This window comes from Trichogramma pretiosum, unplaced genomic scaffold, assembly GCF_000599845.2.
Source record: "Trichogramma pretiosum strain Unisexual culture from Peru unplaced genomic scaffold, Tpre_2.0 scaffold4, whole genome shotgun sequence".
Classification (NCBI taxonomy): Eukaryota; Metazoa; Arthropoda; class Insecta; order Hymenoptera; family Trichogrammatidae; genus Trichogramma; species Trichogramma pretiosum.
The window spans coordinates 2,667,390-2,921,415 of record NW_019641688.1 but is presented as its reverse complement, the minus strand read 5'-3'; the positions used below and the strand labels follow the sequence as shown (position 1 = coordinate 2,921,415).

Below are 254,026 nucleotides of genomic sequence, written 5' to 3'. Positions count from 1 at the left end.
AATAATCAAGGTTAGGGTTGACAAATTATAATGACGAAAATGAACGTTATTATTTTTTGGGTAAATACTTGAATTTAATACGCCTTCGTTACAACGCCAATTGGCACTGCAATAGCAATGCTTGCGATGAACTTTCAGACAATTACTTCAATTGTAAAGTGGATTCGTGTGTATTTTAATGTAAACAATAATGTATCGAATGTGACAAGTAAACGGTAATTGGTATTATAGTAATGTAACAGGCGGTTGAGTGCATAACTTAATATATCATTTTTATCAGAGGTATTAGTTAATTGTAATAGGTATTGGTTTGTTTTTTTACGCTCGAGAGCACTATGAACGAGAGATGATCTTTGAGGGCGAGTTTTTTCTCAGCCTATTATACGTGTTTAAAAACTGAACGGTCTTTCGCGAATAACATATATCAGATATCTGCCGTTGCATCACAGTTGAAGAAGTTTTATGGATTATATTCTCTTTCTCGTTTTCATGAAATTATAAATAGAACATATTTCTAGGTATATAGAATATTTTACGAGTAGCTACGTAGCGTTAGTGCAAATTATCGGGATCAATTACCTCCGAATGAAAACTTACACCCTAGGAAAGTCTGACAAAAATGTCATCGCTCGTGGAAGACACTACTTATATGCTGTCCATAGAAAGTTATGCATTTTCAAGATTGCTATTATTGACTTGAATTTAGTCAATCTGTCTGATGAAAAAACTCGTCCTTAAAAGGCCAAAACACGCTTTAATCATACTTGATCGTATGTGTTATTTAGTCTAAATATATTAAAATTGGCCTTGGTTCCCAATGCTAGACAGGCCCTCTTGCAAACTTCTTTTTTTTTCTTTTAGAATTGCAGGTTGGCAAATGCGCAAAAAGTTTTCTAAGAATTTCTGCTTTTCCAACACCTCTCGGTATTACAATATTATAATATATAATATATACGTATATACAGATAAACATAGAAGATATTTTGATCTATATAATATAAGTGCGTTTATAAATTTTTCGAGCTTTGTTTTATAATTAGCAACTTTCGTAATAAATCTTTCCAGCGATTTCTCTTTTTTTTCACGCATTTCTCTTTCTTTTCTGCTTGCACAATAAAGTATAAAATATGATCTATAACAAAGATTCGATCAATAACATATTATAACGCTGCACACTGATGGTTAGAACGATCAATTGGATTTTTATCATCTCCATTCTTTTCTTATAAATCGTTTTCATATGTACAGATTACATAAAAGTGGAATATCTGTTAGCAATATTCTCATTTATTTTCAACAGTTTGAAGGACAAAGAACCCCGCTCACATTAACGTTACTTTATCATGATTATCTTTTGCTAATAAATGTTTAATAAAGTATAATTTTCAATATAATGATAAAATCTCTCATCTCTAAAGACGAACGATTACACGTTGTTTAAAAAATGTTTCACTTAATTTCAATCAAAACGCAAGTTAGATTTTATAAAAATACTATTAACTTGGCCACTCAGTATGTAGTAAATCAATTTTGTGTTATAACACATGTCAATGGAAGTTACGATTAACATCGATGCTCAAAATGAGACCTATAAATATCAGTTTTATAATTTACCATACGTAACAGCAGTTTGTGTTTTCACAGATATCATTTTGATACAACAATTACACATTATATTAATGCAAATATTCTTTAACATAGTTTGAGTTAGTTTTTCGTTAAATTTCAATACTTCAACTCACCGCTATCAATCCCGTTACGCTATAATAACCTTTTCATGGTAAAAAAAACAAAGAAATTTATCATAAATTCCTTCTGTTGTGGACGATTCTGTCTATACTGGAAAACTGATTATGAAACAGTAAACACGATCGACAAAAATTTCTACACCAACTTGGTGCATGAAAAACCCATTCAGATGAGTTTTAGTAATGACCGTGATTTATTGTGCAACCTTTCGAGTGCAACCTTTTATAAAACTTTGTTTTTTTTTTGCCAAAAATTTCTTGTTCAATTTTTTTTGGCTAACACTGAAGCTGTTTCTCATTAATATGCTTTTTTTCGTAATATATTTTTTACCATATAAACTTCATTATATTGCAAGCACCATGGCTTTATAAATTGAAACTTTTATTCCTTAAATTATTGATTTTATTAATATAATATCATTATATCGCAATAACATAATTTATCATTATTATTACTTAATCTTCTTTTTTTTATTTCATTACTTCTTATTATTGTATGTTACAATATAGCTACACAGACTCGTGCTTTCTCTTTCTCGTTAGCATGCTCTTATTTATTATTCTCTTCTTGTTACTTTTATTGTTTTTTCTATGTACAGGCGTGTTCGTACTTTTATGTTTAGTTCGTCTTAAAAAGCACCAACCACTTAATATTGTTGGTATTTATTTCTATGCAAGTGAATGACTAATTTTTGTTCGATTGAAATTGTAACGTATAATAATAAATATTTGTATACTTATTTATTTATATTGTACATAAACATAGGTGGCAATTCACGACAAAACTCCTGAAATGACCGGCGAAAATGCTTAATTTGTAACTCGCCGAAAAAGTAACTCGGGAAATAACACTGCTTATATTTTTCCTTAAACTTTCCGATGATGTAGTCTAGTTTCACATTTTCCATTTTGATGCAAAAAATAGAAAAACATGTCTTTGGAAAATAGTTATTCCAATAGGACATTTTTTCCTCTAAACTAATTAGAGAAACTTAATAATGAAGTATTTCATATAATTAAGTTTTTAATTCTTAATTCGATATTTTCGCATTAGAAAATTTTATAGAATAGAACCATACCAGCGGAAGACCAAGGAAAATATACATCGAAACAATTGCTTTGTTATTTTCAAGGTGTAAACAGGTACTTTTCCTGCAAGGTAAAAATTTGGCAATTTCGCTTGATAATGTCGTGCAGAAGCTACGCCAAGAATGTCGACGTGAAATGACACATATTTAAATGTACACATGTGTACATAAATATAATATTGCGATACCATCTTATAAATGCTCTCGGAGTTTTATTAAACTATTACAAATTCATTAAATTCTCTAATTGGAATAATACCTGCAAGATAACATTTATTGCATACTAAATATCAAAATGTAACGTTAACTTTAAGATGCCCAAGCACGAGTACATTTTTAAAATACGTTTAGTATTGTATGAAATCTGTTTTTTTCAATTCAATAAATTTGACAAATTCAAAAGCACGGGTATTTCACTGAGCGCATCAAATCGATATTTATCGCAAGCAATTATGTTTCTTAAACTTGACTGTATCAATTAGGAACGCAAAAAAAATTTGGATTTATCGCTTAAAAAAGGTTTTGAACCATATTAAAGTTTAAAGTACCGTACATTAAGTACATAAATTAAAACTTGGAATGATTGTTTTAGTAATAAAGTAATTTAATCTCGAATTAAATATGATTTTACAAAATTGTTCTATATTCGTGAGAATATAAAAGATCATAATCCTAAAAGTTTCTTCCTAACGCCTAAATTTAAAATACTAAAGCGCTTGGAGTTCTCGAAAGTCAGCCATATTTTCCTTTCGTTTATTTACAAAATTAAAAATTTATTGAAGAATTAGAAAAAAACTGCGCACTATCTGATAGCTCGTAGCAGCTTAAAATATTTTACATTCAGCCGTAATTCAAAGTCTCTTTATGTAAAAAATTAGATTGTGTATACAATTCAGTAAATAATTACAAATACCGTCGATTTTTCACGTGTACAATTTGCACAATGAAAACATACATAATTTTAAAACATTAATTATGATCAATTATTTTTATCGAATCGATGCCACATTTATTTCTACATAAAAATCTCTGTTACTTGTCAACGTAACAATTCGAGCACATCATCGGTTTTCTCAATTTTTACTCCGCTCTATAGAGTTAATAAATTGATAATCCACTTTCTATGGCATTCGTTACCATTGATCAAGCCATTATCCTTTCGTCAGGCACAGATGTTACAAAATAATTTGTACACATCTTTATCATACTTTTTGAGCATCATTTACACCGTTTTAAAGTATTTTAATACTTTATTCAACATCGTCTCAGTAGGTCTACATTTTTTTTTTCAATTTTCATCGATTTTCTTTCACAGCTTTAATTAATAAATATCGTATCTTCTAACAACGAAACTCAAACTTTCACCCATCGCTCGCACAAAGTAATAAATAAAAAAATCTCTGTCACGCGCGCACCCACGCACCAAATACACAGATACACACACCTGCAGAGTAGTAACACACGTACAATACACTAAGCCCCGATCGCGTAAGTAATAGTGCCGCCGCGCGTACAGGTAACGAGCGCAGCTCGGGCCGCAGCTCAGTGCAACGGCAAGCAGAACAGCTGCTTGAGACCCTTCTTGGGGCTGTCCTCCTCGACCACGTCGTCGTAATCGTTCTCGTCGAACATGCTGCTGATGAGCGAGCCGCTCTCGTTGTTGTTGTTATTCTCGGGATTGCTCGAGTTCATCGAGTCGTAGCTGGGGTCGGTGAAGCTCAGCGACTTCTGCGACGAGGACGCGTAATCGCCGCCCGGGCTGTCGGTGAATCGGAAGGCGACCGGTGGCGGCGGCAGCGCGTAATCGTTGTAATTGTCGTAGTCGCTGCGCGACAGATAGAAGAGCGGCGGCTCGAAGTTGAGCATGGCCAGGCGCTCCTGCAGCTGGCGCAGATGCATCTGCAGGTGGTGCGCCTCGTGCTGCTGTCGGTGCAGCGCGTAAAAGCTCGGATGGTAGGGGAAGGGCTGGTAGAGGCTCGTGTGGCTGAGCTGCTTGCCGCCCGGGCCCGTGGTCGTGGTCGTCGTGACGTTCGACACGGGGCCCGGCATGCCGGCGACCGCGGCCGACGCCGCTACCGGTTTCGCTGATATCACGGTGGTCGCCGGCGACACGGGCGATGACGGGTCATCATCCGCTGCGTACGTGGTCGTCGTCGTTGTCGTTATGGTCGTCGTCGTTTCATGTCACACGCAGTCCTCCAAGGACATTAGCAGCGGATTCACGTACTCGAATCCCTCGAACTCCGACTGGTCGATCCTGTCGATGGCTCGTCTGAAAACGAAAACAAAAATAATTCAAGTATCGCAACACGAAAAAATGAAATAAGACAATTTTTCAGAAAAGCACTAAAGAAAATGAAGGAATGAAACAATTAAATTTCGCATTGGTCGTAGTCGCTGTCATGGTCGTCGTCGTCGTCGTCGTCGTCGTCGTCGTCGTCGTTGTCCGCATTCCTGCACCGACGAAATTTCTGCGACATAATTTCTCTTTGTAGCAACCCCGCCCCAGCAGCAGCGAGGGAGGCGACAGAGAGTGGCATCAAGTTGCTAGCCAAGTTGGCAGAGGCCCGACCTTAACTTTCGATTCAGTGAACTCTTTATGCAGCGAGTAGTATACTGCATAATGCATTAGTAGAATCCGCAGCGGGGAAACGAGCGAGCAGAGAGCCGTAGATTCGGCTGCTGTGCGCGTCATACGTGTAACTCATATATTTATGTTTCCATTGCGAATGTATGCGGCATATGTGTTAGTAGTACGCGTATGTGTGCATGTACGTGTATGGAGGACACGACGAGCAAAGGAAAAGGCCTGAGAGAGATAGAGATAGAGCTTGTATAAGCGAAATGCGAGGTAATAATATCTTACGGATCATCGGGCGTCAGATGCACTGGTTCGTCGGTGAATTCTGGCGGGAAGTTGGCCAAATCTCGATCGGAATCCAGTCTCGGTCTGTAAGGTGGAGTGACTTGCTTTTGTTCCAACTGCCAAAGGGAAAAGTAATTAGTGTCCGAATTTGTAGCATACCTTATATAGTAAAGGGATAAAAGCTCTCTTACCATCTCCCAATCGATGGGCTTGAAGAACGGATGCGTCATGATCTCCAAAAATGCATTGGGACTGCGGCCGCAGCCCAGCCTCTCGGCGGGCTCCTTGCTGAGGAATCCCTTGAGGACGCTGGCGGCTTTGACGGACAGCGAGCGCGGAATGCGAATGGTCTTCTGCAGTATGACCTGGAACAGATAGTCCTCGGTGTTCTGGTCGGGATTCTCCGAGGCGCCCGCGATGTCGAAGGGCGAGCGACCGGCGAGCATCTCGTAGAGCAGCACCCCCAGAGCCCACCAGTCCACCGAGAAGCCGTACTCCTCGCCGCGGAGAATCTCCGGGGCGATGTAGTTGGGCGTGCCGCAGAAGGTCGCCGTGGTGTCGCCCTCGCGCACGCCCTCCTTGCACATGCCGTAGTCGGTCAGCTTCACGTGGCCCTCGTGGTCCAGCAGCACGTTGTCCAGCTTCAGATCTCGATAGATTATTCCTGCGAGAAGCGAAATATTATATACATGTATATCAAGCTCGAGAATCTCGAAATTAATTCGTGCGTGCTCTCCTTACCTTTGGTATGAAGGAAATTCAGGGCCAAGCTGATCTCGGCCGCGTAGAAGCGGGCGTGCTCCTCGGGCAGTCGGCGCTGCCTCTGCATATGAAACATGAGATCGCCGCCCCGGACGAACTCGATGACGAAGAAGAGCCTCGAGGGCGTCTGGAAGCACGAGTGCAGCCCGACGAGGAACGGATGATTCGAGGCCGTCTCGAAGACGTGCTTCTCCGTCTGGACCCAGTCGATGTCCTCGTCGTCCGTCACCAGCGACTTCTTGATCACCTTCATGGCGTAGATGCGTTTAGTGGCCTTGAGCTCGACCATCAGCACCTTGGCGTAGGAGCCGCGGCCGATCACGCGTATCAGCTCGAAGTCCGACAGGCTGTATTGGCGATCGTTGGCGCCCTCGGCCCCGGCGATCTCGTCGAGCGCCGACTCGTCGCCACCCCCGGCGCCGGCCTCGCCGCTGGCCACTCTGTTGCGGAAGCCGAGATTGTCCTCGCCACCGCCACCCGCGGCGGCTGCGGCGCCGCTCGAAGCCTCGACTCCGTCGTCGTCCTGTCCGGGTGGGCTCGACAGGCCCTGGAGCAGCAATCTATCGCCGTTGGATTGATCGAAGCCGTATGGATGATCGCCGCTGGCTGGACCACCGCCGGCCCCGGAGGTCGACGCCTGTGACTGCGGCGGCTGGGCCTGCTGCTGGCTCGGCACGCAGGCCTTGCGCACGATCTTGTGGCATTTTTTGTGCACCAGTAACTTGCAGCGCGTGCACTTGAAGCCCTGGCGGCCCAGGCCCCAGATGCGGTCTCCGCAGAAGGCGCAAAAGGCGCGCTGTGTACGAGAAAAATTTCATTTCTTTATAATAGCGTGCTAAAAGAGTTTTAATGCGCCTCGTCGTGCATAATACACGCTATCAACAGTCGCGGCGTATTATATTTAAAGCCAGCTGCGAGCGAGATCCGTTGAAAAGTTTTGAGCGAATAATAAAGTATAGCCTAGGAGGATATGTGTGCCACGGACGCGCTCGCGACGACGAGTGTATTATACTTTTCGCGACGAGAGCCTGACTGCGGCACGTACAGACACACACATATCCCTGCAGTCGTGCAGTTTGTAAATCACTAAGAGAGAGTTTCAACTTTTTTGTAAGTCACGAGCGCGTGTGCGAGTCCCGAATTTTTTTTTTTTTCTCAACTCTCGACAGTGAGACACGCGCGCGGCGCATAACGCGGCTCTATGCGCCGCGCACACACACACACACTGCAATGCGGTGATGAATTTCCAAGGGAGGCAGAAAAAAACTCCTCAAAAGCGAGCGAGGAGCTTTTTGTGCTTGCGCGAGTCAAGAAAATAAGCAAAAAAGAAATGAGAAAGTAAGGAAAAATCGCACGTTCGGAAGTTTCGATTCGCGCACTGTGCGCGAGTTGCTCGCGTATAGCCACGGCGCACAGCTAGCAGATATTGAGTTCAATATTTTATTTGTGCAGCCCGGGCACAATGACATATGCAATCGCCGCGAATGTTGTATATATATGAGAAAAGAGTGGGTGTATAAAAGAAGATGTTCTTACCCTGTTGAATCGTCTAGCTTGGAAGACATGTCCGTTCACCCGGTAAAGCTTTCTCCATCTCCGGGCGCCGCGTCTGTAGATGCTCCCTGCAAACATGCAAAATGCAAGCGAACGTTTCGTATGAAATTTCCTTCTTCGATCAATTGATACACAAACAGTCACATGTATATTTATACTTATTTAATAAACACACGCATACACAAGTCGAAAATGATCGATACATTATTCAGAGGCGAGAAAAAAAAATCGATCGCTTACAAAAGAAGATCTCTATCACTCGAAAATATATACAGAACTTTTGCTATACGCGTTCGAATTGATACGACTTTACTTCGACGCACTGATCAGCCGGTCAACTTACACATACATACGAAATTGTAATTGCAAAGATTGTATAAACGGAATATGAAAATAAATCAAACATTTTTTAGCATGCAAGATACCGCAGGTGAGCAGTTGCAGCAGCACCGAGCCCGGCGACAGAGCTGTTTTTTCCATCTAGTGCGGAGAGTCGTTGTTGAAAAGCGAAATCTGACCACGACGTACGAGGAATTGTTGCACATTTATATTCGCTTTTGCGAACGTGTCTATGTGAGTGGATTAATATACACGGGACGATTCGATGCCAAGCGTCATCGGTCAACTGAATATTCGTCCATACGCGGTTACATGACGCCTCTGATCTGTCTCTCTCTCTCTCTCTCTCTCTCTCTCTCTCTCTCTCTCGTATCACCATGTCTCTCTCGTGCCTATCACGAGTGATATCAATGTATTTTTGCCATCGATGGCTGTTTGTAAATATGCCGCTTGATTGTACGAGGAATTCAGTTGTCACATTTAGTGTATATTCGAGCGCGACGCGAGCGACGAGCGTGTCCTCGATTCGCGGAACAAGAGAGCTCAATCAATATACACCTGTATATTACACATAAGTAATTACTCGAATTTCATCGTCACTCCCCGCGTACGCGCGCAGTTTTCGAACCGAACCGAAACGCACGAGCTCTCGTGTGACCCTTTTTTTCTTTTAATTTAATTAAAAATTCAGGCTTCGTTCGCCACGGTGACGACGCGCACACTCGTGGCTCTGTTTTTTTTTGTTTTTTTTTATCGAGCCAGGAGGGGATTCCCTCGTGTGCGTTAGCGTGCGCGCACTCGGCAAGGGAGAGAAGCAAAAGTTAAGTCCATATTCGCGTTCGCAAATTCATCGCGGAAGGAGAAAATTTTTTTTCACTCCTCCTTTGCCAGCATAGAAAATTACCTCATGCATAATAAGGTGAAATTCCTTTGAAAGTACACGACGCCGCGCGCTCGCGGACACAATGGGGTGGGTTATACTCTTATACGTAAGGTTTAAAGCGCTAACCCAGCACTACTGCTACTACTTTTTTTCTTCTCCGTATTATAATCTCCGGACTTTGAAGGCGAGAATGGCCGTAAAAATGAAACCTTTTCTTTTCTCTTCCTCGCTGCTTCTTCTCGGCGCATAAGTACGATATAATTAGCCTCGAGTCAATAGATGGGATGATCGTCGAGCGATTAAAAGTCTCGCGAGACGGCCGAGAAGGATGAGGAAGAAAAATAAAAAGAATTGCTTAATCTTCGAAAACATTGGTTCTCGTTCGTAATCTTGATTACAGGCAACGTCGTCAACACGCGCGGCTGCAGCGCTGAGGCGTTTCCGCTGCTGCTTTTCGTGTTGTCGCGCAGGCACACAAGCTGCACTGCTCTGCTGGTGCCTCGTTAGAAAATTCATCGCACGAAAAACTGCCCTCTCCGACCTTATAATACTCGACTGGGCGCCGCGATTTACGAGACCATGAGCCGTGCTCCTCGACTATATATCGCAGTACGCTCCGGCACAGAGAGAAAGAGAGAGAGAGCGGGAGCTTTTAATGAGCGGCCCAGGCACAAGAGTATCTTATACCTTCCGCAAGCTTAATGTCGTCGCCGTCGTGTAAAGCTCTCGGACGTGCGCGATAGTCGAGAATTTGGTACGAGGAAAGAGAGTAAAAAAGTATCATTAGCGCGAGGCGAGGAAGGCCGAGAAGAAAGGAGCAGACCAAAAAAAACAGCGCGCGACATCAAACGCGTGCGGCAATCCGGTGATGACTTTTTTCGGTCGAAAAAATGTCCGGTGCAGCTTTCTGTTCTTCTTGGTTGATTACGTCGAGAGAGGAAAGAGACTCTACCTCGCGCCCGAGCGAAACGTACACGTACTCGAGGGCGTTAATGGCTCCGATCGATGTGTGTGCGTCTCTGTCTGCACGAGTGGGTGTGAAGGGTGTGTAGGTGTATGCCAATGTATATAATGCATGTGCACGTGTGTGCGTACAAATTTCCCGATCGACGCTTGGCAAACACTCGCACATAATAAATGCGTCAACATTATCGATCAAAAATCACTTCTTGTTGGCGAACGTGGAGATCAGTGTACACAAACGCGCAGAGTCGAGTCACGCACACGCTCACATCATTCACACAGCGTAATAATAACAATATGACTGTTATCATTATTATTTTTATCATTGTAGTTTGAAAAAAAATATTATAAAATGTACTCACGATCTTCTCCTTGGCAGGGCATCCCCGGTGCGGGCGGTACATTTGGAAAGACTGAAACAGAGAGGAAAATTTTGTTACTCGACTACACATTATATGCTGGGCGACTGTTTGTTTTCGTAATCTCGGATAGTATAGTATAAAGTAGTACACGTGTGTGTCTGCGTGTGTCTGTGTTTATGTGTGCAGCTGCACGAGGATATCGCGTCGCTGCGGCAAAAAGAACGAAATATACGTAATGCAGCAGAACATACAGCTTTCGCAAGCTTCGGTAGCAGCGGCGTAGCGGGGCCGTCGTCGTCGTCGAGCGGCAGCGGCGGAGGCGGCTATAATACGACGTACTGCGCCGGTCGAGCAAGTGGCCAACGTGTACAGAGCGCGCGACTATATACAGGCGACTGCGGGGCGCGGCGTCGTCGCATGGATAAACCGAAAAATTCGCCTCTGTGTTTTCGTTCCACGCAGCACAGCGGTATATACCTATGTACAGGATAGTTCACGATATATCTACGCTTCACGGTGTATATAGAGAGATAGAGAGAAAAAGGGTAGGGGGAAAAAGCTTATATACCTATACGTATAGCGACAAGCGATGCGGGTGGATGATGCGCATTGTTGGCTTTTACGCGCAGACTCCGAGGCGCGCGGGCGACGAGGCAAAAGGGAAATTTCAACGTACACATGCACACAGCTCCACCACCACCACCACTATATTATAGATACACGTCGCGCTCGTGTATGCGCGCAGCCTCTATATGACTTACATATTGAATATTACAAGTACATGCCTCATATATGAGCTCTGGGAATTTCATGAATCATGAGGGAAATGACAACTAAAAGGGGGACGTGTGTCTGTGTGTGCGCGAGAGCTGCGCGCGTTGTATTATTATCGCGTACCCGAATCCATCAATTGATCCCGGCAAGAGAGCTTGCGATGTTTGTAGGTATGTTTTTCACGAGCATCAACGTTTCATTGTCTATCTAGTGATAAATATGTGGGTCACATACACGTACCCACGGTGTATTTGTGTTGGTGTAAGTAATTGCGTGCTCCACCGAGCAATGTACAGCGAAACGAGAGAATTTAATATCGCAGGCTGTGTGCGTGGGAAGGAAAAAAAATTATAATAACAACGCGAGAGGAATATCTTGGCAGGGAGGTTAAACAACAAAAAATATAACATAACAAGCTTAGCAACGTGTGAATATTGTATACGCATAAATTAACGTACATTGCTGTGCTGGATACGTGCGATTCTGCAGCCGAGCAGCGCAGCAGGGGAGGAGGGTTTATATAGGCACACACAGCGGGGTAGAGAGTCGGTCGACTTTGCTTTTTCATCAAACGCACACATATATACGTACACGCGCTTTACGTCGAAATAATGAGGAGTCAGGTCTGTGAAATTTTCATCGGATCAGCCGGGGGAATGAGGGAGAGATAGAGATAGAGAGGAAAACACATCGCGCTATATGTATACCATATACGTACTATACGTACGGGTTAATGCCGCCTAGGCGCCGAGTGGAGGAGCTCGGGAGCGAGTTCCAAACGGGACTAAAAGCTAAAAAATTTACAAAGTACCGAGAGTCGGACGGAATGGCAAAGCGACTCTCCTCCTGCTGCTATACTACTGCTGCTGCAGATGTCGAGGTCGTGCCTACTGTCGAGAAATAAAAAGAAGAAAAAAAGAAGGAATAAAATAAAACGCCTCGAATAGTTACTAACACGCGCGCGCGATCTTTTGAATAATTAAAAGGAAAAAAGAAAACTCGAGAGATGGTTACGTGTGTGATACTGCAGCAGCGACGGCAGCAGCACGTACAATTATCGCCACCGCACGATCGTCGCAGCACATATATATTTTGCGAATTAAAAATAACTTAGGGAGCCTGTCGTCGTCGTCGTCGTCGTCGTCAAGCCCTCGAGCACATTTCATTTATCGCGCGAACGTTTGTGTATATAGCCCCGAGGAGGTGTTACGCTGCCACTGCTGCTTCTCACACATACGCACACACCCCCGTGTGACGTGCTGCCCGACTATACACCTTAATGATATACGTGTTGACGCAACGACTTTTTCCCTTATATACCCTAAATATGTTTCGTAAACGTATACCGACACGAGAGATTCGTCTTTCCTTCGTTTTTTTCCGCGCCTCTTTTTTTACGCTGGCTATAAATCAAGAAGCAAGTGTTGTGTAAGAGCTGCGGAAAAAACCCTAAGCCCCGCTCCAACTATATAGATATAGTATTTCGGGACTAACAGCTCCGATGATTTTATTTATCGAGTAACAAAAATCCATTTCGCCGCCGCGTTGTTTTGCTCCTGCCGTGCGCGGTGGAAGCTTATACACGCTTACATACATATACGTACGTACGTGCGTGCAGGCGTTTAACTCGACTTTAAGTCTCGTAATTGAATCGTATAATACACGCGTATAGCTGGCATATAAGCCCGCGCGCGCGCGCAGACGAGGATCGATTGTTTACAATTTCATTGTCCCGTGCGCGCGCGCGCGCATTATGTAACAACTTTTCAACTTTTCATACGCTATCGCGCGCAATTAATGGAAAAACTTTTGCAGGGCTCTAATTTCCTCATTACCCTACCGAAATTTCACGTGCAGCAGCATGCACCCACCCGCACACACACCAGTAATCCTACTAACGAACTTTCTCACCCTGTCCGTGTTTCGCCTTCTCTCTCTCTCTCTCTTCCTCTGGTTGGTATGTACGCGCGCATCTCCCTCGCATACTAATTAGTGTATCGCCACTGCCACCGCGTCGTCCTCCTCCTCGTTGACGTCGAAGGGCGTGTGTGTGTGTGTGTGTTTGGGTGTCTGCGTTTCTCTGTGTCATATGCGTCCGTGTGTGTTCGTGAATGTGCGAGAGTGAGTTACATATCAAGCCTCGAGTCATAAACTGGCCTACTTCGAAAAGCTTACGAAGAGCGAGAGCTCGAGGGAGAGTAAGAGAGAAAGATAGACGAGCAGCGCGAGTTTTAATTGAAAAAAACGCCTTGGACCGAGGCTCGCTCGTTTCGTTCTCTCTCTCTCTCTCCTCCGCTTATATGCTACTGCTACTGCGCTCCATTGCATCCCGTGCCGCGAGGGGGTGAGCCAAGATAGCGGCAGCAGCAGCAGCAGCAGCAGCAGAGGCAGTGAAAAATTTTTTAATTGACCGACTTTTAACGGGTTCACTAAGATATATGACTATGAACATTTTGCGAATCGAATGCTGCGTAATATTACGCTTTTGAGTGTCCATTAAGACATCAACGTTATACGCTGTTTGAATTCACATTTATGCTGTAATAATAATACGTGTACGTGTATGTGAGTCATCATATTTACAGCGTTATTATTCAGCATTGTCGAATAACATAGACGGATATATTTTGGGCAAATATTCCTATATATGTACCTGCAGGGGTCAGCCCTTCCATCAGGGCACGTTGGCTTTAAAAGCTCCGCGGTTTGTCCGAGGCTTAATATCAATGATGCTGGCTGATGCATCGCCCACACACACACGCACACACACACACACACACACACACACACACACACACACACACACATACACACATGCACGCCCCTGCACACAGACGAGCGCGTTATATTCGTAAATACATAATATATAATGTTTGCTCGCGGAAATGGCAAATCGCATGCATAATCCGATTCGTACTTATGTATATGTCTCTTGTACGTATGCATGTATCCATACATGTATGCATGTATAATGTGAACTACGTATATACTTAACGCGTGCACGCGTCGTATTGATTTTCCCTAGTTTACCCAAAATCTCGACGCGTACGCGTACATCCCCCGATTGGTGTGCACATTTTGTTTGAGCAATGAGAAAAATTCTGCAGCCCACCCGCAGCGCCGGCAACAGCAGCAGTTCGTGGCTGCTTTTATTTTCTCATATCTGCAACTTTTTTTTTATTTTTATTTTTTTTTCCCATTGATTTCGAAGATTTTATTTTTCCTCTCGAACGGTGAAAGCCGAGAGGAAAATATACATAGGGCTGCAGGTATAACACAATGTATCGATGTGTATATGCGAAACGGGGAAAAAAATCGTGTGTGCCTTGTGTGTTTGTAGCTCTCGAGTAGATTGAAATAAAAAAAATAAATATATATGAATTTTTTGCCCCGACGTGCACGCGCATACACGCGCTCTATATAGTATATACGCATAATTTTCGATGCTCAGCAATGCACAATATCGCGCCCGCGTGCAACGGCGGCCGCAGCAACGTACCTCTCTCTCTTTTTTATTACGCGCGCGCACGCCCGCGCTCGAAACTTTATACGCGTATGCGCGGCGATAAAATGTAGGCATGAAGCAAAAATCTTTATATAGTTATAGGTAATAATAAAAGCGTAAAAATATATGAACGCACGTCACTGCTGCTGCTGCGTGGGAGAGAGGAAAGGGGATTATTGTAACGAAAGCAGAAGAGAAAAAAAGAGGATGAAAAAGCTCGGGTCCGAAAACTCGGCAAGCTCCAAGTTTAATTATATATCCTGGCCACGACTTGCATTACGTGTACCACCCTCTTTCTCTCTCTCCTTTTCTTCGCTCTCGACTCTCGCTATCTGCCGCGCGCGCGACTGAAACGTCTTGAGACTGACGTATATATACAATGTATATATGTGTATACGCGCGGACGCGTGTGCGCAGAGAGAAAGAGCTAAAAGGACGCGGGAATGTCACATAGAAAAAGGGATGGAATGGCGCAGAGGTCGCTGGCTATATAGTAGTATTATAAGATACCTATATACTCGCGGCGAGCTAGGCGGCTACTGCTGCTGCTGCTTCTGCTGCTGCTGCGAAGCAAGATTTACGAAGTTCGCGACCGCAGTTTGTCGTAGCAAAGTCGCGTCGCTGCCTTTTGCCTTCCTCTCTCCCTCCCACTCTCTTTCTCTCTCTCTCTTTCTCAATGTACGGCGATGTGTTCGCACGTGCATCCTCTCTATACTCTGGAACTTTTTTCCTTCCTTCCTGTCTCCCTCTCTCTCTCCCTTTTCCGTTCTTGCATACTTGGCACGCGCTTTTGACTCTTTTTAAAACCCGCCCCGCAACGACGATGTAGTACAGTCGATGTATTATAGATCCGCGGCGACACGCTCAACGGAGAAAAGTCGCTTTGGCCGTCATTTTTCATTTGAGGAAAAATATCGCCCGGCTCGTATCCTAGTACCGTGCGCGCTATTTGTTCTTTACGCTCGTGCGAGCGATAATTTATACACGTAAAACGATACTAAATGCTCGGCCCCCGCGGCGGTGGCAGTGGGATGCTATTATAATTACACCGAACAAGAAAATCATCGTGCGCGCTCGAGGAAAATATAATTCGATCGGTCGCGGAGCGATCACGAGCCGAGCCGAGCTATAGCGATCGGGCGGACGAGTATAAAATCAAACGAAACGAGATAATTGACGTTAGCAGCGGCGTAGCGGAGCCCATAAGTATACATATAGGCTAGCGAGTATAACAGGCTAAGCAAAACTTGCCCGAAGTGTAATTAGGTTGAACGCGAGCGCGCGCGCGACTAGTGCCGATCGATATTATACGACCCCCCGTGGCGCGAGAGTTACCATTCAGGCTTTCGGGCTCGCACGTGCGCGGCATACATTGAAATTGTAAAATTGACGAAAACCGAGACGAGTACGTCATTTCCGGACATATACGTTGTGTTAGATATAGATAGCTAGATACCGCAGCTGCGAAGTTGCAGAGCCCCGTTTTCGCGTTAACAGCGAGCTGCGCCACATATACACGAAAAGATATGCTACGATACATTATGGGCAACACTTACGCTTTTACTGTATAGGTGTATGTGGGTGTGTGTGTGTGTGTGTATTTGTACGTTAGCTCGTCGAGAATGAGCTCGACGATAAGATTAACAAGACAAATGAAGCTATATAGCCCAAGAGAGAGAGAGTGAGAATGAGAAAGAGTGAGCTTTAAGCTAGACTGTATACAACACGTTTAGCTGCTACCGCTACACCCTGTACGCTAGGCGAGGTGTAAGAGCAATAAAAATAAAAGCACATACTAAATGGAGATTCGTTGCCCCTCACGTGCTCACGCGATCTAATTCACGCAGGTGTTTATTTCGGCCGCTTACATACCTTCTCACCGACTATACGTACGTACGTACAACTTGACGATCGCAAGCCTCATCGCTTTCCCCCCACGCTCATTTCAACGCACGCTCGAGCTTGCAAAGAAATTAATACGCGTGTATAACACCGTACGTCGTGCGCACGATATACAATATGAGGAGAGCTTTTGGCGCCACGAGCAATTTGATCGCTGCGCCGCGTGATCCCGCGGCGCGTATTATACATATTGCATAATAAAATTGGATCATCGGACGCACAGCAGCAACAGCAGCAGCTAGGATTCGTACAATATAGCACGTGTCACGATCGCGATAAATCAGTCCAGCCGCGGTGACGCCGGCCGTAGTGATGGTGCTGGTGGTGGTGGCCGCGCGCCCATTACCAACGATCAACGTTCCGACAAATTATTCTTTTCGCGGCCCTATTAAACGATCCCCGCGTCTATACATATACATAACCCCCGCCCCCTCCCCCCGGTATATAATGGCACTCGAGCGAACGTCGACGTGCACTTTATAGGTATACCAGGCTGTTAATGCAGCGCACGCCGCGCAGCTCCGTTATAGCTCGAGAGAAAATATCGAAAATGAGGTAAGCCATGCATCAAGGAGCCCCCGGCGCTGCTCGGCTCATTTGCATTGGCACACGATCGTGTGCACACACATACTCGCACGTAGTATAGTACCTCTTGCTCGCGCGCGCGCGCCCGCTATTATGCAGCTCCTATTGATTTTCGAATTTGTGCTTATACACACGTGCACACATGGACGCGATATATAGCTATAGAAGCTGTGTGTAAGTATAAGGAGAAGAAGAAGAAGCAGCACCACCAGGAGCCCCGATACTCGAGAGAGATCGGACGGCTATAGCTGCCAACGGTAATTGCTTCCTCTCGCTTCGACGTCTACGTGATATATGTGTGTAGCGCAGAGCTGCATAGTACAAAGTCTGATCTCGTGTATAGGAGCTGCTGATCGCGTCCGGACCAGAGTACAATTTATAAATGCACCCCGGCATTAACGCGAGTTTTGGCTCCAGGCAAAAAAGCCATTCGTGCACATATTAAAGTGAGAGAGAGAGAAGGAAGAGAGACGAGGGTGGCTCGTATAAATTGATTAAAAGCTCGCTGCAAGCTCTCTGCAAGCTCGAAAGTCTGCGTGGAAATGAAGCGCAATAATGTAACGATTACAGAGCGGCTTTAGCAAAACCCACAAAGAGGGAGAGAGCGAGAGATAATAATTGTTCATCCGAGCATAAACCGCACGTATATGTAATAGTGAGTACTCTGAGAATAATTTTGCGTAATACGTCGACATACACAAACATACACTTAGGAGTTAAGATCGGAAGAGAGAGAGAGAGAGAGAGAGAGAGAGCTAGTCGATGCTCTTGCGCTGCGGCCTGTATAGTACTTGGCATAATGCGCGCGGTCATAATATATATTATTTACAAAGAAAAAACGGCGCGATAACCGCTCCAATGCTCCTATTTACTCTTGACAGTTCTGCGTGCGTACAGCGCGCGCCTAGCTAAACCGTAATCTGGAATTTGCCGTAGAGAAATTCTCGAAAATTTTCCAGACATTCGTGAGACAGAGTAAGAGAGTGAGAGAGAGAGAGAGAGAGAACAATGCAGTTCTTTGCACAAGTCGAGGGGGTGCGAAGAGAGCGACGTTTGCACTTGGAATAAATGAACAACAACAAGCTCTTCTGTATGTATGTATAATAAATGACGTGGCGCGAAGGAGTTAAAGCGAGCAAGAGGAGCGAACTCGCAAGCTCTCGAATATGATAATAGTAATAATAATAACAATAATAATAATCGTTAACCTTTCCCGCGTGCATAGAGAGAGTCGACGCTTTTCGAGCTTCTCTCATTCTCTCTTTCTTCCGCGCGTGCAGCCCCCACGATGTAGATGCACGAGCGCGCGCGCGATCATTGTCTCCTGGCAGTCAACAAGCTTCCTTTATCAAACAAGTGTTTACAATCATATTGTTCGATCGAAGCTCGCTGCTGCTGCTGCCGCTTCTACCGCCGACACCGCCCTAGAGCGAAATAAATCTTTACGTAAGAGTACACAGCTCTATCTGTACTCGTATACATTGCACACACATACACACACAGCTATATAAAGACCTACAACATTTACACACGTATATGTAATACGTGTTAGCGAGTGCCCGCGTTGTAGAAGGTTGACCCTCTTATACTCGAGCTCGTGTGCTCCTATACAAGTGTGTGTGTACGTGTACGTGCACGTGTAGTAGTTTGATACACGCGGCTCCGATGTAATACCTGCGACTACCAAGATCTTGGCCATTGTAGTCGAGTCGAGTCGCATCGTTTGTGCCGGCAATGCAATGCAACCTATCGATGATCAACTTTTCCAATGGATGCATACACCTATACACACGCGCGTGCTTGTACTACTAGCTCCACAGCTTCTCTCGCTCTAGCTCGCATACACTGGACCCTTTTATACCTATATACTAATGATATTGTGCAATATATGAATTATTGCTCTAGTTTTCGAAGCTGGGCTCTCTGCGAAGCGAACGCGCGGGAGGCATTAGCGCGAGTATGTGCACGTACGTGCCTTCGTACACAACTATAATGCACAACAATGCCTATGCGCGCTTATAATATTATGTGTACCAATACTGCTACTACTACTAGTACTGCAGACGATACAAACTTTGCGCTAACAGGTGCGCGTATAACTGCACGACGATCCAAACCGAGTGAGAGAGAGAAGCTCGTTTCGCAGGCTTTAATAATTGACCGCGCGAGGGAGGAGGCAGACGGGAATTCACACGCACGCGGTTTCGAGCTTTTACGCGTGGGTTGCAAGCTCTGATCATCTCTCTTTCATGCTGCAGTACGTACATAGTGTGACACACGAATAGAGCCTAACAAGCCAAGTCGGAATACTGCGAATTGAACTAGCTGTTGCTGAGCTGCTGGGATACAAGGACGGGTGAAAATAAAAAACCATACATCGTATATATGGGGCTCTACAGGCTTGGGTGTGTTTGTGTGTGTGCAGATGCGCGCAATATTAGCCGACTCATATTTATACTGCGAAACATAGCGCGAGCGAGCTTGCGCTCCATCGGGAAAAATCGATAAATCAAGCTCGCCTTTTTTCTCTCTCACTCACTCGCTTGCTCTCTAGTTGCAGTAGCAGCAACACACAATCGCTCTTATTCGAAATGTGTTTCACTATTTTTCAACTCTTTTTTTTTCTTTTTTTCGCCTCAGTCTCTCTCTCTCTCTCTCTCTCTCCTGACATGCATGCACACCCGCTGCTCCACTATTGGAATGCAATGTGAACGAATGGAGGGCGCAGTAAATCCAATACGGCTCGCCTAATCGAACAGATTAATGTGGGAAATATGTGGCCAAAATTTACTGTCAATGAGAAAAGGTGTGATCCAAACAATAACGAAGCCCAAAGAAATTTAAAACATGGTGTAAGAGTTTTTTACGCAAATACGGTGGGAATGTCGAAGCTGTTTCTTTTTTTAAATCCATTTACAGATACTCAAATAACCTTTAATTTGTAACCAAAAACCGCCACAAGCTGTTGACTTTCAGCTATTGACTTTATCGACTAATTCACTCCCATGCTAATCTGCTCGATTCGGTCAGCCATATTGGATGTTCTTCGCCCCCTCCGGCTGTTTGCGTTACATCCCAATATTCGCACAGCTGAAGGTGAAATACACCTACGGTTCATCGACGCTTATACTCTTTTCCGTGAACTTGGCGCTATAGTTGTGCATCGTAAAGCTCTTCACCTCACCGTCCGATGTACATTCTTCTAGTGTGCACGCACTCGAGTATACATAAATCAGCGACAACGATTCACGAGCGGCGACGCAGCACACGCGTGCCCGAGCTCAAAACGACACACACTTTCATAGCGGCGACGACGGCGGCGGCTAATGAAGGGCAAGGATGTATATGCAAGCACGTGGCCGCTCGCGACGAAGAATAAAAGTCAACTGATGAAAGGTGTGTGTATATAGAATAGAGTGCACGAGCGCGCCACTAACGATGTGTGTGTATGTGTGTTTGTGCAGGTGTGTGCACAGGTGTACAAACGCGGTGCACGTGTGTGGGTGTGCGTATCAGTGCCGTGGAAAGAGCTCAGTCTGCGGTGTTAGCTCACAGACACACGCACACGGAAATACATGCCCAGCGCACACACACACACACATTGGCACACACAAGTAGCTCGTGGTCGTCGTCGTCGGCATCGATTCTGCTCGTGTGCCTCTGTGTGTCTGTGTGTCGAGCTGTACACTATGATGTGCTTTATCGGTAACCGCGCCCCCTCCCTCCAATAGCAGGCCGCAAGTGTCGAAGTGCTCAAAGCCTAAAGGCGATCGCTCTACTACTACTAAGTCTCTCTCACTCTTTCTCTCTCCTCTCTCTCTCTCTCTCTCTCGCTTTGCTCGCTCGTATTACGTATAATATACATCGCCTTGATTTTCTTCGATAAAACATAACCGTTTCATTAGCTATCGCGAACGAGCATAATTGATATAGACCGAGCGAGCTCTCCGTTTTCCTATAAATTGATTTTTTTTTTCTTCACTCGCCAGCTATTTATAGCTCTCTGTCTTTCTCTCTCGCTCGCGCTTTTGGCTAGAGATTTTTACCTGTGTATCCCGCTCCGCGCGCCTCTCCGAGAGCCAAACCAGCGATCGGATCGATTCGATCGCATAGTCGTCGCGCGATGTGCACGCGTGCGCGTGTCCGTTCTCCCGTTCGCGGAAAGAGGAACGCGCGAGCTTTTTTGTGTGTCCGCAGCTGCACGAAAGAGTCGACAGGTAGATAATCTATATCTATAGATATTCGCGAGCTTCCTCTGTATGGCCATGCACTTGAGCATTGTACGACGTGCATGTATGTATTATATACAATGTACGCGCGTGGCCGACATGGCATCAATCGTATAGCACACAACACCAATCACCTCGTAATTTTCACGCCACGCGTTGCGCGCTGCAGCTCGTCCGCGTTATCGCGTACTTCAAATCTTTACGACCTTGACGATATACGCCGTTGCCGCTGCCTTTTTATTTTTTTTTATCGCCCGCGCCCCGAGCTAAACACCTGATTATCCTTGGACTATGCGCGCAAGCTCGAGGCTCGTATATATTATTATACGTGTCTCCTCCCCGCTCTCGTATTTTACAATTTTCATATTTCGAAATAACGAATTATGCTGCTATGCGCGGCTTCGTGCATGCATGTATATATCATTATAGCATATCTCACGTCTCGTTAAACACGTAAAGGATAATCAAATATTATTTTTATGTGCACCCACGCGCGTGTGCCGCGCAGCCAAAAGAACATATCTCGACGGGCTTATCGTATAACTGATTTACTTTCATATATCCTCCCATAATTGGTCGGATTTCGCGTGTATGTGTGTGCGCGTATCGTACGCGTATTATTTGCCTGTTCGCAAATTTTTATTAAATATATACAAAATCTCCTCCCACCATACCTTTTGTAAAACAAGAAGAAAAAAATGTAATAATAATAATTTTCACACCGGCCTAATTCTAATTTTATACACTATATATAATCGCATGTAATTCTATCTGTAAATAACTGTAACACAAATGCAATAAAGCAAGTGTGAATACCCCTAGACGGGTCCTAACACACTATAATAAAAAAAAAAAAAAAAAAATATATACAAAAGTCAATAATCGCTTTTGAGAACATACACGTTTATTTACCCGCGAGCGAACGATATTATTGTACGTGAAAATTAACAAAGAAAAATTGTACTCGTTTGTTGTAATAAATTCGTCGTAGTCGAGCTTCCCGGTATACCTATACATATAATACGAAGATTGATCGCGTGGCAAGCGGTAGAACGAAAGGCAGTCAGGCAGGCGAGCAGGCAAAAAAGAGACAAATGAAAAACATAAACAAAGTTGTTACGATGGCGCGGCGTACGAGTGGAATAAGTCGTGTAATTGCCCTCGACGTTTCCCCGCCCGTTGCTCGCGATACAACGCGATATACTATATATACGCAGGGTTGAACGAAACACAAAAGGTAGGAGAGAAGAAAACAACCGGAGCAATAGAGCATCGCGCTGGAATAGCGCCAATCTCCTCGGCACGCTTTCTGCCCCGAAAAATGTCTATCTCTCTCTCGCTAGCGCGCGCATTTCAACCCCTCAGGTGAAAGTAACTCGTACACAATCATTTTTCTCGCTTCTTTTTCATTCTATCTCTCGCTCCCGCCCGTTTTTTTTTCTAGCTCGCTCCTGCGACAGAGAAAGGTAGAGAGAACAAGCTCGGTCGGGGGAGGATGTCTCGTCGCAAGCTCCGCGACGCGCACAAAGCTTTTTCAGTCGTGCAATTGCAAGCTCGCAACGTTGTCTTTGTTGCGAAGCACTTTTTTTCTCGCTGCTGCTCGTTTTATTCTCCCCTTCTCTTTTATACGCAATCTCTTCTCTCTCTCTCTCCGATCACTTTTCAAATCAAGGATAAGCGACGGCCCGAGCTCATTCACTCGTTCGCTCGGTACAGCGCCAAGCCAAGATACGGCCGGAAGTGTACTACGTGTGTACACGTCGCGTGCGCAACGGTAATACCTAAGATTTGTCGTGTACATCGGCGTGTGCGAGCTGCAGCCAGGGAGATTGGTGTTATAAGGCCAAGCCTTGCAGCAGTGGTGTAGCACAACGGCAGAGCTAGCAAGTTATTTGGCAACTTGTAAATCCATCGGGCTAATCGCTTTATTACCAGGCGCTCGCGCGAGGCTCGGGCACCGAATGTACAGCAGTCGAGTCGAATCGAGGAGGTCCAAGCGGCACCTGTAAGCCGAATATATGTACGCCGGTGATTGTTTCTCGGCGCGCACATATACAGGTCCCGCATACCCGTTATGTGCATGTACAGCGCTGCACACGTGTGCATGTGCTCGTGTGTCCGCGTATATATGCAGCCCCCAAAGTCTGATCTAAATTATGCATTAAGCAAGCGATTAAATGAAGTACAAGTGCGCATGAACTCGGGAGTGCACCACGCACATTCATACACACACACACACACACATACACATAAACATAAATGTTATATACATGCATGACTCTGCACGTGTATATTCCTTTGACTGCTCACGAGGCAAAACATACCCGTGTATATAATAACACACGGAATTATAACTCGTATACGACTTTAAACCCCTTATATTTCACCTGCAGACTCTGGTCTTTCCTTCATTTAATCATTTATTTATAGCTTTTAACCCGCCTACTACCATGCAAGCGGGTTAAATTGATATATAATATTTTTCTCGTGCTTTCGCTTTTATATAATAATTTGATCAAAGCTGCGACGACGACGACGAATCGGCTCGAATTTTCGCACGCGCCGGGTACGTATTATATACAACGCGAGGCATAATTATGCTGCTGTGTTGCACACACTATAGAGCAGCAGCAGCAGTGGCCCGATGGCCGCGCCTGGAACGTTATAATTATTACGCGTCATAATAACAATGGCAATTATAACGGCCGCCCGCGCGCGTTCATATAGATATATAGCGTATATGGAGCAAATAATGCGCGGCGGCATACATACATACATACGTACACATATGCGAGCGACAAGCATCAACTAGCAGGTCATAATACCGAGAGAGAGAAACAAGTCGAGCTGCGCTAAATCAATTGCACCCGCGAAGCTGAGCACACGAATATGCGCGCGCGAATGTATATAATGAATTCTCCCCTTTCCATATAGGCCTATACAGCCATGCACCGCTACTAAACACACGCGATGTTTCGCGAGTGCAATATTCATTCGTCTGCTTATAATGATCCATGAAGAGTGGGAGAGAAGCTTAGTTCGCGATGACTCAAAGTGCTAAATGTTTCTCTTTAATCGTTAAATTTTGTCACATACAATTATTAATAAGCCAACGTGCGAATGTATGTGCATTATACTTTAGCTATTTTGCGGGGAGCTGTGACGAGCCGCGAGAGCGTGAGAAAACGTAAATTATAAATCCGGCCCATTATGCATGAATAATAATAATAATAATAATACGTAGCTCTGCGGAGCTTTCGCCGAACTGTCGTCGTCGAGATACGTCGCGAGCTGCTTCCGCCTTATTCGCGCACATGCATTATACTTAAGTTTTGCGTCGCGCAAGCTCGCGACTGTACCTATATACACAAGCATCGCAAGCACACACAAACCACCCGCACCACGCGAACAGAAGTAACACGCACACACACATACACAAAAAGGAAAACGAGGAAAAAAAACATTGTCGCTTTGAAAAACAAAATTGTTCCGTCGTCAAGGAGAAAATGTAAATTTTCACGACGGTGTACGTAGGTACTATACGGCGGTGCTGCTGCTGCTACTGCGCTGGTGGATGCCCGTCAGCCTCGCAAGAAGCATTATTATAATTAAAAGTTTTCTGCGGGCTGCGATATATATAGGAAGTAGCGCGGGGTAGTAGTAGTAGTAGCAGCAGCAGCAGCAGCAACAGCAGCAGCAGCAGCAGTGGCGTGCGCGGTTGCTGAGCCGCTGCTTCCGCCGCTGGGGCACACAATATCACATTAATAAATGATTTGCTTGAGTGTATACGGCGCGCGAGTCTAAAACTCCGACGCGCGCGCGAACTCGTCGAGAGATGAGCGTGGCGGCTGCTGCTTCTGGCGCGCCTCTTTTCAGAGCGAGAGGAGAAAATGTAACTTTCATCGCGCGAGACCGAAAACTACTTAAATCATCCCCGGAATCCGGCGAAATGGAATCAGAGAAAGAAAAATAGAGGCAGAGAGGTAAAAAGAAATTGGGACGAGCGTTGTACACACATGGGCAGGAACAACGGACTCCGGGGTTTACACACGTTATACGTACGTGTGTGCACACACAAATGTGCTACACGGGAATAGGCAGTGCGAGACAACAATGCGCACACAACGACGACAACGGTTCAGTAGGTGAATATAGTAGTAGCAGCAGCAGCAACAGCAGTAGTTGTGCCAAACGCAAGAGGAGAAAGCTCGTCCGCTCGCGCGTTTTGCTCTCTACCTTGCTGCTGTAGCTGCTGTTATTGTTGCTGCTGCTACTGCAACAAGAGGCAAGAGTACGAAGGGGGACGGCGGAGGCAGCAGCAGCAGCAGCAGTAGCACTGCTACACTGACCTGCATTCGTGCCTTCACATGTACGAGCACACGTATGCAAGCTCGACATTATAGATATATATACGGTGTACTGCCAGACACACTTACGAACGCGACACACGAATAGAGCAGGTGTGTAGCCGCTGCTATATATATGCATTGCTACAATTTTGCGACGTTACTGCTGCTGCTGTTGCCGCTTCCAGTGTCGTGTCGCATCTTCGCGTATACGTACCCACACCCACACAAACAGACTCTAGTGTATATTATACACGTAGCGCATAAAGATCTGCATAATACATTATATATTTTTATATTGCATTACGCGTTATATATCAGCCGCCGCGCTTTTATGATGAATAGCCGCTGCGGGAAAAAGTGGCGCACAAAAGAAAAATAAAAACTACTCTTGCGGCTGCGACTTTTCTTTTTATTTATTTTTTCTCTCTCTCTCCCTCTCTCGTGCTTTTTTCGAATCGACAAATTGTACCGCGGCACGCCAGCAGCAGCAGCAGAAGCAGTGTGCAGTCAGCAGATTGGTCCCTGTGTAAGTAATTTTCATTTTAATTTTTGCGCTTTTCCCGCGTGCCCTCGCAGCTCGCAGTTATATACAACATCGTGCGAGTGCGGTGTACACTGTACACACACATATATAAAATGGCCTGGAGCCGGTGGCAGTGGCTCTCGTCGCACGAGCATTATAAAGACGCGTTGATTACACAAATGAAAATTCATTGCGCGCTAATTATTTGCTTTTAATTTACAATCAAGCGAGGTAGAGAGAGAGAGAGAGAGAGAGAGGGAGCGAGAGAGACGTATTCATTATATTTTTCCGAGCTCGTGCATAATTTCGCGCCACCAGCGTATTATAAACATGCGAGCGCACTGTAATACGCACTCGATGAATTGAATTCTGCGACGAATGTGTATTATATTAAGCCTGGGGTATGCACCGTTACTTCTCGTCGTAAACATTAGTTTATTGGAAAGCATCGAAACTATCTGTATATAGTAAAACTGCTACGTATAATTGCCTGCCAACAATTCGGATATCAATTTCGCAAGTGCAGGAGCAAGTAAGCTGCTGCTGCTGCTGCTGCTGCCGTGAGTTAAAACGAGGAGCTCAGGGATGAAAAATCTCGATCTTCTGCTTGATCGGAGTATATATCTATTTATTGTATACCCTATAGATAGATATACTGTACGTGCGGAGGCTGCTGCTGCCGCTGCTTCGCAACACGAAGAGCAAAACTGAAATATCAGAGTCCTTACGTATATATCCCGATGTATAGATATACAGGAGCTGTGCGAGCTTCTGTTAGGCGTATATAGACTGACTAAGTGAGCGAGAGAAAGACGGGGAGCCAGAACTTCATCCGACGAAATAACACGTACAACAGCAGCAGTAGCAGCTCGGCAGAGTAGAGCTGTATGTAACTACAAGGTGAATAAATATTCTCTGGCAACATCCTTCACCAGAGTAGTAGTAGCAGCAGTAGCAGCAGCAGTAGTAGCGAACAAACATTCGATATTCTCATCGCAGCGTTTGCACGTGCTATTGCCTGGCCTGCCACATCCTCTCTAGCTTTCGGTTCTCTCTCTCTCTCTCGCTCTGTGTGTGCCACCAACACCCATTCGCGTGTTTTATATACATGTATGCTAGCATGCTATATGTACCCGCGCTTGCATAGACACAGACGTTAGTCGGCGGCAGCGCTGTTTGTGTACGATGGCATTGCAAAAGCGTTTTATTGAATTTTACACCCAAGTGCCAGGCTACTGGCACACAGAGTACATATATACACACACGGAGAGCGCGTTCGCGCGCGCGGGTGGATGGCTGCTGCTGCTGTGCGAGTCTATAGATATATACCTGTATATACGTATACATATATACAGCACTGAATCTATCTCTCTCAAGAGAGAGACTATCTCGTGTTATACTTGCGGAGAAAAGAGAGAAATTTCCGACTTCCACGCGCGCGAACGCTATACTACCCCACCCTCGCGGCCGTGCACGTCTATGTGTCTGCGTGTGTCTATATACGCTTCTCGCGGCCGTGTATATAGATATATCTATGTATGTATTACCCTCCCGGAGAGCTAAATGAACCTATAACTGGCGAGCTATGAAGACAGAAGGAGAGAGAGAGAGAGAGAGAAAGAGAGGAAGGCTCCGAAGCCGAGCAAGAGAAATGCGAGCGAGCTTTGAGATAGGATTTTGCGAACTTGGAGGTAATTTTATTTATCTTCTTACTCGCGCACATTTACTATCGTCTGCAGTGTGCGTGTACGTACTTGTGTGTGTACAGCTTTTCTTTTACTTTTTTTATCTTTTTCTTTTTTTCTTCGACTTCATCTTTTTTGTTCGGTTTTTATTCGCTCGTCAAGAAGAAGCTGCACACAGAGAGAAAAGCTATGTAGTCGACGGCTGCTGCTACCGCTGCACCGCAACACATTGCAGTTAACGTTCTACGACCTTATACAGTCTCTATCATGTTGAACGACGACTGAATCAAGCTGATTTAGCCCGAGAGAGGCAAAAAAGAGGTAAGCTCCTCCTCGGGTTGAGAGCAGCAGCAGCAGCGCCGCGCCGCGTGCAGATCACAAAGAGGGAGAGAGAGCGAGAAAAAAAAAATTACAGCAAATTGCACAAACGCGTAATCGAACGTTAAGCGTGATGCGGAGCTCGATTTTCCGATAAAAAGCCTTGAATCGCGCTGGGAAAAAAAACCATGAGAATAATCAAACGCGCGCGCGCGCGCAGCTTTCGCGCGCTTTTTTTATACTCACTTCGTGTATACGCGTATAAAAACACATCCATGTTAAATGCTCATTTTTATATAAGCCAGACATAAGTCAATAACCTCGCGCATTTCACAATGTTATATCGATTCAACTTGATGTGTGTATGTGTGTGTATATGTTATACATATGTGCGTGTGTATGCGTGTATAAGTGCTTTACAACGTGTGCGCCGCGGCAGTGCAAATGCTAATAGTCGCGCGGCAGAGACCCCGGCGCGCGCTATCGTGCGTTATATACATTACTGCATAATTATACGAGCAAAAGAAAAAAAAAAGAAAAAAAAAAAATCCCGACCTCTCGGCACGGCGCGGGAGTGTGTGTGTGTGTGTGTGGATATATTTCATAACAGCTGCACGTACTTCATACGCGCGCGGCTTTAGAAAAATTGTCACAAAAGCTCCACTTTCGTGTGCGCGCGTATATTATATATACACTTTTCCTTATACCTACTCGTGTGCTGCATGTGTGCAGGGGAGTAGGAGGTAGAGGAGGATGTGTTTATATATGTGTGTGTGTGTCTCTCTCTCTCTGTCGTGGCGGTATACATTACGAAACACTTGAAAAAGAATCACGATAAATAACGAGTTTCATTAAATTTACTTACAAACTTGACGCAATTTGCTCCCCCGTTCGCTCGCTCGCGCGCCACACGCTTTAACCTTCCCTCCTCCCCCATACTGTGCAGTATCATAATTAACATCGACGACACACGCGTTTATACTGTATACACACGTACGCGCATAGGAGGAACTTGTGTATATGCCTAAGTTTTGCCTATATACACACAACAACATCGACTTTGACTAAATGTATGTGTGTACACGCGCGCGAGCGCAAAGTGTGTGCATACAGTTAGAGCAGAACTGCGCGTACTGCAGCAGCGGCAGTCTCGGGCCCGTCGTCGCCGCTGCGGGGGGCGTGTGTAGGTGGTGTGTTGCAGTGTAAGTAGTCGACGAGACGAAAATGAAGCTCCGCTGGGCGTCTCGTGCTCGCGAGACGCACGCTTTACTCCTTTCCCGCTAGATTAATCTAAATTTATACCGCACATCCATTGCGTATAATGGCACGACTCAGCCCAACTTTCGCGAAAGATGACACGATACGACGCGCCGCCGCTTGTGCCTACACAACACACACACACACACACACACACACACGCACAGCGAGCTGTAATGTGCCTCGTGTGCGCCTTTGAGTCGCACCACCCCCAATGTCGTCGTCATCGTCTCTGTGCATCGCGACTTTTACACGATAGCAGCCCAGCTGCTGCTTTTAGGGCGTGCGGTAATAATGTCGAAATTTTTTTGCTCGAGTCGAGTCTCTACATTCGAAGCGAATCGATTGTTAAATGTAGGTTGAAAGATGTCGTGATCTTTCTACTTTATCACAATTTCAAACACACTTACGTATACGCGATATCGTAAAATATGCATCTGTGCATGAGAACGAGCTGTTTCACTTGTGCTACGAGTACATATACATACATACTCCGACGACGTGTAATACTTCAAAGAGAGGCGAGACAATCGTCGGCACATACACATATACGTAGCATGTGCATGCACACACATCGACCTGACCTTCGATCCAACAGAGTCGTCGTGTATCTTCGATTCGCCGAATTGCAATTGCCACCGGGCCAACTTTTTAGCACAAACGGAATCTTTTTTTTGTATTTTTATATAATGTCGGAGAGATAGTTATCAAAGATGGAAATGGATCGACGAGGAAGTAGTCTTTCGAGAGCCTCGTATATATATCGAGGACGAATATTGCCGCGAGGCTGTGTGCTAGGCGATATGCGTCAATTGCGTGTATATTTTTCGCTTCGCTTGAGAAGCTTGCAGCAGCAGCTTGCGATATCGAGATTAAACCAGACTTTTCAAGAAAAACAATTCTCATGTATGGCCACCGCCGTCGCGATAAATAATATAATGGTCAAACGCTAGGCGCCGTTTGCTCGCATCAGCGGCGCTGCTCAATAATGCGTATAAGTTCGCTATTCAATATGTGCAGCATCGTGTGTGGCTACGTCTGCTGTATGTATGTATGTGTGTGTGTGTGTGTGTGTGTGTGTGGCCTTTTAATCAAGCAGTTTGTAACAAAGTCAGCGAAAAGTCGCCTGTTTTCTTCTTCCCTCCCCGCAAATCGCTACTGCTCTCTGCTCTCTCTCTCTCTCTCTCTCTCTCTCTCTCTTTCGGTTGGCTCGTACTACTGGCTGACCTACATGAACTTCTCTATGCGCGCACACCGCACGTACACATGCTCGTACGCATGCACTTGCAGTACGACGACGACACGCCTATATGAGTATACGTATATATATATATATATATTACACACACGCGTGAGAGTTACATAAGTGCAATGTTCCGTAAGTTACGGTTAATGACACCGCACACCGTATCGCTATATCGCGTACATACGCGCTGCGCACGCGGAAACCAATACTACATTATTAATACGTAGTTGCACTTTTAGCTGGAGCGAGCGAGTGAAAGATGGTAAGTGAGAGACACAAGCGTGTACACAAGTACTCACGCGTAAAGGAGATTTACGCTTGATTAATTTTTATATATAAACGTTCGAGCGAACATAACAATTACGCAATCTCTCTCTCTGCGGGGATGAGTCTTGCGGGGAGTGCGCGCAACACACATAGAACAAGATACTTAAACGCAAATCTGATTTTGAACGCGTCGATGCCAGAGAGAGGTGAGGCGGAGAGAGAGAAAGCGGGAAATAGAGATCGAGTCAAAGATATTTCTGCACACATACTCTAGTCGCACATACGAGGCAGGATTCAAGTTTCATGTTGGCTCGGGAGCGAGCTCGAAGGAGAAGAGACGAGCTTATTTTGATAAAGAAATCAATATGGTTCCGAGCTCTGAGCTTTCATGTAATGCCGCGAAATTTTCTCGATTCCTCTCGCCTTACATTACATACATTCATACGAGTTACACACGCGCGCGCGCGCGAATTTCCTTTTTATTTTTCTCTCCACTTTTTTATTTCTATCCCTTTTCGTAATTCGCAAAATTCGAAAGCTTTGAAGGAAAATCAATGTACGTAGCACTTGACTCAGGCGGCGGCGTCGGGGCAGTGTATTAAAGCTCGTATACGTATATACGCACGGGCTAGAGCTAGCTAGCTCTCTCTTTGAAAGTAGACGAAACTTAAAATTTATCTTACACACACTTTCTAGATCGATTTCGCGGGCGGGCTAAATTATCCACAAGCTCAGCAGTTCACCACTGCACACAGCGAGTGAGCGAGCGAGCGAACGAACGAGAGCTATATTATACGAATCGAGCTCGGTTCGCGTACAGCCGATATATATTAGAGCTGCCTTTACATATTATACGCTCGCGGCAAGTATAGGGAAAATAATTCGCCCGAGAAATTAATCATGCGAAAGTAAAATCGTTCACCTCTGCAAAGAAACGCTGCCGCTACTGCCGGCAAAGATATATACAATTGATTAGGTAATCGGAGCGGGATAAGAGCGTAAAGTATGCGTGTGTTCGAACTTTGCGCACGAACATTTTTGCTTCGGAGGGAAGGCATGCGTATAAAATTTGAGCCGAGAGAGGGAGAATGCCGGTGCTCGCCGAGTCTACGGTATATTATTACGTTTCGCTCGCTAATTTCGCGTCAATTGGTCGTTCAATTGAACCCAAGTGCGCAGCAGCGCTCGCGCGCGAATTTATTCGCTCGCCCGTGTCAAAGCGAAAAATAATGTTTCATACATTTCTCTCTCCTTTCTTTTTTTCTTCCCCTTTTTACATTTATAACGAGCTCTCGCAGTAATGAACACGCTTTGCCTGGCAGCAGCACTGCCTACGTGCTCGCTTTGTGTCATTTATAAACTTATTTTCGTCGACGAATCGCGACTACGACGACGACAACGTCGAGGTCCTGATTCGTATGCATCGGTACCCTTTTACTCCGATTGATATTGGATTCTTAAAATACGATCGTGAACAGGAAACGCAAAACTCTGACTCGAGCTTCTCGAAGAAAAGTATACACATACCAATGTGTGTGTGTGTGTGTGCTTCGTGTGTGTATACGTGCATTTACGTGAACGCTCGCAGCATTTCTTTACTCAATAGAGTTGAATTTCATCGGATATATAATAGAGAGAAAGGGAGAGAGGATGAGAGAGAGGCAGAGAAGCGCGAGAGAGCGAATACGATATACCTATATAAACACACAAACTCGGTACAAAACTATATACGGGCGAGCTTCCATTTCGATCTCTTTCTCTCTCTGGACTCTCTGACCACTCGATGGCGGCGGAACACAACGATGGGCGAACGATTAGCGTGGATTAGCCACTTCGTTATAAAGCTAAAAAATTTAGTATACTATCGTACACACGCGATACGCGATATCGTATACTCTGTTATTCGAAAATAGGATAACACGAATAACGACATATAAGCAGGCGGAGAGGCTGCCATATCGGTTATAATATCTACACCGTTATACCTCGTTTTTCGCGATATAACAACGAAAATATTTTGCTATGCCGCCCCTATATACCTCGGCGCTGATGGCTAAGCGAAACGAGCGAGCTTTGTGTGTAGAAAATTCAGCGCGCGCTATAAACAAAAATACGCTATTTTAAAGCTCGGCGACAGCGCGTCGATTCATAAAAGCCACCTGTGCTTTTCAGATATATACCTATAAATCGAGGATAGGTACATAAGGGCGGAGATAGGCTGTAGCAGTAGCTCAGTAGCAGAGGTGCAGCTCACAGGTATATCTCGGTGGCCCATCTATCGGAAAATCTAATAATAAGCCGGGAGGAGAGTGAGAGCTCGAGATCAATCTCAATAAGCTGTCGATTTAATAGCCCCAACACCAGAGAGAAGCAAACCCTAACATTAGCCAATATATAACTCGGAAACTCGCTCCGGCTCTGCTCTTATCGTGCATCATAATTCAAGCTTCTCCGCGTTACAGCAGCGTATATGGATCTCTCCGTGGATGCGCCCTTCTAGCTCTCGGCAATACGTCGATTACTGGTGTAATAATTAAGTTATATGTAATACGCGCGTGTGTATACGTGTGTACCTATCGGTGGCTCATAAAAGGCTTACAGAATCGAGGCTCACCCCAATTGATGTCGTCGAACCAAAACTGCGAGTCCGACGAGGCCGAAGGCGGCGGATGGTGCTCCCTTTCTCGTTCTCGCTCTCGTTCCCGCTCCCGCTCCCTCTCGTGATGATGTCGCTCCCGATGACCGCTGCCGTGATGATGATCGTGTCTGTCTCGGGCCGGGCCCATCGACGGCATCGACCTCGAGGTAGGCGCGGCGGGCTCGTGCTGGGGCTGCTGCGACGGCAGCCTGTTGTAGGGCGCGTAGCCGTGAAACTTGCATCCGCCGCCGGCGCTGGGCATTCGGGGATAGGTGTCGTGGTGCAGCCGCGACGTGTACGGATCCACAGGTGTGATGTCCTCGAGCTCGAAGTCCGACAGGCCGTCGATGATGTCGTCGTCGTCGCGTATCAGCCGCATCCGCGACGACGTGTGTATCAGGCTGCTCGGCTCGTCGTGGTGCATGTAGTTCATGTTGTAGGGGAACGAGGCGGAGAAGTGGTGACGAGGCTGCTCGTAGTCCACCGAGTCGCTCTCGTCACCGGGCGGCGAGGGCGGCGGATAATTCGAAGCGGCCGAGGCTCGTGGCAGATGCGCCGACGGTACGCCGATCTGGTCGATCAGACGACTGCGGGAGCCGCTGGTGCTGCCCGCCAGGTACGAGTAGAACGAGCCGCCCTGGGACATGCGATTGCAGGTCTCGTCGAAGCACTCGGCCGCCGCGGCCAACTCGGCCTTGATCTGCGGTATCGTGGGACCGCCGCCCGAGGGCGGGTCCGGATTGAAGCTTATGCCCGCCGTGGAGGCCCTCGAGGGCTCGGCCTGCATCTGTTGTTGGCTCGACTGTTGCTGTTGGCTCGGCTGAGCGGCTGCCGTGGCGGCGGCGATGGCCGCGGCTTGCTGCTGCAGCTGCTGCAGACTCTGGGGCTGCTCCTCGACGTCCGCCTTGACCTGCAGCAGGTGCTGCTGGAGCTCCTGCTGTTGCTGCTGCTCGCGGCTCTGGTGCTGAACCGGTGCCGCGGGCTGCTGGTGCTGCTGGTACTGTATGCCGGCCGCGTGACGCTCCTTGTCGCGCCTGGGCGAGCGGCCCCGGTCGACCGAAGTCGCGCTCCAGTATCCCCAGGCCATTTTTGCTTATTTATTTTGTTGCTTGTAGACCAAGGTGACGACGTGATTCTCCTCCGCTCGTATCGAAGCACACGTGCGATGCGTAGAGGTGTGCCTGAATGCGTGTGCGTGTGTAGCAGCAGCTACTACGGTAATGGCACAGCTCTGGATAGCACCGTTTGTTTTTTGTTTATGTTTTTTTTTCTGTTGTCGTCACACAAACACCGCCACACGCACCCACCCACACATCGACGGGATAATCCACGCGGGGCTACAACAACATCGACTTGTCCCCGATGAGCTGTTTTGTACTCCTTCTTACTTCTTGCGTACTGTACCGCAGCTGCTGCTGCTTGTCAGCGAGCCCGCCGCCAGCGAACAGCGATTGTCACACAGGGACGCACCATAGGTCGCGATACTGCACTGTATCCTTCGTCGTAGTTGTACGGTATATAACAGAGACACCACTAGTTTAGCAGAGAAAGACGCACACGAATCCCGAAGGCGAGGCGTGCGTCGAGTTGCAGAGTGTAAAAAAAAATGTTCCTCGAGTAGTTTTCCTCTTCCCGCTAAAAAGAGCAGAAGAGGAAAGGAAGAAGAAGCGCTGAAATTGCTCTCTTCTTTTACTCTCTCTCTCTCCTCTCTCTTACTCCTCTTGCGCGCTGCCAACACGAGCGCGCGAAGCGAGAGCGAGCGAACGCCTGATAATAATGTATATATCTATAGGTGGCAGAGGTTCAGTCGCTTAGCGGCGGCGGTGCCTCTCCTGCTGCCGCTGCCTCTGCTGCTGCTGCTGCTGCTGCTGCTGCTGCTGATCCTGGGCGTAGCTGGCGCGCAGGACACTCTGTCGTTCACCCCCCTATATAACACAGGGAGAGAGTCGCGCTCCGCTCGGTATACATACACAGGCGCCAGTACACAGCTGCAAATGTGTATATATTATATAGATCCTATTGGCCTAGTATCAGCGGTATACACCCCCGTAGAAAGAATCGCTCGCTCGCGATGTATAAAATGACGAGAGAGGATCTTTGAAACGACGTGTGTGGCGGCCTCCCCACCCACCGCACCCCCGCAGCTGATGAAAAGCTCTGCTACGCTGCCGATGCTGCTCGGAATTTTTTTTTTGCTTTCAGAATCGACTGCCTCGATGCGTGTCGAGTGCGTCGTCGCCGAACTTTATTAAATTAGGCACACGGCAGCAGCAGTAGTAGCAGCAACGAAGTCAGTAATAGTAGTAGTAGTAGTAGTAATAGCAGTAGCGGCGTGGTGGTGGTAGTGGTAGTAGTGGTGCGGTGGCGGTGCAAGCGAGTAAAAGAACAACTCTGCAAGGGGGGAAAGGCTCTGTGTGCACCCTCACACACCGACGCGACGTCGACTGCTGCCTCGCTGCCTGCCTGCCTGCACGCACACGCTCACACACACTCACTCACTCCCCACACACACTCGTATATGCGCGGGAGGGCCACGACACATGCACCGCTGCTCTCGCTCGTCGTCGCTGCTGGTGGTGGTGGTGGCGGCAGCAGCACAGCTCTGTCTCTCTACTAGTATCGACTTGCGCGAGCACCCGTTAACGACTAGTGCCACATCCAGCGCCGCCCGGCTCTAAAGCCTCCTCTCTGCTGCTGCTGCTGCTGCTGCAGCTGCACCACCAGAGCCAGGCTCCGAGAGCGCAAACTCGAATCACGCGCAGAATATACGTTTCCACTTTCCCTCCCTCGTATATAGCTCGCTCTCTCTCTCTCTCTCTCTCTCTCTCTCTTCCTCTTTGCGAGTGCTGCGCGTACTCTGCGCGCCAACGCTGCTATGCTGCTGCCTCTGCTGCTGCTAGGGCGTCTCATGACTTACCTCCCTTGCACCCCCACACACACCCACCCACCTACACAGATCTCTGCTGCTACTGCTGCTCTCTCTCTCTCTCTCTCTCTCTCTCTCTTTCTGCATAGCGGTATATACGTGTATGCATCTATTCGTTGCTCCACATGCAGCCTATGTGGAAGTTTGGTAAGCCACGTCCTGTGCCACTGCTGCTGCTGCTGCTATATATACCTACATATGTATGCTATATACGACGCTCGTACGCCTTGTAGGCCATGGGCTCAATTGACATCTCTGTGCTACACATGTACACTCGCACTACCACTGAGGCTGCTCCTCTAAAGCAGCCAACCATCTCTCCCACGTGCACAGCTCCTTTCCTCTCTCCAGTATATAATGACCGCGACAAGGATATCAAGGACGGAAATGATGTTGTTTTGGGCTTATCGATTGCAGCTAGTGGTGTAGCAGTAGTGGCAGCGTCACACAGAAGCAGTAGCAGCAGCAGCAGCACAGACAGTCAAGCACCACTGGAGGAGATAATGCCTCGTTGGGAATTTGATGAAGCCGTAAAGAAGATAGAGAGACTACTGCGAGAAGGAGCGCCGCCTCCCCGTGCCTCTCACTCTGCCTTCGTGTGGTAACTCTCACACACACGCGTACGCACATGCACACGAGCGATTAGAATAATTTGCAGAACAGCAGCGTGGCCCAGAGGCGGGCGAGTAATTAATGATTTTCTCCCGGAGAAGTCGTAAATTTATCCGCGAGACGCTCTCTTCTTTAGCTAACTATTATCTCGTGCGTTGCAGCAGCAGCAACTCCTCCGGAATGATCGATATCAATTGTCTTACGTTACTCGATCATTAAAAATAATAACGCGCACGTCATAAACTTTTTTGGCTCGAGGCGCTAATTTTTTTCCTTTCGTCTTTTTTTCTCTCCTTCTCTTTTGTTTATGATCTTTGTTACTCGAAGTGTGCAAAACTTTTCCCTCGGCTCGTGGCTCGTGCAGCAGCAGCAGCAGCAGCATGCAGTAACAGCTGCGGCATAAGAATGGATCATACGGCAGAGACTTGTCGTTGACAAAATGCATTTTTATAAATCATGCCTTATTTGTCAACGGGCAAAGAAGAAACAAAACAAAACGAAAAGAAAGAAAAAAAAGAGCTGAAACGAGCCGAGAGGCTTGGCCCCGGTCACAGGCCACGACCATGGTCTCGCACACACGGAGCATTAATGCCATCTCTAGGGGTCGATCCATACATAAAACGAGTACGCAGTGGCAGGTATAGGAGCAAAAAAAAGGAACGCGCTTACGTGTGTGCGTGTGTGTGTGTGTGTACCGCGAACACGGGCGGATACATGACGTGCGCCGCACACACGTAGACCCACATACAGCCTGCAGAGACTACTGCGTGTGCACACGGTGCACAGAGTTAGCCGGTGCTCGTTAAAAGCGATTACAATATTCAGCTGTATAGTTATATGTACATATGTACGAACGGGGTATTCGTACGAGCGTATAAGCACGCGCGGGCACACACGGAGTCGAGCTGAACTCGACTATATTTTGCACACAAATATGAAAGCGAGCGAGAGAAAGAGAGGAAAAACGCCGTAGTAGCTCTGCACACCCCGAATGATTGTGAATCTTTCTTCTCTTTTCTTATGTGCCGGCAAATGTGTGTGTGTGTGTGTGTGATGCCCATATGCCTGAGAGAATAAACGTGCTATAAGGCATGTAAGTGGAGTAAAAAAAGGAAAAAGAGAGTAAAAAAAGGGAGTGCGCAAAAGGGTAAAGAAAGCCTCTCTCTGGCTGGCTGGCGCACTGCACGCGCGCAAGCTCTCGGTAGCAGCAGCAGTAAAAAACTCATACGGCTCTTTGCGTCTCTCTTTCTCGCGCGCGCGTACAGCTATGTGCTGCAGCTTTGATGTGTATATTATGTGCATATAGGATGCAGCGCGTAACACCGCAGACTCTCTCTGACGTATATACACGCATAGTATAACAGTGTATGTACCGCCTCGAACGACCTTATACTTCAGGCTAGGTGCTATAGAATATACAGAGCCTCTCTCTCTCTCTCTCGGCGGCGGCGGTGGCGGCGGCGCGCGCGTGTGTAATGTGTTTCGCAGCGAAGCACTCTCGGAGATGCAGCTCTTTAACAGATGAGCAAAGTTGAGTAGTGTTGTATATACTACGGGCGCGAGCGAGAGGCTATATACACCAGACGGCGTTGGCATGGGAGAATATAAGCGCGCGCCAGACTAGCGCAAGCTCGCTCTGCAAGCTCGGTATAAGCAAGCAAAGATGACCGTGTCTTCGCATCGGGCAAAAGTACAGCTCGAGTCCTCTTCTGTCTGGGTTCTCTTGCTCGCGCGAGCTGTGCGAATGTCTATGTATCAAGATTTCATACATTTAATATATAAACGAGATTGCCGTGCACGCGCGCGAAGGCTCGCAAGCTCTCGTTTCTTTATTCATTTAGGCGTTACTTTTTAATTGAGTTGCTCTCTGCTGCTGCTGTTACTACTGTCTATGTGGCTATATCAGGGTCAGTTGCATCCTTGACTTATCAACGCTCGCTCGCTCGAGAGAATTTATCAAGTACGGCAGCAGTAGAGCTGGGAAAGAGGGAGAGAGAGAGAGAGAGAGAGAGCCGCGGCGAGAGTTGGTGTAAGGCAGGGTCGACTGGCATTGGATTACCATTGATTCTTCATTAGAGCTCGTTAGAGAAATCGTTGCGCGATTCGAATAAATAACTAAGAGAGAAGCTCTCCTTCTATCGTTTTACTATATACATATATCGTGTAGCACGTATATGATACACTTTATCTGCAAAAGTACGCCCGAGCACGATCTGCAGCAAATGCAGTTTAAGCATTTATATCGGTGCCTATATAGTACGATAGTCTGATACGCCACTGGGCGCGCAAATAATCTCTCTCTTCCTTTTTATTTTCTTCTTCTTCTTCTTCTCTCTCTCTCTCTTTCTCTTTTTATTCCATTGGCAATGAAATTAAATGTTATATTTGGGACAAAATCGTGTGTATAGCTTCCTCGTTTGGTACGTGCGCGGCGGACGCTTGGGCTCTGCTGCTGCTGCTGGTTCAGCGTTTCGTGCGTTGGAGCTACTGCCGCACGTTGCAAATATAAAAAAAAACATAGACCCTTTTTTTTCTTACTCTCTTTTTTTTATTCAACCAGCTCACACACCCCCGTACACCTCGACAACTTGTTTTTACGCGCGTTACATGCTTCGATGTCAGAGAGATGCGTTTTTATTTTTACAACCAGTCTTTTTTTTCCTCCACCTCGAGTCGAATATTATACTACACGACAGGCGGGCTGTGTGTGTGTGTGTGGGTGCAATATATGCGTACCACGACATCTCGCAGGTTGATGTATTTTCAGTCTTTCTTTCCCTCGTGAAAAGCGCGCATTTTCCCCGCAACGATATATAACCGACTTTTCCAGGTCAAGTCGGCCATATGTGTATACAAGCCAACATGATACAGGTTTTCATTGTCTGGTATAGCTTTCGGGCTTTGCGCGGTGTATACTACCACTACTGCTATACGCGCGCCAAGCCCCGCATTCTGGACATGACCATTACATAGCAATATCATACCCGAGCGCCTGTGCGTTGGAAAACATACATATAAAGAGAGAGAGAGAGAGCTAGACTCTGAAAAGCGGCGAAATTGATCTCGCACGTAATATTCGCGAGGGATGAAGCGTATACACATATGCACTCTGCGGAGGCGTGTTCTCCGAGAGAGAAGAAATTCTGGAAATAGAAGCGCGGTGCGGCACGACGAGGAAGGGAATCGAAGGTCGCTCGGGAGATTTAATTTTTCACGAACCAGGGCAGCAGCCTAGAGGGCGGCGGCGCGGCACAGCAGCTGCAGCAGCAGCGAGAGCTAGAGAACAAAAGTTGGAAGTGTTACAAAAGTAATAACAAAAAAAAAAAAAAAAGGAACGACCTCGCGATGACGACGACAACTATTATGCACTTAGAGCAGCACACGTGCATTATTATATTTGTAGTGCATGAGAGAATTCTCTGACATTGACGCGCGCGCACGAGAGTAAAATATTTTTTGCAGCTGGTGGATTTGCGCGCGCGGAAAACTCGCGCGGGTTTATACGCGGAGTTGTGCGCGCATACGTATGAGCAAAACGTATTACATTAATTCAGGCTAACGACGCATTATATATATTTTGTGTTCATTTCGGTAATGGACGATTCGGGTCACGAGCCGTACATCACACGTACACAATACGTATAAGCGCGCGCTCAGACGTTGTGAAAATGATCGCTTGCATATCGCGCATACTTTTTCTTCGCCCACCCCCGAAGTGATTAATTTTCCAGGATATATTTACGAGTTTGACGTCGTTGGTGGTGCACGGACCACACACAGCGCAGCGGCTGCGGTCATTCGCGTAAAATCAATCGTCGCGCGCGCGTCGAGCCAGACGCGACAATAATGACGACGATATAATATAACACAGCAGCAACAAGGATCGGGTCGCGACTGGTGCAACTTTCAAAAGGGGGGTAAGCTCTCTTCATAATTCGCCAGATTGTATATCCATTTACAAAGGTTTTTTTAATTTTATTGCATTTTAATGCAACACGGATGATAAAATCTCTTATTTCGTGTCACGCGGCAGCAGCAGGCAAGAAACAATTTCGTAAAAGCTAGATGTTAATTAACTTTGGCATTACTGCGATGTAAAATACGCGAGCTTTTTTTGGAGGGAGAATTCAGCCGTGTATGCGTACACAGGCAAGCATATTACGCATACTAGAGCCGCATCAAAGTAAACGAAGCTTTAGCCTCTCGTGTTTACCGATCGGAAATTTCGTCGATCATCGTGCTTGCTCGCGCGCGAGCTTTCGTGTAATTATTTATAATTTATCGGCACGTCAATTTTTGATTGGTATTTCATCGATGTACAACGTAAATTCTCGATGTAATTTAATCTTTCTCGCCGCTCCTCCTCCTGCTCCCTCCTTTTGCTCTTCCAACTCTCTCTCGGCTCTAAATATACGTTGCTTGCGGAAATGTATTCAAGCAAAATCCTTCTCTCCTCTCTCTCTCTCACTTGGCGAAATTATATAATCACCACGCGCGCGCGTACTCTATGTAAAACAGCACGTAGCAAATTTGCAATTAACCGCGAACGCGAAATCCACAAAGTGGCGAGTGTCGGCGGTGGTGCAGGCAGCAGCAGCGGCAGCGGCTGGCGGTAGCTCACCATCGCCGCTATACAACTCGAAAACCTTCACACCCCCGAGGCCACGGAATGCGCTCTCTGTCTCTCTCACTCGACGAGCTACTACTGCTGCTGCTGCAACAAGAAGCAGCAACGCGCAGGGTCATTTAATGTGTCCCGGCACTACTACTTCGCTCTCTCTCTCTCTCTCTCTTTACATAGCTGCCGCTCGTACACGCGAGAGCTGGCTTATAATTCGGCATGAATTAATGCGCCCGAGGCGGTCCTTTTTTTCAACCCCGGTTTGAGAAGAGCAACTTCGCCGCCACCGCCGTCGCCCTGTATTTCTCTGCTCCGGAATATCATTTGCATGCCTCTTGAGAGGCAAGAAAGATAAAAAGTGCACAGAGAGGCAGAGAGAGAGAGAGAAGCTTGAGTGTGATAGCTTTATTTTAATTGAAAAAAATACAGCAACGATAAATCAAGCTCGCAGCTAGCAAGGATCGCTGTTGTGTCGCAAACAGATTGTAGGACAAACGAGCAGAAGGAAAAATTCGTCGAGGCGAAAAGTTTTGATTGTCGATCCTTGAACTTCGCGTCGCACAAAGGAACTTAATGGACGACTGAAAAATTCGAATAAAATATTCTTTGAATCCTTTTGTTTTTGGTCTTAAATTAAAGCTTGACTGCTCCTCTTTCGCAATCAATGCACGAATATTCCGAAAAACTACATCAACCTTTCAGAGAAAACTGAAAAAACGAAAAATTTAAATTACAGGCCTTGGCTGGGAATTCAATCTTGCTCCCAGTTTACATGCAAGTAAACCGCATTGCCTTACGACACCTGATTCAAAAACTCGTTTTCGAGCTTATCACAGAGCTTTTTCTGAGGGAAAGCAAAAATATATCTCTGTAAAATTGGAAGCTCGAGAAAAATAAGAATATCGAGTCGTTGATCGAAAAGAGTAGAAGTCTTTTAATCGAAAATTGCTCTGAGAAGATTTCGTTTTAACTTAAATTTCGCTCGAGCACGCGCGAATCACATCACGAAATGGCATAAGCAGCTTATATGATATCGGAGCTAATACCAGCGGGCATTGTTTAAATTAACGCGAGACTGTCAAGCGCTTGTTCCGGTCGGAGTATTATAATTGTCTGAGAGCGGAAGGAAAAATGTCGCCCAATAGAGCGACATGCATATGTGTATAAATAGCGGCGAGCTCCGGAACACTTAAGAACTGCAGAAAATAAAACACGCGAGAGAATGTAGTAATAGATCTATACAGTCCTGCGCAAGAAAATAGTCACCCCCTCAACAGAGAAAAAGAGGGAAAGAGAGGCTCGAGCGCAGCACATTCAATTAAAGCTAAAAGCTGAGCTTGCTTAAGCCGATAAGCACTAAAAGGCGAAATGAAAGACTGAAAAGTCAATCGTACAAGTATAAAAAAAGATAAGGTAGGAAGGGGGCACGTTATATATTCGTTGTCCGATAAACCCGAAATAACGATCGGCTCAACGCCGCACACAGTAGCGGCAGAAGCAGAATCAGCAGCAGCAGCAGCAGCAACAGTAGCAAAGTCGATTCGAATATATATTGATAAATAAGCTTTGACATTGCTCCAGGACTTTCGAAAAAAAAAAGGAAAGAAATTCCGTTTGTTATACGCTGAAAAAAGTTTAATAGACAACTGCTCGCGCTGTTCTGCGTAGATATACGTATAATACGAGTTGGCGTTTGTGCAGAAAGCTCGCGAGCGCGAGCGCAAAACGAGCTATACTACCACTGTCTCCCGAGGCATTGTGCAAATGAAATGAACTTTTCTTCGCATACAGCCAGTCTCATATTCCTTCCTTAATCTGTTAGATGGAGATAGCGAGCGAGCGCGCAAGCTCGCAAGCTTTTTGATCTGCCAAGCGGTAAAAACCAGTCGAGTTTCTTTGAATTCGTGCGCGCGCGCCTCGTTGATAGCCGATGAAAAGTCAGTTGCAATTTCTAGCTGTACTTCCGTTCTTCCGCGAGCACGTCACAGTCATGTTATATCCCCTGTAGCCCGTGTTTCTCTGATTTTCATTCGTTTAATACGCGCTTTGTATATAAATTGTATGAAACGATATTCGCCGCGTGCACAACATTATATACATAGTTTTGACAAGCACTAAAATCCAAGCCTGCTCGTAATGTTCGGCCTCGACGAGGAAAATGGCTTCTTTCGGCCATACGCAATGTGTGTTAGCCGATAAACTGCCGAAGAGGCCTATATATCGGAGGTCGGCCGAGGTAAAACGTGGGATGTCTGAAAGTACCCGAATCTCAAAGTTAATGGGTCGGTGCGAAAGCTCGCGCAGCCCGAGCCTAGTCACGCGATACGCCACTTTTCTCTTCTCCTCGCCGAGAATATAAACACGTATAGAGATACACTTTAGAGGGACCTGCACTGGTGTAGCAAGTTGCGCGCGCGCACGATCGAGTTTTTCGAGCTTTTTAGCCGATGATTTCGGCATGTATATGTATAGAAGGCTTCCTAGAGAATGGACGAGCTTTTTCGAACTTTAACAATCGCAGAGAAGCTCGCACGCCGGAAGCTTGATACACAACTCCACCAAAGTACACACACACACACACACACATAAACACACCGTCGGCAACAACAGCTCGCGGAAGTTGCGAGAGAAAGAGAGATTACACGCGAATTACATCAACTTTTTCCGAAAGAGCTTCGAAATTTGCGATTCAAGAGAGCGCGCGCACGATATCGAGTGATGCTTTGTATGTGTGTGTGTGTTTGAATATAACCGTGTATGAACTTTCGACATGTCACGCTATCGAGAAGTGTTACATGAATTGGATCGATTTTAAAGTTTAAATTAGACCGGTCCATTTTTGGGGCATCATGCAAACTGATTTTTCAAAGTTAAATTCTTGGTTCAAAAGCTGTTACAAGCTCCTTCTTTATCCACGCAGGTGTTAGCAAGAATTGCACTGTCAAAAATATTAACATTAAAATGATTATAAAAGCGATATTATAAATACTTTTTATTGAGTGCTTCTACTTATGCAAATATTTTCACGTTATCGCTTGCAGATTTTCAAATAAAAATACTCGCTATCTAGCGGCGAGGGCTGGCTTTAACGATGATTGAATTATTATGAATTCTTGGTACTATTGGCGCAAAAAATAAAGCAACATTGGAACATTTATTTTCCAGACTGTCCGTTTGCAGTTTACTATTGTCTCGCATACGCGAACTTGTATATGGCCGATTCTCTGTGAAATCGAATGGCAAAAAAATTTTTTTTTCTGCAAATATGAAAAACTTGCTGTTTCCGATGTCAGAAATGTCCCCAAATTTTATTAGAATTTTTGGGACCATCTATCACTCTTTTTCAGGGGCCCGAAGTTGGCCATTTTAGGGTTTTTTTGAAATTCATGAAAAATCACAAATATTCAAATAATTCCTGGATCAGGGTAGAATGATTCAAAAGTAAAAGTGCCCAGCAACTTTTTTGTTGGAAATTGTCCAAATTTTCAGAAAAAAAATATGCCAAAGTGATTGGAGCCACCCAAAGAGAGCATAGTGGGAAAACATAAAAAAAAAACACAAAACAAGAAATCTACTCGAGTTCGAACCGGACTTTCATTTCCTAAACTATGTGAAAAGCTTCCTAAAGATGTCAACTAATGCCTGATAAAGTTTTGTAATGGGTCTTAAAGTTTAACGCAATGTAGACAACAATGTGTGGCGAAAAACATGCAAAAAAGGCCTGAAAATGGCTGTTTTTGGTGATTTTAGGCATTTTGGGCCTATTTTTGACCTTTTTTGCATGTTTTTCGCCACACATTGTTGTCTACATTGCGTTAAACTTTAAGACCCATTACAAAACTTTATCAGGCATTAGTTGACATCTTTGGGAAGCTTTTTACATAGTTTAGGAAATGAAAGTCCGGTTCGAACTCGAGTAGATTTCTTGTTTTGCGTTTTTTTTTTATGTTTTCCCACTATGCTCTCTTTGGGTGGCTCCAATCACTTTGGCATATTTTTTTTCTGAAAATTTGGACAATTTCCAACAAAAAAGTTGCTGGGCACTTTTCTTTTGAATCATTCTACCCTGATCCAGGAATTGTTTGAATATTTGTGATTTTTCATGAATTTCAAAAAAACCCAAAAATGGCCAACTTCGGGCCCCTGAAAAAGAGTGATAGATGGTCCCAAAAATTCTAATAAAATTTGGGGACATTTCTGACATCGGGAACAGCAAGTTTTTCATATTTGCAGAAAAAAAATTTTTTTGGCCATTCGATTTCACAGAGAATCGGCCATATACATACATACTTACGAAGACCATCACTTTTTCAAATTTAGATAAAGAAATCTTGTGGCGAAAAAAATCACGCTTTTCATTCATAACGTAAATTTTTCGGAAAAAGTGTAATGACTAGATAAAAAAAAGGGTTTTTACATCAGTAAACTATTAAGCTGCAGTTTCAGATGGAAGATTTTCTTCCTAAACACCGTCGATACAGATAAACATTACCCCTGAACTCTGAATGGACAGTCTAGATAGATTTGTCCTTATATTGTTCATATATTTTTATTTCATTATATGTGTACGCATGTTGGTAGAAAATAGTTTTTTCTCGAAGTAGAGCGAAGAAATTGCTCTTTTTACTTGCAAGGCAATTCAATAAAATTGTGAACAATTTTGCACTTTTGAAAGAACAGAAAAATAACTAATTTTTCTTTTTGAATTCGCTAGATCAGAAAATTAAATATTTTCAACATTGGAAAACTTTATTACGCCGCAGTTTTAAACTAGAGATTCAACTGCATCGCATATCAAGAAAAATATATTTCTTTTCAAGTCAAGAAATCCGATTTTTTTTCGCAATTTCAAAAAGAGATTCAAAACTTCACCCGCAAATTGTGGACTGTCAAATTTTTGCCACATCGAAATGCATAGGTTTTCGTTGGGCTTTGCCTGGATGCGGTGATCAATACAAGCGGCTCAGCGCGCGGTAGATAGCTTCGCGCTCACGAACATTCGAGCGGGCGATGACTCATAATTCTTGTATATAATATACACACTCGAAGCAACGCATGCAACGTATTATTAAAATTCAATTGAAAACAGATAATAGAAAGAAAGAGAGAGAGAGAGAGAGAGAGAGAGAATGAGAGATCTCGATCGTCGTTGCCGCCTGCATAATAGCTGGTATATCTCTTCGACACGCTTCATTCCGTATCGGATCGCTTAATGATAAATGGAACTCTTTATTGCTCATTTTTGGTAATATTTTTTTTATGTTACCAGGCAACACGAGATATCTCGGTTACTTCGAAACAATCTACGTAATAACGAAGTGGTACACCCATATGATTCTTGAGAAAAGTCGCAGGATGATTATATTCGTTTGCGCACCCGTGCTCGCGTGGATCGTGTTTACTTTTCATCAATTGCAATTATACCAATGTGTCGGCACATTATACCGGCTGGTATTTTTGCTGGGGGTATTACGCAGCAGCAGCAGTGGAAGAAGCTCGACTCGAGGCCGCCGCTGCCGCATCGACGACGCACAGCCGAGGGAGTTATTTTATAAATTCACAGCTCGGCAATTTTTAAGTGTACGGCATGTATAATTGAGAGTCGGAAGAGCGCGCGTAAGCTGACATAATTTAAGAAATTTATCATCGCATTGGAGGAGGAGTAGTCGTAGTCTTCGTCGTCGTCGTCGTCGTCGTCATCGTCGTTGAGCGAGAAATTTTTCACTCTATATACTGCGTGGAGTGCACCTCGCGCGAGAGCATTTTGATTTTTTTTTTTTATAATTACGATTCAGTGTATTATACATAAAAAAAAGTACGAGCAGAGCAGAAAAGCTCACGCAGGCCTGCATTTCTGCTGCTGCTGTTGCTGCTGCTGCTGCTGCTGTGTATTGATTTTTCAACGCGTTTATCTGCACAACGCAAAAGCTTGGGCGGCAATCGTCGAGTGCCACTTCCATACACGCGCGTGGCGATAATCATTGTCGTACAAATTCAATTTCCTCTTTCTATTCTACATACATATGTGTGTATGTGTGTGTGCGTGCGAGCGCGCGTTATATAGTACGAGTATCAATGCTTCGAGTGCAGAAAACTCGCTCGTGCAAAACAATGCCAACTCTCGGTCTCTGCCTATAATACATATAGCTATCCGGCCCCTGATATCGGTGAGAAAACGAGTAGTCGACACGATTTCAGTTCTGTCTGACCAACAACGACGACGACGACGACGACGACATTGGCACACGACAAGTAAGAGAGAAAAATCTCATTGCCCGCGCGCGCGCGTCTGCGTACCTAAAATAAAGCTTTCGGCCAAGGTCGCGACGCTATCTCCTCCGCTATATACCTTTTTTCTCATCTGCAGTCGGTGCACACATACAGACAGAGTGACTGTCGCGTGATGTAACACGGCACACGTGTATAACAAGAGTGGGCATTATCGCTAGCTAGCTCTTGGCAACACCGGAGGATGAGAAAAAAGGGCGCATAGAAAATGGCGAAGGAAAAAAAAGAGAAGACGAAGAAGGGCAAGCGGGCAGGCAAGGATCCCAGGTGCATCCTTCTCGAGCTCGAGCTCGCTTTTGTCCGTGCGCGCTGTAAGCGAGCTCGAGCGTGTACGCGACACTTTCATCCCCCCGAACGAAGCTTTGGATATCTGCCCACCGAGAATACCCTCTTTTCTCAAAAAAAAAGAAAAAAAAGAAAAAATACCCCGGGTATATAGGCAAATCGATATAGTTTTATCTTTCAATGGGACTTTTCGGGCTTTTTGCCGACTCTATTCCGAGAGCGAGAGAGAGAGGGGACTTCCTTTCATTTTTCAGACTCGCCTTCACACATATTATCCGTATTATGCACGGATAAGAAAAGTTTTTTTTCAATGCGAGTTAGGAAACGAGAGAATAAATTATATAATGCGCGAGAGGGAAAACTTTATTTTTTTTTTTTTTTGCCCGACACATTTAATACCCATCTTTTATTGCGTGTTAGCAAAAGCGCTCAGACTCTGAGAAAAGGAATTTTTACTGCACAATATTAGGGGAAACTCACGAGAACGATATCGGCGCTCGAGAGTAGATATAGTTCGCTCGATCGCAACGATGTTGTGCTACTACGCGTATATCAAAAGGAATCCGAAGCACTCGAGAATATAAAGCCCATATAGATCGATCGGCACACAAAGACGACGTTCGCGACTGCATCTCGCTTCGTACACACAGCCCTATAAGTGCATAATAATATGGAATATAAAGAGTCTTCCTTTTTGCATGCCTCACTTGCTCGCGCGAGCTTCAGCCTGCAGTGCACGCAATGATGCACTCGCGCAGCGCAGGGAATTGCGCCTACGCACATGGACACCCAGCAACAACAACAACAACAACAGGGCGTGGGCGCGATGATGCGCCGCTGATAACATCAACGTGTACATGCCGTAAAAAGCACAAAATTAAATTAATTTCGCAGTGTTTATGAATACAAGAATTACATTATCTTGACGTGAAAGTACTAATATCAGTAGGAAAAATACTAATGTATTTTTTACCATTGTACTTTGCCTTTATGGTCGCGAAGATATCGCGTTTTGCCCACCTATAAAGTTAATCGGAATCGAGTGAGGTCGACTGATATCATCGCCATTCCCAAGGTAACCCGCGCAACTAATCCAACTTTGTAAAGACATTCGAGTTGTGAGTACACTCACGGCTACAACACGTCACTCTTTATGTATACACACGTCGAAATGTCGGTGTTGCGTGCCGTACGATATGCTCGTGCACATTTATTATTACATAATTTGCCGGCAAGACGTTAATGCACCTTTTGATACGCATCTGCCGGTCTCTGCTTTCTTTTGCGCGCGATCGCATAAGTGATATTATATGATAATTTTATAGTGTATTGCACAAGCGTCAAGGGAGGGCTTTAGAAATAGGAAAATGTTTCCTACGACTGAAAAAGAACAAAATAAAAAAAAAAGAAAGAAAAAGCGGCGGACGGAGGTGAGAGAGCGAGGAAAAAAACAGTCGTCGGACGTATACGCGACGCGCACTGGCAAGAAAACGATCGTTTTCTTCTTGCGTTTCAATTTGACATTTTCTTTTTTTTTTGCTATATGCAGTGCGTTATATGTAGAGCAAAAAATATCGTCGTAAAAGCCCGAAGCCGCACCGAGCGGTGGCGTTATCGACGCTCTCTCGCGCGCGCGGATATGTGCTGGCGAATATTTTTTTCTCCTATTTTTTTTGTTTTTTTTTTTTACAACTCGAACTAGCTCCGAGCTTCAACACGCTTCTTACGGTATAGAGCAAGAAATATATGTATAAGAGTGAAGGAAACGAGTCGTAGAAAAAAGCTCACCATGAATGGTAATCTCGGTGTCCTTTTCGAGCTCGTAAAGCCTGAGAGCCTCGTCGAGCTCGCGCTGCGAGGCGATGCGGCACGGGTCGCCCTCGTCGTCGACCCACTTCATCGTGAATTGCTGATCGGCCGATTGGCCGCTCGCAGTCTGGCCGAAGCCGCAGATCGTTCGCATCTCGTCGCGCAGCTTTTCCACGCTGATGCCCGCGGTGATGTACGTGATCTGTACCTCGCTGAAATCACAAGGGGGACAAAAAAAAAACACGTACGTGCGTTTAGCGGCAATTGTGTCTGGTTGTGTTTTACTTTAATTTTTAATAGCAAGAGTGCTGTAACACTCGACTAGAGTAAATCGATGTAGGCCATTTTGCTTACCCATTGTAGACGATTTTGACGCGGATTTCGTCGCTCTCGGTCTGCGTGGGCATCCTCGACCGAGCTCCCTTGCCTGCGAACAAAAAGAAAAAAGGAACACAGTATAAGCATCCGTATTACAAAAAAAATGTTTTAATATTTCATGTTAGCTAATTTTCGAAGTGATTTCAGTCAAAGTGACATTTTTTGTCTTAAATAAATGTTCTTCATTCTGAATGAAAATAATCACAGATTATCTAAATGATGTTTACAAATCAATATTTTTCACAAATCTATACCGTTTAAAATAAAAATATTATTTAAACGGTTTTCGGAAATTCGTCTAAAAATTTTGACGGATTATCTAATGGAATAACCTGTGTTTTACTTTACATACAATTAGTTTTACTTTACTGCTTGCAGATTTTAAGGTAAAGGTACTCGCCATCTAGTGGTAGAGGCTTACAATGATATTTTGAAAGTGGTTGATTTCAGGTTAGTTAAATGCGCTTAATATTTTTAACATAATTTTAATAGAAAAATGACCATAAATTGTGATTTTTTAGTTATGAAGTCATTATTAATATTGAACATTTTTATCAGGGATGCTGTAATGTTTGGTGCCTCTGTACATGAGAATTTAATGAATAAGAGCGCAGCCGTATTTCAGAGTCAACATCAAAACCATGAATACATAAATCACTTTACTCGTTTTCTCTCGCATCATGCAAAAATACATTAATATTTGTATTGCGATTGCCATAAAAAAACTGTTAAAGAAATTATTTTTTTTAATTATAAATTGAATAGGCCTTGGGCCTGTGCACGCTAAAAAGTTCAAATGAAGTTTCGAAATAACATTTAATTAGGAAACATTCAAGTATATGTAAAATATGCACCCATTCGGTTTTTACGGGTTATAACTCTTTATACCCAAAGCACCTAAAAAAATTTTACTTCAAAAACAAAAGAAAAGAATAAAGTGAATGCTTTTCTACCTATCACATTATATACACAAGATACACAACGCATATATACACGCGAATGTATAAAGCACGTTCTAAGTGACATAATATCATACATAGCCGGTTCGATTTCCTGTCATTATGCACCGAAAGAAAGAGTCAGAGAGAAAGAAAAATAGAGGGGGAGTCAAATTTACGAAACGAATGTATTTCTTGTATATAATTTTTTCGTAGCGTTCGTGCGCGTTGGAAGCAAAAAGTGTTAACGCTTATATATTCGTTATTGTCTATTGTCATTTGTCATATAGACGCGATACATTACAGAGAACGAGAATGTACGGCCGCGAAGAAGATGTGCCTTCGGCTGCTAGTGTTAATTGTGTTGTCGTTGCCATGCAGTGCACGCAGGCTTTAACGACACAGCAGCAGCTATATATAAAAGTACTCCCTCTTCGGCGCCCGATATATCTAATGGGTGTTAATTCGTATTAGCTGCTGCGGACCCGAATCGATGAGGCAAGAGCTTTACTTGTCTCGTCTATGTATTACCTGGCACTATTGTCCGTATATATACACCCGGTATAAAGCGAATCATTGTCAACCCTATATACGACTCTATCGACCCGTATGTGTGTGTATGTGTGCTAAGTACGCGCAGCTTACGAGTCATTTGAAATCGTTTTGTCGTCGTCGTCGTCGTTGTCGCCGTATTCGTCGCGTCGTCGAATGTGTCTCGCAATATAAATACATATACAGAGACGTATATTTCATTTTATAATAAGTTTTCCGCTTGAAAAGCCGAAAGATTAAAACGACGTGTGTGTGTGTGTATAAAATAATTTCTCTCTTCATCCGGCGAGTCGAGTCGCGCGAAACTTTATAAGAGATATTATACGCGGAGAGCCGGGGCGTAGACTTAAGTGACGACTCATCGTTGGCTCATTGTCTACCTACTCTACTATACGTAGTATATGTATGCTTAATATGTGTGCACACACGAGAGACATATATATATCTGCAAGCCCGGGCGCGTGTGTGTATGTCACGTTATAACATGTGTGTGCGCGCGCGAGCATATATAGTACACGGGATATACGCGCAGAGAGAGCAGACACGCTACGCTATACTCGAATGTGGCAAAAAGGAAAAGACTTATCATCACCAATATCCTTATCTTGAAGAATTAGGAGATTTGGCCTTAATCGCCGCGGATTAAAAGTGGGACATTGAACGACGCTCCTTCATACGTTTTTTTTCTTCCTCTGCGTAATATCGGGTATAAATAAAAATTTAAAGCAAAAAACAAAGTCAACGCGTCACACGCAGTTCGTTCGTATCTGCTATCGATTGCTAATGTGTTTAATGAGCCAAGCTTTTTTAACAGTAAATGCGCTACGATTATTTGTGCGCACTTGTCAATGAGTCACAAATTTGCACGCTATATATCTCTGCTCCGACTTGTATCGTCACGTCGAGCTTCGTATGGGTCGTAAATTCACACTCGCGCACGAGATTGTCGCCGTCTGCATGCAGCTCTCGAGAAGGAGGAGGTGGAGTGTCTTGTAATTTAATCTCACCCTTGAAAACCCTACGCAACGTCATTTCCATGAGGAAAGCCGAGTTGAGAAAGAACAATTCGCTCCTACGCGTCGATTTGCTCAGCAGCAAGAGATACTGGTCGGTGGTGCTGGTGGTGGTGGCGGCACTTTCAGCACCGGTATTCGTTGTCTTGGTCGTCGTCAGTTTCGTCGCCACGCTCATACTTGCACGAATGAACCGAGCTTACAGCTCATATGTATTATAATAATATGCACACGTCACACACAACAGCACTGCTACTGCACGCGCGCACGAGCACCAGAGCACGCGCGTCAAAAGTCTCGCCCGCACTTCGGGTTCATCGGTCTCGATCGTGCCACTACTATCTGCAGTATAGAGTTGTCAGTGGGTCAGTTGCGACTGACGATACACAAAAAGACCTGCCTCTCGACTCGCGATCGCGAACCACTCCTCGCGATCTCGTTGAACTTATTAGATCGTGAAACGAAACAAAAAAAAAAGAACGACTCTAAAGGTCAACAGGTATCATTTGCAATACGCCAGCAGCTGTGCGCCGTGATTTGATAAGCAATTTTGCACGCCGACGATACATGTATTTGAAAAGTTTCGAGGCCCTGTCGTACATCCGCGGGCTCACGTATATAGAGCTCCAATGTGCGCAGAATCAAGCGCACCCCGTGATTGCGCGCGCGCCTGCGGGGGCTGAAAAACTGGCGGGAGCACGTGTCACAACAAAACAGCTGTAGCAGCAGCACGCACCCTTTCGAATCGCGCGCAAACACGTGGTTTTGGATGGCGCACCGTTAACTGCACACACAGAACACACAATAATAACTATAAAAACAGCAGTGGTCCGTGCACACGAGTTTTTTTTATTATGACATCTCGTCGGCGTTTATATAGCCAACAAAGTGAAGCTATAATAACGAGAGTGTGATTCGACAGGCCGATAGTTCGATCGCGACTGCCTGCTAACTTATTCGCACAGAGCCCCACACAATATTGTATTGTACACACTGCTGCACACACAGTCACACACTCAGACGTCGGCCCCGTGGCGCGCTTAATTGACAAGTCGCCGCCTCCCCCACCTTTTTTTTACGGCAACGACGACGACGTCGACGACGCCAGTACAGCAGCAGTAACAGCGGCAGCGAATAGTGACGATATTATTTAATAAAACCGATGGCTGTTGGCGTGTGTATAAGCGCCTGCCTGTTGCTGTTACTGCTGCAGTCGATTGCTTGATTATTGCGGAGAAGATCGAGTTAAAGCGACGTTTTTTTTCTGTTGAACCATGCCGATAATCGGCAATTCTGTAACGAGTAGAAACTAGCTCGGATCGGATCAATGGCTGATGGGCCAAGGTTTTATTATATTGCATGAAAATTTATAGTGGCGGTTACGAGGATTATAGCCGATTTGGTTGAAACTTGATTCGTGTGTAGATTTTAAGAGGAGTCAATTTGACGAGACGATACACTAATGCTTTTAGCTTTATCTTATAGCTTGCGCTATGCGTATTTTGATTTGACGTTTGTTTACATTCTACACATGTCATGACAAACAGCGAAATGAATTTCCTTTCTCGATGCCAACGTAAACACCGAGATTTTTTTTCTTGTTAATTCGACGAACGGAGATTAAAACGAAATGATCGAACAGTCGGATGTCTGTATAGGAATTATACCTGCAACACATATCAATTCGTGCGAAACGAGAGAGTATAAAATAATGCAAATTCGAGGCTCGTGCGTCTATCTCACACGCGGAGTGCAATCATAACAGTCGCAAGCGCCTTTAAAGGTTATGTTTGTAAAAAAGTAGGCTACATGCATGCATGGCACCGCGAAAAGTGTGCGTGCCACGATATATATATTACCAACGCTTATACGTGACATCGGCTCGTAAAAGAAATCAATCGATGCATGACATAAGCAAAACATGACGAACTGCTGCATATCTCTCTCTCGAATCGCGTTTGTTTTTTGGACAATTGGCGACAGCGACAGCAACACTGAGCACGAGAGCTTTATTCGCTCACTGAATCGGTGCACTATCAGCGTGAAGAAAGACAGAAAGAAAAAAAGAGACATCATCGGTCGGAGAAATCTTGTTATAATACGTACGTGATGCAGTCGAGGGACGCAACGAGTACACGCGCGCACACGAGTGCAATATAGACAAGGGCGAGAGAGCCATTGCATAAACGGCGTTAATCCATTTAGGTCGCGCATGTGGCTCTCTCGCGTATTATATATATACGGAGCAGACTCGGCGGACGGACGGACGGCTCGACGCGGAAGAAGAAGTTGAACGAGTGCAACGACCATCAAAACATATCGTAAATAGACGGACGAGCCTGTCAATGCGGACGCGTCCGGTCACAATATCGTTATTATTATGTTTATATTATATTATACATATAGACGCGCGTCGAGTGGCACATACGGCTCTTCTCTCGTATGATATACGCAAACGTATTTATGCAGGCTACTTCCATCAAGCGCATCTAATAACGATTCGACTGTTATATTATACTGTTTCGAGTTTCATGTATACGAGTCGGTACAAACGCTGCGTTCGTGTGCGAGCATGCTTGTGTGTATGTAGTGTGTGACGAATACGACGACGACGACGATGATTAAAGGTGAAGGCGCCCCGAGAGCGGAATGCGCGTGCAAGAGAGCGAAAAAGAGAGAGATTCATGTCGCTTGACTCACCATACGGCTCCAAAAACAATGACATAAAAGCGCCTTGTAGTTCGGGCTGACCGCTGCAAAGCCAATCCTCGGAGTCCGCGATATACCACAGGTGATTATAGGCCGCCTGCACCGACGCTACGAGCTTGGCACGACGACGCTTGCGATTATATTATGCACATACACACGCAGCCAATAGGAACAATGAGAAAAAATACTCGAACTCCTTTAGGCAAATGTAAATTAATGTAGAAGACGTTGCACTTTTAGCCTGTCGTTACAAAGATTCAAAGGGCTATGCACGTGGACGCGTGCACCGATAGAAAAAAAGGAACAACTGCAAAGGCACTGCACTGGCACATATAATAGAAAATACAACGCGTATCACAGGTTGCACAGCTAGTTTCAATAAAACTGCAGATGCATGTATAGGCTTTATACAGCACAGGCAATTGTTTAATAGGAGCAGTAGCAGCAACGGAATCACAAACCGGCGGTGGCAGCACACAGCTTTCCCGATAATTTCCTTCCTTCTCTCTCACTCTGTATACGGGCTATTAAAGTACCATGAGAGTTTGACGCACTCCGGCGAGTTGCAGCACAAGCTCGTGTATTCACCGTCCCGATAGATACGACATAATCCGCGCACACACTTTTCTCGCTGCTACTTCTTCTTCTTCTTCCACTGTTTTTACTGCTATCTACTCTCGCGACGAGCCGTGTGCGTTTGTTGTGCACACACACGAGAATATATATGTCGAATGTATCACAGGTAGTCGTCGGTCGGAGAAGCGTTTCACGCACTCTGCCTCGAGACGGTGGCGGCGGATTTACGACGAGCTGCTACAACATGACTAAGGCTGCTGCGGCGAATGTGTTTTATACAAAAAGTAGTATATTGTATACGGCTTATACAGCAGCAGCAGCGCTGTAGGGAGGTTATGGATGTACAACAAAGTTTTGCTTGCCTGCAAAGAAGCGACGTTACGGTTAGCAGTACTTACAGTCGATCCCCCGCACCCCCGCCCCGCCGCTTATTTCGTATTCTACGTATGTACATTTTTGACCGCGATGCACCACTGGACGGAGGCGCGCTCTGCAGAACGTTTCCCCAAGATATATTTCAAATTTCGATATCTCGCTCGAGGTCGGGTAGGTAGCGCTGCCGAGCAGCGAGTCGTGTACCGACGACCGCCAAAATCGCACCGCTCCGCGTCAGTTATGAGTGTGAAGAGTTCGAGGCCGTTGTACCATAGATGGCGTCGGGCTGCAGTGTGAGAACGTTTTTGCGCCGGTGACGACTGACGAGCCCGCGCTCCGTATAACCGCTGCCTCGCTTGCTCCGTTTTTTATTTGTTTTCAACGCGACATTCTGTTCTTTTTAATATTAAACATTATGTTCGTTCTTCGTTGCAACAATAGTACGGGTTTTTTGCTGTTTGTAAAATCTGTTTCGGAGCAGCTACAACGAACGGTCAGTTATAATAATTCGAGTGATGTCAGTGATCGTTTTTATTGTTTTGTGGCAAATCAACGACCAGTGTACTAAATTGTTCAAAGTATCTGCGATATCAGTGTTTCGCTGCAAAATCCTGCTTGGACCAAAAAAAGAAAGGTAGAAAATTCAAAAACTACCCGCAGGTAAGCGAAATTTATATTTGCCGGTTACTACGAATCGAACGTATTTGTTTTGGATTCGGCATCATTTATATCTTTCGAGTAGAATCGAACAAAGTACGATCTGCTGTTGCCATATTACTATTCTCTCTCTATATTTCTCTGCAAACGATTCGAACGTAAGTGTGATAACGCATATTAATGTACGATCGCGCGATAGAGGATAAAATATAAAATGTGTGCAGCGGGCAGTAGACACAACAGTCGCGGCAAAACGGCCACCGGTTTTACATTCCCCCGTCACAACAGCGCGGGATATCCTGTATCGATAAAAATCGAGAGCAAAAATAGATTTATAGCCAATAATACAAAATGTACGCATTGTCCTCGCAGTACGAGTCCGAGTTAGGGCATAATATCAAGTTATGAGCATATTATATAGAGATGCGATGCATAAATGCGTCCATGGGTGTTATGGTGAACAAGACTCAATTCTAACAATTCTACACGATACTCGGCGATAATAATATTTATTATAAATAAAACGTGTAAAAGTCCTCGTGCGTTAACGAGCTCTTGAAACATTTCGAGACTGCCTCCCTATTCCCTCCTCTTTCGTGGGCCGCATGTTGGAGTCATCAATCTTAGCCGGCATCTTACTCGTTGCGTGCATTATATACGCGAGATTGCACCGACCTGATGCTGCTTCTGTATGCGCGTCGCGAGAGAAAACTACTTTTAGATATATGATTTAACTATATACACACCCCGCACATACAGTCGCATAAATAGGTAAAACCTGGACGCAGGGCTTCACTACGACCATGATGATTATGATGATACGTACATAAGCAATTTTAATACACGACAAGTTGAATAAAACATTTTTCATCCTTTTGTCCGACTTATGTACTAGAGCTGAAGCTGAAACGTTCGACGTCGCGCGGAGAGTACGTATAATACGCCGGGATTTCCCCAGCTCTTCCCTATAAGTGCACATAGAAGGAGGCGGAGGATGATTCTCCACTTTATCCTTTTTGTCGTCGTCGTTGTTGTTGTTGTTGTTGTTGTTGTTTGTTGCAAAAAGAAAACCTTCTTTTACTTGCTAAAAGGGAAAGAGATAGAGAGAAGCGTGCATAGCAGCATACGCCTTCTGGCGCCGTCACAGCTGATCAATCCTTATCTTACGTATAGCCGGCCGCGATATCGCCGCTTCTCGACGGGTAGTACATATAGTAAAAGAAAAGCCCCAGCGCAAGAGCTGCACATCATGGCCAAGAGTTTTTCTTCGCTGTTGTATAGCCGCGCACAAGAAGCGATTCAGAAACAATTATTATCCTCGCGCGCCCGATGTGCCTCATTTTATTATTTATATTGTACATCCAGAGAACACGACAGCTCGGCAAAACGGCCAAATCAATCGAGAGCTCTGTTGTGGGAGAGACAGGGTAGTTTTGTTGTTCGCTATCGCGGCTTGTTCGCGCGCGGGGGACAAACAAATTCTTCCGAGAAACTGCATGTATGTATAGAGAAATACGGATAGTTATGGATACGCACGAGCGTGACCGTATATTAATGAAGCGAACCACACCCCCAGTGCGGCGCGTATCATCAATCAAGTGCGGAACTACGCGTACACGTAACGCGCGTCAAAAACTAGTCTCGCGTATACAACGCAAACATGTGCGTGTGTGTGTGGGGCAGCGGCTGTAGCTGCACTGCGATTCTTTTTTGCTTTTCTTTAATTTCTGCACGCCAACGCAGTGCAAAACTACATATATACGTACACATACACGTCAAACGCGTACACCCATATCGCGCTATAAATGGGCCAGCAGCTGTGTATCGGCTGCGCGCGAAAAACCTGCTACAGCATGAGCGCAGCGAAAACCTGATCATCTCGAGCGCGGCACGTGTGTTTACGTCTATATAGTGTATGTGTATGCATAACGTATCTCTGCTCACTGTCACTCCGCGTGCATATTATACATCTCGCTGGATTCGATCGCCAGCATATTGTGCATGCACACACGCACACACACCAACACGCACACTCACGCTCGTATAAACACATCGAAAGAGATTCAGCTGTTACGATTCATACGGTCAGTGGTAGATTAGAAAAAGTGCCGCCCTTATGCAAACATTTTTCTTCAGCTCAGTTGAGGCGGTCGGTTTTTGAAAATTTAGAAATTAAAGTAGAAATTTTAAAATAAAATTTTTAAACAATAAAAACACTTGGAAGTAGGATAAAATAATTATGGAAGCTTCTAATAATTTTGAAGAACGTAGAAAACATTTTTTGGTTTGAAGCATTAAAGTTTCTCAGTTAGTTTTCCAGTAAGATATTTCGTCTGATTTCAAAATTAACACCGATCAACACAATGAACCGAGGTGTAGTGATAGTTCATATCATGAGGTTTGGGTAAAACACAGTCATATTGACACAATTTTTATTAAAATTTTAGAATAACATCTGTATAAGTATCAATACATATTTACACTTGTTAAGAAAAAAAAATTAGCGCTTTTCATTATGTCACTTATGAAAAGCAAGCTATTATTCTCTGAGGAATTATTCAGAGACAAAAAATTCGAGCTGCTCGTATAAATAATAAAATATTATAAAAACTTGATTATCATCTTACGAACAAATGGATACATTTGCGCATATTTGTGATTATGGGAAAAACGATTCATTCATTACGAATCACGGGCTTGTTCATATGTACTTTTAAAGGTTAATATGTTCAGCGTTTTGATGGATAAGTAATAAGTGTTAATTACAAAACAAACAATTGAAAAAAAGTATTATCGCGATAAATATGGTTATACCATACCAGTGAAGACGTTTAATTATGTAAAAAAAAAATTAGCTCTAATAAAACTTTATTGGAGAGAAACTACTATTTAACTTGATCCGATATATACCGAGAGGCAATATATTCTATAATTTAGCATTCACCATGGCCCCGCATTTTTCGGTAAGTTCAAGACTTAATGAAGTGGCAGTGGTAATTTTGTTAATTTTGTTAATTTTATGTATTTTTTCGGTGTCAACTCAAATTCGATGAATTCTCGTGTATAATTTCCGCACTTATTGCGTATCTGTACTAACTTCGTGTACTGTTTTTTGGTATTTTATCAAATGGCTTCGTTGCTCAAATTTTTTGTCGCACACATCACATCCTTCTGACAAATCTTTCTGACAAATCTTTCTCACAAATTTTACAAACATATTTTTTATCTTTCGATACAATATTTCTGTGTTCACTTAAATTATTTTCCGAGGCAACTTTCTCGTATTTTATTTCACTTTGATCCATTTTAGTGCCTCAATGAAACGATGAATCCTTTAATTAAATGTCACGGAAATTGATTGAGTAAAATTTATCTTTTCGCCTTCAGGCTTGTTCCATCGGAACAGACAACATTCAAACTAATTTGTTTTAACTGTAAACATGATGAGTGTGTCGAGGAAGTATGTCAAAATCAATAATGAGCATATTGTTTACAATTAAGACATAGATTTATCTGATTATACATTATTCTTACAATTTTTGAAACAATTTAAAATTCTAACTTCGTAGCAGTTTGTATAGCTATGTTATATATCCTTCATTACTAAAATTATTATAATTTCTTGTCTACGACGAAATTATCGTCGCACTGGATAGGGCACAACGTGGTTATGTACTTCATGTACGTAGTCGATTGTAGTCTAACAACAAATGCAAACTAATTTTTGAGATTTCAATGAATAATTATTGTTTCAAGGTTAGGATTATCTACTCGCATTTTATGGGGAACAGGTTGGGAAAAAATTTAAGTGATAACTGGACTATTGAAAAATCGGTTTAACAGCAATACCTTGATGAACAAATTTAGGACAAAATGTTGTTTACATTTTAGTTTATGAATGAAAGGCGAGTAACAGGTTTTTTTTACAGTAGAGACAAAATAAATAACAGTATATATACTCGAAAGATTTTCTAAAATTACATTAAAAAATTTTAATGGTCGCATTTATGTGCTTTTTCAGATCCTTTTGTAATTCAAATAATTTACGACTAACCTAGAATTTGAAGAATTTGCTATGATATGTATTCTAATTATGTGAGATTTGAGGTGGTCCTTGCGGCCAAATGATTTGTGACAAATATCACATTCGAAGGGTTTACTACGATCATGTACTCCATTAATGTGCCTTTCAAGATTACTCTTGTTTCCAAATGATTTGTGACAAATCCCACACTCGAAGGGTTTACTACGATCATGTACTCCATTTATGTGTTTTTTGAGGTCACTTTTGTATCCAAATGATTTTTGGCAAATATCACATTCGAAGGCTTTTTTCCGATTATGTGCTGCGTTTACATGGTATTCAAGGTTTGGTTTTTGATCAAATGATTTATGACATATTGTACATTCGTAGGGTTTGCTCCGATCGTGTACTGAATTAACGTGAACTTTGAGAGAACTTTTTTGTCCAAATGATTTGTGACAAATTTCACATTCAAAGGGTTTACTGCGATTATGTACTGTATTGATGTGCTTTTTCAGGTTACTTTTATGTCCAAATGATTTATAACAAATATCACATTCGAAGGGTTTGCTAAAATAATGTACTGCAGTTAAGTGAGATTTAAGGTGATCTTTGTGGCCAAATGATTTATGACAAATATCACATTCGAAGGGTTTACTACGATCATGTACTCTATTTATGTGTTTTTTCAGGTCGCTTTTGTATCCAAATGATTTGTGGCAAATGCCACACTTGAAGGGTTTGATTCGATGATGTACTGCGTTCACATGATGTTCAAGGTTTGATTTTCGACCAAATGATTTATGACATATTGTACATTCGTAGGGGTTGCTCCGATCGTGTACTGCTTTTGTGTGCTTACTGAGGTCACATTTGAACGTAAATGATTTATGACAAATTTTACATTCATCTGGTATAATTCCCTTTTGCATCAAATTGATTTTCACCTCTTCATGGGCGTCAAGCTTTAATCGAGACTTTTCTTGAAATGGACAAAAATTATCGTAATCGAATCCTTTTTTCACTAAAATTATTAGCCTTTTTTCATTCAAGTAATTTGTCAGAATTTGATTTTCTATCTTCGCAATAGGTAAGCAATTCTGAGATTCAGTTTTGCAGAAAATTTTCTTTAACGACCTCAGTTCAGGATTAAGATATTTGCACTCGAAATCTACGGCTATATTCTCCTCTAACTTTTCCCTTAACGGCATAACCTCATTTATGTAATTTGTCTGAAATTAAAATTGTATAATAATTTTTTAAAATGGAAAAATCGAACATATTTGAACTAATTAAACTCACTGATGATTGATTAAACGTTGTAAAGGTTTTGGCGTCATAAGAATTCACCGAATCAAAATTACTATTGTCACCTTCATCTGGCCACGTATATTTCGGCTCTTCTTTCATTCTATAGAATAATCAAATTAAATGACACAATCGCTTAAAAAAATATCATGGCATGCGAAATAATGTTATACCTGATTTTATCCTCTCTTTTTTTCATCGCTCGCTCAATTATGAGTATCACTGTGAATTCAAACGAAATACTTCCAAGAAAATATTTGAGGTTAATACGCCTCGAGCAGTCAACACTGTACCTCGATTTTACCAATTTGTAAACACTTAATCACTCAGGAATTTCGCTCTTCGCCGGCGATTTAACTCACTACTCGTATATTAGGCACTCGCATGTCATCAGAATTTTATCAAAGGTGCAAAAAAAATATTATTCGTCCAGGTTCAAAATTAGCTCACACAAATGCTCGATGCATAGAAACATTTACATAATACATAATAGAAAAATATATGGCAAATGTATATAGTACATCATGGTATTATATACGTGATGTTAGAAATGTAGTTCGATTAGTTAATGGAGCTAATCGCTGTAAGCGATGGTAAAATAATCACGACAGTCGCGTCGATAATTTAACAATATTGACCTTTGTTTTTCGCTCTTAAAAAAAGTAATGACTCCATTGAGCACAGCTATGGTTGTTTTGCCCTGAAAAGTGCTATAGTATTTATTAAATGTCGCATGCGTATTTCGTATCATATCGAAAAAAATCAACTGGCTGAAGCAAAAGCGAATAAATGTAACAGCAAAAGATTTTTGAAAGTATCGTCGGCGATTTGCGCTTGTCGCATTTATTATACGGCGACGATCGTCGAGCTTTGCGGCTTCTGTTTTACAGCATCTGCTATTGCCGCTACCGATGTGCATAAATGCCGATTTTATTAAGCCATTCGGAGCTCCGCCGTGAAATGGTTTTTAACTGCCGCGCGCACAAGCTTCCGACGATGTTTGCGGTCGACACTCGAGCATAATGTACATAAGAGAGAATCTCACGCAACCGCAAATGCATAATACGACGTCGACGACGACGCTGCTCGAGATACATGTAATGATATATCTCGATGATCTAATAGAGCTTGTGCTATATTACGCTACTTTTGCATAAACGTTATTCTACATAGTCAATTAGAATTAGAGCTTCGATCAATCGTGGCGCGAGCGAACAACGATGAAAAATATTTGTTATTTAAAAAGGAGCGGTGCGCGGCCCGCAATCGTACCGTGTTATAATACATATTAATGTATTTGCGAAAACTCGGAGCGAAAACGGGATAAACAGAGAAATAAACGAAGTAAGCTCGAAATAAATATATGCGCACGAGCGAGAGAGGAGTAAAAGATAGAGATATGTACGTAGGCAAAAACGTGTATACGCCACGGGCCGGCCGGCCCTTATAGCCTCGGTTTTCCAACTCGCGCCCAGCAGGCATTATAATAGCTGCGCTCCGCGCGCATCATTGTCACCGCTCGCGACGACCCTTTTGCTGCGAATACGCGCGGCTGCATCGTAGCGCATCGCACGGTGTGTGCAGCAGCAGCAGCAGCAGTGCAGGGCAGCACTCGAGCGCGAAAACACCAGTAATAGCCTGCAACGTATATGTATGCTTGTGTATAATAATAAGCGTGTATTATACACTGTATGTATGTGTGTGTGTGTAGGGCCTGTATAGCGTAGAGACCGAGTGCAGTGCGCGCAGCGCACAGCTTGTCATCGTCGTCGTCGTCGTAGTAGTACGATACGGACGCGTACGCAAGAAAACTGCAATATACATGCATAGGCACTGCGTGTGTACACGCGGAGGTACTACGTGCACTGCACGCCCGCACGCATCATCCTATCTTTTGCAGCTCTCTCTCTCTCTCTTTTTCTCTTGCAAGAGAGCTGCGTGAGCGTGTACGCGGCTGCCTATGTATACGTGTATGGAAGCTTTTCTTTCTCTCTTTCCCTCTCTATCTCTCTCTCTCTCTCTTTGCCTTTCTGGCTTTGGCGTGCCAACGAACTCTGCCGCATCATTTAGCTGCGACTATATGTGTGTTTGTGTGTGTGCATCGCTGCTCTGGCCGTACACACGCTGCACAGTTTACTACATAGGATAGGTATATAGCAGCCGCGTGTAGTACGCCGAGCTCGAGGTACACTGCACTCCCTCTTCCTCCTCCTTTTGCCTATGCTCACGCTGACTTTGTTTTCATTTTCTTCTTTTGCTACTGCTACTACCTACTATTCTGCCTCTACTTCATTCTTCGTCGTCATCGTCGTCGTCGTCGTCTTCCTTCTTTTTGCCATATAGTTAGTTGCAGCGTGGCGAGGAGCTTATCTTTCTTGCGACTATATGGTTGCAAAATTTACAGCAAAATATCTCTCCCTATAGCGTTTATGCTTGCGTCTGTGTATACGCGATATACTGACGCAAACGTGTTTTCTCGTAGACACAGAAATTCTCGAGCCCCGAAGAGAGAGAGATGTTGAAGTTTTGGGATGCATTATTTGAAGCGAAGATTGAAGACAACAGCTGCACCCGCTTGGCTGCGTACTTTTCTTCTCTTTCTCGAGCTCTCTCACTCTGGGTCGTTTTTGCGCCTGGATAAACTTCTCGACCGAAGTGGAGCTCAACGTCTATATAATACGCGCGCGATATATAGGATAAAATACATATTTTTAGAGAGGCGATTATACTCGGTTGCCTCGTGTGCTTTTGCCGCACAGCCGCTACTGTGCGGACTGTGCGCATATACACTCGAATGTCGATCTCGTGTCTTCTCTTTCGCGCACGAAAATACAGACCTATCTCGCGTATATAGCTTATATAAATGCCCTTATATACATAGCTTCTGCGGACGAGCCGTGCGCGCGAATATTTGTCAAACTCTCACCGGTGATACACCCCGTATACGCCTCTCTTATTCGTGGAATACGATATTGTACGTTACGCGCCATAATCATTCATTTTATATCGTGAAGATTGTCAACCTCGTGGCTCTCTCGTATATTATGCGTATATATGCCACTCGTGACTGCGAACGAGCGTTAACGATCTTATCTTCGTGCCCATGTGTGCAGTTACTATTACTATATTGCACCAACTATACGCACCTCACGTGAGTTTGTGCGTAAAACTTTTCTCTCGCTCCTTAATATCGCACGCAACGTGTGTGTGTATTATTATTTATGCGCAGTTAATTATTACGTGGATGTGACATGGACTCTGCATTCCTCGGCAACGATACACGCTACAACCGAGTGAGGGAATTTCATAAGCGCGCGCGAGCGAGTTTGAATCTCTAAGGGATTTTCGAGCTAACGACGAAGCTCGCCTCGCGAGCGGCCAGACGGGATCTCAACCCAAGGTCGGTTAATAAATTGTAAATAATATACGAGCCGAACCCGTACGATGAAAGACGCGATCTGCGCGAGGTCAGTGTCAGCATTTTGTATCCTCGTCGCGTCTCTTTCATTTATCGTTCCGTCCTGGAAAATTGACAAAAAAAGTACTACGATAAGTAGTAGTAGCAGCAGCAGTATACAAGCATAATGTATAGTGGTATATAGCTGGAACGTTTACGCGTGCGGCACGCGATAAGAATTACGTGTACAACGATCGACTCTCGGGGGCTTGTTGTTATAAGTACATGAGGTATATATATAGCGCAAGGGTGTTTAACGTAGCGGCGAGACGTGCCGCGTATATGTATACCACCTTATGCCGCTGTGTAAAGCTGCAGTTAATACAGCAGACCGACACGTGCAGTAGTGCAACTATTTTCTCTGCGGCGATTCGTCGCGATATCGTCGCGTATACATAGCCTGGTCTAATCGCTGCTGTTTGGAAAATATAATCAGCTCTCGGAGAGGCTTGCGATCGCTTGGTCGATCCTTTTACTCGCTACCGTAAGTATGAAATAATAATCATAATAATAATAATAATAATAATAATAATAATAATAATAATAGCTTTTTCTGGGGGTGCCGCAGACTTTTTAATTTCTTATTTTTTCCGTTATGATATATATTTGATAGAAAAATCTTTACTATTCATTAGATGTGATATATATTACGTCATTTCTTCAATCGTATAATTATAAAGACTTATTTTCAATTCTACTCGTTCTCAACGTAGCGCTTACTGCAAACGCGACAAAATACCGCGTGCCAATCAACACACGGACAGGTCATTCCTGCCACACACGACGTAAACATTAGAACGAGCTCAGTTCTATGTTCTTCATCAGTTTTACCGTAAAGTTAGTTGGATCATTACAGAAAGATTAATTTTTAACACAATTCCATGCCAAAATTATGGAATCCAGTGACTTTCTCAATTGTGCTTTCAGGTAATTTTTTGAGAATTTAATTAAATTGAGAATTTCGGTAAAGTTTTTGAGAATGAAATTGTAAAGATATTATTACGAAAAACTTGATCTTATTGAGGTTATTTCAGAGTGAAAGAAGAACCTTTTGATGTATCGCTGATCGAAAATAATTATGGAATGATAGACGAAAAACCCAATCTTGAAACCTTCCAACCCTTACCGTATCTGCGAGAAAATTCAGTAAATGTTAGTATACTTAACTCGCATTTTAGTAATTTTTTATGATAATTCTAACATAGTTTTGATTTTTCGACAGTTCGATACCCTTCGAAAATGTGACTTGAATCATAAAAGTGAATTTGATGAGAACGTGGAAATCGTTGCTGAATGTGAAGACGTCAAGCCCAACATTAGTTCATTAAAAGTTCAAAAAATTAATAATGATTTTCAAAATCACTTGCAAAATTTACGATGGAGCGATGATTGTAAAACTGAAAACATAATTAATATAGAACCCATAGATGAAGTTAAACAGGAATATTTTAATGACGATGCTGATAAATTGAATTTGAATCTCGACTATGATTCTATCAAACAAAATAAAAAAAGAAGAATCGCAAAAAAGTTTAAAAACGAATATAGACCCAAATCACACATTGTTGCAGGGCATAGCGATACAACCTACGCATGTGAAGTTTGCGGAAAGAAATTTTCAAGTAAGGGTAATCTGAAAAAGCATGTAGAATCATCGCATCTTCGTATTACCCACTCATGTGATGTATGTGGCAAGACATTTTCACTAAAAGAAAATCTCAAAAGACACATCGATTCGATGCACGATAATATTACCCATACGTGTGATATATGTGGCAAGACATTTACACAAAAAGGTCATCTCAAAGTCCACATCGATACGTCGCACTATAGTATCACTCATGTATGTGATATTTGTGGAAAGACATTCAAACATAAGAGCAGTTTCAAGACCCACATAGATGCGATTCATAATGATATCAAATATACATGTGGTATTTGCGCAAAGGTATTTCCACGAAAGAGTAATCTGAAAGCACACATCGATTGGGTGCATAATAGTAAACATTCATGTGATACTTGCGGAAAAAAATTTACAGAGAAAAGTAGTCTCAAAGTTCACATTGTTGCGAAGCATAGTGGCGTTACACAAAAATGTGATATTTGCGGTAATAAATACACTCGCAAATCTAGTCTTCAGAGGCACCTTAGTAGGGTGCACAATGGTATCATAGGTACATATGATGTATGTAGAAAGTCATTTACACACGAGAAATATCTCAAAAATCAAATCAATGCGATGCCTAACGTATTCGTGGCATATGAGTAATTCCTCTATACATTTAAAATAAGTATTCTAAAAAAATTAACACAAAAATGTAGGCATTTCCTGCTAAGTATGGATTTTTCTTGTTGTTTAGGAAAATATTTTAACTGAAAAAAGGCCGTTACTCCTTTTTTTAAAATTGCCATTTTTAAAATTTTTAACGTGTAAAAAAAAATACATTTTTTATTAGAATTTGCTTAGTGATTTACCGCACCGCTTACAAATTTTAAATCACGTACAGGGTAGTCAATTTCAAAGACACATACTGGTTCGCGTATAAAAAAATATTACCTAGACAACTACGTACAAAAAATGAATCGTCTTTTACAAGATATACGTAAAATATGCGAGAAACTCTTTTTTGAAAACATTTACTTCGTTCAGAAAACGTCTTAAAAAGGTTTCAAAAAATAACTATACCTTTTTCTAAAATAAATTTTTCGAAAGTAAATTAAAAAATGAAGAACTTTTGAAAATTTCAAGTCAATACAATGATCGTTTTCTTTTGTACAGCTAATAACAAATTTTTTTTTGTTAAAAGTACAATTTTGGTCATAAGAGTAAAATATATTTCCAACTGCACCAGACTCGGAAGACTTTTATAGAATATTTTTATAAAATAGTTATATGCCTAAAAATGTCCAATAAAGACTTGAATAAATTTTCAAGGGTGTTTGACATAAATAATCTGAGTTATACGCGAGTTGGTCCGATTTTAAAAGTAAGGAGGAATTACTTATATGTGGAAAAACATTTATGCGAAAGGATTATGTAAAAACCCGCATCAATAAGATACATCACTTACGTATCACAAATTAACAAAATGTACTAGAAAACTAGTGTACATACGAGATTAACTTAACAATTTACATGATGATTCCCTCCAATTTCATCTCATTATGTAAAAACAATGTTTAAGCTGTAAAAGAAAGTAATAAATTTTTTTAGGAAAACAAAGCACATTATTAATTGTCACGTTATTAAAACATCATATCCTATAAGTTGATGAAAATTCGTTATTTCATTTCGGAGCGACACAAAAGCCGTTTTCAGCGGCTTATAAGTTAATAAATAACAAATAAAATATAAATATAAAATAGAGAAAAATATGCAATCAAAAACTGCGCGCGCTTGTCTGAAAAATCGGTCCCATATCCAAGACTGGGGGAAAAAGCAGCAGCAGCAGCAAATTCATCCGCCCCTTGCGCGCTATCGGTCATCTTTGACGATGCAACGTATATACTCTGCTCTTGGCCCGGTATATAAATACATGTACAGCGTATACACACTATAAAGCCTTGACTTACACGCGTATCTGCAGCGTTAAATCCCGCGCATATAACGTCGATTATATAGCACGAGGCGTGTGCACGAGTTTATATTATATGCACTTTATGACGGCTACGACGACGACGACGACGACGACGATGACGACCACAACGTCGTTACATATAGATATATAGTAGCTCCGAGAAAGGATAGCTTGGCTCGTCGTTGTCTACGGTACTCTCTCTCTCTCTCTCTCTCCCTTTTTCTCTATGTTGTGTATGCACGTCTATAGCATCCATAATGCATACATGTAAGAGAGCGCGGCATCGGCGACACTGCAGTAGCGGCAGATTATATACATTGCGCCGTGAGTGTATGTGCGCGTGTATGTGCAGGAACGGAAGAGGGCCGGAGGGCCAGAACTACTCTCTGTGGCGCGCGACTGCTGCACCACGAGGCACAAAACGTGTGCGTAGGGTACCTGCACCTTATCGAACGCAGCATCGCCGCGCGGAGCTTATGTAGCGTAGTTGCCGTCCTACGTAGCTACCTTCTCTCTCTCGGTCTCACTGTGTGTTGTATACGTGCAAAAGCTGCTGCGGCTGCTCCACCCTATATATACCTCAGCTACAGACCTTTAAGCGGCTCGCATTGTGCAATATATAAGGTACCTGCGCACGTGCACGAGCAGCAGCCACTAGCCTACGGTGTGTAATATCTTATATGTATGCGCCACATTACGTACCGTCGTACGCGTTGCTGCTCCGATGACGATGCCCCGCGTACGAAGCCGCTACTACGACTTGCGCCTTTACGAGTAGTCTTCGATCTCTTTAAAACTACCGGGATCTTTGACGAGTCAAAATACTTTTTGAGAGATGTTAATTCAGCAGTATAAATACACATGCCATGCACAAGAGCATTGGACCATGTCAATGTGAAAGTTTCCATTAAAAATTCGGATATCAGAACAAACTCAAAAGACACATAAATACAGTACATGATCGGATTGAATATTTCCCATGCGATATTTGTCACAAGTCGCTTGGATTAAAAGTTTACCTTAAATCTCACATAATGATGGTACATAATCAGAGGCAGTACGTGATCGAAGCAAAGCAAGAGCGTACGATTTTTCTGGAAACATTTAAACTCAGTTTAGATTTATGCACTCACACATTTTTTGAAAAATCTTCAATTCGTTCTTCAAAGTATTGTTATTGTACTGATGTTTTAACATTCCAATTGTTAATCGAACTTTTTCCCCAGTACGGTACAGCCAGTACCTACTACCTACTCCCTTTTTATATGCGAGTAGATTATCCTGGCCTAGAGACAATAATTTCATGAGTAATCTCTGGAGTCTGGACGCATGTAAAGTTAAAAACAACTGCAATCGTCAATAGAAAAAATCGTTGAAAGTAATGACAATTCAGCTGACCCGATGCAAGGTATACCATGTATTTAATAATAGAAAAAAATTATTTTTCAATTATTGTTCGACTCTCATCGACAAAGCTCCGCAAGACGTATCAAATCTATATTCATGAATGTCAATGCGCGTGTGAGCAGTCCGGGGAAGTGCCGCACTTCATCAATTCTTATGCGAGCTACATCCAACGCGCGACTATTACTTTTATTTCTCATAATTCCAAAAATCATAAAAAATTTACTAATGAAATGAATTTATAATGTAATCACACTTCAATGCGCTTAAAATGACAATGCATTTATATTCCGATGACACTATATCAGGCTATAAATTTAATAAAAAATAACAAGTCAACTTTTACGTTGAATATTTATTTTTTCGAAAGATATATCATATATTTTTTACTTATATTCGTGCATTTAGATATGTAACGAAAGGAAAATATAAAAAGTATACAGCTGCGTTCATAAAAATTAATAGTTTTTAATAGATTATACAGAAAATATTAAGAAATATTATTTATCTTATATAGAATTATAATGTTTTTATGCATACATTAATGAGACTTTTTTATAGAAATAATAGATGATAATTATTTAATTTTATTAGTGGCAACAATTAACCATACTTTACTGTTATGTTTACTTTGCTGTTTATTACGAGTTACTGTAAATTTTGTGCATATTTCAGTAATAATTTTGAGGGGAAAAAATTAATCAATTAAAGGTAAGTACTTATAATATTTTTTTTTTTTTTCAAATTTTTTAACTTCAGCGCCATTTCTCGACTGTGTCGATATTAGTTGCGCGCGCCGCCATCATCGTGGCTCTATGTAAACGACCTTAACCCCGCTTCACTCTTTTTAGTATCTCGAGGTGTTCAAATAGGTAGCGTAATTTTTCAATTGTTTTTTACATACAGTACTGTTATTGTTATTAATTTCATGGTAAAAAGTGTTCACATCATAATATTTACTACTTAGTTGACACTTTTATTAAAATACTGTCAGACTCTCTGTTAATTAAGTATTCAAAGTGTTCAGTTCTCTTTTGTTAGGTTAACCAGATAATAATTAAACTTTGAACGTAATTATTAATTGATTTATTATAATTTTAATTTCAGCGGTAAAAATGGCCCGCACTAAGTCCGGTGAGAAGAAAGGACCCCGCATCGATGATGTGGTAACGAGGGAATACACCGTCAATCTCCACAAAAGGTTGCACGGTGTCGGGTTCAAGAAACGTGCCCCACGTGCTATCAAAGAATTGCGCCTGTTCGCCAAAAAGCAAATGGGAACAGATGATGTCAGAATTGACACCAGGCTCAACAAAGCCCTCTGGAGCAAAGGCATCAGGTAAGATCTTTATTTCTAATCGTAGAGAACAACTTGAAAGCCAGAGTAATGAGGCGAGTGAGTCCTATTGCAACTGATATTTAGACCAGTCTCCTTTTGTGAACATTTTGTTTAGTCAATTCAACCAAATACTACATTAATTGAGTTTATTTATGCTAAGTTCATTTCCATATTGTTAATTTATAAATGTTAATCTTTCAGAAATGTACCTTTCCGCATCAGAGTACGTTTGAGCAGAAGGCGCAATGACGATGAGGAAGCACAAAACAAGCTCTACACCCTCGTCTCGTACATCCCAGTTGCAAACTTCAAAGGATTGCAAACTGAAAATGTTGATGCTACTCAAGATTAATTTAATACATAAATTATTTTTATTGAACACAAAAACTGGAGTACTCATTTAACTTATACCTTTTTCTATACATTTTTATATTCATGTCTCTTTTAATGAGTTCTTGTCAAACTTAATTTTCATTTCACAGGTGTGCTATTTTTTTCTGCTGCTATAGTTTCAAATTGTTATCAATATCAAAGTTTCAAGCACAAAATATCCTTTCATTAAATGCATTTGATGTTTTGATTATAAAATAATTTCATCAAAGAAAACAAATGTAAAATTATTCAAAAAACAGTGTCGTAAAAGTGTTGAAGATTTGATTTTAAAAACAGTGACTTTGATTTTTAGAGTTCATGTGTGCATTCATGAACTTAATGCATGAAATATCTTGGGAACATAAGTTTATTAGAAAATTGTAGAACTTCTCATACAACGCTTTAAAGAAAAAATATTAAAATCAAAACAAAGTTAAATTTTAAGTTTCTTTGTAAATTAGAAAATTATTAGATGATAGTTTAAACTTTAAAGTGTCTAAGTTGATGATTGTTGACATTAAATTCATTTTAGTTACTATTGAATGCCTATGACATTTATGTAAGGTTTAACGTTTGTGAGTTTACTAGATGAAAATGTTCAATGTTTCATTGATCATCATATTGCAAAATTCAAAAAGTAAGTGAAGCATCAATAACCCTTTATTGATCCTTTACAAAAAAATACAAAGAAGCTGATTTTTTTTAAGAAAAGAACTGAATCATAAACCTCTTATTACCTTCGTGAGTCATAAACTTAATGACGATTGATTCATTTCGATTTTTTGATGTTTTTACAAAATGTCGGTCACATAAGAAAATCAGTCCTTGTAGTAAAAAGATTTGCCTACTGCTAGCGCCCTCCATTATACTAGTGTGTGCAGAAAATTCGATAGGTCCATATGTCATGTCTCGACGAATTTTTCTTCGATTTCTTAAGTACAGTTGACATTGCTATTTTTTGAAATACCCATTTTTGTTAGTAAAACCTCATCAGTATAGGAGTGAGCCCGTACAAACGAGCTAGTGCAGAGATTGCTGAACTTTTTGCGTGCCGTGAGTTTACCAATGCTCTTGCAGCAAAATATAAGAATAGGTAAAAAAAATGTTTTTTAAGAAAAATTGTTTCAATGCATTCAAACTGGGTCTGGGCTATTCAGGAATTCGTCCGGAAGTGGTTATCGTAGAAAAAAATAATTATAATTTTTAAAATTGTATCGCGTGATCTTGAAAATTATAACTTGCTCTTTTGATTTCTGAGTTGGCAATTAAAAAATATTTATTACATAAAAAGTTAGTTTTAACCCATTAACGCGCAAAAGTGCAATTTTGTGCATGAATTTTCCGTTGTAAAAAAATTATAAATAAAACTAAAATATTTTCTTGAAAATCCATACCCAGGGGTTTTTGGGTAGGCTCTTTCAGTATCCGGTGTTATTTTTGCGATAAATAAACACTATCATCGTTTATTTTGCCATTAAAAACAAAAAACGTGATTTTTTGACTCAAAATTTTTTTTCAAAGTCGATTTTCTACCTTGCCTTGCCTTCGGAGGGTTCCCATAACACCAGAAATCGTGCACTTTTTCTCTGAACCTTCAAAAAATGCGCTGCCGCGATTTTTATCTTGCCCGTATATTTCTAAAATGGCGAATTTATACCAAGCAACGGGATAAAAAATTCACTCATTTTTTACTCAGAACCTATTTTACATGCGCTAAATATGAACTCCAAAGTACAATTTGGAGTGTAAAAACTTATTTGAAATCATTTAGAGAATAAGCGTGAATTTTTTCAGAATATTTCGGACCACTTTGAAAATTTTGCAAAATACGACCATTTCCCGGCCTGTCGAAAAAATCCAAAATGTTCCAAAAAAAATCTGAAAAATTCTAAAAAAATTATTAAAAAATTCTAAAAAAAATTCACATGTATTCTTTGAACAAATTTGAACACTTTTCATTGTATGACTTTCTTTTATAAAGTCAATAATTTAAAAATAAAAAATAAGGCAATTTTCATATCGCTGCTCGGTATAAATTCGCCATTTTAGAAATATAGGGGCAAGATAAAAATCACGGCAGCTCATTTTTCGAAGGTTCAGAGAAAAAGTGCACGATTTCTGGTGTTATGGGGACCCTCGGAAGGCAAGGCAAGGTAGAAAATCGACTTTGAAAAAAAATTTTGAGTCAAAAAATCACGTTTTTTGTTTTTAATGGCAAAATAAACGATGATAGTGTTTTTTTATCGCAAAAATAACACCGGATACTGAAAGAGCATACTCAAAAACCCCTGGGTATAGATTTTCAAGAAAATACTTTAACTTTATCTATAATTTTTTTACAACGGAAAATTCATGCACAAAATTGCACTTTTGCGCGTTAATGGGTTAATTCGTTAAATTTGCATAGGAGGAAAACATGACAAGAGTTCATTTTTGTTGTGAGCTGTTCAAAAAATTATCGAAAAATATTTTTTATTTCTTACAAAATTATTTTTTTAATAACCCAACTAACCGAGGCTCGGATGGATTTCCACCCTCGATACTCATAATTAGCGGGCCAATTGAAAGTGAGGTGGTGGATCCGTGGACGTTAATATGCTCATCGCGTACATCTCTGTCATTCTCTTTCTTTCTCACGCGCAGGTTGCTTGTCGTCAACGAGTAACGTCACGTAAATATAAATTCGGAGTCGTTTAATTCGAAAACGATAAGAAAGTGTAATTTCAGCGAAGTAAGGACGAGACCAATGTCTGTATGTGTGCTATTGTTATTACTATTGCATATGTGTGTGTACATCAGGTGGTCCCTGTCACGTTGGATTTACGATTTACACTATACTGCTTAGCCCGAGCTACTAATTGTATCTCTTGAAGCTGCGTCTACATGTTCACTTACTGTATAGATCGCAGTGCACATGAATAGTCAATACGCGTTACCGCGCTGTAGCGTGAACTGGTAGATAAATCACATCGGCTGCAGCAATTGATTAAATGTAACAAATATTTATATCATAGGCGATTGCATGTCGTGTGTGGGAGTTCGAGAAGATTTTCTCGGAGCTGGTCATTGGATTCTTTCTTCGAGCGCTATTAACTGCAGATTCTCTGCTGTGAAAAAAATCCTTAGCTAGTTGCTGAAGAACAAAGATTTATATTGTATTTGCTTGGTAGCACCAGACAAAGTTCGTGAAAACGATAAGCATATTTTGCCCGTTTTTTTTGATTATTATTAAATTTATAAAATTTCCATATCATTTAAATAAATTAAAAAAAGTATAGTAAATCGCAATTAAGACAGTTCAAATATTCGAAATAAGCACGAGTATTCGAAAAAAGCGTACAAGTACTCAAAACATTTGAATATCCGAATTAACCCGACTTATGGCGTTCGAGGCGAGTAAAAATCGAGAAATGCTCGCACACCTCTATAGTCATTACGCATGTTTCCCTTTATCTCTATCTCGTTTACCAGCAGGATCTAACAAGCTTTTCCCCTTTTTTCTCAAACCTTTTTCAGCCGGCTTCAATACCCATATAATATATGTGTACGATAAATGATTTTGAAAATATATCGATTTTTTAAAACTCGATGACAAGCTTTATAAAATGCTCAAATTTTTTACTATCAACGTATGAATGGGTCCGCGTATAATACGGTAGCTCATGTAGGATTACTATACAAAAAAAGCTCGATCTAAGAATCTAATAGAGTATGCATGCGCATATAATTAAGTTTACTGCCTCCGCATAGTCGTGAGAGTAACGTTACGAGCTCGACTTTTAATAAACGGTAAAAAACAAATGTGAGAGAGAGAAAAAAGCGCAAACTTTTAAATGAGTATTCACGCGCGCGCGTAACTCTCGCGGAGAGCAATAACGATAAGTTAAGACGGCGGCGGCAGCGGCGACCGGCAAAAGAGGTGGCACACGGCAGCAAGGGGTGATGGCCAGACACGACGATCGCACCATCCTCTCGAGTATATGTGGCTATACATATACATAATGCGTGTCTGGACGAGATAAAAAAACTTCCGCGCTCGGTAGAGAGAGAGAGAGAGAGACGGAGACTCGCAACGATCGCGGCTCATTATCACGAAATCGCATCTCAAGCGCGTATATTATGTTTTTGCTGTATATATAATAGCCTAAGCTAATCGCGCGACTCGATAAAGCTACATACACACCCATACTCACACGTACAAACGAGTACATATAATGTGCGCCGAGAAAAATAAGTGAAATAGACGCGTTGGCAGTCTCGTATACATTTTTTTTTATATTCACTTGGAAAATAAATGCCGCGCGTCTCTTATTCAGTTTCGAGCTTGCGAATCTGATAAATTGCCGTGCATTGCAAGTCTGCGCGCCGCGAGACGTCGTCGCGGCATCGTACACCGTCTCTGTATGCGCATATGTATGCTTGCGTGTGTCGCGCCGTTGCCGCTGTCGCTGTCGCCGCCACTTCACGTGTGGCCAAATATTTTCGGATCATTCGATTGAGATTTGCCCGACCCGGCCAACGTCGGATTAATCGTTATCGCGTGTATACATGTTATTTGTCTCAAGTACATTCGATAATAATAGTCAGTATTAATAATCGGCAGTTCGTACTTGAAAAAATGTCGAACGGCGCGCGCGCGCGCGCGCGATATGCTCGTATATTATTATTCGAGATGTGTTTGAGCGAGGACACATGTACTCGACGATCTTTGTACAGACGATCTGTAAAGCTAGTCAATGAATGTAACAACAGAATAGTACTTGACAATACGTGTCCGCACTTCTCGTGACATGTAGTATTACTTCTGAGTGTACATTTTTGCTTTTGCGCGCTCTCGAAGTTAATTGCGCTCGTACAGAATATGCGAAATGAGCAAATACGTATCCGATCGGTCCTGCATGCTCCAGGTTTTTGAGTTCACGTTACATATTATTAAAAATATAGCCAGGCTCAATTTCGTGACCGATAAAAGAAAGAAAAAAACTTGCCTCTCGATTCGTTGATATTTTCGTTGCTGCAAGCTGCCGCTGTTGAGTTGCTATTACACTATCGCTGCTTATGACCGTATCGATGAAACGCAGCGCGATAAGCCGCTACTGCTTACCTAATTTGCGATCGGAGAGTTTGAATGTTATTAGCGCGCTCGCGAGTAACCGACCTTCTTGTTCTTTTTCTTCTTTTTTTTATCGATCGATCGTTCTCGACGATTACATTCATATATATACGAATATTCGCGGCTGAAACTCGATCGCTGAACATGCACAGCAACTACGCATATATAATAGTCACAGTCAAGCTCGAATCGATACATCCTGTGCTCGATATATTATGAGCACAGCGGCTAATTGTTGACGATTCTTTCGCGATCGCGCTTCCTTCCTCGCTTACAATGTGTATAAAACGAGAGAAGGCATACGACACTCGAGAACTGTTGAAATCGTGCATCGGTGTATCAAAGATCCTTCAGTGACGCAGAGTGCAGCGTAAGATTTGTACGCATACATCGAGGCGTCTGGACGAGTCGGAATCGATGAAAAATATTTTGAAATTCAACGCGTCGTTGTAGATTTGGTAACTCCTTGAAAAAAAAAGAAGAAAAAAAGAGCAAATCCACGCCTATCGAAAGCAGCTCAGTTCGACGGCGGCGACACGGCATCAACGACGACGAACTGTGTGCGCGACCAAAGGTTATTGACATTCGGTAAGCGGTCGCGAACATTTTGTGTATACAACAATATATATTGCAAGCTAACGCAAAGCCGCTCGACGATACACGGCTAACGTATACCCACATCGCAGGGTATAATGTGTATAAGCTTACGTCGGTGATCCGGGCCGCACGCGCGCGATCGTGTCTGTATTTGATGTTCTGAGCTTGCAGAATTCGAGACGTTTGCGGTGGTAGTGGCCTCGAATCGACTATATGTACTCGTGTCATGCAGGATGGGCGCCTCCAAGTTAAACAGCTCCCCTTCGCGCGTCTCTCTCTCTCGGGTTGTTTTGTCGAGCTATACTATGTATAATGGGCAACTCGTCTCGAGGACGTGACATCGTCGTCGTCGCGATCGAGCGCAGCTGCCGTCGCCGCCCTGACACATTTTAACCCACATTTATTTACCTACAATTCGTATTACTTGATTATGATACCGTTTATGAAATTCCTTTGCGTTCATGACTTTTTTCACCTTTTTTTATTAGTATTGAGAAGTATCGCATCCATCGGAATCGGCGCGTCATCTCGAGTTAATTACTCGTCTGTAGCGCCTCGTCTCGTACATAGGCATCTCTCCTCTTTTTTTCAGTAATTATAATTCTTCCGTTCATATACACAAATTCAGCTTAACGATCGCTTAATTCGACTTTTTAGATTCCTCTGTGGCTCTTTATCGACATGTATCATCATCGAATCCAGTATAATGCAATACACGAATTTACAATATCGTAAAAATCAATCGCTCGGCTATAAAAATATACAAATGCGGCCGAGTATTTTAAACCTCGAAGCCGAGGAAATTTATTTCGTCGCGCCAGACGAGATTCCAGGGAAAAAACGTGCGAACACGCGAACCAAGGAAAAAACAACATAAAAAAAAAAAAGAAAAAGAAAAAAAACTAACACAGACGCTTAACGATTAACGCCCGACTCGTGTGACTTTTTTTCACCTCCTACACACACGTGCGTATATCGCGACGACGGCGGCGGCGGTGACGCGCGCGCGACCGGCGAGACAGCGCGCGCGGAGCTGAAAAAAGCGAGCAAGTAGAGAGAGAAAAAAGCTCAACGGTGTACTATGCACACACATACATATACACATAGACGCTACAAATGATATCTCCTTATCGGAGTGTTATAATACGTCGTTCTCTCTTTCTCTCCATGCGGCACAGGCGTACTCGACTCCGGGGAGCTTATCAAGTGCAAAATAACGTCTACGTCTCGAGTGCGTGCCTGTGTCTGTGTGTATACTTGGGCACGACGACATACATACATAAAAGCCCCGACCGAGCGGCAGTCGCGTCTAAAAAGCTCATAGTCGGATTTTTTGTTGATACAGTGACGTAAAGTGAGCGATTAAATCGGCTCGAGACTTTTTTCTCTCTCGCTCGGTTTCTTTTCGTCTGGCACGTGTGCGCGCCATCACATACATACCCATGCGAGCCTTTTTTTCATGTATATACATATTATTATGATGTAGGTGTGAGAGCTTGTTTATATTGTATAGGTGTGTGTTTATGTGTTCTAGGGAGTCTGAGTCAAAGTCTGGAGGCTCAACACCATACGATGACTGCCCCGCGCATTGTGTCAATACCATTTTTCATCTGTCGCTGCTGCTGCTGTTTTACGTGCACGTACACACGTAGGTGTAATCTCATTCAGCTATGTAGATGTTATTCGTATAAGGCAAGTATATAAGTGTGTCTGTGTACGTCTATAGTCTAGACGGTCGAGAATTTTTATTGTTGCCCGAGCGGATTCATTAAGATATATTTACACGGATAATGTTTGCCGTGTGGTGTGTCTCTGTGTCTGCTGCGTACGTGCCCCCCGTTCTCGTTCCTGCCTGTGTGCCTCCTTTTTTTCGAACGAGACGACGATCGCGCGCGCGTGTGATGGTAAACGAGCGTCTGCCCGAGAAATTTATTATTCCTACATTACGTCGAGTCTGAGCCCCGCGCAGACGTTAAACGTTTCGATCGGAGGAAATATTATTTCTCCAAATGAAAATATGTCTTTTTTCGCCTACGTCTGTGTGCGTGTGTAAGAAGAACGATAAATAGTCCGCGGCGTTTCCTTCGCGATGGAGCGTGAAAAATAATTGCGACCAGCGACTCCAAAATAAAAAATAAAAAAAAAACAACAGACGAGCATAATAAAAAAGCCGTAAGACGGCGACGGCGGCATATTATCGCTCGGATATTTGTTTCCGGTTTAAGTCTCTCGTATGTGTAGCGATCGTTTATTAATACATATATCATTAAAAAGCAGTTGCATCGACGTACTTGCACACATCTTTTTTTCACTTCTTTTATCGTGCACACCCAGCTTTTATATATTGGCAGATAATAATAATTTTTCCGCGAAATTGTTCATCATTAATGTAATTAGATTTTACTTCACATTTTTCATCTATTTATTTTTTTTTGTGCCTTTGCTGACCGACCGATGCTGCAGCGCACTTATCACCGTATATACGTACTTTAATTTTTTTTTTTTTTGTAGTTATTTTACATAACAAAGATATAAAATCTGTTTTCCCTTGCCGCGAAGCCGTGGGTTTACGTAATCTTTTCGCTTTATACATGTATATTTATACATAAATACATTTGCCGCGATGGTGCATGCGTCTGTGCGCGCGGTTGCAAATGTACGTGTAAGAGAAAGATAGAAAGAGAGAGAGAGATTTTCGTGACGCGATCGGATCCCGCGCGATATATGCATGCATGTGCATGTGCGTACGTGGGGCCGACAAGGAGCGAAGCAAAAATAATGTATCGCTCAATTATGTATCTTTCAGCCGATGTGTCCATTATCGTTACATTTAAATATACATACATGCGTGTATATTATAATATTTATAGAAAGAGAACGCCCGTAAGCCTTTCGAATCTCATTTACGATAATTACGCATTACCTGGCGGCGAGTGTAAAAGTTTTTCTAATTTTTTTTTACCCTTTTTTTTTTAAATGTACAGCTCGAGGATATCAGCATAAATTAATTAGACTAATCGATCGTGAGAGCGAGAAAGCGAGAGAGAGAGAGAGAGAGAGAGAGAGAGAGAGCAAAAGATGTAATAAGTTGCGTAAAATTCAAAGACGATCAACACGTTGTCATCGCCGTCGTCGCCGTGGTCTTTGTCACCGTGCGCGCGATCAGGCCAGACGATCGCTGATGCGCGGGGCAGGTGTAAGTCAAACGGAATTTCGCTGATTTACGAGTTATTTTTCTCAAGCTTAAGTATTTATAATTGGAAAACAATAATTCAACTCCGTATATTTGTAGATAATATTAAAATCACGCCATATTATGTATCGGTTCAATACACTCGAGATAAACAAATGCTGTTCGCCGCGCGGCCGTCACGATATACGCATATTATTAGCGGCTTTGTGCAAACAGTTATGTGTATGTGTGCGTGTGTGTGTGCGAAGCGCGACAAGATCGAGCGGCTCGAGTACCGAAGCACACAGAAATATTCTAATTAAACGCCGGCAGCGAGGGAGATCTTATATTATTTAGCTGCGCGATATCGCGTGTGAGAAAATTATCACGCTCTTCTCTCTCTGTGTTCTGTGCTCTAAAACGCGTTTGCGTGTGTTTATGTGCGTGCGCGCAGATTTAATCAGAGTCCCGCGCTCCGCCGAACGTGAAATCTCGATCGCGACGCGTTTATGCCTGTATGCATGTAGCTCTCGGATCGGCATGATTTTTTCTTCGACTCGCGCAAATTTAATGTGTCATGACAAGTATCGGAAAAAGCTCGTCGTACATAATATAGAGCGATGACGGGAAAAAAGAGAAGCGCAAGAGCGCGATGTATATATAGGTACGAAGGAACAATGTATATGGGCGAGTAATGTGCAGCGTACATAAAGCCGCGAACAATGTCGATGCGCTCTCGCTCTCTCTCTCGGGCGCGATTCGAGTCGCGTATAAACGAAGCTCCGAGCTTTGATTCGAAACTCGCGAGCGGAAAAATTTTGCCCAGAGAGAGAGAGAATGAGTAAGACGACGCCTTCCATAACAATCTGAGCTAGTGCGCGGCTCTCGGGTAGTAGTATATAGTATAGCAGTATATCGTCGTGTCCCCGGCGCGCGCGCGCGCGAGAAAGAGAAACAATGATCTCGTCTTTCGTCTTTTTTTTTCTTGCGCGTCCGGTTGGATATATAGCGCGATGTGCAGTATCATACCAGCTGTGTGCCACGTATACATTGCACTGCTATATTACTATGTGTGCAATGCGCGCTATAAAGCTCACAAATCGAGCCCGCGCGATGGGATATTGCAGCCCCGTACAATCGTACGTCTCGTAACTTAACGACGATGAATGCAATGCTGCACACACACATATTGCTGTCGTCGTCAAGACTATCGGATGTGCATTGCAAAAGTCGGATTTTTAATTTTTTTTCTCTCGTCAGCTGCATTCGATGAGTCGCATGTGAACGATGAATCGCATACATCGGAAACGAGGGGCGAGCTTTTTCACTCGCTTGTATCTTACAGTGTGCAGCATGAGAGAAGACCGTGAAAATAGGATTTTTGGCTACTGACACCGTGTCGAAAGTATACGTAATACGCGTATAATACCGGTGTATGCGTAAGTGTCGCCGAATTAATAATCCTAGGAATTGGCACATTTGGCCGAAAAATCAGCAAATTCGTGAACGTACTTCTGAGAACGATAATCTCGAAACAAAGACGCGCCTCGTATAGAGCGCACGTAACGCAGTATTCCAAAACGCTGCACTGCTGCATTGTAATAGCTTTTATAATAAAGGCAATGGACTGCGAACGCCAGCAGCTTCTTGATTGTATTAAGTGCGCCTCGCAGGTCATCTCTCGTGTACATAATACACGTATAATTAACCCCTTAAAGAAACTCGAGTGTACGCGTGTATTATAACACTCTCGGGCGCACGGTACAGCGTTCGAGCTCTATAATGCAAGCACACGATCATCTCGCTCGCACAGCTCGCAAGCTTCACAAACATGTGGACCTCCATAAGGGTCATTGATCAGAGAAAGAGAAAGAGAGAAAGAGAGAGGAGAGGTCCATGTATACGCGCTTACTCGCTTGGCCAGATCTTCTTCTTCTTCTGCTGCTGCACTGGTGCGTGCATTTATATAGCCGTAGCTAGTATACGTGTGCGTGTTTGTATGTGTGTACAAGAGAGCGAGCCTATTTATGAGCCGCTCGTGGAAACTCGTGCCAAGAGCGAGAAAAAAGATAGAGAGAGAGAGAGAGTGAGTGAGAATCTTTCGAGCTTTGTACTGCGTGAACGCTCGCGAGCAAGAGCGAAACCGCCGCTGCAAGCGCAGAAAAGCGCGCGCTTAACGCGAGATGTGTGTAACTACTTTGCGAAGAGAGAGAGAGAGAGAGTTGCCCGCTGCATCAAGAAGAGAAAGAGCAGCTACTATTTGGAATTTTGAGACCCTGATGCGCTCGTTCTTGCTCTTGCTCTCCTACTATACAGTGCTTCTGTTGCCGCCGTATAGAACCGTTGAGGCCGAGATTGATATACGATTGTTTTACTTTTGTCTGTCGAAAGCTCGAGTCAGTCGTAGTACAGCCGAGCGTCTTTTTTGCTTCTTCTCTTTTTTTCCTTGTTTCTTTTGTTTCTTTTTTTTTCAAGAAACTTCGTCGCAATCGCGTTACACATTACGTGCGACTCTTTTTTTTGCGTTGTTTTTTGGCTACATAGTTTCATATAATATTCGCTCGAGCGTATAAACCTACGACACACGTCTTATGTAATCTGTTCGAGTAGTTGTTCTCTCGCGTTTAAATTACAAAAAATCTCGACGGTTACCGAAAAAGCAAAATAAAGAGAAAAAAACTAGAGCACGGAACTAGAATTTCAATTTTGTTCGGTAGTTTTGTGTATCGGTCACTGCACGTGCTATCTCTTCGTGGCTCCATGCAATAAAGCGCGTAGTTGCTGCTGTCTTTGCGCAACATCTGTACTAGTACAGTAGTACTCGCGCACCCGCGTGCGCTCGCGCGGCGTATTATTTCATATTCTCTCTCGAAACATGGAAATAGCCAGTCGAACGATCTTGCGACTTTCGCAATAGCAGCGGGCAGCTACGTACATCGTGTGCGTGCACATATCTATGCCCGATACTCCCGAATGCGTATGCCATTTGTATACGTGTGCGCGCGTGATGTGATGTAAAGCCCATCGAGATATTGTACCTCGCTGAGAGAGTCGATGCCGCGCGGAACTCGACATTTTTGTTTGTTTTTGGTTGTCGCCGCTTTTTTTTTTCTTTTCTTTTTATTGCTCGCTCGCGTATGCACGATGGTGTGTGACGACGCAACAAAAAGTAGGGTAAAAAAAAGGAGTAAAAAAAGGCGCTCGGTTGCGAAATGTGCAACAACAACAAAAATGACCAGCAGCAGCAACGCCAGAAGCAGTTTATCGTTATCGCGCGAAATATCTCTCGCTCTTTCTTGCGCACAATATACATGCTATTTTCCATCTCTCAATGACACCATTCGATACGCGTGTGCCACGCACGATCGCGCGCAAGTAAGTATACACGCCAAACAGTCGACGACGTATTCGTATATAAGGGCTAGAAAGAAAAAAGCTCGCGTGCGCCATACGTTTACGCATACGATCACGTTGTTTTCTCGGATCTTATGCGCGCGATATATGTTTTGCGATCGTCTCTCGACTCGTAATAACACTCGAACGTTATCGGCTAGATTTTGTTTCGTTTATTTTTGCACCTGCGCCGAATCGCTAAATTTTGCGTGTCTATTTAGAGATCATATTAAAGCCAAGTAAAAAAAAAAATCGCGCATCGGATCTCGCACAATTGTGAGAAAAAATGAACAAAAGGCAAGCGGAGCAGCGAAATAATCTCGCCGCGCGCACCGGCAGACAAAATTAATAAAGCTTGGCTGGCTTGGCGGGCCTCGTAAAGGTTAATTCAATCGTAAAATAATAAACACGCCGTTTTTACGCATTAACGCCTCTGCCTTACACACATTCGCAGTTCGAGCCGAGGCTCGCTGCAGACTAGACATTCTATTTATTTGATTATAAAAGTCAGCAGTAACTCGAGAGAGAGAGCGAGAGAAGAGATGCGATAATCGTGCAGGCTAAATAATTAAAAATCGTACGATGTTTGATTAAATATAAGAGTGCAAAACACACGCGTACGTATCATTAATATACGTACACAGTTGCACAGAGAGCACATGCATGTGTACACCACTAATACGTACGATCAGCCTCGACTCTCTCTCGCTTGGCTTGGTTGCAAGATAATTTTTTTGCACTCCTCGCCGTCGTATATATCTGTGGTGGAAAGGCATAACGACTTGAGTCCATTTTTCGTATTTTTGAGAAAAATGCGTTTTAAGTTGATTGTGCCAGCCTAACTAAACGCGGACGAGTTGAGGTCTAAACCTATGATTTTTTAAGCTACTATGAGGTAGCTTTTCAACTATGTACTTATGAAATTGAAAGGCTCATCATAGCGATGATACGGAGCAAAAAATATGGACTTAAGTTGTTTTGCCTTTCCACGGTTTGCACTTAAGTCCACTTTTGTCGGTCACACTTTTTTCAATATCGATTATTTTGCGCAGTTTGTGATCATAACCTCATTTAATGATTTTACATTGATAAAATAGCTCATTGAACGTTATACTGGTGTCAGATCTCAAATCTTGCAACGAAAAAAGGTCAAACTGAAAATCGTGAAAATGGCCCCTCGTGCATTAAATGTACCAATTGTAAAGTGAAATTCACAACATTCGAAGAGTGTGAGAGCTACTTGTATGTTTGAATATCATTTTCTATCATTTTCAAATCAAAATAGACTCTATATAGAAATTTCGGAGCTCACAAAGATGGACTTAAGTTGTTTTGCCTTTCCACCACAGATATAAATATAACTGCGAAATTCAGAGTAAAACTCGAAATCTTACTGGCGTATCAAAAGCCAAAGCTTTATATCATATCAAACCTCTCCGACGAGGGAGAGAAAGAGAGAGCGAGAGGAGAGCTTCGTGCGTAAGCAAACAAACGATCACACGACTGGCCAACATTATTAATGCCATTGGCGGCAATATATATCGTGTACGCAAATGTAATCATCATCGCGAACGCGCGGGTCATGAAAAAGAGCCGCAGCCGCAGTCTTCGCCGCCAATGCAGCGTACGTACTTTATAATATAAACTGCACTCGATGCACACATTTTTTCCATTGCAAGGTGATACGCTGCGCTCATAGCCATAACATCGTAAACTATGAATAATCGCTCTCCGCGCGCTCGCGGTCGAATGCCGCTGCTGATTCGCGCTTATTCGTATTCGTATATATACGCTTCGCGAGAAAATTTGAAAAATCGCTCGAGAGTACGAGAAAAATAACGCGGCTGCTGTTATGCCCAGAAGCTGAGAGAGAAAGAGGAACTCTGTTATAGTTATGCGGGTGTGTGTGTGAGCGGTCGCGGTGTCCCTTATATACATAAAGGGAGCACTGGAAAGCCGAGCACGTACTGCACCCCCGAGATATAGGATTTATAAATTGTGATCGAGCGAACGAGCTTATATACTGTAGTTCGTATATGAACCCGGTAGTCTAGCGGTCGGCATATATTTTTCGCGTATAACTTGTATGTATCGCGTAAAGGTGCATAGAGAGGCTATTTTGCACAACGAATAATACATATTTAGAGATGCGCACAGTAGCTTTATTAGCTTCATCAGTATGATGATGCCTAATCTCATAAACGAGTTTAGCTTAATAAGAGGGAAGATCGCAATACGATCTCACAGTAGCTATGAAATCAAAATATACGTAGCTTATGGAATTTGAACCAATTGTTCGACGTTCTAACATTCAGACGCTCAGCATTTTGCAACTATGGTTGCCACTAGTTATACAAATATTTTGACTTTTCCACTTGCATATTTCCAGATCATGGTACTCGACATCTAGCGGTGGGGGCTTGAAATTATATTATATCGTATTTGAAATGCACTTTATGTTTTTAGCACAATCGTTGCAGAAAAAATTAACAAAAATTTCTACCAGCGATGCGTTGTTGATAATTCGAGGCGTTATCGCGCTCGATCGACGATTTTCTCACACGATCGCGATTACAAATCCAAGAGTTTCGAGAGGCAATACGATAAACCAAAATTCCGAACGGCTAATTCCAGAAGTAAGTGCAGCAGTCGAGTGAAAACAAAACAAAAACACACACGCACACGTGCAAAATAATGTGCGTGTGTGTGCTCGCGAGCGCCGCGTGCAAGCTGAAAAAATCGAGCCCGCGTGCAAAGGTGGCAAGACGCCGTCGTCGCCGCGTATATTTATACACCTCTGTTTACAATGCAAATATTGTTTAAGCGGAATTTCGTCTGCGCGAGATCGTAAAGGACAGACCCCCAAAGAAAATATTGTGTGCATAATGTAAGAATATTATCGGGCGTATATACTCGAGTCGAGCTCTCTCTCTCGATAAGGACGAACCGCCGACTGCTGCTGTCGCTGTATGATAATAATAAATTAAGCCGAGCGCAGCCCCGCTCGATGATTAACAATTATGATTGCGTGACTTTTTGCGAGCTTGAGAGCGATAAGACGCGCAGCGGATCGACACGACTACAACACACATTGAGGAAGGCTTGCGATTCGATGTGCACCGAGAGGGAGAGAGAGAGCGAGCAGAGCTCCTTCCACTTTTTGCTGTCTCGATTAATACTTGCGCACATTGTAAGTTAACCCGCGACGATCGCGCGATATTCCGTAACGTTTTTTTTTTATATATATTCAAGTTTTTCCTCCTGTCGTTATTTACATGGAGGCTAAGAGCTTTGTCATTATGATATCGCTTCTTCTTTTTTTTCTCCTTCTTTTTCTGCTCAAACATTCGTTCATAGATCTATCACAAAGAGTAAATATTGCACACGTAGTGTACTTAATAAACGCTTATACTTATTTTTGTTGCGTCTGCCGCTGATAATGAAAGTTTTTCAACGCCGCATTCACGCACGCAACTCTCGCGATTATGAGTGCACACAAGGAGGCTCGATTATAAGTCTTGATGAATTTATGTAAATTTTTTTAAAAATTTCACTTTTTCTTCCATTTATAACAGCTGTTCTTGTGCCGCCCGAATCTTCCTCATTCTAAAATCGAGTTATATTTTCTTTTGGAAAATGTAAGGATAAATATTCCAGAACTCGTTTTTTATTGACTCAAGATTTATCTTAATCGAAGGTGTCACTTGGTGATTATGAGCTTCTTGATTCCATCGACAAATGCGCGTCTACTAAATGCGCAAGTGTCAAAAAAATTTTCGTTTGGTATGTATATCGTTAGCCTATCAATAGTATATCGTTAATATTTATATCTTAATCTAGTCTTATTACTATTTTTGGAACATTTTCACCTTCCCGATTGAAGTTTTATTTTTCTTTCTTCATTGGTCCTCGCGTTTACGCCTTACGTAATCCGTTTGTGTTCCTTGGCTACGGCGATCGTAGCTTACACATGCGATATCGTAATATATCGAAGGTCGATATTGTAACTGCGTTACGATTTGCTCATATATATCCGCGTAATAATAAGTATATAATCGCGGGCGGAACTATATACGAACGCAAGTTTTCCGATCTCTGATACACACACACATACACACACACACACATGCGCGAGTGCTTTCCTTGGCAAAACACAAGTATAATATCGAATTGGCGCGAGGCTATTTTCGGATATTATTGGAGCTATATCGAGTTATCAAAATAATAATATCGCGACTCTTCTCTCTGCGCGCGATCGCGTGCGGAGAAGCCGCTAATATTGCGATTTTCATTCCGTTGACATTTTATATTGTTTATTCTTCACCCGAGCTCTCGCACTCGAGCACACACACAGAGCATATTATATATCTCGAGTGCAAGCTCGAGAAATCCCCGGATTAATTTTCCATCTTATTATTTATAATAATGAGATATATATATTCGAAAGATAATGTACGTTTATATATACGATCAGTGGCAGTGACAGCGGCGCCTCCGAGATGCGCTGAATTTGTCATCGCCTTGCGGTGGCGAGAGATCGCACGTACATAAACTATAATAATATATACGTTACGATCGTTCGATTTTTTTTTCCTTTTCTCTCTTTCTTTCGTCATTATCACCATCGTCATCATCTCATCATCATCATCGTGCGCATCAGTTGCCCAGGCGGTTTCAAAAACGAGGTTGTCTGCATAAACTTGGCCGTTTGTCTCGGGTCTTTTACAATATATAAGCGTAGATACTTGGTGTCGGCAGCGCGTCTCTCTCGCAGTTCACCTTGCTATATATCGCGCGTCTAGGAGCGAGCTCCACAAAAGCCGGAGCAGCACGCAGATATATATACGCATAAAATTTATTGCGAATAATCGTGATGTGTACAAAGGAGAACGGACGAGAGTCGAGACACACATACACGCATACAGAGTACGCAATTCGCCTTTTACCCGGAATCCCGACAATTAAACGTTCGGGGAAGTTTTATTGCGCTCCCATGGCCAATATTTTATATATTATACCCACGCGCCAAGTGCAAAAAGGCAATCGAGGAGGCATATCGGGCCGATTATTATCCGCAAGCCCATCGGCACACATGTGCGTGTGTATCGGCTCCGAGTAACCCAGAGGAGTCTCGAGAGATAGAGACGGATAAAACGATGGCAAACTGCCTCGCGCGCACTGTATACACGGCTTTGCGTGTCGAACGCGTAAGATGTAGGATATAGTCTAAAGGGTCGATGATCTAGCTCTTCTACTTGATCTCGACTCACTCCCTCTCTTCTCTCTCGCTCTCTAGTTTCAGGATAAATAGTCCAGCCTGCGTCTTGTACATATCTACGTATAACACGTGCCGAGATATGGAAGCGATTGATCATCTGGGGCTGGATAAAAGTTCGATAAAACCAGGAAAAACACCAACCCGCCGCCACTGCCACTACTGCTGATGCTACTGCTACTTTAGCGTGTACTTTTTTTCTGGAAATTGAGACTTGGGATTCGCCAGAGCGCGTGCACGAGTAGCGCCACCAGATCTTCGTCTACGTGCTTTATGCGATAATGACCTGAACTAACCGCACACACACACATACACATATACATGCGCGCGATCGCACACTTACGACTTTCCATTATCAATACGCGCGCTCGACTTTCCGACACGACCCTTGCGCAAAATATTTCTTTTTTCTCCCCTTCATTAAGGAGGATGTACAATTTTTTTGTGATTATCATCAGTTGAAAATAATTTTTTGCAGCTTTTTACATTCGAAAATGGAAAAAGCTAGTTTTCCATGTACGCGAAAATTTTTCAGAAAAAGTTTCATTGCTATGCACGAACCAAAAAAAAAAACAGAGCTCGGACTACTTTTTAACAGTCATCGTTGATATTCGTTAAAAAAAAAGTGCGAGAGAGACGGAGAAAATAATTGATCAAGCAGTGAGATACCAATAGCGCGAATTAAAAAAAAAAAATACGCTGCAGTGCAACAACTTTTTCATATTCCTCTCCTCGAGCGTATAATATTGCTCGAGTCGCTGTGTATAATATAGGCCTAGCAGCAGCAGCAGCAGCGGCAGCAGAGTTCGGAGCTCAGAGCGAGAGCGAAAAAAAAGAAAGAAAAAAAGTCCTAGGCATTTTTCAAAAGCCCTACATTTTCTTCACCCCGAGAGTTTGTAGCATAACATCCCTCTCTTTTTTCGCTCGCTCTCTCTCTCTCTCTCTCTCTCTCTCTCTTTTCTGGGCTATATATGAAACTCTCAACGCTCGCGCGCGCAGTTTCGCGCATATAAAAAACCTCCGCAGGGAGCGAGCGAGCGAGAGAGAGAGAAAGAGCAGAGCAGCCAAGCGAAGCCCGCATTTCGCACACAAGCAAGTAAAAGAGAGCGAGAGAGAGAGAGAGGCTCCCCAGCAACCCCCGCAGCAGCAGTAGCAGCAGTAGCAGCAGCAGCAGCAGCAGCAGCCGCGCCCCACATTTTCTCATCCGGGAAAAACGGGGCGCGCTACCGCTACACACCACTGCTACTGACGACGACGACGACGACGACTGCACGTGCATGTGTATGCGCGGCTACCTACATGCCTCGAGTAATAGGCGGCGCGGGCATTACGCACACACTTGGATCGGTGCACACGAATCGGCCTGTATACGTACGCTAGGTATATACATACGTGTTTATGCGCATATATACCACGCTGTTATACCAGCAAAAGGCTCTCTGGTGTTCCGAAAAAAGGGGAGCGTACATGTATATGCGAAGCGAAAGAGCGAGAGAGAGAGAGGAAGGCAGCGAACGAGGTGGTTGCCGTTATTCTGCCGCAGCAACACACGCTCGTCGTCGCAGATGAACGATCGATACTTCTCTACGCGCGTCTGTAAGTTTGTGGATTTGTGTATATGCGTGTGCGGCAGTTTCGTATGTTTGAGTATTTTCTAACTGCCGGTAAAAACCCACCTGATGCGAGCTCCGCGCGCGCGCGCGACTATATACCTATATAGTTATTATATAGTATATAGGTAGCTCCGTGCACGCCGTGCGGAGGCCTATGAGCAAAAAAACACGTTACGTCGATCTCGCTCTCTCCAAACTCTTCCCATCTGAATTTCCCTTTGTCAAATTATTTTATACTGTATATATATACGTTTGAGCTTGTTTATATGCAGCCAGCTCTCCGGTATAATCCGTTGTTTATTTTTCATTTTCCAATGTAAACGCTCCTCTCGTCGTCGATCCGCGTGCTGCACAGAGAGGTATAACTTGCAGTTGCGCTGCCAGATACACCTACACAGCATGTACCGAACTCGGAGTTATATAGGAGAGCTCGATCGAGCGAGTGCAAAAGTTGAGTCGCGTATAGGAGAGTCCCAGCTGTAACCTACATGTGTGTAATACAAATAATGAACGCTTGCGAGTTCACGGAAGGAGTCGACATATTATACGTACACGTATGTGACCGATTTTATGTGAAATCGAAGGGTCAAAAAATGGCCTTTCGACTATAGACTCGAAGGCTCATTACAAAAATTTAGGAGGTATCAGGTGACATTGCGAGAGAGCTTTGCGAATTTTTTTGACGACAAGAGTCTGAATCGAACTCGATTAGATTTGGACTTTTATGTTTCTCTTTACGTTGGAAAGCCCAGTTTACTCGGACCCTTTTGAAGTACTTTTTTTCTAAAAGTTTCTATTATTTCCTGCAAAAAGTTCTCGAACTCTTTTTTTCGAAAGTCACTCAGAACTGAGCTTGGAATTTTTCAAATAATCGCAATAAGCATGAGTTTAGGAAAAATTTCAACTTCGAGCCTCTGGAAAGAGGTGCTCAAAGGTCCTAAAATTTCTAATAAAATTTGCAGGAATGAACGACATCGAAAACAACGAGCTTTGCCTATTTGATTTCACAGAGTATCGACCGCGTGTATATCGTAAGCTTCTCCACTTCGCAAGCTCAAGATCGTACACTCGCTATATCCTTCTCGCAGCATGTGCTCTCCGCGCTGACATAACGCGCGTAATCGTCTGTTCATTCTTTTTCTTTTTTTTTATGTTTCATTATTATTATTTTCTTTCTTTTCATTTTTGGATCCATCATCTTGACAAGAGCTCAGAATTTTTGGCAAGCTTTCAAAGCTCCGAGCTTTTCCCTCTCTCTCACGCGCAGCTCTCGTGAATTCTCTCTCGTCGCCGCTACCGCTGCCGCTGCCGCCGTCGCCGTCGCGACCATATAATCGTAAAAGCTCACTGCTGCTGCTGCTGCTACTACTACTACTCGCGTTGTACATTTGCTAAAAGAATTTCGAAATGGACATACTTTATTTTTAGCTCTGTCTCTGTCTCTGTCTCTGTCTCTCTCTTCTCTCTCGGAGCGAATTTTTCCGTGTACGTAACGTAGATATGTCGCGGCGCTATTCCCTCGCCGTGCATGCATCGACAAAATTCATAAAAAAAAACCTCGAGTGTATGCGAATCGACTTGCACATTGTATCATCGCAGTCTTTGATGTACAAACGCATACGCGCACACACGTACTCAAAAACCTATACACATAGCTGCAAGCTTGCTACGCGAATCAATACGAGAAATTCCATTGTGTGAGTGTTTCGATGACACGGTTACACTCGTGGAATGCTCCGGCCGGAAAACCTATCATAGCTCGGCACAGTGCGTGTATAGCCACGCGGGCGCTCGCGTTGTATACAATATTGAATTTCACACATGAATATATATCTACGTGCGAATATCTCTGTATAACCAACGACGCGATCCGAGTTGGTCGAGAGATGTGGAGGAGGAGGAGGAGGTAGCGGCAGCAGCAATGCTCGAGCTTTTATAATCGTCGGATTTATATTTTCAACGATCGTGAGGACAAATTTATTTGCCATGCGCATTTATTCGCAGTGATGCATCAAAATTACGAGCTTGCTTATGCGCGTGCACGAAGTGGTATAATATAAACTAGATGCTGGCGATGCTGCGGGGTGACACGTTATTATACATATTGTGCACGCGCGAGTGTAAAGCTCGCGCGGCGCCGACGATGTTGGCCCCGAAATTTTTCACGCAGTGGCGACGCCGTTTCAAATGCGTTTCAAATATATTAAATGCATTAATAAGTGCAGCAACGCGTGCTCGCGCACCAAATCAAACTGGCGCCCATCCCGGCTATACGTAACTCCAATGCCGGTCTACGAGCAGTATTTGCAGCTTCGGTGCAGTAGCGTTATACCGTGTCACGTATTTTTATGTGCATTATACTTGCCTTGATCGATGCGAAAATCGCTATACTTACAAAAAGAGAGAGGGAGAGAGTGAAGAAGAAGAAAAAAACGCTGGCAGCCGCGGAGGAGCCGCACAGGGTTGAAAATTTGAGGCGCGCGGATGATAAATCACTCCGTAAAGCGTGAAAATTAAACATCGTATTCATCAAAAAAGAGGAACGAGAATCTATGACTCGTTTGTGTAATAATAAGCGATCGAAGATCGATGCCATCGTTTATATGTCATAGACTATTAATAGTTATATATACCGGTGTGCGCGCGGCAAAGAAAGACGCGCGAAAGAATGAAAAAAAAAATATTTTCCGCTGCGGTGGTTTTTGCGCGTACGAAACGATCTACGCGCAGAATGTATAATAAAACGATATAATATCGAACGTATCGTACGATGTGTAATAGGCGCGCGAATTAGTTCGTTAGCATTTGGGAAAACTGGTCGCGCGCGCGTCTTTGTAAAGTTTATAGCGCGAGCTGCTGCTGCGCGACAGCGGCTCTCTTGTGTAAACTCGCTTTATATATACCACTATACGTACAAAATCTCGATCTTTTCCAAAAATACCCGGGCCAATTCGCGCTCGCTCGCGCTCATATATACTATATTATATAGCTGCACACGTATGCACGATGCCGTGTGCAATTATTATTTCTTCTCTCTCGCGGTGTGCGCGCATGTGTGCATTATATGCTGCACATCATATATTTATATTCGTATATTATTACGTATATCTGTATATTGGCTGCTGCACACGTACGAGTCATCAAGTCTCGTCAAACTTTCTCATTGTACAATTGTGAGCTGCAGTCGCGTACTCGTTGTTGTTATTTGCTGTGTTGTCGTACAAACCCGAAAGTCTATATCATGCTCCTTAACATACATTGTCGTTCTCGTTTTCTCTCTCTCTGATGCCACTCGAACTGTTGTTTCACTCGATCGCTCGCACAGTACGTTGGCGCTCGAGCCTCTGCCCAAACGTGTAGTACTGCACTTTCGGAGTGCACCACTACTGTGCCGAGAGTCCGACAAAAATAACAATGCGTAGCAGTACTAGCTGTACTAGCGCACGCAGAGAACGAAAGAGAGAGAGAAAAGTGCTATATATAGTGGTATTAGTTGCATTCCTCGTTCACGCGCTGCTCTTTATTCCGGGAATCGTTTTTCACGCGCAAATCTGCCTCTCGGCTGCATGTGTGCGCTCGCGCGCGCGCGTGTGAGTGTGCACGATGAGGACTGTGCAGTGCAATGTATGCTAGCAGCAGCGGCAGCTTCGGCTGCGATATTGTCACGGGGCTCACTTGCAGGCTCGGCATATATGCGGTGCAGCGTGGTACGTGGTGCGCGAGAGATGTCGTCGACATTGCGGCCCGCGCCCACTAGTCTTTTAGCTCTATGTATTTTCTCACTCACGCTTTTTCTCTGCGCCATGTGCTGCTGCTGCCGCTGTCGTTGCTGCCTCCGTGCCAAAAATTGTCATTCGCATTGCACCGAGGCCTCGCAGTGTGTGCGTGTGTGTGTGTGTATAAACGAATGCAGCAGCTCGGCCGTGTACTCTAGCAGCTCCAAAAGGCCGAGAGCTCGAGTATTATTCTATGCGTTTACTTATTCTCTCGCGCTTGAGCTTGCACATGTGCGTATTATATAGAAATGATTTACGCTTTATGCGTCGAGTTATAAAATGTAAGGCCACGGGCCACCGCTTCTTCCTTATCAACACGTCTTTTAGAGCACGCACAGATCGCACTCGTACTCGATCAAGTTATCGCGAATTAAAAAATTGTGCTCGATGATTGACACGCCATCTACCCAAATTGAACGACGAATCACAACACGTTTTATCTCGAAGACTCGCAATTATTGAAGAGTAGAGATATATTTTGTAAAATTATCGACTTGACTGTCGTAGTTATTTTACTAGCACCTGCAACTTCAACGACTAATTGAACCGTATTTCTGATATAGCATATGAATGAAAAAACATTGATCTACTGTATCGGTACGGGTACAGCAAATTGTGTGCCTGTATGAATCAAATTTTCACTGCAATTTTGGTTTAGTTTTAATGACATATACAACTACCGAAGTTTTATCGCAGTACAATACTGTTTACGGCTAGTTGACGATAGAGGGAAAAAGTATCGTCAATGAACTATCACAATCGCGGCGACTTTTCTCGATAGTGTTTGTGCCTTCAGAGTTCAGAAATGTTTCATAGTCGCTGTTTAGTGTTGACTGCTCGAGTAGTATAACCTAAAATATTTTCTTATATAATTTTCGAAAAAATTCACTGTGAACATATATAATGAAGCGATTTGTCGAAAACAAAGAGGAAAAAATCAGGTATAATAATTTTTGTACATATGCCATGATGCTTTAAGTGATTACCTCAATGAATTTGATTATTCTGCAGAATAAAAGAAGAACTGACAGATGCATGGGATGATAAAAGTTTTGATTCAGTGGATTCTTGTGAAACCAAAAACACGTTTAATCTTTATCAATCATCTGTGAGTTTAATGATTTTAATCATAATCTGTTTTTCACCAAAAAAATTATAATACAATTTTAATTGCAGACAAATTACATGAATGAGGTTATGTCATTAAAGGAAAAGTTAGATCAAAATATAGCCGTAGATTTCGAGTGCAAATATCTTAAACCTGAACTAAGGTCATTAACGAAAATTATCTGCAAAACTGAATCTCAAAATTTCTTACCTATTGCGAAGATAGAAAATCAAATACTGAAAAATTATTTAAATGAAAAGAGGCTAATAATTTTAGTAAAAAAAGGTTTCGATTACGACAATTTTTGTCCATTTCAAGAAAAGTCTCGATTAAAGCTTGAGGCTCATGAAGAGGTGAAAATATTTCATAAGAGAACTCAATCCGAATTATCTCATAAGTATAATTTGTGTCAAAAAACTCACGAAAGATTAGCCAGTTTAAATAAACGTATCAATTCCACGCAAAAGCAAATTATACCACAAGAATGTAACATTTGTCATAAATCGTTTTCATACAAAAGTGTCCTCAGTAGGCACATAAGTGCAGTACACGATCGGAGCAAACACTATGAATGTACAATATGTCATAAATCATTTGGTCGAAAATCAAACCTTGAACATCATGTGAACGCAGTACATAATCGGAAAAAACCCTTCAAATGTGATATTTGCCACAAATCATTTGGATACCAAAGTGACCTCAAAAAACACATAAATGGAGTACATGATCGTAGTAAACCCTTCGAGTGTGAGATTTGTCACAAATCATTTGGACTAAAAGGTAACCTCAATAAGCACATAATGACAGTACATGATCTTCGTAAATCCTTTGAATGTGATATATGTCACAAAACATTTGGCCGCAAGGATCACCTCAAATCTCATGTAAATGCAGTACATAATCGTAGCAAACCCTTTGAATGTGAGATTTGTTACAGATCATTTTCAGACAAGAGTAATCTCAATAAGCACATAAATACAGTACATAATTGGAGCAAACCCTTCGAGTGTGAGGTTTGTCACAAATCATTTAAATACCAGAAGAATCTCAAATCTCACGTAATTAAGATACATAATTTGAGCAAACCCTATAAGGAGCGTGAGATGAACTTAATGTAGACATCAACATTGACAGGACTACGCTTTGTACTTTCACAAAATTGTTTACTTGAATATTTTCTAATTTTGCGAAGAACAATAAAATATTTCAAATTATTATTAATTGTTAATCAGTTTATTCATCTTTCATAAAAAAAATTTCGGCTTCAATCTACTCTTCAAAGTATTGCTGTTAAAATGATTTTCAATATTTCAATTAACAGATGAACCTTTTCTCAATAACCTATTTCCCATTGGTACAAAATACTCACCAAAAGCACTTGTACGGGGATGAAATATAAAATATATAATATTGTTTTAAAAATCGGTATGGCGCTGAGCGCATCGCGTACGGCTCTCCTGCGTTGCATGATCCACACCCGCGCAGCGCAAAACACGCAGTCATCGACAACAAGTTCTGTATCTTTTCAAAGGCTGTGTTTTGTTTTTCGACGCGCAGCACGAGTCGACTGTTGCCTTCTCGAGCCGTGCGCGGTTTATAAGTGTAGTATACGCACACGCTTATGCGTTGTCGCGAACGCGTGCGAGAGCCAGGCCATTGGCCGCGCGTATATAGCACTGCGCACGAGCGTGCACTCGGCGAAGCTACTGCATCGAGGAAAATTGACTCAACTTTTTACCCACTCACACACGCATACGCATGGTACAGACGTATGGACGTATATAGAGTGAAAAGAAGAAAAAGAAGGAACGAGAGGATCCACGCATGCATTGGGCGTATGTATGGCGCCTCTGCGATACTTTTCTTTTTCTCTCTCGCGAACGCTGCTGCTGATCGCGACGTCTTTCACGACTTGCTCTTGGGTATTTTTCTCTCTCTCGCTCCTTTTTTCCGAGTGGATATTTCTTTCAAAACAAGCATCTTGATCGTCGTCTCCTACATGGCGAGACGATTGTTTAACGAACGAGTTCTTCGCTCTTTTACTCTCGCAAGCGGCGGCGGCGGCGACGGCGGTGGACCAACGAACGAACGGACGAATGCAGCGTGCGATGATGCTCTTCTCTCTGTCTATACTTACCTCTTTCTCTTCTCGAGTCGAGATCGTCGAAAGCCGGTTTTCTTGCACCGGTCTCCGCATGAAGGATTTATATACACACGTGCTATATATATACTTTGCCACTTTTAGTGCGTGCACGCGGCTTTGGCGACGGTCTCTACTAATTGTGCAGCGCTCTTATACACATTCGCACAGTTAAGTAAACAAAAAACATATATATAATTGAGTAGTGTACATTGAGAACGTAAACTATAAGGCGCTTAATTCTGTCATTGCACAAAACGTAAATTAAGCGTGATAAGGTTCGCATCTCGTTTATTTGCAACCGTCAATAATAACAATAGTACATTTGCGAACATTGGTATGGCCCCTATTTCGCTGAGCTTACAACTTTTTGGGCTGTTGCAGAATTAAAGTGCCTCTATAGTGATGTGTGTATATTGTCACGTAAGTCTGAAAATAAATGCGCGGATGACACACGCTCGGAGCATCTCTTCTCTTCTCGCGGGCCGAAAAATAATAATTTATTTTCGTAACCTTCGCAATTGTAACTATAGATCATCTCGAGTTTATTATACACGCGAGAAGAGCGTACACGAATGTGTGCTCGCGGGTGCGTGTGTTTATTATAATAAACGAGGAAACAAACTCATCTTTATAAACGCGCCCGCAAAATGCAAAAATTATTCTTTTCTCCGCGAATCGAAATATTTTTTTGATAATAAATATTGCTTGTGCGGTACGAATTACGCAAGCTCGTAAAGCAATCGAGTGAATTTTCGTATACTTGATACGTACTATTCCGCGACATTGGTTGACACAAGCGCGCGCAAAAAAAAAAATAATAAGAGTTAAGAGAGATTATAGCTACAGGCAGAGGCATCAACGCGTCTTTAGAGTGTGAATTCCCTTGACGAGCTTTTGATTCAATGACGTGTATTATATAGCGAGAGAGAGAGAGAGATATTATTATAGAAGCTATGCTCGCCTCGGTATACGAGTGCGTATTATATGTTATACGACGTAATCGCCAAATTACCGCGCGCCGCTTCTATATATCGCGGGGCTGCTCTGGCTACTGTACCGAATTATTCATTGCCCGCGCACGTAGCTCTGCACGCAGTATATAACGCGTCGAGAGAGCGGCGTTCCACATCTCTCGACGAGCTACACACCGCTCTCTGCGGGATGATGATGCTACTGCACAGTGCACACGGGCCGTGCACACACATGCGCGTGCGTACATTTAACGCGTTATAAACGGGAGAGTAGCAGCAGTAGCAGCTCTAAGCGCAGCTTTTCTTGGAATTCCTTTTGCCTATTGAGAGTTTGCGCGCGTGAAAATCGCGCGCGTATAAAGGGTCGTCGACGGTTGCTGCTCCCCCCCGCTTCGGTGCCGCACGCTCTGCGCACAATTCCCTCCGCGCCCTCCCTCTTCTTATTACACACTAAGCGTGATTTAAACCTCGTGTTAAATTCCTCAATCAACCTCTGCTGCTGCTGCGGCTCGATGTAGGCTAAATTACGTTACAAGCGCGCGCGGAGCAGAGGCACTGCTGCACTGAACTACTACTGCTTTAAAGCGAGGGCTCGAGTTGCCGCACGTTGTTCTTCTCTCTCTTGCTCTCTCATCTCTCTATATATGTGCGTTAAGCATGCGTGCGTGTATGTGCGAGCGACTTTGTGAACTACACACACACACGCACACACACAGCTACACGATGTGCTTTTTCGACACACATCAAGCGGAGCTTTGTGCGCTTAAAGCACGCCGCGCCACGTTTGGCCCTTTACAACCACCACCACCGCTACTACCACCCCTGCTGCTGCTGCTGCTGCTGCAGTGCCCGGATGTCATGCAGCAGCAATGCAGAAATCGTTTGATCCAAGCTCTCATTCTTTCCTTTTTTTTAACTTCTTTTTAGGGAAAAGAGCTTGCCTTCATGGGATAAGTACGCTGAACACACACACACACGCACATGCATTAGTTAAAACTTCAGAGATTTTTCTGTATACAGCTTGGTACGTGCACGCGCGCGTGCAACGTACGAAAAGAAACTGCGGAGCTTTTTTTCTGCTCCGCACGTCAAATGCTGAGTAATTATGAAATAATTATATAGCTACGCCATAAGTTGCAGCTTTGGATGCGATAGAGTCAAACGCTTCCTGTTTTTTTGATTAAATTTTCTTTTATTACACCTCATGAAACGGAGAGAGATCCGTTGGTTGAATCATGAAAAATGTTTTTTATTTGTTAGAGAAAAAAACTTTTTCTTTCGTTTTTCAGAATTAACCATTAGATTGTTTTGTGAAATTCTATTCTCTGGTTAATATTGACGATTAAATACATAACATATTTATCAATCTTACATTTCGCGAACGAACCAAAAGTTTCATATTCTCGTCTCTGGAAAATTTCGTTAGATTATAAAAAAAAACACACGGAGACACTAAAATTTATTCAAGGACACCACTTGACGAGCATACGCGAGAGCAGCCAGTCGTTGCCTTACAACTAAGCTCAGAATGTGAATATTTTAAAGCTTGATCATTAGCGAAATGTCTTAGTTTGTCACGCGCACACACACAAGCTCGAGCCTACGATTCAAACTATCTCTGCGGAGTACTTATGTATCAAGGCAACGTCGGCCGTGCAGTGCCACGAGAAGCAGCGAGGGAGGAAAGGTTATAAATTTTTTAGAGTATCGCGTATTGTGTATGCAGCGAGCGGGTGGAAAAAAGATTTTCGTCGGCTCTCGACGTTGAAAATACAGCGCATATACACATACACACACACTTACATGTACACGTGCGCATCGAGTGATTTTTAGGTCGTCTTGAAGCCAAGCATAAAGGCCAAAATGTCGTCGCTTTTATACACACACACACACATTCTCGTGCACGCGAAACTTATTCTCCGGGCGTTTCAAATTTCAGTCGGTCAGACGACGATGAACTGCTTTGACCTCGTCGTCTTCTCTCTGCATAAACTCACCACTCTCGCACACGTTCGCGCTCTTTATTATACTCGTATAGCGCGCACATACACACACAGACGTACGTAAACACCAAGAGATCTAGACATAATACCGCAGAAAAAATATAATATCCGATTTTCTGTTAAATTTGCGTTTTTCGTTTGCTCCGAATGAGAGTAAGAGAGAGATGACACGAGAGAGAAAGACGCCGACGAAGGCGAATTTAGTTTTCTGCCTTCTGGTTGAGTCGCGTCACATTTTTTTCTTCTCTCTCTCTCTCTCTCTCTCGCTCTATACAACCCGTGGATTATAAAGCGCGTCTGCACGAGTGAATGAACTTGGTCGGTTTTTTTTCTCTCTCTTTCTTTTTTTTTCGTCTTCGTAATGTTGCAAAGCCTGTATATTGAAAAAAAAATAGAGAGAAAAAAGAAAGTTTAATTCATGGTGGTTTCATAGTTTTGTAACTCGTCGTGTCACCGCGCGGACACGATGCTCGAAAACGCTACGCATTTAAATGCCAAATTCGCGTCAAATATTTGTATTTAAAAATCATATTTGCAACTTCAAAACCCATAAAAATGATATTTTCAAGGATTAATCATGTAAATGTCCAAAAATAAATGTGTTCGTCTTCTTCGATTGGTCCAATATTGTAATATGTTTATCGATTGATGCATGGCTCCTTAATCCTAAATTTTAGTTATCGGCAGACAAACAGAATTCATTATTGAGCTTAATACGAGAGAAAAATCATGTTCCTCGACTCATTTTTATAATAATATAATTATACTGCGTCCTCGCTCTTCTACATTACCAATTGTAGACGTCCCCGTACGGCTTGCTGACCACGAATTCAGAGTACCTGAAAGTAAGATTTTTTGGCCGCGCGCGGCGCCACACCGCTCGCGCCGCGTACGGCCGCCCTTCCGCCTCAGTTGCTTTTTCGTGCGTGCACGCTGCACACGTATAGTGAGTTTAACCTAGAAAAGTAAAGTAAGATGCCCAAAAAATCGAAGAGAGAAAGAGAGCCTGAGGAGAGGTTGGAAAGGCTCCTCAAGAAAGTTAGAAAGTTGAATGCTGAGGTGGAAAACGTTAAGACTGGCCTAAATAAGGACGAGGACGGCGGAAATAAATCTCCATTGGGTGATGAAAATGCTTCGCCAAACACCAACAATGGCGTACTGCAGTCACCGCCTCCCAGAGATCCGTTGTCTCCTGAGGGCACCGAAAGCGAGGGAAAAACTATCGAAGAGGAGGATGACGAAACTATCGACGATGATAATTGGAATAAAATAGTGAGTAAAATTATTTTAATAAAATCATGCATTAGTGGCTCGACGGGTGAGCATAATGGCGGATCACTGTCCGACCTCCGTATAGCGCTGTGAAACAGTGGCGCATGGACGACGCGTTTCTAGGAATTACACAGTTATTGGACGCTCGCGCGTATGCGGCGCTCGAGGCAGTTTCGTGCTCGTATTTATATGCATACGTTCATGTACGTTTACTGTTCTTTCTGCACGGTGTGTTTGCACGAGTGGCAAGACAAGCCGTTGTATATCGCGCTAGTGCTTGTATGCGTGACAAGACGTGCTGCTGCCTATTATGAAATCTGCCGGTGTTTGTACGCGTGACAAAACGAGGCTAGAAACATAGTGCTTATGCAATTAAAAATTGAAAAATTTTTTCAATGCGCTCTGACGCTAATTTATTGTTCCCCTTTTCTGCTCGCAGATTGGTGAGGACCCTTCTTCTGCAAAAGGTGAAAAACTCTCCGTAAAGAAAGATTTATTAAAGATATGGCAATTTCTCTGTCGCGATGGCATGTCAAAAGAAAAGGAAGAGGCCTTGATTGAAAAATATCAGACCTTAGAGGAACTGGCTCCACCCGACTTGAACCCACAGCTAGACAGCATTTTGAAAGAGACAGCTAAAAAGCGAGACAAATACATGTTAGCCGTTCAAAAAACAGCTGCACAAGGACTCTCCATAATTGGTTCGATTATGACCAATATTTATAACAACGCAGCAGAAGGAATGGATATTGAGGACGTTCTGTCGCCTCTGAAGGAAGCCGGAGATTTGCTGTGCCTTATTATTAATAAGCAATCCAAAAACCGGAAAGCGTTTATAGAACCTGGATTAGCTAAAGACAGCGCACAGATTTTGAAAAATACAAAAATTGATGAATTTTTGTACGGGAAAGATCTGTCTTCCAAAATTAAAGAAACCAAAGCTCTGTCAAAAGAAGGGCAAGAATTTGCCAAGCCAGTGGTACCTTCTAAGAATTTAAACACGAAATCCCCGAACGTTGGACGTCGAGTTGCGGGGAATACATTTATCGGAGGACGTCCGAAACAACAGCTGTTCTTCAGAAACAGCCAACAATTTGTGAACAACAGGGGTCGATCATCTCGAGGGCGCGGAGGCAGACAAGCACCGTACAGTCCGAACCAACGAACGAGCCAATAAATGTAGGCGGTAGACTAAAATATTTTTATAAAAAATGGATGGAAATCACGGATGATAGCTACATTCTTAATTTAATTCTAGGCTATAAGATACCGTTTCACACTGTTGTTCCGGAAACAATGCATACTTATAAGTCGCGCGTTGAGTCAGAAAACAAAGTCGCATTAAACGCGGCGATTGAAAAGTTAATAGTAAAAGGCGCGATTAGAGAGTGCGAATACTCTGTGGGTCAGGTATTATCCCCATATTTCTTAGTTAAAAAACCGGATGGTTCCGACCGTTTTATTTNTTAATTTTTTGATATTACCGTAAACACAGTGTTAGTTTTTCTTACTGACCGATTTGAAGCAGGAGCTTCATATGGAACTTTAAATACGTACAGAAGCGCAATGTCGTTAATCTCTAAGGACAAGATAGGAGAGAACACTGATATTTCAAGGTTTATGAAAGGCGTCTATAGACTCAAACCTGTAAAACCTAAATATGATTATACTTGGGATGTCTCGATTGTATTAGATTTTCTTGAGTTGCTCGATGTACAAACAATTGAAAATCTTACTATCAAGACAATATTATTACTAGCCCTAAGCACTGCGCAGCGAGCGCAGACTCTGTCATTAATCAAAATAAGCAATATTGTGATATCTAATCGCGGCTTGGAAATTAAAATACCTGATCGAATAAAGACTTCAAAGGTTGGCAATAACCAACCACTTTTACAATTACCTAAGCTAATTGAAAAACCCGACTTATGCGTATATTCTACGATACTTCTGTATATTGACAAAACCAAAAATCTCAGAGGAGATATTGATAATTTATTCATAAGTTTAAACAAACCTTATCGAGCAATCACAGCTGAGACTGTCAGCCGCTGGATTAAAAGAGGTTTATTTATGAGTGGTATCGACACCACAATTTTTACGGGCCATTCTACGCGCCACGCAGCAAGCTCCAAAGCTTTACAAAAAGGAATCGATATAGATACGATAAGACGCACAGCGGGCTGGTCGGAAAAATCAAGAACGTTTGCCAATTTTTATAATAGGCCGATCGTTACCGACAGTTTCGAGTTAGCGAATTTAGTTTTAAGATGTAATCAAAATGATTAATGTTTAATATTCATCTTTATAATTTATTGTCATAAATAAAGTTCAAATTAAATAAATTTCACCTTCTTGTCTCTGAACATCTACAATTGGTAATGTAGAAGAGCGAGGACGCAGTATAATTAAACGATCAAACGAACTTACCGAGTGAAGTTCGATCGTAATTATACGAAGTCCTCGCTCGAATACATTACCACCCACCACAGACTCAGACCCTCCCTTGGAAGAAGCGGTGAAATTTTTTTCGTATAACTTGCTCTAAAAACTGAGGCGGAAGGGCGGCCGTACGCGGCGCGAGCGGTGTGGCGCCGCGCGCGGCCAAAAAATCTTACTTTCAGGTACTCTGAATTCGTGGTCAGCAAGCCGTACGGGGACGTCTACAATTGGTAATGTATTCGAGCGAGGACTTCGTATAATTACGATCGAACTTCACTCGGTAAGTTCGTTTGATCGTTTAATAATATGAATATTTTGGTTATCGTCAGACAAACTGAATTCATTATTGAGCTTAATACGAGAGAAAAATCATGTTTCTTGACTCATCCTTAATAATAATATGAATATTTTGGTTATCGTCAGACAAACAGAATAACCTAAATATTCATATTATTATTAAGGATGAGTCAAGAAACATGATTTTTCTCTCGTATTAAGCTCAATAATGAATTCTGTTTGTCTGACGATAACCAAAATATTTATAATATTATATTATTATAAAAATGAGTAAATATGATTTTTAAGTACAAATTTGAATTCTACACCAAATTTTACATTAAAAACCATTTTTCAATGTTATCTTCAAAAGTACATAATTTAAGAAAAAAAATTGTTCCCCCCTCACAATTATTATGGCTTAGCCCAGGCGTATGATTTGCGCACATATTTTAACGTTATATTTTAGATTCAATGATATCTTAGATTACGTTAAAGTGTACGCATATTCATTAACAGTACAATTAATGAATTACAGTGAATAGTGATATCTCGATGATAGAAAGATACGCGATGTGCGTAAATTATTCGATATACATTTTTGTAATGTTTGTTTAATATATTAGATAGGTATGTACACCTAAGAGATCATCTAAGAGAGAGAGACACACACACAAAGCAGATGATCGGTCATCGGCTCGTCAATTACATAATAAGTGAAAAAGATGACGTCTATCAAATGGACGATCTAGGCAGAACAATGAATATTTTCCGCGATAGCCTGTAGATATGTATCAGTACGATCTTAAAATTTCATATTAAAAAAGTGATAATTAAGTTTAAAGTGATATTCTCAGCAAGTCTTTCGATCCGATTATCATGTATCCACGCGTTCTCGTAATATTATCTAGTATCGTTTGATGCGCTCCATGTGGAACTTAATTTTCTTTGTTATCGTTTTGTGCGCTTATTGTCAGTGCCGCTTTACAACTATTAATTATAAAATTTGTCAAGAAGATATACATGTGCTATACGCTGTATGGACTGGTGTGTAAATATACACCACGTAGACTATCTCGAGATCGATTGTATACTTGCTCTGTGTCAGTGTGTAACCCCGATAAAATGAAGGTTAATGTCAAATGATCTATTAGCACATATATTACGCATATATTATGGGACAAGTGTGAGCGTGAGTGTGTTTAGCCGTGTACACACACCCACGCCCCCTCTTGAATTCGTGGTATTTATACAAATGGGCCAGGCCCCACGATTCATATTAGTCTCTCTGTGTTATGTGCTTTAATATATACACGATACCGGCGCACGAGATCTTGAATACGAGTCGCGAGAGATCCATCATGCGGAAAGTTCCATGCTTATAAGCAGCGTACAGGCATACAAACTTAAAACAAAAAAAAGAGTTACGAGTTTTTAGAATGCAGCTTTCGGCATTCAAAGTTTTATATTCCTACTGTGCAGGTGCATTAACTGGCTCTTTACTCTTGAGAACTCGAGAGACGACCTCTAAAGTTGAATCACCGCAGAAGCAGCAGCATCGTATAGAGCGCGATGTATGATTCAGATTGGCCGCGATTCGCCAAATATTTATAGCGTTAGAAAAAAAATGACAACAATAATAAAATAAAAAAATATTAAATCGACGCGTGGGCCAGCAGACGGCGACGATGACGACGACCCAAGTGTTTCTACGAAATTCCACCGAAGAAGTGGAGAGCCTTTTGTATTTTCTCATTTTTTTACTCGCTATCGATATTGCTGCGATCGTTTCTGCGCCGAGACATACAATATTTACATACATACACCGATAGATTTGCAGACGCGTGTCTCACCAATGTATTTTTATCGTTTGGGGTTTTTCGATCGCCAGATCGACGATACATACATGCGGGGTGGCTGCGTATATTAACGACAAGAAAAAAAAGAAAAAAAAGGCGAGGAAAAAGAGAGAAGATTTAGTTACGAGACCGAGACTCGTATTGTCCCAAGCGCGGCTAACAGTGTCATGATATCATCGCGTAATATTAATTTTGCGACGAGCTTTCCTCGTGCCGGCACAGACAATCGCGTAATATAAATTTTGCGGCGAGCTTTCCACAATCCGTCATAAACAAAATTGAATAACTCGAAAAATTTAAAAGCTCGCGTTATTAACAAAACAGAATAGGGTGCCTGACTTTTTCCCCTGACAATCGAAATAGGATTTTCAAATTTTCGGTACAATTACACGACAACGTTCTTGGATTAAAAGCTGCCCACGATGAACCCTCCACCGAGGGTTGCGTTTAACAGCTTTACCGATCTCGCGAGCGTATCCATCGCAGAGATAAGGGGGACGATGTTTGCGCGCTGCGAGACTCGTAAAAAGTTACCCGCATGTATACTGCTGCGAGCGACTAGAAGAGCGAAAAACTCCTATAAGTGTACGTAAGACAGTAGACGAGACTTTGAAGCTGGGTATAGCTTGCGAGGATCGTCGTTGTTGGACGCGTCTGCGACGCGGGAGCATCACAACAACACATTTCGATTAGATTAACGATGGCGCATCGTGCGAATAGCACACGCAGAGGCGATCGTATACATATAATAATAATACGCACGCAGTAGAGAAGCACAGCGACGAAGCAAACACCATCCGTATATACCTCGGACGCGCTCGCGCGCCGGTCGATGAACTTCTACTACTATAGCTCTTTTACGCGCGCTCGCTAGCTAGCTCTGTCGTGTGTCTATATACGCGTCTACGGCGGAAAAACAAATGTCCATAGATATAATACGCTTGTGTCTGCGTGCGTAAGCTCGAGCTACGCACGGAGATCGGCAAAGATCGGAGATTCGTGTGCGCGCGGTATATATATAGAGAAAGAGAGCGAGAGAGAAACAAAGAGACGAAGTGGATTTTGTGTGTGTGTCGAGTGTTTTCACTCGATTTCTTGGTGTCGTGTGCACTCAGCAGCATCGCCTGCATCGCGACTCGGCGCGTTTCGAGGCATTTGAAAAGCCCGCAGATACGAGTTCTCTCTCTCTCGCTCACTCGCTCGCTCACTGACGTTGAGATCCGAAACAAACCAGTCTTCGATCGTCTCTTTCTCTCTTTCACAGACACACGCACACACGCAGTCGTGACTTGAAAATTCTCAAATAACAACACACTCCTCGGCCTACGCAGACTCGATTCGATCGTAACTATATCGTGTGCACGAGGAGTGATACATATTATTCGTAAGCATTTTGTGCTTATAATCGTCGTATATACTATATCGCAAAGGGTCACTCGGTATTGCGAGTTTCGAATACACCGTCTCATAAGCATACAAAATTTAAGCGGCTCGTATGCGATTCTTAAAAAAATTGTTAAGAAAACAACAACTGGCGTTGACGATTTATACTCGACTCTGCGCATCGAAAGCTCGCACACATACACACTACACTCAAGCTGCTATCGTGTAATAAATACATAGGGCACTCTAAGAAGACAACAATATGGCTACGTTGCGCGTAGTAAAGCTCGTCGTCGTGTGTATAGGTATAAGGATTGCCCGAAGCCATGCGTGCGTATGCTGGCGCATATTTACAAGCACAGGTTATAGGAATTTTGCATTACAGCAGCAGCTGCAGCAACAGTAGCTAAAGTCTAGCTCGAGACTCGAGATGTGTAGCGTATTATATATATTATATACAGGCACGTGTACGTATATGGAATTGCTGTATAAGTTGGAGTCGCTCTCGTACTCAGAGCACTATGTGTATGCTCCGAGTGCATACCTATATATACGATCTTCTACTGCCGCTCGTTTAGAGTGTGAGTGTGCGTGTATATGCGTACGCTGCTGCTGCATCTCACGCACGCACAGAAAAGAGAGAGAGAGAGAAAGAGTTGAGCTCGCTTGCTAAATATACAACGACGCAGAGTAGTTTATATATACGTGCGCGATATGCCTGTGCGTGTGCACGGGCTGCACTTCTGCAGCATGTGTGCGTATGTGTGTTGTATGTGTGTCCATGCATCGGGCCGGGCTTGCTGCTGCTGCACTGGCCGAGCTCTTTTCGTACGCGCGTCCACTTCCTCTTATTCTCGTGCGCTCTATAAAGTGTGCGTGCGTGCGTGTGTGTGTTGTGCATACGCCAACATGCCCATTCCCTCCTCCTCCTCCTCCTGCTCCTCCTTCTTCTTCTGAGCTCCACTCGTGCTGCTTGTGTCACTCCACTTTTCTCTCTCTCTCTCTTTCTCTCGCGGACTTGGCGAGTGCAGCAGCGTATGCACTTATGTGCAGACTCGGACACGCTCAAGCAAGCTCGTGTACGTGTGTGCAGAAAACGGACTATATATTTTAACGGGAAGGTCACATGACTGCTATGAGACGTTCGCCGCCGCTTATATATATATACGCGCGTTTCACAGCTCTCGCGCGCGTCGAGCCGCGCCGCCGTGCGCCTCGTGCAGCGACAGCAGTATATAATGCACACATGAGCCGCGAGAGAAACACGAGCTAGCGTGAGCGACTTTGCTGCGGCGCACTCGTATTCCTGTATATATAGAACGTGTTTGTTTGTATGGAAAATAGTCGTCGCGAAGAAGCCGGCGTTTCTTATATGTGTGAGCTGCCGCTATATCACGTTATGCGATATACCTATAGGTGTCACACACCGTAAACACCATATATAACACACACACACAATCGTCGCTCCTGCGTGACGATTTTTAAATCCTTTATTTATCGAGGAAAGACATATGTATGTATGCGTGTGCACACTGCACTCACACGGTAGCGCGATGAAAAACAAAGCCTATGTGCCGCGCGCGCTACCTGCTCCCTTTATTTTCAACGAGCCGTGCCTGAACATCAGTAGCAACAGCAGCAGTGCATCTCTATTAGGGTACACTGCATCCCTTAATAGTACACAACGCTCTCTTATTTCCTCCCTTTTTTTTCTTTTACTCCCTCTGTTTCTTCTTTTTCTTTTGTTCGAAATCGTTGTTGCATTTTCTAGTGCTGGAACGACAACAGCTCGAACTGCAGAATATACGCTATATGTGTGCGTTTGCATATAAACGCCTTATATTATGTAGCGAGCTACGAGCATCTTCGAAATGAAGAATAAAACAAATAATTGCTGCACGTATATAGCCCTCTTGTGTATGCGTAGTGCAAAGAGAGAGAGAGAGAGAGGAGAGAGAGAACGAGAGAAAGAGGCAGATAAGCAGCAGCAGCAATAGCATAAATACGAGACGTTGCATCGAACGAGCCTCGACTTTAGCTGCTACTGTATTGCAGTTTCTTCTTCTTTTTTTTCTCTCTCTCTTCTTTTTCAACGCCAGCTTCTTTTATAGCGTCTGTGTGCGTGCGTGAATGTGTCGTCCATCTTCAAACGTATATGAGAAAAAGAAAGAGAGAGAGAGAATATATGCACACTAATGCACCGAGTATATAGCGATGAACGTGTGTACGTCGTTGCATATATACATAAATGTGTGTGCGGCGAAGGTGACGGCTGATGCGGCTGGTGAGTGGCGAGACGCCTTGACGGCGGCGGCGGCGGCGGCGGGAGACTCGAGACTCTCGCGCATATAAAGAAAGAGAGGCTCGAGAACGTCTGGCCCGATCGCCGCGTGCGCCGTCGTCGCCGCTCTAGCTCTCCATATATACAAAACACATATCGCCGTCATTATATAGGACACAAACACACACTCGCACACATACACATCGCATTATATGCCACTGCGGTATATGCGAGTGTATTATATCGGAGTCGCGGCGCTTAATACGCTCGGACACGGTCGCGCGATCTAGACTATGCCTCCTCCTCGATTATCCGAAGCCGCGGCTGCCCCGCCTTATTTTTGCATACATCGCGCACGATTGTGTGTGTGTGTGTGTATGTGTGTGTACGTGCGACGATAATATATATGGCTCGCGAGTATATCGTGAAATCTTTGCCGATCGGCCGCGTGTGCCGCCGCGGAAATCGTTCGTATATGTGTACGTATGGCGTGCAAGACGGAATATATATTGCAGCTCGCATCGACTTACTTTTCTCCAACTCTGTCAATTTCTCAAACGTTCGTCCCGCTCGCGGAAAATTGATTCTGTATTATAATACGTACGATAGGTATGTTTAAACGAAATCTAGTACGCTGCCATGCGGCATGTCTCCAATCAGCAGTCGTGCCCCTCGAGGATATAATGATATTTTTATCTTTTATTGTAATATATGTACCGCAGGAGAGCTGCGAATCGGCACGCACAGCGGTATGCGTGAAGTTGGACAGGCCGTGCGGCGGCGCTCGACGTTTCGCTTCCATTGAAAAATCGGCAGCAATTAAATGATTAAAATTAATAGTCGTGATTAGCGTGTTGACACGCGGCGGTGGGCAATTTACGCGCGGCGCAAATACGCCGAGCCGCGACAGCCTAAGAAGTCTCTAATTATATAGCGATCGTGAATATATACATGAATTTTTGTAATTCATAGATATATAAAACGGCGCGGCGTGTGTATTTTTATTCCGTTCCGTGCATTATAAATACATCGCGACCGCATAAATTAAAAGTTGCGCGCGCCGCTCTCTCGATTTATAGACTTTCGAACGAATAGCTCTCGGTCAGAAACACGTGTTTTGTAGCGGTCGTAGTTGGTATGTTGCATCGCGTACGGCGAAACTCTAAATCGAGATTATACAGGGATGTGCGATCGGTAATTGGGACGAAGATCGACTTTATTCTTCGAGTTCGAATTGAATACTCGAAGCAGTTTTCGAGTTCGGAAACTTTATTTTATAAGACCCAACAATGTTTGCTGCTTATCGTTGAGGAGATTATGAAGAAAAGCAAATCTCGATTTCGATCATTTGGTACAGTTGATGAGCACATTGACCTTGCGCCTGATCCAAATTATGTAAAAACAGCGTCTCCGTTAATGTCGTGTATGTAGGTCCTATCTCTGTCATTTGGAGAGAAAAAAATTGAAAATTGTTCCACTTATTATAGTAATTATTTGAGGTAACGCGAGTAATATTTTCAAAAGGGAGAGACAAATATTTAAATTCTACGCGATCGATCATCAATAAATGTTGATACTTCGATCATTTGAAATCGTAGTAAGAAACTCTTAACAAGCACAAAAAAACGCGTCCACTTGTCGAAAAAAAAAAATAAAACAAAAAGTTTCGCGGATTTCCTCGTATACTCGAACCGCGAAAAGTATGTTACCACATGCTATACTAAGGTGCAGTTACTAAATTATGCACGGTGCGATGACACGCGCGTAGACGCCTATTATGACGCGAGCGGGCAGCGATGATGCGCCGTATACTACATAACACACGTATATTATATTTGTTACAAGTTCACGATACATATGTGCCGTGTACAGCGGGTTCGAGCGCGGGCAGCAATTTCAATTCATAATTTGCTCTATACGAACTCGAGGCGCGCGCGGGGTCACCAGGCGTGGGCGTAAAAATTTGGTCGCCAGTTTTTTTTTCATTTCGTTAATTATCGTCGCGGTTAATTATATACATACACACGTGTGCTCGTAACGAGCGATCTCTCTCTTTTTCTCTCTCGTTTTCTCTCTTACTCTCTGCCGTGCGTTATATGCCTAATAACAGCTCTCGAGGTCACGCGGGTGCAAACGTAATGTCGAGGCAGTTATGCTTCCTCGACTCTGTATATTACGTATGGTCGAGTCTCTCTCGGAGTTAGCTGCTACCTATACCACTACTGCTGCTGCCGTGTGTATGCGAGTTATAAACTTGGAGCAATACGGATCTCCGTCGCTCGCATGCGTGTGTGTGTCTCTGTTTGCGTGAAAAGTTTCCCCTTCGTTTGCACGTATACGCACACATAGGTATATTAGACAATGGGTATCCCATCTGCAGCGTGCGCAGAGAGGCATAGACACACACGACACAATGGATCGCGCGCGAGTTTGTATATTATAATGCACATGTATACGTGTGCATGTATGCGTATATATAAAAGCTGGAGCTTCCAGCAACTATATATATGTACCTATATACTCGGTGTCAGTGATCTATAATGCGCTCGGCAGCATATAGAGTACGTACGGAACACAAGCACGTTGAGAAGAAGAAGCAGCAGAAAAAACGACACGTGCGCCCGCGCTATAGCTCTTGGATATATATTTACGCACATCATGCTATGTGCGGCCAACAGCAGCAGCTCATATTCGCAAAAAAAAACCTTCGAAAATCGATCTATATTTTTCCTCTTTCACTTTCTCTCTCTTTTTTTTTCGCTTCTTGTATATAACTACTAAAATAATATAAATATATTTTTGCTGCTGCTGTTGCTGCCAGTCGATCGTCCCACAATATATATACGGAGCAGTGCTATATAAATATATAGATATAGGTAGCGTACATGTCATAAAGCTGTGCGAGGCACGACTTATGTATGTGTGTGTGTTTCTCTTATGCGTACGTCTAGCCTTGCGTCTAGACCATCAACTTTCGATATATATTAGCAACTGCCGCAGTAGTGGACGCTCTGCTGTGTTGCCGTTGTCGCGCGCGCGTTGCCGCAGCCGTCGTCGTCGTCGCTCGTGCTCTCGATATTTTATATATATATTGTTCTCCGCGCGTGTGCGTTGGTCGACTTTTATATTTTTTTTCGCCTTGAAAGATTCGAGACTCGAGAAATACTACTATATATAAAATATATATGGCAAATATAGGCGAATGTTTAGCCGACAATTGCCGATTCGTTAAAATATATTTAAACGCTCGGTAAAGCGCTACAATCTCGCTTGCGCGCATAGAGCTCACAAGCTGCAACACGAGAACCACGCATGTAGCTAAATACACCATATAGAATATAATATATATATCGAAGGACGCTGAAAGCTACGTAGCACAGGCAGGGCCCTTTTAAAATTATGATGATCGAGCCGTTCAAGTGGCAACTGGTTCAGCAGGTGAACCTATATTCTCCCATATAGTATAGCATATATTATGTATGCCATGGCACGCACTTTGTGCGCTGCTGCTCCTGCGCTAAACCGAGGAGCGGAAAAGTACTCGAAAGGAATACACAAGAGCCGAGTGCGGTGCTTTATACATATAGTATCCGGCTGTGTGTGAGACACCAGACTCGGAATTGCTCATCGCCTCGTCGCGTCAAAATACACAAACACGCGCACTGGTACAAAGCGGACAGGACGGATCGAACGGACAGTTGACTACAAACGCCGAGATATCGGATAATAGGAGTCTCGGACGATCGTCTTGAGTGAGAATTATATACACACATACAGACGGCCAGACGTATACATACGAAGCTTTGTTGTCTGTGATATCGCGCGTGCGGGTACTTATATATATTATACAACTTCCTGACTGTAGCAGCGATTGGACGTGCTTACTTGACGGTGTTTGCGTGTATTATAGCACGTGCGATATAATATAAACGAAAAATATGGAGCATCGAGTCTAGACTTCAATAATAATACTTTGGAGTAGTGTATAAGAGCCTCTCGGTGCTGCTCGCGCGTGTCACTGCCACTGCCGCCGTCGTCTCGTACACACATAGATTATATTATACATAGATCCGATCGTTTGCTCCGATAGCTCCATTACGATTATTAAAGCCCGCAAATGAATCATCAACTTGCCCGAGTTAAAGCGTATAGCTGCTGTTGGGCTCTTTAATGTATACAAAAACTTGTCAGATAATACATACATCCACCGTGCTCGTGCCCACCAGTTACACTTCCTGATAATATACAATCCATGTCAAAGATATGGCTTACGAAAAAAACAACACAGACTACCTGCGTGCGCGTGTTTATTATTCCATTAACCCCTCGAATAATTAGTAAAATATATGGGAGAAAAAGCTTCATAAGGAATTTCGTCATTTCGGAGTTTCTAACGTTATAATTAAGTAATACACTTGCCGCAGTAGCAGAATTATCATGAGCGCTTATACAAATATAAAGAAAATTTTATCATCGAATTAGATGAAAAATGGAATAGAAGGTTAAAGCGAGCGGCGATGGCGTCAATCTTAGCCATTGCTCCTTATACATTGCCCAACTTTCGAGATCTCGCGACTTATAGAGCTCCGCTATATGTATGCGACTCTCGTCTACTCGTCATTCTCCGGGATTCTAGACGTCCTTGGGAAGCGCAAGAGCACACACACAGCACGAGCTAGCGAGAGAGAAAAAGCACGCCGTTTAACGAGAAAAATAAACCGACGATCGTTTACCCGACGACGTCGTCTCCTTATAACACAAAAGCCTGAGTAATACCAAATTCGTCCGAATAACATTCAAACATTCTTGATAGTTGTATCTGTCTCTCGCTCAAGTTCTCGAGGAGCGCTACTATGCACAGGCTATAAAGGCATGTTGCGGGTCGTGTCTGTTTTTTTCCTCGAGGCAAAAACCTTCTCTCTCTCTCGCGCTCGGAACGATATTACGCATTTGACTCGCAGTTTATGCGTGTGCTTGTGTGCGAATGTGCGTGTGTGTGTAATATAGGTAAAGGAAAAAGTATATAAAAATGAAAGAGACAAAAAGGCACAAGAACAACGAGCACACGGAGAAGAGCCGAGAAAAAAATAAGAAGAAGAAGGGGGAAAATAAGAAAGAGAATAGTGGCGCATATAAAACGTAATCGACTCAACGCGCTATGTGTATGCTCTCGTTTAACGTGTATGTGTCCGCCAGGACAGTGTAGTATAGCGCGTAGGATACACACATATATTTTTCGCCGGCCCGTACGGTGGAAGCTTAATAAATAAGAGGAAGAAACTAAATACAAGCACGCACGCACGTGGAGGGGAGAGAAACGTATTATTACCCGGGCGCGCGCAAAGGGGCTGGGAAAATTCGGCCACTGCCGAAACTCCAATTCGCTCGACTCTCTTTTACCTATATATAGGTATACGGTGTCCTATAATATGACCTTACCTATAAAGGCACCACAACAGCAGCAGCAGCAGCAGCAGCAGCAGCAGCAGCAGCAGCAGCAGCGGCAGCGGCAGTAGAAGCATCAGCAACAGCACACGTGTATAGAGGGGAATGCGTATATTATGCGTGTGTGACCTCGGATCAAGATTCCCTCATGTGCGCTGCTGCTGCTGTGCGTCGTCGAAGCTTTTATAATATACGTTCGACGTATTCGAGGGGGTGTGTGTATGTGAGTGAGAGAGAGAGAACCCCGAGGTCTATGACCTCACGCAGGAACAGACACGTGTAACTCCGTACAGTACTGCGTCGTCCCTTATAAGACTTACCAACTTTTTTTTTTTTTTTATTTCGATGCCTAGTAAATTCAGCGAGTCCTGCACGCGCGTGCAAAAAAAAACAATGCCTCGTCGTTGCGGCCGTCGTCGTCGCGAATGCAACTGAATATATGCATACAACGTACATGCGCTCGAGTAATTCGATGCTTGACATTTTCCAACGAAAGACCAGAAAATCCAATGAAGGTGCTCTCCGCGCTGCATCGCATAATTTTGAGCCTGGACGGTATTATTATTATTATTATTATTAATTATTATTATACGCCGCTGAGCGAGACTTTGACGAGACTCTGGGAATAATCGCTGGCGATATATGCCGCAGAGAGCGAGAGACGGAGTGGAGAGCTGCTGCGGGATTTCGGGCGGATCGAGCTGCTGCTGCTACTAGGTCGAAAGTAGGGCGAAGGGGGTCGTTTGCGCAGCTGGTTTTTCCGATGTGTCTGCCTGTACAGGCTATATACCTATATACCTTTATACATGCAGGAGGTAGTAGCACACGCGGTCGTCGGGAAAATACTCGCTCTCGCGCAAATTCGACGTGTATGTACGTGTGCGTTGAGAATGTATGTGTGTGTGTGGGGCGAGGGGGTAGCTCGGCTCCGCTCGCAGACTATGGCATATATATACATGCACAAGAGGCGAAAGCAGGTCGTCTCTCGCCATCGGCATTACATATACACGTACAGTGCACATTTGCGAGCTACTGCTGCTACTGCTGTTGCTCTATATGTAGTACATTCCTATTCCGTCACAATGTGTCGTGCGGATCGGGCCAAACCCAACACACAACCCCCCTCTTGGCACTGCTCTCGCTCGCCCTTTTTTTCTTTACCCAATTCTCTCGCTCTCGTGCGAGTGTGTATGTGTGTGTATAAATTTCCGCTATATTACGAATACAGTACCTAGCTGTTGATTCGCGCTTTTGTGCAGTTCAATTTACTGGAGTTATCCCGCTATATACAACAGCGAGCAATGAGCTGGACACGTCCGTTTTTCCCCGTGTCGCTGTCGCGTCATCGAAAAATATCATCCCTCGGAAGGGCACGAATGTTGGGTTTTTAATAAATTCCAATGCGTGACTGCGTTAAAGCTCCAAAATGTCGTGGTCACTGCGAATTTGAGCACAAAAAAAGCGCAACCGTACCAAACTCGCACTTCGATGCGTCATCTTACGATATGCCGCATTGTTTACGTCGCATGTCTCATTATGTATCCAATATAAATACGCGTCCTCATACGCGTTTTATACATATACAGAGAGGGAGAGAGGAAAAAGACAGCGACGACAGCGGCGTCGAAATGCTGCTGTTATATCTATATCTCTGTATGTATAATACTGCGTCGAATGGTGGTAGTGTATACAGTACGTATACCGCGTGCTGCTGCTCTCGGCTGGACTTGGCTAACTTTTGCGAGAGTCTCAAGTCTCGTCGTCGTCGCAGTCGCAGAGATAAATAAAATTCACGGCGCGCCAGTCCGCCGTCGCCACTCCGACGAGAGAGTAAAAGAGAGAGAGAGAGAGAGAGAGAGAGAGAGATAAGCGCGTGACACGTTGTCTTCCTCTTTCTCTCTTTCACTCTGTACGCGTGTTGCATGTATATGTACGCATGCACATGCACACACGAAGCTTATGCGGAGCTATATATACACCGCGTGAACGTGCACGCTGGAAATTGCAGCTATATCTATCGAAGTGCATACAGAGAGAGAGAGAGAGAGAGAGAGAGATACACGCACACATACGATTGCAGTCGGCTTCTCCTCTCATGTACCACGAGCGAAGCGCTTGTGCAGTAGCTAACAGCAGTACTACTACTTCACGCACACGCACACGAGGCAAAAAGTCGACGTGCACACGCACACGTTTATATTATACGACGAGCCTGCGTATGCAGCAGCTTTATACGGAGCTGCAATGATGCAGGGAGAAGCAGTGCAGTTTTGCAGGCGTGTGTGGTGATCCGCCAAGAGTAACAGCAGCGGCAGCGAGCGACTCGCCTTATGTACGTGTATGCGTGCGATACAACATCGAATGCACGCAGCATAGGTTTACACGCACACACAAAGACGCGCGTCAATGCTTCTGCTGGCTTCGGCTGCTGCGGCGGCAGCCAAGCTCGACCATATACCTATACGTGCATCTGTATAGATGCATTTACACTTATAAAAGCTGCATGTACGTGTGTATGTGTGTACGAGAGAGAGAGAGAGAGAGAGAGAGCGAGTATGCGCATTACCGCCGCTGCTGCCGCTGTCTGTCTGACACAAGCAGCCGCGCGTCGGGAGCGCGCGCTCGCTCGCCTTCCGACACAACAACAAGTCTTTCGCGTACGTGTACATAACACAAACACAGACACTGACAGCCGCCAGGCCAGCGACTGACAGTCTGTGTATATGTATGTATATATGCGCGAAAAGAAAGAGAGAGAGAGAGAGAGAGAGAGAGAGAGAGAGAGAGAGATCGTGAGCGCGCGACACATACATAAATATACACACAAGAGTTGGCCGCCGCCGCTGACTACTACTTTACTTTGCGGACTTGGGACTGCGGCTATATAATATACCAGCAACGCGCAGTGTGCTACATTACTGAGGCGCGAGCGAGAGAGCTCGAGCTCCGCGAGACACACAAGACCAGGGCCAGGGCACATTTATTATCATTATTATTATCATTATTACGTGTATATATGCACGCGCTGCAGCATATAAAGAGTATAACGGCGAGCTGCTGCTAGTTGCTCCGACTTTGCTCCGCTGCTGCAGCAGCAGCAGCAGCAGCAGCAGACATTCTGGGATCGATCCGCTCGCGTAATATGTATGCTACCTTTACTTAGCTCTCGCGTAATGTACGCCTAGAAAATATGGTCTGCCTAGAGTATAATCATCTTTTTTTTTGTCGAGCTGCCGAGCGAGCTCAAGGTGCGTACTCAAGGTGCTCCGAATCATCGCGCATCATGAGATAACATTTTTATTCCATATATAGCGTTACGCGCCCGAAACGCGTGAATACTATTTCACACGATTAAGCTTATACACAATTATTATGTGTAGTATTTGTGTGCGCTCATAACCGGAGTAAGAGACGGAGAGAGACACAGCAGCAGCAGCAGCAGCAGCAGCTCTCTCGCAGTAGCGGAGCACAGCGCGGCAACATCGATTCGCACTCGATCGGTTGCATGCACACATACACTTACACACACATACATGTGCAGCACGGTGCATAGCGTAGCAGAGCAGCATACTTATATAGCGCATAAAACAGTGTGCCTAGTATGTGTGTGTGCGCGCAGCGGTGTAAAGGACCCCCTACTCGTACAAACGCATATACACATACACACGCACACGAGTGCAATGCAGTGCAGTGCCTGCTTCTGCTGCTGCATATCGTGCAGACGCTAGCCAGACTTTATTGCACTTACTGGCTGCTGCGCGCGACGCGACGACACCACCACCACCGCCGCCACCAGTACCCACCGCCAGCCAGCCAGCCAGCCAAGCCAGAGAGTATATAGTAGTGTATATATACGACCAGGCAGCACCAGCGCCCCGCGCCGCCACCTCCACACCACCGCACCACTACCACCGCAGCGCAGCACAGCAACTCTGCACGACTCTCTCGTCGTCGTATAATATTGCGCGCGTTGCGAATATATATGTGTATGTAGGATATATACCTATATACACCGCCAACGCCGTCGCCGTCGTAGCCGCCGCCGCCGCCAGCCGACGTCGTCGTCGTCTCTCTCTCTCTCTCTCTCTCTCGTCCGTCTGGTGAACTTCTTTATGCGCCTGGCTGTAGTCTGCTAGTCGACGTGCGTCCACCACTGCAGCAGCAGTGCCCCTGCGCTCTCCGTTATTATAGTAAACACGTACATATAGATATACAGTAGATTCGCACACGCGTACACGTATAGAACGTGTGCATATATACGGTAGTGCAGTGAGCTGCATCACTGCAGCAGCCGCCGGCCCCCCGACACAACGCACGCTGCTCTTTATAGATAGAGATATATATATGAGTGCGGAGCATCGCAGAGATCTATTCGCACGCGCGAGTTAAATTATGACCCGTGTGCAGCAGCAGCCGAAGCCGAAGCAGCAGCTCAGCGCAGCGATACAGAGAATATATTTGCACGCACTGCTGCAGCCTCTGCTGCTCTAAAAAGCGCCAAATAAACCCCGCGTTCGTTGAAAAAATGTAGCGCGTATTATTTCATATATATTCTTCGCCCGCGCTTCATCTCGTTGGATGCAGTTCGCGTTTGCAGCAGAATTGACGTTGGTGCTCTGCAACAGCAGCGGTACAACACACGCTGTACTCGATCGATTTTCGACGATACATTTTGCACATCGGGGCGCTCTGCAGAAGAACAAGAAGAACAAGAAGACGAAGAAGAAACGATAGGAAAGAAAAAAAAAAAGGAGAGAATAATAAACGGCTATAAGTGGTGCTCTCCGTATAGTGGTGTTGTTTGCATCTCGCAACGCTCGACTGCGTCTGCTTCTCTCGCTCCCTGTCAGAGTATATACGTGCAGAGGAGCACAGTGCCATAAATAGTGTAGGTGTGTGTGTGTGTGCATATATTTTGAAAATTCAAATTTCAATGCAGTATTATATTTATCCCCCCGAGATGTAGGCCTGCTACTGCTGCAATTTCTGTGCCTGTGAGTGCGTCGTCGTCGTCGTCTGTGCATACTACTGCATGCACTGCAGTCTATATCGCGAAGTGCATTTATATACGCACACAGACGTACATACATACATCTTTCTCTCTCGCTACTACTACTCGTCGAGGAGAGTAGTAAAGTGCTGCTACTCGCAAGAGAGCACGACTCACCGTTGTTCCGTGTGCTTCGTTCGTTGTCGTCTTTATATATACTGCTGCTCCGTTGCCGCCTCGGCTCATGCTACTGCCAATGTGCATATCTCTATAATATATACCTATGTAGCAGCAGCCAGTAGAATTTATCTATATATACGCGCGCGCGAATATATAAACATACTCTCTGTACACAGTACACACATACACACAAACTCGTATCAAGTACATCCAGACGGAGACGAGCGCGCGGAGCACAGAGATTCTCGAGCTTCGTCGTCGTCTTCGTCGTGTGTGCTGGTGTGTCGAGCGAAAAAGAGAGAGAGAGAGAGAGAGAGAGAGAGAACGACAGCAGCAGCAGCAACGTCGGCCCCTCACGACCTTCGAGGACGCGCGTCCGCCGTCCCCTCCTTTTATAATACAAGTTCTCACTCTCTGCGCTCTGCTGCTGCTGCTGCTGTTGCCGCTGTGCTGTATAGCTGCGGCTCTCTTCGCTCTCTCTCTCTCTCTCTCTCTCTCTCTCTACTATTTGCGCGCCCGCTCGCTCATCAGACTCGCTCGGAATCGCGCGCAGAACGGAGCGCGGCGGCGTACATAACACGGAGCGCAAACTACTACTACTACCTTGCTATATATACATATACACGCGCACACACATACACGTAAAGATACAATGGCCAAGAGTCGACTCTGCGGGGCCGTCGCCGCCGCCGCCACCGCCACCGCGCCGCGTTATAGCAGTCTGCAATAGCGGCACGGTATACAGTACATATGTGTGCGTCGCTGTGAGAGAACGACGACGACGTCGTCTACTCACAACAACAACCAAGACGACGACGACGAGTGTGTCTGGTGTGTTCTCTTTTAAGCTGCTACTGCTCCGTCGACTATAAGTAGTATGCTGCTGCCTCGCCGCGCGCGCTGAGCTGCTGCTGCTCCGACTTTTGTATTATATACTTTTTTGCACGGTCGCGGCGGTCTGCGTCGCTCTGGCTTGTTTTCGCAAACTGCGCTGCGCCGCGCGCGTGTTTTCGTCGCTGCCGCTGCAGTGCACTACTACTGTGCTGAGCTGCAGTCGTCGTCGTCGTCGTCTCTTTTCTCTATATAAAACGTTGCCTGCTTATATTCTGTGCGACTCTTAACTCGCTCTAAATGCTCGAGACGAAGAGCGACGCAGCAGCAGCAGCAGCCGCAGCAGCAGTAACGGAGAGCGACCTGCATGATTTTTATCGTCGTATTTTCGATGCGGAATTAGCTGCTGCAGCAGCAGCCAGTCACAGTTATACTCGTTGCAGCAGTAGCAGAATTAGTAGCAATAGCAGTAGTCGTCTGCAAATGCAGCTATCGCGACGCTCGTGTCAACGACTGCACTTTTCCCCGTCAGTTTACGATATAATACTGCAGTGAAATTTTTTTAATAACTCTCCTCGTCGTGTTCATTTTATTCTGTTTCATTTTTGATAAAAAAAAATTAATTGTGTGCTTTTCGTGTCGAATTGCAGAGCTCTGTCTACAAGTGCAGCGCAGCAACAACAGAAGCAACGGAGTTGTGTGCACAGTAATGACAAAAAGTTGTTTTTTTCTGCCAAATACTAAGCAGTGAGAAATGTGCACGCGCGATCATATTGTTATTCCGTGCGTGCCTCCAAGCTGGAGATGAGAAAAATGTGTCGTTAAAGCGCCTCATCGTGCGAGCGCCGTGAATCTCTCGCACTTTGCATAAGCGCGTGTTTGTGTATTATACAAGTGTGTTTGTGTGTACAAAAGTGTGTGTGTATGTGTGTTGTGTGTGTGTGTGCAACAGTCAAATTAAAAAGTACGAATTTATATGTAATTCGTGCGATATACATGGCACACGCGCACGTTTTCACGCACTAGCAAATATACATATATTACAAATTACACGTGCCCGTGACAAGAGAAACAGTGCGCGCGTTACACCAAGTGCTCGTGCTCTGCAGTGCTTGTGTCTGTGTGTTTGAGTGTGTGATATGCACGTCACGGTGCAGCAGTCAAGTCTTCCGTCGTTGCAGTCGTGTGTTGCAACGAACGACGTGAAAAAAAAGTGACATTGACTCCAAAGCAGTAGCAGCCGCCACAATGAAGACTGATCATCACCATCACCAACATCACCATCATCATCATCACAATCCGCACGTCCAACGACCGAACGGCGCCGACGAGCCACAGCCGGTCGACTCGTCGACGTCGCCCTCCGCCTACAACACGCCGCAGATCAACAGCGTCCTCAAGAAGTTCAAGATGTCGGCCTTGAAGAGCCTGCAGGGCCCGAGCTCGGCCATCTACGCCATGGACTGCAAGACGGCGGCGCTCATGTATCACGAGTCGGCGGCAGCCGCCAAAGCCGCGGCCGCGGCGGTGGCCGCCGCAACGGCCTACGCCAATTACGGGGTCGTCGCCGCGGCGGCCGCCGCCACCACCACCACCACCAACAGCAGTGGCGTCATCGGCATGCCGCCCGCGGCCATGACGGGCGCGGCCTGCTCGCCCGGGCCCGGTATACTGCTGCCCGAGCCCATCAAGCCCGTGGTCGGCTTGGCGCCGGTGCCGCCGACCTGTCTGACGACGAGCGCCGCCGCGACGGTGGTGCCCACGACCACGGTGCTGCCGAGCAAAAAGCAGCAGCAGACGGTGACGTCGACGACGCCGACACCGGCCTTGTCGGCTTCGTCGGCCTCGTCGTCGCCGCAGCCACTGAAATACAGCAAAGACGTGCTGAGGCTGAGGCCGCTGATCGACGACGCGGACGACGATCCACCCGATGCCATGATGAAGGTACGTTCGAGCGTTGTCTTTCTCTCTCGAGAGTCGCCTACTTACTCCCCGCGCCCGCCTGTCCACCCGCGATCCTCGTGCTCTCTCGCGCGTGTACACCTGTTGCAGTGTGCTCGATCATTCGTATATTATATGTACCGGGGCCACGACCGTTTCGAATTTCCAAGCTATACTAAAAATCCTCGCCGTGTTATATTCTGTTTACGTATTTTTGGAGCAAATTCCCTGGGTGTTTACGTATACAGGGTAGAGAGATGCAAATGCCGAGCGAACAAAAAAGTGCCAACTCGTGTCTCGAGTTGCTTTCTGTGCTGTTTTTTTTTTTTTTTTTAATAATTTTTCGCGAAAACTTTACAGCTCCGTCATTGCCGCTTAGCTGTACTGTTATCGTTGTTGTAGTTGTTTATGTTGTTTGGTCGCGCCTAAAGAGCATTTCCATGTATGTAGTACGCGCTGCGTCTTGCGCGACTGTTATAATATGCACCTGTCAAGCCGAGTAGCCGCAACAACAACAACAACAACGACGACGACGACGACCGAATCGGTGTAGTGGCGTTCAAACGACGCGCCTCTCGCGGCTCGTATGAAGTAAAGTAGTCTCCTTTATATTCGCGGCACGGTCTCAGTTTTTCAAATTAAAAAAGTAATCGTTCGCATTAGTTTGGATTATTATATGTACGTATGTGTACATTACGGAGCGAGACAAACGCGGGCAATTCTCGACGCAACGGCGCGACGCCGCGTACGACGTCGACCTCGTTCGATTATCGCGTCCGCGTCCTCTCCGTTGCTGCACTATATGCTCGCCTTATATTATGCTCAGTGTGTACACACTTGCGAAAGCTATTTTGCCCTCACGAGATATATTATAAGTAAATGTAACGAAAATTCCTTGCTCGTGCGCATACATGCGAATACATTTAATCGCCGTTAATTCGCGCGAATTAAGTCTAATCCCGCGCTGATAAATGACGATTGATCGAGGCTACCACCTGCCTGCGCGCTTTAATACGTTACAGATTAAATCCTGATCTCTATATAGCCGCGTACCGAATGGCTTTTCATTTCATTTATTTCTTTTTTCCATTTTATTGCAATCGATCGTCGTCCACACACACACACACACACAGGAGCGGGAGAAGAAGCACCACTTGGAGTTTCCGATTCCGATCCTGTCGGCGCCCGACAAGCACTGCTCCGCGCACGGCGAGACGCTGCTCGACGGCGACTACATATCCTGCTTCGTGGTGGGCGGCGAGCGTCGCTTGTGCCTGCCCCAGCTGCTCAACACGGTGCTGCAGGACTTCTCGATCGCCCAGATCAACGCGCTGTGCGACGAGCTTCGAATCAACTGCTCGCGCTGCACGAGCGAGCAGCTGCAGGAGCTCAAGGACTCGGGGGTGCTGCCCGCCGGAGCCTCGAGCTGCGGCCTCATCACCCAGACGGACGCCGAGCGCCTCGTGGGTGCCCTCACGCTGGCCCAGGAGTCGCCGACGCCCCTGTTCGCGCTGCGAAGCGGCGAGCCGAACTCGCTCGACTTTCATCATCCGCATCATCATCATCCTGGGCATCTGGGCACGAGCGACGTGCTCAATCGCATCAGGCATCTGAAGAAGGAACTGCTGGAGCGCCACAACGTCGACGGCATCAAGCTCATACTGGTGCATCACCGTTGCTTCGGTCGCGGCTACGGCTTGTTCGATATCGAGCTGTTTTTGAGTGAGGACTCCAAATGCGTGCAGTGCATCGAGTGCAAGTACCAGATGCAGCCCAAGCACTTCGTGCGGCATCGGCACGGCAAGCCCGAGAACTTCACCTGTCACTGGGGCTTCGACTCGACCTCGTGGCGCAACTACCTCATGGCCTGGGACGAGGACGATCCCAAAGTCGAGGAGGCTTTCGAGCAGGTCAAGAAAAAGAGGTTCGACATCAAGCGGAAGCTCGAGGTGAGTTTGTGTGACTCGAAATAACACCGTTACATTTTTATACACTATCACCTGCGCCTCAACTCGGATTCGGAGCAGCAGCATCGCGAGAAGCAACAACAGCAGAAAATCGAATCAATATTTGAGGAAGATATAAGCACGAAGTGTATCGAAGGGGAGAGTTGGAGAGGGAAGAGGGAGTATAATCGTGTTTACACGCATTAATTTACAATCGTACGTAGCGAATTTGCAGCGCATCGAGAATTGCAAAGCTAACACGTCGATTTTTATCCGAGCGCGCGCGAGAAAGAGGAGAAAAAAAAATATCGACGCTCGAGTGCAGTCGCGAACCTAACGTAATTTTTTTTTCACCTCTCTCTCTTTTTTTTCACTTTGTCGCGTCAAAGTTCATAGTGGTAGTAAACGTATATCTACTTTGACGGAAAATTTAATCTCTCTCTCTCTCTCTTTCTCTCTCTGTCTCTCTCTCTGCGTCACCACCAGTGCCGATGCAAGAGTAAAAAAAAAGAGACAGAGAGAAAGAAAAAGAGCCGTGTGACCTCTCTCTTTCGCGGTCTGTCTTCGTCTATATATACAGCACGCTTAATACTATAACACCTATCGATCGAGAGCCGCGCCGGAGATATTATCTATCTAACTGGATCTGCTTTTGTGTGTGTATGCTCTGTGAATCGCTTATAATTTCGCAGTTCAGTTAAGATAATTTCAGAGTCATTGAAGATAGCGAGGAAGTTCTATGCTAATAACGTAAAATAATACACAACCAATTTTGAAATTTAAAAATTTGATATTTTTTCTCCATGAACTGGTACATCAAATGATAGTTGTAATTATGCTTTAAAAATTAAAAAATCATCAAATTCAAAGATTAAAAGAATATTATTTTTTTAATTTATTGTAATCTTCTATAAGTTTTATTCGCTAGAATTTATTTCTTAAAAACTAAAAAGATTTACTTTTACCGGTTAAATTGTTTATTATTGACTTTTCCATAAACACGTACTTTTTTATATCACATAGTGGTTTATTCGAAGCGATAAATTTTTTTTCACCGTGACTTTTTTATGCAATAAAATGTCACGGTGAAAAATTTTATTTCCATGAAAAAACGTATGAGAACTTAATACTTGCATTTTTTTTCTATATAAAATTGCATTTCATCGACTCTCTTGAATCTCCTCAACGATCCAAAGTCGCAATAAAGAACAACTCGTATGTTTGTCTGAGTTTCGCAACGATTTTTATTTTGTACACACGCGTGACTTTGATCCGATCTGCTCTTCGCACTTGGTATATTACATGCGAGTGTAATATGTGTTCGATAACAAATCTAGTAAAAAAAAGACAGAAAAAAAATTGCTGGACTGGCCTGGAAAAAGACTGAATAACGCGACAGCTATATGCAATTTTTTTTGGTCATCACACCGAAAGAGAGAGAGAGAGAGAGAACGATAGAATGAGCAGAGCGGAGCATCGAACGGGTTCGTATAAAATTAACCGCGTCAATCGATACGTCGAAAAGTTCATCGCACTTGTCGTATATAAGCGCCGAGGGGCTACTGCTGCTCCACCTTTTACACATACATGCGGTGCATGCATATATATACGTATATATAAGCATTTACAACGTATACACTTATGCACAGAGTGAATTTTCACACACACACACACACACACACACACACACACACACACACACACACACACACCTCTCACGAATCTTTCTCGGTCAGTTGAAATATTAAACGAGAACCTTGTGGATTATTTTTGCAGCTGGATCCATTCCAGCCGATCAAGAAGCCCAAGCTGCTCTCGACGCCGTTGCAGAAGGACGAGTCGGCCTCGCCGACCCCGCTGGGGCCCGCTTCTTACGGCCCTCCCAACGGCGCCTATCCTCCCATTTACTACAATTCGCCGCTCGCCGCACAAACCGATCCCGAATCCTACGTGAGGATGGGATGGGCACTGCTGGAAATGGCGACGAGAGAAACGTCGGCTTTCCGACCTTGGAATTCAATGATGGCTTCCAAACAGAGGCCTTGGTGAGTATTTAAAACGGAACGCGCGACAGAAGCAGCGACAGTCGTCGTTCTTTTTTTTTTTTGCGCAAAGGCGAAGGTCACTTCACGATTAGCTTATCGAGTGTCCGCGATGGCGTGTTTTCGATCTCGCGCGCGCGCGCGACATTATATAGTTGAGACGCACGGACGCACGCTGTACTACGTGTGTGCGTGTGTATACGATAAATAAATAGCCTCGTTATCGAGACTTTTCGGAGTATATAGTATACAATAATCTCGAAACGCACACGCACTTAGCCCCACATAGTCAGTCGCCAATCGACTCGACACTTTTTTTACCTCTCGAGTTTTCCTATCCAGCTCGTACTACCGTATATTAGCCGTACGCGATGTTTTATTTTAATTTTGCCTCTTTTCTTTCCCGTTTTTTTCTTACTTCAAATACAAATCGTACCTAAAGCTTAAACGCTCGCAAGCGCACGGCACGACTTTTTTTGGTCGTAACGATCGTGTGTCGGCTTTATATTTATAAATAGAGTACGGTAATAGACTTTGTTTTCTATATGTATAGTCAGTCTTATGTGCCCACGCGGTTGGCCTGCATGAACTCATTATTCAGAAATTCTGATCGGTCATTCATAAGTTTTTTTCTCTTCCTTTCATCGTCTCTATGTATATTATGTACCTATCCGCGCGTCCATCCGATACATTATTATATTCTATTTATAACAGCGCGGCGCGCGATACGCCTTCGCGTGCATTAGCCTCATATTTAAAAAAGCACGTGCGAATAAATGCAAGCTGCGGCCGGTGTGCTCGCGCATACACACACAAACACACACTTACACGTACACGACTTTAATTGTATTCGCGTCAGTTTCTGTAATAGCGACCGCAAGGTGGTCACGCCACTATGACCATAGGCAGAAGCGCGCGCGAGAGAGATGTGCACCGCTGCCGCGAGCCGGGGCCAAGGGAAAGAAAATAGCGTACATATAAAATACACCGCCACCGCTGCCGATGGTCGAGGGAACGAGTGAGCGAGAGAGAGAGAGAGAATGGATAGAAAAAAGTGTGCGATTCCAGTGCATCGAACGCGATGGTTTTATTCAACGTTATTGTTATCATCCTCATCAGCAGCGTGAAATTTTTTTCATTCCTCTCTCTCTCTCTCGCTCGCTCGCTCTGTGCACTTGCGCTCGCTCATCCGCCGCCGCTTTACTCCGCGTTATAGAGCGCTTGCTATACTGTACATATAAAGCCATACAATTATTTATTCTCCCTCTCGCTCGCTCGGGCTATATCTTTTTTTCTCTTTGCAAAAGGCTCGCAAAAGAGTCTTTGAGCTTTTCGTATAATAATGCCGAGCCGTAGCGCGAAATGAAGGCACTGAGCGAGTTAATTGTAATCGCCCCAGCGCGAGTGCGAGAAAAAAAAAGGCCGTTCGCATAACGCACCCGCAATACGATGCGCATAGAGTCATGTGCATTATATTTTTGCTCATAATATGCCCAGGCGTTTGCGAAAAACACCCGCATTTTACGCACTGGTTTTTTTCTCGACGATTCATATAGTAAATTTTTGGCATGAAAAATTGCTTCTTAAGCACGTTTAAATTGAGCCTGGTTCATTGTTTCTCGCAGCTCACCGTGTGTGCCACCGTATCTCAGCCGAGGACCACCTGTACTTCAGAATCCCGAGAGGGTCGTGCCTGTATCCGAGTGGGAGCGCTTCGAGCCGCATTACCAGCCTAACGTGGCTCTGGCACCGGTCGTGTCGACCACCACGTCACTGCCACAACCACCGCCTCCTCCGCAACCGCAACAACAGCATCATCATCTTCTGATATCATCGCAACAACAGCAACAACAACAACAACAACAACAACAACAACAACAGAGTACCAATCACAATCGGACAACAGCGACGACTCTGTCGACCACGCTGACGACGGCAAAAACCGAGCCCGCGGCATCGGCAGCGGCTGTTGCTGCCTCCGTTGTTCGGAGTAGCAGCACCGAACAACAGCGAAGGGACGAGGAGACGATCAAACTCGAAAAGCAGGACGTAGCAGTCGTGGAGGCAATGGACGTGGTCGACGACGACAACGACGACGACGACGACTGCGGCAGCGAGATCGAAGTGACTGCCGTCGATCTGAGGGACAGTGGTACAGCCGCCACCACAGCCATAGCTGCCAATGTTGTTGTTGTTGACGCGGAGCACAAAATCAAGTCACATCTTAGCGATGCCGAAACGGTACGACGAGTTCTCTCTCTCTCTCTCTCTCTCTCTCTCTCTCTGTTTCTCCCTCATCGATTCGCAATATCCTTTTTGCGAGTCGATGCAGTGTAGTAACCACGTTTTATATACCGAGGCTAAAATTCAATCTAGCATTCATCGCAGCTTCGGATCTTGACTTCGCGCAACGAGCACGTCTCTTCGTTCTCGCTCATTTTCTCTTTCTCTCTCTCTCTCTCTCTCTCTCTCTCTCTCTCTCTCTCTCTCTCTCTCTCTCTTTCTCTACGTCCCTCTCGTGTAGAGCACATTGGCAGGCCTATAACTTCACCTTCCTTCGACGCGCGAGAGCTATATACACGTAGTCCGTGTCCTTCGCTGTTTTCTGTGATCATCCTGCAGTGATGTCGGCATTCTTAGACTTCTCTCTCGCTCTCTTTCCTCTTGCTGCTGCAATGTGGTGCGCTGTGTACGCGTGTGTATGCGCTCGCTGCAGAGCCGCCACCGCGCGCTCTCTTCTCTCTCTCTCGTATACTTCTTTCCTCTCGCCCTCTCTTTTCTTGCCGCGCGCGCTCTGCTCGCCGCCTGCTTCGTCCTACTCTTCAATCTTCATAGAGCGAAGAGAGCGTGTCAGCGAGCTGTATCATTCTCTTTTTCCTTTTTCTCTAGCTCGCGCGAGCGCGCGTGCGAGAGAGCTGCCTGCAGAGATATCATAGCCCTCCGCGCATGCATATATATCCCACACTAGCACTTACAGAGAGCCAAGAAAAGAAAAACTCTATGTACCTACATCTCTCTGTGTCCATCCGCTCTCTCTCTCATTCCTTCTTCTACTTGCTCGTTTCTTTTTCTACTTTGTATTTTTGCTACATCAGACTTTTTTATACATGTACCTTTCCAGCTTAAAGCCTGTTTCTCTCTCCCTCGCTCACGGCGTGCAAACTATTGCATCATTCATTTCCTCTCCGAAGTAATTCATATCGCGCTGCTGCTGTTGTACAGCGCAAAGCGGCGTATGATTTATATATGTGGCTTGACGATAATTTACTTTTTTTTACTTAGCCGACGCAGCTCAAGCGAGAATCGGCCAAGGAATCGACACCGGAGCCAGACCGGGGTGACGCCACGTCCCCGGCAAAAGCCACCTCGACGACTACCGACTGCGATGCCGCTGCCATGCCCACGACCGTCATTACCATAAAGGACGAGGCTGCTCCTCCCGCTACAGCAGCAGCTTCTCCACTCAAGCTGCTGTCCACGTCGCGATCCCACTCGAGATCGGCCCTCGTCACGCCGCCAACGTCGCCGCCCTCGCAAATCTGCAAAGAGGAACCCCAGGAACCGGTGGCGTACAACAACGCGCCGCCGTTAACGGAACATCCTTGCTCGCTCGCTCAAATGGTTGCGAGTTTCGAAGAGCGATTCGCGATGCTCAAACCAAAACCCGAGGTACGCGATGCAGTCAGAGACTTTCTCGATCAATTGCTTCTCCGTGATAAAGAGCTACCGAAACGGATCATCAAGCGAGAAACTGACAGTCCGGTGATGCTCAACAACACTCATCACAAAGTCGACGGAGACACGTAGAGCTGAGGTGCAACGATCGAACAATTGCCGTTTAAGAAGAGGTCAACGGTGCTGCCCTGGCTCTGACCTTCCCCTTTCCGAGATTCGATTTTTTAGCCGATAGAAGGTGAAGGAATAACGATTCACGACCATACACGGCCTATTAAAATTGTACATTTTTCCCACTGATTCGAAATAATGCAGTGCATTTTCATTGGCTATGTTAATGGCGAGAAAAAAAATTACATATACGCCGTTGCTGTGCTTGCGTATACACCGAATTAATCAGTGTAACGGTCTGGGAGCTATCGTGCGATTTTCGATGTACCGCGAGGCTCAACGATATGTGCCATGACGACATTGAGAAAACGACGAAAATGACGTGCGATTATTTTTATTTTTTTTCTGTCACTACTTTGCTACGCTCGGCCAATCTGTTGCTCAAGCCTTCTCGATTACCGTTGTAGAGGGCCGCTCCGACATAATCGGCTGAACGGGGCAAACTTATTAATTAAAGTACAAAAACCCTAGGTGCTACGTCATTACGCTAGGTACATTATGTGCGAAAAAATTTAAGATTAATTTCGAGCGGACTCGAACGATAGTAGGCGATAACGTTTGGTATTATTGCCATGTGCTCTATACCGCATAAACATGTAAAAACGTGTGTATGATATATATATATATATATATATATATATATATAAATACATGTACGTATGTACACGTATATGTATTTATATTATAATAAATATATATAAATATATATAGATATAGAAATATCCTATGTATATTCTATATGTATATTTTAAAATATACATAAAAATATATGTTGAATCTATTACACAAATTTACTTATAGTAATAATTAAATTGTAATAGCGAAAAGACGATTATTACTATGAATACCATAAAAGTGTTTATACATATAGATTAAAACGAAAAAATGTATAAATATATAAATAAATGAATTAGTGAAGAAAAAAAGAAAAGCGGGGGGTATTATACACGAGATTATCGATAGGACGTTGAAAAAAAAAGAAGAAATCATTACGCGCTATCATCGAATAATAACAATCGTTTCGTTCGTTCGCTCGAAGAAACAGCGCAGCAGCAGCAACAGCCACAAAAGCAGCGGCTACGACGCATTCGCACTTCTTCTGCATATACTTACTTAGCTTGCACAAACAGAACGGGGTTAGCTCTTATCGGATTCGAATTGATAAGTTTTACATTGCTGCACGCAAATAACAATTGCCGATGCAAAATAAAGCGCAAACGAAGCTTCGAGAGATATCGCGCGCATGCAACGTAATAACACATTAATATGTATGTATCGCGTCTATATAGGTATATATATGCATCTGCCGAATCGAAACCTATATAAAAAAAAGACAAAAGAGTTACAAGACTTTATATAAACTTAATTATAAGCAATCTTCGCGTCTTTCATCATATCAAATGGTGTGTTTTGTAAATAAAAAACGAATGCGGCTTTTCTCTCGCAGTTTCTGTTCCGAAAATTCGACCAAACGAACGAACGATCACGACACCCCGTTGTATTTCTTATTTTCTCGTGTAAAAAAAAAATAATAAAACAGTGCATTGAATCGAGTCACGTACTTTCTGATGTTTTCTGACCCTTTTAGCTATTCCTCAAACGATGCGAAACGAATCAATAATTATTGCATAGCGATTTAACGTTTACAGTTATTTAAACTTGTCATGTCTGCGACACACTTGAATGAATGAAATGCCGTTCTTAATACTCATTTTGTGTATGCTCTCTCACTGAGAAAATAATTCTCAGGATAAATACACGAACTCTTTATTAAAATCTTACGTACGAGTTTAAAAGTTCTGAATAATATATAAATAATAAAATCATTACATTTGCCAGAGTGCAGTAGTGTGATTCAGACTGCTTTGAAGATCTCTCATAGCGCACCAAAACTTTTATTAAATGAATCTATATACACACATTATAAACATTTCATGTATTATGTAGAGTAAAACTGCGTAATCATATTGAAAAAGAAAAACATACAGACGTCCGTTCGATTTTCGGCGACCTATACAATAATTATAACAATAGATAATATATGCACACGTCTATTAGATTTCTTTAAACAAGTCATGTATGATTGTTGCAATATTATTTAGGATGAATTTTTAATGGTTCATTTTGTTTTTGTACATGCATTTCTTAATTTACAATGAGAGATCCTGTTTTAGGCAGCTGCCAATCAATTTTTGTTCTTTATTCTCTATTTTACTCTTTTACTATAATTAATTTTTTCTCATCCGCCGCCATATTACATTTTCTACTTGTAATTTTACTTTTGTTCGTATAGCGTCGACTGTCGAGAGATTATATAGTCTTGTTTATCATAATTTTAAAAAACAGAAAGTTAAAAAAGTTGTAGTTTAAAGCAATGTAAGCGTGTTAAGTTAACGTAAAAAATGTAAACGTTTAAAGCGATCTATGATTGTAAACGTAATGAAAAATTGGAAGTTTATATGCATAAGAAAACGAATCATAGAGATGAAATAAAGTATGCATTATATTTGCGTGCGAGCAATCGAACCGTTGTTTTATATATACATGAAGATAAAAATATATTATATAAATAAATACAGGTAAAAAAGATTATGTATGAATATGTTAGTGAAGAGGTATGGATAATTAGGCAAAAAAGTGTCCTAACAAAGATAATGACGATGATGACTTGAAAAAAATTTTATTTGGGAAAAATTTTATTGTTACACGGAACTCGAATGCATTTTAATAAAAGTTGCAGATTGTCAAATAATATATAAAGTTGTGTTTGAATTGGGACGATGCGTTGTTTAGATATTATAAGGGTTGTAAAGTTACAAAAATTTTAGCTATAGAAAAACATTTTTAACGACTGCTCAGGTGGAGTTAATTCGACAATCAGCATGGAAAACATGACATTGTCAGTCAATCTCATGGCTCATGATTGGCAAATTAAAAAATTAACACTCAATTGTAGAAAAGTTTTTTCATAGAAAAATTCTTCCTTCTGGATGGTCGATAATATGTACCTGTAATTGGCATAAAAAGCTTTAAAATATGGTTGATTGACATTAGTGTAATATGTAATATATGTATACAATGTAGAAAATATTGTAAAAAATCGTACTCCCAAAAAAGTGACTAATCTTTTTTATGCTACAAATTAGCAATGTTTTTTATACTGTCTAAAAAAAGCCAAGCATTCGAACGCCGTGTAACATAGAATTTACATTGAGAAAGTAGTCATGCGATGTGTGATTAGTAAAATTAATGGATATTTTGTTTTCTTTCTTGAATTAAATTATGACGTAAATTTTCAACCAAATGTTCATCGAAGAACCTTCTAATCGTTGCAATCTTTGTATATGAAGTATTTGCCTTTCTTGTTAAGGGAATACAATGTCACAGCCAAACAAGGCCTACTTCTCGACGTAAATACTCATTAATTAATTTTGAATTTTATAAAATATATGAGGCGTTATCTACGCTAGTCTTTTATATAAATGACAATGAACATTATTTCAAACGTACCTTTGCTATGTAGTTTTAGCCATTGTTGTGAGGGAAAAAATTGTCAAAAGCAAAAATAAGTAATACTGGATTTCATTCCAGATTGAACAAAGTGAGGGTATCAATTGAGATTCAGGAATTACTTGTTTTTTTGTTTTCTATACGTATTACATACCGAAGCCATTTTTTTATACATAATAGTATACAATACGTGTAACGAATTTGTCTGTTTTTAAATGCGATGCAAAGCTTTTAACAAATAATAGTACAAGCATTAGTCATAGTTAGTTTTTATTGCGCATCATGTCTTACTCAAATACAGTATATCACATAATTACTGTGTTATACGATGAAAATCATGGGAGACGAGGAAAATATAATTATGATCATGGTGAAATGAAAACGACTTTTTTTATATGTATATTATAATTTTAAATTTTAGACATGATGGTGTGTTCAAAAGATTTTTAGTTATAATGTAATGAGAAAAATTAGAATTACGAAAAATTATAAATTTTTTTTCGAAAAGAGTCAGTTTTAAAAGTCATTTTCTTTTTTTTTTTTGCATTAAGTTTGAAAGTCCGTGTTGTTGACAAAAGTATGATTGTCTTGACTTGTTTGATTAGTTGTATAAAGAAAATATATTGTTGAAGAAAATGAGTGTCATTAAATACAAAGTGCAAAGTGAAAAAAATCATTGTCTTATTATCATCTGATCCTTTTCCTTTTTCAATTTTCTTCAAAGTTTTTGATAAATAAAATAATAAAATGTCATATCGCCTGAGCTAGCGAGAACAGCAGACTGCCTATTTTGACACTTGTTGCGCGATTGTCTGTATGCGGGCAACTTTCGTAAACATTGAGTAGTAGCTGAGTCGGTAAGATTATTACCTGCACTCAAATGTGCACATTATTGCGCGGGCTAATCTTTATAGTGACGCTCAATTCTTCATTCACACAACATACCCAAATAAACAGATTCCGACCAGTTTGAGAGACATTTTTTTTATTAAAATTGAAAATCAATTAGTAATATTACATTTAGGTTAGAAATTTGCCTGCATAAATGGCAAATTCAAAATGCAGTATTCGCCGGTAAGTCATCTTCCACGTTCTGTTGAATACTAAATTTTTAAATTGTTTTTTGCATTGTTATTTACAACAGGTGAAGTTCAGTGATGTGAAAAATGATATGAGATATAAAAATTTGGAGCGTACATTAGACACTGTTAGGTCAATGGATAGATTGAGATCCAATACTAATGCAAATTGTCCCACTCCATCATGGCCAAGTTTATCAAGTATTCATGATTCAAGTTATGTACATACACCTCCTCCATCCTTGCAGGTTTCAAGGGTGGAAAGCGAAGTTGTAGCTTCCAGTAACAATTTGCGAATGCTCTCTGGACTAAAGAATAAATATTCAAATACACCATCAAATACTAAACAACCTTCTGGCCATAGTACTGATTTAGATAGAGTAATTATGCCACCACCGTCAACAAAACGTTCATTGACAAAAGCAAAAGTATTATCCAGAATAGATGAACATTCTATCAATGATGATCACAGTAATGCTAAAGTACCACCATCAGGTATCTCAACAGATATTTATCAAGACGATGGTTCAAATCATGCCTCTGATGCTCAAGAGCCTAAAAAGATAAGGATATTTTCTAGATGGAAAGTATCTATTAATACTAATGGCTCACTAATAATTAGAGGATTATTGGAAAAGTAGGTAATCAATGCCATTATAATTTTTTTGGAATATGTATTCATCTCATTAAAATTAATAAATCTCATTTCAGTCATCAGTTAGCTAGAAGCAAGCCTATTTTAAAAAGGCACTCGCACGACATGGTAGAATCTGTTTGTAAACATATATACAAATTAATCGGTAATATAGTTGATGATAATAAAGGTAAACTACCAAAATAGTTATAATTTTATTTAGAATAATACAGTAATGTATAAAAAATAGTCTTTAAATTTTTTCAGAACTGCCGGAATATGTTTGTGGCAAGTTTTACAATGGATTTCCTGATGATTGGGAAAATGTTTATCACATTTGGAAAAACTTCATTTCTGAAGGTAGTTTGAAAACTTTTCGATGGCCCACTCCAATAACAGATGATGATGATGACTTAAGAAGTGATATAAGTGAATTTGTTTATAGACAGAAGAATATTAACAATGAAATACAAATTCATAAGAATGATCAATCAAATGAGTTAGAAAAAAAACCGTTGGTTAAAGAAAATTTATCTCAAGATCAAAATGTTAATAGCTCAACTCCAAAAAACGGAAATCAAGTTACAAAAAATGAAAATCCTAAACACACCAAAGCAAAAGATTCTCATATTTGTCCACATGAAATCAACAATGATCAACATCAATCTATGGAATCTCATAGTACAAGTGGCCATAATTTCAGTTCAAATTTAACAAATCCGGGTTATTTAAGAGAAATAATCAAAGAAGATAAACTTAAAATAATACTTGGGAATCTTGGGAATGAAAACTGTCCTCCAAATTATCTTGACAAATTTATTGAACTGATTGATAACTTAAGATATCTTTTGTCTTATGGACCAAAAAAACAACAAGAAATGTTTGGCAGAAGCTCATCACCTTGTAAGAATACTTCAGATTGTCAAAAATGTAACAGTTCTGCAGTTTTAGAAACTCAAGAGAATGTATTACCCGAATCTAAAAATGCATCTGAACAAATTAAATACTATGAAAATTCAAAAGAAGCTCTAACTTTACAGAATCATAATAATAACTTGGAGTGTTCTGAATCTTCTCATGATTCATCTGATGGTGAAAAATATTTAGGAATTCCAAATGTACATTTGGAAAAGCTATTGCAAAAAAGAATTTCAAAATCGAGACATCATAGCTCAAGAAAATTCCGCAATAATGAAAGATCATGTAAGCAAACTGTACTGAAACAATATGACTCTAGCGTCAGTATTATAGAAGATGACTCCTCTGAAAAAAAGACTCACCTACAAGAAATAGCAATTTCTAGGAAACAATTCAGCTCTTTAATAGATCAAAATAAAGCATCCACACCTAAAAGTATATATTATTTAAAATTTTAAATACTTAAATACATTTTAAAAACAGATTAATTCGCCATAAAAGAAAAATTAAATTCAGTCTTCAGATTTTTTTTAACATTTATGAATTTTTTATTTCATAATTTATTAGTAGAGTATAGGGTAACAAATTAGTAAAATATAATTTTTTTATTATAACTTTAGATATAAATTAAAAAAAAAATTATTTTTTACTTTTTTGTCTAATAATTGTTAATTTTATTTCTTCTTTAAAAGTAATTTTCCATAATTACAGATGAAGAAATCTGTATAAAATTGCCTAATTCACAACCTCTGAGAGAAAATCAAAATGTATTAAACAAACCTGTTATAAAAAGTATTGAACAAATTCAAGTTAATGTTCAATTAAAACGTCTTTCTAAAAACAATATCACAAACCACTCTGATATTAGCGTAATTGATGATGAAGTTACAAAAAAAAAATTGGTGAGTGAAAAATTCAAAATATTTTGTAGAAGTAAATCATTCTTATTATCAATTTCTTTTAGAAACCATCAGAATCTAATAAATTAAAATATTCTAATAATGAAGATGATAAAGAAAACCAAAATTCTGATGATGAATTACTTCAACATCGTTTTCTGACTTACGATTCTGAAGATTTTATGAATGATGAAGAAAAGGAATTGGCTCTTGGGGTACTTATAAAGAATTTACAAAGTAAACTTTGATATAAATTATGTAATTTCTTGAATTTCTTGATATTTTCAGTCAAAAGATTTCAAAAGTGCCAAAGAAAGAACGAACGTCGAAACCAAAGAAAAGCTCAGAGATACTCATGAAAAGCAAAATATGAAACTTCAAGATAAACGACAGAAACCATTAGATGAGTCAAAAGCTGATTTCCCATATGGTTCTAAAAAAAATCCCAAAATAATAGAATTTTGGTATCCAGTGGTAACATTTGATAATGACTCAAAGAAAAAAAAACTATTAAAGTTTGAAGGAAAATTATTGAAGTAATTATTTGAGGATGCAAATAACGTGAACTATGAAAAACTAATAGTTGATTTTGTTTTTGCAGTGAAGCTGGGCATATACTTGACAGAAAATTTCTCACAACTGCTGTCAAGTTCAGACATTCGTCAAAATTAATTGAAACTTTTGACAAGGAATTTTTTTTGCTCTCAGGAGATTTAAATACCAAGCATGGTAATTAAATACCATCATTACAATAAATTATAATTTTCACAATGAATTCTAAAAGTTTTTAATTGTAGGTATTCCTAGCGAATTAATAAAAAAATGTCGCGCCGGCTGTCCTCCAAATATTGATGAATTTTGCGAAGAGTGGATGATGTTCAAACTAGGTAATATGACAAAAACATCTAATATCACAACCCTATAGAAATACATTTTTCCATCATTTTTGTATTTTAATAATAATCGTCATTATTATTAAAAAAAGCGACACATAAATGACAGAAAAATCTTTTCTACTAGTAGACTTCTTCAATGTTGCATAAATATATCTTTCATAAACTTCTTCATATTTTTCATGCTTACTTTGAAAATATTGTTCTATTTTTTTGTTCATTCATAATGAAGCTAAAAATTTTAAAACAACTTTAGAGTCACCGAGTGTAGCAAATGCTGAGAATTCATTTAGCAACGATACACTTGATCCTTTGCAAGTATCAATGAATTCTCGCGGACGACGGATTATCTCACCTATGGAATTTTGGAGAGGTATTTCGCTGTAAAACTTTAATTGAAATCAAAATTTATAATTTTCACAAGAATAACTTATTCTTTGCTTCAGTTAATACTCCCGATACAGAAAACATAAATCTTCTGACGAAATCCACGGTACTACAGTGTTTACTATTTGTACGTTTCCTTATGTTTCATTATTATTAACTTTATGATATTGTATTTTCGAAGGAACGACAAGGTATAAAAAATAACGTAAAACCTGAAGCTCATGAAAATGTAAGCAAAAGCAACAGTAAATTAACAAAATTAAAAGAGCCACCAGACATAGAATCGAAAGTTCCGTCTCCAAGAAAAAAGGTCGCTCACAAGCTGGAATATTCCTCTAGTAGTGAATCAGAAGTGGACGGTAAATCTAAACCTAATAAAACGGTATGTATTAATTATTACTACTGATTGAGTTATTTTTAAAATACTAATTATTCATTATTTACAGAGGAGAAATTCAAAAAAAAATTCTAGATCATCTATCAAAAAGGACTCAAAAGTGAGTATTAAAATATGATACTAAAAACGTCATCTAAAAAATAAATTTACTTATAGGATTCCAAGTCAAAAGCAAATGATAATACTGAAATGGGACCACCAGAATCTAATTTTCATACAAAGTTACGGAAACGTCGTAAGCTTGATTATAAAGAGTCAGAGAATAATACAAAAAATTGTAAATTAGAAACAGTACGTTGGGTATACGAAAAGCATCAAAATCCAAACGATGATGTGTTATCAGATGATCAAGCATCTCTTGTTGTTATTTAATTATTGTTGTAGTTATTTATAATTATTACAACTTCAATATGTAAATAGATTCACTTTATTTATTCTAAATTTCATGAACGGAAAAAATATAATTTTAATGGCTGGAAAACTGTATTTGTAGATTGTTTTTAAGTTAATGCAACATTATTGGCTAGCGAAACAAATTGATTGCAATTAAGTCTGTAAAGAATTTTCACGATTAATTATTTTTTCTGAGTTCTGTTTGTAACTTTACTATTATAGGTGGCTTCGTTATTATGTATATAGGAGTATTGTTTATAATAATAATACTGTTAAGTTAATTTTTATCTTTTTTTTTTATTTTGAAATTTTTAAGTTTTTTCCACAATATTGCGTGTATCCAATTTAAAAAACTAAATCTTTCTTACTTTCTTATTTACTAATTATCCTATGAATCTTAAGTAATATCAGAATCTATTAGAACATGATGTTCAAATAATTCTTTACAATCTTTTTTTGTCTATTACCCAATGAGTACATAACTTTTAAACAAAATTTATTTTAGGAGTAATTATACAAATACTCTCGGTATTACAATTTCTTATTAGTTACTAACATTTAACTTTTAAACTAAAACCTAACATTTACATAAATATACAGTTGTTAATGAAATTTCATTAACTCTCATCATACAAGGGAGTACCGTCGCCACTAAGGGACATACTGCGAGGGCTCGAGTTCGTGTGTGGTGTCCCTCTTGGTGATTTGTATGGATGCTTAAATGGTCTAGGCGTGCTCGAAGATCTATAAACAGGAGTTGTTGTCTTGTTTACCACCCAGGCCTCGGCAGCTTTTCTCCAATCATCAGGGGCATTGCTACCAGCATATTGATGATGGTGATGGTGATGATGATGCGGTGTGGTGCTGCTTGGTGTGTTTTCTCCGTACCTCGGAGTTGGATTCACCGGAGTCTGGTAAGGTGTGACGTATGGTGTGTAATGTGGCGTTGCATTGGTAGCCACTTGTGATAACTGATTGTAAAGTTGCCTTGGCATGTTCTGTGCCACTCGCTGTATCGCGTCAGTGCTGACACCGTTAACGACGTTGAGTGCTGGCGTCGTGGGGAAAGCGCGTGGGGTGCTGCTGGCTGGCGTTGCTTTGCCAGGGATGGGATCTCTGTAGTGTTCTTTGAACCAGCGAATCAAGTCCATCACCCTCTGGAAGCGTTTAAGCCGGAATTCGTAACCTTCGTGTGATACCTGAATCTTTTCATGGCCGCATTTCTCTCGTGGAAGGTACGACAATAGAAATCTACCGGGTTCTTTTTGGCACGCTGATAAGATGTATGGAATGGAATTTTCATTCTCTTTTTTCATTTGACGTAGGATTTCTTCCGCTTTCTCATAGTTCCCCAACACCTGTGGCTTGTAGTATTTGTATTCGATCAGCTCACTGGCGAACGCTGCCATTGGATTGATGTGGCGAGCGATTATTTCATCTAAATCCTCGAATTCTTCGTTGCCAATGAACAAACTTTTGCCCAAAGAATATTTGTTTTCTTTTCCCTTTTCGAGCACATCAATATGTTGATGAACGCCTTCAGCCACCTTCCACGTAACTGTAAGATGGTCTTCGCCCTTACTCGATGGCCTTATGATTGCTTCGCCCTGTTGCATGGTTGCCATCAAATTTTCTGCATCTATATATGTTATGTTTTTGAAGGAAGGATGAATGATTACTCGAGTCACGTAAACTTGGCGCTGTGACCCTTTTTTCAAGTCTTCTTCTTTTTTTATGTCCTCCTTTTCGGCTTCTGTGTCATAGTATAGATCTTTCTGTGGCTTCCACTCTTTATTGACGTCTTGTAAGTCGCTGCCTCGGCTAGTGCACTCACAACCGAATCTTTCTGGCTCGATTTTTATTACTCGAACGTGAATTCTGTGTCCGATTCGAACGCGCTCTTCAGGATTGTCGACGTGCTTATCGGATAAATTTTTAATGTTAATATATCCAGAGAGGCCATTATCGAGCCTCAATCTAACGCCGACAGCTTTTCCAGGGCAAGAGCCAGCGTCGAAGTGGTTCCAGACCTCGGATAATTCAGGGAATGAATTCTTCAAACAGAACGGGCACTGCCATAGGCCTGTCTCATCGTTGCGCACTGGGTTGGCTTGATCTAGTTGATCTCCTTTTGGTTTGCGATAACTGATGCCGATTACTGTCGCTTCCAGGAGCTTACCGACATAAAAAGTTTCTGGAGTTTCTTTCACTAGCGCGGTGAAAAGCTGATCTGGTGTGTACGACTGGAAAGGAGGTCGCAGGTCTTTGTATCTGTCATCTAGCTCGGATCTGATATCGTACAGAGTGACACCTTTGTTACCAAAGCCTTGTCTCTCTAACTCCTCGGCGAAAGCGTCCAAGTCCAACTCCTTCAATCGGTGGGGTGCTTCGAGAATTTCTTCCAAGGCACCGGCTGGATTTGCGTCTTGATCATCGTACTCTAGAGCGTCGACAGCCATTTTTCGTGCCCACTCGTAAGTCTCGGGATGGACTCGCGAGCCATCGAGTACCTCAACATAGGCTTCAGTACTGTCCCCAAGGCTATTGGTATCGATACGGATGAATCCAGCACAATTGACGAAGACCTTTGGGCCCATGTGACATGATGTGACCAGTTGAGTCCTGTTCTCTAGTCGCTGATTGGTTTGCTTCAACATTTTTATCAAGTATTGTCCTTTTCGTTGTCCAAGACCACAGATGAACTGTACCAGATTCGTGTAGTAGGGTTGCAAAACTACCTGATTTATATCTACACCAACTTCGTTTACGCGGTTAATGAATTCTTGATGAATACCTTCAAGTAAGTCTTCTTTTGATATCTGATCTTGCATTGGGTGGTACTTTAAACAAAGAATCTCGTCATCTGCGTTGCACAATTGAGAAAATTCGACCAGAGGATCTTGCATGCGACGAGCCAATGAAATTGCCTGTCGCAAGAGATCTGGATAGTCGCGGAATTCAGCTACGCCTTTGTTGCTGTTAGCATAAACAAACGACAATTCGTTCTCGATTATTTCTACTTCTATCTTCGGGAACTGTTCGTCGACCATCAAACCATTAACAACTTCCTTCAGGTCCTCGGCAATCATGGTGGCTTCTCTTGATTCACCCCCGATTACAATGACATGGGGCTTTTTGGTTTCAATGAAGTTTCTTAGTGACCGCAAATCTGCCATTTTTAACTGCTTTTCATTATCTCTGTAGCTATTTTTCTTTTTCAAAATATGTGGAAGCTTGAGGTAATCACTGCAATCTCCATCTGGCGTGACGAGACATGCAAAAGCGGCAACTGAAAAGTCCGGAACATATGCGAGTCCCATGACTCTTAATCCTTTGCTGGTCGACCACTCTTCGTCTGATTCTTCAAAATCATTTTTGTCTACTTTGTATGGACCATGCTTGATCCAATTGTACATTTTTCTTGTACAATGTCTGAGCACACAGTCTTTAGCTTCGCTTAGCAGTATAGCCTTCAGTTCTTTTTTTAAATCTGGAATGACCATATCTGACAAAGCTAAATTGACTGCATTTTTACGTAACGTGTTCCATTCTTGAACATTTTTACTGAATTCATCTCTCTGATAAAGAGAAGCTACATGATCAATGTAGTTTGTGTTTCCATGAGTTTGGAACTTATCGGAAAAAGTAAGTTCAATAAGTTTATCTTCTTGCGCCACTAACAATTTCAAGTATTCGTCCCCCTTTAATTCTTTAACAGGTTTTTCTTTGAGATACTTCATACTGTAAATCGGATGGCTTTCATCAATCATTTTAAGGCCTTTTTTTGTAGGCTTGACGGTGATAGTCGCTTTATCTCTGTACAGTTTACGTACAGATTCTCTGAGCAATGGCTGACGAGACAATTGAATAGCTACCATCAAGGTAACTGCTTTTAATACCTCTTCAGTTGTTTGGAATTTCTTTCCAAGGTACTGCTTGGCTATTTCACTAGCTTCCATTGGATCTTGTTCAACCTCTTTGGTGCCATACTCTTCGCTCAAGTTAATTGCAAAATCTTCTGGAGTCAATCCGAACCTTTTTGCAAAAGGTTCTAATCCAGCTTTTTTGCATAGAGCATATGGACCAGTACGAGCTGCTTGTTTTAATGTTTCTTCAGCAGCATCATCTTCATCTTCTTCTATTTCCTCAGGTGGTGGTTCTTCCCCATTTTCCTCTGCTTCAGCAATTAACTTTTTACGTCTTTCTTGTCTTTCTTGCTTCTTCTTTTCTTTATTATACTTTTTTGCCTCTTGTTGCATTTGACGCACATCTTCATGATAGTAAAGCATGAAATGATTGTAGCAATCATTCAGTTCTTCGATGTTTTGAACACCGTTGAGGAACTGCAAATCATTATCATCAAAGATACGAATATTTTCAGGTAATGGAGCATCTTTGTCTTGTGATAATTTCATGGTTTGATATTCCTTCATTCTTGTAAAGAGTTTGATGAGGGCTTTCTTCCTCGAGTTCAATTGACACCATTTAGCATCATACTTATATATCTTCCACAAATCGTTCATGTTTAAATCAGTAAGATAATATTCTTTGCGATAGAATGCAATGAATGGAACTTCCATGAACTGATTTCTCATGAAATCGAGTGCTGTGACAATTTTTTGAATTGCTGACGATTTCTTAACTGCAGCTTCTTTGGCTTCCGGTGTCAAGTGGTCGTCTTGGATGCTAATAGTCTTTTTAACGAAAGCCTGCTCATAGATCCATTTACCTTCCTCTTTTAGCTCGGCTTCGTCTGCTGGAGTTACCGGTACGACTCGCAATTGCATTCGCTCTGGAATATCTGTTCCCCTAATCTCATTGTCCAAGTCAGTAAAATGTCCTCGCTTCAATTCGCTTGGCTCATAAATGTCGAAGATACTCTTTTTAGTTCCTTTGCGTCTTGAGGCTTTTTTAGACTTTTTGGTGCGTCCTACTTCATCTTCGTCTGCATACTCGTCTTCCTCATCTTCATCTTCATCTTCGTCATAATCTCCGTCAAATTTAGCCAATTCATCGTAATCAAAATCAACTCCAAAAATGTCTTGAGCTTCTTGGAGGGCAGAATCAGCGAAAATTCGTGGACGCTTCTTATGCGTTTTCAGTGGTTTTCCATCATCATCGACGATGAAGTCATCAGCGTCAGATTCTTCCTCGGCCTCTTCATCGTCGTACTGTTCGGTTTCGTTCTTATCGCGTCTGCTAGGTGAGCTCTTTTCATCTTCGTCGCCTGAGCCAGCTTCAAACAATTGATTAGCTATAGCGTTTCTTTCATCATCTGCCTCCATGTCTTGTTCATTATCAGATTCCTCGTCTTGAATCTTTTTCAAACGTCTGAAGCGTTTCTGTAAATAACGAAAACTGTTAGTAATCAAATAATCGTAAAATATGTTTTCAAAATTAGTCAATTAGATTAAAGAACATACTCTTTCAACTTTAACACCAAGATTCTCCTCGATGACATCGTAGTCTTCCTCATCTAGACGGTCATCGAAGTCATCATCCGTTCTCTTTCTTTTTGCGTTTGGAGAACCATCGTCATCGTCGGAGGAGTTGTCGCTGTCGTCTTCCTCGATAGGACGATCATCGATCAAATCCTTGACTTCCTCCATGTCCTCATCTTCGTCTTCAGAGCTTTCGTCTGAAGAGATTCTTTTCATTTTTCTTTTAGTTTCCATCATTTCCTCCTGTAAAAAAAATTATTTTGGTTAGCACATTTGTTTTCAAATTGCTAAGTTTTAGTAAACATGAAGGAAGCATAAAAGAGATAGGAAAATTAAAGAAAATACAGAAAATATTAATGCACTCATTGCTAGCTTTGCTCTCCATATGCCTAATTTCAATATGCAACAGGAAACATTGTTTCTATCATAATTGTTAAATATTTGAGTGTAACGTAAACAATTTAATGTGTGGGAAAGTAAAAAATATCACGGACTTTGAGCACGGCTATGAGGCCAAAAAATTTCAGTACTCAAGATAGCCTAAACAGCATATGAAAATAATTCAATCCAATTATTTGGCATAAATTAAAAAATTTTTGATAGATATATAACTCTCTGCTAACATTGAATAAAGATTGCTTTCAAGCATTTGAAAAAAAAATTCCCTGAAGGTCTTAAAAAGCTGAATTGGAAATTGAATTTTTGGATTGGCTTTGCTCTCCCTGATATATAAAAATACAGAAGAAAACATTGTCTGTATCACGATTGTTGAGCATTTGAGTGTAAAGTAAAAAATTCACAAGTAGCAAATTAAAAAATATAAAGACTCTATGCTGAAATACAAATCTGATGAAAATAACACTAGTTAATCTTGAAATTTCTTTCTCTAATCTTGAGAAACGCATACAATTAAAAACATCAAAACATTGTGCTGAATTAGAAAGAAAAGTAAAATAACAATGGTTTCTCTTAAAATTTATTCCTGTGATCTTGGGGGTAGCATAAAACTCAAAAATATCAAAACTCTATGCTGAAATACAAATAAAAATCAAATAATACTAGTTACACTTAAAATTTTCCCCTTTCATCCTGAAAGGTGCACTTTTGATTATTATAAATAACTGTGTAAAGATGTCTTCTAAACTATGACTCTTTTTTGTTGTGAAATAAAATATTCTTTATCAAGCACTCTTCTGAATGAAGTCTCAAAACAGGCAAAGGGATGTAAGTAAGCAGTGTACTAAAGCGCTCAAGAGAATACTACTCAGGCAGTGTAACACAGCTTGAGTAGGTTCAATTTTAGCGCTAAAGTTAAACTGCTTTTCAATTGAAATCACTTGAGCACAGCGATGAACTCAAACAAATTTCAGTGCGGTGTATATCCTAGCCAGCCTAAAAAAATATTTCAATCCAGTTATTTTGGATGAATTGAAAGATTTTTTATGGATGTATAACCTTTTGACAACATGAAAATAAAAATTGCTTTCAAGCATTTGAAAAGTCCTCTGCAGTTCTTAGATATCTGGATTTTAAATTACATTTTTAGACTGGCTTTGCTCTTCATGTCCCTGCTTATGAATTTGTCAAAGCAAACATTGTTTCTAGCATAATTCTTTATCAATACTTATGTGTAAAGTAAACAATTCCTGTTTGGCAAACTAAAAAATGTCAAAAGTATATGCTGAAATAGAAATAAAATTAAAATAATACTATTAACTCATAGAATTTTCTCCATTTTCATGGAATACGCATACAACTAAAAAATATCCAGACATTGTGCTAAATTAGAAATAAAAGTATAATAACAATAGTTTCTCTTAAAATTGAGTTCTCTGATCTTCAGAGTAGCATAAAATTCAAAAATATCATAACTCTATGCTAAAATACAAATAAAATTCACATAATACTGGTTACTCTTAAAATTTTCTTCTTTCATCTTGAAAGGGGCATTTTTGATTCTTATACAGAGCTGTGTAAAGATGTTTTCTAAACTATGACTCTTTTTTGTTGTGCAATAAAAGATTCTTTATCAAGCACTCTTCTAAATGAAGTCCTTAAACAGGCAAAGGGATGTAAGTAAGCAGTGTACTAAAGCGCTCAAGAGAATACTACTCAGGCAGTGTAACACAGCTTGAGTAGATTCAATTTTAGCGCTAAAGTTAAACTGCTTTTCAATTGAAATCACTTGAGCACAGCGATAAACTCAAACAAATTTCAGTGCGGTGTGTATCCTAGCCAGCCTAAAAAAATATTTCAATCCAGTTATTTTGGATGAATAGAAAAATTTTTTATCGATATATAACTCTTTGCCAACATGAAAATAAAAATTGCCTTCAAGCATTTGAAAAATCCTCTGTAGGTCTTAGATATCTGGATTTTAAATTACATTTCTAGACTGGCTTTGCTCTTCATGTCCCTGATATATAAATATGCAGATGAAAGCATCGTCTCTCTCACGATTGTTGAATATTCGAGTGTAAAGTAATTAATCTATGTGTAGCAAACAAAAAAATATCAATACTCTATGCTGAAATAGATATCTGATTAAAATAACACTGGCTACTTGTAAAATTTATTTCTCAATCTTGGGAAACGCATGCAACTAAAAAATATTAAGAAAACTTAATATTATAAGTCAGCGATATCATTAATTGAAATTGGGTTTACTGAGTTTTCTTGATTTTTATATCATTGAAAGCAAAGCAATTTAAACATGAACTTTTTAAATGTTCATGCCATGAAAAGCAAAGCAATCCAAACTAGAATATTTTTGATGTTCATGGCAGTAAAAGGAGAGCATTTCAATTATAAATTTTGCGGTGTGTGTCTACGTCTTCTGCTATGATGCTGCATCGTGTTGTATGACAACAATGTATGATTACATCAAGAAGGAGCTCGTTTTTCTGTATAGTAGAATTACATTCAAAAACCACGTATAAAAAGTAACTAAGCTGGTGCATACAAGCGTTTTGTATGATTGTGAATCATGTTATGATAACCGTATTTTCTATTACCGCCATCTTAACCTGTGACGTCACGTCGCAGGCTTTCCACCCTCAGAAATATGATTATGAGTTGTTTCTGTGATTTTTCAAGTTTAAACGTAAATTTGAGTCGCACAAATCAAATCTGACTAAGTTACTTTGATTTAGCATCGTTTAAGTACCTAACGAACAAAAAGTTATGTACATACACTACAATGTGCATGTACAATGCAAGCCAGCAATGTACTTAACCAAAAAGATCGAGAAAATAGTAAAGTATGGATAAAGAGTTTAAGAAGAATGAATATATTTTATAGAATTATTTACTAACCTCACTCTCTTCGGCTTCAGAATCGATGTACTGCGACATGTTGGTGTCTGGTACTTTGACGATTTGTTAATAAAATGTACAATACCGTTGAGTCGCAAAAAGTAATAAGCGCGTAACAAGTGCTCCTTTGGAGTGTACTGTGGCTGAAGGTTGATCAAAGTTCACTACTGCGGCAGAAAGTTTATGTTATACACTGATGGAGTTGTTTTTTACACTTTCTAAGATCTACGAGATTTTTTACACTTTCAAAGATTTACGAGATTTTTTAAAATTTCTAAGATCTACGAGAGAGAGTTAGTGTTGCTGCCGTGTTGCTGTTCAAGCGAGTGAACAGCCAAGACTGATGCTAGCCCAGTCGTGTACTCGTGTGCGAGCTATGAAGAGGCTCTATACATTTTTACTATTGTTAGCAGGAGTATGAGTCGAGCTTTGAGAACCGAGCCTACCGCGCAGGCGCAGTACGCTTCTGACCAGTGGTAGTAGTGGGCGAATGAGGGGAAGAGGGGGCAATACTAGATCTAATTACAAAGTGACAAGGAGGGCTGCGAGACAACATTAGAAACTCGTGGGCCTGTTTTATGACGTGTCACGACTCATGACGGTACTAGGGAGCGATAGAAAATTTTGAAAGTATAAAGACGATGTACGTCGTGTTGGTGCTGGGCCTTAGGCGAGCGAAAAAAAATTAGACTAGTAAAATTTAATGTACCTCGTGTTGGTGCTGGGACTTAGGCGAGCGAAAAAAATTAGACTAGTCTATAGACGATGTACGTCGTGTTGGTGCTGCGCCTTAGGCGAGCGAAAAAAAATTAGACTAGTCAAATTTAATGTACGTCGTGTTGGTGCTGGGCCGGTGCTGGGGCTTGGGCGAGCGATGCGACGACGTTCGGTGTGTTGGTGTTCGACAGTCGAACTTCCCTATGACCCTATTGCCGGTAATTTAGCTACCAAAAAGTAAAACAATGAATATTTTATTTATCATGGATTTAGACTGTGCATCAATAACTCCTCGAAATAAATCTTGTCTTTAAACTTTTATTATTGTTTGAGATATATATTATTGTCTTCAACCCAATGATACATGAATGAAAATTGATTTAAAATCAACTGCAACAAAAAGATCTAAAAAAATTGTTCTTTTCATTGAGGGTTTAGATGTTAATTAATAATTATTTAAATTCCTGATTACAAATTCGCATATGAAAACATTTAGTGTTATGCATGATTGTTTAATATTTACATGTACAATTATACAATTCAATGTGTAGCAAATTAAAAAAAAAACAGAAACTTTACGATGAATTAGTAATAAAATTAAAATAATACTGGTCAGCTTTTAAACTTTCTTCCTCTAGTCTTTGAAGGCGCATTTTTGCATCTTGTAAAATATCTTCGGTAGAGCTGCTTTCACTAGCACCATTTGTAATATTTGTATTTTTAACCAACAATGGTAGTTCTACATATCTACAGCCCTTTAATTGTTTTTCTTCTAATTTCCTTGATAATATTACAACTTTGGACGTCAATTGCTTAATTCTTGATTGCTGCTCACTTACTAAACCACCAAGATCATTTTTTTCTAGATTTAAAAAACTTTGTTCATTCCTAGTTAAAAGATAATTTTCAAAATCCGTTTGCGTTTCAGTATCTTTGACGCTCAAATTGCAATTTTTCCTAGAAAGGGGGATTTCTCTTTTAACTTTTAGTAATTCATCTTGTAATTTTTTCAAATCACCTTCAAGTTGTTGATAACTGTTTTTCTCTTTTGCTATTCTGCAAAAAATTTGGCAATTATTTCCTTTGAATCTTTCATTTCAGTTACTTATTAGCATTTATGTATTTTACCTTATAACTTCTTGAGATAGTATTTTTTCTCTTAAAGACAATTCTTTTTCTTTTTGCATTATTTTTAAATCATCTTGCTTTTTATTTTCATTGATTCTTTTTTCTTTTAAACTGTACATATCAATTAATTTCTAAAAAAATATATACATATATGAACATTTAATAGATATGTAAGGGAGCCAGCTTTTAATTTGAGTTTTCAATCCCATTTTCTTCAATTTCTACCTTTCTTAACAGAATCGATTATTCTTTACAGGACATAAAAATTAAGGTTGTACAGCTTTTTTATAGAAATTTTCATTAAATGTTACAGAATATCAGGTTGAAAATTCAATTTTTCGGTTGGCTTTGACATGTTTTAAATGGAATGTGTTCAATACTTTAAAACTTACTTGAGCCTGATTCAATTTCTCTTGGAGAATTAGTAATTGATTTTTCATAACTAATGCTTGTTCTTTCAATTCTATTTCTCTTTGCTTTAATTGTGCTTCAAATAGATCTTTTTGTTGAATTAATTTTTTCCGAGCAATTGTTAATTTAGATAGTTCTTGAGTTAAATTTTGTTTAATTTCAACAGTTTGAACATATTGACTGTTCAATTGGTTAGTTGTTTGGTTCTGGGTTTTATTACAATCCTCGATATCAGTCATTCTGATGCACTTCAATATACTTAAAAGTAAAGGCACATCATTTTTAGCGTAATCACTAATAATACTTTTTCCTTTTTGGTTTGTTGGTTCAATTCCTAGAGTCTCTAAAGTATGGCATACATAATCGCTTTGTAACTTCTGCTTCGACTCTGCCCCATTGTCTTTTGAATTAATTTGTTTATTGAAATCAACCATCAAAGGTACTTCACTTGCAAAAACAGACAATGTGTAGAAATAATTGTGGTTCCACAGATATTCGGCAATGAGCAAATCGTAAACATATTGCTTGGCTGATCTCGGGCAACTATTTCCCAATTTATGACTCGCATCTCGATTTTTCAGCGTATTGACTAGATTCTGCCGAAGATGCGTTCGAATGTTTGCTATAATTCCACATTTGTCAAACCTGTACACACAAAACGACGAATGTAAACAATACTGAAATATAACCTTTATGAATTGAATTGAAGCTAAAATTGTAGAAAGAAGCTATTGAACAATACTATTAAAAAGATATAAAAAAATTATTCATCATAAATACCATGAGTAGACTGAAGAAAAATAATCATCTTCCATGGCACATTTGAATTTAGCGACGAGTGCACTGATTACATGAATATTATTTCATTGGAGAATCTTTGTTTGTGATCTTGCATTATGTATACAAACAAAATAATGGCAGTTGCATTCAAGCAGAGTATATTTGCTTATTCTATTGGATAACAATGCCATCTCGGGAGTCACCTGTGCAGCTAAGTTACCAATACGGTATACCGGCAATAGAAAAGGTCGACACTTGACGGCCGAACCGTGTAGTCGCTCGCACGACACCAATTACATGCTTATATAATATTTGATTTTACGAATTTTGGAGGAGGACAATTCGACTACCTCGTAACTATTTTTTTTAATTAGAAAAGTTTTTTGGAACAGCTACGTACATACTTTGAATAACAACAATTAAGCATTATTGAGTCGAAAGTAAAGATAAATTGATAATTGTGTTTGAATTACCTCCTTGAGTAAAAAAGAAACAGAAAAGAATCTACTACTTGGCATACAGGTCTATAATGACATATTTGGGAAACATTAACACACATAAAAAATTCCTTTTTACAAAATGACAAAAAATTTAAAAAATCTTGTATTATTTAATTTCATCATTTTTATTGGAGGCGTTATTCGTTTTTAAAAATATCTTATTCAAGTCAATATTTAAAAAAGAATTGTATCTTTTAATTTCATTGGTATTAGAAAATCCAGATCATAATCGTTTCGAAATATTCCTCTACAAAGTTCATGATGATGGAATTTTTATAATTCAAAACTCAAAATTTAAAATTTAAATTACTAATGCACTATTACAGTCAACATTAGATTTAAAAATGAACTCCATTGGACCTAGTGAACAGGTATAAAATTCATTAATAAACATCAAATTCAATAAAATATAAATGAATACATTTATTTGTATTATAACTATGGAAATATTTATAAATATATTTTTGTATTGATAAGTATAAAAGTAACGCTTACTTTTTTATTACACTTTTCTTAAGTATTCAAGTTTTTATACATTAGTGATTTAAACATTTTTTAAAATTAAGTATACATATCTACTACTTATAAACAGATCAATTTCATGTTAAAATAGATTTTAAAATTCGTCATGTCTTGTTAGAGCTTCCCCAAAATCTGTTGCTTGAGAGCCAACAAATATGTCATATTTTTCTAAAATTTCTTCTTTCGTCAACTTTTGGTCAGCATCAGAATCAGCTTCATAAATCAGATGTCTAGCTTCTGCTTCGGCATGATCAAAATTGGCTGGTATAATCCAATTTCTTACCTGAAAAAATCAGTAAATTATATATGACCATCCTGAATACTTAAATAGGATTTTATGTGAATTCTTTTCAACTCAATACCTCTTCATTATCCATAAAACCATCACCATCTTTGTCACGGTGGAGAGAGAATTGTTCTTGTTCGTTCTTCACCCATTCAGGTAACTCTTCTCCTTCTTCACCTTTATACATGTCGCCTTTAATTCATAAAAATGAAAAATATTACAATGATTTTAATAATTCAAATATGACTGTAGATAAAATAAATTTTATTAATATGTTAGTATTCCTTTAAAATATCTGTATCAGAATTAATATTATTAACTGTTAAATAGTGATTTACTTTCATCATTCAATATTCTATCAAACACTAAAAGTTAATCAATTATTAATTTTAAAACATGCAAGTTCTCATTTTATTTTGATGAAATGAGAAAAAATTACCTATATATTCAGGAAGCGAAATTTTTCCATCGCCATCTTTATCAATATCTTCAATAGTTTCAATGACTACAACATCTTTCATATATTCATTTTCTTCTGGATGTAAGAAAGCAGCAAATTCTTCTTTTGTCAAGGCATCATCGCCATCTTTATCGGCGATGGACCAACGCCTTCTTTCTCTACGTTGCATGGTAGCATAAGAGAAGTTTTCATCTTGCCTGTCAAGAGTTTGAGCATCTTTTTCATCCAAAAAGCCATAAATAGCTTTACGATAATCTTCCCAGAATATTTTATCCTTTTCATCTGGGTTATGAGATTCCCATTGCCTTTGAACATCATCTCTGAGATAACGTTGCTGTGTGTACTTAATCCAATCTTTAAGTTCTTCTTGGGTGACAAAACCATCTTTATTCGAATCTATTTTATCAACAATAAGACCTAATCTTCTAGTACTTTCTTCAGGTGTTAGCTGATCAAAAGTTTTAGCTTCTTCGCCCAGAAAAGCTTCATGGTCATAAGCTGGATTGTGTTGATTATTAATGTAATGTTCTTGATCACTCAAGTCCTGTAAAATTAAAATACAAAATCATAAAAAATTAGTTGCACAATTATTGTTTGAAATAAACAAATATATTTATTATCTATTCACTTTAGATTTATTAATATTTAAAGGAATGTTTAAATCTTAATTTATTTTTTAATCAATAATATTTTTTCTCTTATATCTTAAATTAATTGATCAAAATATTTTTACTTTTCATAAATGTTATTTGCACCAGTTTTGAGGTTAATGCAAGTTGCAATGGAAAAAAACCATCGAAATTTCGTTCTGAATATTTATTTAACTTTTATAAACGCATCGACAATACGTTAGAATTTTGTAGTTCGGTTTGCGCAATGAGTTTTTCTTGGTCTTTTTTTTATCTGAAGTACAAGACAACAAATACGCACGGCTCGAGCATTAAACAAATTAAAATTATCGTTGCAGTAATTGGAAAATTCTAAATACTTGTTTTTCGTGTGTACATCCTCGCAAAAATGTCGCGATAGGATCATTTCAAAATCGAGCTTGTTTTTCATTACATTAATCTTTCGTCGGCAAGTGCTTCAAAGGTCAATGGCCTTTCTTACTGATTTTCTCTTCTTCAACCAGTTCTCCTCCACGCGCAAAATGTGCTTAGACTCGAGGTCGAAAAATATAATTTTTTCCCTCAGGATACCTTTGTCGATCTAAAATTTTAGAGATTAACAAGATGCGATGTTAGAGCATTTTCAATATTCAACGACATCAAACAGAGTTACAATTTGACTAGAAACACATCGCAGCGGTACATCGAGCAGAACAAATCCAGCACAAACATCGTGTGGACCATACAGGCATAAAATACACATCAAAAGTTCGTAAAAGAAGTGTAGGATTGATGAAGACGCGCATAGATCACAGTTAAATTCTTGACAATTGCATTAATTGACCGACGCGATCTTTCCATGTTTCATCGTTGTATGTACACAAGCTACACAATGATAAGTTGCGGACGTACAGTTATAGGCATTACAAACCTTGTCGTGTATGCGATTTTTCTGTTGATGTTGCTCGTCGTCGGCTCTGGGAATGGACGTGGCCAGTGCACAGCCGAACACGAGTAGCGCTCCGAGCAGCGAAACTTTCATCTTTTTACCCGCAGTGCTGTTGCACGATAACAATAACTCAAAGACAACAAAAAGCGGAAACAATGACACCTATGAAAAAAAAAAAAAAAGGAAAAAAAATCGAAAGGCTATTACGATAGAAAATTGAGAATAAGGAAATCCCGAAGCGCGACTTTACGAGCGAGAGTACCGGCTTCGTCTACGGAATGTTATTGCCCGCGCGTCAGAGAATGGCAAAAGGCAAGAGGCTCGCGCCGCCAGCCGACACGACGACTCTTTAACTTACACACACGGGCCTCGCCGGGAATCGTGCCTCGGTATTATTACGCGCGCGGAGACCGCTGAACGTCCAGCGTGCGACAAGCGCCGATTGCTCCGCCGCTCCTTATTATACACTCGTGAAACGTATCACGGCGAAATTTGAGTTCGCTATATACTGCTGCTATACTGCTATTCCTCCGCCTCTTATTCTTTCCCCCTTTGCGCGATAGGTATTATTACGATACGCGGCGACTTTTTACGGATAAATATCGGAGTAACAGAATAGCACAAGTACAATTCTCGTACTTTAATGAGTATAGGCAAAGTGTGTTCTCCGCGAAAAAATAACTACTCGGCAGGCGAGCTTAATTCACGCATTATTTGACGCGCTTTTATTATGGCTCGTCTACTCGTATATTGAGCTATGATGCCATGGCTCGCATTAATAGTACTAAGTATAATCTTACATGTCGAACTCGTAAAACAGCTCAAGACGCCGGTGGCTCTGCAGCGAACGTTGGGCGACCTTTTCGGGCGCCACTTAGACATACATGGATATTATATTCTTGCGCGTTTTATAGCTGTCAGTTTTCTTTTTATCCGTTTTTATTCGGCGTCAAAAACATCGAGAAGCTTTTACGACGCGTAAACCTCGCACGAACGACGAGCTATTCCCTTATTTTCATCCATCAATCATTACATCGTACTCCCTGCCGATTAAATGCTTGAAACGAAGCTTAAATCTAATGGATGTATGCGCGCTACCTCCTCAAAGTGTCGCTTCAACCGATTGGCTGCGGTGATTGATCATTAATAATGTAACGAGCTTGATTGCGATACTAATTTGAAAAATTAAATAGAATTGAATGTCGTTTTCGAAAATGCGCAAAATTATAAGACGCTTTTTCTTAAGCAGCTTTTGATAACGCTACGAAAAATCGTTGCTCCCAAACACGTACCGATAGTGTCAATCGATTCGTCGATAGTCGAAGGTTGAAATTAGCGCGCGTTTCAAGTTCGACTTGAACTGTATAATAAGACAGCGATCGCAGGAGCTTCTTATTTCAGTGCAAATATACGTGACCAACGAGGCTCAGCAATTCGCAACACCTGTAGGCTACTGTGCGAACTAGTTGGTCGCGAAAGACTCCGAATCTTCTTAGACTGCGGTGCATGTGTGTGTGCGCGCTTAGTGTCGATGCAGACGACGATATTTCCAAGTACAAATTTCTCTCGTTTATTTCTATTGTAAAAACTCGATCTTTGTGTGAGTTAGTGCGGTGGCATCTTTTTTTTCATCCTCCGAACAGCCGCACTGATCTTCCAGGAACACACAATTACTTCTCTCAAGCGACATATTTATTATCTCCGCAGTGGTGAGTATGGAATAATTTATTTCGCACTTGAGTCGCCGTTTGTGCTTTCAAAAATTATCGTTTTATCTATCTAATCTGGAACAATGTTGCATGTCTCCAAAAAAATCAACAAAAAAACGAGATTTCTGAATTTCGTTTGCTGTAGCGACCAATTCTGATTGAGAAAACGATCGAAAATCTTGGCAAATTAGAAAATTAATTTGGCCAATAATCGTTGGTAAAAGAAAATAATTTCTCATAACGTAGACAGAGCCTTCTTTGATCAAACTTTCACAAACTTATAAACAAATACTTTACCATCAATGGTGATGTGTATTTGTTTATATTTACTTTAACGACTAAAATAAAACGGCTGTATGATGTGCGATCGACTTTTGTCTTTAACTTTGCCGTGACTGTCATCTTGTATTCATGAATCAAATTTCTTTTAGGTTATTATCGTTCTGCAAAGAAGTTTGTCTAGAGGTATACGCTCAGATTATTGATTTGCAGGAACTTTCTGCAGGTTAGTTTATTAATCATAGTTATTTCATTTATGAAATTACGATTTTAAAACATTATTTTTTTCAGTAGGATTATAAGGAGAACTTGACGTACATGCTAAAATCATTTTAGTTAAGTAATTTTCAAGACAGGATCAATTGTACATATAAAAAGACACCATGGTTATGCAAATAACATTACCTTTGACTAAGAAGATATTCAACAAAAACAAATCAAAAAAATATGAAGAAAGAATAATTGCAGCTTTTGAACAAGCTCTGGCATCTGGCGTATCCGTAAATAATCTTATTGAAGATAAAGAGGAAAATACAGCATTACATTATGCTGTTCAACGCCGCTTCAAAAAAGTTGTGCTTTTTCTATTAAAGCAAGGTGCAGATGTCTCTATTCAAAATTCACAGTATGTTACACCAATTTCAAACATGGATCAGTGGCGCTATGAAGAACAAAAACCTGGAACAAAAGAAATTAGAGAAGCCCTTTTATTAAACATTGAAGAACACACAACTTCTCCAAAGTTTGTTGAATGGGGTATAACCAAGTTTCATATGAAATGTGCATTAGGCCACCTCGAAGAACTCAAAGTTATGGCACAAGAATCCCCTTGTATAATTAACCAAGTCATTAGTTTAAATTCAAAATTATACAATGGCTGGGCTCCAATCCATTTGGCCATTTGGTATGGGCATTTTGAAGTTGCTCATTGGTTATTAGACATAGGTGCTGATCCACATGTACTGACGAAGTCGCAAGAAACGATTTTACATATTGTTTCCGAGAGGTTTCGCGAGAGTAAGGCCGAGGACGAAGAGAGTGCCAAATTAGCCGAGAGGCTCATAAATATGGGTACAGATGTCGATTCTGCCAACGTACACGGATTGACGCCCCTGGCTTACGCGTGTTTCGGCAATCACAGTTTGCAAAATACACTGAGACTGGTCGAGATGCTCTTGAGCTATGATGCCTCAGTTAGCACGTTGGCACCTCACAAGATTAAATTTGACATCACCTCTGCCCCCGGCAAATTGATTCTACGACGCATGAAGCAGGACGAGCTGCTGGATCCCAAACGTACGAACGAGAAGACCAAACAGATGTATGCGAGTAAGTGTGAGCTTTACCGAGTCGAATGTGACGGCGACGTTAAAGACCTCGATCCGACCGAGGAGTGCCAAGCGGAAATAAATCGAATGGATAAATTAGGAATCAGAGGTATCATAATGAATGCGAATTGCCTCCAAGGAAGCGAATCGAGGGTCCGACTCCGTAAAGTTCTGGCGAGCCCTACATTTGACCAAGATTATCCGAATTACGGTTATCTTTTGAAGTTGAGATTCCAGCGTAAGCTCAAGATGTCTGTCGAGGCCACGTACTCTCTCATGGAAATCTCAAGTTATCGCTTGCCATTCTTATGCGCCGAAGACATCGTTTGGAGGTTGAGCGACAAGGACGTCACGAGAATGTTACAGTCATTGGCTCCATGCACCGATAATAATAATAATAATAATATTGTGAATAAAGTAACATCGCCAAATAAAAAACTTGGAAAGAGCCCGACTACAGTTCAAAAAAGCCCGATCGCCAGGTCGCCAGCCAAGAAACGACCGAGCCCAGAACCTTGCTCTCCAGAGCGAGATATAAAAAAACCAAGAACGCTTGCGTTTTGAGGGGATGCCCAAGCTAGCCCGAAAGTCATATGTTCAAGCTTATTCTCTGAAATTTTTACTGAATCTTTCATTAAAAGCCTTTTAGAGAATCATTCGGTGAGAGTTTCAGATGACGAGGTTGAACATTTGATTTTTAGGCTGGCACTGTAATCTCCTTAAACTCGGCAAAAGATGACTCGAACCAAACAAAATGTACAGAAATATCAAGTCTGATCATCGTTTCATTATACCTGATTGAATCATGTACCTATATTGTATTTATAATGTTTATAAAAAAAAGCTAATTGTAGATTATAATAAGTCGTTCGTATTATGACGGTTACGAACAAACACCAACATATAGGTTATTTGTAAATAGTTATCCGTAGTTTTAAATATTCAACTACGAAATAGTCAAAATGAACTAACCATTAAGTTATTCGTGTTTAACGCAATGGATTAGAAAGACAAAAACCGAGCTTTAACTCATTATGAAATATACTCGTTCGAATATAATAATAATAAAAAAAAATTGAATATTTTTCTTTAAGCAGAAAAAGTCATAATGAAGAGAGTACATGATGTACTTCGATTTCTTACTTAAATTAATTTGAACAATCATTGAAAGCTCCGTACAATAATGTATTCTTATATTATAACGCAAAGTAAATAAATGTTTTGTATAAAATTGATTTTTTATTTTTTAATTTCTAAGTTCTTATTTTTTTTTACTTGTTCAAAACAGTGATAAGGCAAGTTGAAAAGAAAGAATGATTAGAATTATCATAGGCGACGTTTAGTCTGGTTTTTATTCGCAAAAAAAGTTTCGGTGAAACCATTAGATTTATGACACCTGGATATCAACATGTTCTCTTGACGAATGTCATCTTACAATTCATTACTATTTTAGCAACATTCATTTTAAAGACCTAAATTATAAAGTAATTCAACGCACCTCAGCTTTATTCTCATTATCAATAAAAGTTTATCGCTTAATATCATACATATCCTTATATCCTAGCCTATTGAGTTCTCTCGAGTTTTTCGAGCAAAAACATCGAATTATTAAGATTTTTAAAATACTATACATATTATACGTAAAATTGTACAATTATTTGCTTATGAATGTACGGCTTTACATAATTTACAATACAATACATTGCGTAATTCTCTCGTCGTGTGCATTATTACTTGAAGTTGTGCTCTTTTTTTTTTACAAAATACGTTTTTTATTTACAAATATCATCGGAGTATTAATAAAACATTGAAAAATTGAACCTCGACATTGCGTTTTATCATATTGCTACGCTCCGCTTATAAATATAAGTACTTTCTACTTGCTGAGTGCAGTCGAGATATTGTGCCAATCGATGGTTTTTTTCAGACGCTAAATTTTTTGTGCTCCAGCATCTGCAGTAAACTAGAATTGGTACACTTTGCTCCAAAATACACAAAAAACTGTATCATTTGTACATCGTAGGAAGTACAGAAAAAAGCTCTAAGATTGCAAGTTTGTTCATCGAAGGTAATTTATTCAAATCTTTGACACTATTCAATTCAACTACCTAAAAGATTTTGATACACTAATAAGGCGTCTGATTTTTTTATCCCAAAAAATGGTTTGCACGAATAAAAAAGTTCAAAATAAATCATTAAAGCGATGAGAACAATAATTGATAAATTTTTTAAAAATTGACGTTCTAATACTTACTTTTTAAAGACTAATATAATTAAAAATTAATATTAAAAATATAAAATTTAATTCTCTCAATGGCTGCATTAAAAATAAAACTACCGAAAATACTGAAATTGTTGTAAGTGATGCATAACCAGTTTACGCATACATTTCCGATAGACTGATAAAAAAATATCCTTTTAACATATTATCGTAACGTCAACATAATAACGATAACAATGGCGTCACACGCGCGTTGAATGTAGATTTAAAAAATAAAGAAAATAAAATAATGTATGAATACTTCAGTACTATACGCAATTCTTCCTTTCACTTCTTTTACATTATAATAAAATCTAGACGATCATATAAAATATTCTGTGCTTGTTTGTTGTTAGATTAAAAATATATATAAATCGTTATCTTACAATTGTGATTTAGTTAGACTTGGAGAGGAAACAGCTTGAAAATTATTCGTTCCGTCAGAATATTCAATTAACTTTTTGTCTGTTTTTCAATGGTCACGTTGGGGGGAAAACAATAAAACAATTCACGCAACATTCATATCTTTCAATGATATCTCGACGTTTTGGCGCATTATTAAATTCACATGAAATAGCAAATTTCTCATTCGCTTGGCAACCGTCAGTGTAGTCGGCAGTATCGAACGGGCATTATATCTTATTCAATAAAAAATGAAACAAAATAAATGAACTTTCAATTCTTTACAGAAATAGAAAGAGTTATAATGTAATTATTTTTCATTATTTCCTAAATTTATTAAAATATCCAGTGACTCGATCAAAGTTTCTCTAAAGCACTAGATTTTGTTACATAATCTATTTACTCGCAGGCACTTTAGAAAATGTGTCAATGTTGCCGATGCACTTCCATGACAATGAATTGACTTTCATTTTCAAGCATTATCAACAATCACGATGCGGAACAATACATTATGTTAGATTACGAGGTACGAGCAACGTTTTTTGGTCCTTCGAACATACTTATTTATTTAGTTGCTCGTGCCTTTGTTTCTGTTATGATATGTTTGAAGTTATATACTTTATAATATTTACTGCGCGCGGACAGTGTGTGAGTGTATCTATACAGCAATCAACTTGATTGAATCTTGGTGAACATGCAAAATATCTTTTATCACATGTATATATCGTACGTACAATAAAATGAGTAAAAAAATATGGAAAAAGAGAGCCTCGAAGGAAATCATCGCTGTACCAAGCGCATGATTTCGCGAGCTCGTAGTACAGCTTGCGCAAGAAGGATAAGCCACTTAAATTTTATCGCAACTATTGAAACCCATTCAAGACTTTGCGGTAGAAAAATTCTTTCTCTCGCTCCGAAAACGACTCCTGCGTTTACAAAACTCTACTCCGGAGGAAAAAAACGAACGCGTCGCCGCCTAACTGGACGGCGCGTCGGCTCGCGGTCCATCATCGCACGCATCTCTCCACTACGATCACGAGCCAATATTGATGTGATAAATCGGCGAGTCGGAGCAGCTGCTGCTCGCCGCGAAATCATCGGTTTTTTTCAACGTTCGCTCGGAGGACGTCACGCAGGCGTCGTCGGACGACAATCGGCGCTAGATGTTGCTGCCGATCTCGAGCTGGGCGCGTCTGGCGCGCTCCTGGCGCACTCTGATGAAGGGCACGAAGCCCCAGAGGCCGGCCCCGACCACGAGCACGATGCCGAGGGCCGTGAAGATCGGGCCCCAGCCGAAGACCTCGGCGAGCTTGCTGCAGATCGGCGGGCCGACGAGTTGAAGGACGCCGTTGACGAAGAGCGATATGCCGTAGGACGAGGTGAGCTTCTCCACGCCTAGCATGTCGGCCATGACGACGGCCGTGACGCCCACGTAGATGCCCGAGGCGAGGCCGAACACGCTGCAGTAGAAGGCCACCTCGTAGAAGCTCACGCCGATCGGTAGCACGGCCAGGGAGATGCCGGAGACGAAGAGGCCGCCGACGAAGTAGAAGTGCTTGGGCATGAGCTTGGTGTCGGACAAGGCGGCACCACCCACGCGACCTACGAACACAAAAAAGCATTGATAACGTTAATAAATGTTATACGTCGATCGAAGCGGATAATGCAATTTTCGAAGAAACTTTAGGACCCACCGATGAGATCGAAGGCCGAGATGATGGTGAGCAACAAGGAAGCCTGAGCATCGGTGAAGCCCAGATACTTGTCCGCGTAGATGGTCAGCACGACGACGAAGTTGGTGTAGCTGATGGCGTTGGTCGAGTTGGAGATGAGAATGACCAGATACATCGGGTCCAGGAGCAGTCTGTAGTCGAAGAACTTGTTCTGGTTCTGCTCGTCGACGTCCACGGCGTCCTTCTTGGCGTTCTTCTCGGGCGTCTTGTGTCTGAAGGTCGACGACAGAGCGTTGAGCGTGAGGGTCGAGGCGAACTCGGGATGCAGAGCGGTCAAAGTGCTCCCGTGATAGGGGGTGCTGATGTAGTTGAAGGACGACTGACTGGGCGACATGAGGGGCGGTCGGCTGGTGGTCGAGCGGCGAGTCGGTCGCTGCTGGTGCATGTGGTGCAGCTGGTACTGCTGGTGCGACGTGAGCACCGGCGTGCTGTGCATCTGGCCGGCCATGTGCGAGGGCATGCTGATCTTGCGCAGCCGACTGTGCGGCGGCGGCTGCTTGTTGTAGTAGTTCTCGAGGGCGACGCTCGAGGCCGACTTGGGCACGGGGGTGACCTCGGCGGCCATCTGCGCCGCGGCCACCGACGAGTTCTCGGCGTTGCTCATCGGACTCGTGGGCGAGGTGATGGCTGGCTTGTCCTCCTGCTCGGGCGATGTCACGGCGATGTCGACCTCCGGGCCTTTCGCCGTCTCCTTGTCCTTCTTATCTTCGGCATCCTTATCCTTGTTATCCTTCTCGCCCTTTTCCTTCTCCTCCTCCTCGTCGTCTTCCTCGGCCTCGGCCAGCGGTCTCAAGGCCTCCTCCTCTTCCTTGCCCGAGTTGTCCTTTTTCCGCGGTATCAGATGCTTCTCCAGCGGCTGATAGAGCAGCGCGCAGGCCCAGGTGTTGAGGGTGAGCGCGCCCATTATGAGGATGACGCCGCGCACGCTGAAGGTTCGCAGCATGTGGGTGATCACCGGCGGCATGATGATGGAGCCGAGGGCGCTGCCCGATATGCAGAAGCCGTTGGCCAGACCTCGCAGCCGCACGAAGTACGACGTGGTGATGTAGACCGTGGGCGGGAAGGCCAGACCCGCCCCGATCCCCACGAAGATTCCGTAGCTCACGTAGAGGAACTGGATCGAGGTGGCGAAGTAGCTGAGCATCATGCCCACGGCGGCGAACGTGCCGCCGACCAGGGTGACGGTGCGGTACGAGTACTTGACCGACAACACGCTGGATAGTGGTCCTGTTTTTTTGGATACGAGCAATTTTAGATAACGTCTCTTTATTTTTTAACGCGTGATATAAGATACAGAGAGGTGGCTTACCCAAGGAACTGTACAAAAAGTAACACAAGGCAGGAATCCAGGAGCCGGTCGACTCGTTGGCGTTGAAGTTCTGCAGGAAGGCCTTGTAGAGGACGCCGAAGGACTTGATGCCGCCGGGAATGAGGAAGTTGACCATGACGGCCGCGATGAGGACGAACCAGCCCCAGCCGCCGTCGGGCGGCACCATCTCCACATCGCTGTCCTTGGAATCGCCACCGGCTGTAGTGCGACAAAACAAACAACAAACAAAGATGATCGATTCGCTCGAACTTTCAGAAATTTGCGTCTATATTATCATTTTAAATAGTTTTAGTTCTATTGTCGATGCTGCTGTATGCGCTGTATTTACGAGCTGCTCCAGAATCAAACGGAAGCGAGTTTATGTTATATATATGTACAAGATAGCGAAGCTCTACTTGGATGCACGCGCGCGCGTGATGTATATATACATTTTTTTTTTTAAATTGCGAGCTGTGAACGGGCGCACGCTCGCTATTGCAATTACGAGAGCTGCAGCGTATATAAAAGCCTTCGTCGAATTCCATTACTTAAAAGTGCACTCGAGTCTCTCTCTCTCTCTCGCTCTCGAGCTATTGCTCGAAATGAGACTCCTCGACGCGAGTCGATTGAATTAATCAAGAGTTGATTATCGTGCGCGCGTAAGAAGAGCGACTCCGGTCTCTCTATCTAGAGAGGCAACAACAATAACAGCAGAAAAAGGAGAAGGAAAATAACGCAGAATGCGAGCGATTCAAGTGATGCAGACGATTTATTTATTGCCGGCCAAAATGTCGCGTATCTCCATTCGTAACAAAAATATAAAGCTCAGTCAGTAGAGCAATCTCGACTCGACGCTGAACTCGCCGTCCTTGCAGACCGCCAGCAGGGCACCGCTGCTGGCCAGCAGAGCCAGGCTCGTGTACACCAGTCCCTGGGCGCTCGCCCACAGACAGTCGAAGAACTGATCGTAGAGGAACCAGGCGGCGTAGGACAGGCACAGACTCGTGGCCAGGTAGAAGATCATGCGCAGGCATCGCTTGACGCTGGCGAAGGCGCGACCGGCCGCGCTCGGCTGCAGCTGGACGGTGATGCTCGACGCCAGGGTGCCGCACGAGTTGACGTTCTTTTGGTTACCGTTGTTGAGGCTCGAGCGAGCGCAAGACGAGCACAGCTGTTGTTGATGATGATGATGATGCGGCTGTTGTTGCTGCTGCTGTTTGCGATGCGCCGAAGCGAGGCATTGTTGACGATTGTTGCCTTTTTTTTTATTTTGAAGGGGATATGATTAACGGGCGAGTCGAGAGGGAAAAAACAGTTATCCTCGAGTATACTCAACTCATTCTTCTTATGGATAAAGACAGCAGTGGTGTCCGAGGCGCCTGTTGTTATTTTCGCATCGTCGACTTGACTCAACGTTGATTTTCTCTCTACCACGGAGACTCGTCCTCTCTCTCATGCCATAGCAGTCGCGACGTATTTCTTCAATAACGATGGAAGAAAAAAGTGCGGAAATGTCATACTCTCGACTCGACGCTCGCAAGGTTACAGCACACACCCTCGCCGCGACAGAGGTTATAATATATCGTATATATTATGGCCAACGACCAAAACAAGCAGATTATTGTATGTATCCTAGGTATTACCCGGGCAGCGTAATACGCGATAAGCTTGTTACAGCGTCCGATGAAATTTTTTTCTTCTTGCAGTTCGTGTATGCACACACGTGTGCGCACCGGATTACTTGTATATGATTTATAATAACAACGATATCGTCGGCTGCGGATTCTTCATATATATATATTCGCGATTGACAGAGAGAGATTAAGACCGTGTATACGTCAACTCGATTTTGCTGCAAGCGCGCGCGACGATGTCTCGAGTGTGATATGTATCTTTCATCGACTTTGTGTCGAATAAAAACATCGATCCTCGCCTACGCATACTACCGGCTTGTAAACGGTTCTCGAATATGTGATGCATATAATTGTTTATTGTTAAAATTGATATCGCGCACGCTTTAGCGCATCTGTACGCGTGCGTAACGTGCATTACAATACACCGTAATCTCGTGAGAAGTTAGATAAAGCGCCATGAATTATTCAATCGTATAAGCTGCACTTTACCGTTTTTTCTTTCTCGCCTTTTTTTTCTTTTTTATTTTGCACGAGAATCGCAATTAGTTCGACTTGTCGTCTGTCGCGGTTACATAAATCGCCTTACATATATATACACTCGGACTCTCTCGCGCGACGCCGATGCGGAGAGCGGCGATTCGATTAGATAAGCTGCATGCTCGATGTTTTGTAAATAAATATTTGTCGCGATGAACTAATATTACATGTGTTTTTAAAGGTAAGGGGGGAAATAGGCGACTGCTGACTAGTTGCAGATGTTTTTCTCAATAAATAACGATAAAGTAGGAACTTGGGTTGAAATAACATTTTATTTTTTTTAATTTATTACAATTTGATTTATTTGAAAAATGCGAGAGCATCGAAGAGTCGAAGGCAGGATATTTTTGGCTATTTTATGCTTTTCGAGCCTTTGTTATACACTATTTGCAGTACTCTCGGATTTTTCGTGACGGTAAAAACCATCAAAACATTAAAAAAAAAAACGCTGCCAAGTCATCGACAAAGAGCTTGCAACAAAACACTGTTTTTATTTATATTTTTTTTTACATGTACTTGAAATTAGTAAAAATTCATTCATACTTGTTAGAAGAAACATCAACAAATTTTTTTCTATGAACAGCAATAACTCAGCTTACTTGTGTGTCAGAAAGTAACTTGATTTGTTCGGCACACACACGCACACAGACATTCGTTTAAAATTAAATCCAGTTTACGAATATGTAAACCGAATTGACTCCAGTCTATCACAGAGCTTCCTCGTACAGAAAGCAATTTAGGAGATATCTTTATCATGCCAAATGCATGACACTTTTGGGGTTGTAAGTAGACAGAGAATCAGCCACGTACCAATTCCCATCACGAGATTTTTGCCGCCAAGCAAATATTACCTATATCTTCGTTCGTTAGCATGTCGAAGATCGAGCCCATGCAATCAAACTTCAGCCGATCGTTCGTCACTATAGCGAAACATTCCACTGCCCAGTTATTTAAAAATATCCTCGTTGCTATTTTACTCAGCTGGTCAGTAAAAATATTCTGATTGCGGATGAATGACAATCGATCGGAGCGTGCAAAATCGAACAAGTCCATGTATTTGAGTCTATTCGCCGCCTTTTTCGGTCCTAACTGGATCAGGTTGTAAAGTGATAAGCTCGGCGTTATCATAATTTGACGTTGTGCTCTAACGAAATCCTCGTTATTGTACCCAACGTTTTCAGGCGACCCGTACAATTCATACTCGGCGAAAAATTGTATGATCGTCTGAGCACCGCTCAAGTTCAGCTCATATCCTCTTTTCTCCAGGAGTTCGACAACGGCCAAAGCGCCGGACATTAGTCTCAATTTAAAAGAGCAATTACTTTCGGCAAATTTTCGTTTCAATCCTTTAACGAAGTAATTCATAGTGGGAAAAACGAAGCTGGTCAAATTGGCGCCACGATCCAAGAGTATGTTAATAGTTTTCGGCAAAAGATTTGCTACAGCCCATTGCAGTGGGGTCCGGCCCAACTCGTCCAGGGCGTCGACCTCCAACTCCTGCTTCATTTCGTCGTTGACCTTGAAAAATAGCTCCAATAATTCATCGTCGTAGATTCTCTGGCAAATTATATGGAGAGGTGTCAATCCTTCCTCGTTGGTCGACTTCGGATTGGCGCCATTTCTCAGCAAAAGTTTAGCCACGTTCTTTTCGCCGTTGCGCAGAGCGCAGTGCAGCGGTGCATTACCCAACTTATCGCGTGCGTCGATCCGCACTGGTTTCCTTAATTGTCCGTTGATAGTAAAAAATGTCTTCATTAATTCTTCATCGTCAGATGAACTTTCGACGATAGTGTGCAGAGGTGTTAGTCCTTCTAAATCGGCTGAATTTGGATCAGCTTTATTACGTAATAGAAACTCGGACATGTCCCTTGAGCCGTTCCTTAGAGCCAAGTGCAGTGTAGTATGGTCTTGGTCATTGGCCAAGTTCGGATTGGCGCCTCTGTTTAGCAGCACATTGATGACCTCTGGTTTCAAGTCGTAAAATACAGCATAGTGTAGAGGTGTCCAGCCCCTAACGTTTATCTTATCAATAGTCACTACTTGCGGATGCTTTTCGTCGCAATGTTCGAAGTAGATCTTCAACAAATCTTCTCTTTCAGCGCGGTTTTTTCCTGAACAAATGTCGTGCAGACATGTATTTCCAGAGGTGTCGAATAAAAGCGGATTGGCGTTCTTTTTCAGCAGTAATTTGATGACTTCCACGTTATCTTTGAGAAAAGCACGATGCAATGCTGTTTTACTTGCTAGTTTGGGCTGAAGATCGATGATCTCGTCCTTCTGACGATCCAAAATCATCTTGAAAAACTCAAGTTCGACATCGCTTCTTGATAGATAAGCCAGCAAAGGGGTTTCGCCCACTTTATTCGTCACATTAGGACACGCTCCCTTTTTTAGCAATGCTTCGGCCATTTTCTTCTTACCGTGCAGGGCAGCCAAGTGTAATGCTGTGTCACCTTTATTATCTCGAGCACGAAGTAGCATTCGTCTTTTCTTTTTGGAAATACATTTGAAGAATATCTCTTCCAAGTCATCGTCGGGATAAATGATACATAAAATATGTAACGGTGTTCTTTTATCGTAATTAACGAAAGTTGGATTTGCGCGATTACTCAACAGCAGTGGCACTAAATTCTTTATGCAAAACCTAATATCATCGGATGTTGTTAGACTGTCTTCATGATCGTTGAAAAAATTGTCATACAATTCACTGCACATTTCGAGCAGAGGAGTAAATTTCTCCAAGTTGCGTATATTAGGATCAGCGCCTTGACTCAACAACATTGACACCACTATCTTGTGTCTGAATCTCACAGCCAAATGCAATAGAGAATCACCTGTTTTTGGGTCGAGAATATTAAGATCCTGGTCGAACCCGATCAATTTCTCGGCAATGTCGAACTCGTTGACGTATTTAATATCGTATCTATTGTAAATTTTAAAAAGCTCAGGAACGAGATGATCCCTTTTCTTTTCTTGATGCACTGTATGATGCAATGCAGTGGGCAACCGTGGCGCGCAAATTTCAGTAAATTGGGATTCATCTTCGGAGTCAGTTTTAACTACAACCCGAGCAAATCGTTCACAAATATCTAGCGTATAATCAAAACTGGGTATCATACTGTTTGAATCCTTGATAAGACTATCAATATCTGAATTTTTAAAGATGTCTTGGTGATTTAGAAGTCGGCTACCTCCTTTGTGTCACTTCCACAGTCACTTCTAATTGATATATATATTTAGCCACAACACAATTGATATATGTTTGATGCTTCGCATTAAATAACTATTAATTGCTTATAATTTTATACACGATAATAATAATAGTAATGTGTAGCACTTGTAATCAACTGCGAGTATGTATTTTACTATACATTAAAGGAACTTGCTTGAAATAAAGAAAATCAATTTCGTAGTTAGACGCGACTGTTCAAAACGAGATGCACCTCGTGAATGAGAGTTTTGAACGTAACTCAGAAGCACATAGGTTCCCACTCAACATTTAAGTAAAAGAGAAAGGAAGAAAGGAAGAAAGGAAGAAAGAGAGAAAGAGAGATAGAGAGAGAGAGAGAGAGAGAGAGAGAGAGAGAGAGGAGAGGGGAAAAAAAAGAGCGGCGAGGAAAAACTAAATTGGTCGCAGGTGCATTCTTTTTTTTTCTCACGTTTTACGTACATTAACGTGATTAATAAAATGTAAACGTTCTTAAAAATTTTCAAAAAAAAAACCCTAAATTTTTCCAAACTTTCTGAAAAAATTATTGGATTTTTGAAAAAATTGAATTAACCCATTAAGTCCCAAGAGGACATTTTTTTGACGCTCATTTCGGTCGCTGTATTTTTGATGAAAAAGGGGTAAAAAAAATATGCGAGTAGCTTGTTCTTATGTAAAATTTAATGTCCTTTTAGAATCTGAGCTCAGATTTTCGAAAAAATAATCAGGTCAAAAGTTATAGTTAATTTTAACCAAAAAAAGCGTGATTTTGAAAAATAAATTTTTTATTTTTTTATTTTCCAAACGGAAAGCATTTAAAATCTCATGGTTATCAAACGAAATCAGGTATTAAATTACCCGTAATTGTAACGATAATTTAATATATATTTGGAAGGCGTATTGACAGCTCATCAACAATAGTCATGAAATCTACAAGTAAGGTCAAGTAAACGCTAGAATGATAAAGTACCATACCAAATTTTATACGAGAAATTAACATATCCGCTGAAAAAGAATACAGTAACGCGTTTTACTGCAGTTGCAGCTTGTATGACGAAATAACGTCGGGCTATTTCACGAGATGGCTTTCACGGCCGAGGTCACTATGTGAGCGAGAGCAACAACAAGAACAACAAAAAAAAACCCACAGCTCGCGCACACCCCTTCGCAGTGCATATATACACATAATTGATACCTTTGGTACGCACGAGCGAGAAATCGGCGCAGTGTACTGCAGCAGAGCCTCGCATACATGCATGTAGATGTACAATAAATTATAGCCAACATTTATGCATACGCGCGCGCGCGCGGGAAACTTTCGCGGTCAATCGCCTCGCGCGTATGTCGCACGCGTGTTGCAGTATATTTATTGCGCCGCGTGTGTATTTTGCATTATACGCGCGTGTGCATGCGCATCGGAGAAGATACACAGAGATTTAGATTTATCGCCGCTAATTCGAATACGCGAGGAGATGAATTTCTCTCAAAATCTGAGGCATTATATATTTTCTTGGCTTAAAAGCTTGACTGCTTCAATAGAGCCGGTGGCTGTTCGCGGCTTCTTAGCGCGCGCGCACACACACACAGACACACAGTTGTCTTGTGTTCTATTATTACAAGCCTGGCAAAGATCGGTTGGATTAATTAAACGCGATGAAATTGATGCGATCGCCGAATGACAAATAGCTGCGCGCGAACAAGCTTGTATATACGTATACGATATAAGCTGCCGAGAAGCTATCATCTCGTTCTTGTAATTTATAAATTATATACAAATTGTGTTAGCTCGCTCGCTCGACACGTACGACATTGATGCAATAAATGAGAACGACGAGAAACAAGAGAGAGAGAGAGAGAGAGAGAGAGAGAGAGAAAAAAACAATATCCTTCGTTTATATGGCCGATAAACAGCGTCGAAGGAAATGCCTCGAGTGCAATTTTACGCAAAAAGTTTCAATTATACCCAAGTAAATGGACTCTCGGCGCGTACATATATATCCAAGCCTTCGACAGCCAACGGACGTATATAGAAAAGCTCTCAATTATTTCGAAATGCGAGGCTGCTCCGTGCTGAATCCTGCAGAAATTGTATCGACATTTTTCCGCCGCTATGGAATTCTCTTTTTCCGCGTGCGTGTACAGGGCCGAAAGTGGCGCACTTGTTCCCGGTCATTGTTTATCCTTCGAAGAAAATAATCAACCTCACGAGAGCGCGGTGCTTCGGCGTGAGTAATATTGTCGTTGAAGAGAAATAAAAAAAAATATCGCGCGATACGATAGATATGACCTACAAAATTCGAGATATTCTTTTTCGCCTTCTTCTTTTTTTTTTACGCTCGTCTGACGTGCGTTACATTACGTTTCTCGCTGCGAGAGGACAATTATTCGAAGAATTTGAAAGAGCCTATCTGTTTGCGTATATTAATTTTCAATTACCAATCAATCAAGCAGCTGCACATATGTATACTTTTTGTCGATACGGATCGCGTGTAAGAGCCAATTACATAGAAATATCCGCTTAGCCGCAATTATAATCGTTAAAGTATGTTGGTCTCGATAGCTGTAGATGCTAATCGATCGAAGATTTGAATCAGATTTTTTACAATCAAATCTCGTTCCTAAAAAATGTGGAATCATTACGCAAATTAAGGCGATAAAGTCGATTCGATCGCAGTCGAAAACGCGCCCCTCGGATCTCGAACAGTCATTCTGGATTTTAGAAATAATCAAAGATATCGATTTATCAATGATATTTCGTTACTATTACATCGAACGATCTACGGAACACCGTTTGATTGTTAAATCGAGCAGCGCCGAACGACGATGTATACGCCTTATTTACATCGAGCGGATCTTTCCTTTTGCTTTGGAAAAAAAATTTCCAACGCTCGACACAGCGTATTGGCATTACGCGCGTGAAAATCGACACGCATCTCGTGGCTCGACTTATTTTCCGCGCGATTGGCGGTCTATTTCGCAGACTATCGAGTTGCAACATCTACATATAAATGCAACGAAGCCGCGCGCGCACCAGTGCGGTATCGCTTGATTAAACCGAGCGCCGATTGATATTACTTCTCTCGTCGTTCACCGCAGCATCTGCTGGTGCTGTTGCAGCTTCATCGCAGCGTACATGAGTGGCAGACGTACGAGATTGTTTTGCGCATTTAAAGCTCTCTCTCTGTCGAAGCCTCGTTATTCGTGCGCAATTTCGTTTTAAAAAACATCGAAAAGAGCAACAAATAATAGTTGAAATAAACCAGGCGCACGGCTCGTGCGTGTCGATTTTATAGATTTCTACATATGATATTCGATGAAGAAACGTCGGAAAAACTCGCAGAATGAGTGCAGTGATGCATAGCGATCGAGTTTTTTTATCTGGTTTATGCATACACGTCTGCTTCGGGCATTTTAACATAACTGACTATTTTGTTTATTTTGGTTTGTCATCCATCAATCAAAACGTTTCGAAACTAATTAAACCATAAAGACCATTACTTTTTTAAGAGAATAGTAGATTAGTTAAAATGAAACAAAAAATCCGTTCAGGGCATTTAGAGTTCCAAATACGCGTACGACATACCTTGTACCGCGAGGGAGAAATAGGGAAAGCGCGCGCAAAAGCAATAAAGACGGTGCGCGCTATTATATACGCATGTGTTTTATTTTAAAAAGTATCAGCAGCAGCACCTGCACTCGAGAGCTCGCTGCACAGCTAGCATTATGCAGACTACCGAACGAAGGTCGATCAGTAGAGCGAGTCAAGGGCTAATGCTAGGCTGCGCGCCTGCGAGAACGCAATCGCTGCATTCGGGGCTCTATGTGGGCTGCTTTACGAATCGACGCGCTGCCTCGTAATTATTATATTATACGGCAGCCGCTGAACAGTGAGAAAATCTATCGATCATCGGATTACGCTAGAGCTTCGATGGCATATGGTGCGCGTTATTTGACCTCCTAAAAAAGACGTATAAATGGTTCTTGGAACGTAATTTAATTACTGCATGTAAAATGTAACTTGAACCGGGCATACATGGTCGATGGGAAGAGCAAACAGTAATCCTAAATTTGAATGGGATAAAGTGTGAAAATTCACACTTCACGCGTTCGTTCCAAAGCCTTAATGATGATCACTTGTACACTAGCTTCAATATTTATGCATTGTTTGAACAGAGCCCCAGAAGAGCCTCAATCGATCAAAATCGTAATTGGAAAGTGGGAATCGAGGAAGCACGACTAAAAACCCCATCTCGTAAATTCAATCATCGCACATTCATTTTCAATGCATCATTAAAAAGCTAAAAGAAAATTAATAATAGTTATGTCTTTGTTTATTCTTGCAGTTAAAATTTCATGCTTTAATGGATCTCGACAGACGCGTTCAAGTGTGAACCTGTCCAATGTGGAGCTTCCGATCTCGAGGATATCGGATCATCCGTCAAGACTTATTTCCATTCCACACATGATCAATTATAGAAGCTAAGACTTCATTAGCCATTCGTATAATACGATGTAATCGCCTCTAGCTTTCTCACCGTCGATCGAGCTTATAGCCCATTGTTTGGCTGCGAATGATGTTGTATGTTATATAGGCTGCATATGTGCATTTACGCGCTTATTTCGGGAAAAATTGCAAAATCATTCATGCAAGCGCTGCTCTCTCGAACAACGTCGTCGTCGGCTGCTTGCGCGGCGGACACTCGAACATCTTACGCTCTACAATTTTACAAGTTCGCGCGTGTATAAGCTTTGGCTAGCTGCCCGAGAAAGAGAGAGAGAGAGAGAGAGCGAGCGCGGTTGATTATACATAGGTAGGTACGAGAGCATCTTTGCCGTATATGCAACGACGACGAAGACAAGAATATCCGATGAAGCATTAAGTTAAGACCCGTTCGTATATAGACCTACAACGACGCACGCGTTTACATAGGCACGCACACCCAATATATAATCTGGCAATTCAATTGATTCACCCAAAAAAAGACGACGATCGCCCATTCAATTATCTCAAAGGTATTTAAACTTTGGTAAGAGTACACAAATGCGAATATAGGAAGCATAATGTAAAGCAGCGAGTGTATATAGCTGTATAGTCAGCACCTGTGTGTTTCTCCGACCATTATCGGCTCAATAATTTGCCATTGTGTGTGTGTGTATATATAGTTCAACTAAGAGCATTGCTCAAAGCCTCCGGCGCCATCGACTATTGTATTATAATAATAATACTCGAAACTGCGTCTATAACTATAATGAGATAAGATACACACTCGATGGCCAATTTTTCCGTGCCCGCAAGAGCGTCGGATCCGAATTTTTTTTTTACTTTTTAATTTTACCTAAAAAAGCTTGACATTTTTTTTTATCTCTGCGGGTGTGCGCTACCTACGTAAATATGTGCGTAACGATCAAATGCGATATGCGTGTGCGTAAGTATGCGAGGAAGATCTTCCCGAAAGATAAGACGAAAGAGCAAATTTGGCGTCTTGTACATTATATCTGGCTACTGTACAACGCGCGTGTATATGCGTAGGTGCCATCGCGCACGTGTGCTCTTATATGGTATAAAAAATTGCGAAAACGCCGATCTTCGATTTCTCATATACGAGTGCTACTTCGAGAGGGCAATAATACGAGCGATATGCCTTTTTTATCGCTTTGGCGATCGTCTTTCTCGCTTTGCTTTATTTGGCTATTTTTTACGAGCTCTCGAGAATAAATGCACCTGCAGGTATATCATTCCGACTTCGTCTCTATAATACGTATTAATGGGTCATTAATGCTCGATGAGTCGTTGGTTTTCTTTAAGATCGATCACGATTAATCAAGTAAACTTGTACTCAATTGAATGGAAGTCATTCGTTAGAAAGGTAATTTATCCCACAATAGTCACCTCTTTTGAAGGAATCACTCGTCAAGTGTAAATTAATGATCTTTTCTTTCATCTCGTTTGCTCAAACAAGCATAGCCTAGCTTCGAAACAAATGCTCGAGTTTATTTCTTTTTGAACGCGTTTTCGTCTTGGCACGTAATTTTAAAAAAATTTTAAACCATCGTGAAGCTGTATACCGGGAAGAGCGATTGGTGCCTCCTTTTTGCCGTCCGTGACGCTCGGTCGCTTTTAAAACGGTATCGTAAAAGAAGCAAAAAAAGCATCCGAAAACTAGAGACGAAGAGAAGCGATCTCGAGGCATGGATCACGACTATATAACAACGAGTTTGCTTGTCCACACGGAGACCGACTATAATACATAAAGTATCACGCTCGGAATTGCGCGCTTATATGCACATAATCTGCGTGTCTATACGCACGAAAGCGAGAACAAAGAGCTTATATGTATGCGCGTATGCAAAACAAAAATAAGAGAGCTTTGCGCGCGTATAATACCTATGCACCAGCAGCACACGTCATTTCTAACCAGTGCGCGATATTATTATATAAACGCGAGTATACGATTATAATAAGTTTATACATGCCAATGCACCGGCTAAACTACTCACCGCTTTTCTTTCTCTTCTTGGTTTTCTTAGGGGTGCCGTTCATAAGTGCACTACTTCCGTTGCTCGTCGCCTTGCCATTGGCCACGGCGTTCTGCTGCTGCTGCTGCTGGCTGACCAGCGTGTACTCGCCGTTCTTTTTATCTTGTCCGAAATCCATGCTGATCCCGGTCAAATCGTCGTCTTTTCCCTCGAGCTGCTGCATCTTCACGATGATTAATTATTGCACTTTGATACGAGACTCTGAATATATACTCGCCACACACAGCACGTAGCTGTGCTCGTCTCGCGCGGCACACGCGACACTGAGTGACTCGTATTTATCAGCTTTTTCGGTAGCTTCGCGCGCTCCCGCTACTTTAGCTGCCCAGCCGTCGCGATTATGGATATAGGCGCAGAGTCGCGCTATCGCGATTTATACGATGACGATATCTGGCTTCGTACGAAACGATAAGCCGCCGCGACGCGTCGTCGTTGCTTGCTCCAATCGCGTGTATGTAATTCCGTCGCTGGCCGGAGGAGCTTTCTCGATAACGAAGCACACGGCAGTTATCACTACTGCAGCTACTATTGCTATTGCTACTACTACCGTTGATTATAATGCACTCGTACGTTGTTATCGTCGCCGTCGTCGTCTTCGTCTAGGGCCTCGTCGCTGTTGTCACTTTGGCCTTTCTCGCTCATTCACTCGGGCTTGGCTTTGCTAAACGCGTGGCGAAAAAATTTGCTTGTTGCAGCAATTATGTTGATATCGCGCGCACACTTACACGCACATGCATACGCACACACACACACACACACACGCGCGCGCACAAACTAGCTTATCTTTATGCGAGTCAGCAGCTCTCTCGAGTAGGCTGCAGCAGCTAAAGTCATCGATTGGCCCGCCGCGTGTGTGTACATATAGACATAATCATAGTACACGAGCTGTGATTTCTTTGTGTAGTCGCCGTCGTTCGCTTCGTATGCATCTATATACACCTACACTCGACTTACGTGCGTATGTATGACATAAATCGAACTACGCACGATAAGAGCAACCCTTTGGTCGTTGTCGTCTGCTAGGATGACTGCTGCTACTGTTACTGCTCTTTGTTTACTTGCGTTTTCTGCTGCTACTGCATAGGTGCATTCTCGAAGCACACACTTTTGATCATGTCGAACTAATTACGGATTCGATGCAAAATCGACTTGTTCGTTGTGCCTCGTTCGCTCTCGAAAAGGCCAAGCTCCAAACGAGCTTTTGACGTTGGCGTCGCGTCAATCACAGATGACAGAGACAGCTGACTGCGTTATCGCAGTAGAGTAGCGATACGAGTAGAGAAAGCTCGTCGCGCGGTCTCCGCACGCGTGCGTGTGCGATTGTGTTATACGCGTGTGTGTCGCTTGCAACAACAACAACTCTATTATACTGCACCTGCCCTCGGGGTCCTTTCTCATCATCAATTACGGTCATTAGGCGCGGGCGCGCGCGTGCGAAAATCAATACGGCATTGATTATCGTCGGCCGCGATGCTCGTGTGTGTTTATGTTTTTCCTTTTTTTATATGTCTTTGTTGCGAGGCATGTAATTTCGCGCACTCGCTGAATATTATACAGCACACGTATACACACGCGATATACACACGGGTCTGTCGCTTATATATTAGCTGGCTGGCTGACACAGGCTGACCGCGCCAACACCTAACCTCTTCTCGTTCTTGTTCTTGTGCAGTGCACAACACGTTTTGCTCGCTGCTGCCTCTCTTTGTGTGTATTTTTGCGAATTCACACTTGGTGCGGGATCGAGCTCGTTACACCACAAAAAGTACATAAGCACTCGTAGACACTTGCGAGGCGAGAATGAGAAAGAGTCCAAAACAAGTCGCAATCTCTACCGTCCGAATTCTTGCCCGACTTCCGTATTATTTAAACAATTGCAAAGTTATAATACGGACGAGTCAAACGATTTGTTGCGTGGGTGTGCGCGCGCGCGCTCTCGCTAACTCGCTCTCTATACTGCCGTGTCGGACTCAGCAGTAGGTATATACGCACAGTACGAACTGTTGGTGTTGCGTTGTATATATCTCTCTCGCGATAGGGATTCGCGCGTGCGAATTTGACGAGCGAGTCGCTGCGACTGACTCGAGAGCTCGTGCGAGCTATGCGATCAGCTGGCCGAGCATATGTGCGAGGGAGAGAGTGAGAGAGAAAGAGAGAGAAAAAGAGAGGTGTGCGACCCTCTCTCGCGCGCGACTCGAGACTCCGAGTTGATATAGATATGCGAGCAAGTTGCATGTGTGCGTAAATATTGCGAATACACGAGTCTCGCTTTTGACTACAACTCTATAGCTCGGCATTCGGCAAACAAGATATGCCATTTCTCTCCCACTGCTGCTGCTGCTGCTGCTGCTGCTGCTGTTGCTACTCGTCTCGTCAGTTTTATAAATGCGTTGGTGTTTGTGTGTCATGCGTGCGTTAATGAATATAATGGTCGTGTCTGCACTGCTCCGAGAGTCGGACTATTATTCGCGTGAGCCGCGCGCACAATGCTCGGTATTAAAAAATTTGCCAATCATCGGTCGCGATCATATAGCTGTTCTCGATCGACGATGATAAATAATAATAGCGCGCGCATGTGTGTGTCGAACTCTCCGATGCGGCGGCGGCGGCGGCACCCGCAAATTGACAAAGAGCTCGATTCTCCTCCGGTGAAGCGCGCCCGGAAATTCGCAGATTTTGGGTATACCCAGAGCGAAAAATCCCGCACATAGCAGTTTTGTTATTGCCGCGAAAGTCTATGCGCGCATTAATACCCGAGCTTGCGTAAACACACAATTGCCGTGTGCGTGTTTCTGCCGATTCAAATATGATACGCCTTGTTATTAAATGTATACAGGTGCACGGATAAGGCGAATCGTAGGCGCTTTAAATTTTGTGTCGATCACCGCTATCACAAGCATAGTATTCCTCGAAAAAATAGATCGACTATCGTGCTTGATTCGTGGGTGGAGATCCTCATACGGTTACATAATATCGGCTTTCCATAAATTGCGCTACTGACCAAAAGTTTCTTTTTTCATGGATTCATTTATAATTTCATGCAGCTGCACACTTTAACGAGAGGAATTGAATGCCATGTACTTAGCATGTGGCCTAAGATGATTCGACGGGAAACTCGTTTTTCAAGCGGGTACTAATTGATGGATCATGTAAAGATGTAACTTGAGCCGGGTCTATTATACATGGCTGTGAGCAAGCGCAAACAGAAATTCCAAATTTCGATGGTAGAAGGTGTGAAAATATCACGATCACGCTTTTATTCGAAAGCCTTAATGAAGATAAACTATATCCTACATCAGCTTTAAGATTAAGATAAAAATTAATATTTAAAAAAAAGGATTCGGCATTTGAGGATGTATTATTTATCGTTTGTATAAATCCCAGAAAGTCCTTGACGGTTCAAAAAAAGAAAAGGAAGTTAAGAATTTCATTAGACATTCATGTTTTTAATATATCATTGTAGAGACTAAAAAAATAATTATGAATAATGTCTGTTTACTCTCGCAGTTAACTGCGTTAATTATGATGAATAAGTAATTGATCTCGACAGTAGTCCGAGCATAAGCTCGTCTATTGTGGAACTTCTGATCTTGTACATTCTGGTAGCTAATGGGTCTTAGATCATAATATAATGAGTCACTCTGGTTTTGGAAAAAATTTTACTTATAGTATCTTATGATGTACTATATAGGTTTAAAAAAGCCCGAGAGAATAGTTCAACGAATGATGTAATATAAGACAGTAAGAATCAGGAGAACATGCGTGAAAAAGAGCTATCTCGTAAACTCTATTACGTGCAGCTGTTTTGGAAGTTGTCATTTGTGCCATTGGCTTTGTCGATGATCAATAAACTGATAAATTCTCATTTTCAATGATGATTTTCATGTAAAAAAGATCTTTCCGATTAAAAAAAACTATAGCTCTTTATCAAGCAAATTACTCAAATCTTTGAAAAGAAAAAATAAGGCAGGTTTTAAAAACAAATGAAAAACGATCGCAATTTTTAATATATTATTGTAAAGCTGAATAGAAATTAATTATAGATAATGTTTTTGTTTACTTTTGCTGTTACAATTGAATGCGTAAATGACGATGAATAACTAATCCCTACGACCGTGCAAACGTAAGCATATAGGCTAGTATCGTGGGGCTTCCCGTCTTTCGTTGTTCCATTCCACTCTGCCCTTTGGCAAATAGCTGTTGACTTCTTATTTTTATAAATGATCAATAAATCTTAGGTGATAAAAGAATGACTATTTTTCAACTAGACAATAAATAATGCTATAATCCTCGGGGAAGGAAAAATACATCAGCTATTAACAACAACAACTCGCTATTTTAAAAAGGAAAAAAAACACCATTTCGCAATTTTCAATATATATACCACCGCAAACCCGAAAAAAATGAATTTCAGATGATGTCATTGTTCATTCTTGAAATTCAAATTAAATGCATGAACGACTATTACGCGCATTACGCTAGCATTACGCTAGCTCCGAATAACGCTCGGATCGCGCCGTTTTTTTCGACGATCGTCGTTTTGTTCCGTTCTACCCTTTAGTATAAAAGCGATGAGTTATTTTTTCCTTATACTCACGAATGTGATGTAAGAAAGGAAAATCTTTCTCAACTGAATACTTACAGATGTTCATTTTTCTTGAAAGAAATGATAATTTTGTTGAACTATCACCTGCTACTTCGGAGTATAAGAGAGCTTTTGTTTCAATCTTTGACGTATTATTTTATAGATTAGGTAATCGATCGATCATACTCCAATCATCGATTTATTTTGCTAAAAGATTCGAGGTTGATACGAATCTTTGCTAATACGAATTTTTGGTTTCGTCAGTCTGCTTGTCTGCGGTATACGCCGGGGCATTCATCATGCTTTTATTATACTGTCGCATGGACCATACGGTTTATTAGCTGATGTGACTCGTCTTGTTTTATCAATAAATGTCGCCGTATATTTTTGTCACACGTATCCGAGCGTCTAATTTATAGTGGCCGAACGCAGCTAGCTCGTCATTATATTTGTGCCTACATGGCGCATTGCGAGCAGCAACGATAAAGCGACCAACGACTAAAAAGCCTCAATTGCTATTAGAAACTTACGCGCCTCGCTTTGTGACATTTAGATTGCATTTTTCCTGTTGCGCTCGCGCGTATAACACGAATATATATTTTAACGTGCGCACAGACACACACACAATTAATCAATGTGTTAATTGAGTACATATAGAAAGATGCGGGCCGGCTACTATATGTCGTACATTCGAGCTTGTGTGACTCAAAACCGCCTCGCAATTTCATCTCTCTCTCTCGTGTCGCGATTAGATAAAAAAGCCGAAGATTATCAACGCGTCACGATATAGTTTTCGCACGCATCGCGTATAGTAAAAGCTGCGCGCAGAAACGTATTAAAATTATAATATGTACACACAAGTGTCGGGCAGAGCAACGCGATGATTATTATAATTATTCGCATACGTTATAACGCGCAGTATCACGGAGTTAACGTACGGAATTCCTTTTGACGAGCAATAGTACAATAGGAGTGACTCGCGCGATCGGCAAACACTACGACGATCATCTATTTAACAAGAGCAAAAAAAAGAAGTTTTTGACACTTTTCTAGCAACTTTGCATATTGTAACACGTGCGAGTATTATACCCTCTGCGTGCACAATACACACAATACATAACTTCGAAGAGTGTGTCGCAATATCTGCGAGTATACGAGACGACGACGAGAGATGCGCGAACCAGTGCGAACTGGAATTCTTCGGAAGTGATTAGAATCTCCGATCTTTCTAACTCTACGGCGGCGTTATGTGTATTTTATAATAAACTGCCGCGGCACAAACGATATGCGCGTAATCGGCCTGCAGATAGTATAGCATCCTCGCGCAGCATCTGTGCCAGATCGCGAGAGGCCTTGACGATATGGACGAGCTTTCTTTATCACCCGCGATTGATTTAATTTTTCTCTTTTTAAAGATCGGTATTATCTTTGTGAATGAAACAAATCTCAAAGTATCGTGACGATCAATTTTTTTCATTTTTTCTCCAGTGCAAGCTCATCAGTCTGACAAGGATTCAACGATCAGCGGCTCTCTGTCTCCTGTCGAGCTCTCGACGAACAGACTTTCCTCCATAACGGGGCACCTTCGCCGAGCTGGCTGAACGAACAATAGCGACGAATCGTAATTCGTATCAACGTGTACGGAGTCGTCGCCGGCGCTCTGCCTCTGCCAAGATGACAATTTCGAGGATCGCCTCTTCGGATCGATGTTTTTTGCTCCCGAGACACGCGGACTCGATTCATCGTCGTCGTCGTTTACCGATGTCACAACCGATGACTTTTTGCGGCGCTGCTCCGGCGGTGTCGAGATCGGCGTTTGAATTTTTTTATCAGTGAATACCGGACTTTTGAGCGCTTGCTGCGTTATCGAGATGCGCCGATCGATCTGTCTCAGACATTTTTTTAGCTCATCCTCCTGGCCGTCGGCGAGTTGAAGGGTCAATCTTCTACGAGGACACGTATTGGCGTCGCAGCGACGGCTCGCCGACGAGTTTCTTTTCTCTGACGTCGCCGATGCGATCGAAGTCTTTTTTGGTTCACTCATCGTTGGGCTCGCCTGGGAGGGACGTTGAACCTCGCTTCTTCGACTAAGATAGGTGTCGACGTCGTCATCGACCCGTCGGCTCGCCGACGAGTTTCTTTTCTTTTCTAACGACGAGATTGACATCTTCTTAGGCTCGCTTACCCGGGAAGGACGTTGAACCTCGTTGCTTCGACGTGGGCTCGCATCGGCATCGTAGCCACGACTCATCGACGAGTTTCTTTTCTCCTCCGTTGACGCGATCGATATCTTTTTCAATTGATTCGGCTGAGAGGAACGTTGAACCTCGTTCGATGACGAGTATCTTTCCTCTATCGTTGACATGACGGACATCTTTTTCGGCTCGCTCGGCCTGGTCGCGCTCACGCGAGACAGATGTTCAGCCTCGCTCTCGAAAAAGCTGACCTTTGACGAGTTTCGTTGTTTTTTTTCGACAACTTCATCGTCGCTATCAATCGGCGATCTTGCGACGGATTTCAAGCTATCGTAGCGGGAGTCACGCATTTCGCCGAATTCCGTATTGATTGACTGGTTCCTTGAAATTTTTTTCTCTTGATAATTGTCATCGTTACGGAATTTCCAATCGTTAGGCGGTTTTGACTCCGTTGCTGCTACTGCTGCTGCTGCTTTGGGACTCTTGTCATCGTCAGGCCCACTGAATTCGATCGTTAAACAACACGACACGGCTTTATCCTCTCTCGCTTTGCCGTTGCAACCTTTATTTTCGCATCGGTGCAAAGTTTCTGTTGGATTTTAACGGAGAACAAACGATTGGCGCGCGTAAAGCTTTAGGCAAAAAAAAAATAATGGATTACGAAGCTATCCGGTATACCTCCTCTCCAAGGGTCAGGTATACCCTGAGCGAAAGAGAAGCCGATTCGCTTCCAGAGGAGCTGCGTGTATCTGGCGTCTCGCTTATGGAGACGAGCCCTGTCGTCGTCGCCGCCGTGCTTTTTGTCGCGCGCCGCGAGATACTCGAGCCAGGGATCAGGGATGCCGTTGCGCTCCGTAGCTCGTCTGCCCCGAGCCAATTCCGCCGATCGAGTGCAGCTTTTGCACGAGCTCAGCACGACGTAGGGCGAAAATTTGACGACTCGCGGTCGTTGGAAGGGCCCGCGTACCACCTCGCGAACCGCTTGCCTCGACTCGGGCTGCTGCCACGAGCAGTTCCAACCTTCTTGCACGCGGACGGGCTTGGACGAGTAGTCGCTGTGAAACAGCACACACACATACACAGTCAGATAGAGAGAGATATGGGACGCTTTTTTGTTGTTGTTATTGTTTCAATTAAAGTCTCACTTGTCGCAGTCGTTTATCTTCATCTCGGCGAATCGTTTATACAAATATATATCATCTGTACTGCTGCGCATTCGGGTTCGCTTTATTCTTCCTCAAGGTCTGCGCGTTATTCGAAGCTTGACGTTTGGAAGCACTCGTCGTCCGCCGTTGTTGCCACCACGATCAATCGCGAGAGTGAAAAAATTGACGCCGCTCATTGCCGCTCGCAAAACTGCACACGCGGCTAAAGTTTATTTATAACGAAAAATTATGACTCTCCCGTTGTAACGCTTGAAAATAACCTATATTCGATAAAAGAAAGAAAGCGTAAAAAGTCGTTGTTTTTCTTTTGCAACGAGGAATGGGAAATTATAAATAACCAACTCGTAAAACAAATCAATGAGTTTTCAAATAATCTTTTCCTTTTTTTTTTATTTATAATCAATATATTCACTAATAAGTTTTTTTTTCATCTTTTTAGACAGTAAAATTGTGTCAAGGCCGCGCACGGGTTATTATGTAACAAACAAATTGTCATATTACAATTGATGTGAAAAATGCCCCAACCATGACTTTGTAAAGCAGCGATACCGAGAGGTGATGAAGTACAGTTATCTTCGCTCGTACATACAATATATTATTATTTATACTTTGAATTACTTTCAAAAGTAACGATGTACAATAGGATTTTTTCACGAGTAACAAAACATTCGTTTTTTATTTATCGATCGGATATCGATCGATGTACCACATTTCTCTCATTCCTTTCATAATAATATGTTAATTGTTTCATATGCCGCGAATAAACACAGAGCAAATCATTCGTTTAAATGCTTAATTGTTATCATTGTAAACTCGTCCCACTTATTATCAAAGTTACGTTACATTTTTTTGTTCTGTTAGTTGTATATTATATCTTGTTATTTATTTATTTTTTCCTGTGTCCGGAGCAAAGAGACACACGGCTTATCGCGCAAATACTCTGTTACAATTAGTTGTCGTAGTTTAATGTTAATATAATATAATTTTTGTTAAGTATTACGGCTTAAAAGTACTCTTGGTATTATCATAGACATTTTCGCATTTATTCAAGTGTACAAACTGTTGAATTCTTCTTTTTTTTACAGGAAATCTGTTTGTTTTTTTTTAGAGCTACGCTTGGCCCACGTTGTTTTTGTTCCATCGCTTTCTAATTCTCTATTTTTTGTTTAATTGCTACGTAGAACTTCGCGCAGCTCGTTAAATAAAAATGCCTTAACTTTGACTCGATCTAAGATTATTGATTTCTCTCGTCTTTTTTGCAATTAAAACTTTTCGCTAAACTCTCAATGAGAAAATAAGTTTATTTTCATCGATATAGTATTTCATAATATAACGATTTTTACACTTGTATTGCATCGGTTTAACAGCTCACTTTCAATTTTTATAGTTTCAATTTTTTTGTCTTCTCTTTATTTACTATTTTATTTTCTATAGCACAGCCAATTTTTTTTTTTTTTTTAATATAATGTTACGACTCTGGTCAATATTTTTATTTTATATTTTCATCGTCTTCGTCAAATCATCGTTAGTTCTAGCCATGCAATATTTCAGTAACTAATTTAAACAATACATAAAAATTCATATTTAATTCCCTGCCTCGAAAATACACTTATATTTATGTACATAAAAAAAATAATGTCAAAACGGAAGAAACGTAAGTGGACACGCTGACGATCTTTTTCTTTGTTTTTTTTGTTCGTTTATTTATTTTTTTTTCGCATTTCATCTTTCACGAACACGAGACACGTATTTAGAAAAAATCACACACATTTACAAAAAAATAATCATGGTCGTCGCGCTCGCAAAACCAAAAGTGCAATCCGATTCTGCGTGTGCCGCGTTATACAGCGCGACGGCATAAGCATTGTAAACCAATGTCATTGCAACACGCGCACGTCTGCCATTACCTCTATATATTATTTATTTTTAAGTACATCAACTCGCTGAAATCTCAAGTCAAATATTATACTTGGCTGTAACGAGATTACGCCTCGTCGCGCAGACAGTCGAGCAACAATCATTCGCTTGCATTTATACCCATCCTGAGCTTATTTACGACATATTATATACTCTTAACAATTAGTTTTGTGAGTTTTTTCAAAAATTTATACACGCAGTTCGAGCCTGCGCTCCTTTTTTCTTTCTTTTTTTTTTTTTTTTTAATACAAACATTCGAAAAAAAAGGTCGAACATTTTCGCACAACATTTCGGGTATGAGATTCGGGTTAATTAGAGAACGAGGACGCGAAGTCAATAAACCGATATCGCGCGCGCTTCTGTTTTTGTTTGTTTGTGTGTTTGTTTTTTTTTCAATTTTCTTTTAAATATCATATTTTTTTAATAATAAAATCATCATCGTAGCGGAGATTGTGTATCGAGTGAGTAGAAGGCGTGCGATCGCTCGACAAAATAACAAACAAATTCTCTCGAGTATCTCGCACACTTTTGATCGAGAGCTGCATGTATGCTCGTAAAAGTTTGATAGGAGGATAGAGAGAACGTATATATCGCGCCCGTGGAGAAAAATTTGGCTTGATTTTCAGTTTGATTTAATCGGCAGTTACATCCGTTGCGATTTTTATTTATCGTCATTGGGTTTTTAGGAAGAGAAGTGAAATCTGATGTTTGTCAATCGATTTTTTTGTCAATAAAACAGAAACTTGGCTTTAGATACAGAGGGGATTCGCACGTTAGTAATTTTTTTTCGTTTACAAAAAATTTCGACGTATACTTTCACTCGATGTATAATACATATATAATTTTTATAAATAAAGCCACAAACTTTAACACAGAAACTACCTTCTAATTGTGTACCAAAAATATTCATCGATAGTGTTTGCAGAACTGCTCGTTAAAAGTGAGCAGTTCTGGCGTAGTTTCGTCGAACGAAAGTAGTACACACGCTTAAATGTTACGAAGCAAACGTCTAGTTATTATATTAATGCAACTTTGAAAAATATACATCTACAAAATTCATGATCGTGCATATGCGATGTAAATATACACACGCTTGTCGTTGCAGCATATTACAGTTTTATTAAAAAGATATATAAGATCAACGTTTGCAGTCAGTTCTTTGTAAACATCAATGTGATAAAAATCAATAAAATTCAAGTTATCAGGAGTTTTACACTAAAATTTTTAATTCATTACTCATCTCTGATTTTCAGAGATTGTATTTATATAATTTTTTTAATTTTGGTAACTGTTCACCACTTACAAATGAGTCAACTGTTTAACAATAAAAATCCGTTGTCAAATAATAATCACCCGTTTTCGTCTTCTCTAATATTAGTACGGTATATTGGCCCATTAAAAATTAAAGTATGTTTGTTAAATTGTTAAATGTTGTAAAATTCAACATACATATTGAAAATATTTACAGATTTTACTATCCTATATCCATGCTCAATTGTATTGTTAGTAAGTAAGTCTAGACTGCACATAGTCGAGTCTACGTAAACTACTGTATAGGATAATCTTCAGTGAAAGTTTTTTTTATACTGTGGTGCTAAAAGTTGCACCTCATCATCATAATCACATAGATCAATCGTACGGTGATATACGATAGTCATTAAGTTTTTGAAGGATAGTAAAATGTCGTTTGTACCTAATTAATACTTGATCTATATCATAATAACTATAAATTAATGACTCTGCTTGGGATCCTTAATTAGATATGAGATTCTTTTTCGATATCCTATAAAAGAATCCTCGAAACTAAAAAATTTTTCACATAATTAATATGTCAAGTATAAAATACTTGATGTACATTTGATTTATCTAATTAATTGTATTTGAAAATGAGAATCATCTCTTGTCCATTAAGATGATGCTGATATTTTTTTATGATAACTTCTTTTCATATCAGTCGTCCGAACTATTTTCAGACCCTAAAGTATGAAAAATAGTATACAGGCCTAAGCCGTGAAAAAGAAAGTCCAGCGGAGTACGCGTTCAGCTAATAACACGCGCACCCCGTACATTTTTCGTGATTTAGGGGAGTAATATACCATTCACAAGTTTAATTCTTGCTCTGCTGGATCGATTCAGCTTCTTTGTTGCTCTCAACGTCGCTCTTGGAATTGTTGCCGTCGTAAGTGACAAACATGAGCGGCAGCCCACCAAGTACCATGCATGTGCCCATAAAAAGAAAGCAGATGCTGTAGCTTCCTGTTGAGTCTCTCATTAGACCTGGAAAAGTAAAATTTGAAGTTTTTTCTGTGGACTAGATGCAATATGCAAATTTTCAATACGCCGAGCAACTCGTTCAAATGAAATGACATTTTATTAGCTATCGGTGTATCTCGAACTGCCCCGCGAAGCACGCGCGACGCGAATGATTCCGTCGAAGCCGCGTCGCAGAATTAAGGCCTGAACCGAATGATTGATAGGAAACACGTTCGTGGTCAATTAACTCTACTCGAATTTCATTTTCATTGAGAGGCTCTATATTTATGGATTTTCCCAAAATGTATAATTTACGGATTTTCCCAGTATGTATAATTTACGGATTTTCCCAATATGTATAATTTACGTATTTTCCTATTCATTTCTATTCAAACGCGATTTCCTTGCCAAGTCAAAAAGTTAAATGTAAAGAAGCTCTTCAGTATTTTTGTGATAAAAATGACGGAGTCTCTTTCTTTCTCCTTCTCACTCTTGCGAGTCTTTGCTCTTGAAGCTCGGGAATCAATACATGTGTGCATATGATATATGGCACTACCTGACGACACTGCGCGGGGTGAATAGCCTCGGAATGAATTGTTTTATATACAGTAGAGGAAGAAAGAGAGACGCGCTAAACATTTCCGTGATTTTTATTTAGACTGTTAACTTTTCGCGCGCATCTGTGTTTGCGCGCGAAGTTGTTTTGACAATTGTTCGTAGCCCTTGGCGAGAAATTAGTCACTCGACAGACCCAAGAGTCAATGACCATCGATGTTGATTACTTATCTCATTCTTTTTGCTAATGTAAAAAAGAAATCTCATTGAGCTTCAAACTATAAGCCTAAATATTTGAGCGTCGCCGCGGCACTGCGCGTTGACATTCGTGACATACTGCGCGGGTCGTATAGTAGGCGTATAATTTGCGGCGCACACAGACTCGAGAGTGTCGTGTGCATTTATAGTAGATACTAAATGTGCGGTATGATCGTTGAAATGAACCGCAGTCGCAATTACCGAGGCAATTATGCGAAAATTCGCGTGCGTGCGCAATAAGCTCCAAAGCTTTGACTTTTGGCAAATGAGCAGCGAGTCTATTTATAATTTGTCCGTCGTTCGTCCTCGCTCGCTCATTGTTATTATTAATATCTTTCTCTCTCTCTCTTTTGCTGTCGCGTGCCCGACTCGTATATATTTCTCATCGTTTATCCATTAATAATTATTAATAGCTTTAGAGGAAAAAGTCGTCGTCGTCGGTATCTTGCCAAATTTTGCTAATGTACACATCATACGTTAGATATTATAGTCGAGCGATGCAATTAGTTAATATACTGACCAGCCAAGGGTGGTATGGTGATGGCACCGATGCTCTGAAACATGCGCACGAGGCCGTAGCTCGAGGATATCTTGTCGGTGCCGAACTGATCGGCCAGCAGCACCGGGACCAGCAGAAACCAGCAGCCCAGGCAGAGGCCGTAGAGCGCAACCGAGCCGGCCAGCACGTAGAACGAGTTGCCGATAGGCACGAGGAGCACCGCGAGGCCCGCCCCGATGATGCTGCCGATGTAGCCCTTGCGCCGGTCGAACAGCTGGAGATCCGACAGCCAGCCGAGCCCGAGACGGCCGCACAGGTCGAGGGCCGCCGAGATCGCGACCAGATAGCCGGCCTCGCTCTTGGTGTAGCCGCGCGCCAGTACGTAGGCCGGCAGATAGTAGAGCATGTAGGGGCTGCCCGTGGACATGAGAGCGACCGACAGACACATCATGATGAAGCGGGTCTCCTTGAGCAGGCCCAGATCGATGTAGCGAGTGAAGAAGCGCTGGGCCAGCGACTCCTTGGAGGCCGACTGCTCGTGGGTCTCGCTGGTCGAGCCCGCTTCTTGCTGCTGTTGTTGTTGCTGCTGCTTTTGGAGATGCTGCTGGGCCAGAGAGTCGCCGTAGCTGTCGCGACAGACGGCGAGATTCGAGGCTCGCAAGGAGCGCACCGAGCTGCGCGACTTGTAGAAGCAGGTCGAGTCGGTGGACAGATCCTCGACGCTGTGCAGCATACTCGAGCTGCGGATCTTGGAGATGGGCTTGTTGACGCTCGGTGCCTTGCCCAATATGTCCTTCTCTTCCTCGCTGTCGGTTAGCTCGGACACTGCCCGCAAGAGGCATAATATTAATTATAAGGCGTCGTATTCGCGTTTAATTGGCAATCGAGATATACGCGTAATTACCGTTCAGCTGTACGTTCTGATGGAACAGCTCGTTGAGCATATTGTTCTTGAGGGTTTGATCGTTGTTGGCGAACAGCATCTCGAGCTGTTGTTGCTGCTGCTTCTGCGGCTCTTCGATCGTCGGCTGTGGCACCGGGGGCGCCGGCTCGTCCTCCACGAGATCCGGATAATTGGCCTCGAGCGGCCTGTAGAGGGTCGCGCTGGCGCAGACGTGCAGCATGCAGCCCCCGAGGATGAGCAGAGTGCCGTGAAAGCCGAACGAGGCCACGAGGTACTCGATGAGCATCGGGAACACGAAGCCGCCCGCGGCCGTGCCCGACACGCAGATGCCGTTGGCCAGCGCGCGATGCTTGTCGAAGTACTGCGAAACGAGGATTATGCCCGGGGTCGTCGACAATCCACCCCCGATACCTAATCGTGTATTCGTCGAGCGTAAGTATCATTATCTTTTGAGTAATCTTTCTTTTTTGTTTATCTCGCGCCTTACCGGTGAGCACGCCGAAGGTGAACAATAGATGATAAAGATTCGTGGCGAAGTAGCTGATGATCAAGCCGAGCGAGCAGAACAGACCGCCGACGAAGACGACGGCTCGACAGCTGTACTTTTGACTCAGCATACTCGTAACGGGGGCTGTAAAAAAGAGAAACGTTTTCATGGTACAATTTTTTTGCATTGTTTTTCTTATGTATTAAGGTTACAAATATTTTCGTTACGCGAATGAGGTGAAAAACGAAGCCCCGAATGTTTTTTTATCTTATTTTTTTACTCGAATCTTTATAATTATTATCGATGATTTTCATCATTCATTTTATCAACACGAGATAACTCAGAAAATAAAAAACTAATTGATTATGGACCATAAAAAAGCAATTCAACTCATTAAACGGTTCATTAATCGAGAAAACATTGTATTAACGGAGCTTCAACAGTCTCGTATATCAATCGATCATTAGTCCTTATTGCACTTATCATATTCATTCAAAAGACCTCCCGACTCATTTCAGTTTTATTTTAGCATTCATCCGTCTCGCAGCGATGAGTATTCATTGTGCCGAGATAATACAAACTCTATGCACGATGAATAAGCTAAAAAAAAAAGTCGTCAAGTTCACGTTGCTCATATCGGATAATATTGCCACGGACGCGCGCGAGCGCAATGCCAGGCCTTGACCTTAAACTGTTGCTCCTCGCTTGTACAGTATATATAATAATACTCGTCTCGAGCTTGGTTCACGAAAGGTTGATGCGATTTATTTGCCTCTTAACGAAAGTTTTCATGACTATGCACAGAGGATGCTTATATACATATACAGTAGATCGGATGCACTATTCGTTTCATCATACTGCACTCACGAGTTTTTGAGCCGAAAAAAATAATGATGTACGCGAGAGGCCGCGAACTCGTAATATACATGTGCACATGTTCATGCATGACTAATCAAGGTTTTCCAAAGCGATTAAGGTTCTTACGACGAGAGAGAAAGAGAGTAAAGGTATATAATTAAAGCACGCGATTCGAAGGTTCGATTTAATAACATTATTTCATCATCCATTGGATAAGTTTCAAGTTGTTGCATCCCACGCGCGTTATAATATGCGAAACGAAACCAGCAAGTATATAGTCGCTTTGCCCAGAGATCCATCGTGGAATTTTCAATTATTCTGATAACTCAATCAATGTGCAGGGTACGTTTGTTTTGTAAACATAAAAATAGTACGCGATTGTTAAAGGAATCAGTACAAAAATTAAACAATTTTGTCACGTGAAATTTTAATTGAAATTTTTTTCAAGTAAAATAATATGCCATTAATGCCCTGCCTATCAAAGTATTTCATACATATTCTGAGCTACTGTTAACGAATATCGACAGAGGTAATTATTTAAAATTTAAATAACTCGCTAAATATTTAATACACAAAATTTTATACCCATCCTTTTTTGTTCCTTGCAATGAAACAAAAATACTGAATTTTTAAAAGTTAAAATCCGTTTTCTAGAATAGATGTTGTCGACAAATGTGTTATAAATTCCTCCCTAGAATACAGTACGCCGCTAGAAGCAAATTGTTTCACTGATACTCGAGTTATCAATAAAAGAGAGTCACGTCGCGTTTAATAGCGCTTTTCGTAAACAAGCTGTACTCGCAACACGTTATAACCAGTAAATTATTTAACACACTAAGTAAAATCCAATCGTGGTGCGAAGTTCGAATGTACAGTGTACACATTCGGAAAACGGCGTTTGTTTATCTTGCACGAGTTTCACTTTTCAGCCCGATCATAGCGAGTTCCCACCCCCATTACGTAGTGTACTATTTCGGAGTTGGATAAAAAATGCTATCAATTTGTGACATCATAAAAATGGAACTTTTAGTATCGAGCAAAACGTATGCGCTCGTGTACCTACAGTTGGCAAACTGGAAGCGCGCGACAGTTTAATGCATTTTCTATCTCGATAAAAAATGAACTTGGAAGTATCTAAAAAAGTTCAAAACTTTTTTCTTAGTTTATAATAAGACTACTTTACTCTTTCTCAGTGCATTTTACACACCGTAGATTCATTTTTTAATGTTTTCTTCTTTCGGAAAAGTGTATTATTGATAAGAAAGGTCGAGTTTTAATGATATAATGATGATGAATTATTTTTGCTTCTATTCGTTCGCAGCTTAGTGCTTAGTGCTTACTGCTTAGCGGCAGAACACCGCGTGCTGGTCAACACACAGACAGGACAGGTCATATCTGCCTCACGCGACGCGAACAATAGAACGAGCCCTCTGTGTTCTTCGCCATATAGCCCGTGTAGATTGATTTTTAACGAAATTCAATGTGGGAATGATGGAATTCAGCGATATACTTAATTGTGCTGCAAGGTTATTTTCACTTTCGGAAAATTAAATTATAAAAATATCATAACAAAATATTTGATCTTATTGAGGTTATTTCAGAGTGAAAGAGGAGCCCAGTGATGAGTCGATTATTGAAAATGATCATGATATGATTGATAAGAAACCCGATCTTAAAAACTTCCTACTCTTGCCATTTTCGCGAGAAAATTCGGTAAGTATTTTGATAATTTCAGTAACTGGTATTCTAGTAGTTTTTCTACGAAAATTCACATACAGAATTAATTTTTCGACAGTCCCTTGGAAAATGTGACATTACACTTGAAAGTGAACTCGATGAGAAAATGGAAATAGTGTTTGAATGTGATAATGTAAAGCCAAATGTAGATTTGTTGGTAGTTGGAAAAATTGACGATGATTTTCAATATCACTTGCAGATTATGAAAGATAGTGGTAGATCTGAAATTTACAACAGTATCAAAATAGAAACCGCGAGTGAAGTGAAGCAGGAATTGGTTGGTGACACTGCAGAAGACTCGAATTTGAATTTTGATCGTGAAATTGGTGAAACAAATAAAGAGAGAAGAATTGACAAAAAAATTAACAACGAACATGAAAAAACTCTCATCGGTACAGTGCAAAATGATACAACCCATCCATGTCGAATATGCGAAAAGAAGTTCTCATGTATGAGTAGTCTAGATAGGCACGTTCAATCACTGCATAATGGAATCAAACACACATGTGATATTTGTAGCAAGAAATTTTCACAAAAAGGACATCTCAAAAGACACATCGATTCGGTGCATAATGGTGTTAGACATAAATGTGATGTATGCGGAAGAAAATTCTCAGACAAAACTTATTTAAAAATCCACATCAATGCGGTGCACAATGGTGTTACTCACGCTTGTGATATTTGCGGAAAGGAAAGCTCAACTAAGAATAATCTCAAAACGCACATCGATTCGGTGCATAATGGTGTCAAATATACATGCGATATTTGCGGAAAAAAATTTGTACAAAGATGTTATCTCAAAACCCACATAGATACGATGCACAATGGTGTCACAATTGCATGCGGTACGTGTGGAAAGACATTCGGCAGTAAACGCAATTTTAAATTTCACACGAATGCGAAGCATAGCAATGTCCCTCGTGTAAATGATAAATACTGAAAATCATTTGCACAAAAAGAGTAGTCTTACAATTCACTTGAAAAAGAGACGAGGCGATATTTCTGAAAAAACATTCAGACGAAGAAATAGTCGTAATACCCACATCGATACGGTGCGTCGATCATGTAATACAATTTGGCCATAAAATTTAGTTTAATTTTTCAGAAGATTTATTTAAAAATTAGCAGACAAAATAATGTTAAAATTTCCGCTAAAATTTCAACTAAAATTATTGAAAATTGTCGATTTTACACCAGCTTTCCTCAATTAAACGTATTGACTTTTGTTAAAAAATCTTTTCTAAGTACGTGGATCGCTTTAACGATTTTCAGTTATTTGATTCAAAAAACTTTTTGCTGTTCGATTGTATCGGTGTAATAAAATAAAATTGCAATAAAAAAATTTTTTCGAAAATTTACTCGTTTACACCCAACGCCCGTTAACGAGCTTTACTTGGAAAAATTAAAAAAAGAAGCGAATAGATATATCGATGGAACAGGCACGATGCATTGTGCTTTTTTACGACTGTCCGCGTGCGCATACCCATATCATCGCACTGTGTGCACTAAACACGCACCCAGGTCTGCACAGGCGTGCACGATGTGCACTGCAGGCCTCGAAGCATAATGGCTCAACGACCTTGAACGGGGTAAAGTAAGCCCAAGCGTCAGCGACGCGGATCTCCGATACTATATATTTTTATCGGGCGGGGGCGATTCAAATTGAAAATCAGTGCAGCTGTTTGTGTACGCGCGCGCCTGGCTGTGCACGATCGATCGATTTCTCAAATTGCGCGCCGTCACCGCTCCGGAGCTTTGATTGCCGCGCGTTAAATATTGATTTTGAAAATAAGTAAACATCGTTATATTCCGTCGCGGAGGCAAAGCGCACTGGATCAATTTTGCACATAAATCGATTTTGTATGTGGATTTCATATGCGTCAGGGGGTAAAAAAAGTGCGTATCACCGACCTAGAGCCAAGCAGAGGGCCGAGAGTATGGCCGGTATCCAGGACGCGACGGTGGCCGACGAGTCGCTGAACATCTCCATGACCTCGACGTAGAGGACGCCGTAGGACTTGACGAGGCCCGCCACCCAGAACTGCACGAAGAAGGCGCCGAACACGACGACCCAGCCGTAGCCGCCGTCGAGCGGCTCCACCAGGTGCAGCTTGCGCTCGAGCCTGTGTCGCTCGCGACGCTTGTCCTCGAGCCGCTTGCGCTTCTTCTGGGCCTTCCTCTGCTGGCTGCTGTTGGCCGTCTGTTTGCGCTTGTTGCTGCTGAGCTCGCGCGACTTGGCGATGAGCGGCCGAGCCGTCAGCGAGGATATCGTCAGCAGATTGTCGTTGTCCTCGTCCTCGATGGTGTCGGGCGGGCTGATGTGCGGCGGGACCAGAGGAGTCGACGTGGCCGTGGCTTGCACCACCAGCGATGCTGGCCTGCAATTATTATCGTTAATGTCGCGAGTATACGCGCGGAAAAAAGGAGAGGACGTTGACTCGGACGTTGACGTACCTCACGGCCGCGTCGTCGGCTCCGTTGGACACGTCGAAGACCGGCGCCGAGTGTATGGAAAACAGCGAGCCCAGCAGATTGGCGTGCTGCTGATTCATGTTCTCGTCGATGACGTGCGCCTGCTGCTGCTGCTGCGTCGACACCATCTCCTGGGACGACGCGGTGACGATGAGCGGCTGGTCCCCGTTGAGCGGCAAGCCGGCCATCGCGGCGACACCACCGGTGTAACCCGCGTGAGCGTGACAGCTGGGCACCGACGATCGGCCGTAATAGAGCAGCTCCTGCTGCGGATTGTGATGCAGACTCCACTCGCGCGGCAACGACATGCTGCTGCTAGCAACGTCGGAGACTGTTTATTGACACTACCACTACACGACGACTTCGCGGCACCGAAACTGTTGCAACTGTCTTCTTTTTCTTCGTCGCTGCTCGCGAGGGCTCCGGCGCGAGAACCCGGATACATTGGATCGCTGGCTTTTGTGCCCTGATGAGGCAGCGTTGCAAACACACGTATAGCTGATATCGATCTATGTATTATGTGCGATATTGTGTGTATGTTAGTGGCTGCGGTAATCTTGGTGATGCGCCGCTTATAATATATAATGAATATATAATATAATGTATATTTTGTAACAGAATCGGTTGCGACTTGTTAATTTTCTGGTTACATCCGCCTTTTTCTGCCGATGTCAGTAGGACAATGATCGATTTATCTGAAAATAGCAAATAAGACGAGTCACTTGATGAACAGTACACACACACGATTTTGACACAGAGACGACGAATTCACGGTCAAAGTTCAATTACCTGTTGCAAGAGTGATGCTTCTATCGTGCGTATAATTTGCTACTGCTGCTGATCAGCAATCGATGACACCTTCTCTGGATTGGCCACTAAAATCTGGGGAGCGAGAAAGAAAAGTCACATTCGTACACTGTGCAATTATGAGTGGAATTTCGAGTGAAAGACTTTCGCTCGCGCTCGAGCTAATATCTGGTATTATGATAATCGCTTGTCTAATCTCGCGCCCATATAATGGACTTGGATGCGTGAATGCATGACGTAGTGCAGCAGATACGATTTCACTAAAACGTATAATACGATGTACGTGATAAATTTGTAACGAGCGTTTGACAGATTCTTCGAAAAATTGTTACGAAAAGAGAATTATTTTGTGCAGTTGATTGGATTATCTTTTCGATCGTATATTGGTGCAATTATAATGCATAATCTTTCACGCCTGTCACGTCCAAAAATTTACACGATCTGAATATGACTATATCGCCGTTGCTTACGAGTAAAAACACACATTATCGAAGCGCCGTGAAAAAAAACACACCTCTTTGGATACCATGAAAAAAAACACACCTCTTCGGAACGCTGCGAAAAAAGCACACCTCATCGGAGCGATGCGAAAAAAAGCACACCTCATCGGAGCGCTGCGAAAAAAAACACACCTCATAGAATACCATGAAAAAAAACACAGCACAATGGATGCCGCGAAAAAAAACACAGCTCACTGGATGCCGCGAAAAAAAAACACACCGAATCGAAATTTGTTGCGTTTTTATTCTGCTGTGTTTTTTTCGCGGCATCCAATGAGGTGTGTTTTTTTTCACGGTATCCAATGAGGTGTGTTTTTTCCGTGGCGCTCCGATGAGGTGTGTTTTTTTCACAGCATTCAATGAGCTGTGTTTTTTTTCGTGGCGCTCCGATGAGGTGTGTTTTTTTTCACAGCATTCAATGAGCTGTGTTTTTTTTCGGGGCATTTTATCAGTATGTTTTTTTTCGTAGCGTTTTTCACTGTGTTTTTACTCGTAAGCAACGGCGATATATTGAATTAAATATCGATACACAGTTGAAAAAATTTTAAATCAGACATTAAAGTTAAAGTAACTGATACTGAATTTGATGCGAGGTATTTAAAAATGAAATCTTCGTTGATAATTAATGAATCAGTACTGGTTGATTTGTTATCATATTTTACCACCAGATGGCGAGTACCTTTTATGTGTAAATCTACAAGCGGTAAAGTAAAAAGTGATAATATATAAGTCAACGCCGGGTATAGAAAAAATTGTTATATAATATTATTATTTTGATATCCTAACTTTTCACACTAGAAATGTAAAAAATTGAAAAAACCTACATGAAAATTTATACGAATTCAAAGAATTACATTTAATTCTGCGTTACGATGTCTTTGAATTTAAATCACATCAGATTAATTTCAATGCTTTTACATGAATTTGAGTTTATGTCTACGCGAAGGAAAAAAAAACTTCCTCCACTATTAGATTAACGTTAAACTAAATATTTTCAACAATGATACATAAATATATGAAGCACGCGCGCTTGACGCAACAATGTGCAAAATTTTTCGTATTATACGTATTAGACGTTCGGCAACACGTGCGACCGATTTAATCACACGTGTCTTATCCCACTCGTCGCACATAGATACGTATACATCGTGTTTAGGCAGCGATTCTTTTTTGTTGCAACGAAAGCTGTATCAGCCTCAGCTGGTCTTACGTATCGTAAAGTATCGTCGTGTGCGCGTGCTACATATTACGTGACGCACTCCGCACTCGCGGAACTTTTTGTCTCGCGCGTAAAATATGACTGCATCTCCATGACAAAAGATGAGTAATGCATGCCCGCGCGCAAAGAAATTTCAGCGCGGCGCAGGTCTAGCTTAATATGCGTGTGTGTGTGTGTGTGTGTGTGTGTGTGTGCATTATATTATACAGCGCGTTAGGACATCTCGTGGGCAATTCGTAACATTCGTAAGCGAATATTGTACCGTACATCGCGATGAGTAGTTTTCGGATAAAACCTTGAAATCCCAGCGAATAGACGAGCGTCAATCATCATCATAATGCATAACGTGTGTTTTTCGTCAATTGCACGAGTCGCGCACGCGAGCAAGAGCTGGCACTAGAGCTGCAGCAGCAGCAGCAGCAGCAGCAGCAGCAGCAGCAGCAGCACAGAGGCGCGTGACTTGGACCGCGACGAGCAGACGCACGACGACCGATACTGCAAATGCAAATTTCCAAGCTGTACGTACGTCAATGTGCATCATATGCCTCGGCTGCTGCGAGTGTGTGTGTACGTCTGTATGTATTATGCACATACTCAGACTGCTGCTGTACGTATGTATAACAGAGAGACTTACTGGCGATCGATGACTGGTCTGTTATATGCTATGTTAGATATACGTAGGTACTGATCGGCCGCTCGCGCAATAATGAACGTTTATCCTGAAGAACGAACTCGAGCTTAATTTGGACAAGAGGCCACGATGTCGCGTGCACACAACCATCATCATTGTTACATCGCATGTTTTCGAGCGAGCCTAAGTATATTGTCGAACGTTCGCGTATACGCGCGAAACAATGAAAACGATGAGCTTCGGCTATACTTGTTATAATACTCGCGTGTGTCTGGTGTACGCGAGCTTTGAGGCGCGCAGCGCGTAAAAACAACGGCGTATTTCATCATCTTCATAAAAGTCGAGCGGGCATTTACTGTAGCTCGTTGCATAAACTTTTAAGGAAAAAAAAAGTGAAGAAGCAACGCGCACGATTACTCTACGTCTATCGTCTTGTTTGTGTTATTTATTATTGTACATACGAAGCTGACTCGAGTTGCTGCTGCTGCTGATGCGAGTCGAGCTTGCAGTCGTCGCGTTGAGCAGCTGATAAGGAAGCGCAAAGCAGCAGTCCCCCTCTATAATATCAGCTGTGAGCGCTGCTGCTGCTGCTGTGGTTGGCGGCTCTGAGCTTTTAACACAGAGACCCAATTCCAAGGGCTCGTAGGAACTACAGTGACAGCCACGGCTACTACGAGCATAAGGGGTGGTGGCGGCGCGGGCGACAACAGCGGTGACGTCTTGCTCCATGTAGACGCGGATACGTCTATGTGCGCGATTATCTGCTGTCGCTGCTCAAACTACTTTTGCACTCGCACAAAGGACTCGACGCGACGATGATAATGATTGATTGGCTCGGTGGTACTGACGCTGCTGCTGCTGCTTCTACTGGTGCCAAGGCGCCGAGCACGTCCATCTGTCTCGTGTGGAAGCTTCCGACTGTCTGTCGCTTACCAAGCCAACGCTGGGCTTTATTTGCAATAGCAGCAGCAGTCGAGTTAGCAAGTCTCGCGCGTATATATCTATATATCCACAGACACACACATACTCGCACGTTATACGCTGGACACGCTCGTTCGCGCAATGTATGCTTGCTGCCAGTGTGCGCAGGCGTTGTTGAAAATCAAAGAGAGAAAGAGAGAGAGAGAGGAATATATAGGCGAGAGCGGAAACTAACCCGATCGATATTCGCGCTTTTACTATATATATATTATTATATTATTGTAGCCGAGTCGAGAGAGCCGCGAGTGCAATCGCGAAAATTCAAGTTTCAAACTCAGCTGCGATCTCTTGTTAGCGAAGCTCGTGCTTTTTTAGGGTCCACGATGCTACTGTATTTTATAATTTATATTTTAGCAATGATTCGCGCGAAAGGAGCTTTTTTCAATACGACTGAGAAAAAATTCAATTCAATCGAAATAATGGAGATTTTATCGATTCAGTAAAATTACGCCATTAAATGAGAGTTATTACATCAGCTTATTGAATAACTTAGTAAAGAGTAAATTGTAAACTTAATTTTCTTGTAATAAAAGAAAAATTTGATTGTTTGAGTGCTAGCAACATTTTCAATGAAAAAGTTATATCGAAAATCAAATGAATAATTTGTTTTAAATCAGTCAAGTATTCGATTACTTTTATTAGATAATATTATTGAAAATACAAAATATTTTAGAAGATGTTAAGTTTTTTCTCCCCCGGACGCTCAAAAAATTATTACATTACGCAACACGGGTGCAAATAATTTCTAGGTGAATTGTCATTCAAGTTGCACTAGTTGCATGCGGTATTTTTAAATTTTTGTTCGTAAAATGAAATTTTTATTATAATCAAAGGGTAGGAAAACACGAGCTTTGACCACGAAGAGTTGAAAAATGTTTCAAGTTTCGCTTGCAATCAAATATATTAGTAATCTCTCGGAGCTTGCATTCGTTGCCGGAAAATATACGTACTACCAATGCGTAAATACATGTAATGGAATCGTACCTTGTACTTTTATAGGTAAACTTTATTAAATCGTTTATGGGAGTCACGTTTTGATGTGTTCGCCATCTATCGGTGACTTGTATAACATTATATACTATTATTATATAATCGTATTGCTATGTTATTATTCAAATCGATCATGCAATCGTTAAACGATGACGGCTCGTTCGTCACAACGACGAAACCAATGATTTTTCTCTCTATCTCTCTTTCTTCTGGCAATAGTCGGCGATGTAAAGTATTCGATCTTTGCTTGATAAGCAACGGCTACCACTAGCTAAACAGATCGAAATATTTTCCGCGTACACACACATACCTATCATGTGCTATAGTGTATATAGCGTCTGTTCGTATGCGTTGTGCGCTCTCGTATATAGTGCATCAGCTATGATGCTATATAGTCGCGGTAGTTCGTTGACACGTAAGCTCGCGATCGCGGCCTGCTTTGTCTATGTAATGGTCATGCAGATAAATACGCGTGTGCAACTGCACACTTATGTACTTACTACTTACCGCGTGTCGTACGATACGTGCTCATTTTGCGCGCGAATCATTTTTAAGCCTGTACACGAGCTTATTATAACGATACGCTTAGAGCCAAAGATCTTACGCTAGTGTACTGCCGCGATTTCCTCTTCCTCTTATTTCATATACATATATTGTACTGGCCATTACTTCCCGATAAATGAAAAAAGTGACCACCACATGTACTTGATCGTTTTTCTCCTTTCATATCTGCGAGAAGTATATAAGCCATTCTGTTCGATCGCAAAGCCATTCGAAGCTCACTATGCGCTTGGGTGACTTCATCGATCAGTGAAACAGCATTTGTATGTTTATATAGGAGCTATATGTATAATGTACATGAGCCGAGCTTGTGACTGACGCGCACTCGCTCTCAGCTGCTTTCCGGCATGTATACAACTCGAGTCTTGCTCGATAGGATAATCAACTTTTAGCACTCGTCCGCCAATTGCACGTGGTGCGCATACCGTCGACTCTTTCTCTCTCTCTCTCTCTCTCTCTCTTTTCTTCGCTCGAACTCGTTTTAGACGAAGAGATTCAAGGTCAAACTGGTAATGAAATATTATATTACGCTGCAACGACGTTTTTTATTTTTTACTCCTTTCAAATGATCGTTTTTTAAACCTAAGCGAGTACATATATTATGTATTTCCATCGAAGCGTCAAATTGTTTCTTTCTAGAAAAATCGGCCGAGCGTTCCGAGCTTAGCGTCGCGTTAAAGAGACATTAATAATAATAAAATGTAGATTTTTGTTATGTGTCTTGGCGATCGTATCGCGGCCAGTGGCTCAGATTTTCATCGCAGGCAGAATTTATGAAAAAACAAAAATTAATCCATGACTTCAAAGAGACGACGCGATATATAAATTTTATTTATTTACACGCGAATGAGTATAATGGCTCGATAAAAGCTTCGACGATCCAATAAATTGCCCCGTATAAGAAGAGCTGTGTACTAGACGCAGTTTTAGCCATATATCTTTGACGCGCGAACTCAGCGACAATTTTTTGTTTCTCATTTTGTTTATAGATCCGTTGAAGAAGCAACAATTGGAAATAATTTAATTAGTTCAAGTTCTAGCTTCGCTGTTATTAGAACGATTTTTCTAATCACTTTTTCTGTTTACCAATTGTTGATCATTATTGATAATTTCGATTGATAATTTTTCAAAGTAATAAAATTGTTATGTATCCTCATATCTATGAACTTAACAGAATCAGAAAGAGAAACATTTTTTTATTTAGAATTATCTCATTTATTTTGTTAAAATTTTGTCGCGTTATAAAAACATCAATTTTAAGAATTTATTTTCAAAATTATGTAAAAATGTTTTGTCGAGTCTTGAGGCTTAGCCACACATGAATGCCCTGACCGTCCATTGTTTTTTTCAATGCATCCCAGAAGTACTGTTCAATTAGGCTTTCGAATTTAAAACGTCCCACCGGGAAAATTCTAAAAAGACAGGCCAGCTGCCCGCCTCCGCATAGAAGCATGAAAGTTGATGAAGGCATCCCATTAAGATTGACCGAAAAAAGAAGGGGGCGTCGTTTAAGATGACATTAAACAGGCATACAGCAATTAAAGTTACGGATAAATATGAGGAATACATACACCAAGAAAAAGTTTCTCATTCATCTCGTCACGTTCAAATATAATTCATTCTAATGAGGTTGATCGAGTGGTACAAATCATAGATGAATTCTGACATACTTTCACATAATCTTGCATCAGTTAACTCTTGTATTCTTATGAATTCCTGACCCGAGTTTTTTTCTTAAAAATCAATCATTCGATGCGAGTTGTACATTTGGACAAGTGGGTGAAAAGATAAGTCGAGCTCGGTTAGCGCAAGCTGTGCAAACGATCCTATAAACCAGAATCATTTCCCCCAGGTCAAGTGGAAATGAACTTGCTTCTGAAAATCTCTGTCGGATATGGTTTACCGAGATTTCCTTTCATTCGAGGTTTGCGAATCACACGTGTTTTTAATGTGTCGTACGATGGCATGAGAGGCGTGAAAAATGTGGTAAACACTTGGGGCCTCGACACATCTTGACCGCATACGATTATAGTATATTATATATAGTAGCCGTCTGAGCTATTAGTAAAATGGATTTGAATTCAAAGAAGTACACTCAAGTCAAGAGAAAAGATTGACAGACGAAGAAAGAAAGTATTTTCTAATTTCACTTTCGATTTTTCTGAAAACGAATTTGAATGTTTCGAACCCGAGTTTGCACGTTTTCAAGCAAAAACGAGCCAAAAATTGTTTGAACAAATTTTTTAAATAAATCTTTAAAATTAATATTTTCGATAATTTTTGATATTTCCGTAGGATTTTCTTATACTTAAAATATCATTTAACAAAGTCGCTTTGGGTTTTAAACAATAATAATTACTCTGCGATTCAATTTAATTTCTATTTCTAATTTTTCTAATTTTAATTTCATGTGCAGAGCGCCGATATTGACAGTCGAGTCAAGGACAGATGACAATCAGTAGCAGCCCGATGTCTGAAACAGAAATGGTACGTATTTTACCATGCTTGTAATAAATAAATATGAGTGCTTGCGGTTTATAAAAGCTTTTGCTCTCGAGTCGCGCCTTTACGAATCTCTATCAATCGTGCACACGTGCGTCGAGTGCAGTACGGATAATCGGCACCGCGTACGATCGCTGCTGTCTGACACATCCAAGTTAAGGAGGCTCTTTCGGTACCGGTTTTTGTACAGTCGAACGCGCTGTAGCTTACGCATGGTGCAGAACGCAACGTAATGCGCATGTGCCGTACGGCTAGGCCTTTCTCGAGCAGACATCTGATTTTAAGTTTATTTCCCATTGAGAAATAGATTTAGTTGATTTTTTTTATAAAATGTTCAATTCATATTTTAATAATAAAAGATTTCTTTCTCAGAATTGCCCCGTTTTTTATTTAATTTAAAATTTTTATTTTTATTCGAATTTGAATTTCGCGCTCCTTTGCGTTGCGTCGTCTTTCGGATCACATCGAGGAATTCAACGGTTATCACGTTATATTTCTTCAGAACGTTCGCCAACCTATATTTTTTATCATTTCATTTTAAACATTATTAAATTCCCTTTCAGAAAATATAACTTTTATCAAAGTCTCTCATCATTGAAAAAAGTTATTAACAAAAAAAGATAGCCTCCCATAAGACTGCATGTTAAAATGAGCATTTTCGACTGCAGTTTTCTCGGAAGTTAGTTCGCCGACCCCCAATTTTTTTTTTTTCTACATAATTGTGATGCTCTAAGGAATCGATGATATCAATTACATCAAATTCTCTCATCTTTGACAAAATCGAAAGAGCCTCCTTAATTGTGCAATCCTTCTCTCCTCTCTTCTCTCAAAGAAAATGTACATACGCACGCAGTCGAGTCTGAGTGGAAAGGGACGACACGCCCGATTATGCTCTTCTTCGCGTGTGGTCGGTTCGCTAATTTTATTATAGCCGACACTGTGCGACGTTCGAAGACAACTGCTGTGGCCCACCTACTGCGGCGGCGTTGTTTACATTACAGGCGATTCTTCGCACACCGCTCCAACCACCTATTCGATGAGTCGATCGAGCTTAACAGCAAGGTAGTTAATCAAAATAACAAATACTGCTAGCTGCACAGTGCGTATTTATTTTGCATACGCGTTCGTTCGCTCGCGCTCGTACATAACCTAAAACTAGAGCAACAATAAAGACAAGGCGGCAGTCGTCTGCTGCACGTTGGTAGGATCTATACCGAGCAAAATAATAATATACACAAACGCACGCGGGCGAGTGTCATAATTCGCATAAAAGTGAACATAAAATAACGATGCCGAGAACAAGATCAGCGAGCAATAAGCAGGCCAAGAGGCCACTGACGGAGGAGGAGGAGGCCGAACAGGACGTGGAGAAGCTCAAGGAGATGTACAACCTGTCGGACAGCGACGAGGACGCGAGCCCCTACGTGGAGAGGCGACACATGCGATGCAGGCAGAAAGGCACGACGATTCGCAGCAAAGAACGCGAGCTCATACACTGCATCGTGGACGCCTGCGACCAGGAGGCCAAGCAGAAGTGCCTCATCTGTCCGCTGAGGCAGGCCACGAGGCGAGCCGCCCTGTACACGCGCGTCTCCGAGAGGACGATCAAGAGGATACGCGAGGAGGCCAAATTGGGCATCGAGTGGTCCGAGGAGGATTACGGTCGACCGGTGAGAGAGCCAGAGAGACGGAGATAGAATATAGTGCGCGAATTTACATTCGTATAATGTAATTTATGCCAGAGGTGACACTGCAATTTTACAAGATTTGTATTGTATGGTTGTTGTTTACTTCACGGTGGACGATTTCAAAATCGACCCATCGTAGTTTAGCGCACTTTATAACGGCGTTTACGTGATCTCGCTATGTTTTCGAGTGTATCTCGCATCGTATAGATAAGCCCAGAGATTGCGTTCGATAAGAGACGCGAGCGATAAGTTCTCGCTATTTTACGAGTAGTCGACTCGCTCGTATATTCATGCCAACAGCTTCGCACAGTTTCAAAGTTGTTGTCACGCGCACAGTTTGTTAAAGAAAACACGTCGATTTTGCTTACAGAAACGCCTGAGAATGTCGCACGAATTCGCCTGCAATCTGTCCTTCCTGTTTCAAGAGGAGGAAAACTTTCTCGGCAGATATGCCCTCGCGAAAGAAGCCGGCTTCGTGGCCGTCGAGTCGGGATTCCCTCTGGGATTCAGCGTCGAGCAAGTGGTGAGAGCTAAAGAAGAAGCGGGAGTCGATCAAGTGCTCATAAATGTTTTTACAGGTAACTTCTCTTTAAAAAATGAAACAAAAAACTTTAATTTGATCATCATTTACTGATATTTTCATTCAAAATCCTCAGGAGATACTTCGAAAGGAGAGCTTGGTTTTGCTGCCATTCCGGGAAAGGAGGAAGACTTCAAAAAAAGTATTGAAACAACTATAAACTATGCTAAGGCATTGAAATGTAAAAAGTGAGTACATAAAATGTACATTGAATGTTCTTATTTAATTTTCAATAAAATCATATAACATATATTATAATTTTTTTAGAATCCATGTTATGGCTGGAAAAGTAGATAATCCAACTCAGGAAAATCACACTGCTTATGAAAACAATTTAAGATATGCTGTAGAAAAATTTGCATCTGAAGATATTATAGGTCTTATTGAACCTATCAATCCTATTACAGTGCCAGGCTATTATTTAAACTCCTATGAGAGAGGTAAACGATTTTAATTGAATAAAAATTTTAACTAGGTAGAAAGAGATTAAAAAAAATTTATTCATTAAATTTCAGCCATTGAAGTAATAACAAAAATAAATAGTCCAAATCTTAGACTACTTCTTGATGTTTTCCATCTTCAGCAAATACAAGGCCGGATAACTAATTCAATAGAGAAACTCCGTCCATATATTGGTAAGATTTATTTTTATTAACCAGATTAAGAATCAAATCCCAAATGTCCCAAAAAGAATAAAATGATCGTCTTACGTTACCGCAGCGTGAGAAGCATTATTTCGACGTACTTTCGCCATAAAAATGCACCGTAAGAAGAAACAAAACATGTGTACTTCCGGTTCGGAATAGATTATTTGTTCTTTTGGAGATATTTCCGGAAAAACCAATCTTTTTTCTTTACTCACACCTCGTAATTTTTTCAGGACACGTCCAAGTAGCTCAGGTACCACACAGAGGAGAACCCGACACCAAAGGAGAAATAGATTACGCTTATGTATTCCGGCTGTTGGAAGAGCACGATTACAAAGATTACATAGGTCTTGAATACAAGCCGAAAACGACTACCGAGACAGGCCTCAAATGGATACAGCGCCTTGGGTTCATGTTTTAAAGAAATTTTATACTTTTGTTAACTTGTACATAGATTTCAATTGTTAAATGAGATGCTGATCCGATATGTTTATACAAGGGAGGAAATAAATAAGAAATATTTATTATAATAAATTTAAGAACGGAAAAAGTATACAATAGAGCATTTTAGTCATTCTGTATCCCTCAACCCGAAAAGTAAATATTTGAACGGCAATGACATTCAAAACAAACACCGAAGTGCGCGCGCTTTTCAAAAGTTGCCAAATTTCGGAGCAACATAGAGATCTATGTTATCGCCTTGTGTTTTGCAGACATCCTAACCTAAGTATGACAACACACAGACCCAAAGTCGCCATAATCGTCGTCGTCGTGCGTGGTGTTTGCAGGGAATTATTATTCCGCAAAATCTCTGCTGCTATATATAATTGTGTATACGATTCACGCGTGGCAAATCTTCGCTGGAGTTAGCCGTCGCGTCTGCAGTGTCGTGGCCGAGTCGTCAAAGGCCGCACCTCGCTCGATCGCTCATATTCACACAATATAGCATACGCATCCCTCATAATAATTGAGTGTCCGTAGCAGGCGATTGCGAATAATATTAAACATATCATCAAAACAAGTCCGCGCTTGACGTACGTACTGGCGCGTACAAAACGTCTCTTTACATGTACGCACGGAGATCATATCCACGGTGTTGTGTGCGAGTGCGTAAGTAATCGGTGCTGCGTATATATGTGAGAATATCCCTCTCTCAATTACAACCGCTCGACACGACTTTATAATAATTATTATATTATATACATTACGCGTCAAACTCGTTCTCGTTGCGCGCCGCACATACCAAGGGAGCAGCTCCGAGTGCTTGTGCGCGAAAGGAGAAGAGGAAAAAAAATCCGCTATCGATAAGGCATCAATCTCTCGCTCAGCGATAATATTATAGAATAAAATATCGAAGCTGAAGGAGGCACCGAGCGTGTCGTTTTCCTCGCGAATTTCCACGTCGTCGGCCGACGAAGTGCAGACTGTACGCGACGGAGGAAGAGGAGGCTCGTCAACGTCCCAATGGCGCACGGCGCCACAGGATCGTCGTCCACCAGGTACATCGTCGTCGTCCGCAGCGGTTACTCGACTATCAGAGGATAGTATTAGCGATACGTCATCGGGCTCGTCGACGACCCGACCGGGATTATCCAAGTATATCAGGGCGCACATGCCGCGTGCCATGAGGCAGCGTACCAACAACATGGACACGGAAAAGCGCGACTTTTGCTGGCAATGCATAAGGATATGCAAATGGTTCCCAGTGCTCTTCATCCTGACTATCACGGCCTGGTCGTATTACGCTTTCGTCGTACCATTTTGCATGAGTGAGTTTTATTGTTTTTCTTTACGTAGTATTGCCAGTATGTGTCACTGATATGATTATTTTTCTGATCGATTGATGATACAATTACACTTTGCTTATGGCCTAAACATGTGATTTTGAGTTGAAAGAAATAAGGTCAACATAAAATGATCACCTAAAATAAAAATATCTACATTTTAATGGAACAAGTTTTTGTGATAAAATATTTTAAAGTGCTATGCTATATTGCTTCATGACTAAACTTTTTTGTACTAAATTTTCTGAAATTTATTGTATAAATAAGAGTCTATCTATTTAAAGTGTTAAACATGCATTAAAGTTTATTTTCAAATATTTATACGAAATATCCAGTGGTGATGCTTTTAGTACAAGCCATAAAAACAAAGTATCCATTGTTTTAAAATTAGATTTTTCACAAAAAATGCTTGTTTTTTTTTTTTAATATTTTATTTAGTTGAATGAACTAATCATTTAATGCTCTTGTTTATTTTATTTCAGACATGGTCTCTAACAAAGTTGCTCAAGGTAAGAACTATTCATTATGAAAATTGAATTATTAATGTAAAACTAAAAATAACTCTTCATTATTTTTATTTTCAGCCATCTACCTAATTGTTTTCCACATATTCTTCATTTTATTAATATGGTCTTATTGGAAAACAGTAGCAACAAATTTAATCAAAATTCCAGAAAAGGTACATATAACATTTATAAATTTCATTTAGTTTTGAAGTTACTAACTAATATTTTTATTTCAGTTCATACTTCAACAAGACTCGCTTGACAGAATGCAAGCTTTAATAGGAAATAATGACGCTATGAGTGAAGTTTTAAATGATTATGCTAAAGATTTGCCAGTAGTAACAAGAACCATTAAAGGAGGTATTATAGCAAATAAAAAAATGATATCAATTAAAAGTTTTTCACTCAATTAATGTACAAAAAACTTTCCAGAAATTAGATTTTGTGAATATTGTAAAATAATTAAACCTGACAGATGCCACCATTGCAGTGTGTGCAGCCAATGTGTTCTCAAAATGGACCATCATTGTCCCTGGGTGAATAATTGTGTAGGCTTCCACAATTACAAATTCTTCATCTTATTTTTGGGCTATGCTACATTATACACCTTATTTATTTCTCTTACAACTTTGGAACATTTTATAATATTCTTCAAAGTAAGTACTTTGCACAATCCAGGAATGCTTGTACTAAATTTGCTTAGTGTTGGGTTTTTGCTTTTGATTAATCTGGTATTTTCCATTAAGAATTCTTTTGGTCAACAGGTAAAACAATCGGGGCCTGGAACATTTCATGTAATCTTTTTATTCATTGTTGCTGGGATGTTTTTCCTTAGTTTAAGCTCTCTTTTTTTCTACCACTGTTTCCTTACACTGAAAAACAGAACAACTTTAGGTAAGTAATAATTGTTAATTAAAAAATCTATTGATAAAATTGAATCTTCAATGAAAAATTAATTTGTAAAATATTCATTTTTAAATTCAAATAAAAAAAATTATTGCAGAGGCCTTTAGACACCCAGTTTTCCGTTCAGGAAAAGATAGGAATGGTTTCAGTCTTGGAAAACTGAATAATTTCCAAGAAGTTTTTGGAGATACTCCACGTTTATGGTTCCTGCCAATTTTCACCAGGTAAATAATCAATTCTGAGTGTTTATTTTACTCCTATTTGCGGACGTAAATCGATGTCACGATTCAAATAAAATCAAAAAACGCAATTATTTCTTCGCGCCGAAGAAAGTACCATAGTCTTACTAAAAATACACTCTCGTGTGAAGTCTATTTTGTGTATAAGTATATACGAGGTACGATACTTAAACATTTAATGTGTCTCATTCTGCTACCTAAATATATATTGCTGCAATTTTGTTTGAACGCAACTATTTTAAGATAGTTTTGCATATCTTCGTTGTAATAAATAAAAATACAATTTTTTATCGCGAATAGTATTTTAGAATATAAAACAAGCAGGATTTTCTCTCGGCCAATGAAAATGTTTTAGCTTTGTATCGATGAGTTGTTCGCTTTATCCGCAGAACGACGCAGTCACACGAGGTGTTATTTGTATCTGGGTTACTAGTTCAATGCGTTGCGCGTCGCGTGTCTTCCGCGTTGAACGCATACGCGAATATATATATATATATATATATATATATATATATATAAACGTGTAAACATAACACATGAATTATTTACTTTAAAAAAAATGTATAGTTGTAAAGACGTTTTAAGAGCAAAAAAGAAACCAATTGCACAATACCTGATGGATTACGACGTTGAGATATTTTTGATTTTTGAAAGAAAGTAGATTATTTTGGTTTTTTTTCTCAGTAATTGATACCTTTTGTTGCATTGCTTTTCAAGTATTGTACATTTATGCACATGTATATTGTGATTGTAATTTTTATGCACATTTTTAAGTTTACATTAATGTACAGTGTTTGAGTATAATTTTTATTTTTCACTCTATTTTATTGCTAAGTCGCAATTGATTTTATGGATCAAAGGCAAGATTATTACTCCTATAATGGCTTCATTTTTTATCTACTTGAATTTTCTACCATTTCTTGCTGAAATTGCAATCGCGTCGAAAAGAAAAAACAGAAGTATCGGTAGGCAAAATTTTATAGGCAGAACATACCGGTCACTTTTTGTTTTCTTGCTGTGAATGTTGTATTATGTTCTAGCCTCGGAAATGGCTGGATCTTTCCGATACGCCAAGTCGAGGGGGCTTCCAATACGTACGACTCGATGGGAAATACTCAAAACAGGTCAGCATTTTCTACATCGCAGAATTCTTTAAGTAACTCTTAATAACTAACTGCACGCGGCGTTTCATTTTTTTCTCTTGGTATTTTGTTTGATTTTCAAAATTCGCGATATTTTTTCCCTACGTTTGTTTAAATGTTATGTTATGTTACGCTTCATAATGTGATATACTAATCAAAAACATTAATTAATAAAGTTTTTCGCTCAGTGAAAATTGCCGATGAGAGACGTGACTTCGACAATTTTTTTTCATGCTTTTTTGCGCTAACATTCATTAATCATTTTAATGATGCTTTTAGAATTCATGAGAATAAAATTAGAAATGAGAAAGAAGCCGCTGTTCTTTATTTTGCATGTTTATTGCACGTTTAAACACTATTTTTTTTATCTGCTTGACTTTTTTTAGATTAACTGTTCACTATATTCTCGATATGTTGAGATGAAATATATCTCTGTCCTTGCCATATCCATTTCTCCACTCCACTCCAATTTTTTCATTTTTTTTTCTTCACTAATGTCTTAATTCTATATCATTATTATCTATCAGTTGTTTGTGACTATCATTACTCTCTATCATTTCACACTATTCTTGGTCAATTAAAAATTAAACATACTCAATGTGTAATGTGGCAATCAAATCGAAGTGAACAGCACAAATGAAATTACGCAATCCTAGTGATTAATCCGAAAGAGCCTTTTTAAATTAACTGCTTTAGACGAGTAGACACGAAAATTAAGTATCATAAGCCTGTGTGTCGAGCTATCTGCAGTGTAAGGAAAATTGAATCAAGCATCGTCCAGAGATAATGCTCGTGTACGCACGACAGATTAAATCTTCGATCATTAGTAAGGTCATATCTCCCTTGTGTCTCACTGCTTGAGCGAATAATTATACCACGAAGTCGTTCCCTTGTACACACGTAACCCATTGTGTATAAATTCGATCTGAAGAGGTATTGTGCATGTGGTTACTGATACAAGTGTCAGGTTCATAATCTTCGTAATACGAACTATGGAAATTAGATAAATTTTTTCTTTCTTTTCAATTGTCAATTCATCGTGAGTCGTGTTATAAAAATCAGACGCATCCAATCGTATTTACCGTCATCAGTTCGGACACTCGATTCCAAAGCATAATAAATCATAGAGAAAAGAAAAATAAGTTGAGCGTGACAGAATTGGACTTGAAAACGGTATTTTCAGTTTTGGTGATGGCGTGTCATTTCCCGAGCGTCAATTCGACGAGGACCAGCACACATTGCTGGGCGTCGAGACGCACCGAGCCTGGCCGAACGGCGGCACAGCAGCTGATGAGACCGAACTCGACTCGCCGACTATTATGACGGGCTCGCAAGCAGGTACCTGGTATTAGAGCACCTCCTTTCGCCATACACGAATTATGGAAATCCATCACTCGCTCGAAAAAGCTTGAAACATTATTATGTATACTGCAATCACTTGTACATATTACAACAACTCCAAGCATCTGTCGCCCATAATATGCACGCGTGTATGTGATTGAGAGACGACGAATTTTTTTTTTTAAATGATTTTACGTGAATGGATATGGAGTGCAGTGATCTAGATTTTTGTCGGCCAAATTAAGTTGTGAATTAAGTTTATTTTAAAAAATTTTAATTTAATCATCTTTATTATTATATAAATACATATTTTGATCATTGGTGATAATCGCTTAGGAATAATCGCAGACTATAATCACGTAATAACAGATTATTTTATATCTATGCCGTGTCTAGTCTTTTTTAATGTGATTTCTTTAAAGATTATTCGGATGGAATAGATTTTTTATGTCAAATTATTGGAGATACGTCGAGTATTTTAAAAACTATAGATTATTAAACTTCTTAACTTTTAAATGATACTTACGCAAAAACTCAATTTTTTTTTTTACTTGGTGTTCATCAAAAATATTAATTATGTTCAGCTGTTGTTAAATCAATACGATTGCACTTCGAAAAATTTTTGAAACTATATTACAGACATTCCTTTTCAATGAAAGTATACTTCGACATTCAGATTATGATGATAATTGATTTCTTTCCTGTGTGTAACTAAATTTTGGTACCGCGAGAGAGCAGTGATAAAAAATAAAATACAAGAATTTTTTCTCTGCAAGAATGAAATATTAATAAATAAATATAAAACGTGATGTTAAGTATTGAAAATATTATACATTACTAGAATTTTTTAATGTCCTTAAAAAAAAATAACGTAAGAGCAATATTGTTGAAGCTCAATTCAGCGTGTAGAAAGCTTAGTTTTTATAAGATTGGATATTATATTTCTCACCGAAAATATAAATGTCAATTTTAACATTATCAAAAAGTAATATTCTAAGAATTTAAAATGATAAATTTTCAATTTTAATAATTTTATATGGCTGTAAACGAAGAAAAAAATTAGTAACGTAAATATATTAATTATCCATTTATGAATCGAAGGAGATTCAATAAAATAAGACGAGTTTGTTTTTATAATGGTTTATTGTAATCTTAGGAAGTATAGGTGTAATATATTACAAAGGATCTACAGTAAAAAGTTCAATTTTGATATTGCAAGAGAGAGTTTGCAACTGACAATAAAAATTTTTATATAAATTGAGATAAATGGAAGTCAATAAAATCCACTCCTTGACTATGTGAATAAAATAATAAAGTAATTATTTCAAAAAACATTCACGCATGCCTATGAAAGTAACGATAAGAAATTGATATAACATTTTTTACTAATGAATTTTTAAGAATGTTGCACGATATACTCATGGCCATCTATTAATTGGTTCATTAACTGCGTAAGATTTTATTTATACGCCGGGGTGGTTTTTAATTTAACTTATTTAGAGATGCATCCATTTTATTGAGATTAATACCATGTATGTAAGACTTGGGATATTTAATACCAAAGGCCTTGATAATCAATAACAGCAGAGAGATTAACTGGAAAAATGGTTTGAAAAAAATCAGGATTTTTACAATATACATGAAATATTTTCTTGAAAAATTTGCCACGGTTTAGGTCGCCGTTAGATGATTTGACGTTGGTTCAGGGTGCGACAATATTGGCTCTTGGCATGGGGTAATATTTGTTTTCTCTTTTATTTCTTTCATGTCATCCTTTTCAACAATTGTTTTTTGTGAGATTGGAGCAAGTCTCTTTTTATCAATCATACATATTTAAAAAAATTCTTCATACTAATTTGTAGATTGAATAAACCTAAGCACTTCTTTCTAATCATTTTAATTTTCATCAAAAATCATTTTCCTAAAAAACTCCAAGTGTCCTTTGTCAAAGTTGTTGTTTAATTACACCCAATTTCCAGCTATTTATTAATTTAGCTAGTCGACTCTAGTAAACGTTACTTTTTTGCGTTATTCAAAATGAGATTCATCTATCATCAGAGCATCAAATCAAAACTTTCGTAAAAAAATACGAGAACTGGAGCCGACTCGTATTCAACAATAGTTCAGTAATAATAAAAAAAATTGTGGTGCGTAATTTTTCAGTACTGCTGCCATAGCTCCTATATCAGCGGGATATTCAAACGAACATTTTGTTCCAAGCAGTCATACTCTAGTTTAGCCCAAGTAAATTTCAAGCAATATGAACGCCCAGGATCTGTTCCAGAGAACGAAGAATATGCATTAATGACAAAGTAAATATATCTTTTGTAAAAGCGCAAAAATCAATGCATATTGGATATAAATTTTATGTAAACTAATATTTAAGACGTCGAATAATTCGTTACCATTTAATTATAGTTTATTTGCAAAAAATATTCAAATTTAAAAAAAAAATTTTTTCGAATTGAGATTATGCCAATCTTGATTTATATAAACAATAGGAAATGGCTGTAATCGATTAAAAAAAAAAAAAAAAAAACAAAAAAAAACAGTAAGTTATGCGCAGAGAAAAGCCAAAAATAACTATATGTTAGCGGCATTAACAATTTTTTTCTGTCTTGACTTATCCTTTACTTTGTACTTAACTATGATGCCTTTTCTCTTATTAGTTTTTGAAACGTTTTTACGTAGTGATAAAAACTACGATTTTTAAAAAAAAATATCAAAATCACAGAAAAAATGCAAATTAAAAAGTAACTTTAATAACATTTATCACTGTTTTTATATAACGGTATACACACTGCTGAACACGCTCATTCGCTACTTACTTTGCGTTATGTTTTATTTCATTATTATTTAATGTATTAATTTGTATATTGTTATTTTATAACAATTAAATTTGTATTGAACTGATGCGAGAAATGTTACGACTTTCTTATATTCATAAACATGCGAAGCCAAAACTCGATTCGTTCCCTCAATGCCTGATTGTAAAAATGAGCTTACGAACGATGTTACGGACATAGTATGTAAACTTATCAATTTTTTATTGAAAGAGATAATAAAATTGATGAGCAATCAAACACAATTGATATTTATTCGTTATCATTTATAAAATTTTTATACGAATACGCTCCTTTCTAACAAATCATTCTTCCTTCCTATACTATTATCGTAAATCATCGTTCAACTTATCATAGTTGAAAGTGAATTTTGAGATCTTATCAGTAATGAAAATTATAAATTTTGAATATTTAAAGTCATTGTTCATTAGAGTAAGAAGTTTTTTGCATGAGAACTATGTTTAGAGTCATAGGATCTGGTTGCATACTGATTGACTCCATTAGCATTTTGCAAGGGGGAGGAGCTTAAAAACGAATTCAAGAAAACACAACAGCACTACTTGTTTGCAATTGTGGGTCCGCCATTGGCCAATTCTTTGGACATCGTATATTGTACACATTTTGTGTGTTCGAAATACATGCGCAACAAATATTGTTCGGTTTTTTAACATATCAGAGAGCTGAAACATGCTTTTGTTAAATTACATCTTTTCTAAAAAATTAAAAATGATTTTTAAAAAAATCAAGAAAACGTTTGAAAAATTTTGCATTTGAGGTGAAAATTTCCATTTAATAAATCTAACTAAAGGGGAGCACAAAATATTGTTTTTTTTCACCAGTTACAGGAAGAGAGTTTTGCTTAGCCAATTTTGTGTAACTGAAAAGCGCTTGGACAGAAATAAGGAAGTACAAGACATTCATCATGGCGTAGTTTACGTAAAAACATTTATTTTTTAGCCTTATATAAAATTTTATATTCAAAATTTGTAAAAACTTTTGTTTTTATTATTTTATTTTTGCTTGATGAAATTATACCCAATTTAAATACAACATTCGAACGTAAAAATACGAAATGCAAGTCAAGTTTCTTCTTTGAAATCAATGCATCATCTTCGTTTGGGATCGGTGCTCCGCCTAGTATACAATTAGTTAAGGAAAAAATTTCTGTTTTTCAAAATATATTTTGGTATCAAATGAAAGATTCATTCAAAATTTTTGTTTAAAAGGATATTGTTTTTCTCGTGTCTCACGGCCATCTCTCTCGTGAACTCGTTCCTTGCCGTAGGGTGACTTTTCCTAAAAACAAAAACAATTCATATGTACATGACATATCATGCTATAATGTGTGATACGTGAGAAAATAGGAACTGACAATTTTGCCAAATTTTGTTAAATTTTCCAGAATATAACGAAATAATTTAATTATTGAGACAATGGAAGATGTTCTTGAAGTTAAAGTACAATTAAATGAATGATTCGTAATAGCAATTGGGTTTAATTTTGAAAGAAAAAATGTTAATTTCATATAAATTAAAAAAATATATTATCATTTAATTAGATGTTGTTTAAAAGGTACATAGTTTAAGTGGTCACATGTACATGAATCAATTAAGCTTAAGTTTTTTAAATTAGTATAATTAAGAATTTACAATCGATAAAGGCAAACAATTCATAAAAGATTTAACATGTTCGCTGTTTTACCAGCGATAATCTTTAAATCAGAAGGATACATTTCTCTTTACCGAAAAGTTTTAACAAACCTTGTTATAATGATGCTTATCGGCTCTATGCTCTGGGAGATCTCCATTTTGATGCGTGCTCTTGGCTGAAAGGAATGAATTTTACCAACAATCATAGAAGATTTTGACTCTTTTCGTATCTCAATCAAGTCTCAAAAATAAAATAAAAATCCATGGAATAAATGAAATGGCAAATGCAACAGTACTATATCTTGTAAAACTAAAAAAAAACAATTATATCTTGAATCACGAACCCCGGTCATCGTCTTTTCGACGCTTTTGATCAACTGCGGCCGATACTTCATCTGTCCTGTCCTGTTACGAAAAAATGTTATAAATATTTCAAAAAACGTAATTTTTTATTAAAAATAAATAATAATAAAATTGAATATTTACTCTTTTTCTGCCAACTTTTTTCTCTTTCCGTGGTTCTTTGTCATCACGTGCTTGTTTTTTTGCCGAGGTGCGCTCCTTTTTTTCACTTGCAGCTTCCGTTCGTTTAGTTTCCTAAAAAGGGTAAATTATTATATTATAATCCCTAAGAACCGGAACTAGAAATTATATTTATTTCTTTCATTGTATACATAAATTATGTACAATAGAAAGTACTTACTTTTGGAACCTCCACTTTACGTCGCTTAGGATCTGTAATTAATTATTTATGATCGGTTAGCAGCTATCATCATTAATTTACTCTTACGTAAATAATTTTTATAATATTACCTCTATCATCTTGACCCGAACCTGCACTGCTGTTAGAAACGCTGGAGAGATCTCTATCGAAATTATCTATCGACGCAGCGTGATAATCATCCTTAATAAATTTAAGATAATCAGTTAATATTTCAACGATTTTCAAGTGAATCATTAATATTATTAATCAATCGGTACCTTGTACTTTTTATCTTTTTTATCAAAAGCATCTTCCTCTTCTTTCTTTGAGTATTTTTCTTTATTTTCTGATGATTCTTTGTTTTCTTTTTTCGACTTCTCAGAACTGTCACTACAAAAAATGTTTGAAATTATATCGAATTAATTAATTTGAAATTAGGACTATTCATAATTAGATTTTGAGAATTGCTTTAATACGAACTTGACATTGATTGATTTCTTTTCTTTGCTTTCTTTTTCTGTACGAGATTCGGAATTATTGGTCTCTTTAGCAGTAACACCGTTCACGGCCTTATCATTATTGGAATCGTTGTTCGTTGTTTCTGCAGATTTTGTTGCCTAAAAGTGGAAATAATCGTATATGAATAAAACGTTTACAAAATTTAATTTTTTTAACAATACCTTATCATTAACGTGATGGAAGTCTGTTTCTCTGATCATTTGAGGTGCTTTGGCCTTCAGCTGCCCGCAATAAGATGTTGCCAAAACGTGAAGATCTTGCCTCTTGGAGCGTTCTTCGTCCCGCACTTTCTCGACTTTGCGCTCGAGAATTTGAGACAGTTTCGCCAAAACAGGAAAGTGAGGTAAAATTTTGATTAATATAATCAAAGAATTTCTTATTTGTACATAATCTTTCGAGTCAAGACATACAACAATTGCCTGAAAAATATAAGACGATTACATAAAGGATCACATTTTCATACACGATAATTGAACATTAAGATACAAAGAAATTACTTATTTACCTTTGTAATTTTATAATGCCATTTGTGGCAAACGTGTCGGTAGTTTTCAAAACCAACCATGTCATTAGCTTCTGAAAACTGATTAGACACTCTAAATTTGGTCACGAAACCTGGATAATTACTACATTCCTAAAAAAAAATAATAAATCACTTTATTATATGAAAGTAAATTAGGCAGAGATAAATCAAAATAATAGTAATTACTTTATCGAATATAGCCTTTTCCGAATGCCATCTCATTACTGTCTCCAGCATGGCACACAAGAATCTACCATAACGATGGGCTTCGTTCTCGGTACACGATGTAACCGAATATGTTATATCACAAAAGAGCTGAGAGAAAATATCAAAAATTAATAACAAATATAATGTATTGATTCTTCAATGAAAATAAGTTTTGATGAACTCACTCTGTCGTAGCAAAGAAGCGTGGAAAAGTTAGCAGTTTTCAAAGAATGTATAGTGTGAACGAATTTAGCGCAATACATCGAATCGACCGTGGTGAACGTGCAGCGTGGAAATAGACAAAGTTGCAAAAACTGAGTGATTGTTTCATTTTTGGCAGACTTTGCGCTCCGTGACAAAAACCACGTGTCTTTCTCTTGTCTCAAGTAAGCGTGAACTTTTTCCACGTGCTCCTCTTGCTTTTTCTTCTCGTCTTGCAGCTTATCGATCATCGTCTGATATCTTTCTTGCTCTTTTTTACCTTTGCTGGCAGTCTGCGAAATTTTTACGAATGATTCGGTTTAGAATTTTGACAAAATCGATGCATAAATAAGGGAGGCGGGCTTCGGCAAAAATCGAAAATAACATACCATATCCTTTGAATCTGCCGCTTGACTAGCCATTTGCTTGAGTTTGTTGATTTCGCGCTGATAGCTATCTACTGGTACATACAGGTCATACATCGACAGCGACCAGAACGTCACTAAAAATTGGGGCGATATGTCCTCCCAAACTTTGATCGAGTGCAAAGGGCGAACGGAGCTAGCTACAGGTGCCATGACTGCTTGAGCAGCTTCTGCATATTTAGCCTGCTTCATCGACGTTGACATTTTCTTATAGTTCGGATCAGCTTTGCGCAGCGTATCGTACTTGATCTATAAATTTGATTGATTGAAGATAATATAAAAAGAATGATCAAGTTTGCTTTTACAATGGTATATGATTTGTAAAAACCCGGGTAACTTACATTGATAGCGTGCGCGAACATCGGCCTGGCCAAGAAGAAAGCCACATCAGCGTGTATGTGATAATCTCGGAGCATCGAATGAATCGAAGGTAGCCGCTCTACGTATTCGTCGACTGTCATTGTTGAGCCCAGGAAAGTACCGAATTGAACGAGAGCATCGTGGCATTGATCGTATAGTTTACCTTAACAGTGATAAAAAAAAACATATGTATTAATTAGAGAGAAAGAGTAATAAAATGTAGGCCTATGCCGAGAAAACGAGAACTCGTTTTCTAGCTTGAGTTCTTTTCTCATAATTGCTATCGTTGAAACGAGTAAATTCAGCAAGGCACGCGCTCCGGTCCGAACATTTAAAGCCCATAAGTAACGTAGCATAAATACATAATACAACTCTTCACGCACCATGCTTTACACCAATGTACGATTACGAGTTATAAAATAGATTAGAAAGTTGACCAAAAATATAACGTCTCAAGTATAAAGCTTGGGAATGTGGAGGAAGATATAGCGTCTCGAATACATTTCAACTGACATCGAGCTCATAACAAAAATTATCTATTTTCAGCTGCTAATTCGCATCTCATTCGAAATAGATTGGAGGATGAATTATGGACAAATCAATGTATACTAACGAGATGAAAAGTGGAAATGCAAAATTGCTAATCGACCATTGAAACAAATGACAAAAGTAATAGTCAATGCGGTTTACACGCTTCAATGCGTTTGGCCATTTAAAAGTCTCGGGTATTTAAATTTTGTACGCGATTACATTAACGGCACGCTTTCGTTACATAGACTTGGCATTCAATTGGCTTGCAGCATCTGATATCGTATACAATATCAAGATTTTTTTCGAATGTAGCTTTGAACTGGTGTGCAAATTTAGTCGAGAAACGTCGCCACGATAAGGCGATATATTTTCGGAAAGTATACAACACACGCCGCGCACACTTCCCACGCGTAATGACACGGCGCTCGAGAAGGCGCTTACAAGCGGCATAGTGGCCGGGATTTATTTGTGGAATCGAGCGAGAAAAAAAAGGCGAGAAAAGAGAGCAGATACACGCAATTTTTGACATTTACACAAATGCACATGAGGCAGCGCGCATAAGTGGGTTTGTGCGTGTGCGAGCATTCGCATTCCCGCGGGTAAAACGAGTGCAAAGTGCACCGCAACGTACGCAGAGAGGTGTTCGAGTCCGCGGACGATGGCTCACCGTAGAGTCGGACGAAGAATAAGAGCAAAAAAAGTGAGTGAAAGTAAGTAATGCGTTTCAAGAATTAAATGGAAGTTCATCATTGCGTCACGGTTGTATAAAAATTCAGGGAGTCGATAACTGAGTCTTTGACTACATTGAAAATGTTCCGTGCTCTCGTTATGATTTCATGCGTAAGAATAATGCGTCCCTCGATTAAAACTACCCTTTCAGATTAGATAGTTACATTGTGAAAGGTCGTTGCGAAACTTGGGTTCTTTTCTTTTTCATGGATCGAAAGGTACGACAAGGAAATCTACAGAAATACGTTTTTTTTTCAACTTGAAAATTGTATTTGATTAGGGGTAATACTAGTTTGCATCAAAATATATTTACATGGAAATTATAAATTGGTAGTGAATTATCACGAGCGATAGTTTTGGTGCTTATAAAATAATATCAATTTTTTGAGGAAAAAAGTATCCAATTGAACTAATACGTGATATCGATGTGGTTTTTCTTCTGCTTCTTAATGATTAGAACTGATGTTCCGAAATTTCCAATTTTTTTTTCAAGAAAACTAAGTAGAATAACATAATACACTGTTTTTACGTAATTATTACTTCAAAAGTTTCTGAGTAGAAAAGCTAAAGAAAATTTAAACAATTTTCTACAATGAAAACTGAAGAAAGTCAAAAAAGAAAGCTTTCAATCACATATTCGCCCGTCAGTTGTGACTTGGGGGGGTAGTTGCATAAATTATGACATGTAGATTATTATTTTAACATTAGAAAATTGTTACTCCAAAAGGGCTAAAGTTCGTTCATATATTATGAGGGAACTCAGACTCGTAGTGGCATCTCACGTCGGATCACGTGCGCGAGAAAAAAGAAGAGGTGAATGGGGTAGTATATATGTGGTGGACACCAAAGAGGGGATATACTTGATTAACTTGCCACGGCGTACCAGTAATAATAGTGTATCCCCACCAGACAGAGAGGAGAGGTACGTACGAGGTGAATGGGAGATTTCTTTACTAGTGGAGGGGGATAATTCGGTTCAGTTGCCGCTAAGACAAGTCTCGGATCAGTATACGTCCACCAGTCTGGCAAACACACAGTCCCGTTTACCTACAGTAGAATTTTCAACTTGTGTGTTTGAGCAGAAGTCTTATAGGCGCCTTTTAACCAAGTCACATACGTATGAAACAGCTGGTGTTTTAGAACGATTTCGTCCAACGAAAAAAGTCGTTTTCTCATCTTTTATTTATGTCGCATTGAATTCAACGAGTTCTAGTGTTTTGTGTTGTGTTCTTGAGAAAGATAAAATTCTCAGTGCATTAAAGAGTTGCAGTGAGCTTCGATAATAGAGGTTATATCGAAAGACTAATAGTGCTCGTAAGTATTCCTTTAAAAAAGTGTTATACTCGCTCGTTGAAAATTTATAAAAGTGTAATTTAAAAATTGAAGAGCAATTAGTTACCACGGATTTAAAAGTAGTGTATTCGAAGGGAGTTGCTATTAAAAACGTCTTACAACACAGCCAATCGTACGCTTTAGGAAAATAATTTTTTTCAAATTTTATACATCAAGGGCAATCTTTTTTTTGAGATTCAACGAGTAACCAATTGATTTTCCTAGACTATAAAACATCAAGATGGGGTCACATTTTGAAATGAAAAGTGAATTAAAACTACGCGAGGATCAAAAGTACAAGTGCATTGATAATCTTCAGAAACACACAAGATTCATATCTGTGAGACCAACAAAATCATGCGTTCGAGCTCTTCGAGAATATTTTATGAATATGAGTAAAAATCTACCTATACAAAACATCAAGGTGGAAGTAGTAGACGATAAAGGATTCGGTAGATTATTATTTCCAAAAAATTCTGATTTCCAACCACACGTGGATACCAGACCACCATCTGTGTTCGAATTCACGATTGACAGAGATCAACGGTACTTTTCAAAAGGCTATCAAAGGCATCAAGGGGCGATCGAAATTATAAAGCAAGAATCACAAAATAATGTTGAAAGTATAGGTCGGATACATTACAAGGCGCGTGTAAAAGCTTCGGATGATGTTTTTGCAGCAACAAAAACTCGTATGGAAGAAGCGGAAAAATTACATAGAAAAAAATGCGCTAAAATAATTCCGGATACGGTACGACCCCGAAATGATATTTTTGTTATTTTTTAATATAATATTTTAATGATTTTTAATCAATCAATTCATCTTTATTTCAGAGCATGATAAAAAGCAGATACCCACAATCGAGGTTGGCTGCAATGCCTGACTTGGTTTCAGGACATGTAACCAAGACTTCCCCTGCGCACCTCAAGCAGGAAAAAGAGCAGCTTGCTCAAAAGTCAACGGGGGATAAACCATTAAAGGAGAGACCATTAAAGGAGAGGTTGATCCATCTACTCGCCCTTGGCAAAACCCTCGGCACGGATATAAAAAGAAGGATACAGACTGAGGGAACAAAGCAAGGCGAGATGAGCGCCTTCCTCCACATCCTGCGGGACGTTTCCAATGCTCGAGATGGGAAACTTCATCTTAAGAGAAATTGTTGGAAGCAGGTTAACTTAAACTGGCCGTTCTATACGGACGAGGAGAAGATTCAGGTCGAGAAAAATAAACCTCCAGCTACTCCGTCGCCGCCAAGTGATGGTAGCGGCAGCAGCAGTAGCAAAAGTGGAAAAACACCCAACTCGATGCAGGCCGGCTCGCCTGCAGAAATAACTGGTCCGCAAAAGCGTGAACCGACCACCCACTTAAACTCCAATCCCATCAAAAAGGCAAAAGTTCAAGATAAACCATCGGTCACAACGTCTAGGCATATTCTCACACTAAGTGAGAAACTCGAAGCGCTGAAAGCAGTAACGAAAGACATCGCAAACCTCAAATTATCAATCGACCAGACAACGGAAAAAATATTACTACCGGACTGGCCGGAGGTGCCCGAGTGGCCACAGGTGATGCCGGAAATTACCAATTCCGAAGAACATGTAAAATGGTACGAAATCATCACAAAATTTATGCCTAGTTATAGTATCATATATGACTGGACTGCGGCAGAAAAATCCGTCTTAAGCAACATAAGAAATATGAAGAATATCAAGCAAAATACTCTACTAGGAGAGTTTTTGACGGAGGTAGCTTTAACGCTGCAAATCCGACAGAAATTTTTCGAGAATTTACACAAAAATGTTCAAACAATTAATCTTAGGCTAGATGATTATTATAATAAGAATAATGGAAAGTACGTTATGGAATATTAGATTACTCTTTGCCATTTGTAAATATTTATAATTTTAAATGTGACTGGATAGTAAATACGAAATAGTAATGTAAAAAATCGAATTGTGTAAATATTATACTAATACGTACGACAATATACATTCTGTAAATCCGAAAGTAATATATATTTTATATGTATATATATGTTCATGTTAATAAAAAATGTATATTACTCTAAAAATATAAAATTTAAAATAAAAGATTTTTTAAATAAATCAAATGATTTGAAATATTTTTTAGTCATACCTACATATCATTTTATAAATTTAAATCTTTTACCTAATCCCAAGTTTGATAAATTGATTTTTAAAAAATTAAAAAAAATACATTCTATTACTTGAAAATGTATGTAGTAATTATGAAGATAACTTACCAACAAGTTTCAGATGTGACTGTTCTGTTTCCCTATAAACAACACAATGTTTTTGTTGAGCCATCAATAGACAAAGAGCTACAGCCAAATCGTTTTCAGCTAAGGCTTCTTTAAGACGCTGGGATGATTTTTTTGTATTTCTAACTTGACTAAAATATCCAGCTTCTATGCGAAGTAAATCTCCACCAGCCATGGCATCTAATTGATCAGATGTTAGTTCTTCAGAAGCTTCGATGCCCGCCATTTTTTGAACAATCTCTTTCAAAATCAGTAAGTCCAAACTAAAAGAAAATCAAAAATGTCATCAACATGCACGTGAAATTCAACAGAAGTTAGCTTACTATCATAAATAGATATAAAAATTTGCAAATGCTCAATAGATTTTTTGATAACCATTTTAATTATTTTGAAAGTAAAGTATTTTTTTAATTATTTATAAAATACTAATAATTATTTGTTAATTTTCATAAATATATTTATCAACTTTACATTCAAGTTCTATATAATATGTAAAAAAACTTTGAACCTAAGAGTTTTTAAATTTTTACCTTTTCTGGGCTTTTAACATGTTAGCTACATATTGTAGCAATCCTGTCAATTCAATGTTATATTTTTTGAATATAGCACCACAAAATGCAGCAAGAGATGTTAGCCAAAGAGAGATGCTAGTTCCATCATGCTTGAAACGATTTCTCTCTGCGCTAGCAAGAGCTTCAATTAAACAATAACTTAAAACGTCATAAGAAATATTTGTAAGATATTTAAGTGAATCTACTACTGGTCCTGTAACAAAAAAATATAGAAGATTGAAAAAAAATCGGTAAAATTCTTAATTGTCAATTATGAAATCTTACCTATCAAATTATCATACAATTGAATTTGAATTATAACATAGTCAAATAATACTCCAGGCGATGAATGAGTCAATTTTCCTATTGACCTTCCTACAGGTTTAATTGTTTCTTTGCTAACTCTTTTTATCACATTCTTAATTTTTTTTTGAGCATCGGCACGTTTTCTTAATAATGCTGCATGCTGCTGAGGTGTGTCATTTTTCCATCTGGCATAAAGAGAGTATCTGCTCTGATAAGGATAGTACTTTAAAATATTCCAAATTTCTTCAGCTACACAGCAATTACAATCCATAAAAGAAAGCGCTGGTAGAAGTGCTACATCAAGTATTGTTAGTATATCATAATAAAGTACACTATCCTTAGGTAATGGTAGCTTAGCAGAGTTAAGAGAACACTGTTTAATAGCAGCATAATTTAAACGCATTATTTTGTACATGAGTACAGGATCATGATGAAGATTTGGTCCTAAAGCAATAAGCATTGGTAATAACCTATCATGAATATCTTCAAGACGTTTTAAAGGTGGTGGAGCCAAAGGGCTTGATAATGGAGCAATTTTTCTTCCAGGAAGTTTAGGGTGAATTAAACAGTATCTAAAAATAAAAAGAATATTAGTTTAATATTTATAAGTAAGGTTGAGAATAAAATAAAAAAAAATCTTATTTCACATACTTTCTGTAGACGGGTTCAATAAGGGCATGAATCATACTGCAGAGTGCCTTAGCTATTGGTTTGTTGTCAGTGAAACAAAAGTCTGGTAACCTATCAAATAAATTTTGAGCTACATCCCAAGCTCCCACCTCCAAAAGTGCTTCACATAAACCAAATTTTTGGTTAGCAGAATACTTGTCCTAAAACATATTTATAGATAAATATTCATTATTTTAATAATTTGCTTTGTAAAACCTACCACTATAGCATCTCTATCTTCTTTTTCTTCTTCTTTTTCTTTAGTTGAAATCACACTCATTTTTCTAACATATTCTCTTGCTAATTTGATTTCATTTTCATAATCGCGAATTATTACTCGATCATCAGGAACCAACCATGGTAAAATGTCATCCAAGTTTATTACTCCATACTGAAGCATTAGTGCTGTTAGCACTTGTAGAGATTTAGGTGTATCGTTAACTGTAGAACAATATTTAAAACCAAGTACTTCACACAATACTTGTCTATCACTCATGTATGAACGTATAAGAGGTATGAAAACAGCAACATCTTGAGGTCGGTTTTCAAAAGTTTCCAATAGTATATCTAATACTCTATTGGGATCCAGATTAAAATAACCTGAAATTCAAATTGATCAATTGTAAAATAATGTTAACAATTGATCATATAATACAATAACTATACCAATAAGGGATTTGACGATTTGCAAAAGGCTTTCTACATCTGATTCTGTGTGCTCTTGACTGAGCTCTACAATTAGCTTGGAATAACCTTCACTCTCTTCTCTAAATAAATTAAATTTCTTCTGTTTGTAGCTGTAATTGAATGTTCATTAAGATTTACGTTCAATAAGTATTTGATTTTATTAATGCAATTTTTTAACATACTATAACTTGGTTTTCACTTTAATAAACTTTGTTTGAAAGCTCATATTTTTAAGAATCCCAACATCTTGGAGAGTATCGGTATCCAAACGTTCTTTTAAAATTCTTTCTGTAAGATACTTTTTAGATTCTCTTACGATAAAATAAAAATTACTTCTGGTTTCTCCTTGAATTTCTGCATCTATGATAGTAAAAATATCTACAATAGCAGATGGTATTGCAGGATTCTGATCCTAGAAAAATCATAAATCAATAATAATATTTTTCTTAGACATCTTTATGACCGAAATTTAACTTAACTTACTGCAAGTTCCCCTAAACTAGTAACAACCACCTCTTTCTTCATAGTTCCAAGAACACCACTGAGGATCAGTTCATAAAGGCCTCTCTTCCATTCTACAAAATTAAAAGAATGTTTTAAATAAAATAAGGAAATAGAAAGCTCATCCTTCAAACACATAAATGTTTGACTATTACTTCATTTTTGAATATAAAACAACCATGCAACAGGTGGCTTTCTTTGATATCGGATAACAAATGAAAATTGACTCACCGTGTTCATGACCCTCCTGATAATTTGTTTTCATCAACTTGAAACTGAAAAAAGAATAATTTTCATTTGTGGTTTGTTTGAAAATTGATTCTCCAAATGAAGAAAATGAAGATTTAATCATAGCTCAATGTCCAAATTTGCAAATGACAAACTTGTGTTGTTACAAAGAATTGCGCTACTATAAACAACATAAAGCTTGAGTGTGCACGATCGTCCGTGTGTGTAAGCGTATACTGAATAGCAAAGGAGCTACTAGCCTACTATGTAAGAATACACCATCACGCAGATACCAACACAAACAAACTATACAAGGTAGCAGCTAGTCTCGATTCTTGACGTACGAGCTGACGCCAAATTAATTTATCAAGAAATTTATTACAACGAGCTGACGCGAGAATAACGTACGCACATTCAATTCAAAGGGAAACATAAAAACGACTCTATCTCGCTTTTGCACATAAAAATTTGGCATAAATGCGCGACTATAGGTTGAGCGAGACTCAAGGTTTACACACGGACATTCGTAGGCCTGAAAAAGCCGAGCAATGTTTTTTGTTAGTTGTACGTTCGATACGAGGCGATTTCGCCGGTAATACTTACAATTCGGTCTTGCCCTGCTTGTCCCAGTTTTTCCAAAGATCGGGGCTCCAAAATCTCGTCGCCGTCATTTTGCACTGTTGTAGTCGCTGCGCTCGAGTATATTATCATGTAGTACGCGCGCGGCGCCACTACACACACATGCACACACAGACACCACGAACTACACTCTTTTGCGGGATCGTATTGTGTCCTCTGCGTCGCACGAGGCCGGCTTCTGTGGCGGTGGATTTTTTTGCTGCCTGCGCCCACCGCAAACCTATGTGCGTACGCGAGGGTAGTAGCTCCGATTTCCGTATCGACGCTCGTGCTCGCTGAACTCGGCACTGCGCTTCATCTATGCGAAGCGACTTTAGGCCGTACAGGTTACAAACACTCGCGTATCCACTATTGTATATCAATTTGTAATTATAACGTGTAACTTAGTAAGCAAGTACGCAAGTTGATTCTCGTAATTCGCCGCACTGTCTTGTTCGCGTTGGATATGTATATACGGGTGAAAAATGCAGCAGGAATATATACAGCGCGTGAGATTCTCCACGCAGATATCCGGCGAATTTGGCACTGAACAACTGAGAACTGATTTTGCACGCCACGGGACGAACGGCACAAAATGGAACGGCGCATGCGCACCGCAGAGAGGCACTCGCGGCGAGTCGCGAATGTCGCGATTTCTCATTTCGCGAACAAAAACACACCGACGCACGAAGCACGTTGACTCGTCGTCAACTCAGTCACGGCACAATCGTAGAACAACACTCACTGTAACGGGTCTTCATTTCGACTGAACGCGATTGGCGGCAGTGGCTCTTTATTTATAGCCAAAACGCATATAAATTTCGTTATCATCGTTAGCAAGAGGGGGGCGTATAAGACGTTCATTTGATGATTAAAAGTTTTGCAATACGCAGAGCGCACTACTCTCGGTTTTATGACAGACTTTTTAGAGGCAGTTTTCATACCACGATTAGCAAGGTGCACGTCCTTTTGCGCGCTTTTTATAACTTTGCCCAATCATAACGAGACAACGCGTATTTCCACTTTATGAATAAGTTATAGCGACAAGTGTACTCAATTGAAAATCATGTAATGGTTACGAAATGCGATAAAAATTATGAACTTTGCATAGTTATGGAAGCAGGCTCAATCTTTGGCGCTTTCTGCATACGTGAGCAGCATACATAAGATTCCATTGGATTCATCTATAGATTGTTAACAAACATTTCTAAAAACCATCAAGTTCGCCAATTTTCGACATTTTGAATCCAGATCTGAGATAATTTTTGAATTTTTGAAGGAAAACATTTTTACCATCGATGGATCGATGTTGCAGTGCATATACGCCAATAATTCGCAGAGAGGACACTTCCGAAGTCTTTGCAGTTAGAAAGATGAAGAGATGTTTGATGCTTGAAAGAGAAGATTTGATATACGAATTCTAAATATTTACAGATTACAATCATTATCTTTTGATATCGATCTTATTAGTTGTCTTCATCTATAAATTTCGAGAAAATGATTTTTCTCGCTTTAGTTTCAATTCAACAAGTACTTATGAGCATTCATTATTTTATACTTTTTTCGTTGGAATATCTTACATAAAATGATTTTTGAAATCTGACAATTAATAATTACAATTTTAAATAAAATAAGATCTCTGTAAATTTTCCTAAAGACCATTTCAGCAAAGCCAATAAGCTAAACAACAAAAACTTCCAAAACACGAAAAAAGTAAATAGCTCTTAGACTTCCTTGCTCTATGATTACCATGTTTATGAAGAAAATGAAAGAAACTGAATAAAAAAAAGAGCTCGTAATCTTTGAAAAAGTGTCAATTGGCCTAGAAATGTGCCGAACCAACATTGCACAGACAACATTGTAAATTCATTTCAATAAACATCTTCAACCTCGATGATTATAAAACATCCTTGTAGTTATGCTGATCAAGCGAAAATGAGAGAAGAGCATTCAGAATAACAACAAATTCGCCGATCGTGCGATGAAAATCTCACGCCGCGCGCAGATCGCCGCACTGACTGCACTGGTTTCGTCGCGATATCGGTGCCCGCGACAGAATCGTTTGGTAATTCTCTCTCCGCATCATTGCCTGTCAGTTGATATCTGAATTCGTTACGCGCCAACACAATGCCGAGGTGCAGTAGTTTGTCGATACGCGCGGTGGTGGCCCTTGGCTGCTTCTCTCTGGCCATTGCTGCTGTCACTCTTGCCGACGACGCCAAGAAAAATGCCAAGATCGTCGTGATCGGGGCGGGAGCATCAGGAATCGCGGCTGCCTCGAAGCTCTTCGAAAACGGCTTCCATAATGTGACCGTCTTGGAGGCCGCGAAGGGAATAGGTGGTCGCCTCCTCACAGATACCCAAGGTAATATCCAATCGGATTTTCGACTGGCTTTATATAATATTACTCTAACCACTCATGAATTTTATAAATTTTCTACTTTCCATAGGTAACGCTTCGTTGGATTTTGGTGCGAGATGGGTGCACGGCCAAGAAGGAAATGTCGTTTACGACCTGGCCAATCCTTTAAATTTCTTGGGTGAAGAGTTGGGAATCGAGTATATGCTAGTAGATTCTCAAGGGGACCAGATCGACGACGATGTGGCTGAAAAATTATGGAAATTCGTCGAAGAAGACGTGGAACCCCATAACGATACCGCTTACGAGTCCTTCGGTCAATTCACGGAAAAAAAGTTATAATACTAAATATTTTTTATTAGTAAAATCGATCAAGCCATCGAAATTGCGTAATCGACATTGATTTATTAATTTTAGATTTGACGAAAAGTTTCAAAACGATCCAAAAATAATGAAATACAAAAACAAGTATACACGTTTTTTAGAATCAGTGGTATTAGAATGGTATCCAGCTGAATCGTGGTTCGATTTATCTACCAGCAATGCGCAATTTTTCCATGACTATCCTGGCGATCAGCTGATGTAGTGGAAGACCAGGGGTTACTCTACTATTTTGGATATTCTGATGGTAATAATTAATTTCGATTTCTTAAATATTAAAAAATTTGTAAAAAAGTCATAAATTTTCACAGAAAGCATATCCACATTCAGAACAGGAACTGCCCGTAAGAAACAACACGGTTTTAAGCACTGAAGTCACTTCGATCAACTATTCAAATCTTACGGATGATTCGCCAATTTTAATCACTACGAAAGATGGAAAGTTGTACGAAGCGGATCACCTGATAGTGACAGTTTCTTTGGGAGTTTTGAAGGAAAGGCACCAAAATCTTTTTATGCCCCCATTGCCAGTCGATAAAGTTTCTGCGATCGAAGTACATATTATTTCAAATAATACTTATTTTAAAGGCTCGAACTAACTAAATTTTTAAATCATTCATTCGCAATTTCAGGCAATTGGGTTTAGTAACATAGCGATAATATATCTTCAGTACAACTATCCGTTTTGGGGTGAGACTGAAAATAGCACGTTTTGCATCTCTTTCATCTACAATGACCACGACAAGGAGAAAATGGAAGCAGAAGTGAGCCTCCTTTCGACTCTTTATGAACGAATAATGGATATTACAATCACTAAATTTTTTAGCCGGAGAAGAATTGGCTTTTGGGTATAGGTGGCGCCACGACGGTCGAATCGATACCGAATGTCCTAGCAATCTGGGTAAACGGAAAATACGCCAGAGCCATGGAGGCTCTGAGCGATAGAAAAATTTTACTGCACGTCCAGGAGAATCTTCGCCGATTTTTGGAAAAAACTTACCCCTATATGACTGATCCGGACATGATGCTGCTAGTGGATTGGTATACGAATCCGTACACCCGAGGCGCCTTCAGTTATTGAAGCGTGGAGACTCATAACCGCGGAGTACTTCCGGAAACGCTGGAGAAACCCGTGCAGCCAGAAAAAATGGTACATTTTTGACATTTGGACGAGAAAATTTGATAGTACTAAAGCGACCGATTTCTCGATTTCAGGCGATTCTGTTCGCTGGAGAAGCAACCGATAACAACCGATATGGAACGGTGGATGGTGCCATCAGGAGTGGCTGGAAAGCGGCTACACGTTTGATAGATTACTATAAGAATAAATCGTAAAAAAAATCGAATTATAATTGAAAATAACGAAATATTAATAATTGCAAAGTTGTTTGCAAAATATTTGTATTTCATTAATCTGAAGTAGAACATTTTTATCATAAATATAATAAAACCGCTGTCTATTCATTGGCAAAGAGCTTCCTCATAATTCATCCTCAACTAACTAAACCTTCTTTATTAATGAATTAATTATACTACAAATTTAGGTAAAAATGCTTAATAATAATGATGGCCTTATGACTAAAAAATACCATTTTTATTTTCATATTGATATGTGGGAAGAGGCATTTTAAACTTCAAAATGAAACTTTGATCATTTCTAAAAATATATACTACTAGTGTTTCATACTTTAAAGACAATATTACTGCTTTGAGTTTCTCCTTTTAGATGGCGAGTATACCTATATGTGTGAATCTGCAATAAGTTAGCTACACTTCGTAGGATCATGATAAAACTTTTTTTTGATGATAAAACGTTAATTTCGTCTCTTACTTCCTCATAGAGAAAGCTCTGTATTAGGCTCAAAAACGAAATTTTAAACTTGGTAGGCCCCTGCACACGTATCAGTATCATAAGCCAGTTTTGGTCACTGTCTTATTTACGAATTAATAATCAATTTCCGTGCGTCGGCTTTCTGACTACAATTAGAAAAAAGCATATTACATTTTATGAATTGAAAATAAAATGTCACATCTCATAAAAGTGCAAGGAATACAAAAAATCGTTCTTCATTTACTTGTAGCTGATAAACTGTATGATAAGTACAATTTTCAATAATGAAACTATCTACTTTACCGACGTTAGACCTTGCAGCATTGTAGTTATGCTGTCAATGCGAGCAGCTTCAACTACTGCAGATATTCCAAGAGGCTTACTTCCTATTTCGACCACTAAGAAAACAGCTGGCTTTGGCTCAGTCGTTTGTGACTTTTGATTTTGTTGTCAACGATCTCTGCGTGAAATCGACTGTCATAACAATATCTCTTTCATTTAGTACATTAAAAAAGCTAAGAACTATTTTATATAAAACACGAAGTGCTTCGAGTCTCAGGTATTTATTTTTTCTTATGAATATGGTCGATACTTGAAGTATTTCTTTTTAAGTTGTATGTATGGAAACATACACTTCTTTATTTATTTGAAGAACATATAATTTTATTGAATTAAGGTACGAAAGCTTGATTGTATTCATTGAAAATTATAATCAAAGCTATAGAATTGTAATTGTTTTATCGTTATCAATCATTTCCATTTATCAATTACATTTTAAAAAACTAATCAGTGAAAAATGTATTACTTGAATTGGTACATAATATTTTGAGAAAGGCGATTTTTTTATATATAATTAATACATAATTATATTATGATACATTCATTAGAATAAATTGATTTATAACAAATTTTCTCGAATAACTACTAAAATGTTATAAATATTTTAATTTTTTCCTAATACATTACGATAAATTATCAGTTTAGTGGAACATAAAATCAAGTTAGTCACTCAAAATTTCATTTTGATTTGCCCTAAATTTATTTATAATTAATTTTATGAAAGTTATAAATCACTTTAAATTTTTGCAGAGTCATGCTGACTATAGGACGATTTCTCAGATCGACGGCCTCGTCGTACTTAAAGAAACCAATCGAATCAAAACGAGCGTTGACTGTCATAGTTAAAACAGAGGATGGTAAAATCAAAGGACATGCTCTAAAAAACGTTGATAAGGATGTTGAATACTTTTCACTTCGGGGTATTCCGTACGCCGAGCCCCCGATCAACGATCTTCGATTTAAGGTAAATTTTATTGACATTTATAAATAAGAGGAATGTTTGAATACCCGATTTTTAGTGTTTTTTCAAGTACCCTGGCTTTCTTCGAGTATTTAAATTTTTTCAATTGCATTATCGTATAACTATTTTTTAATATTTATATTTTCGATAGGCGTTTAGACAACATTGTTCTTTGATTTTTTTCGTGTACTAGCAATGAAAATCATACATTTGACTAATAATTTTTTTCTTCATGCAGGTCTTATGAAACACAGTTTCAAAACTCAAAAATAGTCGAGTACCCGAAAAAACTCGATTGTTCTTAAAAAATTCAGGCACTCGAAAAACCCGAATACAAAAAATACTTGACTCGAATTCGAAAAAAAACCAATACTTATTTGAAAATAAATTTTTTATTAAGTATTCATGTATTCAATTTTTATTTTTTAATAAATATTTAAGGATCCAATTCCTAAAAAAAAGTGGACCACCAACATTCGAGATACCGTAGATGAAAGTAATATGTCGCTGCAATACGAACCTTTGATTGGTAAAGTTAAAGGTAAAGAAGACTGTTTGTATCTCGACATCGCAACAAGTGAAATGCACAACTGCAATAAGCCCGTTATGGTATGGTTTCACGGAGGAGCTTTTAAAATGAGTTCAAACACGCCGAAAATATTCGGGCCAGATTATTTAATAAAACACAATATCGTTTTCGTCAGCATTAATTACAGACTTGGGCTAATGGGTGCGTCATTGATTACTCATAAAAACGTTTGAAAGGTCTGACTTTGAATTTATTTACTTCAGGCTTTTTAAATATGGACCACGAAGAATGTTGTGGTAATATGGGTCTGAAAGATCAAATACTTGCCTTGAAATGGATTCAACAAAATATTCAATATTTCGGTGGAGACTCGAATAACGTCACAGTTTTTGGTCAGAGTGCAGGTGGAGCATCAATACATGCTTTGTGTTTATCATCAGAAGCAAAAGGTTTATAAATTAGATATGTAAATTTTAAAATATTTATCAGTAAACATATTTGACGATATATATTTTTAGGTCTCTTCCATAAAGCTATCATTCAAAGTGGTGCATTGACAAATCCATGGGCTCATATAAAATCAAACAAAAAGTGGGGATACGCCTTAGCTAATTCCTTCGGTCATAAATGTGATACTGATTTGGATGTAATAAAAAATTTAAAAAAATTACCAGCTAAGGATTTAGTTAAGAAGTATGAAGATTTATGTGACAACGTAAGTTACTCGCGGGAAAGCAATAGGATTTTTGTGAGCTACGAGCCTTGAAGATATCGTTACTAGTTTTTGTGTAATAGTGGCCAATTGTCGATGAACCTTTATTAAACCGATACGCTCAACTTTGGCTAATTCTGTAGTTTTTCGTTTCGTTTTGTAGGAACTTGCAAAGGTTCAACTATCACTGGTTCCCAGTCAAGATGCCAAGAGCAAGAATCCCATTTTGCCAGGACCCATCAGAGAGCTAGCAGAAAAAGGCATCAATGTACCGTTAATTATCGGTTACAATTCGCATGAAGGCATCGTTAGATTTCTCGGTGACACTTCAAAAATGTATGACGAGTTGGACAAAAATTTCAACGAACTTTTGGCCAGCCATCTACGAATTGACAACTGTGAAAAATTGACTGAATTCACGGAGCCAATAAAAAGACATTATTTCGGTGATGATAAAATTACTAAAGTTAAATTCAATGAAGCCGCGCAGTTTTTCGGTGATCTGCTATTTATCATGGAAGTCATAGGAGTGGCTAAGATTCAACAACATAAAGATGTTCCAACTTACCTTTACAAATTCTCCTACAGGCCTGATCTTCCAGGAGTTAAGGAAAAATTCGGGATAAAAATTAAAGGTTTTGATTTCAACAAATACAGAGCGTTCACATTATTGATTGAAATCTAATGAACATTATTGACTTATTTTGATTTTTAGGAACATGCCATGGGGATGAATTGGATTTCTTGTTTCATGCTGAAGCGAGAAAGAAAAAAATATCTGCAGGTACGCGGGATCGTACAACGATGGAAAGAATGACAACAATGTGGACTAATTTTGCTAAATTTGGGTAAGTTTTCAAATTAAAATGTTAAGAAATCATAAGATTAATATTACCAAAAATTTAATTATCACAGGAATCCAACACCTGAAAAAAATGAGCTTTTGAATGAGTCTTGGTTGCCAGTAACCAAGAAAAAATTGAATTGTCTTAATATTTCTGATGAATTGACTTGCAGTGAAAATAATGATTTGAGAACATATGAAATATGGAAACCTTTATTGTCGCTGTCGCAATAATTTGCATTTAGTGGATGGACGATTAAGAAAATATCTGCACTTTATAGCCATGATATAACATAAAACTAAATTGAAGATTTATAATTACTTTAAAAAATAATGATTAATAAAGATTCTTTTTTTTGTAAAAAATTCAGGTTTGAAATAATGTTTTAATTGGGAATAAGAGATGAATTAATTTCTATTAACGTTACTACATAAAAATAAGAAGTGACATAATTTAATGAGGAAACTCTTTACCGACGAATAGGTGACGGTTTTGAATTCACTTTGATGCGATATCCTTTTTTTTTATTAGATAAGCGATTATCTCCTACATTTTGAAAATAAACTCATTCGGTTACTGATCGAGTCAATTATGATTTATAAGCTCGACAGCCTGAGACGCCCTTGTTGCACTTGTTCTCACGAAAAGACTCGGTGACGCGTGCATGATCCCTGGAGTACGCGAGAGTTCTACTGTTTTTCCAAGGAGTCACAATGCATATGGATCTGCATTATTATATACTTCTTTTGTTTAATCTGCTATTTGGTCTCCTTCGAAGATGTGTTAAGTTGTTAAGATGAGCATTTATACTCTCTAAGAACAGAATTACACAATTTTTAAATCCTAATGACATTAAACTTATCAATGTCGATTTAGGTTGCCATGTACATATATAAAAAGTAAAACAATGAAATGAGATCACGTTATGAATGAAAACGAAATTAAGACCGAGCGAAGATCCTAACTTAATTGGAACACACTTTGAACAATTCTTCTAATACCGAAACAATCTTAAAACAATTGCGGATTTTCATGCACTACGTAGCGGCCAACATCAGAACTTGAGCGCTTGATTCGAAAATGTAGTCACGTCATCTGATGAATTAAAAATTCTAATACTAATAATCGATTTAAAAAATTGATTTCAAAAAATGGTAATAGGGTCAATTTTTTATGATAAATTTTTAAATTTCTTTTATATTGAATAATAATATTTCAACTGTTCAAGTCTGTTTCAATACGTTAATAATCATAAAAAATCCGCTGTAGCAATTCATTGGCTATAAGCTTTTTTAAAAAGATCTGAAATGATCAAAAATAAAAAAAAGGGTATATTCCTAAACAAATGTTTAGATTTTTATCGAATCCAGTGTTCTATTCAAATAGAAACAGACGCTCGTAGGTAAACGAACGTTTTCAACTCTTTAAAAAGCCGAATTCAATGAATAGTATGCATTTTTCATTTTCAAATGAAAATTTAATTTCATGTGCGTATATATGACTGAAACATAACAAATTTAATAGATCAATTGTAAAAGAACCTATTATTTTTCCAAGAATTATAAATATCTTTGGGAGCTTTGTCAGAAATGCTCAACGTTAATAATGGGCTGTTGGCCGAAAATGATCATTTAATGTATTTTAAATTACATAACCAGCAATTGTCTAGTTTTAGGTTAATACTCGTGTCATAGTACTTTACGATAAAATTGCTACAAGTAACATTTTACGGCCCAGCGTGGTTTAGGGCTCAAGCGCAGTGAGGGCCCTAATAGCCGTGCTGGAATGTGTCCCCTATATGGCCCGAGGATCGTACTTAATTTTATAGCATTGTGCTAAGTTTAAATGTATGCCTCCTTTTCTGAGTTATAAGTCGCACTTTTTGGTACCGCGGTGCCAGAATGTGCGACTTGTGTCACAGAAAAGTGCGTCATAAATGTGAACTTATGCCCTGCATGGCTAAAATTATAATTATGAGCATTTTAAATGATCTGAAACTTCACTGTTTCAACGAATTGAGACCAGTTTTCGCCTACTTTGAGTACGACAATACCTTCAGCGTCTGCCACTAGATGGCGAGTACCTTAATCTATAAATCTGCAAGTGGAGAAGTAAAAAAAATTGCATTTAAGTCCAAGCAAAACTTTTAAAGAAAGTAATGTAACTAAAACCCACTTGGTTTTAAAAGTGAACAAGTATTGATTCATTTGCTACGCTTACGTTTATCATGTAAAGCTTGTGCGAAGTGCGAGACACGCAGCAGCACCCTAACTTCAGAGAGGCAAAACAAGCTGCAAATGAAAATGATAAAAAAAGATGCGCTTCGGTACTAATGCGTGCAGTGCCACCGCATATACACCCATAAAAACACGCATACACACACTCACACTAGACTAGAAAGAAAGAAAGAAAGAAAGAAAGAAAGAAGCGAAAGCGACGCGAAAATATATACACAGTGTAAGAAAGAAGCTCGCGGGAGCGCAGTCGGCAGCAGCTACCTCCGCGCAAGGCGTACGCCGAAGAGAGACAGCTAGAGCTGAATGTACGCGCAGCTCGCTTCGTGCAAGCTCCGAGGGTGGAGTCATTTGCCGAATTCTCAATGGACCACCCTCTTACGCTTGGATTTGACCCTCTCTCTCCCCCCTGCTATACGCCTCGAGAAAAATACTCTCTCGAAGACGTACCGAACGAAAGTGTCTGTGTGCGTGTGGATATTCTTCGTGAAAGTCGCACACTCTTTTGGTATACACATGCACGTTCGAAAGAGAGAGAGAGAGGGAGAGAAATAAGAAGGGCTGCTGCTTCTGGTGCACGCGGGCAGGACGTTTGAAATAACCAATGAAAAGCTAAGCTAATATGCTGGCAGCATTCGAATGGAGTCGGGGCTTCGTATATATATTTATAATAGAAGCCGATTCAGCCACACCCTCGCGTCTATACACGTATACACACTGTCGAGCATAGTAGGCGCACGCCACCACCACCGGGGTGGTCGCCGCCGTTGACGAGTCTGCGCAGTATAGAATCCTCTACAGTCTGCACAATAGTCACCGGTGCTGTTGCTGCTGCGCAGGACCGATTCCCGCACACGGCCTGGGGGCTGCTGCTGCTGCTGCCACATACAGGATTATGCTTGCATAAAGCAAGTGCATCTATATGTATACCAAATATAGATATATGTATAAGACGGGGTGCAAAGAGGGGCTGGTTCGGGCCGCGTGTAAATGCGCGCGCGCGCGCAACCGAGAGCTGCTGCTGCTGCTGCTCGACATCATGAAGGGATGCTGCTGCTGCTGCTGCGTGTGGTGTGCTCCAGTCACGGGGTTATTGAATTAGGCTTATCATTTGATTTTGAGAAGCACCACCAGCCGGTCGCGTGAAAGGAGCTTGCGCGGCGCTCGCTCTCAGCTGCGCCTCTCTCTCTCTCTCGCGCGCTCTCTCTCTCACACACACTCTCAGCTTTCTCTCTCTCTCTCTGTATATATACACAGAAGCTGCAGCAGATAATCGCAATAATTTGATAGCCCCTCGAGCGCGCGAGCTCTGATCCGATTATTTCTATATACATACATAAACCCCTATCTCTTTCGGGGTGCTAACTGGCGGAACGCGCGGGCGGACGGATTTGCGGACGCGAGACTCTTTAAGCTCGCTAAAGCTTGCGGCGACTCGCGCTTGTATAAAACTCAAGGAGCGCGCGATAATACCCCGCGCTTTTATAGCGGTGTCTGTGTGTGCGTGTCTATGTGCGCGTATTCGAGTGTGTATTATAGATGTGAGCTATAACCCGATCGAGACGAGCCGACCCGGCCGCAGTGCGCGCGGACCGACACGAGGATCGACGAGAGGCATATACACCGCACAGTCGGGACACAACCAGACGCTACTCCGGTATGGTGTGAAGCCGTCGCCGAGTGAGGACCGCTGCACCGCTGCAGAGCTGTGCGTGGCAGCCAGCCGTCGCGCCAGCCGCCTCGGCGAGGCCCGCAGGCCCCGGCACGCCGCATACTCAACGGTTACGACAAATTTTTTTTTCTTAATAGTCATTCTCTGTGCGCGCGTGGTTCAAATAAATCTTGAACGAACGATCAAATCTATGTCTAATTCGTAAATATAAAAGTGAAGTGTAACGTTGAAAGCTCCATTCTGTGATATGAAAATATTTATTGTACGTAAATACGCGAGTGATAATTGTGGATAATTGCAAGTGGCTAGTGACGTGATTGTGACGAAAGCCAAGCGCAAATTAACAGTCGTTGACCTATAGGCCCGGAGCGATAATCATTGTACCGGTAAGTGTCATCGTTTTACACAAGCCAACAAAAATTTATCAATTTATGTTGATTCGATCAACCATACTTGGCACGGCTCTCGGGAGGTGAATAGAGCTTGCGGCTGAGTGGCTTCTTTTCATTCAATACTGCTGGGGAGATATCAAGCTATTATCGAGCTGATCAGGAAATTTAGTTTAAAAAGTATCGTGTATGGGTGTTTTATTGTTATACCATAATAAAGATACACATACTTTTTTGAGAAAAATATTTATTAATTATCTAAACACGTGTTTAAAAACAATTTTTAAATCTCATTTTAGTATCGGTTTAACACTTTTTCGGTAAAACTCAGAGAATTAATTTAATTCCAATGCGACGCAAATCTTTTCCTTGTCAAGAAATTTACGACGACTTAAAACATATAATACTCACTAAATATTAATGATAAAATATACTTTGAGAACGCTATATTATTTTTAAATTTCTATACGATGAAAATGAAAAAATGTTATACTAACTAAAATAATGTATTTTAAGTTAGTTCCAACTCATTTAAGTACATGAAAATTACTAATAATACGTACAAACATGAACGTTTAATCTGGCTAATTGAATATTCTAATTGTGATACATTGACTTGAACTCGTACTGTTCTTGCCAAGTTATCATGACATCCTTTATTTAACGGGAATTATCACTCAGCTTTTAAATTTGTTTAAAAAGTGGAAGACTTAATTCAGAAAACTTTGGAAAATTTTGAATTTAAGTCGATATAATAATTTGTTTATATTTTCATCGGTTTAGCATAATAAAAATTTTGGAAATAAGTTTGGTAGTATACTTCAAGAGTTTGTTTTTATGAAATAATACATATCAGAATGAATGAAGTATCTATTCAAATTCTTGTCAGACGGATTAATAGATTATATGGCCAATGAATTCACAACGTCAGCACGCATTGTAGCATTTGATGCGCTGAGAGACAGTTTAATATTTTACGGTTAATCACGCAACAGAAACTTCAAAATTTCTTTGGTCTTGAAAAAGTTTAGAAATTGGTTAGATTAAATATTGATATTAAACCCCGTTAAAAATATCTTCAATTAAATGAATATAAAAATAGATGAAATTAAAAAAAAATAATTTACTCTAAAAAACGTGGAAAATTTGTCATTTGTGCCTTTGGAAAAAATCTGTTATATGTGGTAGCTTGATGCCTAGCTGTTGTTGTCAAGTCTTTTTCTCGGTTTGCCTCAAACCCCTTTGCACATCCTGTTCTCAAAAAATAATGCCTTAGACCTTTCAGATGCTCAAATGCAATTTTTAAATTAACATGTGGTATATGTAGGCTCCTAAACTTTGATGGCATTTTTTTCAACAAGCGATACATTCAACATTTTTTTCGTCCAATGCGTTCTGATCTACTGACACAAAACTTTCATCACTAACTTTATATGGTTGTATAAGTCTTTCTAATTCTCCTCTCTTCGTGAATTCGGCTTCAACCGCAAATTTATTTAGTGTATCTTCTTTACTTAAAAATCCACATTTTATAAAATAATTGTAAATTGTTTCTTTCGTAATTTTATTTACGGATGAAAAAATTCAATGAACTGCATTTGGCACCATGGATTTTAAAAGAGTTTTAAAGTTCTTAATGATTCCTTGATCAAGTAGTTCAGATTGACTACTGGTGTTCGGTGACAAAAAATAGTTTTGACAATTGTCAGCTGTAAATTGTCAGGGTCAGGCTCTGCATTGACCATAAAAAGAATAACTTTTCGTTTCTATGAGAATGTATCAAAAATTACACAATGGTTTACAATCGAAAAATTATACCTAGGTTCAAAACCTTGCTTTGACTTATACAATTATTTTTACTTTGCCTCTTGCAGATTTACAAATAAAGGTACTCGCCATCTAGTGGCAGTAGCCGCCTTGAATTAGGATTGAATGTCTTTCAATTTTTTGGGCAATTAAGTCCGAAAAGAAGTATTTAAACTTTAATTTTCAATCATAATGTCTAAATTTGAGTATTGAACTAAAACTTTTTCAATTGTTTTTCATTAAAAATAATGGGTGTGATCGTATATTCATGCATTTTTTATACAGTTAATATATAAAATTTACAAGTCAGTACTGATACATTTAAAAGAAACTAACAAGGAGACCTTCTCACCTTCGGGTCATGGATTTGCTCCAAAATTTTTTTGGGGTCTCCTGGTACTCTATACTGAAGCTCTCTGTGCTTCGTTTGATCTCATGGGCCTTAGGGCCCATTTTTAAAAGGATTTTCCACATTATAAAAAAATCTTTGTTATTTTCTATATCGATATAGAAGTACTTAAATGAAAAAATGCGACGATAAAAAGTTTTAAAATTTTTCAAAGAATCTGCTCGAATTTTTTCGGAATTTTTGGGATCATCTATCACTTAATTCAAGAGGCTCAAATTTGACGCTTTTTTTAATAGATTTTACGACTTTTTAAAGAGATGATAGATGGCCCCTAAAAATCCGAAAAAATTCAAACAGATTCTTTGAAAAATTTTAAAACTTTTAATCGTCGCATTTTTTCATTTAAGTACTTCTATATCGATATAGAAAATAACAAAGATTTTTTTATAATGTGGAAAATCCTTTTAAAAATGGGCCCTGAAGCCCATGAGATCAAACTAAACACAGAGAGCTTCAGTATAGAGTACTAGGAGACCCCAACAAAATTTTGGAGCAAATCCATGACCCGAAGGTGAGAAGGTCTCCTGGTAAGTTTTGAATAAAATTCGGCATTTTTCAACACGATTTAATATCGATAACTTTAATTTTATATATATCTGCACTAATTTACTATTTTTTTGACAGTAAATTTCATTAAAGTCTGTATCCATCAAAATAAATTTTGTATCAAAGATACGATTCAAATAATGCCAATTCCTTTCGACCAAGTGAGTTAGATTTTTGGCAAAACTCCATGCAACATTTTCGTATTTGTATTTCGCGTTACAGTTTCATTAAAAAATGTATCTTCAATGATTATTAGCTAATCTACCATTCTAAAACGTAAAGAGAGCCTTGACAGATGAAACAATTATTTTTTTATGATTAAAAAAACTCATCTAAAAAGATAGTCCAGACTCTTTTGAGTCGCAAAAAAGTTTTTAGATCTAAATAAATTATGATCAATCAAAGAGAGTTCGACGTTATCATTGCTTTCATGTTCTTTTTTGCACCCGCAGCAATCATCCAGAGATCTCGTCTCTCTGCCCAACAGCATCAATCTGCATTGCCAAGCGCCAGCAGCAACAGTGGAGGACCTTCTGATCTACAAGATGGACTACTCGTACCTGAACCAGGCGGCGGCGGCCGCCGCGGCCGGCTTCGAGGCTTCCTCGTGCGCCCTGGCGGCCAGCGAGATGCACGCGGGCTACGGCGACCTCGGCAGCTGCTCGCAAATGAGCCAGGCCTATCGCTACGCCGCGGCCGCCTCCAGGTACAATCCGGGCGGCGTCGTCAACTCGGCCGGAGCCGCCACCGGAGCCAGCGGCGGACCCGGTGGAGGCGGCGCTGGCGGAGGTGCTGGTGGTGCCGGTGGCGGCGGTGGCGCGGGACTGCCCCAGGGCCTGGGCTCGCATCAGGCCGCGTCGCATCCGTCGGCGGCTCATCACGCAGCGGCGGCAGCCCATCACGCCGCGGCCTGCTCGGTTATGGCGGTGCGCGGTGCCCAGGACGTGCACAGACACGCCGCCTCGATCTTCCCGTCGGCTATCAATTTGCAAGGTGAGCGAGCTTCGTGCAATAGCACGACGACATTTTTGTCGCTGAAGTATTTTTCGAATTATTCAGCATCTCTTGACTCGTGCGGTTTTGGAGAAGAAAATCTTTCTCGCCTAATTGACTCTAATGAAAATGCTCGAATAGCCGCTATCACATTGAAAACGATATTGCTAATTTTTCGTCTTTTCCGGAACGAAAACCATATCGTTTCTCTTCGATCGATGTAGTCTCGTAAAAAATTTAACTTCGCCGTCGCGCCTTTTTATTTCGTTTCCGAGACGAACGAGATATACCAAAGATATACACGGAGTAAAAGTCGAGCAACAGCGGCGCACAAAAGTTACGGCGCAAGGAATATATGTATATAAACGACAAGATGGCAGTGAAAATCAATGGACGAGGTTGCGTCTAGCTTCTCTCTTTTCCTCTCTTTCTGTTTCGCTTCCCTCGAGCTTTCTACGCGGGCTATGTGCAGGGCTGTATACGCGATAATATATACCTATATAGATTGCCACGCGCGCGTCATTGCTATGGTTACGCACCTCCTCCATCTTTCCTCTCTCGCGACCTGCCTCGCGTGTCGAGCAGCAGCAGCAGCGGCGGCGGCAGCAGCTCGTCGAGCCAACGTTGACTCGTTTACTGCGAGAAAGAGAATATTTCTGAATTCAAGACAAAGATGTAATTTTTTTTTTTCTTATCAAGATCGCGACGTTTTCCTACATTTTAATTTCTTATGCAGCTGATATCTCGACGTATATCCAGAAGCGCGTGTCGCGCTCCACCTTGCAAGTATGACTGAAACTACGTAACGACGCAATGCTATTCCTGCTCATTTTCTTTTCGCTCTCATTTGAATTTGATATGAGATATCGAAAATCCGATAAGCTCATCAGATTTCTCGAAAAAAGTCCTATCTATATGAGCTTCTTAGATTTTCCAACGGTCCTCTAACTAAGGGTCTGCGAACATGCATTCGAGACGAGACGAGACGAGAAATTTTAATTCTCGTCTCGACTGCCGAGAATCTCGACGTATCGAGAAATGATACGAGAAGTCGAGAAATATTACGAGAAGTCGGGAAATTTGATTTTTTCTAGTTTCTATAACTTTATTTGATAAAATATATTAAAATAATTAATTATAATTAATAATACATCAAATTAATGGTAAAACAAATAAATAATTAATTATATGAATAATTAAATAAGTTTAAAATTTTCTTTACAATAAGCTTGTTGCTCAATATGTTTCGATATAGACGAGGAAATAAAGCATTAAAAACGGCCAAATCTCCGATCTTTTGAACAGTAAGTCCGATTGAGATGCGGTCTTCGGCATTCGATTCGGGAGAGCGTCTAGGAATTTTGTGAACAAAACTTATGAGGGACAAATGAAAATTTGCACCCTGTGGGTGAAATAAACGCATTTCAGGGATGCATCTTGAACTCACGACTTGGTCAATATGTGTATTTCGCTAAATATCGGTAAAAATGAGTCTAATTTCTGCACTCGGGGGTTTTTGGGGTCGCTGAAAACGAATATCACAACGAAAATGTACTACCATGTACCTGGGGCCCAGGGCGGGCCCTATATGGGGCAAATTTCCTGAAGTGTCCTAGCGCTCTGACGCGCGGCATTTTTTGGCCAAATCACTCAATTTCTAACTCGCTGTAAAAGTATCAAAACGTACCTAAAAAAATAACTATCTAATAGATTCTATGGTAAATTTCCTCAGCTTTTCGATGGTGACATTAGATTTTCAAAAATTTTCCATTTTCACCCGGAAAATCGTCATCAAACATTCAGAACTCAATATCTCGAAAAATGCCACTTTTTTTGCTTTTTTTTGTTCCAATCGAAAGATGAGGTCTTTTTACATCGGGTATGGTAGTTTTCAGAGTGTATTTTTGATGAAAACTAAGGAAAATACGGAAGGTTTTAGTTAGCGCTCGGCCTCTCGCCGCGGTTTCCAGCCTTGCGCGTCTCGTTGTAACTTGTAACTCGCTCGTATGACATTGGAAAAATAAATAAACATGTGAATTTGATAGGAAATTTTCTCAGCTCTCTTATGGTGTAGTCGGATTTTCCGGTAATTTTCATTATCACCAGAAAAAGTGTACTTGAAGGTCTATTTTCTTCCTTTTCCGGTGAAACTGAAAATTATCGGAAAATCCGACTACACCATAAGAAAGCTGAGAAAATTTCCTATCAAATTCACATGTTTATTTATTTTTCCATTGTCATACGAGCGAGTTACAAGTTACAACGAGACGCGCAAGGCTGGAAACCGCGGCGAGAGGCCGAGCGCTAACTAAAACCTTCCGTATTTTCCTTAGTTTTCATCAAAAATACACTCTGAAAACTACCATACCCGATGTAAAAAGACCTCATCTTTCGGTTGGAACAAAAAAAAGCAAAAAAAGTGGCATTTTTCGAGATATTGAGTTCTGAATGTTTGATGACGATTTTCCGGGTGAAAATGGAAAATTTTTGAAAATCTAATGTCACCATCGAAAAGCTGAGGAAATTTACCATAGAATCTATTAGATAGTTATTTTTTTAGGTACGTTTTGATACTTTTACAGCGAGTTAGAAATTGAGTGATTTGGCCAAAAAATGCCGCGCGTCAGAGCGCTAGGACACTTCAGGAAATTTGCCCCATATAGGGCCCGCCCTGGGCCCCAGGTACATGGTAGTACATTTTCGTTGTGATATTCGTTTTCAGCGACCCCAAAAACCCCGAAGTAACAAGTTTCAACGAGATATGTTGAATATTCCCGTAAAACTCCAGTAGACGAGGTAAACATGTGTTTCGATAGAAAATATTCTCAGTTTTTGATCTAGACTATTTAAAAAAATCTTAAAAAAGCCGTTTTTAAGATACTTAATTTTGAAAGTTTGGTTTTTAAATTTTCCGGACAAAAATGAATTTTCCGGAAAATCTGAGCATACCGACAGAAAGATGAGAAAATTTTCTATCGAAAACATATTACAAATTTTTTCTAAGTGCGTTTCAGAAATTTTGCTGCGAGTTAAAGATTAAGCAATTTCGCTTACGAATGCCGTTCGATAGCGGTGCTGTGACACTTAGGATAAAATGAATATAATGTATTCCGAACATTATGAAAGTGAATAATATTCGGAAAAATGCTTAATTTGAATGTAGAGTTATCATTATACATTGTCAATTGGGTTCTCGCATTATTTCTCGACTTCTCGAGATTCTCGAGTAGCGAGACGAGAAATTCCTAATTCTCGTCTCGACGAGATTTCTCGCGAGAATCTCGATTCTCGCAGACCCTTACCTCTAACTACTATTAAAACAGCAATGAATAGTTTTATTACATAAGATATTTTACTTAAAATGATCGTGTGTGTTTTCAATGAAATAATATCGAAATTTATGTTTATAATTTATTTATTTAAAATTAATATGGACAATATACATCAGACACTGAAAATGCTGCAAATATGCTAATCAAAGCCACAACCATTGATCAAATATACAATAAATCATTATCTTTTTGATTCATTTTATTAAATTCATCATGAAGATGATGAATTCAGACTGAAAAAGAACCTTTAAAGTCTTAACCATTTATGAATCTCGTAGCTTTTTGAAGCGTTTTTAGCTTAAAAGGGTCTTTTGCATTTTATCATTACATATTTTTACGTTATGCCTGTCCGTAGGTGGTCTCGGTTACAAAGCATACGGCTCGCACGACGGCCTGGCGGAGAAGCGCAAACAGCGCAGGATAAGGACGACCTTCACATCGGCCCAGCTGAAGGAGTTGGAGCGAGCCTTCCAGGAGACGCACTATCCGGACATCTACACGCGCGAGGAGATCGCCATGAAGATCGACTTGACCGAGGCCAGGGTGCAGGTGAGTCTACTTTCGCTATTATACCTTTGTCCCATACACTCGCTCTATAGAGCTTTTTTATCCAACTTGCTAGAGCATTTGTCAATTGTCACGGAAAAAGCGCGTGGGCGCCAAAAAATAAAAATAAAATAAATAACGGAGAAGAGACGGAGGGACGGTAGTGCCTGACGCGCGAGGTATGGAATGAGAAACGAGTCGAAAAAGCGAACAAAAACAAAAAAAAAGCGGAAAAGAAAAAGAAAAAAGTCAAATAAATAAGACGAGGTAAGAAAAAAAAATAGGGAAAAGAAGGTAGATATAAAGTCGATGTGGATGCGGCGCCGCGCTATGTGCGCGTACAAAGCGGCGTAATTGAATTACATCCAAGAGAGAGAGAAGACTGAACGTCCGGGCCACACCTGTACACCGTCGACTCGCACTCGACGTTCCTGATGGATTACGCCGTCCGCAATTTTTGACGGATCATCGCGCGCGCGCGCGTAACTTGCACTCGAGCGCGTCTGCCACGGCTTCTGCCGCTGCTGACTCGTCGTGTAATATACATTGAATCCTAGATGCTGCGTGATATAGATTCTCGGACTCTTTTTCTTCTCGCACGCATCGAAAAAGAGAAGGAAAAAATGAAATGAAATGGAAAACAATTTTCCCTACTGCACGAGTGCTCAATGAACTCGTTAACGCGGCTATGTAACTTATTGCACCGGAAGGCAATTGTTTCGAGGCGTAAATCTGAACGTGGCTGCTATTATTATATATCAACACAGATCTTTACAAGCGTCTATGATGAGGCTTTATGATAAGAGAGTTTGGCATCTATAAGCCGAGCTCATCTTGATTGAATTGGGATTTTGAGATTGGTCTGACGCTATCTACCGGTATAACTATATGTTTAGGGTGTCCCGTGTAAAACTCCCAAGTAAAAAATACTAATTCGGCAGAGCAGCACATACACTCTAGGGCCATCTAAAAGAAAAGTAGTATAAAAAACATTTTTAATTTTAACGAAATGACGCATCATAAACCAATCATAATCTCAGCTCCACTCCAATCTCAAATCCCAATTGTAATAATTGTGCTATAATGCGAATACGAAAGAAACAGTCCAATTGTCTCGAGGCATATAGAGTTTTCTAGCATATAAACAACGATAAACGCGCCGGCCACTCGAATGAATAATTGACAAATCCGGTGCAAGCGAGCACACACACACACACACACTCACACACGCACGCGGCGAGCAATAGAACGCAAGAGAACGATATAAGTCTCAGAGGAGCTTCGAATTGCGCCGTTATATATATAACGCACAGAGAGCAGCAAGTCGAGCTTTCCAGAAAGGGACATTTCCGACGTGTATCTGCAGGTATCCCGTGCATAGATATATAATCGAGCGCGCCAGCGAGCTCGAGAGCTAATTGCATTTCGTCCTTCCTTTTCGGGCTCTCTATATAAAGGCAGCTATAGAGACAGAGAGGGAGAGAGAGAAGCAACGTTTAATACCGGCCAATTCCTGGCAGAGAGTACAGTGGCAGTCGATAATTCACGAGAGCATTAGGTTCTATGCTCGAGAGCAGTATCCTCTATCTCTCTTCTCTCTCGTTCTGGCTTGCCGTGGCTCGGATCCATTCGTTCTAATAATCAATAACTTCCGCCTGACGTCGTACGGCACACATACAGATACATACATATACCCTTGATACCTCTAGCTTGGTAGACATTCGCAGTTTGTTTTGTCTGTATAATAACAGCGACGTTCGTTATACGTTCCCAAAGATCCCAAAGAAAGGTATTTATTCATTCCTCGCGCATCTCGTCCGAGTTCTACATTTTTTAAAAATTAATTAAGTACGGATTGATCCGTGACTCGAGTTCAAAAATCACCAGGCTGAGAAATAATTTTTCTCGTGTGCACACGTACTGTACGGTCAGATGTATAATACCAAGAGCAACGAACACAAAAAATCCACGACGCTGAGTCGTGGAGTCGGAAAAATTAATCCAAGACTCGTCTTTTTATCGCGTGCGGCCGTGCGCGCACGTCGAGCTTTACCTGTGTGTGTATAGTTAAGCGAAAGCTCGAAATGCAGAAGCAGCAGCAGCTCGAGCTTATGTGATTCTATATTATACATACACGCGTGAAGAGCAGCATGAAAGATTCATAAGGTATAACGAGAATCTGAGGAATTGTTTGCTTACGCGTGGAGCGCCATGGCGTATAGGGTAAAAAAGTCTCCAAAAATATCTGCAGTACACGGCCGTTACTCTGCACGAACACATTCATACACTGCAGCCGACAATGGAAATTTGGAATTATTTTTTCTCTTTTTTTTAAAAAGAAATAAAAAATCAGAACCAGAAGTTCATTAGCAATGTTAATCCGTCCCAGCTTTATAATATACGATATTTATGTGCAAGTTGAACTTCGGAGGAAAATTACCGTGTAAATTTGCGCCATATTACGTACAGAAAATTTATCTGTGCTCGACGTGCGCAGAGATTGAAATTGAAAAAAAAAGAAAAAAACAGAGTTATAATTCTGTATTTCTCTTTCTCGCTCTCTAGTGCCCAGACTTTGAATGATTCAGCAAGGAGATAATTGTACGAGCACGGGAGCGAAGCAATTTTATTGCACCCGAGCTCGAGCGACAATTACCAATTGATTTTTTGGAATTGATCTGTGATGTCGCCAATTATTCGGTGATTTTTTGTTTTGATCGTCGTTATCGTCGCATATCGTATAGCTTCGTAATAAGAACCAAAATACCTAGTATAGAAAATCTGAACCGAGAATTAACTCCGTAACTAAGTATAACGGTAAGATTTGATCTAACAACTATGCAAACATCAGAATGTACCCTACACGTTTTCTCCTTTCTCGTCTAGTTTCGTCATTTCATAACAATAGCGCGTAACTCCGCACAACGAGTAATTTATTTTTGGATATGCATTACAGTGTATTTCAACTTTCAAAATCGAGTTAAGTAGCACCCGATTGATCGAACGTTAACTTTTAATTACATAAAGCTTGTCGTGTATAATGCATTTAGGAGTTTATTTTCAACTGCAGCGAAAAATACAACGAGGCAACGCTCCCGTGTATTTGAAAAATCAGTATCTTGCTCTGGAGTTAAACGGTATAGATAATTTCCAGGTTACTTACCAAGCTTTATAATATTAATAATAGTCATAATAGACTTCAAGAAGCTAGTATCAATTAAGTTACTAAAAATCTTGCAGTTC

At 40.9% G+C, this 254,026-nt stretch overlaps 20 protein-coding genes and 1 pseudogene across 32 annotated transcripts in view; 12 read left to right on the top strand and 9 right to left on the bottom strand.

Annotated features, from left to right (window-relative positions):
• Positions 1-1,358: 1,358 nt before the first annotated feature.
• Positions 1,359-4,974, bottom strand: LOC106650489. The gene has a single exon (XM_023461700.1). It carries the CDS (start codon positions 4,883-4,885, stop codon positions 4,379-4,381), a length of 507 nt encoding a protein of 168 aa, XP_023317468.1. The 5' UTR covers positions 4,886-4,974; the 3' UTR covers positions 1,359-4,378.
• Positions 4,975-4,997: 23 nt separating this feature from the next.
• On the bottom strand, positions 4,998-56,902 carry LOC106650486 (atypical protein kinase C-like). Of its 3 annotated transcripts, XM_014368512.2 has the most exons (9): positions 55,966-56,902; positions 50,739-50,811; positions 50,364-50,596; positions 10,566-10,616; positions 8,001-8,086; positions 6,444-7,260; positions 5,894-6,366; positions 5,703-5,818; positions 4,998-5,108 (listed from the first exon to the last, which is right to left on the bottom strand). In XM_014368512.2, the coding sequence occupies exons 1-9, from the start codon at positions 55,988-55,990 to the stop codon at positions 5,021-5,023; spliced, it is 1,962 nt and encodes a 653-aa protein (XP_014223998.1). In that variant the 5' UTR covers positions 55,991-56,902; the 3' UTR covers positions 4,998-5,020. The 3 variants fall into 3 exon arrangements, with proteins under 3 accessions (XP_014223998.1, XP_014223996.1, XP_023317467.1); XM_014368510.2 differs by lacking the exons at positions 50,364-50,596; positions 50,739-50,811; positions 55,966-56,902 and adding an exon at positions 33,820-36,476; XM_023461699.1 differs by lacking the exons at positions 50,364-50,596; positions 50,739-50,811; positions 55,966-56,902 and adding an exon at positions 33,820-36,476 and having other exon boundaries at positions 5,703-6,366.
• A 3,178-nt stretch (positions 56,903-60,080) lies between these two features.
• Positions 60,081-63,218, bottom strand: LOC106650422 (zinc finger protein OZF-like). The gene is made up of 3 exons (XM_014368407.2): positions 63,088-63,218; positions 62,909-63,017; positions 60,081-62,838 (listed from the first exon to the last, which is right to left on the bottom strand). Exons 1-3 carry the CDS (start codon positions 63,111-63,113, stop codon positions 61,600-61,602), a joined length of 1,374 nt encoding a protein of 457 aa, XP_014223893.2. The 5' UTR covers positions 63,114-63,218; the 3' UTR covers positions 60,081-61,599.
• A 3,578-nt stretch (positions 63,219-66,796) lies between these two features.
• On the top strand, positions 66,797-69,577 carry LOC106656145 (zinc finger protein 836-like). 2 transcript variants are annotated; one of them, XM_023461703.1, is made up of 4 exons: positions 66,797-66,855; positions 67,085-67,298; positions 67,406-67,523; positions 67,594-69,577. In XM_023461703.1, exons 2-4 carry the CDS (start codon positions 67,264-67,266, stop codon positions 68,638-68,640), a joined length of 1,200 nt encoding a protein of 399 aa, XP_023317471.1. In that variant the 5' UTR covers positions 66,797-66,855; positions 67,085-67,263; the 3' UTR covers positions 68,641-69,577. The 2 variants fall into 2 exon arrangements, with proteins under 2 accessions (XP_023317471.1, XP_014232322.1); XM_014376836.2 differs by lacking the exon at positions 66,797-66,855 and having other exon boundaries at positions 67,057-67,298.
• Positions 69,578-72,156: 2,579 nt separating this feature from the next.
• On the top strand, positions 72,157-73,079 carry LOC106656111 (60S ribosomal protein L31-like). Of its 2 annotated transcripts, none has more exons than XM_023461705.1 (3): positions 72,157-72,225; positions 72,461-72,692; positions 72,894-73,079. In XM_023461705.1, exons 2-3 carry the CDS (start codon positions 72,469-72,471, stop codon positions 73,042-73,044), a joined length of 375 nt encoding a protein of 124 aa, XP_023317473.1. In that variant the 5' UTR covers positions 72,157-72,225; positions 72,461-72,468; the 3' UTR covers positions 73,045-73,079. The 2 variants fall into 2 exon arrangements, with proteins under 2 accessions (XP_023317473.1, XP_023317474.1); XM_023461706.1 differs by lacking the exon at positions 72,157-72,225 and adding an exon at positions 72,236-72,284.
• Positions 73,080-103,125: 30,046 nt separating this feature from the next.
• LOC111694259 lies at positions 103,126-104,916 on the top strand. Its single transcript, XM_023461704.1, has 2 exons — positions 103,126-103,500; positions 103,940-104,916. Exons 1-2 carry the CDS (start codon positions 103,204-103,206, stop codon positions 104,675-104,677), a joined length of 1,035 nt encoding a protein of 344 aa, XP_023317472.1. The 5' UTR covers positions 103,126-103,203; the 3' UTR covers positions 104,678-104,916.
• A 16,386-nt stretch (positions 104,917-121,302) lies between these two features.
• On the top strand, positions 121,303-133,622 carry LOC106656024. Its single transcript, XM_023461606.1, has 6 exons — positions 121,303-122,074; positions 123,838-125,131; positions 126,262-127,077; positions 128,851-129,119; positions 130,742-131,357; positions 132,399-133,622. Exons 2-6 carry the CDS (start codon positions 124,436-124,438, stop codon positions 132,921-132,923), a joined length of 2,922 nt encoding a protein of 973 aa, XP_023317374.1. The 5' UTR covers positions 121,303-122,074; positions 123,838-124,435; the 3' UTR covers positions 132,924-133,622.
• Positions 133,623-133,668: 46 nt separating this feature from the next.
• On the top strand, positions 133,669-142,165 carry LOC106656287. Of its 2 annotated transcripts, none has more exons than XM_014377159.2 (14): positions 133,669-137,546; positions 137,617-138,188; positions 138,263-138,375; positions 138,453-139,538; positions 139,815-140,005; positions 140,068-140,217; positions 140,291-140,538; positions 140,604-140,731; positions 140,800-140,889; positions 141,152-141,268; positions 141,342-141,388; positions 141,464-141,664; positions 141,729-141,779; positions 141,836-142,165. In XM_014377159.2, exons 1-14 carry the CDS (start codon positions 137,532-137,534, stop codon positions 142,049-142,051), a joined length of 3,225 nt encoding a protein of 1,074 aa, XP_014232645.1. In that variant the 5' UTR covers positions 133,669-137,531; the 3' UTR covers positions 142,052-142,165. The 2 variants fall into 2 exon arrangements, with proteins under 2 accessions (XP_014232645.1, XP_014232644.1); XM_014377158.2 differs by having other exon boundaries at positions 141,128-141,268.
• Positions 142,166-142,349: 184 nt separating this feature from the next.
• LOC106656286 (transcription elongation factor SPT6) lies at positions 142,350-151,196 on the bottom strand. Its single transcript, XM_014377157.2, has 3 exons — positions 150,829-151,196; positions 147,496-147,756; positions 142,350-147,414 (listed from the first exon to the last, which is right to left on the bottom strand). The coding sequence occupies exons 1-3, from the start codon at positions 150,865-150,867 to the stop codon at positions 142,690-142,692; spliced, it is 5,025 nt and encodes a 1,674-aa protein (XP_014232643.1). The 5' UTR covers positions 150,868-151,196; the 3' UTR covers positions 142,350-142,689.
• A 785-nt stretch (positions 151,197-151,981) lies between these two features.
• LOC106656142 (centrosomal protein of 120 kDa-like) lies at positions 151,982-154,058 on the bottom strand. The gene is made up of 4 exons (XM_014376832.2): positions 153,865-154,058; positions 153,066-153,729; positions 152,674-152,804; positions 151,982-152,601 (listed from the first exon to the last, which is right to left on the bottom strand). The coding sequence occupies exons 1-4, from the start codon at positions 153,897-153,899 to the stop codon at positions 152,121-152,123; spliced, it is 1,311 nt and encodes a 436-aa protein (XP_014232318.1). The 5' UTR covers positions 153,900-154,058; the 3' UTR covers positions 151,982-152,120.
• Positions 154,059-154,864: 806 nt separating this feature from the next.
• LOC106656116 (calumenin) lies at positions 154,865-157,601 on the bottom strand. The gene is made up of 5 exons (XM_014376795.2): positions 157,548-157,601; positions 157,172-157,351; positions 155,612-156,176; positions 155,249-155,364; positions 154,865-155,169 (listed from the first exon to the last, which is right to left on the bottom strand). Exons 2-5 carry the CDS (start codon positions 157,280-157,282, stop codon positions 154,981-154,983), a joined length of 981 nt encoding a protein of 326 aa, XP_014232281.1. The 5' UTR covers positions 157,283-157,351; positions 157,548-157,601; the 3' UTR covers positions 154,865-154,980.
• A 990-nt stretch (positions 157,602-158,591) lies between these two features.
• Positions 158,592-161,740, top strand: LOC106656064 (tankyrase-1-like). 2 transcript variants are annotated; one of them, XM_014376707.2, is made up of 3 exons: positions 158,592-158,898; positions 159,330-159,403; positions 159,472-161,740. In XM_014376707.2, exon 3 carries the CDS (start codon positions 159,561-159,563, stop codon positions 161,067-161,069), a length of 1,509 nt encoding a protein of 502 aa, XP_014232193.1. In that variant the 5' UTR covers positions 158,592-158,898; positions 159,330-159,403; positions 159,472-159,560; the 3' UTR covers positions 161,070-161,740. The 2 variants fall into 2 exon arrangements, with proteins under 2 accessions (XP_014232193.1, XP_014232192.1); XM_014376706.2 differs by having other exon boundaries at positions 159,469-161,740.
• Positions 161,741-162,768: 1,028 nt separating this feature from the next.
• LOC106656346 (monocarboxylate transporter 9) lies at positions 162,769-180,190 on the bottom strand. The gene is made up of 5 exons (XM_023461590.1): positions 179,501-180,190; positions 178,087-178,786; positions 166,210-166,428; positions 164,862-166,127; positions 162,769-164,769 (listed from the first exon to the last, which is right to left on the bottom strand). The coding sequence occupies exons 2-5, from the start codon at positions 178,286-178,288 to the stop codon at positions 164,327-164,329; spliced, it is 2,130 nt and encodes a 709-aa protein (XP_023317358.1). The 5' UTR covers positions 178,289-178,786; positions 179,501-180,190; the 3' UTR covers positions 162,769-164,326.
• A 6,660-nt stretch (positions 180,191-186,850) lies between these two features.
• LOC106656294 (monocarboxylate transporter 12) lies at positions 186,851-202,119 on the bottom strand. 2 transcript variants are annotated; one of them, XM_014377176.2, is made up of 8 exons: positions 201,630-202,119; positions 198,801-198,893; positions 197,994-198,706; positions 197,451-197,917; positions 192,945-193,088; positions 192,458-192,868; positions 191,575-192,378; positions 186,851-190,265 (listed from the first exon to the last, which is right to left on the bottom strand). In XM_014377176.2, the coding sequence occupies exons 3-8, from the start codon at positions 198,317-198,319 to the stop codon at positions 190,096-190,098; spliced, it is 2,322 nt and encodes a 773-aa protein (XP_014232662.1). In that variant the 5' UTR covers positions 198,320-198,706; positions 198,801-198,893; positions 201,630-202,119; the 3' UTR covers positions 186,851-190,095. The 2 variants fall into 2 exon arrangements, with proteins under 2 accessions (XP_014232662.1, XP_014232663.1); XM_014377177.2 differs by lacking the exon at positions 201,630-202,119 and adding an exon at positions 200,805-200,936.
• Positions 202,120-207,011: 4,892 nt separating this feature from the next.
• On the top strand, positions 207,012-209,670 carry LOC106656118 (putative hydroxypyruvate isomerase). Of its 2 annotated transcripts, none has more exons than XM_014376800.2 (6): positions 207,012-207,264; positions 208,261-208,468; positions 208,547-208,658; positions 208,738-208,910; positions 208,986-209,105; positions 209,351-209,670. In XM_014376800.2, exons 1-6 carry the CDS (start codon positions 207,091-207,093, stop codon positions 209,536-209,538), a joined length of 975 nt encoding a protein of 324 aa, XP_014232286.1. In that variant the 5' UTR covers positions 207,012-207,090; the 3' UTR covers positions 209,539-209,670. The 2 variants fall into 2 exon arrangements, with proteins under 2 accessions (XP_014232286.1, XP_014232285.1); XM_014376799.2 differs by lacking the exon at positions 207,012-207,264 and adding an exon at positions 207,273-207,872.
• A 210-nt stretch (positions 209,671-209,880) lies between these two features.
• LOC106656225 (palmitoyltransferase ZDHHC15-like) lies at positions 209,881-218,127 on the top strand. Of its 5 annotated transcripts, none has more exons than XM_014377028.2 (10): positions 209,881-210,886; positions 211,384-211,410; positions 211,486-211,580; positions 211,644-211,767; positions 211,840-212,063; positions 212,154-212,301; positions 212,411-212,537; positions 213,593-213,676; positions 214,878-215,032; positions 217,199-218,127. In XM_014377028.2, exons 1-10 carry the CDS (start codon positions 210,730-210,732, stop codon positions 217,210-217,212), a joined length of 1,155 nt encoding a protein of 384 aa, XP_014232514.1. In that variant the 5' UTR covers positions 209,881-210,729; the 3' UTR covers positions 217,213-218,127. The 5 variants fall into 5 exon arrangements, with proteins under 5 accessions (XP_014232514.1, XP_014232520.1, XP_014232517.1 ...); XM_014377030.2 differs by having other exon boundaries at positions 209,883-210,886; positions 212,172-212,301; XM_014377034.2 differs by lacking the exon at positions 213,593-213,676 and having other exon boundaries at positions 212,172-212,301.
• Positions 218,128-218,891: 764 nt separating this feature from the next.
• Positions 218,892-231,620, bottom strand: LOC106656223 (THO complex subunit 2). Its single transcript, XM_014377027.2, has 25 exons — positions 230,885-231,620; positions 230,285-230,328; positions 230,036-230,127; positions 229,735-229,964; positions 229,532-229,662; positions 229,086-229,465; positions 228,848-229,026; positions 228,176-228,768; positions 227,870-228,104; positions 227,322-227,602; positions 222,447-222,628; positions 222,070-222,354; positions 221,665-221,973; positions 221,459-221,587; positions 221,255-221,383; positions 220,911-221,168; positions 220,711-220,847; positions 220,509-220,620; positions 220,341-220,431; positions 220,231-220,262; positions 220,014-220,124; positions 219,872-219,932; positions 219,639-219,703; positions 219,110-219,174; positions 218,892-219,015 (listed from the first exon to the last, which is right to left on the bottom strand). The coding sequence occupies exons 1-25, from the start codon at positions 230,950-230,952 to the stop codon at positions 218,985-218,987; spliced, it is 4,230 nt and encodes a 1,409-aa protein (XP_014232513.1). The 5' UTR covers positions 230,953-231,620; the 3' UTR covers positions 218,892-218,984.
• On the top strand, positions 224,763-227,050 carry LOC111694256 (RNA polymerase II elongation factor ELL2-like). Its single transcript, XM_023461695.1, has 2 exons — positions 224,763-225,808; positions 225,892-227,050. The coding sequence occupies exons 1-2, from the start codon at positions 225,299-225,301 to the stop codon at positions 226,927-226,929; spliced, it is 1,548 nt and encodes a 515-aa protein (XP_023317463.1). The 5' UTR covers positions 224,763-225,298; the 3' UTR covers positions 226,930-227,050.
• A 1,406-nt stretch (positions 231,621-233,026) lies between the features above and the next one.
• On the top strand, positions 233,027-234,974 carry LOC106656023 (annotated as a pseudogene).
• Positions 234,975-235,913: 939 nt separating this feature from the next.
• Positions 235,914-239,212, top strand: LOC106656022 (carboxylesterase 5A-like). The gene is made up of 8 exons (XM_014376632.2): positions 235,914-236,029; positions 236,560-236,773; positions 237,212-237,500; positions 237,563-237,748; positions 237,818-238,014; positions 238,175-238,646; positions 238,727-238,859; positions 238,927-239,212. Exons 2-8 carry the CDS (start codon positions 236,564-236,566, stop codon positions 239,087-239,089), a joined length of 1,650 nt encoding a protein of 549 aa, XP_014232118.2. The 5' UTR covers positions 235,914-236,029; positions 236,560-236,563; the 3' UTR covers positions 239,090-239,212.
• Positions 239,213-246,457: 7,245 nt separating this feature from the next.
• The window catches only part of LOC106656106 (paired mesoderm homeobox protein 2B-like), a 22,360-nt gene continuing 14,791 nt past the window's right edge, over positions 246,458-254,026 (top strand). The window contains exons 1-3 of the mRNA XM_014376782.2: positions 246,458-246,618; positions 246,670-246,905; positions 250,593-250,786. Coding sequence (XP_014232268.1) covers positions 246,458-246,618; positions 246,670-246,905; positions 250,593-250,786 — 591 coding nt within the window. The remainder of the gene's footprint in view (positions 246,619-246,669; positions 246,906-250,592; positions 250,787-254,026) is intronic.

Excerpts from the sequence above, each read along its gene's own strand:
- LOC106650489 (XM_023461700.1), bottom strand. The coding sequence starts at position 4,885 with ATGCCGGGCCCCGTGTCGAACGTCACGACGACCACGACCACGGGCCCG.
- LOC106650486 (XM_023461699.1), bottom strand. The coding sequence starts at position 34,930 with ATGGCCTGGGGATACTGGAGCGCGACTTCGGTCGACCGGGGCCGCTCG. Across the intron at positions 8,087-10,565 it reads GCCCTGCCAAGGAGAAGATC|GGAGCATCTACAGACGCGGC; the intron begins GTGAGTACATTT and ends GCATGTTTGCAG. Across the intron at positions 5,109-5,702 it reads CATCTGACGCCCGATGATCC|ACGAGCCATCGACAGGATCG; the intron begins GTAAGATATTAT and ends TTTCGTTTTCAG.
- LOC106650422 (XM_014368407.2), bottom strand. The coding sequence starts at position 63,113 with ATGAAAAAAAGAGAGGATAAAATCAG. Across the intron at positions 63,018-63,087 it reads AAAAGAGAGGATAAAATCAG|AATGAAAGAAGAGCCGAAAT; the intron begins GTATAACATTAT and ends ATTATTCTATAG. Across the intron at positions 62,839-62,908 it reads CAACGTTTAATCAATCATCA|ACAAATTACATAAATGAGGT; the intron begins GTGAGTTTAATT and ends TTTTAATTTCAG.
- LOC106656145 (XM_023461703.1), top strand. The coding sequence starts at position 67,264 with ATGGAATCCAGTGACTTTCTCAATTGTGCTTTCAG. Across the intron at positions 67,299-67,405 it reads TTTCTCAATTGTGCTTTCAG|AGTGAAAGAAGAACCTTTTG; the intron begins GTAATTTTTTGA and ends AGGTTATTTCAG. Across the intron at positions 67,524-67,593 it reads TGCGAGAAAATTCAGTAAAT|TTCGATACCCTTCGAAAATG; the intron begins GTTAGTATACTT and ends ATTTTTCGACAG.
- LOC106656111 (XM_023461705.1), top strand. The coding sequence starts at position 72,469 with ATGGCCCGCACTAAGTCCGGTGAGAAGAAAGGACCCCGCATCGATGAT. Across the intron at positions 72,693-72,893 it reads CTCTGGAGCAAAGGCATCAG|AAATGTACCTTTCCGCATCA; the intron begins GTAAGATCTTTA and ends TTAATCTTTCAG.
- LOC111694259 (XM_023461704.1), top strand. The coding sequence starts at position 103,204 with ATGCCCAAAAAATCGAAGAGAGAAAGAGAGCCTGAGGAGAGGTTGGAA. Across the intron at positions 103,501-103,939 it reads ATGATAATTGGAATAAAATA|ATTGGTGAGGACCCTTCTTC; the intron begins GTGAGTAAAATT and ends TTCTGCTCGCAG.
- LOC106656024 (XM_023461606.1), top strand. The coding sequence starts at position 124,436 with ATGAAGACTGATCATCACCATCACCAACATCACCATCATCATCATCAC. Across the intron at positions 127,078-128,850 it reads ACATCAAGCGGAAGCTCGAG|CTGGATCCATTCCAGCCGAT; the intron begins GTGAGTTTGTGT and ends TTATTTTTGCAG. Across the intron at positions 131,358-132,398 it reads ATCTTAGCGATGCCGAAACG|CCGACGCAGCTCAAGCGAGA; the intron begins GTACGACGAGTT and ends TTTTTTACTTAG.
- LOC106656287 (XM_014377158.2), top strand. Across the intron at positions 141,269-141,341 it reads ACCTATGGAATTTTGGAGAG|TTAATACTCCCGATACAGAA; the intron begins GTATTTCGCTGT and ends TCTTTGCTTCAG. Across the intron at positions 141,665-141,728 it reads AATCTAAACCTAATAAAACG|AGGAGAAATTCAAAAAAAAA; the intron begins GTATGTATTAAT and ends CATTATTTACAG.
- LOC106656286 (XM_014377157.2), bottom strand. The coding sequence starts at position 150,867 with ATGTCGCAGTACATCGATTCTGAAGCCGAAGAGAGTGAG. Across the intron at positions 147,757-150,828 it reads CTGAAGCCGAAGAGAGTGAG|GAGGAAATGATGGAAACTAA; the intron begins GTTAGTAAATAA and ends TTTTTTTTACAG. Across the intron at positions 147,415-147,495 it reads TTGGTGTTAAAGTTGAAAGA|AAACGCTTCAGACGTTTGAA; the intron begins GTATGTTCTTTA and ends CGTTATTTACAG.
- LOC106656142 (XM_014376832.2), bottom strand. The coding sequence starts at position 153,899 with ATGGAAGATGATTATTTTTCTTCAGTCTACTCATG. Across the intron at positions 152,805-153,065 it reads AGAAATTGAATCAGGCTCAA|AAATTAATTGATATGTACAG; the intron begins GTAAGTTTTAAA and ends ATATTTTTTTAG. Across the intron at positions 152,602-152,673 it reads CTATCTCAAGAAGTTATAAG|AATAGCAAAAGAGAAAAACA; the intron begins GTAAAATACATA and ends AATTTTTTGCAG.
- LOC106656116 (XM_014376795.2), bottom strand. The coding sequence starts at position 157,282 with ATGAAAGTTTCGCTGCTCGGAGCGCTACTCGTGTTCGGCTGTGCACTG. Across the intron at positions 156,177-157,171 it reads AAAATCGCATACACGACAAG|GACTTGAGTGATCAAGAACA; the intron begins GTTTGTAATGCC and ends TTAATTTTACAG. Across the intron at positions 155,170-155,248 it reads GTTTTATGGATAATGAAGAG|GTAAGAAATTGGATTATACC; the intron begins GTATTGAGTTGA and ends TGATTTTTTCAG.
- LOC106656064 (XM_014376707.2), top strand. The coding sequence starts at position 159,561 with ATGGTTATGCAAATAACATTACCTTTGACTAAGAAGATATTCAACAAA.
- LOC106656346 (XM_023461590.1), bottom strand. The coding sequence starts at position 178,288 with ATGCAGCAGCTCGAGGGAAAAGACGACGATTTGACCGGGATCAGCATG. Across the intron at positions 166,429-178,086 it reads CAAGAAGAGAAAGAAAAGCG|CCGGTGGCGATTCCAAGGAC; the intron begins GTGAGTAGTTTA and ends GTCGCACTACAG. Across the intron at positions 164,770-164,861 it reads CTCGGCCTTCGATCTCATCG|GTCGCGTGGGTGGTGCCGCC; the intron begins GTGGGTCCTAAA and ends TTGTGTTCGTAG.
- LOC106656294 (XM_014377176.2), bottom strand. The coding sequence starts at position 198,319 with ATGTCGTTGCCGCGCGAGTGGAGTCTGCATCACAATCCGCAGCAGGAG. Across the intron at positions 193,089-197,450 it reads GGCCCTCTGCTTGGCTCTAG|CCCCCGTTACGAGTATGCTG; the intron begins GTCGGTGATACG and ends TCTTTTTTACAG. Across the intron at positions 192,379-192,457 it reads TCAGAACGTACAGCTGAACG|TGTCCGAGCTAACCGACAGC; the intron begins GTAATTACGCGT and ends TCTTGCGGGCAG.
- LOC106656118 (XM_014376799.2), top strand. The coding sequence starts at position 207,492 with ATGCCGAGAACAAGATCAGCGAGCAATAAGCAGGCCAAGAGGCCACTG. Across the intron at positions 207,873-208,260 it reads AGGAGGATTACGGTCGACCG|AAACGCCTGAGAATGTCGCA; the intron begins GTGAGAGAGCCA and ends TTTTGCTTACAG. Across the intron at positions 208,659-208,737 it reads AAGGCATTGAAATGTAAAAA|AATCCATGTTATGGCTGGAA; the intron begins GTGAGTACATAA and ends TAATTTTTTTAG.
- LOC106656225 (XM_014377028.2), top strand. The coding sequence starts at position 210,730 with ATGCCGCGTGCCATGAGGCAGCGTACCAACAACATGGACACGGAAAAG. Across the intron at positions 211,411-211,485 it reads CTCTAACAAAGTTGCTCAAG|CCATCTACCTAATTGTTTTC; the intron begins GTAAGAACTATT and ends TTTTATTTTCAG. Across the intron at positions 211,768-211,839 it reads AACAAGAACCATTAAAGGAG|AAATTAGATTTTGTGAATAT; the intron begins GTATTATAGCAA and ends AAAACTTTCCAG.
- LOC111694256 (XM_023461695.1), top strand. The coding sequence starts at position 225,299 with ATGGGGTCACATTTTGAAATGAAAAGTGAATTAAAACTACGCGAGGAT. Across the intron at positions 225,809-225,891 it reads CTAAAATAATTCCGGATACG|AGCATGATAAAAAGCAGATA; the intron begins GTACGACCCCGA and ends TCTTTATTTCAG.
- LOC106656223 (XM_014377027.2), bottom strand. The coding sequence starts at position 230,952 with ATGACGGCGACGAGATTTTGGAGCCCCGATCTTTGGAAAAACTGGGAC. Across the intron at positions 222,629-227,321 it reads GTCACATCTGAAACTTGTTG|GTAAACTATACGATCAATGC; the intron begins GTAAGTTATCTT and ends ATCACTGTTAAG. Across the intron at positions 220,263-220,340 it reads TTCGGGTCAAGATGATAGAG|ATCCTAAGCGACGTAAAGTG; the intron begins GTAATATTATAA and ends AATTAATTACAG.
- LOC106656022 (XM_014376632.2), top strand. The coding sequence starts at position 236,564 with ATGCTGACTATAGGACGATTTCTCAGATCGACGGCCTCGTCGTACTTA. Across the intron at positions 236,774-237,211 it reads TCAACGATCTTCGATTTAAG|GATCCAATTCCTAAAAAAAA; the intron begins GTAAATTTTATT and ends TAAATATTTAAG. Across the intron at positions 238,860-238,926 it reads ACTAATTTTGCTAAATTTGG|GAATCCAACACCTGAAAAAA; the intron begins GTAAGTTTTCAA and ends TAATTATCACAG.